Source organism: Meles meles, chromosome 4 (assembly GCF_922984935.1).
Source record: "Meles meles chromosome 4, mMelMel3.1 paternal haplotype, whole genome shotgun sequence".
NCBI classification, from domain to species: domain Eukaryota; kingdom Metazoa; phylum Chordata; class Mammalia; order Carnivora; family Mustelidae; genus Meles; species Meles meles.
In genome coordinates this window covers 70536306-70824663 of record NC_060069.1, presented here as the reverse complement: position 1 = coordinate 70824663, position 288358 = coordinate 70536306, and the positions used below count along the sequence as shown (strand labels likewise).

The window sequence follows — 288358 nt, the reverse complement described above, 5'->3', positions numbered from 1 at the left end:
TCAGTGTTGTTCTGTAAAATCACACTATATCATCAGCATACATGTGCACAGGGGAGAAAACACATTAGACTGTAAGATAATCGTCAAGCAGAGAAAATAAAATACGCCCTCAGGCGTCCCATTTGTAATTCCCTTGAATCTATGATCACACGGCTTTCTTTCCTGTACAATTCCTCAAGTTAATGCAAACCACTTTATGCAGTCACTACAAGGCCCCAAATCCCTCCAGTTTTCTAGGGGTAATTTATGGCCAGCTCAAGAAAAAGCCTTAGAGAGGTCAATAAAAATTGCTCCAATCACAGTCTTCATCTATTGCATTAGAGATACTGTGGGTCCCAAATCCTGGGTGATCAGTTTGCTATAAAGCCTGATAAGAAGAACCAGCAAACCCTTTGGCAGCAGGTAGTTTGAAATGTGTACATATGCATTGTTTTTTCTTTGTTTTGTTTTTTTGTTGTTGGCTTTTTTTTTTCCAGAAACAGAACCAAAACAGGCCTTTGCTAAATCAAGTGTCTTAATTCCCTTTCTGTAGGGGTGAATTACACTGGCACATGTCCCAAGATGAATGAGGAAAGACTTCAGAACAGAGGTACTTACCTCAGCTGTTAAAGGAGTTACCAAATAAAGAAATTGGGCTTTTCACTGAGATTGTGTCTTAGTTTAATGTTCATCAGGAAATAATTCCAAACCTTCCAATGCATAAATTAATTTCTCTCCACCAAAAATCCACATTAATTTCTCCTGTGTGCATCTGTGGACATGAAGGCACAGTATCACCAAAATGCATCACCAAAAGGTGAAAGAAATCAAAATAATGGTCTGGTGTTTGTCATCAGAATGTCACTGCTTTAAATGTTTACAGTTAATTATTTTAAATTTTTTTCATATATATTTCCTATTCCTTAGATATATATTTCCATTCTCCAAAAAAACTTTCTAGATGTCTCCAGAGATGAATTTCCTATTTACATATATATTAAACAGAAGAGTGGCCTCCAGCTTTCTCAGTCTTCTGATTATAAACACAGTGTACATCAGTCAGGGTTCTCCAGGGAAACAGAACCAGTAGGATATATAGAGACATATATGAGAAGATTTATGGGAATTGGCTCATGATGATTATGGAGCTTGAGATATGCTGCCTGCAAGCTGAAGAAGCAGAAAAGCTGAGGTTTACTTCAAGCTGAGTCCAATGGCCCAAGAACTGGGAGCTTTAATATCCAAGGGCAGGAGAATCTGAACATCCCAGCTCAAGAAGACAGAGTGAGAATTCACCCTTGTTAAACAGTTTTACTAGTCCTATATACTATAAAAAGACAATATAAGAAAATAACTGTATGCATTTTGAGGGGAGACAGGTAATATGATTGTCTATATAGGTAGAAAACCATGGATTCATTCATTCATTCATTCAGGTCTGCAACTAATAAGCAAGCACAGCAAAGTCCCAGAACACAAGGTGAATACTTAAAATGTCAATTTTTTCCTATATTCTAGTAATCAACAACTGAAGTTTGAAATGTAAAAAAACAATGTTATTTACAACAATACTGCCCCTCCTAAAAACAATATGCTTAGGTATAAATCTTTCTTTAAAATGCAGTATTAGTATGTAACAAATTATGAAAAAATTGATGTAAGAAATTTTTTAAATATTTAAATTAACAGAAATAATCTGTGTTTACAAATTGGAAGAGTCAATGTTAGCATTATGAATTCCAAGGGGCCTGGGTAGCTCAGTCGGTTAATTGTCTGCCTTCACCTCAGGTCATGATCCCAATGTCCTGGGATAAAGCCCCACATCATGCTCTCTGCTCAGCGGGGAACCTGCTTCTCCCTCTCTGTCTGTCTGTCATTCTGCACATTCTTTCTCTCTCTCTCTCTCTCTCTCTTTCTTTGTCAAATAAATAAATAAAACCTTAAAAAAAAATTGTGAATTCCTACCAAGTTGATCTATAGATTCAATGCAATCCAAATCAAAATTACATTAAGCTATTCTATAGATATCAACAAATTTATTCTAAAATGTGTATTTAAAAGCAAAAGACCTAGAACAGCCAACACAATATGAAAGAAGGAGAACAAAGTCGGAGGATTCATACCTGATTTCAGGCCTTACTATATTTAAAGTCATGGTAATCAAAAGAGCATGATATTAGTGAAAGCACAAACATATAGATCAAAAAAAAAAAAAAAAAAAGTGGAAAACCCAGAAACAGGGGCACCTGGGTGGCTCATTGGGTTAAGCCTCTGCCTTCAGCTCAGGTCATGATCTGACCTTTCCTGGGATCGAGTCCCACATCGGGCTCTCTGCTCGGCGGGGAGCCTGCTTCCTCCTCTCTCTCTCTCTCTCTCTCTCTCTCTCTGCTTGCTCTCTGCCTACTTGTGATCTCTCTCTGTCAAATGAAGAAAAAAAAAAATCTTTAAAAAAACCCAGAAACAGACTCACATAAACATTGTCACTGATTTTTGACAAAATAATAAAAATAATTCAATGGATAAAGAGTTTTTTTTTTTCAACAAATGGTGCTGGAACAAAAATTGCACATCTAATTATTTAAAAATGAACATAGACATCTTACACATTTCATAAAAATTAATTAGTATCATATATCTAAGCATGGATCACAAATTAAAAAATAAGTAAAGTATCTAAACAACATCCCAGAAAGAAGGTATACAGATATCAAGGAAGAATACTAAAAGATGCTCAACACCATTTGTCTTTATAAAATCTAAAACTAAAATGAGATAGCCTATACACCTATTACAATGGCTAAAATACAAAGAAACAAAAAAACAAAAACAACTGATGATACTAATTGCTGCTAGGGAAATACAGCAACATGAGCTCTCATTTGCTGCTGTTGGGAATGCAAAATGGTACAGTTACTTTGTAAAATAATATGATGATATAATCAGATAGCAGTCATACTATTAGATATTTACCCAACTGATTTGAATACTAATGTCTGTACCAGAATCTACATGTGAAACTTCATGGCAGTTTTATTCATAATTGTCCAAAACTAGAAGAAACCCTAAAGTCTTTCAATAAATGACTGCATAAACATGAAGCTGTAATGGTGAATACATTTGTCAAAACCCATGAACCCTTACAGCATGAAAAGTGAATCTTAATGTATATGCATTTTTAAAATCATTTCAAAGATAGGGGGATCCCATGATAGAATACAGAAATTGAAAACAACAACCTGATGGTATTAAAAATTTATAACACAACTTTACTGAGCATGGTGAGGCATAAGGTACTGATATAATTAAATTTAGAAAATGAATAGTCTGAAAGACTGAAGGCAAAAGAAATGTACATAAGCTACAATACTTATCAAATCTAGTTGATAAAATTATCTCTCATGAGGGCACAAGTTAACAAATCATACATTTATACTAGAATCAAATAAAGTAAATAGTTTCTTAACCTTAGGGTAGGAATTTACAGTTAAGCAAGAGGTAGAGGCTATAATGATGTAAGCAATAATGGATTAGAATTGAACACATCAATATCAAATCATGTTTGCCCTAATATAAATATAGAAATACTTATATATATTGTGTTAGTATAGACATATATATTTCTTCGATGTTAGCTGACAGAACCTAGAAGCAATTACAAGCCAGAATAATTTTTAATAAGAGAAACTAGGTTTCCTTGGGGAAATGAATAATTCTAGGACTTGACAGAAAATACTAAAGATAAGTCTGAAGTATCTTGTAGTACCAGAAAGAAGTGCTTAAAAGAGTTCCACAATGAGAAAGAAGGCACAAGATGGCAGAGGAGTAGGGAACTGTATTTCAACTGGTCTCCTGAATTTAGCTGGATATCTCCAAGCCAGTCTGAACACCCAAGAAAACAGCTTGATACATAGGATTATATGTCTGGATCTCTGCAGGGGCAGAGAATCTTGTCAAGAGGTACAAAGGATGGAATTGTGATTGCGTGAACAGATATCAGGGAATAAACAGAAGGGGGAGGGGGCCACCAGAAGCTACCCACTGGAAGTAAAATAATACACCACTGCAAAAGCATCCTGCAGCTGGGGACGAATGATAGTTTGTAGAGCAGTGTTGGTGGGATGGGAAGCCCCCAGTAAGCCTTCCAACAGGATCCAGGAGTTTAAGGGGCAAATGCCAGGACCAGGGCAGCGGTTTGTGTGGACCGATGCCTGTGGACCTGTGGGGCTAGCTGTCGCTGCTGCTCACACCACACCAGACCAGGATTGCCTGTGGTTTTGGAGGCACAGGGGACAGAGTTAAGCAGGGTCCACCATTGAGAGGATCACTGGTGGATCACACACTGCTGTGGAAGACTGTGATTTGCATGGTTCTTGCAGAGGAGGAGACTGTGTTCTGGAGGGTTTAGAGGGGAGCAGACTGTGGCTTCTCTCCTCTGGGGTGGATGTCTACATGCAGACATTTTCCTTTAACTTTACCCTCTGAAAAGCCACCAGAAAAGAAAAGCCAAAAACAAAAGAAAACAAAACAAAACAAACAAACAAACAAAAAAACAAAAACAGTTTGCACAGAGCCCAGCCCCTTGATAGGGGGGCCAGGGCAATTCCACCCAAGCAGGGTTGCCTGAAAAACAATGTGGCAGGCCCCTCCCAAAGAAGACACACTGGAAAAAAAAAGACCATGTCAACCTGAGGGTCCCCATAAAACTGTAAAACCCCAGCACTAGGGGAAAATAGCATACTAAACTCCTGGTTTTGCCTCAGAGTCTGTGAATTATATACAACTTTTCTATACTTTCTCATGTTTCTTCTGTTTTGTCTTTTTACCTATTTAGCACTTCAACTAGGTGGGCAATACCTGTTCCCTAGTAAATTTTTAATTTCTGCTCTTTCACACATATACTTTTTTCTTTTTCATTTATTTATAAATAGATAGATAGATAGATATAGATATAAGCTTCAGTGTAGTCCTTTTTTCCCTATACAATACTACCTTTATGTATATATACACCAGTTTTAATTTCCCTGTAACTCTGAGAAGTAGTGTTCTCTAACAAAGAGAACAAAATATACCCAAGAAGAATTGAAACACCCTACCTCACCCACATTAAGATATTATAGCTTCCCCATCCCTCTGTTTTGTTTTGTTTCACTTTTAACTTGATAAATCTTATTCTTGGTTTTCCTTTTGGCTGGGTTTCCTTGGCTGGGGCTTCTGATCTCTCAGAATTTTCTCAGGGTGCATCTTGTCTGAATTGTTGATATTTTCGACTCTATACATTCCCTCAACCACCTCTCAATAGAATGACTAGGAGGAGGAACTCCAAACAACAACAAAAAGAACCAGAGACAATGAACACTCCCACAGACCTAATGGATATGGATATAAGCAGGATGTCAGAAATATACTAAAAGTTAACAGTTATGAAGACAATAGCTATGCTGGAGAAAGCCATTAAAGGTAACATAGATTCTCTAAGGGCAGAATGAGAACTAATCAGGCTGAACGTAAAAATTCTATCAATGAGATGCACTATAAACAGATACTCTAATAGCTAGGGTAAACGAGGCAGAAGAACGAATTAGTGATCTAGAAGACAAACTGATAGAAAAGAAGGAATAGGAGGAGACCTTGAAAAAACACCTTAAAATCCATGAAAACTGAATTAGAGAAATAAATGATGCCATGAAATGTTTCAATGACACAATTACTGGGATCCCTGAGGGGGTGGAGAGAGAGAGGATTAGAAGATACATTTGAGCAAATCTTAGCAACAACTTCTCCAATCTGGGGAAAGAAGCAAGCACGCATGTCCTAGAGGCAGAGAGGACCCCTCCCAAGATAAGAGAGAACAGACCAATACCCCAGCATGTAATAGTAAAACTCACAAATCTTAGAACCAAGAAAAGAATCTCAAGGGCAGTTAGGGGGAAGAGATTCCCTACATACAGAGGGAGGAACATCAGAATAATGTTAGACCTGTCCACAGAGACCTGGAAAGCCAAAAGAAACAGAAGGAACACTTCCAAACTCATTCTATGAAAGCAGAATTACCCTAATTCCCAAACCAGGCAAAGACCCCCATCAAAAAGGAGAATTTCAGACCAAGATCCCTGAAGAATATGGATGTCAAAATTCTCAACAAGATCTTAGCTAATAGGATCCAACAGACATTAAAAGGATTATCCATCATGACCAGGTGTGATTTATCCCTGGGATGCAAGGGTGTTTCAACATTCACAAATTAATCAATGTGATAAACACATAAATAAGAGGAGAGAGAAGAACCATATTGTCCTCTCAATTGATGCAGAAAAAGCATTTGACAAAATAGAGCATCCTTTCCTGTTTAAAACTCTTCAGAATGTACAGATAGAGGGAACATTCCTCAATTCCATAAAAACCATTGATGAAAAGCCCACAGCAATATTCTCAACGGGGAAAAGCTGAGAGCCTTTCCCTTAAGAGCAGAAACATGACAAGGATGCCACTCTTGCCACTGTTGTTTAGCATAGTAATAGAAGTCCTAGCAACAGCAAACAGAGAACAAAAAGAAATAAAATGTATTCAAATTGGCAAAGAAGAAGTCAAACTCCCCCTCTTCACAGACAATGTGATACTTTATGTGGAAAACCCAAGATTCCACCCTCAATTACTAGAACTCATACAACAATTCAGTAATGTGGCAGGATACAAAATCAATGCACAGAATTCAGTTGCTTTCCTAATACATTAACAATGTAACTGTAGAAAAAGAAATTGGAGTATCAATTTCATTTACAATAGTACCAAAAACCATAATATTCCTTGGACTAAACCTAACCAAAGAGGTGATGGACCTACACTCAAGAAACTATAGAACACTTATAAAAGAAATTGAAGAAGACACAAAAACATGGAAAAACATTCCATGCTCATGGTTCAGAAGAATAAACATTGTTAAAATGTCTATGCTACCCAGAGCAATCTATATGTTCAACAACATCCCAATCAAAATATTAATGGCATTTTTCAATGTGCTGGAACAAACAATCCTAAAATTTGTAGGGAACCAAAAAGACCCCGAATCACCAAGGAAATGTTGAAAGATAAAAACAAAGCCGTGGACATCACATTGCCTGATTTCAAGCTATATTACAAAGCTGTGATCACCAAGACAGCATGGTACTGGCACAAAGACAGAACATAGATTAATGGAACAGAATAGAGAGCCCAGATATGGACTCTCAACTCTATGGTTAACTAATCTTCGACAAAGCAGGAAAAACTATCCAATGGAAAAAAGACAGTCTCTTCAATAAATGGTGCTGGGCATTAGACAGCTGTATACAAAGAATGAAACTTGACCACTTTCTTACACCATACACAAAGATAAACTCTAAATGGATGAAAGACCTCAATGTGCAACAGGAATCCATCAAAATCCTAAAGGAGAACATAGGCAGTAACCTCTTCAACATCGCTCACAGCAATTTCTCTCAAGACACATGTTCAAAGGCAAGGGGAAAAAAAAAAAAGTGAAAATGAACTTTTGAGACTTCATCAAGATACTTCTGCACAGCAAAGGAAACAGTCAACAAAGCAAAGAGGCAACCCACGGAATGGGAGAAAATATTTGCACGTGACACTATATATAAAGGGCTAATATCCAAGATCTATAAAGAACTCCTCAAACTCAATACCCAGAAAACAAATAATCAAGTCAAAAAATGGGCAGAAGACACAAAAAGACACTTCTCCATAGAAGACATATGAGTGGCCAATAAACACATGAAAAAATGTTCATCATCATTAGCCATCAGGGAAATTCAAATCAAAACCACACTGAGATACCACCTTCCACCAGTTAGAAAGGCAAAAATTGACAAGGCAAGAAACAACAAATGTTGAAGAGGATGTGGAAAAAGGAGAACCCTCTTACACTGTTAGTGGAAAGGCAAGGTGGTACAGCCACTTTGGAAAACAGTGTGGAGGTTCCACCAAAAACTAAAAATAGAGCTACCCTACAACCCAGCAATTGCACTACTGGATATTAACCCCAAAGACACAGATGTAGTGAAAAGAAGGGCCACATGCACCCCAATGTTCATAGCAAAAATGTTCACAATAGCCAAACTGTGGAAAGAGTTGAAATGCCCTTCAACAGAAAAATAGATAAAGATGTGGTCCATATATACAATGGAATACTACTTAACCATCAAAAATTTTTCATCGACAAGGACAGAACTGGAAGATATTCTGCTAAGTGAAATTAGTCAAGCAGGGAAAGTCAATTATCATGTGGTTTCACTTATTTGTGGAACATAGGAAATAGCATGGAGGATATTAGGAAAAGGAAGGGGAAAATGAAGGGGAAATCAGAGGGGGAGAAAAATTCTGAGAGACTATGGACTCTGGGAAACAAACTGAAGATTTTAGAGGGGAGGGGGTTTGGGGGATGGTTAGCACAGTGATAGGTATTAAGGAGGACATGTATTGCATCGAGCATTGGGTATTATATGTAAACAATGAAACATGGAAAACTATATCAAAAACTAATGGTGTACTCTATGGTGACTCTCATAATGTTAAAAAAAATGAATAGCCTATATTACAGGTAACTTCTATTGGAGAGAGAGCTATCTGTGTACAGACTATGATATCAATTCAATAAAATGTACTATGGCAACCAAAAATTTAAAAATAAAAAAAAATAAAAGAGTCCCATAATTTTGGAGTTATGTCAATGGGATAAAGGACTCAATTAAAAGAGTTCCCAAGAATTTAAGCAACAAAATAAAGTAGTATTGGATTATTACCCCAAATATAAAATAAATATCCATGAGCCCATACAGACAAAAATGAGTAAATAAATAAATGGGTGAGAATATATAAGTCTCTGAAGTAGAATAATTTCAGTATCAAGACATTCAATGATTGCATTAAAAGGACAGTGCCATGGACTGAACATTTGTGTCCCATCCAAAATACAAAGGTTGAAATCCTAACCCCCAAGACAGAGTTTTTCAAAATTAATCAGGTCCTAAGAGTAGATTCTTATGAATGGGAAAAGGGACCTCAGAGAACTTTCTCCCTGTTTCAACCATGTGAAGATACAATGAGAAGATGGTACAATGTGCAACATATTTGAACAGGCCTCTCTCCAAAGAAGATATATAAATGGTCAATGAGCATATAAAAAATTGTTAAACATCATTAATTATTAGGGAAAAACAAAACAAATCAAACCATGCTGAGGTACTACATCATACCTAGTAGGATGCTTAAAATAAAAAAGACAAAAACAAATGTTGGCCAAGATGTGGAAAAACTGAACACTTATACATCACTGGGGTACTATAAAATGGTATGGCTACTTTGAAAAACAATTTAGCAGTTTGTCTCAAAAATGTTATATGCACAGTTTCCAGTTGTTATGTGACTCGGCAATTCTACTACTAAGGATATACTTGATAAGATTTAAAAGGATAGGTATCCACAGAGTTGGATATTATGAGTTTTATCTTTGGATCAAGTCTAATTAACAAAAATCTATATACTTTTTTCATGTGGTATCTTTACCCACTTCCCGTTATGAATGCCTCCACTAAAATATAACCATATCCCTTATAGTCAACAGAGAAGGAAGATTCAAAACTGAATTCTAACTACATTAAAGACTTAATTTATGTAACACAATTTCAATACATACAACTCTTACACAACATATGTTAATTGCTTTGAGTAGCTTCACAAATAATCCTAGAAAATAATTAAAGCATGGACTTTGTAGAACATTAATAACTATATCCAGTTATTTTTATTGTAATGATTTATAATAGAAAAAACAAAAGAGCTATAAATTATATAATTCAGTTATATCAATAATCTTTGGTTTAGTCTTTAAAATATAACACACTTCATGCTAGGAAAAGGTTAAGTCAACTTTTGGCCTGATACTTACACCATCTTGAAACTAGATTAGCTATGAATATTGGCATGATTTATAATTTACTTGGAAGAGGGAAACCATTGTTGTGGTTTAAATGTTCTTTTTCTCCACTTCCATCAAGACTGAAATAAAGATGTTATTTATAAATCAACAAGAAAAGAAGAATACATGCATATTTGAACTCTATCAAATTTCAGTATACACTTTCAACTAACTGCAAGTTGGACATCAATATGAGTATCTAATTTTACATATTCAAAATATAACTTATTATCTGTATTATAAAATAAACTTATGTCATCACTATTTTGCAAGTATCAAATTGGTTTTACCAATTATTCATATAAATCACAGAATTCTACTTTATCCTGAAATGTCTCTTAATCAGTTTTCCAGGCAAAAGACCAGGGTTAGTAGCTATGGAGGTGAGGTAAGTCATAGGAGCCTGCACAGGATATGTAGGTAGGAATATTTCTGACATGGAGATTCGAGGGAATGCAGCACTTATATGCCATGAAAGTATGAATAAGTACAGGTTTTTAAATATCTGATTGGTTTTGACCAGTGAAGCAAGATGGCGGAGGAGTAGGAGACTGAAATATCATTAGGTCCTTGGAATTCAGCTAGATAGTTACCAAACCATGCTGAACACCTAAAAATTCAATAGAAGATAGACAAGAAGAGCAGCAATTCTAGGAACAGAAAAGCAAGCATTTTTTTTTTTTTTGGAAGGTAGGATGTGCAGAGAACTGAATCTGAAGTGACAGGAAGACAGACCATGGGGGAGGGGCTGCCTCCGGGCAAGCTTTGGAGCAGCAGAGCACAAAATCAGAACTCTTAGAAGTCTGCTCCACTGAGGAAAGTCACTCCAGAGGCTAAACATGGGTGGAGTCCTCACGGGAACAGTGTGGTCTCAGGATCTGCAGGGTGACAGAAAGACCAGGGGTGTCTGAGTGTGACAGAGCTCCCAGGTATCAGAGCCAGGAACCCAGCTACAGAGAGGGAGACAAGGGGTGTGTTCTCAGCTCAGGGCTACCTTAAACTGTGATCCAGGGCATAGTCAGACCACACTGTTCTTTGAGCAGGGACCCCACAAGTGGCAGATCTGGAGAGACACCCTCCTTCCTCCTCTAGGAGCAGCAGCATGGGAGTGCATGGCAGGAATCTGCTGGGTTTGGAGACTCCAAATGGGACTGTGCACCAGAGATAGAAATGCTTGGTCACAGGCTGGGTGAGCACAGAGCATGGCCGGAGACTATGAAGACAGGAGGGATTGACTGTTTTTCTCTGAGGGTATATTGCAAGTAGGGCCCTGAGCTCTTGGCTCCTCCAGGCCAGAGATTGGGAGGCCACCATTTTCATTCCCATCCACCAGAGCTCTACAAAAAGCATTCAGGGAACAAAAGCTACCGAGAATGAAGCAAGGAGATTACTTAGCCTGGCCTCTGGCTAGGGTCGTACAATACTGCATCGGGCAAAGATATTTGGGAATCATTGTAACAGGCCCCTCCCCCAGAAGATCAGCAAGAACATCCAGCCAAGACCAAGTTGACCAAACAATGAGAGCTGTGGAACTCCAGAGCTAGGGGAAAACAACACAAAAAATTCATGGCTCTTCCCACATGATCCTTTAGTCTTTCAAAGTTAACTTTTCTAAATTTTATTTTTTTCTTATTCTATTTTTTTAACTTTTCCTCTTTTCTCTTTTAATGTTTTTAAATACTTTATCTTACCAATAACTTATTAAAAAATCTTGTTAAATTTTCATTGCTATAGTCACATTTTATCCCTTCATTATATTTAACCTTATTTTTTGTAAACATACAGGTTTTGGTTTTTTTTTTTTTTTTTTTTTTTTTTTCTTAAAATTTTGGGATACAATTTCTTCTAATAGATCAAAATATACCCTAAATTTAGCACATGGCTTTGTTCTAGTGTCCAGCCTGATCACATTCTCTCCTCCTTTTTTTTTTCCAACCTACTTAACAATTCTTTTTGTTTAGAATCTATTAATTTTCAACTTTACAGTCATATTCCATCCCTTCATCATGTTTATCCTTATTTATGTATGTATATGTTTTTCTTTCTTTAAAATTTTCAGAGGTAGTTTCTTCTAAGAGACCACAATACACCCAAAATCAAGTGGGTGGCTCTGTTCTACTCACCACTCTAGTATGTATGTATGTATGTATGTATGTATGCATATATAGAGAGAGATATATAGATATATATAGATAGCTATAGATATCTATATAGATATATCCCCCCAGTTTTGGATCTTAAATATATAGATAGCTAGCTATAGATATAGCTATCTAGATATAGCTATAGATATCTATAGAGATATCTATATATAGATGTCTATATATAGATATATATATATATAGATATATATAGACATATATATATCTATATGTCTATATATATCTATAGACATATATATATCTATATATAGATATCTCTATATAAATATAAGTTATATTTTGAATATGTAAAATATAGAGATATATATCTCTATAGGTATCTATAGCTAGCTATCTATATATTTAAGATCCAAAACTGGGGGGAGAAGAAAAGGGGTTTTATATATATATGTTATATCTATGTTATATATATAACCCCCTTTCTTCTCCCCCCAGTTTTGGGTCCCTTCTGATTTGGTTAGCACATATTTTTCTGGATTCTTTGCCACTCTTTTAGTATTCTGTTTTATTATTCATCTGTTCGTATCTAGATAAAATGACAAGGTGGAAAAACTTACCACAAAAAAAGAGAGAGAGAGAGAGAGAAAGAACAAGAGGCAGTACCAATCGCTAGGGACCATATCAATATGGACATTAGTAATATGTCACAAATAGAGTTCAGAATGACGATTATCAAGGTGCTATCTAAGCACAAAAAGCATGGAAGACATCAGAGAATCCCTTTCTGGAGGAAAAATAAATCTCTTTCAGGAGAAATAAAGGATCTAAAACTTAACTAAGCTAAAATTAAAAAAGCTATTAATGAGGTGCAATGAAAAATGGAGACTCTTACAGCTAGGATAAATGAGGCAGAAGAGAGAATTAGTGATAGAGAAAACCAAACAGTGGAGAATAAAGAAGCTGAGCAAAAGAGAGACAAACAACTAGTGGGCCACAAGGGGAGAATTCAAGAGATAAGTGATACCATAAGACAAAACAATATTAGAATAATGGGATCCCAGAAGAAGAAGAAAGAGAGAGAGGGGCAGAAGGTATACTGGAGCAAATTATGGTAGGGAATTTCCCTAATATGTAAAGGGGAGCAAGTATCAAAATCCAGGAGGCACACAAGAACCCCCATCAAAATCAATAAAAATAGGTCCACACCCCGTCATCTAATAGTAAAACTTACAACTCTTAGTGACAAAGAAAAAATCCTGAAAGCAGCTCAGGAAAAGAGATCTGTAACATACAATGGTAGAAATATTAGACTGGCAGCAGACTTATCCACAGAGACATGGCAGGCCACAAAGGACTGGCATGATATATTCAGAGCACTAAACGAGAAAAGTATGCAATCAAGAATACTATATCCAGCTAGGCTGTCAATGAAAATAGGTGAGATAAAAAGCTTCCAGGACAAACAAAAACTAAAAGAATTTGCAAACACAACCCAGCCCTATAGGAAATATTGAAAAGTGTCCTCTAAGCAAAGAGAGAGCCTAAAAGTAACAGACCAGAAAGGAACAGAGACAATATACGTAACAGTCACCTTACAGGCAATACAATGGCACTAAATTCATATCTTTCAATAGTTATCCTGAATATAAATGGGCTAAATGCCCCAATCAAAAGATACAGGGTATCAGAATGGATTAAAAAAAAAAGACCCATCAATATGCTGTACACAAGAAACTAATTTTAGACCCAAAGACACCTCCAGATTTAAAGTGAGGGGGTGGAAAAGAATTTACCATCCTAATGGACATCAAAAGAAAGCTGGGATAGGAATCCTTATATCAAACAAATTGGATTTTAAGCCAAAGACTGTAATAAGAGATGAGGAATAACATTATATCATACTTAGAGGGTCTGTCCAACAAGAAGATCTAAAAATTTTAAGTATCTATGCCCTTAACATGGGGCAGCCAATTATATAAACCAATTAATAACAAAATCAAAGAAATACATAAACAATAATACAATAATAGTAGGGGACTTTAACACCCCCCCTCACTGAAATGGACAGATCATCCAAAAAAAGATCAGCGAGGAAATAAAGGCTTTAAATGACACACTAGACCAGATGGATATCACAGATATATTTAGAACATTCCATCCCAAAGCAACAGAATATACATTCTTCTCTAGTGCACATGGAACATTCTCCAGAATAAATCACATCCTGGGTCATAAATCAGGTCTCAACCAGTAACAAAAGATTGGAATCATTCCCTGTATATTTTCAGACCACAATGCTCTGAAACTAGAACTCAATCACAAGAGAAAAGTTGGAAAGAACTCAAATACATGGAGGCTAAAGAGCATCCTACTAAAGAATGAATGGGTCAACCAGGAAATTAAAGAACAATTGAAAAAATTCATGGAAGCAAACAGAAAATGAAAACATAGCTGTTCAAAATCTTTGGAACACAGCAAAGGCAGTCCTGAGAGGAAAGTATATAGCAATACAAGTCTTTCTAAAGAAACAAGAAAGGTCTCAAGTAAACAACCTCACCCTATACCTAAAGGAACTGGAGAAAGAAGAGCAAAGAAAACCTAAACCCAGCAAGAGAAGAGAAATAATAAAGATCAGAACAGAAATCAATGAAATAGAAACCAAAAGAACAACAGAACAAATCAATGAAACTAGGAGCTGGTTCTTCAGAAGAATTAATAAGATTGATAAGGCCCTAGCCAAACTTATCAAAAAGAAAAGAGAAATGACCCAAATTAATAAAATCATGAATGAAAGAGATCACAACCAACTCCAAAGAAATACAAACAATTATAAGAACATATTATGAGCAACCATACGCCAGCAAATTTGATGATGCGGAAGAACTGAATGCATTCCTAGAGACATATAAACTACCACAACTGACCAGGAAGAAACAGAAAACCTGAACAGACCCATAACCAGTAAGAAGATTGAAGAAGTCATCAAAAATTTCCCAACAAACAAGAGCCCAGGGCCAACTGGCTTCCCAGGGGAATTCTACCAAACATTTAAAGAAGAATTAATACCTGTTCTCCTGAAACTGTTCCAAAAACTAGAAATGGAAGGAAAACTTCCAAAGTCATTTTATGAGGCCAGCATTACCTTGATCTCAAAACCAGACAAAAACCCCATCAAAAAGAATTACAGACCAATATCCTTGATGAACACAGATGAGATGTGAAAATCCTCACCAAAATACTAGCCAATAGGATCCAACAGTATATCAAAAGGATTATTCACCATGACCAAGTAGGATTTATTCCTGGACTACAAGGCTGGTTCAACATCTGCAAATCAATCAATGTGATACAATACATTAATAAAAGAAAGAACAAGAACCATATGGATACTCTCAGTAGATGCTGAAAAAACATTTGACGAATATAGCATCCTTTCTTCACAGTGCAGGGACAGAGGGTCCATACCTCAATATCACCAAAGCCATCTATGAAAAACCCACAGCAAATATCATTCTCAATGGGGAAAAACTGAGAGCTTTTCTCCTAAAGTCAGGAACATGGCAGGGATGTCCACTATCACCACTGCTATTCAACATAGTACTACAAGTCCTAGCCTCAGCAATCAGACAACAAAAGAAATAAAAGGCATCCAAAATGGCTAAGAAGAAGCTAAACTCTCACTCTTTGCAGATGATATGATACTTTATGTGGAAAACCCAAGACTCCACCCCAAAACTGCTAGAACTCATATAGGAATTCCGTTAAGTGTCAGGATATAAAATCAATGCACAGAAATAAGTTGCATTTCTATACACCAACAGCAAGACAGAAGAAAGAGAAATTAAAGAGTCAATCCCATTTACAATTGCACCCAAAACCATAGATAGGAATAAACCAAACCAAAGAGGCAAAGAATCTGTACTCAGAAAATTATAAAGTATTAATGAAAGAAACTAAGGAAGACACAAAGAAATAGAAAAATATTCCATGCTCATGGATTGGAAGAACAAATATTGTGGAAAATGTCTATGCTATCTAAAGCAATCTACACATTTAATGCAATCCCTATCAAAATACTATCAATTTGGGGCACCTGGGTGGCTCAGTGGGTTAAAGCCTGTACCTTTCAGCTCAGGTCATGATCTCAGGGTCCTGGATCGAGCCCCATATTGGGCTCTCGGCTCAACAGGGAGCTTGCTTCCCCCCCCCACCCGCCTGCCTCTCTGCCTACTTGTAATGTTTGTCTGTCAAATAAATAAATAACATCTTTAAAAAATATACCATCAATTTTTTCAAGGAAATGGAACAAATAATCCTAAAATTTATATGGAACCCAAAAGACCTTGAATAGCCAGAGGAATGTTGAAAAAGAAAGCCAAAGTTGGTAGCATCACAACTCCAGACTTCAAGCTCTATTATAAAGCTGTCATTGTCAAGACAGTATGGTACTGGCACAAAAACAGACACATAGATCAATAGAACAGAATAGAGAATCCAGAAATTGACCCTCAACTCTACGGCCAACTAATCTTCGATGAAGCAGGAAAGAATGTCCAATGGAAAAAAGGCAGTCTCTTCAACAAATGATGTTAGGAAAATTGGATAGCCACATGAAGAAGAAACTGGACCATTTCCTTAAACCACACAGAAAAATGGACTCAAGATGGATGAAAGACCTCAGTGTGAGACAGAAACCCATTAAAGTCCTTGAGGAGAACACAGGCAGCAACCTCTTCCACCTCAGCCACAACTTCTTCCTAGAAACATTGCCAAAAGCAAGGGAAGCAAGGGCAAAAGTGAACTACTGGGACTTCATCAAGGTCAAAAGCTTTTGCACAGGAAAGGGAACAGTCAACAAAATCAAAAGACCACTGATAGAATGGGAGAAGATATTCGCAAATGACATATCAGATAAATATCAGATAAAGGACTAGTATACAAAATCTATAAAGAATTTATCAAACTCAACACCCAAAGAACAAATAATCCCATCAAGAAATCGGCAGAGGACATGAACAGACATCTCTGCAAAGACGACATCCAGATGGCCAACAGACACATGAAAAAAACAAACCAAAACCACAATGAGATACCACCTCACACCGGTCAGAATGGCTAAAATTAACAAGTCAGGATAGGATAGCTGTTGGCAAGGATGTGGAGGAAGGGGAACCCTCCTACACTGCTGGTGGGAATGCAAACTGGTGCAGTCACTTTAGAAAACAGTATGGAGCCTCCTCAAGAAGTCAAAAATATAGCTACTCTTCGACCTAGCAATCACACTACTGAGTATTTACCCTAAAGATACAAATGTTGTGATCTGAAGGGTTTATAACATCAATGTGCACAATAGCCAAACTATGGAAAGAATCTAGATGTCCATCAACAATAAATAATGATATTGATATCATTACATATCAACAATAAAGATGACATTTTATATGTATACAACGGAATACTATGCAACCATCAAAACAAATGAAATCTTGCCATTTGCAACGATGTGGATGGAATTAGAGGGTATTGTGCTGAGCAAAATAAGTCAATCAGAGAAAGACAATTATCACATGATCTCTCTGATATGAGGAATTTGAGAGGCAGGGTGGGGATTTGTGGGGTGTAGGGAAGGAAAAAAATGAAATTAGATGGGACTGGGAGGGAGACAAACCATAAGAGACTCTTAAGCTCACAAAACAAACTGAGAGTTTGTGGTGGGTTGGGGGTGGGACAGGGAGGCTGGGTTATGGACATTGGGGAGGGCATGTGCTATGGTGAGTGCTGTGAAATGTGTAAGCCTGATGATTCACAGACCTGTACCCCTGGGGCAAATAATACATTATATGTTAACAAAAATAAAAAATAAGAAAAGAAGGAAAAAATGCTTATCAGTGATTTGATTTGTAGCTTCAAAAAAGAATCTGATTGTCTTTATTTTTTTTTACTAATCAACAAGTTTGAATAGTCTTCCCCACATCCCCTAATTTTTATTCTAAAATTATTTAGAATAATTTTATTTAAAATAAAATTCTAAAATTTTGGTCTTGGCAGTCCCAGATGTGATGTTTTTCCAGTAAACATTTGTTTTAAAGATCAGACATGAGCCTTAGTCATAATTTCCCCTCTTATATAAGTAAAAAGAAATCTATTTTTTATGTTCTAAGTCCATTGTATTTGCTTTCTAGAATTTTATTCAAAATATAATAAAAATAATATATCATCTTTAATTCCCTCATTTCAATTGTCCTTTTATTTTCCAGATGCTTTTATAATCTCTACAGGGAATTTAATTATGCTGAATACCAAGAATACTTTCAGTATACCCCTGCACCCATAATCATTTTTGGACAAACAACTTACTGACAATTTTATTAATGATAACCCTTCTCTTACTTTTCCAAGCATCTACAAATTATCTTTATATAAGAAAAAGAAATGGAGAAGTAGCCATTTTTATGCTACAGGAAATATAATGTCCAACAGAAAATTACACAGGTAATTAGTTCATCCAATTTTATTAACAGGAAGGTAAATATTACAATATCAAAATATTTTTCTTCACTAAAGTAGCTTAGAGAACTAAAAATGGGATGTTATTTTTTAAATTGTAGACATCTATATATTTTCAAAGTAAATATCCAATGACTTGAACAACTAAATATATCGTTACTAAACTCACAGAGAAGTATGCTCAAGAAAATGATAAATGAAACCAGGTACTATATACAGAGCACTTACCATGCCAAAGCACTGTGTAAGATATCACTGAGACATAGACATGATCCATCATTAAGACAACATGGAATATGATAAGAGTTGAACAAAATACTTAACTATTCAGAACAAATGGAGGAAAGATGTCATTTGAAATGTGTAGATAAATACTGCTGTAAGAAATTGTAGAGGGGAATTATCACTTCAAACTAAGGTCAGCAAGAAGAACGTCAGGAATTTGAATTTGAACTAAGTTTTATGCACCACTAGATTTACACAGAAACCAAAAGAAACAAGGAAATAGAAATTTAAGAAAAATTATTGCCATATACAAATATTTATCAATGAACAATGTAATAGAAAAGATGTAGAGATGGAATGAAATGATAAAAGAAATTTAGATATGAAAATAACTGTTTATATAATTTTAAATACCCAACGTCACTTTTCCAGGAGAATGGGAAAGTAAAAATTGACAGAAGAAAAATTTTAAAAGATGAAATGTTTTGACTGTTATTAATTTTTTAACAATTCCCAGCTAAATCTCCAACTCATTTCTTCTTTTTCATGCAACACTTACAGATTCAATAGAACTGTGTTGTCTATGAGAAGTAGAGGCTACAGATGGAGAAAAAAAAGTAGGACACCACTCCAAACAATCACTGAATCAATTGTTCCTCAGTCATTATTTTCCCTCCCTTTCTCTCAGAAACTAATTTTTGCACAGTTGCATTAGTAATTCTGTCTATCAGTTCAACAAGAAATCAACAATCTGACTCTTATTCACACTTCTCTATAAATAAAATACTAGGGCAGCAAATTGATTTTATAGTTTCATACATCTATAATACTTCAAAGCTAGACTGTCCTTTGGATATCTCTCTTGAAATTTTTGAATAGCCTTCCTTTCCAGGGGAAAAAAACAACAACAACAACAACAAAAAAAAAAAACTTGCTTTCTCAATTTTCTAGTAATTGGTAGTTGGAATGCCAGAATTTTCAAACGGTATATGGAAATACACATCTATACACTAGTATTGACTTCTGTTGTAGTTCCATTGTGCGAAAATTTGTTTAAATTATCTCAAAAGGACAATACCTTGAGCATCTGAATGTAACTTTTTTTTTCTCCCATTTACTTTTTTCCAAAGAAATTATGCCATTTTATTTTAACAAAATAACATCTCAGGGGTGCCTGGGTGGCTCAGTCAGTTAAGCATCTGACTTCACTCAGGTCATGACCTCAGAGTCCTAGCAGGAACCCCACTCCAGGCTTCCCACTCAGCAGGGAGTCTGTCCCTTTCCCCTTTCCTCTGCCCCTCTCCTCACTTGTGCTTACTCTATCAAATAAGGGGTTTTTTTTTTAATCTTAAAAAAAATTACATTTCAGTACACCCATACATATTTAAGGATTCCCTAATGTGTTTAGAGAAAGAGAAAAACAGAAATTGACTCTTGAACATACATTGCTTTCTGTTATTACAAAGAAGGAAATTATAAGCTCAAATTAATGTCCAATTAATGTCGTATTACCTAGAACTGAATCTTGTGTACATTTGGACAGTGGACTGAGCCTGAGATTAAATTAAAAAATCAGTTTAGTTATGTCAAACTGATAAGCATGAAATCAGTCTATATTTTACATTAAATTTATCAGTCTATATTTTACATTAAATATAAAATACATAATCAGACCGATTGATCATAGTGAATGCCTCAATTCTAGTAACTAACATTTGGAAAACTTTTTTTTGTTTAATTTTGTTTTTATAAACAATCTTTGACATGTGTTCCTCAAAATTTTCAACTTGTCCTGCCTGCCATTTTGTATCCATGTCATATATCATCTAAATTAATCTCACTAAAGAAAGTTTCCATTTCATACAGACCTTATTCTTCTCTACCACCAAAATTACAGATTTGAAAATGCCTCAGAGACACTTTTTTTAAATCCAGAACTACTCAGCGTATTTATTTGACTGAGCCCTAAGTTATTGTATATTTTCACATAGGAAGCAAAGTTCAACCTATTTGGGCCATTCTGCAAGCAGTCAGAGTACTTGGACTGAGTAGTCTAACAAGCACATATTTTCCATTCTGGTTCACAAATAAGAAGAGTTAAGCTTCTATGGGTGTGTTTAATGGAATTCAATAAATATTTTAAAGTGTACTTGTGCCCACAGGTGGTATGGTAAATGTCAAATGTCATAAAATGAAAACTAGAGAGGACTCTAAATTTAAATGATTCCAGGGGCACCTGAGTGGCTCAGTGGGTTAAGCCTCTGCCTTCAGCTCGGGTCATGATCTTAGGGTCCTGGGATCCAGCCCCGCATCGGACTCTCTGCTCAGTGGGGAGCCTGTTTCCCTCCCCTTCTCTGCCTGCCTCTCTGCCTACTTGTGACCTCTCTCTGTGTCAAATAAATAAATAAAATCTTTAAAAAAATTGTTTAAATGATTCCAGTGAAATTTGAGTATTAAGAAGTAAAGATTTCTTAAGGTTTTGAAACAAAAGCTTAAGAAACATTTACCGTTGATTGATTAAACAATTTCATCTGGATAGAGAATGAATTTCATGGATAAGAAATATAAACAAGGCAAAACTATGGAGGTGAAAACAGACAAGTGATCATCAGGGACTGGGAGCGGAAGGAGGAGTTTACTACAAAGGACATGGGCAATTTGGAAGTAATGGAACAGTTTTGAAGTATGCTGTGAAGCAAAATATGAAGCTCTATATATTTTTTTCAAAGCCCATAGACGCATAACCCATAAATTATAAATTTTCATTTTTATAAATGAAAAAACAGAAAAACTGATGGGAGTTTCCTAAAGTAGAAAATCTGATGTTCTTTGTCACTATCAGATATTACCACAGGGTGTCAAATTGTTAATTCTATTTTTTGTGCTTTGTCCATATTTTTACCCATGGTCTCAGGATATAACACCTTAATTTCCAGTGAAGATAGAAAGGCCTCAATGTGCATGTGAGTCTGACAAAACAACAACTACAACAACAAATATAAATCAACTCTCTTTAATCACTTTTCATGCACTATATTAAATTTTCTGAATATAGTACAGTAAACAATAAGACATTGTAATAAATAAGCAATCTAATACTTGTTACTTTCTTTTATAAAATGCCAAAGGTTAGCTCACCTTCATAATAAGATGTGATTAAATGTTTTATAAAAACAAAAATTTTTTTCCCATCTCATGTATTTTTGGTTGGAGTATAAAAATGCCACAACCATATTAGAAAATATATTTAAAGTTCTTTAAAAGAGTTAAACAAATACCTCTCATATGATCCAGGAATTTCAGCCCTAAAAGTTATCCAAGAAAAATAAAATTATATCTCTAATAAGACCTGTACACTAATATTTACAGTATCTTTATTTGCAATAAAGAATAATCTCAGTGCACACTGATAGGTATATGAATTAACAAACAGTAGACTGTTCCTGCAACAGAGTATCATCCAAGAATTTTAAAAAGGTATTGATGCATGCTTCTAATATGATAAATTCTAAAACTATTGAGCTGAGTGAATCTAGATGCAAAAGAACACATATTGTATGATTCTACTTATATGAAATTCTAGAAAATGCAAACTAATCTACAGGAACAGAAAGCACAGAAACAGTTGTCTAAGGACTGGTGGAGAATAGGGAAGTTGGTCTTAAAGTTGGAAGAAGTATGTTTGGAGGAAGTAATGGAAATATTCTAAATATCGAGTTGAATAACGGCTAAAAACTATGAATATTTGTCAAAACTCATTGAACAGCATATATAAAATGGACTCATCTTGTACATAAACTCTACCTGAGTAAAGCTCACTTTAAATTTTTAAATTAGAGGGGCGCCTGGGTGGCTCAGTGGGTTAAGCTGCTGCCTTCGGCTCAGGTCATGATCTCGGGGTCCTGGGATCGAGTCCCACGTCGGGCTCTCTGCTCAGCAGGGAGCCTGCTTCCCTCTCTCTCTCTCTGCCTGCCTCTCTATCTACTTGTGATCTCTCTCTGTCAAATAAATAAAATAAAATCTTTTAAAAAAAAAGAAAAAAAAATTTTTAAATTAGATTTTGCAACTAGAACTTAGATTCTAAATACCATTTTCCAATAAAAGGAGTCAGAGCTCATGAGGAATGGGTTGATTTTAGGTCCTAGAACATCTTATAGGACCAGAAAATCAGAAAGTTCTAAAATGAAAGAAAGGAAGGAAGAAAGAAGCATAGAACCCATCTGAAAGAACTCTGAAAAACTCACCACAATGATCATCAAAGTTTCAACTTAAACAGCAAAATAAGACATTTTTTTTTAAGGAATGAGCCCATACTGATACACACAAATAACAGACAAATAAAGGGAAGACAAGTGGCAACCCTTCCCTACAGAAGAATTCCAGTTAGTAAATATAGAAGGAATGAGGGAAATAGATATCCAAAAACATAGCAAATAATAATTGTCATAGACTATAAATACTGATAAGTGCTAAAATGACTAGTCAAGAGTTTAGCCAGTAAAAGGATATCTGAAGGGTTCCAAAATATCTCTTCTAATTTATTTAGTAATTCCAAAGAGAAAATTGAGTTTATGGCATAGACTCTTGGTAGGCACCACTTTAGTCAAAAATGAAATGTAGCATCACAAGCATGAAGATATTCTGACATCATATGCCTCTGGCATAATACAATGAGACAAGCACCTCACCCCCATAATATCCTAATAATATAAATTCAGTATAGCTATGAGAAAACATCAAACAACTCAAATTGAGAAACATTCTATAAAATAACTTACAAGTATTTTTCAAAAGTGTCAAGGTCATGAAAGACAGAAAAATGTGAGGAGCTGTCATGAATTGGAACAGACTGATGAGATATGGCAATTAAATTCAGTGTTAGATCCTGAGCTGATCCTGATACAGAAAATGTTCATCATCATTAGCCATCAGAGAAATTTAAATCAAAACCACATTGAGATACCACCTTACACTAGTCAGAATGGCAAAAATTAACAAGGCAAGAAACAACAAATGTTGGAGAGGATGTGGAGAAAGGGGAGCCCTCTTAACACTGTTGGTGGGAATGCAAGTTGGTGCAGCCACTTTGGAAAACAGTGTCTAGTTTCCTCAAAAATTTTAAAAAAAGAGCTACCCCTATGACCTGGCAATTGCACTGCTGGTTATTTACCCCAAAGATACATATGCAGTGAAAAGAAGGGCCATATGTACCCCAGTGTTCATTGCAGCAGTGTCCGCAAGAGTCAAACTATGGACAGAGCCTACATGCCCTTCAACAGACAAATGGATAAAGAAGATGTGGTCCATATATATATAATGAAATATTACTCAGCCATCAGAAAGGATGAATACCTAACTTTTGTATCAACATGGACAGGACTGGAAGAGATTATGCTGAGTGAAATAAGTCAAGCAGAGAGAGTCAATTATCATATGGTTTCACTTACTTGTGGACATAAGAATAACATGGAGGACATTACGAGAAGGAAAGGAAAAGTGAAAGAGGGAAAATTGGAGGGGGAAATAAACCATGAAAGACTGTGGACTCCAAGAAACAAACTGAGGGTTTTATAGGGGAAGGGTTGGGGGAGATGGGTGAGCCTGGTTGTGAGCATTAAGGAGGGCAGGTATTTCATGGAGCACTGGGTTTTATACATGAACAATGAATCTTGGAACACTACATCAAAAACTAATGATGTACTGTATGACTAACATAACATAATTTTAAAAAAAGAAAAAAGAGGAGGGTTCCCCTTTCTTCGCATCCTTGCCAGCATCTGTCATTTCCTGACTTGTTAATTTTAGCCATTCTGAAGGGTCAGGGGTGGGAGGTTGGGGGAACAGGTGGTGGGTAATAGGGAGGGCACGTTTTGCATGGAGCACTGGGTGTTGTGCAAAAACAGTGAATACTGTTACGCTGAAAAAAATAAAATGGAAAAAAATTTAAAAAATTAAAAAACATAAAAAAAAGAAAAAAGAAAAGGACATTAATAGAAAGATGAGTAAAATCCAAATAACTTCTATGCTTTAGTTAATAATAGTATGCCAGGGTTAATTTCCTAGTTTTGACAAATTTTCTGTGGTTATAATAAGATGTTAACATGTGGTCAAGTTAGGTGAAAGTATATGAGAATTCTCTATTATTTTTGCAACTTTTCTGAAACACTAAAATTACCTCAACATATTTATTGTTAAAAAGTTTCAAATATTACTGGTGATATTACATGTTTCCAAAAATACACAGAAAATTAGATCCTTAGCAAATATTCAGTGAATTGGCTTTTCATGTTTGAATAAATTAATCAATTAAAGTTATATACTGAATTCTTACTCCATGCTACAGAAAAAGCAAATTTCCCATGGAAAGGAAATAAAACATCCCAATTTAAAATAATATTCTACCATAGTCCCTTCATTCAAAAGTTATCTAGCATCTACTATTTAAGAAAAAATGTATGATATGTGAAAACATGCACAGAGAGCTAATTTAAAATACCAGCAAGTAAAATAGGAATTGGCAGGTCTCAGGGGCCCTGGGTGGCTCAGTTGGTTAAGAGTCTGCCGTTGGCTCAGGTCATGATCCCAGGGTCCTAGGATGGAGTCACACATTGGGTTCCCTGCTCCACAGGGAGTCTGCTTCTTTCTCTGCCCCTCCCCCCCATTCATTCTCTCAATTGATGGCTCTCCCTCACATAAATAAATTCTTAAAAAAAAAAAAAAGAGGAATAGATAGGTCTCATGGATGTCATTTGAAACTGGCCATAATTTTTTTTTTCCTTGGGGCCCTTAGGTAACTCAGTTTGTTAAGTGCCCAACTCTTGATTTTAACTAAGGTCATGATCTCAGGGTCAAGAAATCGAGCCCTCTGTCAGGCTTGGCACTAGGCATGGAGTCTGCTTAAAATTATCTCTTTTCCTCTGCCCCTACTCCTGCTCCCTCACCCACTAAAAATTTTTTTTAAAAAATCTTAATTATTTTTGCTGCTTTAAATAAAATGACTCTAAAATGCATGTAAAATTGTGTTATCAAAAATTATTGTTTTACTCTATATAAATGTCTGGCCACATACATGGTAATAATACGCAATCATTGTTTTCACCAATTTATATTACTTGAGAGTTTTCAACTTGCTAGGAATTCGTTTAGAAATACCTTGACATTGTACCTTGCTTTAGTTAGAAAACATCAAGTCAATGACAACAAAAATAACTACCACTGCAGAAGAAAAAAGTAGGACAAAACTTGTATATTATTAGCTTTTCTTTAATCAATAAACTTAAAAGCACACAAAAATTTGATTGCTTCTTTTAAGTGCTTTTTCAGTTTTTTTTAAATTTTGTCTAAATGTATATCCTGTATGAAGTACATAGGTGGGTTTTATTTTTCAACCCAATCTGTCAGTTTCTGCCTTTCAACAGAGGATTTCAGAACATTTGTATTTAATAATATAATTAATAAATTTCCTTCAAATAATAAACATTTTATAATTTCTTTATTGTTCCTTCTTTTTGCATTTTCTTTATAACTACTTTCTGAATGCCAAGTTTCTTGCCAATGAAGCATAAAGAAAACGAAGAGCCATTTTACATCAATTGCATCAGATACTGTGAAGTCTCACATTAAACAGCCTAGAACTTCACCCCTTAATTTATCTGAGAACAAAAGCATCCTCCTTTCAGTGTCCTATTACATTTCTTGTTCTATTATTAAACAAAAGAAATAACAGCGGATGTTAATTTATGTATCCCAGGGAAGGTTGTTTGTTTGTGGCTTTGAGCAAAGGAAAAAAAGGAACAGCTTATATAATATTGTTATCCACTTACATTATCTCTGAAGTTTCAATCTACAACATGGAAGCCAGGTATCAAGGGACTTGGCAATTCTGCCACTCTTGGCAGTGGGCGATAACTTAGAACTACTGATCTCTCTCCATCCAGCCACTTCTGGGTTTAATGCATTATGTGCTGTGGATGACCTCACAAAAGCCTATTTTAGGAGCTCCTTTCTGAAATTTCAAAGACTGTCAAACTTCTTTGCAATTATAATTTTTTTGTTTGTGTATTTTAGCAGTCAAATTTGGCTGGGGAAAAAAAAATCCCAGTTCCCTGTGAAGATAAAGTCCCTTCAACATCTGGCTTTTCTGAGCTGGTAAAGAAAGAAAATTCTTACTTCATTATTTCTCCATTTCATGCTTTGGTACCAAAGACTCTACTAATATTCCTGAAAGAAATGTATCCACTGCTTCGAAAGGATTCAACTTTATCAGAAGCAGGGCCTACACAAGATCATCTTTTTAGGTTTTGTCTAGAAATTGTAATTTGAAGTTTTTCCTCAGCACACAGCACTGTATCATTAAACTTTGATCAGAAACGTTACTGTGAAGAAAGAAAGGAAAGTCTGTTCAAAACAACAGACAGGAATTGATTCAAAGACTCATTTTCTTAATAGTTATTTTACAAGATCTTCATTGCAAGGTAAATCATTGAATCAGATCTCATTAGAGACACTGAAAAATCATGAGGTTTTTGGCACATTGCTCCATTGTGTTAGTTAGATACTAGAAGTAGACAATTATGTGAACTTCCCCAAGCTTAAAAAAGAGTTTCTGGCTATCTGATAGACAGAATGACAAAGCTGTGTGTATTTATCCCCAAGTAGAAATCTATAGAACTTGTAAATGCTAAAGAAATTTTGTATCTGTCCAGATAAAATTAAACTTGAAATGCGGATTTATGACCATTTACTTATTGCTCTAGGTAAGACACCTCAGTGAGAGAAGACTTTCCAAACATGAGGTCACTGGCTTACAAAGAAAAATGTTCAACAGAAAGGGCTAAGCGTCAAAGTCCAATATTCTTTAACACAAGCCTTTCTTAATCTAGTAAAATTAACAATGTGACATTTGGGAATGATTTGTTTTCCTATGTGTGTAAAATTTTGCACTGATAGTTGCTATGATCGAAATGCAAAGCTAAAATTTGTATGATTTGAAAAAGCATTACCTAACCAATTGGTCAATACTTTTCACCTGTATTTCACTATTCCCCATCCACCAGTGTCTCAGCTTTCCCTTGCACCTTTGAGGAATGTGAGCTTCCTACTCTTACCTAATAATTAGTTTGCAGTGATAATACCAGCTAAGTACTGCAAGCCCTGATTTATTTACTCTGAAATGGTAAAGTAGCCAGTGGGAGAAACAATAGGACTATAGTAATCTGGAAATTCTCAAATCTACTAATATGAATTTGTATATTTCCATGATTAAAAAAAAACAAGAAAACCTTTATTTTCTCTTTTGACTTAGATATGCCCCAGAAGTAAAACCGTATTTCAGCCATTTCTCTTTCTCTTCATTTGTTACTTCCTTAGAATGGTACATCTTCCTTGCCACCCCTCTTCCTCATGTTGTCTTATGCTATGAAAGGCCACATAAACAAATATTTGTAAATCTATATCCTTGTCACCATAAGGTTAAAGAAATTAAGCAGTTTTCTGTTTAACACCTGCATCATCCCTAATAATAGTAACCTTAAAGCTACTTGATTTTCTTCCCTAAAGCTCTTAGATTTTCTTCCAAGTGTATAACAGCATATTTCTTTTAAAAATATTCAAGTTTAAAAGTTATCTAAATTAAAGATAAATTAAAAGTATGCTTTGAGACAGACATTTTATCTAAAAGGCATCAATTAGTGTTAAACTGAGCTACCCATTTTTTCACTGTTTTATGCTTTTTAGTCTGTTATTTTGTGCCAACAGTCCATCTACTTTTCTTGAACATATATGAACCTAACATGCAATATATTATGCTGCTCAGCTATACTCCTCATCATTTCACCAACCCAAAATTTCAAATACTTTTTGTGCTAAATAAAACCATCTTTATTACAGTCATTTACTTTTGAGCAGAATTAAAGTTTAGGTTTGGGCTTATTTTCACAGTTTGAATTTCATTTTATTTAAGAAATCGCAATTGCATTTTGCTTGAAAAATGGAGGAAAAAATTAATCCTTTATAAAGATTGTTTTTACATCTTACCTATATAAAATATTTTATAGTTTTTAAGAAAACTTTCTATCAAATTTTTTAACTTTACATTCACCATGACAGGTGTGTTACTGTTTTTTAAATGTATCATTTTAATTGAAATAAGTATTTTATTCTTCTTAGATAATGTTGACCTGCTGTCATGGTGTATACTTCAAAAATAATTTCATGTACATTATTTCATTTGATATTGATAAAAACTTTCAATGGAATGGACCAACCCTTCACTGGCCATCCTTCCAGCTGCCTCCCCCAATTTACCAATTTTATAATTGATGACATAAAATCATCAAGAATAATGGGCTCTTTTATAGCTATGTAGTGACTAAAAGAGGATTTAAGACTAATGTTTATCCCCCTAAAACAGAATGTTCACTTCCCCACAGCTCTTTTTTTTTTTTACATATTATTTATTTATTTGACAGACAAAGATCTCAAGTAAGTGGAGAGGCAGGCAGAGAGAGAGGAGGAAGCAGGCTCCCCACTGAGCAGAAAGCCCGATGCAGGGCTCGATCCCAGGACCCTGAGACCATGACCCAAGCCGAAGGCAGAGGTCTAACCCACTGAGCCATCCAGATGCCCCACCAACACCTCTTTTTTTATTGTGTGAGAGAAGGGAAGAAATGGGATTCATTATTCATCAATTGTCCCAGCATATTAAATATCTCTCCCGAGTAAATAATTTAATTATTTTTGGTATTTACTTAAAATCTTCCAATATTACAAGTGCAGAGACTAGAGGAGTCATCAGATCCATCTTAACAATTTTATGTAACTCCTAAAGTATTTCATACATGAAACAAAATCAAAACCATCTACTTTCTTTTTACTCTCCCTAAAGATAAAAACTGTTTTGCATATAAATTATCAAAATTCAATCAAAATCTTTATTTCCCCAGTCTACATATTTGAGTCAGTTGAGATGTTTCATCCAGAAACATGCCACCATCTAAACAATTTATCTGATTTAAAGCATGTTATTGATTCTTAAACTGTACAAAACCATTGGGGACCAACCCAGATCATTCCAAAAAGGTTTCTAAATTTCCATTATCAAGTTGTATTCACATTTTGCTTTTTTGATATTTAACAATACTTTGCATCAATAGGCAGCTCATTCTCAGAAGTCATTTGCTTCTTTAAGTGTTAGAGAAGAATCATCATTTTATTGGTTTGCTTAGTTTTGGAGGTGGGATGGATAGTCGGAAGACCTTTACCTTTCTTTGTTACATTCTCTCAGAAAGGCCCACCAGAGGTTAGCAAACTCTTTCTGTAAAGGTCAGTAATAAATATTTTGGGCTTTGAGGGAAGGGAAAATTAAAAATATCACATAGTTACCTATGTGACCATTTAAATGTAACCATTTACAAATATAAACACCATTCTTAGTTGTCAGGTACAAAAGTCCACTGGGGAGCCCTCTCTTTGCAGGCTGCCAATGCAGGATTGTTTCAACCAGCCCACAAGACTCAAACACAGGAATTCAGACTACTAGTACATATGCTGAGGTCTTCCAAGAAATCTCTAATCCAGCACTGGCAGTAATAAGAAGTAGGTCTGAATCAGAGGGGCTGTTTGCACAACCCCTGATGGGTCTGGGTGTAGAAAAAGTACCCGTACCATTCTCCAGAGCACCATCTGCTCCTAAACATTCCCTCCAAAGAAATCACTTCTGGTATTTTCAATACAGGCTGCACAGGGGGTTATGGTGATTCGGGATCAACCTTGTTATCTTTTGCTGAATTATCTTTTACTAAATTCCATGATCTTTGGGACTTTGTGTCCCCTTCTTAAAGACAGAGGGTAAGAATATCTTCATTTGCAAGAGGATAGTTCCATCTTGAAAGGCAGGAGCTGAGGGTTATCACTACAGTGATACTAAAATTCGGCTATCTATAGGAGGATATATACGGATGCTCAGTAACCAGTATTTGACCATACTATTCATTAACCCATCATCTCTCAGCCCTAAATCAACCAATCTAGATTACGATTTGCTAGGCCGGGAATGGGACTCCGACAATCATATTTCTCTTTGGACTATCATATTTCTCTTTGGACTGCTAGCTTTTAGTCAGGTTCCAACAGTGGAGGGCACCAGAGAGAAACAATGAAGGCAATGGCAACACTTGACTTCCTCCTCCAGCTTCTTGCAGGCTCAGAATCAGCCTAATTGGATATCCTCTTTCAGAGCAGCAGGGGCAGCGCCCTTCCTCAGAAGGTCTGAATTCCAGCTTCTTTGAGCCCTTCCCCCAAGACTCCAGGTTGTGAGCAATCCGACAGGTTCTCTGGGATGGCAATTGCTCCCTGCTCTTCTTACCCCAAAGTTCCCTCTTGACTCTTTCAGAACCTCTATACCTATGTTCTTATAGTTCTATCTAAGTCCTTTGTTAAAATGTTCAGTGAGCTTTTAGTTTTCCTGTCAGAATCCTAGCTAACGTAAAGGAGAGGATAGATTTCAAATTCAGGTTAAAACTGATTTTTTAAATTGATCTTTTATTGTTTTGACAGATTGTTAAATTGAGGTTGGAAAGAGATCATTAATGGAAGAGATCAAAATAGGAGATTTTTTGGAAGAGCAGAAGGCAAAGACTAATAATCATAATTTCAAAAACAGGAGCTACACTATTGTCTCCTAGTAGCCAATATTGTACTAAGAGCTTATGTTTACTAAATCCTCACAAAAGCACTGCAAGGCAGAACCACTATCTCCACATCACAGGTGAGGAAACAGGATCAGAAAGCTAAATGACTTGCACAAAATCACAAAGCAAGGAAGTGGCAGGGTCAATACTGAAGTCCTGTTCTCTCTGATTCCAAATTATGTCATTCTACCTCCCAAGGAAGGAACCATTAGAAGAACAGTCGGAAAGGCTGTGCGTGTTCCTCGTAAATGAAGTCACATAGCTAAGTAGAGATGAAAGAACAACAAGATATTGATTAAAGCCTTGCTTCTTTGGCAGTAAATATATGTACAATAAGTTTGGAGAAAGCAAAAAATGTACCATTTGCACTGTGAGAATAAAAGTCTGAAAATGCAAGGAACACACTTGAGATCAAAGGCACATGCCCCTATTGGAGACACTTATTTGAGTCAATTTAAAGAAGTAATTTTGATTTTAATACTGACTACCTGAGGCAAACTTGCTTTAAATTCATGTTGTTACAAAAGACTGTAGAGTAGAAAAAAAGTAATTTTTAGGGGATTCTCTCCAATTATTTAGATGCCAGATTCTTTGCAGTTGGTGAAAAAAAGTTTGATTAATTACATGCGGGATATAATTCCAAATCCGAGATCAAGGACTTGGAACAGAAGGGCAGAATTTGGGCATTAGTTGTGTTGGCAATAGTAGAACAGCCAGCTTGGACATAGGTTGAGAACAATAATGGCTGTAGAAAAGCTATTGCAGGACCCCTGGAAAGAAAAGGATCAGGGCATTTTCCATAACAGCACTGAATGGCAGCATTTGTAACATTTAAACATTTGGCTATTCCACTGGCTGGTGTGAATCACAAGATACAATACATATAAATTATTTTAGAGTTTAGATAAAGTCTGTTCTACCACCATACACCCTACATTCTGGGCATATTTGGCCTCTCTCCTAAGAATCCAATGCATCCTGGGCTTACCTTTAAGCATTCTGAACAGAATGCTGGAACCAAACCCTCCATCTGACAAACTTTTACTCATCTTCAATGTCAAATCAGATTTTATCTATTCGATAAAACTGTCTTAGGTACTGTCAGGAAAAGTTCATTGTTTCTCTGTGATTCCCTAGTGCTTTGTCAAAATCCCCTTAATTACATGTACAATGTTGTACCTACTTAATTCCTATTTTCCCTTCAACTCTCCAGCTATGAATAGGAAATTTGTCCTCTTCATTTTCTAAACCCATCTAAAATGGTGTCTTACAAAAGATAGTTACAAAATGAGCTAGAATTCTTGCCTCAATAAATATTTATTGAACAAAAGAATGAGTTAATAAATTAATCAAATACACAAATGTCAGTTGGTTATCTATTACAAAGAACAAACTATTCTGTCAATGAAATTTAAAGTCAAAGACACAGGGAGATGAATAATCACAAAAACCCAGAAATAATGACTCTAAATACCATAGTTTTATAATTTTAAAATATAAGCAATTAAAGCAGTACCATACATTAATGATTTCTAGTAAATTAAGCAACTTGGGTATTCAACCATGCTGTTTAATTACCTGTGTCCTTAAGTGTTACCAATTATGTCTCCCCTTTATATGAAAAAATATGGCTGTAAGTCAGTAAAGCATCACTCCTTCTGGACAAGGAAAGTGAGTAGTTAATTAGTGAAGAAGATCAAACTGCTTCCTTTGGGATGAGAAAAGTGGCATTCAGCAATACCTGGAGCATGGATGAGAAATAAGTAATTTTAGGTAAGAGGTTCTTGAACTAGTGACTTCTACCAATTAACACCAAAAACTTACAGTAGCATATGTTTTGGCAGGACATGGACAATGCAAGAAACTGAAAAATCCTTGGCTAGATAGAGTTTAGCTGTAGGACTTCTGCTACAACCGAATTTCCTTTCTCCCAACTTTTCAACAATACTATAATTATGATCAACTAGGAATATGGGTGTTCTGGTTACTCCAGGTGACTAACGAATCTACACCGTGGACTTAATTCATTGATGCTTACTCAGTTAATCCTACTTCAGTTTTGAGTTCTTTGGTCCTCTTCACCTGTCTTGCAAGATTTTCTCTCTTTCTTAAAGTTCCAAATGTACAGCTGATCAAAGAAAGGAGGCATAAAAAATAACCTTTTGTGTTAAAGATTATAAGTTTTATACTATCAATCCTTTCTTCCTTGTCATCCTTCTGTATCTGAAATCTTTGGGTTTCTGACTTGGCCGCTGAGACAAATAAACTTTTTTCATGATAATGATGTATGAATGAAATGATAAATATTCCTGAAAGCTAGTTATTTCCTGATGCTTGGCTAGAACTTTGAGATTCTCAGATAGAATTAAACTTTCTGCCCCTCATCCTTGACAAATGATTCATCTGGCCATCAAGCATTTGTTGAGCATCTAAAAAGTTGAAGAGAAAGTCCTTTCCAGAAGGACCACCATGGTACCACATGAGCAGGCATAAAGCAGCAGAAAGCACCAAATATGGGCTGAGGACAGGAAAGTTGTAGAATTATATAACCTCTCGAAGAATGTTTGTTTCATCATCTCAAAATAAGAATATTTAGGTAAACTTTATAGGATGTGTTGTGAGAATTAAATATGATAATTTCTATAAAACATTTGGTTTGGCAGAGATTGCAATATATCATAGCATTCCATTATCTCCTGGGCAAACTACATTCCCCAGACTTCTATGGAGGAAACTGTGGCCACAGGGCTATGTTCTGGCCAAAAAATGTAACCAGATATATTATGTATGATTTATGGAAAATATCCTTCCAAGGGCTACACTCATCTTTTCTTTTTCAGTTCCTGTTGGCTTGAATGTACTAATTATACAGCTGAAACAGACATCTTAATCATGAGGTAGCTCACGAAAGATAGGAGAGCAGCAATATAGCCTGACTCTAGTTCTCTGTGATGTTTTACTCTCTACTTCTGGACTCCTTCTATTTGCAAGTAATAAAAAACTTCTATCTTTACTTTGCATACTCATTTTTTTGGTTTCTTTGTTCCGATATATTCAGCACAACCTAAAACTTATACAACGTCTTACAACTTCTATAATGTCAGGATGATTTTAAAAGAACAGAAATAGAAGAAAAGGGTACCAGATAAGAGACTCTTACCTAAATGAAAAAATACTGCATAGAGTATATAGGCAAGGCATTGGTCTTTAAAGGGGTCAAGATGATGATCTGGAGTGATATATTACTGAGACTTTACACAGAGTGGCAGGGAATATACATGGTAATATTAATCAGAATAGGGAATCAACAGCAATAAAGCTATTATGGAAGAAAAGAATAGGTTAGATTTTAGACATACTGAGTTGGGTATGCTGGCATAGTATCTTGATGAAAATATGAAGCAAAAGAAAAAAAGAAAGAAAGAAAAAAGAAAAGAAAAAATTTGAACCAAATATCACAGTCTTATATTTCTGCCTGGTATAAACTTAGATTGTACTCAATTTATTGTAATTATTATTTCATTCGGATGTTTTTCTTAAGCATCTGTTTTGTACCAGACACCATTGGGGCCTTTGTGATACACCAGGATTTTTGTCCTCAAGAAGGCTCACTGTCATAAAAAGCACATTTAATTTTCCTCTAGGGCATGAAGAAGGTAACTTCATTTTACAGAATCCTTCATTGTTATGGTAATACAGTAATTGCACTGATACCTTACCATTATCCAATATCTTAACCAAAACTTTACTTTTTAATGTAATTTCATTTTTATTGTGTGATACGATGAAGGAGCTAGATGCTGAACCTTGAAATTTTCAAAATAAAGAGTAATAGAAAGTTTCAGGACAGAAACTAAAGGAAACAGTCTTACACATTCCACTGATTTTAAGCAATAATTTCCTGAGTAAAATCTGGAGCAGCACTTTGAAATTGTAGACATTAATAAAGCCTATTCCTTCCTCTTGCTAGCAATTTGGAGAGTGTACCTGTATTATTGCAAGCATAAATTCAGCTACAGAACCATGTAAACAGCTCTGTTAATATTTATTACCCCCTTTCTTTGTTTCATGAGGTTTCAGCAAAGGTCCTTATTTTGGTCATGGGAAAAAATTAAATCCATTTAATTTTGAGATTTCTGAAAAGTAAGTGATTATTCTTCAGTACAATGTATATGTTTATGTTCATTTTATTAATTAATGTTGGATTTATTAATCACTTCCAACAATTTTTACATTCTTTAAATATTTTAGTTACACAGAACTCTTCAAATTTAGAATCAGTAATACTTCGTTGCTGCAATTGTGTAACAGAAATATTAAACTATACTTTAGGACTAGCTTCTGACTAGATAAATGGTTTTGAACCAAGTCATAAACTTCAGATGACTGAGCAGCTCAGTTCACTAAAATATTTATGTCTCGCTTTAAACATTCCATAAAAATACCAACTTTGGTTCCCTGAACTCTTCTAACATTTCAAAGGCTTACATACCAGTTGCTTTGGGAGGCTTTCAGTAAACTTTTTTATAACTACCTAAGGGGCTTATTTTACACACAAACCATAGGTCACATATCCACATGTATTGACATAACACTGCCAAAGCACTACTAAGTTGCCTATTGTGGGTTTAAATAATTAGGAGGAAAGCATTAGTTTAAAAGTTAAGATCAGTAGGCATCTGGGTGGCTCAGACTGTTAAGCATCTGCCTTTGGCTCAGGTCATGATCCCAGGGTCCTGGGATTGAGCCCCATATTGGGATCCCAGCTCACAGGAAGACTGCTTCTCTCCCTTCCACTCCCCCTGCTTGTGTTCCCTCTCTCACTGTGCCTCTGTCAAATAAATAAAATCTTAAAAAAAAAAAAAAGATCAGTAGGCCATATTCACTGAGTCTAATTGGCTGCCAATTTCATCATTTTGTTGAAAGATATCACACAAGCTTGAGTGTAAGTATTAATTTTAAATCACAATACCTGCCATTTATGGGGCAAACATATGCTTTTCAAAGTGCTTCTTCCTTTCCAACCCTACAACATTGTGTGAAGTAACATTTAAACAAAGCCAACAGTCATGTATATAACTGAAAAGTTCATTTTTTTTTTAAATGTAAAAGTCCTACTCACCATATTTTACACTACTTATGGAAATAGGTGTGTGGGACCTGCTATTTTGTTTTTAAAATGTGTTTTCTTGTGTCTATTATTTATGTTATAATGTTTAGCTATGCCTACCTGATATGCCCATTCAACAGTTAGTGGCTGTGAAACACATATATAAAATATGCGTAGGTAATATTAATTTAAAAAAAAATTCAAGAAACAGGATCACAAGTTACAAATCATTAATTCATGTATATACGTGTGTAAGATTAATTTGTTTTTTAATAATTTACTGAATTTGAGGAGGCTTGGTTATGATAAACTAGATTCTTCACTTATGAATCCAAAAACAGATCAGGAGCCTGAGTCAGGCCTAAGTCAAGGTGAAATACCAGGGACAGCATGAGATGAAGGGCTGGACACTGGTCCAAGTCCCAGCTTTGCCCAAGGTCATTCAGCTACTAATTGGCACTCTTTCCATAGTTAAGAGTATCAGTTTCCTTCTTTGAAAATATATCCCTGCTGGTATCACTGGGGGAAAAAAAAGGACTCAGATATGATGATTTATATCAAAGCACTTCATATCTCAAGCACATGAAAAAATGTAAGTTATTAATACTACTGTGCTGTTGTTGTCACATTTTTATGGATCACTGAAGAGTAATCATATGCCATATGTTCCAGAAAGGACATTCAAGCTCATCTCTACTCATTACCTTGTGAACTTAATTTCCTCATCCATGACATCTGATTCTATTTACCTTCTGTCCACACATTGCTAGTATCTCCTTACAGTAGTACTTGCCTGGAAGATGATGAGCTGATTCTGATGGTTCAAATAGTGATTCTAACCCAAAACTTCAGTTCTGAGTATCTGGGTGGTACTCCCCGAGCTGATCCCTGCAATACATTCTCTAGCAGCCCATCAAGGAAATAACAAGTACACTTAAAAACAGAGATGGAATTGACAACCCAGTTGTAATTCCCCATCTCCACTTGTTGTTTTTTTTTTCTACCTCCCTCTTCTATGACTGGTAGAAGCTACACTTCCACTGCCACACTTTTTTTTTTTTTTTTTTTTTATTTATTTACTTGACAGACAGAGATCACAAGTAGGCAGGGAGGCAGGCAGAGAGAGAGAGAGGAGGAAGCAGGCTCCCTGCTGAGCAGAGAGTCTAACGAAGGTGGCTGGATCCCAGGACTCTGGGATCATGACCTGAGCCGAAGGCAGAGGCTTTAACCCACTGAGCCATCCAGGCTCCCCCTACTGCCAGACTTTTTAACGTAGGTGCTTGAGTTAAAACTTGAAGTTAAGACATTCATGAATTCTGAAGACATTCCACTCATTATTTGTCTCACTACTACTGTTTTTATTTTTTAAGATTTTTATTTATTTGTGCCTGAAAGAGATAGCGAGAGAGAGGGAACACAAGCAAGGGGGAGCTAGAGGGGAGAAGCAACCTCCCTGCCAAGCAGGGAGCCCGATGTGGGGCTGGATCCCAGGACACTGGGTTCATGACCTGAGCCAAAGGCAGCCGCTTAACGACTGAGCCACCCAGGTGCCCCACTGCTTCTGTTTAAAAAAAAATAATTACCATTCCAAGGAATTAACCAACAGTATTAAAGGACATTTGAATGACTTTATATTTATTAGGAATGTGGCTTTGCCTAACTTTCTTTTTCCTCATTTTTGTGGTTGACAAAATATCAGAATTTGAGGTCCCACTAAAACTTTGAGATCTATGTTTTACAAGATGCCCCTTTTCAGGCTCCCTCTGAAGGATGGGTTCATCAGTTAGTTGTTTTAACAAGAAGTTGATAAACATTGATATAAACAAATATATACATTTGATATAAACAATCAAATAATCTTTTCAGTTACATCTTATTGTTCTCTTACAGTGTATCTTCTTTAGTATCATTTTTTTCTTCCTCAATTTTTTTCCTCTCTTTTTCTGAATCAAGAATCTTTTCAAATTCATTCCGGTGCCTCTATTTTTATCATTTTCCTTAGGCCTCATATTCAAGGTGGCAATAACTATTTAAAAAGTAATTGAAATGTACAGTATATAAAACAATTTTCCTTATTATACTATTATATACTAAATTATTATACGAAAACAACTTGGGAATGCTGACAGATAAAGAAAGGCTGATCTGCAAATTATCAGTCATTTCTATGATCACATTCTTTACATAAGCATATTAAGTTTGCTATAAATCTATTTCAAGAGAGCCAAAAACTACTCATTCAGTCTTTTTATAACACAGTTATGGAACACTTGTGAGTTTTACAGAGCTGTAAAATATGATCTTGGCCACTGAAGAATGTACAATACACAAATACACTCACTCATATTGGCTATAGTAACTATGACTTTTTGTCCCCTACTTCTTTACAAAGTCCCTGATACATAGTAAATACTCAGCAAATACTTTGAATCCATAAACTCACAAATGATGTAACCAAGAGTGGGTTACATCATGTGGATGTTCCACAAAGAAAGAACAAGGAGATGGTTATGTGATTGGAACCAAGAAATACTATGTGGAGAAGATGAGACACAGAGTATTTGTGGCAAAAATGCATTTCTATTGGAAATTAGTTCAAAATGTTGGAAGATGACAGAGTATTTCTATGGTTGTTTATGTCAGCCAGTGAAGTTTTCACTACCTAGACCCTTACCCCAACAAAATTCTGAAAATCCCTTATACCCATGTACCCTCACTTCTCACCGACTGGACTTTCCACTGCACTGTCTGGAATTCACAGTCAAATCCCTTCTATCCCTAACAGCTTCCCTGAATGTTCCTTTCACATTCTTGCTATAACCTCACTGAATTTCTCATGAACATATTGTTACCTGAAACCTTCTCAAGTGATTTCTGATTTTCTCCTCTCACCACTCATACCACAGAGCTTAGAGGCAAGACAAAAACCAACCTTGTTCCACATGCTACTTCTAGATCTTCTTCGATGATTAAAAAAGAAAAATCCTTTAATCTAATGTCTTTATATCATATTACAACCTCTCCTTGTTTCAATCACCTACAGACACCTTGGGTGTCTACGGTGTCTAAAAATCTATGAAGATTTTTGGCTGTAGCATCACAGTTGCTTTATTTGGCAAAGTTCTCAAAATCAGTGATTCTAATATTCATACTGATTATATATCCAATATGCTGGGTTCTGAGCTCACTAAATGTCTTCTAATAAAATAGTTCTTTGCTTTTTCTTATCTTCTCACTCTAATAATTATACCCTACATTTTATCATCAAGAACAAAGTTAATACCTTCAGAGTCTTAATTGCTATTATTCTATGTGCTCAATGTTTAATCCTTCTCAGTGTTTTTTTCTGAATGATTCTCATATTCTTGACTTCTAGATGCCAAAATGCCCACCTAGAGCTTTGTTCTCATATATATTACCTTGTCTCTGTATGCTGACTCTTCTGGTCATTTCAATCAATCTCAATTTTTTAATAATACTCCAAATGCTACAATCATATACCCAAAGTCTTGACACTTTCACATGAACGTCTGATATTTCAGTATCAACATGTCCACGAGATTCCTGATTTGTTTTCTCATTTAGACTTTCCCCCCTTCCCATGTTTCCTATCCAAATAAATGTGGACTGAATCTTCCCAGTTACTTAGCCACAAACACTGCAGTTATTCTTGATTCTTCTCTTTCTCTTGAAATTTAAATTCAGATATTAAACTCCATGTTCAAACTATATTGCTTATTTACATATATATTATATATAAACAATTATACCTAAATAGTAGTTACATAATTTTGTATTATATATCTATACATATATATATATTCCAAAAACTGTTCCTCTGTTGCTATTGTCCTGATCTAAGACATCTTTCACCTAGACTATTCAAATAGCTCCTAGGTGGTATCTCTGTTCCTGCCTTATTGCTCCTCTCTGTAGACTAGTATCCAGAATGATCCTTTCAAAACTTAAGCCAGATCCTGTTATTAATCTGCTTTGGAAGAAATCTAATTTTTCCCCGATTTCACTCAGAATAAAAACCAAATTCCTTACAAAAACCTATAGGACCCTGAATTTTTCTGCCTTTCCTATTATTTATATGACCTAGTCAACTAATAGACCCCTGTCCACTTCATTCCAACTCAAGTGAATTTGTGGCTGTTCCTCAACCATGCCAGGTCCATTTCTACCTTAGGACCTTTGGAGTTGCTTTTTTTCTTTTTTCTTTTTTTTTTTGAGAGGTGGGTGGAGGCCGGTAACACTAATTCCCTAGATATCCACATGTCTCACTCTAACATGTTTTGCCAGGCTTCAGGCATCTGCTCAAGTCTCCTGAAAGTATAGCATCTTCTCTGTGAGACCTTGCTTACCAAATATCCGAAACTCCACTCTCCTAGCATTTCCTAATCCTGTTTCCTGCTATTTACTTCTTCATAGAATTGATCACCTTTGACATAATATCTATATCATTTATTACATCTATTGTCTTTTTCTCCCAGTTGAAATGTAAGCATTTTGATGGAAGGAATTTTTACCTATTCTTTCTCCTGCTATATCCCTAGTACCTAATACAGAATGGGGTATATGGTAGATGCTCTTTGTTGAATGAATGAATGAATGTGTGAGTGAACAGAAGAATAATGAATGGTTAAAGACTAGGATTACAGCAAAGTAGAGACAATCTTTCTTACCAGATTAAAGAACTAAGATTTTATATCTTATAAACTATCCCCATTCCCCAACATTTCTAGTGCTTTCATAATTTCTGATTTGTACAATTGTCTCCAGGCTTTTTTTTTTTTTTTCAAATACCACAAACTACCAAAGCCATTTTATTTCTAAAATAGAATGTTTTCATGCCACTTACATTCTTAAAGCCTTTCATTGGTTTCTTAATTCCCAGTGGATTAAACCCAAATTCATTTTGGCACTTCAGGACAGAAATAAGACTGTTTAAGATAGCATCCCAAAAAGGTATTTTTACCAACACTGTCAACAGTACATACCAGAATAGTAACTGTATTGGTCTGGTCTAGCTAATCCATAATGCTGCCCTAATCGGTTCTTTAACTCAATTGTTCATGTTATATACAATAAAAATTTTATGTGAGGTTAATATTATGGAATTAAATCTCTATATAACTCCCCATAGCTAACTACATAATTTTAAACAACCATTTGTAGAATACAGTATAGTTCTGATACTAAATAGAAGAATTAATGCAATTGCTTCTCAGCTTTTTGGCTAAAATCAAGTGTAGAAAGTAACGCAAGTGTAAAAGTTCAGTGTGGCTATGGAAAATTTCCATTCTTCTCCGAGGTAGATTTTCTTCTTTTCCTTCCTTCTTTGCCTACTGCTTGCCTGCCTGTCCAACCAGCCTGCCTGCCTACCTTTCCTCTTCTTCTTTCTTTTCCTTCTATTTTTTATTTTTGCCATTTTTCTTCAGTGTATCCCCTTCTATTGCTCCTTCTGGCCCTGCTATCCTCTGTCTAGAGGTGTATTCTTTGCATCAGCCTTCTTATATCTATTTGCAGAGTAATCTCAAATCTTTACTGTAAGATATAATCTTTTACAATTGTTTGCTGAGGAGGATAAACTTTATTCCAATGATAATTATAAAAATTTTGCCACAAATTTTATTGATTACCTAGAATAGCTCTTATAACAGCATGATGCTTTGGCATTAGTTTTTCTATTTACTTTGAATTTGTGTTTCCTCATACATACTTCCTTAGCATCACTGATAGAACCATTGTCTCAGGGACACTACTCATCTTTTCTAAGACACTAACAATACCATATTTTATTATCATCACAGGTGAGTTTTTTTTTTTAACTTATAGTGTACTTGATTCTTTATGGTTCAATTTCACTGGAAAAAAATAATGCTAAATACCTAGTAGGCACCATTCTTGTATTTATCAGCATTTTGCATTTACCAGCATTATTCAATAACTGTACCTTGATACTATTAAGGAGTATATATATTAGTCTCTAGTATTTAGCACCATACCAAACACATAATAAGCTCCTCAAAAATATTTGTTGAACTATCCTGTGGATAAGAAATGTCGAGTTTCTGTTACCACTAATGGTTGACTATGTAATTGAGGTCAGCATTCCCTCCAAGGACAATTAGAAAAGATGCACAAAAATGAAAGCAGGATTAAATGCATGAGAGTACTGAGTACCAGGGAACTGAACCAGAGGGCTAGAGCCCTGTTTTTCTATGGAGGCATGTGCTAATTCAGGAGGATGAAGTTGACAGATCAAGAAGTTGAGCAATTTCTTGCCTAATCATAGGACAAAGCCCACAGAAAAAGGTGTATAAAGCCTGTCAAGGTGGGCAGAGACACCATGGGGCACAGACTAGACTGGCCATATCACAAAAGTAATTATTCATGTTGCCTTTTCATCATAAGGAGAAAATTACTTTTCCTTTTTTCTTATGTTCTTTTTTTAGTGTATCTATATGACAAGATGGATATTAGTTGGGCCTGTTGTGGTGATCATTTCATAATATACGTAAATCAAACCATCATGCTGTATATCTTAAACTTATACAAGAAAATATTTGTTATTTCTCAATAAAACGGGGGGGAAAGCCACCAAAAGAACACATTTTATATCATCCTATTTATTGAATTTTCAAACATCAGGCAAAACTAAATTATAGTGTTTAGGAATGCAATAAAAAACAATTATAAAAATCAAAATTGTGGTACCTTCATGGGTGGGAATTGGAGAGAGATTGTAAGGTAGGATGAGAGAGATTTCTGACATGCAAATAAACTTTCCATTTCTGAATTAATGATGGTTACAACAGTGTTTGCCTTGTAACATTTTTGTTTTGTGAACTCTTTTATATGTGTTTTATATATTGCCTCAAATAATTATTTATGAAAAAAAGAAAATGAGGAGCCATTGGAATATATTAATAAATGCAATTATATATTTCACCAAGAACAGCAAACTATTTAAAAGACCATTTAAAAAGCCCAGATTATCGTTGAGAGTATGACCCTGTTTTCTGAACTTTATTCTTTACATGAGGAAAGAAGGAAGCAAGCAAGCAAGAAAAACATATTCCTGTGTCTAGTGAAGTTAGTCGCCAAGTGTGGCATGAGAATGGGAAAATATGCTATATTCAGCAATGTGTTAAAACTGTCAAAAAAGATATCAGCTACATTGTGAAACAGATGTTATAATTCTGTGTTTTGTTATGGTGATGAAATTGCTTTCTCCCTTAAAAATAGGATATTTCAAAGAAATGATTTGTGTGTCGGACAGGGGAGATTGTGGTGGGCCATCTTGTAGAGAAACCAGCACAGTTGTCTGTGTTTGCACCCCCACACTGACCTACATGTACCTTGCAACCTATTGTTCTTAATAAACTCTGTGCCTCCAGGGAGGTGTGTAGTGTGTGTGAGGTGAGTGCTGTAGTCAGTTAAGCATCTGACTCTTGGTTTGGGTTCAGGTCGTGATCTTGAGGTAATGAGATTGAGCCATGCTCTGCCTAGAGTTTGCTTAAAACTGTCTCTTCCTCTCCCTCTGTCCTCCCTCTACTGATAAAATAAATAAATAAATCTTTAAAAAAATAAAATAAATGCCATGCCTATATTTTAAATCTAAAAAGTTTTCCCGAAATGACCTGCATGACCTTTTGGTGTCTTCCAAATTGTGTATTCCACAGAAAAGGCCGTCAGAACCAAGCAGGAGTCACAAATTTTGTTAGATACTCCTTTCTGAAGCAGGAAGTATGGCTGACACAATAGGCTATAATCCATATGATATTTATTCCTCTGAAGACCACATGTTCACCATAGCTAGAACATAAAAGTTTGAAGAAAAATATGCAGATATTACTTAATTGGTCCTTCCCTTGATTCAAACTACCAAGTATTACTGCTTAAAAATAATTTTATGTGTATTTAAAGTTGGTATCATTATAGAGTAAAATATAGTGGCCATAAAAACTCACTGATTATTCTTATCTCAATTTCCTTCTGCAGTGGAAAATAATATTGCTTTGAGGTAATTCATGTCACAATCACAGCAAGGTATCTAAGTCCTTAATTTTCACTTCTTCTGTCATAGCAGAACTTTAGTAATATGAGATGAATAATAATATTTCAATGTTGTTATGCCTCTAATGTAAGCCATATATAGATGAAACTTATTCTATTCCCATTCACAACAAAAGCACAGTAAATATCCCAAGCAGAAAATTTACAAATGATTTATGCAGATACTCCATCCTTAAAGAGGGGGAACATAAATCCCTAAGTGTGCTATATATAGTGGTTTTCCAAAAAGTACAGTATGGGAAAAGAGAGAGAAAAGGCTTATTTTATAGTAGAGAAACTGGTAAATGCTAGCCCAGCCAGTTGATTATGGTTAATATCAATAGTCATATTGACATATGCACCTTTGATTTGATGTAATGAGAATGGCACTTCATCTTCATGGTCTTCCTTCCAAAAACATGCACTCTAGTCTAACCATGAGAAAAACATTTAGAAAATTCCCCCACTGAGAGATATTCTACAAAATCCCTGGCCAGTCATCCTTAAAAATTGTCAAGGTTATCAGAAACAAAGAACACCTGAAAAACCATCACAACCAAGATAAGCCTAAGGAGATACTATTAGTAAATGAAATGTGGTATCCTAAATAGAATCCTCAAATAGAAAAAGGAGATTAGGGAAAAACTGAGGAAATTTGAAGAAAGTATAGGTTAATAATAAAATATTAACAATAATTAATAAGAATGTATCAGTATTTGTCCATTAAATGTGACAAGGATACCATATTAATATATGATGTCCATAACAGGGAAAACTGAGTTTAGGGTATTCAAGAATTCTCTGAACTACTTTTAGAATAATTCTGAAAACCAAATATTGTTCTAAAGTTAAAAGTTTATTTTAAAAATAGGTATGGTTTATCCTAAGCCCAGACTAATTATGAAAAAAGGTCTAGAGACAGGCATATGAAGGATATGTTCTTTGAATATCTGACAATATGATTATTTTGGGATATGTTATGTTTGAGGAATCACCAGTATATCCAAAGAAGAGTTCCAGGATAAAACTAATAAATTGGAGTAACATTAAAAATAGAGGTCATTTTTATTTGAGATACAGAACTTGAAATTCAGAATAGAGAAGAACTGGGGTTAAGTGAGAAAACAAAGGAGCATAGTGAGGAAAGAAAAGAAAGAGACTGACAAAGCTTAGAAATAGCTTTCATTGGGCCAGTAAAAGGAAGAAGAGAGACTCTGGATGGGTCCAGAAAAAGAGGGAAATAAAAGGTGCAACTAGAATGATGCAGAGACACAGAATGCAAGAGAGAAGAGAGGCTGAAGAACAAGAGAATGCTGGTCTCAGTCAAGAAATGAGTAAGCAAATAGTCATAAGGATTACAAACAGCTGGTAATACAAAGACCATTGGATGGTCAGTAGATTGGTAGAGTGGAAGCTTGAGGCAAGGAATGGAGGAGTGTAAAGAAAATGGGAGAAATTAGACAGTGATTTAGTGAAATGGTGTCTTAGTTGATGCTACTATAACAAAATACCATGGATTAGGTGGCCTAAACAACAGACATTTATTTCTCACAGTTCTGGAAACTGGGAGATCAAAGCTTGAGAAGCCAGTAGATTCCCTGTCTGGCTGAACCTTCTTGCTGCATGTTCACAGGGAGGAGCGAGCTTGTGTCTTCTCTTCCTTTTATAAAAACAATAATCCCATATTAGAGCCTATTCTCTGACTTTTTCTAATCTTAATGACCTCCCAAAGCTGCCTTACCTCCAAAAGCCATCCCCTTGAAGATTAGAACTTCAACATATAAACCTCAGAAAGACAAAAACTTCAGTTCATAGCAATTGTTTTGTCAAATATAATTTGAATTTTTCCTATTCAAAGACTTTGTGGACCAGCAGCATCATCACCACCTGGGGCCCTGGTAGAAATGTGAGAATTCAGGCCCATCCCAGACACACTTAATCAGGATGTGCATTTTAGCAAGATACTCTGGCGCACTTTACAGTTTGAGAAACATTAGGTTATACTATTATGTCAAGAAGTTTAACAACATCAAAATAGAAAAAATAGTTTAAGTGAAAAATGGATTATAGAAGCTTTTTTTTTAATTGGAATAGAAGACCCATGAGAATATTTGTAGATGAGAGGAAGAAACAAGTGAGGAGAAAAAGACATAAAAGAAATAAACACGAGGGGGAAAAGTACTGCCCACAATATTATTCATTATAACTCTTCTTTCCGATTTTTATTCAATTATCTCATGCTTGCTTTTTCTCCCTGAGGATGTGTCATTTACAGTTAGTGGAGGTAGGGATACTGGGGGAAAGGGGTAGTCAACAAATCTCTTGGCCAAGGGTCATCCAAGGTCTTTTGTAAATTCTCTGAAACTTTGACTTCTTTTTCACTGTCCTGAAAAGAAGGACCCTGAGCAACTGCCTGTATAAGGTATTAAAAGTTCAATTAAAAAGTTTTCTAACTTTGAAGACACTTAGTTAGCATTAAGTAGGTATAAAAAAGACAGCTATTCCATTTGAACTTCTCTCACAGAATGTACTTTACAATCTGACTTTCCCAACTAATTGTAATTTTTTAATGAATCCCCAGAGAGACTGACAGACCTGTCCTAATCTGCTAATTAGGAGGCCAGCAATGTGCCACTAGGTTTTTTTGGAGTACCTTCCCTAAGGAAGTATTTAGTACCAAGTGTTTCTCTTTGAATGATCTGTAAATAAATTTTAACAAACAAAACATTATTCATAATGCTCCTATGGAGACCCAATGAGCACTAAGACAGCTTAAGAAAAAGCACATTTTCATTGATATCCACGACAATGTAGAGAAAGTTACAAGGATCCAGCACTGAGGCCTTGGAAATCAAAGTTATAAGAATAATTCTATGACTTTGGCCTTTTTATTTCTTCTCTTCTAGTCAGTGTTTTTGTCCTAAAATGGAGAGATTGGGCTAAATACGATTTAGCAAACTGGGACTCCTTAGATCAGACATGCCTCACATGAGTATTTTAACTTGGAGTCTTTTACATTTGAGTAAAGATTTAACATAGGTAGATTTAACTCAATGATCTGAATTTCAGGATTTTTTTTGAAACATTGGAAAATATGGTGTTATCTGCTTCATTTTTCCACATGACAATTATCAGCCAAAACTGATTAGTACCATGGAGGAGATCTGATGATGCCATGCTCAGATACTTTCTCCAGAGCCAACATATCTCTCTATATACCACCAAAGCCATCACCCTGCTCCCAAATTCTCCTGGGAATATCAACTGCTGACAGCTCATAATTGTGTTCATTGTTGAGAATTAGCCTTGACCAGATGCAAGAAACTATCTAACTCAAGACTGAATTAGACCAACAGAGGCCTGACTCCTCTTCTTTAATTAAGGACAACTCTGAAGGGTTATCCAGCTCTGGAGCTCCACTTGGGATCAGATAATGTCTTTACTCAAACTTGCCGTCCTTACTTTCTAGAAATGCATCTCCTAAGAGCACATCCTAGTAAGCCTACATGTCATTCTCTTCCTCAAAGTCTATTTCCAGTGACACGTGTAAGGCACATGTCTCTGATTTACCCAAGTGGACACCACTCACTAATTTTTTCCCTGGGGGTATAATCTAAAGTTTCATTACATTATTTATCAACACTATCCCACTGTTGTTTACCTCATAGTAAAGAACAATTTACCTGTACTCATATTCCTGTCATAGTTAGGAAAACTAAAGACAAGATGGCCAAAGGACTCAATATTCATCCTTTATTCATGCCTCTCTAGAAATTAGAATTTATGAACTCAGGACTGGATGTTTTTCTAAGATCCTTTCCAGGGCCAATACTCTGTGGTATAAGATCCCATGTCATTTTTCTATTGCAAGGAAGAGCAATTTTAGTACAAAGAAGTGACTATAACTCTGAAATTTCAAGACTCAGAAAGAGGCCACCATTCACTCTAGCAAAGAGCAGCATCAAATCTTAGCAGTAGCACCATAAAGAATAAACACAGGGAATAGTCCACATGACAGTTGTTTCAGAACTAATTATGCAGTGCAGCTGGAACATGTTTTTGCCCTTTCTTCTAGATTATATAATGACCAGTGGAAAAGAATAAATGACCTAGCAATATATTCCCAGGATAGAGACCCTTGCTATTTCCAGTAAGTAGGTCTGTAGTCCATTAGCACTTACCAACATCTTTACAAATAATTTTTAAATATGAATGCTCATTTTGACAACAGCCCTGTCAAGAAGATATTTTTAGCCTCATTTACAGATGAAAAAATCAGAAGTTGGGAGAAATCAAATTTTTTGCACAGTCGGTAAATACAGAGCAGGGGCTGTGTACGCAGGTTCCAAACTTAGACTATTTGACTTCTTTTCAATCATGGAAAATATAATCCATGAGATGTTAGTATTTATCAGAATCTCTCCAGAGCTGGCAGAATTTTTCACACTGAGTGGCAGTATCTAGATGACCATACCGACATAACAGCAAATTTTGTACTTTATGCTTTCATTTCTCCTCTACATATCCAGTCTAGTACACAGAGAAGTTTGGTTGGCTATATAAGATTTGCTTTTTAAACTTTACTGTACTGTTCCAATATAAGGTATTAACATTACCACTATTTCTAACCAGTTCAAAATAGATAAATAAAAGTCAGCTCCAAGAATAATTTATTCTAGGGGTGAACTCATTGCCTGGAAATGGTACTATCTTCCCTGTATCTTCAGCAAGATTTACAGGAAGAAAAAAAAATGAATGCAAGTAAGAAGAAACTCTCTGGACAATAAAACATATATAATTATTTTGGGTATTTCCAAATGAACATCTATGTATGTATTACAGACAATTTATATGATGCAATATAAATGTATTTGGATTCACAAACTTATATTACTCAGTGTTACCCTCAAAAATGTTTATCACAGTTTTATTCAGAGCAGTGAAAAACATAAAATGATCCAAATGTTCAACATAAGAGAATCAGTTTGGTAGATTACGTCACACCCACAAAATGGATTGTCATGTAGCCCTTAAAATTATAATTACAAATAAAACTTCATGACACAAGCAAAGAGAAAATGGTAGGAGAAAAAAAGCAGGATGCAATTTATGCAAACTATGTGATTTCAACTTGTTTAAAGAACAATTCATATAAAGCTGGAAAGAAATGTACTTATATAATGTACTCTTATAACCTCAGTATCCTTACCTTTAAAGTATTATAATAACCTATTTCATAGGGCGGCTTAGAGAACCAAATCAAACAGGGAAGCAATATAGCACAGTGGATGTATCTTCCTAAGATATCTATCTGTTTCCTAACGAAAACAGATGGCACTCTCAAATTGGGTAACTGGAAATAGTTTGATGAACTATTTACCAAAATGCGGCAAGGGTATAAGACAACACCAAGGAAAAGTGGAGTAATGTAGGACTTGTAAAAATCAGGGTACAAGAATCTCTCCTGACTATGAGAGGGCAGATTCCAAATCCCAGAAGAAAAGATATCCATCCAAAAAGGATTTCCACAGAAGCTTTGACCTTCTATTGGGGATGGCAGCCAATCTATTGTAAACCAACAGAAAGGAAGCCAGGATATTAAGTACCCCAACAGGCTTTTCTTCCTTCCCTCTATAAAGTCAAATAGCTCTGCCTTGAAGTACAAAATAGGATGGAGAAGAGAGGGAAGGGAACCTGAGAGGAAGAATGGAAGTTATTTCACAGAGCTTGCTTTCTTTCTTCTTTTCTTTCTTTCTCCTTTTGCATCCATTTTTATCCTACTACCAGTGAAAACATGTGTTCCCAAAACAGAGATCATACAAAGTCCCATCAACGACTTCATCCATGTAAGATCTGTTGTTTGAGATCCAAGGTGAAGGATAAATCACTCTGAAAGCTCATAGATGCTTATACTGTAAGAAACCCTATGGACAGAAAGGTAATTTTGTGTCTGAAATATGGTGTCTACCCCTGGAAGGGTTCCTGTATATGTATAGTCAATGCACTACCAGTTTTTCTTAAGATTAAGATGAGGAAAAAAGTGATGACGGGATGTGAGGGAAGGAGAGGGAGCGAGCCACTCTGACAAGTTTGGTGTGGGATGGCTCATTCCTTGACCTGAGGACCTGATCCTCAGGTCCTGTCAGACAACCCTACCTACTCAACTATCTTAGTTTCCAGGTTCCAACAACCATTCTCTCTTCTTATCTCTTCAGCCCTAGTGATGACATGCATTATCTCTTATGGGTTCCCAAACATCCTGCTCAGAGGACAGTAAATAGAAATTGTATTAAACTCTCCTCAAATTACCCAGTTGGACCTTAACATCTATTTTCTAGTACTGACTGATAGAATAATTGGAACTGAGCCATGGCCTCAGGAAAGATATTGTCAAAATAAAACCCTGGGATTGAGTTACTTATATAATTGAGGAGTACAGGGATAATCCCTTTGGCAGAAGGAAATGAGTAATGGGTAATCCATGGCAGGTGGTAGTTTTACAATAATTCAAATAATTTAAATTACTACTGCTGGTGGCTTACTATCTTAGCCAGTTCAGCTGCCACCACAACATACTGCAGGCTGGATGTTAAATTTCTCTTCTCACAGTTCTGGAAACTGGAAGTTCATGATCAAAGTATCCACATGGTCCGTTTCTAGTGACAGCTCTCTTCCTGCCTTGTAGACAGCCACTTCTTGTTATGTACTCACACGGCTCTTCTTTGGTATGTACATGTTGAAAGACAATGAGTTCTGGTCACTTTTCTTTTTCTTACAAGGGCATCAGCTTTACTGGATTAAGGTTTATGATCTCATTTAACCTTTATCACTTCCTCATAGGCCTCATATCCAAGTATAGTCACATTAGGTGTTAGAGCACCAACGTATGAATTTGGGGAGGATACAAGCTGAAATAACAAAATATTTAATACATTGGTCTCTGCCCCCAAAGCTAAAATGTTTATAATTTCCTAAGTGATCAGTACACTGGGAGCATCTCTTGTTCTAATATTTGTCTTTGACCCCATCCCTGACATAGGGCTCCTAAAGCCCTCATATATTCATAAGTGACAAAAAGGATTAGAAGCATCTTTTGTTCTGTTGAGGTGACTCTGGGTGGGCTCCTGGATGGAAGCTGGTCAGCAGAAAGACCAAACCATGATTAAAACCATGGAATTTTTGCCCCTTCCCCATCCTCCAGAAAAGGAAAAAAGGCTGGAAATGGAGTTCATAATTGATCATACTTAGGTGAGGAAGCCTACATAAAAGCCCAAAAATACGAGGCCTGGAGAGCTTTCAGGTTGGCAAACAAGCATATCCATACCAGAAGGGTGACACACTTTAATTCCACTGGGATAGGAGCTCCTGAGCTCACAACCCTCCCAGACCCTCTGTATCTCTTCATCTGGTTGTTCATCTGTGTCATTTATCATTTCCATTAATAAACTGGTGAACATAGGTAAGTGTTTCCCAGAGTTCTTGGAGTTACTTTAGCAACGTAATCAAACCCAAGGAAGGTGATCGTTGGAACCTCTGACCTGTGGTCAGAATCACAAGTGATCATCTGGGCTTGTAACTGGCATCTTAAGTGGGTTGTGGGGTGGAGGGTGGGGGATAATGTTGCAGAATTGACCCCTTAATTGGTGGGATCTGACATTATCTCTGTGTAGACAGTGTCAGAATTGAGTTAAATTTTAGGACACCCAGCTGGTGTCAGGGAGAATTGTTTGGTGTGGGAAAGAACCTCCACACATTTGGTGACCCAAGTGAAGTGTTTTATGTTAGTAGTTAAGGAGACTCAGAGGGAAGAAACACACAGGAGAGAAGAACCAGGTTTTTCTCCGCAGAAGAAAGAAAACTGAGGTTTTTCCCGTTTCATACATATTCAGTCCATAACATTAGGATGAAGTACACAAGGCAGGAAGAGATCATATAGCTGTGACACTGATATGACTACAATAATAATAACCAAATATTGATTACAAATTGGTGCCAGGATCTAACTTTTGAAGCCCTGGAACATGTAGCAAGAAAGGAAGGAGAAACTAAGACATGTGACTGCTCAACAGAGAATGCAAGTGGACAATAAGAAAACCTCTTTGTGAGTTCATCTCTTATAGCTATTAGCAGACATGGCTGGGAATCAGACCCAAGACTTGATCATAATGACAAGAATTGCAGTGCCAATTAAGTGCTCAATCCAGTCAACTAAAGGCACTGGTAGGGAATGAATGAGATTCTGAGACATGGAGAGAAATGTGAGCAATCACAGACCAGACTGAAAACTTTGAAATTACAAATTATCTTGAGGCCCCCTTTTGCCAGCTGAGGTACAACCAATTATCCTCCCTTTGTAATAGAAGCAGCATTTTCTGAAATAAAAAGCTTTCAGTGTTTGTAATTGGGACAGTTAACACATTGCCTCCAGACCCCTAATGGGAATCAAGATTCCTGAATATCCCAGACAGACAAGTCCAAAACTTGACCCAAGAAGAAATAGCCTCTATTAAGAAAAAACTGTAGGAATTCATCCATCGGTATGAGCAGCAGTAAATAGAGTATTGTGTGGAAAGGGTAGATGAAGCAAGATGAAATACAACTCTTGAGTGGTACAACTTAATTGACAACAGTGGGCACATCCAAGGTTCAACATTTAATGTGTTGACTTAAGTATTAAAAGTCTACAAGGTTGGCTTATTGAAGCCTGGACTCAATAAGTTTCAAACAGTAAGCTTTTTTTTTTTTTTTAAAGATTTATTTATTTATTTATTTGACAGAGAGATCACAAGTAGGCAGATAGGCAGGCAGAGAGAGAGGAAGAAGCAGGCTCCCTACCAAGCAGAGAGCCCAACACGGGGCTTGATCCCAGGACCCTGAAATCATGACCTGAGCCAAAGGCAGAGGCTCAACCCACCGAGCCACCCAGGCGTCCCAAACAATATTTGTTTAAAGTGTTGTACACACACCAGTAGCATAAACATCACCCAAGAGCTTGCTAAAAGTGCAGAATCCTTGGCCCCAAACTGCATCTACTCGTCAGAATCTGTTTTCTAACAAGAGCCCTGTGTGACTTGTATGCAGCTTAAAATTCAAGAAGCACTTCAGGTAAAGAAAATAATCCAAAGGGGCTCAATCTGAGAAAATTTCTCAGCTAACTGTAATCTCAATAAGAGAGACAATTTTCTATCATTCTCTTGCATTTCTGCATGTCTTACAAGGCTGCCTTTGTTCTGAAATATTTTTCCAATGATATTCATATAGTGAACAGTTTTGAAAGACAGAGATAGTGTTCCTTCTGGAAACTTCTGAAACTTCTGAAAAATCAGAAATGCTTAGTATTTAGTATAATAAAATTAATGTCTCCTGCTGTAGCAAAAGGCAGGCAGGTTTGCTGCCAAAAATGATTTGTGTTCCCCAAGCTCAGAGTTCCTCTCCCATTATCTCGAACGACTGCAGGAGCACGTATCATTTGCGCCTCTTCCCATCACCAAGGGACTAGAACAAGAAAATGCTAAAGTTCTGGTTAATGCAATTGTTGTAGGTAATAAAGCCTTTTGTGTCTGCTATAGGAGGTTTACATCTGCCAGCATCTATGAGTAGTCTAGCTTGTTAGCTTGCAATTAGGGTAAAATATCAGACTTCCTAGTTCTGGACAGTTTTATCAACAAAGATGAGATGCTGGTAGAGGCATGGTTTTCTAGAAAAGGAAAAACTAGGCCCTTTCAAGTCAATAAATGAGATCTGAACAATCCCACGGGAATTGGTAGTGACTATGTTGATGGAATCACACAATTAGACAATAAAATGGTCTTCCAACTTATTGTTTGTTAATGAGAAAGAATTGGAAGGTTATTTTAAGTCAAGTAAAGTTGACTCTTGAACAATGCAAGAGAGGGGTATGTCAAAATCCACATATAACTGTGGACTTCCTCCAAAATTTAACAACTAATAGCCTACCATTGACAAGAAGCCTTACCTTTAACATAGTCCATTAGCACATATTTTATATATGTATTATATATTGTATTCTTACAATAAAATAAACTAGAGAAAAGAAAATGTTATTAAGAATATTTTGAGAAAATATATTTAAAGTATTGTACTGTATTAATCCCCAAAAAAATCAGCATGTAAGTGAAACCCTGCCATTCAAACCCCTGTGGTTCAAGGGTCAGCTACAATTAAATGGGTTCAGACAGAGGACTTCATTGTTGTAACTCTCCTCCAGGTGGCAGTATTTCCATCTCAGAACTACTCCATTGTCACAACTAGTACTAAGATTTGTCCTGAGTGACAACCTGGAGAAAACAGTTAGAGGGAAGGTGCAAGGAGGGAAATCTATGACCATGGTTGGCAAAAACCAGGTAAATCATTAGAATTTCGGTGGTTCACGTGGGAGATGTGGGGTTGGAACATGCAATGCTTGGTAAGAAAAAAGGCAACTCCTAGGTGATCCTAGGATTCAACCCTTCCTAGGGTCTATCATGCTAAACTTCAATCCACTTAAAGACAATAAAAGTTCTGCAAGACTTTCGCAGTAGATATTGACAGTTTCAAGGAAGGTTTGGCCCTCACATTTCCCTGGAACAAATCTGATGGTACACCATAGAAGAGGCACTGGATAGTATTCAAGCCCTTACTGTTCCAAGTTGAGTTTAACTGTAGATGAAGATGACCCACTAGAGAACGAGAAATTGACTCAAAGAAATCTAGATAAATGTTTGCTGTCAGTCTCGCCACCCTAAAAAAGTTTGCTAGCCCTTATGTTAAAATGATAGAGTAATTTAAGAGATGTTCTCATGACAACGGGAAAAACAAATGCTTCAGAGTTTAAGGCAGCCTGCTTTTAAAAAATAACCATTGTGCAAATCAAGCACCACAGCCAACTAAAAAAGCCCCAGAGCTCCAGCCAGAAAGCAAAGTGACTTTGGATGCTGAGTCAAAGTGTCCCCAACGTAATCATGACCTTGCTGCCCCATATGGAGCTGTGAGCTGTGAGCAGACAGAAAATATTGGTAGTTTGGTTGAGCTACAAGCAGCAGCAACATTATCGGAAATCAAAGGTAAATGTACCTTGCTTACCCGCAGGAGCACCTATCTCTCTCCATCCTTCTCTCTCCCGAGTTCAGTTAATTTTTAATTTAAAAACAAAGATGATTAAGCCCTTAGGCTGAAGTCTCTGGTCCCAACAGGAACCAAAGGCTGTAAGCACCCGTTTGAATATGCATAGGAACTTTAGTGAAGAGAGGAATTGAAACTTAACTTTCCATCACAATACAGTTTGGAGAAACCCTGATTTTCTAAACATTTAACATAATTAAGTTTGTGCTTTAGAGTCAATCAGATCCTTAGCTTTTAGACCTTGTATAAGATGTTAAACAGTTCCATGTCTCACTTTTCCTCATTTTATAATGAAGACCTTCAGAGTACCTACTTAATAGTATTATCTGTTCCCAATCATTATTAGCCCTCATTGTCATGTATATAAAATGGATTATGCATACAGCACCATAATAATGTGGCCATTGATGTTATGACAGCAAAAGTGTTCTTCTAGCACTGCTACAGCAAAAATACAGTTTGTACTAATTATAAAATTAGTATGAATATAAACTCCAAAGATTGAGCGCAGACATTTTTTTGTACTGAAGCTTATAAATGAATATAAATTTAGAATACCTAGGAATTAAAATTTATGACATAGATCAATGTATATTGACATGAAAAGATAAATACAAAATATTGCTTAGGAGCAGAAAAGCAAGCTATAAAAGTGTGCAATGATAATTGATCACATTTATACACATATAGAGAAGTATAGAGAGAAAGTGAGAAATCGTGCATGTCTTCATATGATAGAAACTAGATTAAAAAGATATACTGTAGATTTTAACTATGGCTATCTCTGGAGATGAAATTAAATATTTGTACTGTCTTTTATTCTTCTGTTTAAATACTTTAAAAACAAGTATGGTTTATACATACATATCCATGTAACACTTTATTCACATAGAAAAATTAAATTTTTATTTAGCACACATCTCCGAAAATCAAAGTGAGATATGTACATAATATATAATCCTTCCATGCTTTCTATTATTTTTCACATATCTGTCATATATAACTCCCCAAATCCTTCTGAATATGCGGAACAAACAAAATCCCAGTTTAACAGATTTTTAAAATGACTTAGAAATAGTATTCCATTATCATTATTTTGTAAAATCCTTGAAAAATACCAAAGCTTTTTAGTAACATGCAAAAAGTTAGGACAAGTATTCCTGTTCCTAAATATTGGTCTACTCTTTTTTCTGTTATTTCACAAGGATCAGCTTATTCGAAGTTTATAGTGAGGGTGCAGTGAGAAGAACTGGAGGAAACTGACTTATCTATGTGCCAAAAGTTAAGCTTTTGTCAAATAGAAAGAAAATACAGGGAAGAAGGAGTTAAAGCAGCTGTGTTCCATTCATTCCCTTTACTGGTGGGATACTCTGTGGGAAACAGAGAAGACAGGACATCTAAGCTAATGTCCCTGCAAATAATTTTCCAAACTGCTAGGTAAAGAGAATAATGATATTTACTAAGTGGAGGATGTTTATCCGTAGAATATTCTTTATAAGAGTTCCATGTTCCGAGTGTGGTGGTTAATAAACCCAGAATCTATAGACACATAAATCTTGGCTTCATGGACAGTGCTACACAAGCTACGGTATAATTTGGGGAGAACTAAAATCCTTCTGCTATGTGAGGGACCATGTCTTGAGAGACCATGTCTACTCTCAGCCAGAGAGCATATGCAGGAAGGAAGAACATAGAAAGTTGTCCTCCATGTCCCAGACTTCTCCCTACTTTGTCTCCCAGTTGCCTTTAAGATTAGTAACAGGTAATATTTTTGATTCACATGAGTCAGACTTGAAAATACAATTATCTGTGTTAGTTCAAAAAGAGGGTTAAAGCAGCACCTGGGTGGCTCAGTCTATTAAGCATCTGCCTTCAGCTCAGGTCATGATCTCAGGGTCCTGGGATCGAGTCCCACCGACAGCAGGAGAGCCTGCTTCTGCCTCACCCTTCTCCCCTGCTCCTACTCTCTATCTCACCCATGATCGCTCAAATAAAATATTTTTTAAAAAGAGGGTTAAATAAGAACCAAAATACATATTTAATAATGCATATCTCCAGTAACAGGTGTGATTTAAAAATGCAAAGGAAAATGAATATTCATGTAGAACTTACCATGAACCAAGACCTTTCTCTATCTTACTTCCCTAATATTACCTACCATGTGAGGTAGGTAGAATTATTCCCATTCATATAAAATTAATAAAACATAAAGATTTTTATTAATGTGCACTCTTACTCAGCTATTATGCCAGGGATGTGGCATGCCAACCTAGATCCAATTCTCAACTAGTTACTACCGACTCTTTCAAAACTTTCCATGAGCTGAATTCAAGAACCAGTTTTCTAGTTCAGAATCCTATGTGAAATCCCAAATGTATTAGAAAGTCATACTTTCTAGGTTTTACGGCCCTGTCTTTATTTGTTCGAAGCTTCATATGCCCAACAACTAACTTCATCGCCTTTGTTTAGATGGCCACTTCTAGTTTCCAAGACTCGGGGAGGTGAAATGATTCTTCATCTAATAAAAGTTCCCTTGATGGCACTCAGCACCTACTCTTGAAAAAGTCACTTTTAATTACACTTTGACATTTATTTTACTTTACACATAAATAAACAAGCAAACAAACCAACCTCATGACTTTTAATGAAATAGACATGGATTTTGCCCTGGTAGTAGGTCAAAACTGAAAGAGGTTATCTATAAAGCTTCTGAAAGAGTTTGAATGAAATTACATCATGTTTCTTCATCTAAAAATAAAGTGATTCTTCTGTGCTCCATAGGTAGAAATTTTTCTTCTTTTTTGACATATGATCCAGGGGGATTTATAACATTTCTGTAGAAAAATGAATTCTAGAGAGGCTAAGATGATGAATAATTACAAGCACCAGAGTTCTCTTCTTTTGATGTTATTCCCAGTTGCCCCTAATTCTGAATAAATAAGTATTTCTGGGAACAAAAGGGCACTGGAGAAGTAGGCGCAGGTAGGAGTATGCTATGTTATACAACTCCAGAATTCGTCTGCAAGTAGGCATTATGCCATGAAGCAGAAATCCACAGGTGCACTGATGGCATCAATCCATATGCAAGGTCATCTGGGCCACGTTTTTAAATAACTCCTAAAATATATAACTTAAAATATATAACTCATTTAACTCATTGGATTGGGATAACTGAAAAAGATGCAGGCTATGAAATACATAACTCCTAGGAAAAAAAGATAATTAAAATACTTAAAATACATAACTTATAGGAAAAAAAGATAGTTCTTTTGTGGGTCCATGATTTTCACTATTTTCCAGCATTCACAAAACCTATTTGTGAATAGGTTTACATTTAAGAAAAAAAGAAAACTACATGTCAACATATCACAAATGGCAGAAAATCTAAAGCAGAGGTATCAAAATATGTAACTTCTGCATAATCTGGCCTAGGTCCTTTTAGAAGAAATGCTAATACAACAAAATTTTCTTTTTGCTGCTATTTCTGGTTTTGCATAAATTATTAGTGATGTGCTAGTTTTCGCATCCAAAACAAGCTCATTTGATTACTGGTATGATTCTTCTGGTGTGAAAATTGGTAAGAGGAAGTTCCTGGATCCACAGGCTTTTGCTCTAATGAAGGTATGCATTCACATGTTGACAATTCTTTTACAAACATCCAAGTAATTGACTCAATTCATTATCATGGCATGTATGACTTGCTTTTATTAACTGAGGAAGAATGTCTGAGGTTCAGAAGTTGAGAAGAGCTCTGGCTTATGACAGATATACAAGTCTCTGCTTAAAGTAATTCAGCTTTTATGGCTTTGTTTCCTTGTACAGACCATTAAAATGTGAAAGTTTGCCCCAAAATAATTTTCTTGCAATTTTGAGTACTAATATGCCAAGTTACAAAATGATGGGAGAATGATACATTGTCTATATTTGCCAAATAGATAGATGTGAAGTGAGGAAATGTGTATAATACACACCTATATCTATCTATCTATATTATATATGTATGATTCAAAAGGAAAACAAGCTGAAAACCTTCATAGTTCTAATATACTAGTCAAAGTAGACTCGCCTCTCTTATCCAAAAATCACCTCATTCGCTCTAAGTACTTTTTGATGAAATTCAGCTAGTCTAATACCAATTTATATTTTCTCTATATTCTACACCTTCTCCAGTTATCCCAATCCAATGAAAGACTTAACCATTTACTCAGCCACCAGATTCTAGAATCTCTACTCTTTCTCTGATTGCTTTCTCTTCCTCACACATAACATCCAATCACCAACAAAATCCAGCATGGTTCTTTTTTTTTTTTTAAAGACTTTATCTATTTATTGGACAGACAGAGATCACAAGTAGGCAAAGAGAGAGGAGGAAGCAGGCTAGATTCCAGGACCCTGGGATCATGACCTGAGCTAAAGGCAGAGGCTTTAACCCACTGAGCCACCCAGGCGCTCCTCCAGCATGGCTCTTTTATATTTCTCTCTTTAATCCCCACTGTATCAACTGTCTTTTAACCTTCATCATTTCTCAGCTGGACAAAAGCAGCTTCTGAACGGGTACCTCTGTCTCTCTTTAATCCTTTTCACCCTTGGTTGCCAGAATTTTTTTTTTCCAAAAATCATACTCTGTTACTCCCTGTTTAAAATAATTTAGAGGTATTGGGGCATTATTTCCCTAAAATGCAGGTGTCTTATATGATATACATTATCTTCTGAGCTCCACCTATCCCCATAGGCTCCATTGCTTGAAGCCTTAGGGCTATCAGTCTTAACTGTCTTATCTTTCTAACAAATGAACATTATAAAAACAAAAACAAACAAACAAACAAACAAAAAAAAACAGTTGACAATATAGGTGAACATTATCCCTCTATCACAGCTCATATGGAACAGACTTTGGTACTCTCAGATTTTCATGCAGGAGGTATCAGGGATGGGGAAACAGCATCTGTGAAGGACGAGCTAGCTGAACAGAAGGGAAGCTGCTGCCGTTGAGGTTTGGCCAATCCTACAGTGAGTTTTGGGGCTGGTATTCATTTCTTCAAAGTTTTCAATAATGGGGGCAAGGGGCCAAGTTTTGATGACCCTGCCCCCTAAATACCAATAATGAATACTGGATGTTCTGGGAGAGAGGCAAGACCTGAGTGAACCAGCTTCCCCTCTGGAGAGGACAATTCCCAGAAAAGAATTTAGCTTTGAGTCAACACCTGTCAATACTAATGACTACCTAGGTCCCAAAGAGATTCCTGGGTAGAGCTTCCCAGTGTCCACTATCACTTACCAGAACTGCTTTATTTCAGCAGTTACTATGATTTAAAATTGTCCCTAGCATGATATTAATGAGAGCCAAATTCTAAATTTAAAAATGAGGATAAATGCTAATGATAATCATCCTGAAGCCCTAAATAGCTTGACCATGATTTCCAACACAAACATTAAGAAAGTAAAAGTGAGGGGCACCTGGGTGGCTCAGTTGGGTGAGTGACCAACTCTTGATTTCAGGTCAGGTCATGCTCTCAGGGTCGTGAGATGGAGCTCCTGCATTGGCTCTACACTCACCACAGGAGTCTGCTTGAGATTCTCTCTCTCCCTCTCCCCATCGCTCACATGCTCTCTCACTCTAAAATAGACAGATAGATGATAGATAGACAGATAGATAGATAACATCTTTAGAAAAAGAAAAGTGAAAATTGAAGAAACCACTCATTCATGGTCCAGCTATATTGACTGAAGCAGGTAAATTGTTAACAGGGTAGAATTTCAGATTTCCTCCTTTCCCAGGATTTCTATAAATAAATAGGGAGAATTTGGGATTACAAAAAGCACTGGAGAAACTGACACATCTTTGTACTTTGGTCAGTCCCATTAATATCACATATGTGCCTTATGGCTCTCTACAAGAGATTTCCTGACATAGGATTTACATTGTAATTATAGACATCTATAAAAATATTGAACTTTATTTTAGACTTATTTTCTGTGCTGAAATACTGGCTGAAAATATGCAAATAAATGTTGACTATTTTGAATAAATTAATTTTAATTAAATATTATTGTAATAATTTAATTGAATGCCATATTTAGTATTATAATAACTTATAATGTTCTATTTAATAAAATGCAAATAGGATTTAGATAGATATTTACTACTCACATATCTTAAGCCAAGCGTATGTACAAAGAATACAGAGAACTGTCTCTAAATGATCTTGTGAAAAACATAATGAATGAGGGAAGTTGCCCTCCCAACACACACACACACACACATTCCCCTGTAAAGTGAAAATAGTCAGTTGCCCTGTACTGTAAAAGCTATAGGAGAAACAGACATTCTAAGCTTAGAGTCTACATGTAAAGATACCCACTAATGCAAATGATCTCAATAGAACTGCAGCAAGGGAATTTCAGAAAGCAAAATGAGTATGTAGATGTTTCGAAGTACTGAGATCAGAGCTGACATGGTGTTCTCAAATTTTTAAATAATGACAAGAAAATACTTCTTGTATTTTTCAACTCTAAGAATAACACAATAAAACTCACATTTTCTTAGCAATGTATAGGTTCTATCCCTTGGTCCCATGTTTGTTCAGACAAAGATCAACACTGATTATCTAACTTGCAAATCCAATAAACTTTTCTCCAATCTCATCTTATTTTACCTTTCTACTGAATTCAGCTCTGAGTGTATATGGAAACACACATATGTGCATATATACATACATACATGTATTTTTAGTTTGGGGGGTTGTTTTTTAGTTGAAGCATTTTTTTAATTATACATGGTAAAAATGACTGAAAGTAACATAATTAAAATCAATTATATTTACCATATACACAGATTTTTAGAAAAATATAAAACAATAAGACTTTTAAATTTAATTGTAAAGCTTGAACACGTTTTACTTCTGTAATTTAAAAAAATTAAAAGGAATCAAACAGATGTCAAACACTGGAAAAATGTGATAAACTCATGGTCTCCACTGAGGGCTGAACTGGTTTATTACTCTATGTACTTTGAGCTGACCCCCCATCTTTCATGATTGGATCAAACTTTCAAAGAATCCTACATCACAGTCAGTAATGACAAAAGAGAAAGCCACTAGATCTGATGTTACATACCCAGAAGTTCTTTTCACTCTATGGATCACTGACCAAAGGCCACAAAATTTCCAAATTGAAACCATGAATGAGAAGAAAAGTTAGCTGCTGACTGAGACACCTTTGTCCTGATTCACAGCAGCCCATGCCTCTCCAGTTTGATGTGCCTCAGCAATGTTATTTTGGGTTAGTTACTAGGCAACTCTGTCTATGAGTCATGGGAGAGCACTCGGCAACACCATCATCCGTGTCATCTTTCAATAGACTTAACACAATAGCTAAACACTAGTCACATTTTTTCCACAAAGGCCCATGTCAGAAATCAGGAAGCTGGGCTGTGTAGGATGGTTTTATATTATAGGATTCATAATTGGTTTTCATGTAACTTCAAAAATAAATATCATTTAGACTATTAGGGAAATAAATGGCTTACCAAAATGGAGTCAACAATGAGTAGTATGAAATAAAAATAAATAGAAATCCCTAAGATGGGATGGCCCATAAGACACCTTTGGAAGATTATTACCCCTTTCAGATCTCCAGGATACAGCTTGGGAGATCAGCTACTGTCTTCTGTGCACTGAAACACTCAACCTGATTCTTTCCTTCCTGGTGTTTATAGGACAACATACTCTGTAATCTCAGTATAGACAAAAGCCTTCTGTTCCTTTTAAACAGATTCAATTATTCTTTTTGCTTAAAAATATGTCTCATCCTAAAATATAAAAGTTACTAGGGATTGTGGATTTGGGGCCTAAGAGGGAACAGATGGGTAATGCATGACTGCATTTTCATTTTCCCCTGGGCCCCACAAATTATTTAGCTGGCCCTGCCCTTAATTCCTCATTTGAAATTTGCTACCAATCCTATCCATTCTAGCAATGAAACTAACCTAAAAACATATCATCTCTTTATCCCACTTTCATGGTTCAGGCCTTCTGCATCTGACGGTCTTGATTCAGGAATCTGTAGGTCACAAGGATTTTGGTGGAAGTGTCTCCTCAAAAGTGAGCAGTTAGGAGTAGGAGGTAGCAAAGAAGAATAGGGGAAAGAACATGACAGGTGGTCGATTCAGCAACAGACATTGTGAGGTAGGAAAGAAGATGGCAGCTAGATGGAAAGAAGCTTAGAAACCCTGGGTGCTTTCACTCTATTTCTTCTCTTCTTCCCTCAGTCTCCTTCTGCATATTATCTAAAACTTGGATATCTAGTTAGAATCCTATTCTCTGGATTTGCCAAGAGATTTTTCTGTAACTACTTTTTAAATCTGGGGCACTGTGGTTTATAATAAGTACTTACCCCTGGAATCTCTATACATCAAAATACTCCACTGTTCAGTCTATCCCAGTCCTAAAGTAAGAGGTTGAGGGCAGATAGAGCCTCATCTCTTAACATTTTTATACGCATGACCCATGTATGAAGTACACTGTTATCATTATCCAACCAGGACTATGTGTCTCTACGTTGCGCAAGATGTTCTCCTGACCTATCACACTCTATCTACACAACCCTCCAAAGAGTTTATTTCTATCTAATTTCTATCCATCTTGCAAAGGCTGAACTTCATGTAGAGTCACCCCTTTCCCCCTCTACATTCATGTAGCCAGCTTGCATAATTTCTACTTCAGAACCAGCCACATTTGTTGAATGGTTTAGAGGCAGGAAGGAAGAGAAAGAGAATGAAACAAGAGTTCTAGACTCCTAAGGAGAAGGTCTGAATGCAAATCAGCAGCTGAAGTCATTTGAAACAGAAACACTATAGCCATCAAAGACAGATCACCTACGTCTATACCGTTCCCCCACATCTTTTCCTTACCAGAAATTGCGAACATTTCCCTAAATGAATGAGTGCCAGTCTGAATTGGGCCAACATTTCTCAGGAGAAAAGCCCGAGTACTCTCCTTCCAGCCCTGAGAGAAAATTAACCAGAAGTCAGCAAGATGAGCCTCCCCAGCCTTCTGTGTGCCTATTCTCTCCCTGCATGTATAAAGAAAGATCTCACTTATTCCCTCCTTTCCCACTGGAATCAACATATTGGCATTTATGCTGGTTCACCAATTCTAAAAGCTCAGGATGGGAGAACCACAACTCTCTCCAATTACGCAAAATAGCTGAACTCAGCACACACTGGAAGAGTCCCTTCACAGAGTCTTTTATAACCATCCAGTTATAATCCAGTCATCTATGTATGTACGGACTAAAAAACTAAGTCATTCTCAAAAATAAAAAATAGATCACATAGGAAAGATTTCTCACCTACCTCCTCCTCTCCAGGTAAAGTAATTCCAACTAGATAAGCTGTTCTAGAATTCGAAATTTGAATATGTAATTACCACCTCAAAATAAGATGTTACAAATTCACTCAACAAAAGGCAATGCATTCGTATTTTCAACTGTATTCAAATTAGAATATGAAAGAAAAATCATTTTGTGGTATTTTTGTCTTTTAATTCTTAGCTTAATATGAGAATGTTCCTAATATCCCTAGGACCAAGGTGGGGAAGAAATAAAGGGAATCACCCCTCTCCAATACCCATGTAACCTTTGCTCTGAATTCAAAAATATGTAATGTTAATAAATTTGGCAAATTAGCATTTAATGCCAGTAATAACATTACTTGATTTCTATTATTTTGCATTTGCCTTTTGTTTTTATTACATTTTATTAAATATCCTAATTTTTTTTTGAGTTTAAATTTCTGAGTCTCATTTCCTTATAATTTGCTTCATTTGTGAAACTTCTTTTCAATTTATACACCATGATGTTCTGTATAGGAGTGTACAACCAGAAGCCAATTGTATCTTTCAGGCATGAAATAATGTGCTTATCACCACACACACACACACACACACACACACACACTCCTTTGTTTTTATGATCACACTACCTTTGTTTTTATGATCACACTACCTTTGACAATACAAAGTGCATTAAAATGCAATTGCATTATGCTACACCATTAATTACTTACCATTAGAAAAGTATTTCAAAGAAATAGAATACCTTACTCAAGTTCCAGTGCTATTGAAATTCCCTGACATTGAACATGTACTAGTAATATTTGTAGAAAAAATGTGTGCGCTATATGGAACAGCATCACTTACTCAGGATGATTGAAATAAACTCTTCTGTGTCATTCCATGCTCAGCGCCTAATGGTGTGTGCCTTGTACTATTTCCCACCTTATCCATGTAGGGGAGCATAATACCTATATTTTCTAAATTCTCCTCAAATGAATAAGTTAGTTATAGCTTAAAATTTTTATAGAAACCTAGCTCTTATATAATGTGTAACATCAGATTTAAAGAACTGAGATATAAATTTTCTATTTTTATTTTCTACTTTACACTACACCATGCAGAAAAATGACTTTGTATCAGTTCTTAACACAAACGTCCTTATTATTAGTGCTCACTCAAGCCTATCCACAGTGCCCTAAACGCCAAAGCCCATTAATTTTGTCTTCGTTTTTCTTGGGATGCTAAACTTAATTCCAAAGAAATAAGATTATGATGTTAGTGGATATAAAACAATAATAACAGTAGCAATAACATAGCAACTAACATTTAAATAATGTTTGCTATGTGTCAGGCATTTATACAAGCCTTTGACATACGTTAACTCACTCACTCCTATCAAGTTGGAACTTTATAGTCTTCGGTTCAAATTTCATTCTTTGTGAAACAGTTGAAAGCTCACGACAACATAAGCTTTGCTATTTCTTCCATGATCTCACTGCTTATAGCAATGCCTACAACAGAGGCTTCAAAGGGCTCTGCAGTTCTAAGAAGGTATCACTGTATCTGTGGCCTCAGTAGTGCTATTTCCTACCGACTCACAGCTAATTGCGCTGGACCTGCTCTCACATCCTATGTGGTACTCTCCAGGCAAATACTACTTCAAATGCACAAGGTTACTTGGATTAGGACTATCATCTCTGCCAGGTATCAGTGTCCCTGCGTTGGCATTGCTGGCTCCATTAGAACATTAGCAAGGGTATCTTACATGCAGCTACATGAGCTGCTGGAATTCATATGTTGAATGTGTCTAATTATATCTGCACATATACTATTGTGGACACTGTGTTTTATTACTTTTACCAAAGGTTAAGGATAACTACAGAGTAATATGGCAAGGTGGGTAAAATTCTCTTCCCGTGTTCTGCGTTATACTCCCTTAGCAGGAATCCAAAGCACTGTAGCTTGTGCCCTACTATTTTATAGGGCGTAAATACAAAAAAAAGCTTTTATCAATTTCTCTTTATACTTCCTCCTTTAAACAAATCATAAATATGAGTTTAGCCAAAACAGAGATGGCAGTCATATCTGAGGAGCAAACCCTCATTCTTCTTCAGGAAGCTCCTCTTTTAGAATCAAAGATTTCTCTTTTTTTGGCTAAATTTGTAGAATTGTTCCCACTTCTCTTAGGATAAATTCTTTCTCACCAGGCTCCCAGGTCCTTTAGAAAATGTCATCCCAATGGACCTCCCTCATTAGTTCAGAGTATATGACCAGCCATCTTCATGCAGGAAGTAACTATAACTTAGGTCTCAGGTTATTCACTGCATCAAGATAATCACTACTGATTATTGGCAAAATGGTTTTCTCAAAAGCAATACAATCTGTAACTAAAAATGAAGGGTTAGTTAATTCAACATTTAACAACCATCCATGGCATAGACTATGGTGCTCACCAAACATGCCTTCTGCTTATCACTCCCTTGCTCTCTTACATTTAAGCTCAGACATTTAATTAATGCTAAACAAGGGTTATGAATGGAAGCTAGCACATAAGAGTAACACATAACCCCCCAGCTGCCTTTTCTCTGCCATGACTGAAGAACTATTGTGCACGTATAAGATGGTAGAATTTCCATCAGCCTAGAATCTTGATTTGTACCATTTGCTGATTTCTATGATGTGAATATTTCCAACGAATTTCAAACTATTAACATGAAGTTACTTAATGAGGACTCAGGAAGATATAAGCATAACTGGCTCTCAATCATTTTAACCAAATCTAATACACTACCATGAGCTCCAAAAAAAAAAGACATACCCGTAATTTAGGGAGAGAAGCAGAAAACATTACCTTGTGAAATAAACTAGTAAATAATATTCAACATAGGTTTGGTTGAGCTTAGTCACTGACAAAGGTAACACCAAGGAACTGAGAATGTATGAAAGTGTGTTGCATTTGAGAGTCAATTTATCATGGAGAAAAGATTTCACAGATACGTTAGAGAAATTGGGAAGTCTCCCACAGCCTGTAAAGGTGGTCAATGTGAACTCAAATTCAATCAATATTTTAGTAAATGCACATTTATTTGCCAGGAGTAATGCTAGTAGCTTTTACATATGTTATCCCATTTCACCACAAACCCCTTTATTTTATCTCTATTTTGCAGACAAGAAAAAATGAAGCTGTTGGACAATTAGCAAGAAATGCAAAAGAAATTTGAATCCAAGCCCTCTGCCTCCAACTTCAGTATGCCGCAACTGTAATAACACTATCTCTATGGTCTCAAACAACAACAACAACAACAATAACAACAACAACAACAAAACGGTCACTAGAACGTAACTGAGGATATAAAGTTTTACTCTGCTCAAGCATATCATAACATGCTTCGAAAACTGGGTAATCACAACCAAAGAAGTCAAACACCCAAAAAAGTACAGAAAAGATTTGGAGTTTTTCATTTCTCTCCCCAACTTCAGTACAACCAATAAACATTTAAGAAGCTCCTACATGTTATTTTCTCCATGTAAACAAGGAAGTTGATTCTGAAAAACCAATATTTGTTATTAATTATAAATGTCTCTAGCATAAAGAATGATTTTTCCAGCTACTGTGAGGTTTTGCTTCCCCCAATTTTTATTTAAATCCAGTTAGACAACATACAATTTAATATTAGTTTCAGATGTAGAATTTAGTGATTCATCACTTACATACAACACACAGTGCCCTCCTTAATGCCCATCACCCTTTTAGCCCATCCTCCACCCCACTCCCTGCCAGTAACCCTCAGTTTGTAGTTTGAACCAACATCCTTTTTTTTTTTTTAAGATTTTATTCTCTTATTTGTCAGAGAGAGAGCATGTACACAAGCAGGGTGAACAGCAGACAGAGGGAGAAGCAGGCTTCCCGCTGAGTAGAGAGCCAGACACAAGGCCCGATCCTAGGACTTGCGATCATGACCTGAGCCAAAGTCAGACATTTAATGGACTGAGTCACCCAGGCATCGCAGCAATATCCCTTTTATAAAATGTCCATTTGCTCTTTGTCCATGCTTTGCTCATGTGTTCCTAAGACAGAAGGGAGGTTTCCTTAGCAAGGGTCCAATATTGGTAATCTTGCAAAATGTATCTCCCATTATAGTCCAGTAACTTGACACTCTATAAATCAGTCTCCGTAGGATATTTTTACTGTGTAAATCCTTCAGAAATTGATACCATCTAGAATACTTAAATAGATTCTCTGATGCTCAAATTTAGGAGCCAGTTTCTAAAACCACAGTGACCCACCAAAGGTCATTTTCAATACATTTTATTCTGGTTTAACCACATTTAACTATAAAGATGCTAAAAATCGATTTAATTTTTTATATTTAAGTTAAACATAGCTAAAGAATTAAAAACTGAATTTAATTTTCTGAAAGAATTGTAGATCTTACTCTCACATGGTATTAGAGACATTTTTTTATAATGCCTACCAAGAGCATCATTTAACAATTTGCAGAAGTGTCCTGAATTAGTTTCATTTTCAAATGCAAAGAGTAAATATTTTTACTCCCAAAACTCTTTCCACCTTCAGCACACAAAATAGCAAATTAGTCTCACCTATGTGTAAAAAGACAGGATGAGTAGTGGAAAGTTCATTAAATCATTCTTTTTGAAGTTCTTCAGGGTGATGTTTACATAAGGCTGCCTAAAGATGATATGACTTGGCATAAGGTTGAAAGCACATTTAACAAAGGAGTATAGAAATCCCTCTTCTGTCTCTTCAGAATTTATATCAGTTGTTGTTTCTCCGAATTCCCTGTCCCAATTTTTTTTTTCAGGCTTTAAGCATGCCTATCTACAATGCCTTTCAGAAAGTTATTGTGCTAACTAAATACTTAATTTTGGGATAGTTACTTACTCTCTGTCTATACATTTCCTTCTGGGACTTCTCAGACCAATAAACAATGGATGTAGAACAAGACTGACATTCAGCCTCTCAGATTCTTAGCCAAATACATTTTAACATCTCCTTGTCTTGAACAGAAGAGAAATAGCTTTAATAGCCTTTAAATAGTTTAAATAGCTTTTGATAATGCCCAGTGCCATCAGAGCAACAATCCTGCTATTGTCAAGCTGCCCTAGAAGGTTATACATAAATGAGAATACAATATACTTTGCAAATGGAGGTGTCTTGAGATTATTGGAAATACTGGAATTTATGATCAGCAGTTCTTTATTTTTAGACTTAGCTTTTCGCCATTTGTTCTCTGAGCTTATGTAATTCATTCATCTAAGACTCAGTTTCCTGTCATGGAAAATAAGACTAAACTGAAATTTCTTTCATATTTGAAATGACAGCAGTTAAAAAATGATAAAGTAGGAACAGACAATATGTCTACAAGTAAATGAGACCAGAGAATCTAACAACTGAGAAAGATCACTGACTACCTATCTGCTCCTCACCCTTCAGAAAATCTGCCTATTGACATTCTCCATTCGCTCACACCAAGCCCACAGTCACCTCATAGTCAGTGGAATGGTCCAATACAGAAACCATTGATGCTGAACAGGAAAATCTCACATATACTAGTTAACCTAGTTCATCATCATCATAAATACAATGGACAAAAAGAAAAGAAAAGATCAGATCACTGGACATTTGAAGAAAATCGTATCATGTCAGTGAAAGACCAAGATGAACAAACACAATTCATGACACTGAAGGAAACAATGCTGACTTAGGGGGAAATTTTTACAAATTTTAGGACGATGCCCTTAAAGAAATTAGAGATAATATTCTATTTATAAAAGCATAACATTTTTTAAATGGTATCATATCAAAGAAACAATTCGTTTGAAGAGAGAATTACTTTCTCCCTCTCTTCCACCCCATCTCCTTCCCCCAATATACTTTTTTTTCAACTACTTTTGGATATTTGATAAATAGATCTTAAATTCTTACTGGATATCACTTTCTAGGAATATTTTCCTAGACACTTTTTCACCTCAGTTTCAATCTCTAACCTTAGCAAACAGCAAAAATTTAATCTATAATGGAAATAAATATTCAAATAATGATAATTAAACCATTTAAGAAAAATGTTTAGAGCCAAAAAAGACACATTCAGATTGATTAAGTCCACCTAGTACCAGACAGAATAACTGAGGAGAAAAAAACAAAAACAAAAATATGTCAAAATATTCTGGTAAAATTCCATAATTAAAAGTATAAAAATTTTATTAAATAATTAACTGAACTTACCAGATATCCCATTAACAACATGCAAACTGATAAGTAAAATCAATTTTGTCACCAGAATTCTATACCAGGGAAACTACCATGTATACACAGGGGCATATTCAAGTATGAAAAATAATCCTAAAATTCCCTGTAACAATAAATTGCTCAAAGAGCTGTTTCAGAATAAAGAACAAGGAATCCAAGATTAGGCATGATGTGAGACATAAGAATCAGTGGCATCAGGACACTGAATAAATGTGCAAAGTTTCATTTATTTGAAATTTTTTATCTGGTCAACAGAGTCTGTTAGAACACTACTTAAAATATTTTGAAGAAAAAAAATTAATAGCACTAGAATTCATTTTCTTATATCTATATATATCAAATTGTTCCCTCAGAGTGAATAATATTTATATAATCATAACATTACAAATGATGTGTTGGGGTTTCCTATTTTTAGAATCTACCTATTGACAAAGGACAGGGAAAGAGTAGAAAGAAAAAGAAATATGGTAATTTCCTTATGTTTCAGAACAGGAGTCAATAAAGACTATCTAAATTTGATAAATCAAGAAACAGATTTATGAAAGGTCAGTTCAACTACTACAAAAACCCTAGAGCTAAAAACATAATTATCAAAATCATGTAGTGAGAAGTATAAGATACAATATGAAGAGACCAAATTTTTCATACTTAATGATGAGGAGTCAATAGATATGATCAAAGTTGATCAATCTAGGAGTAGGTATAATATCAAATTAATGATAATTCACTAGAAGAATCAAATTCAGAAATTCTTAGTAATTGCCTCTGGGAACTGGGGAAGAGGAATTACGAGTGGGAGAGTGGTGAGTGAGATCATTTTAATTTATATACTTTTATGCCATTTGGTATTTCTTTAATATACCTAATTCCATAGTATTTTTAAATTTTTAAATGAATACCTGTGATAGGAGATAAGTCCAAAGTAATACAAATAATATTAATTGCTTATATTGGTAAATTACTTAGTTATAAAAATATATTCACATGAACTCTCTTATGCCTAACAATTAAGAAAGTAAAACTCTGATCACCAGTTTCAGCCTGTGGGGGTTTTCCCCACACCACAAGAAACTGTCTAACACCTGCTGGTTGTGCTAAAATTCAACTGAATTCTGACACTATCTACACAGTGGTAACGTCGGATCCCTCGGGCTAAGGGCTCAGTCCTACAAGACTGCTTCCCCCTAACCCGACTTCAACAGCCCATTACAAACCCAAAGTATCACTTCTGCTTCTGTCCAACCAACTAGAGACTGGAGGTTCCAACCCTCCTTGGGTTCAATTAATTTAGAAGAGTGCCTCAAAAATCAGGAAACCAGTTTACTACAAAGAATATCAAAGGATGTGAATCAACAGCCAGATGAAGAGATAACATAGGGTGAGGTCCAGAACAAGGGAGTTTCTGTCCTCACCTGATATTTGGGGACCAGTATGCTAGCACCAGTGTGCCACCTGTGTGTGGTTCACCAACCTGGAAGCTCTCTGAACTCCCTCCTTTTAGGTTCTTTATAAAGGCTTCATTACATAGGACAGCTTAAATCATTGACTTTTGGTGGTTGATTCAACATCCAGTCCCTCTTCCCTTCCCAGAAATTAGGAAATGGGACTGAAAAGTTCCAACCTTTGTTCCCTTAGTTCCCTTGGCAACCAGCTCCCACCCTCAGGAGCTCTCCAGGTCGCTCATTAACATAAGAAAAGACATCTTTATTGCTCCACTCACAGGAAATTCCTAGGGTTTTAGGATATCTGAACCAGAAACAGGGACAAAGGCAAATCGTGACAGTAACTGTATGTATACGCACATATATTTACTATAAATCACAGTATCATAGAAAGATTCTATTATTCTTGTAAACAACTGCAGAAGAAAAAAAGATTAGAAATGCTAGTGAAAACATGGAGAAATTCTAATACTTGTACCCTCTTGGTAGGCATGTAAAACAATTCAGCTCCTATAAAAATAGAATTACCATATGATCCAGCAATCCCACTTCTGGGTATATGTCCAAAGGAGGTGAAATCGGGATCTCAATGAGATATCTGCTCACTCATATTCACTGCAACTTTATTCACAATGGTCAAGGCATGGAAACAACCCAAGTATCCATCAACAGATGAATGAATAAAAAGGTAATATATATGTACGATGGAATATTACTCTCAAAAGAGAAGGAGAACCTGCTATATATAACAACATGGATGAATCTGCTAAGTGAATCTGTTAAGGACAGTATGCCAGTGAAATAAGTCAGATACAGAAGAACACATACTGCATGATTCCACTTATATGAAGTATCTAAAATAGTCAAATTCCTAGAAACAGAGAGCAGAATGGTGGTTACCAAGGGCTGAAAGAAGAGGGAAGCAAGGAGTTTGGTGCTTTTCAAAGGATATAAAGTTTCAGATATGCAAGATGAATAAATTCTAGAGATCTGTTCAACACTGTGCCTACAGTAAACATTACTATATTGTATACTTAAAAATTAATCAAGAGGGTAAACCTCATCTTGTGTTCTTAAAACAGTTTCAAAAAAAAAAAGATATATGGAAACAAAAAAAGTTTAGAGGGGAAAAAACTGACTTGCCATAAGTCACACAGCTGATTAAATGACAATGCCGAGGCACAAACTCAGGTATCCTATTGTCAAATTTTGTTGTAGTTTTCAATAAAAAACAAAATAAACAAAAAAACTAAGCACCATTTATATGAGTTGTTTCATTGTGTTTGTTGTTTTGGTTTTTTTTTTTTTTTCCAAGTTCACAACATCATCTGTAATAACTTCATCTTAACAGATTCTCTTAGAACCAGATCTGGAGACAAGATTCAAGTAGTAGTTTCTTAGGGAGAAGATTACAGAAAACAGGAATATCTAGTAGCAATGCTGAGAAAGGGAAAAGCAGCAAGAAAATAGAAGTTCTGTTATTAAGCAAGTTACCACTGCAGAAAACTGGAGTGGCTTCTTTGAAGGACCCAGGGAAGAGAACAAAATATACACCTCAGAGTTACTCTACCAACTGGTAAAGAAGCTTGAATATCTATCTACTAAATACTATTGATAAGGGGAGATTAGGTTGGGGATGTTTGTTACTTGGCATTTCCTGCCAGCCCAGCAAACAGGACAAGCTTCAGTGGTTGCAAGTAGAAATTGGACCTGATATACACATGTGTTATGCAAAGGACATATGGGTAGGAATCTGCTACAAACTCCCAAATAAAATGTATCATTCCTTGTGAGTGGATGCAGATCTTTCTCTTTATTTCTACTACCTAGCATGGGGCTAAGATTAAATAAATATGTTATAATTCATTGGACTAGAAAACCCAAGCATTCTGAACTCATCACTGGTTTAGCTGACAGTTTTATTTTACCAAAAGTAAAAAGAGTTTTGTTTTTATTCTGTCACCAAATGCAAAGATTTTCCTTATGACATTGATTCCCAGATGCTGTTTTACAACCCGTGCTGGTCTAGAAATAAGTTTTTACCAATCTGTGGTAAAATAAGAAAAAAAAATTAATACTTTCACAATTTTGTGAAATTTACAAAAGTGGATTAAAGAATGTAATCAGAAATTAACTCTGTCCAGTATTTTTGGTATTAAGATATTCCTTTTTTCATGAAATTACACTGAGAGTAGATGATACTCTTTCAATGTCTATATGTTCTTTTTTATTCTCCGTTTAGATCCCTGGGAAAATTTTTTTGAAGTGTGATCATACATTGTGTAAATTGATTTTTAATTAAAATCATATTACTTTATAATATGAAAAATATCTAGAAATCACTGATATATAGGCTATTCCTTAATAAGATTTTGTGAACTCATATTATTACCAATTGAGTTATTTTCCAAACCTAAAACAGCTTTAAAATCACTGATGTGATATCATAAGCTAAATAAGGTTATTAGCATCTTTAAAAATAATATAAAATTTGTTTACTCATAAACAAAAAAGTGAACATCTGTTTGGCTATTTTAAGATTATATATGGGTAAAAATTAATGCTGTGTTTATCTTGTGATTATTATTACTTCTACAGTATATAAATAAACCGTTTCATTTTAAACATGAACATATGGATGTATTGAGCAGTTGACTTAAAAAGTAAAATGTACATTCCTTTGAGGAAAATAATCGTAGTCACACAGACTTCTTTAAAACCCTGGTATAGGGACACCTAGGTAGCTCAGTCTGTTAAGCGTCCAACTCTTTATTTCAGTTCAGGTCTTGATCTCAGAGTTGTGAGTTCAACCGTATGCTGGGCTCCATGCTGGGCATGAAGCATACTTAAAAAACAGAAAACAAAAAAGCCTGGATATGTACAAGATTAAAATAGTCGTATTTTCTAAGTATAAGAAGATATTCAACAACCATGAATATGTTTCTGAGATTACATCCCCCCTGACTCTTTAAAATAGTAACTCTTTATAGCCAAAAATGTAGTTTTGTCCATTTTATTGATCTTCCTGTATGTAAAGTTGAGTCCTATCTAGTTCCTTTTTATGAATGGAATGTTTTTATGAATGGAATATATGATCCAAATAATTTGGTTGAAAGATTTGGAAAAATGATTACCAATAATCCATGATATTTGGGATATCAGGCAGGGCTCTCCTTAAGTAACTGATGGAGTCAGGGCCACCTGGAGACATAGGTAGATCATACTGTGAGACTTTAGCTAAATATATGGAGGCAGAAACAGGTTAAATGAACATATATACACAAACTTTGAAGGACTAAGTTACTGCAGTCATCGCAATTTATAGCTTGGGAATAGGTCTCAAAATCTCTTCCAACTTTGTGTTTTTAAAGGGACATACTCAAAACCTCCTTTCTATTCATGGGTATTATTCTTGATTCAGTACTCAGCATAAATCCCAGGTTTTCTTGCCTTTCGGCAGCTCTGTTTTGGAACTGACTGGATATTCCTTTATTCAATTTCTTCTATGTCTCTATAAGTTAACTCATCCATGCAGCAGTGAGCAAAGACTCTTTATCAGGCAGAGTATTAAGAGCATATCATCATGTGGCATCACCCGTTTATATTTCTCAGATATATGGCACTCCTTTTTCCTCATAGCTAGATTCCTATGCACCCAATGGAGTAAGTCAGAGGCTAAGACAGAGGCCACTAAACCTTGTCTCTAAGCCACTTCCACATAATAATGTAAGCTTGTAAATCGGTGTATGGCCTTGTTTATGTGTGGGAGTGTAGAGATCACTATTACTATTAATTTTGATTGGCAAAGTCATCTAAAAGGTTTCATTATCTTCCTAATATATAACTTAGCACCAAAGATTAAGAATTTAGAGCCCATTTAGTTTTGAAATAATGGATTTTTAAACCCACAAAATGTACTTGAATAAATAGATATTTCTTATGAATATTCTAATAAGAAATTATGCTAATAGCAATTGCTAAAGCTAAAAATGGTTGAGAAGGAGACTAATTACTTATAATATGCCATGAGCAACATGGGACAAAAATAGATGATTCTTCAATCCTTAATGCTCAAATATTTTATTGATATATTCTTGATGAGAAAGGAAATAGAGATTAACCTACAGAGTTTAGAAAAATATTTCAAGAAGCAAAAAAATTTTTAGTCTGTGCATAAATGTTATTGTTTTTCCTTAAAGAGTTTTATACAACCTATGAGATGCTTTCATGAAAAATAATAACTTGGTTTTAAGCCACTAACATTAAGAAGAAATAGAGGAATTACTCCACCAGATATCAAGACTTATTACAAAGTAAAGTAATATGTATTGTAGTGTTGCAAAGATAGATAAACCAATAGAACAAAAACGAGGGTCCAGAAATAGCACACACCTATATGGATTCTTGATGACAAAGACAATTGAAAAAGCAATGGCAAAAAAAATGCCCCTTTAAAAGTATGGTATTTGGTCAATTGTATATCCACATGTAAAAGAAAAAAATAAAATTGACCCTTTTTTCAAACACACTTGAAGATTAATTCCAGATAGACTTTCATTCTAAATGTAGTATATAAACATTAACTCTACCAGGAGTTAGCATAAAAGAATATTCTCATGAATTTGGAGTAGGTAATAATCTCTTTCCTCATTAACACTAGCCACATTAGAAAAGATTACCAACTGGATTACACTGCCAGAACTTCTGTTTATCTAAAAACACCATTAAGAAAAAGAAAATTCAAAACACAGAGTGACAGAAAACATTAACAATACATATAAATAATAAAGGGCTTGTATATAATATATATATTAGGGAAAATATGTAAGTCAGTAAGGCAAATAATCCAATAAAATGAATAAAATACTTGAACAGGCATTTCACAAAAGAAGATATTCAAATGGCCAATCATAAAACATGTGACTAACATCACTACCCATTAGGGGTATGCAAACTAAAATCATAGCTATATACCATGTATACCAAAACAGCTGAAATTTAAAATTGCAATAACATCTAAGTGTTGGAACAGCTGAAACCAGAGCTGTGATACAACGCTTGTGAATGGAGGAGGAAGAAGACAAATTCTTGAAACCACTATATAGAATTTTTGGTAATATTGGTTAAAATTTAACAAATACAAATCCTAAGAACCAAAGATTCATTTCAAATTAAATATCCCAAATTGTTTGTGTGTGTGTGCATGCATGTGTAGCCAAAGTCACCAAAAAAATGTTTACAACATCATTATTTGTAATAGTCAAAAACTAGAAATAACCCAATTATACTTCAATTGAAAAATAAATTATAACAATTTCATACAAAGAAATACAATAAAACAGTAGAAACACACGAAGTGCTATATGGAATGACATGGATTCACTTAACAATAGAGTTCATTGTTTTTCTTAATTCAAGACTTTGACTTTTGTCTCCAGCAAAAATACAGCAACAGGAATGGTATTTACCCTTCCACCTGAAGCAAAAAACAAAAACAAAACCAAAAATGATTAAATAAGTGAAACGACAATTTTCAAAACACTGCAATGATGGACAATTATCTCTGAAAGACAGAAAACAAATGAGGTGGGTCCTGCAATTGCCACAGGTTTACTGACTAAAACAGGTTTCCAAGAAAATGGAACACAGCAGATGCGAGTTGAAGAGACAAAGCTGAGAGTATGGGGTAGGTAAAATGGCTAGAATTTGTATCTAGAATACCAGAGAGGAGAGAACATAGACAAATAAAACCACAGAGATCTGTGGAGTAGCTCCCACTAGAGTACACAACAGCGTATGGACTGGTACAAGTTCCTAAAGAAACCATACAAGGTCAGGAAAAGAACTACCTCTAAAGATTAGAGTTCACAGTGTCTGGAGGTCACAAAGAGCCAGGGATAGTACTTTATCCAACCAGTCAGAATGGAAAATCTCATAATTCATTAAGTATTACAGAATATTCAAAAAGGTCTTGCCTCAGTATTGGGTAATAATTATCCCTACAGCAAATACTATTTTGATCCTGCCTAACACATCTTAAAAGTAAAATCCAAAAGGATCAAATCATTTCCAAGTAACTTAACGATCCCAGAAAAAATCTCAAGAAAATGTATAAAATTATAGTAACAGTAGGAAGCCAGGTAAAATGTAAAATGTTTGGCATTCAAAGTTTACCAGCCATACAAAGAAGCAGTAATGTAAGTCATTATGGGGAGAAGAATTAAATCAACTGAAACCATCCAGAGCTGAATTAGATGTTACACTTAAAAGAGAAGGACATTAGAATAGTCATTGCATTCTTTCTATTCAAACAGGTAAGCATAAACATGGAAAACAAACAATAGACTCAAACTGAACTTCAGTGTATGAAAGCTACAATGTCTGAGATAAAAAATACACTGGCCAGGACTGGATTAAGAAAAGATTAGACAGGAGAATAAAGTATTAGTGAACCTGAGGACACAGCAACAGAAGCTATCCAAAATGAAACACAGAGGTAAATTAATGGTAAAAGAAAGAGGGGAATAGAGTGGGAAGATGGACAAAATGGGTGAAGGAGAGTGGGAGATACAGGTTTCCAGTTAAGGAATGAATAAGTCACAGGGAATAAAAGGCACGGTGTAGGGACTATAGTCCATAGTACTGTAATAGCATTATATGGAGACAATGGTAGCTACAGTTGTGGTAAGAGTAGCATCATTTATAGGTTTGTCAAGTCACCATGTTGTACAGTAGTTGTTGTACAGTAACTAATGTAACATTGTGAGTCAACTATACTCAATTAAAAAAACAGAAAGAAAGAAGGGGTGCCTGGGTGGCTCAGTCAGTTAAGTGTCTGCTTTCACCACAGGTCATGATCCCAGGGTCCTGGGATCAAGTAACCCATTGGGCTCCCTGTTCAGCAGGAAGTCTGCTTCTCCCTATCTCTCTCCTCCTCTGCCTACTTGCCCTCTTTCTCTCTCTGTCAGATAAATAAATAAAATCCTAAAAAAAAAAAAAAAAAAGATAGGAAGGAAGGAGGGAGGGAGAGAGGGAGGGAAGAAGTTCTTATAAAAATGTATAATTGGGGGCGCCTGGGTGTCTCAGTGGGTTAAGCCTCTGCCTTCGGCTCAGGTCATGATCTCAGGGTCGTGGGATCGAGCCCCGCATCGGGCTCTCTGCTCAGTGGGGAGCCTGTTTCTCCCTCTCTCTCTGCCTGCCTCTCTGCCTACTTGTGACCTCTCTGTCAAATAAATAAGTAAAATATTAAAAAAAAAAAAGTATAATTGGGTGTAGCCAAAGAAGTCAGTTACAGAAAACTATGCACATAGAAATAAACACCAACGTTTCTCCAAATTTCATAAAAATTATAAATCCACAGAGGCAAGAGGCTTAATAGTCCTCTCGAACAAGAAATATGAAGAAAACTGCAATAAACTATATCACACTGAAATTGTTCAAAACTAGGAATAAAGAAAATATCCTAAAAATAATCATAAAAAATAAGACATGCATACGCAGAGGAACAAAGATAAGAATGACAACATATTGCTTGTCAGAAATAATGCAAGCAAAAAGATAGTGGAGCAGCGTCTTCAAAATATCTAGGGGAAAAAAATGTTCAACTTAGCATTATATAACTGACAAAAATATTTTTCAGAAAAGAGGGCAAAATAAAGACATTCAGACCAACAAAATCTGGGAGAATTAATCATAAGCAGACATACACTACAAGAAACATCAAAGAAAGATCTTCCAGCAGAAGTAAAGTGGAATAAGAGGGAAATATAGATCTATACAAAGGAATTATAAAAAATAGAAATGCTAAGTAAAGATGTGGGTTAATGCATGGGTTTCATTTCATTATTAAAATATAGAATATAAGTTCTTTCTTACTGCTTAAAACTCTTTAAAAGACCACTTATACCCCGGAGAACCAAAAGAATACATCACACAAAACTTTCACAAAGGTGTTCCTGTAATAATTAAAAAGTGAAAGTCCAAATTTCCATCAACTGATGAATAAAAAAAAAATGTAGTAGTCCTATACAATGGACTATTTTACAGCCATAAAAAGGGATAATATGATTCATACTACAACATGGTGAAATCTTGAAAATATTATGCTAAGCAGAAGAAGATAAATGCAAAAGGCTATATATCATATGATCTGGCTCATATCCAAAATAGGCAAATCCCCATAGACAGTAAATAGGGCTTGTGAGGGGCCGGGTTTTGGAAGAATAATAAATGATTGCTAAAGGATACAGAGTTTCTTTCTAAGGTTCTGAATTAGATAAACTTAATGTTTGCACACTTGGTGACTATTGAAAGAGTCACTGAAGTACACACTTTAAAAGGGTGAATTTTGTAGTCTGTAAATTGCAGTGGTCAATAGTGGCTTCCCAAAACTGTATTCAAGTCCCAACCCCTAGTACCTGTGAATATGACTTCATTTGGAAATAGGGTCTTTGCCGATGTAACTCAGTTAAGGTTCTCAAGATAAGATCACCCTGGATTTGAGTGGGCCCTAAATCCAACGATGAGTATCTTTACATGAAAAAGGAGTGGAGGATTGGAGACCCTCATACACATAGGGGAGAAGGCCATGTGAAGATGCAGGCAGAGAACGGAGTTATGCCACCACAAGCCAAGGAATGCCAATGAGTATCAGCAGCCCCTAGAGGCTGGAAGAGAAGTACGAAACATGTGCTCCCTAAGAGCTTACAGAAGGAAACAACACTGTTGACAAATTATTTTGAGTTTCTGGCTTCCAGAACTATGAGAGAATACATTTCTATTGTTTTAAGCAACCAATTTGTGATAAAATGTTACAGCAGTGCCAGAAAACTAAAGCATAAACTGTGTGTCAAATTAAAATACTATGTTTGGAAAAAAGATGGCTTATATAAAAACAATATAGTACAGTTGGATAGCATATATGAAAGTAAATGTATGAAAACAATAGTGCAAAGTTGTATAGGATACCCAAAGGAGTGTACTACTGCAAGTTTCTTTTTATGGGCTTGGGTAGTGTTCCCCAAAATTTCATGTCCTTCCTAGGACTTCAGAATATGACCTTATTTGGAAATAAGTTTGTTACAGATTGAATTAATTAATATAAAATGAGATTATACTGGGGTAGGGTAGGTCCTTAATCTAGTAAGACTGCTGTCCTAAGAAGGAAAGAAGAGACACAGAGACAGACACATTGGGAAAATGCCATGTGACATCAGAGGCAGAAACTGGAATTATGCATGATAAGCAAGTAACATCAAGGATTGCCAGCCACAAGCAGAAGTTAAGCAGAGGCAAGGAAGGTTTCTAACCAGAGCATCAGGGGGATTGTGGCCCTACCGACACCTTGGTTTGGACTTCTGGCCTCCAGAACTATGACAGAAGAAATTTCTCTTGTTCTAAGTCACACAGTTTGTGGTATTCTATTACAACAGCCCTAGGAAACTAAATACAGTTTACACAAGATGTGAAATTCTGTACGACTTGAGGTAGATGTGATAAGTTGAAGATGCATTTTATAAATCCCAAAGATACCACTGGAAAAAGTACTTGACAAAATATAATACGTGCTTTTGTTAAAAACCCTCATTAGGTGTGCCTGGGTGGCTCAGTCCTCAAGCGTCTCCCTTCGGCTCAGGTCATGATCCCCGTCCTGGGATAGAGCCCCACATCAGGTTCCCTGCTTGGCAGGAAGACTGCTTCTCCCTCTCCCACTCCCCCTGCTTCTGTTCCCCCTCTCGCTGTCTCTCTCTCTGTTAAATAAACAAAAATCTTTAAAGAAAACCCTCATAAAAGTAGGAATAAAATGAAAATTCCTCAATCTAATAAAGGGTATCCATTATGAACATACTGCTAACCGTACACTTAATGGTAAAAGACTAAAAACTTTCCCCTGATGAGTAGAGTAGGAACAAGATTGAAATACCTGCAATCACCACTTCTAATTAACATATACTAGGGTATCCGGCCAGCAAAATAGGCTATAAAATAGAAATAAAAGACCTTATTTATATAATAAAGGGAGAATTAAAAATGTCCTTATTCACACACATGATCATGTGTGTGGAAAATGGATAAAAACTACCTCAAAAAGCTACTCAAACTAAAAACTGAATTAGCAGTATTTCTTTAGCCTGGTTAGTGGAGCTTCCTACTTCCAGATATAGGATCAATATATAAAAAGTATCTGTATTTCTGGGGCACCTGGGTGGCTCAGTGGGTTAAAGCCTCTGTCTTCGGCTCAGGTCATGATCCCAAGGTCCTGGGATCGAGCCCCACATCGGGCTCTCTGCTCCGCAGGGAGCCTGCTTCCTCCTCTCTCTCTCTGCCTGCTTCTCTGTCTACTTGTGATCTCTGTCTGTCACATAAAATATTAAAAAAAAGTATCTGTATTTCTACATAATAATAATAATGAACAATTGAAATTGAAGTTAAAAGAAAAAAATAATGCCATTTAAAATAGCACCAAAAACATGAAATACTTAGGGACAAATTGAACAAAATATATTAAAGATCTATACACTAAAAACTATAAAATATTGCTGTGGGAAATTAAAAATGTAAATAAGAAATTAAAAATGAAAATAAAATGTAGAGAAATATATCTGTTCATGGGGTATATCCTAATATTAATTTCAATAGTAATTCCACTAATATACCCAATATTAAAGGTAGTGCCTCCTAAATGGACTATAAATTATAATTCCAATCAAAGAAGTACTGTACTTGCATCAAGACAGGTGTGTCGATGCACAATGAACAAACCTTTTCAGAGTCTCTAAAAGTGGAATGCCTGGGTGGCTCAGTTGTTAGCCATCTGCCTTCAGCTCAGGTCATGATATTGGGGTCCTGGGATCAAGCCCCACATTGGGCTCCCTGCTCAGTGGGGAGCCTGCTTCTCCCTTTGCCTGCTTGTGCTTAGCATATAGGCAGGAATCATCAGTTTTCTCATAAAGGAATGCAGGGAGTAGGAGAACTGACGATATATCAAGGACCAGATGGTTTTCCTTTAGGCTATTCATTCACAAAATGGATATACAATGCATGTGTGCTGGTCCATAAATCAGGCTTTTGGTTTGAACAAAGTTTATATATAGTCATGTTGACTTAGAAATCTAAAATGGCCTCTCAAGTATATCATGTCTTTGAAGAGCTTTTCTCTCACCATGTGTTTGATCTCCAACAACTCAAGGAAACAAAATAGAGTGTCTAGAAGTAGAACCATGCATTTATGGACAACAAATTTCTGACAAAAGAAATGCAATTCAGGGGCACCTGTATGGCTCAGTGGGTTAAACTTCTGCCTTCGGCTCGTGTCATGATCTCAGGGTCCTGGGATCGAGCCCCTCATCGGGCTCTCTGTTCAGTGGGGAGCCTGCTTCCTCCTCTCTCTCTCTCTGCCTGCCTCTCCACCTACTTGAGATCTCTGTCTGTCAAATAAATAAATAATACTTTTTTTTTAAAAAAAAAAGAAAGAAATGCAATTCAGCCAAAAAAGAACACTTTTTCAACAAAAGGAGCTGGAATAATTTATATGAATATGCAAAAAAAAAAACCCTTTGATCCTTAAATTAACTCAAAATTGACCATAGTCTTAAATAAAAAATAAACCACAAAGCTTCTAAAAGAAAATATAAGAGAAAATTTTTGTGAGTTTGAGTTGGACACTATAAGCACAATCCATAAAGTTAAATAATCGATAAATAGTACTGCACCACTTTTAAGAGACTGAAATGCAAACCAAAGTGAGGAACAAATGTTTTAAAAGCATATTTCTTAAAAAATGACTGGTTTCTAGAGCCTATAAAGAAGTTTGGAGTATATAAAGAACTTTAAGATGTCAATCCTAAGACAAGACCGCCCATTTTTTTAAGAAGACAAAAAAATTTGAATGGATATTTCACCAAAGAAGCTATACTTAAGACCAATAAGCACATGGAAAGATGCTCAAAATCATTAGTCATTAGGGAAATGCAAATTAGAACCATAACGAGATTTCATCACCTACCTAATAGGTGATGAACTATATATACAGATCTATAATGTTAGAATGACTAACATTACAAACACTGGCAAGCATGTGAAACAACTGAAACTACTCATGGGACTGAATGTACATGGACCTAACTGCCTTGGAAAATGATTTGGCAGTTTTTTAAAAAGTCAAACATATACCTACTTCATGATCTTTTCTCTCCTAGGCATTTCTTTACACAAGAGAAATGAAATCATATGTCTATGATATTACTCAAGAGAAATGAAATCATATGTAGACAAAGACATCTACATGAATGTCCATATAAGCTTTTTTAGTAAAAACCCAAAACTGGAAACAACCCAAATGTCCACAGACAAGTGAATGAATAACCTGGTGTATCCATACCATGAAATGCTCCTCGGAGAGAAAAAGTGAACTACAACATAGAGGACTCTCAAATAATTACACAGATTTTTTAAAAAGCAGAAAAGAGTACATAGTCTCTTATTCCATTTATTTGATCTTCTAGAAATGCAAACTACTTTTTAGTGAGAGAAAGTAGATCAGTAGTTACCTAGCCCAGGAGGGAAGAAGAGCAAGGAATGATAAAGATGCTTGATGAAACTTTTGGTAGTGATCACTATGTTTACTATCCTTATTGTGATAATGTTTTTATGAGTGTACACATAAGTCAAAACATATTAAATTGTGTAATCTAAACATTTATCGTTTGGTGTCAATTCTGCCTCGATTTTAAAAAGCCTTTCTGCCTCTCTGTGTTAGGTCTATGTAATATCTGCATATATAGCCTCCACGGTTGGTTTGTTTGCTAGGATCACATCTTCTGACCCTGTTCAGTTGCAGAAGATGAGGTTCCTACTTGTAGTTACATTCTTCCTCAATTAGGAATGAGTAGTTTCTTCTCCAAACAGAGCTACTGCTCAAATTATGCTCCTACCAAGGTATGTAACTTAAATATCTGGATTGGGAATGTTATTATTCAGCCTGTCAATCTCTGTTCTCAACATTTATAATGCTACCTAGTCTGGCCTCTCAGTGGGAATAAACTATTCCCACTGAGAGGCAGTTCAGGTAACAGAATGGATATCACATCCAGCAGCCAAGACTCCCCATTTCCTCACCATCATTTATTAGGTGACCATGGACAGTCCCTAAACCTCTCTGAGCCTTGGTCACCTACTAGAAATATCGGGACATGAATTCCTGTCAGAACTATTGCTAAAGCAGATGATTTGTCAGCAACACCTCTGTTCAAACAGCCATGCCCCTACGCTAGCAAAATTTGAAACCAGACTTTTTAATAAGTCAAAGTCACAAAATGATTTGTAGAATAATGTACAATAACCATCATAATTACATAAAGATTCATAGGAAATACTTTTTATTATTTAATTTTATTTTTTTCAATGTTCCAGAATTCATTGTTTATGCACCACACCCAGTTCTCCACGCAATACGTGCCCTCCTTAAACCCTCCACCAGGCTCACACAACCCCCCAACCCCTCTCCCCTCCAAAACCCTCAGTTTGTTTCTCAGAGAGACTGTGGACTCTAGGAAATACTTTCTATTTAGAAAATCTCTTTCTTTGAAAGCCTATAGTTCTACTAATTTATGTCTTCAGGCATCTTTCAATAAAGTTATATGGAGAAAATATGCATTCTCCTCAGTAATATTTCTAAAAATTGCCATTCACCATTCTAACCAGAAAATACACACACACACACACACACACACACACACACACACATGCACGTGTGCACTTAGCAAACACTTTCAGGGGGTATTCACAGATTTCGTAGTATTTGGGGCAGTAAAGGACTTTAGAGATCATGCTGTTTTAGCCTTATTTTAAAGCAGAAAAAGCTAAGTTCCAGACAGGCTAAATGACAAATCAGAGACATTCTGGCATGCAGAAGAAGTTGGTGTGATGTCCTAATCTACAAAGACTTCAAAGAGCAATGAAAAAAACATTATTTGTCATGAGGAAATGTTCAGATAAAGATGTTCAATTCTCACTGCCTCTAAAATAAAGAATTGTCTTACAGAAATTATCAAAATAGACTTTTTCCTTTGGCCGTATTTTTCCATTCAAGAGAGATTCACATCTGGAATACATGATTTGGTGTTGTATCTGACCAAACATAGGTGTTTTTCTAAAGGCACCTTTACACTTTTGCCATTGTGATTAGTCTAAGTACTACCTTTTGCTATCTATGAGAACAGAAAGATAGCACCCATATCGATCCTTTAGAGGCAGATAATCTTTTAAACTAATATTCTACTTTTTTGTACAATACTATTTCATATGTTTCCTGGAAGCTGTTAGTAATTGCAGTATTTTGTCACATTGGGAAAAGCATTTAGTACAAACACTAAATGTATTAGTGTGCAGTAAAATACTAGGATTGATAACTAGTTCAATTTTTCTAAGAATATACTTGTATTTCTGATTAATGACTCTAACCTGACTAGTATTTTATGCCTTAGTGGGATGAACAGAGATGAAGTAATCATGTATAGCCATTCATTGTTCTGTTGTTTTCAAGAAATAGAAAAATCAAGTTTCGTGAATCACTGCTTCTAATAAATTTAAGTCAGCCAAAAAAAAAAAAAAAGTCTAGCACAAATCCAGCAAATAATGCAAGATCAGTTTTTTAATATAAATGTTACTTATTTCCTAATTCCATAGAAATATTTGTGTCTATCAAATGTTGGGTAATCTAAGAGATAGTCTTTTCATTATTCTGTGCAAATATAAGTACTACAAAGATCTTAATATATGACTTTCTGAGGGCACTGGAGTGGCTCAGTTGGTTAAATGTCCAACTCTTGGTTTTGGCTCAGGTCTCGATCTCTCAGCTCAGGTCTCAATCTCAGGGTCATGAGTTCAAGCCCTGCATTGGGCTCCATGCTGGGTGTGGAACCTACATATATAGATGTGCATATATGTAGATGTATATATGTACACACACACATACATACACACACATAGAGAGAGAGAGACAGACAGACAGACATATATGACTTCCTGGTACCTATCTGTTTCTTTCTGCCCTAACTCAGTAAGAGGAAAGCCTCTGATATTATAAGGAGGGGAAATGGTCTCTTCTTGATCTCCTCATAAGTGCCTTGAAGATCATCTGCTCCATCAGACCTGATATAATTTGATTTGTCTTTGATTCACTTTAAAGTCTGCAATGAAACAATGTGCATCAACAACTACGTGGCATTGGTAGGGAAACATCCCACATGACAACTATAATCTAAGCCTATAGAAAGTCTAGATCTCAAAATCAAATCGAACTTAAAGACAATGAACATAATAATATGCACCGACATTTCCAGAAAGAGTAAATATATTTAATACTGGTATAGTTTTATCAGTGTACAAAAGGAATTTCTGAGGCCAGCTGGACAGTTGTTCCTAGTCTTTTTATTCTTTTCTGAAAATAATCTATCCCACGTTGAAGTAATATAAAAGCCAAACTGTTCATAATTTTTCTCTTCCCTTAGTTTATTTTTCAGTATTTACATGTCAAACTAAAATGAATTTCTCTAATGCAAGTTTTTTTTTTTAATTCTTCTATCTACTCAAAGATGGATGCACAAGTTCACAGTTTTTAAAATGCATATGCTCTTATTTCTAAGATCTGGGATTCCTCTCAGGCTGAGTTTCCTCAGGCTTTATCACATCTTTGCTTCTATGGTTTTGTACTTATGAGGTCTTTGGTAAATATATTCATCTCTTTCCTACTCCCATATACTTTGTTTCCTTGGAATCTGTAAATGCCTAGGTCCTTATTGAGGGATGAGAAAGAAAGAGGAGCTTAGAGGGAGGAAGGAGTGACCCCATCCAGATACGTTGATTTGGAAAGAGAAAGAAAAAACCTGACATTTGGAGGAAGATAGGAAACTTTCTGGTTAAAAAAAAAAAAACAAAAAAAAAAAAAAAACTAATTTATGTCTCAAGTACTAGGATCATGAGTTAGTGAAAGCACACAACAGCTCCCAGTAAAAGACCTCTATCCACCTAGACAAAGATACATACTCTCACCCTGAGTGGAAATAACTCCTCTTAGAAAATTATAGATTCTATGGAAGAAATCATATAGGAATGTTGGAGAAAAAGGGTAGGGTGAAATTAAAAAACAAACTATTTATAACCTAGCAATATCACTCAGCTCTTAGCCAAGACTAGAGTATACAACAGGTCTTTAATAGAACAGAACCTCACTAGGTGCTGTTCTAATGTGTTTTATTTAAAATTTTCAATGTCTATATTTGCCTTTGACAAAATGTATATCATGGGGCTGTAGGTTCGGCATGCTCAAATAATTCTTTTGTGTCTTATATTCTCTAAATCCTTGAAATATGGCCATTGGTAGATATCAGGCCTGAATGCGTATCACCTAAAAATATTAGATTCTGGCACTCAGAGCAGGCAAAGACAGGAAAAGGAAACCCCAAACTAAGAAGCAAAGCAAAATGATATTTAAAGGTGTTTTTTATTTCGTGAATTATACAAATTGGAAACTTAAAAGTTATTCATGCAAAGGTTCTAATCAGCTCTGCTATATCCTGCCTCAATTACTCAGAAGGCCGCGGAGTTGTAGGAGAAACAAACAATCAGCAGTAATGAACAGATGATAATTTCAAGCAAGTCTTTTTTCAAACTACGGCCTATGAACCACTTGTATAAGAATCTGCAACTGCTTTATTTATTTTGAACAAAAAATGAAGAGTCCTAGGCCTCTTTCCCAGAGATCGGAAGTTTACCCAGGAAGATACTCAAGAATGTTATTTTAACCAGCTCATTAGATGATTTTTTTCAGTACTTTCAAGCTTAAGACTCTGTGCCCACCTAGTTCAAAGATCTTCCTATGAAAATACAGACACCATCTTCTATTTAAGACTGTACAACGTCAGTGACATTTCTTTTAAAAAGCTATCTACATCCATCTTCCAACTCTATGCCCACTCCCAGATCTCTAACCTAGTATTCTGTTTTTCTTCTTCCACAGCAGTTTCTTAACAAATCTTCTCTAACTGAAAGCTAAGGTCCACGAGAGCAGAGACATGCCTGTTTTAGTCACCTTTATCCCTGGTACCCAGTAGTGTAGGTACTCAAATTAAGCTCTTGAGTGAAGAAATGAATACATTAAGAAAAAAGACAAAAGGACCCACTGAGCATAACTAAAATGCCACTCTCCTAATATGCCTTTTATTATAGTGTTAATCTAGACGTGTGTGTGTGTGTGTGCACACGTGTGTGCATGCACGTGCACCCATGCATAAATGATGTCTTCACATTGTGGATGAAGAAACTGAAATACAAAAGCCTCATGTGATTAATCCTAATTAATTCTGTGAAGACGGTGGACTTCTAGGTACCCTTTCCATTGAGGATCTAGCATGAAATCAACTCTCTCTCCATTCAAAACCCCAGAAGAAGGATGGCCTTGGCGCTCCCTTTCCCTGATTCAGAAACAGAAGAAAGTTTGATAACTTAGAAGAGAAATAGAATCAGCAAACAACAAAGAACGAAGGAACACACATTTCACACGGGGATCAAATGGTACTCATTCCCAAACACTTGCATAGCTCCTCACTGATTCATGGCACCATTCTGTAGAGCTCCAGCACTGCTGTGAAATCCCATTACACTTCTGAAATTTCTGCTGCACCAATATGACAATCGTACACTTTTGGCAGCATAGTGTTTTTTTAACATACGGCGTTCTCCATAAATAAACTGTAAGCTGCTTCAGGGGTGAAGCAATGTATTTTACTCATCTGGAATGTTACTTTTCCTACCTCCCAGAGGTTAAAACAAAGTTCAGTTAGTAGATGGCTTTCAAGAAATATTTATTGAACAAAAGAATTAAAAAATGGACTACAGGGTGCCTGGGTGGCTCAGTGGATTAAGCCGCTGGCTTCGGCTCAGGTCATGATCTCAGGGTCCTGGGATCGAGCCCCACATCGGGCTCTCTGCTCCGCAGGGAGCCTGCTTCCTCCTCTCTCTCTGCCTGCCTCTCTGCCTACTTGTGATCTCTCTCTCTCACTGCAAATAAATAAAATAAAATCTTAAAAAAAAAAAAAAAATGGACTACACTGGGCTAAGACAGGCAAAAAGAAACAGAGCAGACTGACCAAAAAAAGAGTCATTAAAAAAGAGAAAGAGCTATATTTTCCTGCTGTTAAATTATTCAGCTAAATCAGACTAATTAATTATAGACAGAAAAGACCACATCTACTCAAAACTATATTTTACTTTCCACTTTAATTTCTCCACATTAATGATGTGTAAATAAAAGCTCTCCTTCTTGAATTCAACAAATTTACGAGGACAACACATAAAATGTCATATTCATAGGTCTTGGTAATAATAATAATAAATTATCTCCACATTTCTATAATTCACACTTGCATGATTTCCCTAGAATTTTTTTATCACTCCTGGGAGTTAATGGATTTTACTATAAGGCATTGGAATTTAGTTTTTTGTAGTCATGAGCATTCATAAAGATCCATTGAAAATTACAGATTTCTCCGTGACAAACTACCTCTACACACAAGTTCTTATACAATCTGGGGACATTTTCTGATCTCTTTGATGTCTGAGTTAAGACTCCCACTCTGCCTTAGGAAAACTTTACATTCCTAAGTGACAAATAAGTGTGGTTCACCATGTTCTTCAGGAGGACAAGTGGGCCCCTGTTTTGAAATTTCTCTTTTCCCTGCTTTCCTACCTGGACAGACTGCTTTATCAGACTGCACAGCTGCCCACTCAACATTGACCAGAACCTCATTCTTTATATTTATAGATATGTTTTGTTTCCCACTCACCAAAATTCTCTTTTTCTTCCATCATTGCCCATGATCCCACATGACCCAGATGCATGACATTTTTGTTCACTATGACAAATTATTCTCCATCAAAATTTCAATCCCATAATAACTTTCAGTTTTAAAACTAAGATTGTGTTTCAGTGACTGGTGAATGTATATAAGCCAACTATGAAGGTTCCCTGGGTGTAAAGTTCTAATATATCCATGTAGCACAGCCAGAACAGGAATTCATCTAAATTCTACTTCATCTAAAAACAATTGTCTCGGGGCACCTGGGTGGCTCAGTCAGCTAATCGGCTGTCTTCAGCTCAGATCATGATCCCAGGGTCCTAGGATGGGGCCCCACATCAGGTTCCCTGCTCAGCAGAGAGCCTGCTTCTCCCTCTTCTTCTGCCTGTCAATCTGCCTACTTGTGCTCTCTCTCTCTGTCAAATAAATAAATAAAATCTTTAAAGCTTTTTTTAAATAAAAAAAATTAAAAATAAAAACAACTATCCCATTGACCAAGCATAACATTCTAAAGGGGATACACATTGAATAGCATGGGCATGAGAGGATATTGGCCTAGCCACAGCAAAAAGTACTAAAGATGGAAGAAGATATCAACAGCAGTTTCTCTGCAGTCCAGAACTTTTTTTGTTTTCAAAATGTCAGGGTTTTCTTTAAGTGACACCAAGAACATTTATGCCTTTAAATTACTGTTTGTTTGTTTTTTTTACCCTGCTAGCAAAATGAATCATCAAAGAAAATTAATTGCGGCACCATCAATGTCTTATCCCATCTGCTTTATTGAACTTATTTTATTATTGGAAAGCTCATATTAAAAGAAAAAGCTCATATTAAAACATAACAACGAATTCCTGGTGTTAAAATATTGCTGCCTTTACTATCAAGTAGTTTGTGATTACTTGAATATAAATTTGCTTATTTTTCCCAAAACTCTGCCTCTCACACTAAAGTAAAATGACAGCTTTGAGCTTGAAAAATAATATATTTTAATTTTCTTCTGTGTCAATTTTAATGATGAATAAACATGGGAACATTCATAAAGAGGAAAGACTCAAACAACTTACACAGTGGAGAACAAAAGGAACAGATTCCAACCACAAGAAAGTTGGCATCCATCTATCTTTTCATGCAACTGCACAGAAAACTGTGTATCTTTTCTTGCTTTGGAACACTTAAATTCTAGGTTGCTTTAGTAATAAACTGGAAAAAAGCATTTAGTACATCTATGCAGCACTCTAGACCTCAGCTTCTTTACCTGCATGGTAGAGTGTTCTAGTCTTGCTACAGAATGTGTGGTCTGCAAATCAGCACCACGAACATTACCTGAGAGCTTGTTAGAAACCAGAACTGTCAGGCCCCAGACCTTCCTGAGAACTTCCAAATCAGAATACACCTTGTAACAAGATCCCCAGGGGATTGGTATATATACTCAAGTTTGACAAGCATCGATCAAGATGGTTTCACCAAGGCCAGAAGGAAATCATACTGGAAAAAGAAAAAAAAAAAAAAAAGGAAAAAAGGAAACTCTTCCATATTTAGTCTTCTACTCATTTCTCGGAAGTAGTGACCAAGGTTGTCTATTTATGGAACAGCACAGGTGACCACTTGTAAGTTCACCTCAGAAATAAAGGACATGGTTTTACAAACAAAAATTTTATATAAAAATGGTAAACAACAACAAAAAAGGACTAGACCAAAAAAGGTTTTTTTAAATTTGCCCATTTGTTTTCTGTAACAGGAGGAGATGAAATTAGATGAACTTCTCCAGAAAGATAATAGGGAAAATTTGCCTAAAAGCATGCTTTTGAAAATAAGATATAGAAGCAATGAAGTAGAGCATCAACAGGTAACAAGAAAACAAGCCCAGTACAGGAATGCCTTGTAATGCCTGGCTATATGTAGCATTGTCATGAATCTCAAAAGTGATTTTTCCTTCTTCTGAGGAAACAGTGACTTGAATAGAACAAAGTAAAAAGGAAGAAAACACCCATAGTCTTAAGTTGGACTAAGATGCAGAAGCAGCACCATTTGGCAACTGTGTTGTAAGCGTAACAATATTAGGACAATGTCATTTGAAGGGAGAAATAGTTCCCCTCTACTTGCTGACTCTCTGAATTGTCTATAAGGGTATAAAAGATGTTAGTAATAATGGAGCAGATGCATCTGAATTGGACAGAGAAAATTTCCCATCACATATAGCCCAGAAAATTATAGCTATATTTTTGTCAAATGTTTCAAATTGGAAAATCCAGTTGAATGCTGTGGTTTGCTTAGTAATTTTTCAATACAAGTGCTTTTTTCTTGATTCTTCGGCTATGCCCAGCCTATAAGTTTTTGAAAGAAATAATATTTCCAGAAGAAACCAAAGAAAGTGAGAGGGAAAAAAAGCATCCTTGGCAAAGCAAAGAAAAAGCAGATACTTTTTATAGGCAGTGATGATTTTCTCCATCAACAAATACGTCTGTGGTAGATGGACACAAAATACCTTGTCCTGGGACTGCATGGCAGGTTTCTGCTTCCCCTGACTAAGCGGAGGAGTTTGGCATATCATTTTCTATTTTTTCACATCATCCACAATTTCAGCAAATCAAAAGTCCTGGAGAAAGTTCTAATAAAAGAAAACAGGGCGGGTGGGGGAAGAGGATACTTGCTCTGTTACTTTCAGGTCAGGCTTTTCCCAAGTAGAGATGTAAGCAACTCAAAAATAGCAGTGAAAATGTTTAAACTATACAAAGATGTTTGGGAAATATGGACTGCGAATGTCTAACAAGTCTCTAACATCCCCAGGGCAGCTGTGTTAAAAAAAATCAATTCTTCATTTTTTAATATGTTCAGTAACTTTTCAGAAGTCTTAAGAACCAGCGGCACAGGCCATTTGCATGTGTAGAAAATTCTAAGGATGTGTATGAATTCTGTCTAGAGAATGAGCACCAGGGTTTGATGAGTTCATTCGGAGGGTCTTTAGAGGGGACATAGTGAGGGACACATGCATCAACCTCTTTGAAGAGTAAATCTGAACAACTTGAGCAAATCACGGTATAGACTCCAGAAACCAATTATTGAAAATATATAAACATGAAACAACAATGCTTCCTTGTAAGCAGCAAATCTTCATTAAGTCTTTTGGCATTGATTACATTCACATGATTCATTTTGAACTCTTCTTAGTAATGTGAATTTAATGCATAATTTCTGTGTAATGACTTTTTTTAATTACCACATAATCACGGTGGAAAAAAGTGTCTTCCATTTGGTCCATTTTATGAGGCTAAGCAAATAAATCTATAAAATAATTTATTCTGCTAGTTGCTTGGAAACCTTATTGTTGATATGACAACCCTGGCATAATAAATCAAATCATTGCTTTTTTTTTCATTTGAATGTAGAAGTCCTATATTTTCAAAAGAAAAGACGTCCCCTTTCTTTTTGCTATGCTACAGTGACATCTACAGAAAGGAATGAAGAAAAATAGAAAGGAAAGAGCTTTCTTGCTTTTTCTTTTTTTATTTTTTTTCCATTTTATTTATTTTTTCAGCGTAACAGTATTGTTTTTGCACAACACCACTTTCTGAAAGAAGCTGTTTTTATCCTCTTGCTTGCTTTTTTTAACAAAATACTTTAAAATACACTTAAACTCCCAACTTTAAGAAATAAGTTTAATATTTCCAACATGGAATCTTTTATAAGTACTCTAAAAATCTCAGAGGGCCTAATTTACAGAAGCTTATAACTTGTGCCTCCTGAAAATCTAGCTAATAGCAATTTTTCAAGCAAAGTTAGTCATGATAATTCCAAAAAGAAGTCATTATTTCCTTCATGAAGATTAGTAATACTTGAATTTTTAGAAGATCAGCATTTGTAGTCAAGAATAATCACTTAATCTTTGAAGCTTCTTTTTAAAATTCTTCATCATACATTTTGCAATCTATTACTACAAACTACTATAGATTTTTTAAAAAGTCCTACCCATTTTTAAATAATTTGAACAAGTAAGCCTTTGTGCCTAAAGGGGTGAGGGGAAGGAGGAACAATAGAAGTAGCAAGCTCTATACCAAATAAAATATAAATGAGATTTTTTTATTGCTAATTGTCCAAATATCTATCTCCTTCAACTACAAAGATTGATCTGAGAGGAAAAGGATCTTAATTCCGATGTTCTCGTGTCCATAAGTTATTCCACCTGCACCTCATTAAAAAGAATAAGAATAGAAATAATCTCCCTCTTCTGCCAGTATCACCACCACAACAGAGATGTTCAAGAGAAAAATGTCAGTTTGAGCAGAAGCCACTGAAACAGCTCCCTTTTTTACAATATGTCCCACAAGGACAGATCTCAATGTGACTTCTAAGAGAAAGCAGTATAGCAAAGACTTTTGTATACAGAAAGGAATTTTTCCAAAGGTCTATGTAATCAATACTTTCTCATTGATTGTATTTCCTTCGCAAATTAAATCAAAGGGAAAGGATGATGACACTGTTGTTGTCATCATCACATTGTTATGTATGGGAGAGAATATAACTGCATGCAATGTTCTTGATTTACAGGGTAGTGAGAGGTGGTTGGCAAGTGTGGAGGAAGTCAGCTGAGAGAGGAAAGAATTTCAGTTCAAGAAAACAAACTAAATTAATTCAACCGACACTTAACAAAACACTTGCTATGTACAAGGCTCTATGTTCACTGGCAAAGGTACAAAGGAAAATAGAAATGAGATGTTTAAAAACATGGAAATGATTCCCTGGAACGGTGATATCCTATAGGACTCAGTACAGATGTATATGCATATGGATAGATTAGATAGCTAGAGAGACATTTTTTCCTCCACCAAAAAGCATTATTTTTGTGTTTTGTATTTTGTGTTTGGCTTTGCAGAAACAGATTTAATTCTTGGAAACAGGTTTAATTCATATTGTCTTATTATTTTAAATGCACAGAATTGGTATTTATTAGGGAGAATACTGTCTCACCAAAAGCAACATTGTTTTCTGCCCCTGGCACCACACATTTCAAAAGCACATGATTAAAAATGTCAGAAGCTCTTTCTTTTGAAGAAAATCCCTTAATCCTGCCTTCATCTAAGAGGCAATGTCCTCATTCCAGTAAACCCTCTAGAGTATTCTGCACAATATAGAAAGAAGTCCCACATTCACATGGCCTCTCCACTCATCTTTAGCACTCATAAGAAAGATCTCAATGCAGTCCCAAAGAAAAACGCTAATCAAAATATCAGATGAAGTCAGAATGACATAATACTGATGAGTGTTGAAGTCAGGCATGGATACAGAAGGAGTCCATTATATTACAGAATACACAAAAATATATTAAAATTTTTTAAAGGAACATTAATGTCACAAAACTGCCTGAGATTCTAACTTTCTGTTAATCAATGTATTTCATTTTCACTATAAAATTTAAAACCTGTTCACTATGAATTTATACCATTTCTTTTTCACAGATCATTATATAATAAATCTAATCTGAGATTCTATGTTGGGTTTATACCTATGAGAGAGGAGCTGGTAAATCATGAAATAGTAAATAAGGAATTATCTATTAGCATCTCTTTTTTAAAGACTTTATTCATTTGTCAGAGAGAGAAAGAGAGATGGAGAGAAAGAACACAAGTAGAGGGAGGAGCGGGCAGAGGGAGAAGAAGGCTCTCTACTGAGCAAAGAGCCTGATGCAGGACTCCATCCCAAGACCACAGGATCATGACCTGAGCCAAAGGTAGATGCTTAAATGACTGAGCCACCCAGACATCCCAAAGTTCTCTCTCTCTCTCTTTTTTTTTTTTTTTCCAATGGCCATCATAACCCACAAAATGGACTCTAGCACATCACTGAGATCCTTGGAGCCTGAGCTTGGCACAGGTATGTAGCAGGCCAAGACCTTGGATAAACCTAGGAAACAAATGAAACCAAAAACTTAAAAACCTTCCAAAACTTAACCATGCCTAACTTTTCCCATTGACTGTATTTAGACCCCTATTTCCTTATTTCTTCACTTCTATCTCTTCTGGTAGCTCAGCTGATCAGTTTTTCTGACTCTTGGACCTTTCATGCCATTTCTGGTTTATGAGTTGACCCTGTATCCTTGTCTCATGCTCAGATTTTTGCTACCTCAAGGGATTCCTGGGGGCCCCCTCACTGAACTGCCTTCTCTTGCATTTCTCTGGAGTGAGGCCCTATTTTCTGGGCTCTACTCCAACACTGCCTCAGGCCACAGTGGTGGGGCTCTGATAGGCAGTATTCTCTCTACTGGGGGTTGCATAAATCAACAGTGCACACTGGGGGATCTGAGTTGTCCTCTCATCTCTGCTCCTGTATGTTGTTGGTTTATCTGGCACAAACCCCTCTGACTACAGACCTAAAGCTGTGATCCCCAAAATTCATTTTACTGATATTTCATAGATATTCAAGGCCTAAGAGAAGAGTTTGGGAAAAAATCACAAAAGCCATTCCAACTTCCTACAATAGACATTGCACAGAAAGCCACTGTTGATCTCCTAAAGAGTTCACATTTGTTTTGTGGGATGGTTATGGTCTGACTTCACTTAGTTATTCTTCAGTTCAAGGACTGAAAAACCCAAGTACCATGTAATGGTGTGCAGTTATACAAAACACTAGTATATTAAGGCTTTCAGATACCATAATTAATTTGGATTCTGGAATTCATTCATACAGTTCTTCAACAAATACGTATTCAGTGCCAATTATCTGTTGGACCCTGTGTGCTAGGCACCTCTAGATAAAGCAAGACAGACAGGGCCCCTGCCTTAATGGAGCTTTCTGCCTTACACAGGAGAGTGGAAAATAGACAGTGATAAAAGGATCATCTGGTATATACTTTAAAAAAGGAGAATTACTATGAAGGAAAGTTATAAGGAGCCACAAGCCCAAGGTAAGGAGATCCTATGAGGTCCTATGAAAAGACTTTCTAGGAAATGTGATATTTTTGCCGAGATCTGAAAGGTGAGCAGGATTTAATGAGAAGGGAGAACAATAGTGAGTAGGAAAGAGATTTTCCTGGCAGGGGAGATTATCATGTGGAAAAACACCAAAGGAGTAATATGTCTTTGAGGAACTTAAAGACCAGGGTGGCTAGAACACCAAAGACAAAGAGAATGTTCCAAGAAGGATACAAAGGCCTAGCAGAATGGCTGTAAAACTGACAGAACGTTCAAAGCCATGTTGGTTGCCTATAATTGGCGGCAATGCATATGTAGTTACTAATTTTTTTTTTAGATCTCTCTGGTTCTAACATTTATCTATACACCAGGTTGAATTTTGTCAGCTCATTTGTCTATGAGCAAAATAATTCTCTTTTATTCATTTGGTTATTGGTTTTCAAAATCACCTTGAATTGACTGACAAATATTTCACCCTATTTACTACTTGATAGTACTCTACAAGTTTTCTAGTTAGTAGTACTTAGCACCATTCATTTATACCCCACAGGTTCCTTGATTTATTGGCAAGACTTAAGAACATTTTAGTCATGGAAGTAAAATTGGTCATCGTATAGGCAAATAAAGTGATACTCATATTAGATAATAATAATCCATTTCTTACTTTTTGTCAGAAACCCTAAGAAGTACATTATCTGAGTGAACCTCCCACAGCCAGAAATGGAACCTAGGTTTTCTGATGGTCTATTTGGTGGCCTTACTACTATGCTCCTCTCTCCACTATTAACTGTGGTGAGATACATACAGTTATCTTATAAGGAAGGAAGAGCTCCTAGATCTAGGAATTGGTTTGGAACCCACTTGTGTAAACGCCTTGTGTAAAGCAGAGGGTCACAGGTACAAACTTTTTGATGAGGAAGACTTCCCAGGGCAGCACACTAAGCTATTGTGTTCTATGGTTAGAACCACCACAAAGAGAAATTCTAGAAGAAAAGAAATGCATCCTCTGAAAAATAAAATTGAATTTCACTATGGTTCTCAGGATCTCAGGAGACTTCCCGAGAAATATACTCCTTCTTAAAAGGAAGGAAAATTTCCTTCCTTAAAAGGAAAAAAAATTAATTATTTAGGACTAATTACTTAGTAAATTTAAGCATCTATGCACGCTTCAGACTAGGCTGACCAAAAGGGCTTACATACACATAAGCCAAGGTAAATGATTACTTCACATAACTGTGCTCTCTCCAAAGAGATCCAGTCACTGGTTACCACTGGTGACATTTTTGCTTTGTGATATAAAGCAAGGGATGGTAAGGAAATCAACGTCATTTGGTCTCCATTACAAAAGAACACCACATTCCATTTGCCTTAAGAACTAAGAAGTGTACTTATTCAAACAACAAACTACAACTTCTAGTGAGGGAAGGTATTTTATATGTATTACATAGTTGGTATCTGAATTGTCATGTGTGTTTTAGATACAATCAGCAATACAGTTCCCATAAAACAGAACGCTAAACACGAAGCATTTTCTGTTTTCACTACATGACACAGTCTGGAGAGAATATGAAAATGGGCTGCAATCCTGTCATTACACCTACATGAAGCATTTGGAGAGATAGCAGGTTTTCTTCTAAAGCAGTCAATGTGCCCTAACACTGCCTATAGATTTTAGCTGATGAGCAAACAATTTAGCTTCCTCTTCTGGGCTAGCTACATCCACTGGAAAACAGGATTATTTTTAAAGAGGTTCTTCCCAAATCATATATTTATCAAATCACTTGTATAATTACTGTTCTATGTTCTCACTTGCATTGTATTCAAACACACCATTTATATATGGTTCAATTCAGTTATTCATTTATTTTTCAACCAATATTTAAGTAACATTGAGTAGGCAGTGGAGACACAGCTATTACCGAGCTTAGAATCTAGAGGAGGATTAAAGATATTAATGAAATTAAGTGCTCATGCAAATAGATTTCAGTTCATAACCGTGACAAGCATTTCCAAGTGCTAAAATGAGAGATTTTGAGAAAGGAGATTTGGCTTTCTCAAGGAAGCCAGAAGAAGACTTTATCCTGTGTTATGCAAGAGCAGAAAATGAAATGTTTCTAATATAAGAAAGAAGACCAAGAGAAATTATGAAAGATTGAGAAGTCCAGGTGGGAGGAAAGGGAAGTGAAAGAGGCAGAAACCGCCTCGTCAGAGATGAGATGGAGAAGAAGGCAGGACCATTCAGACTTAGTAAACTATGATAATGAGGTTCATCTTACCCCATGGGAAGTAGGGGAATGTCACAGATTTGCATTTTCAAACTTCAATTTATCTCTGTAAATTGAGTGTAGGCCAGAGTACATACAAGGAGAGTAACTGTGGCTTGAATCAGAATGGTTCTTCCCATGACAAGAGAATGGGAATCAACAAAAATTGTGTTTTGCTGATTTAGGAATTCCCGTATCATGTTATATAAACTAATATATTGGGCTCTCTCAGAATATGTTGAAATATTTCTGAGCCACCACCAGCTTCTCATTCCAATATCAGCTTACTTTGGAACTCTCAGTCCATTGTCCAACCTGGGATTTCAGTGTCAGCACTCCCCAGGTCTAGAATGCATGTGATTCAAATTTCCAATGTCAACACCGATTTTTCTCTAATTCCTTTTGCTACACATTACAACATTCCCAGCGCAGGTATGAGAAAGATCAGGCAGCTGGATTTTTTTTTAATTTTTTATTTTTTCAATTACTTTTCAGTGTACTAGAATTCATTGTTTATGCACCACACCCAGTGCTCCATGCAATACATGCCCTCCACAACACCCACCACCAGGCTGGCTCAACTTCCCACCCCCCACCCCTTCAAAACCTTCAGATTGTTTTTCACAGTCTATAGTCTCTCATGGTTCATCTCCCCCTCCAATTTCCCTCAACTCCCTTCTCCTCTCCATCTCCCCAGGTCTTCCATGTTATTTTTTATGCTCCACAAATAAGTGAAACCATATGATAACTGACTCTCTCTGCTTGACTTATTTCACTCAGCATAATCTCTTCCAGTCCTGTCCATGTTGATACAAAAGTTGGGTATTCATCCTTTCTGATGGAGGGATAATATTCCATAGTATATATGGACCACATCTTCCTTATCCATTCCTCCGTTGAAAGGCATCTTGTTTCATTCCAGTTGGTGACCAGGGGAGCTGCTGGATTTTAATGTCAGGTTTTGATGACTTTTTTTTTTATACTGGAATGTTATCTTTATCCTCTATGTGATATGCAAAATTCTCTTAAAGTTGTATTGTCAAAAATAATGGGTTTCTTTCTTTTTTTTTCCTTGCTAAGAAATACTATTCTTAATGATTAGTACCACATAATTCATTTTAAGTGCCTTGTTATTTTTTTTTCTACCTATGCTAACATGTGCTAAATACCTTCATAAAGGCAACTTCTAACAGTACAAACTTATTACCCCTCCCCAAAACTGTAAATGTAGTCTAAAGAACTCAGGAAAAAAGTCATTTCATTTCTACGAGTTATAGTTGCCATTATGTTCAAATTATCATGATGTGGAACTCACAATCTCACTTATATATGTGTATTTTTTAATTTAAATTTTACTTTTTTAAACATAGAACAAGACTGTGTCTTGCCAGGATATTTCAAAAGCATACCCTCCTCAACAATATTTTGTAATTCATTTATTTAGGAAACCACAGCTCAGATGCAGCATCTGGTTTTCAGTGAGTTTTGGCTTTTTCCCCATTTTTCCATCTGGATTGACTGAGGTACAAGTCAATCAATTGTGGAGCCAAAGGTCTCACAGCAAGACAGAGTCTGGTCCAGCAATGAAGTCCAAGCTTCTCCTTGCAAGCAGTGTACCACTAAACAATGATCGTTATATATAGGTCCCTCTTTATATATACAGATCTATAACAACATACAGATATTGTTTAACTAACTCTATTTTTATTTTTTTTTTAGATTTTTTTTTATTTATTTATTTGACAGAGAGAGATCACAAGTAGACAGAGAGGCAGGCAGAGAGAGAGAGAGGGAAGCAGGCTCCCTGCTGAGCAGAGAGCCCGATGCGGGACTCGATCCCAGGACCCCAAGATCATGACCCGAGCCGAAGGCAGCGGCTTAACCCACTGAGCCACCCAGGTGCCCCAACTAATTGTATTTTTAAAGCATGGATTATTGCAGCCCTGCCACTGTTAAAACTGCACATTTGACTCAAGATTGCAGTCATTATAGCCATCATTTTAGAGCATCTGTCATATCACACATCCAAGTTAGCAGTTCTAATATTCTGCAGCATGACTTTCTTTGGTAAGCATATACCCTGTTTGCTTACCAATGAAGACCTCATTGTCGAATCTACCATAAAAAAACAAAAACAAACAAAAAAACCCAGCAAATATATCTTCCCTAAGGAAGAGAGTATAATATTTTGAGGAGGAGGGCCAAAGTTTAAGACCCAGTTCTGGCTCTGTGATCTGAGTAGAATATTTAACCCTTCCAGATCTGTTCAACATCTAGAAAATGGGTGAAAATAATACTACATTACTCAAAGTAGTGTTATGAGAGAATAAAATTTGAATGATGGTTTTTTTAATAGGCAGAAGAATACTTTTATATGCAGACAATGGTAATTGTTACAATGGATTAGCTTTATGATTTTACTGAAAATAGAAGATATAAAAGATAATTGGCTAGGGATTGTATCAAGTTCCTACTTAAGTGACTACATACTGAGTTTAGACTGGTACCACAATATACCATTGTGTGGGGTTTTCCTGTTTTCTGTGAAGGAGAGAACATTTTATACCAGACGTTCTATGGGCATTTCCTAACCTCCTTGTAGTTAGGTAGGTCTTTGTGACTAGTTCTGGAAAAGAGCTCTAAGTAGACATGACCTTTGTCATTTCCAAGTGGAAACATTTAGGTCCTAGAACACCATGTTCAGTAATCTCTTCCCTTGTTGTATTAGTTATCTAGTGGTGCAAAACCAATTGCCCCTAAATTTTGCAGCATTAAACAACACACATTTCTATATCTCCCAGTCTCTGTGGGTCAGGAATCCCCCTGAAGCTAAGCCGTCTGCCTCAGGGTTTTTCACAAGGCTGCAGTAAAGATGTTGAATGGGACTGGGATCTCCTCTTAGAGCTCAACTGGTGAGAGATCTACTAAATCCCACTTATGTGGTTGTTGGCAAGGCTCAGCTCCTTAAGTGTTGTTGAAATGAGGCTTCAGTTCCTTGCTGGTCACTGGCTGCAGGCCACCTTCAGGCCCCCTTTGCCACGTGGATCTCTCCACAAGGCAGCCTGCTTCAAAGTCAATGAGAAAAAGTCTGCTAGCAAGACAGAAGCCACAACATTTTATAATCCAATAATAAGAGTGGCATGCCTTCCACATTGTTACAGTTGTCTATGGGTGGGAGGCAACTTAATCAAGGAGAGCAGATTACACAATGAATGCCATGAATATCAGAAAACAGGTATCCTAGTAGGCCATCTTAGAAGCTGACTGCTACACCTACCAAAAGATGAGAGAGCTGGTATCTGTGTGCTCCTATAATGCTGGGAGCAGAGCCTCCACTCACCAGTGCTGGATATGTACCACTGAGATTTCAGGGGATTTTGATATCCTGACAAAGATAGCATGTGCTTAATTTGCTTCTTACAGCAAGAATCCTCAAGTTGGGCAAGACATTTCCCAAATATAGCTAAAAGAACAGACTCCTAGAGTTTAGGTAATTTTCTTTTTTCAAGATAATAAAGCAAGCTACATCAAAACTTAATTCACAACCAGGGCATTTGACCTCAAAACTAGTGTTCTTTATTCTTACATTTTCCTGTAATACTGTGTCCCTTAGATCTCATCCCACTCCCCCACCATACTGTCACTCTGGTTATCCTAAATGGTTAAAAAAAAAAAGTAAATAACATTTTTGTTACCTTTCTCTCTTCTTTTGGTTCTGTCTAAAAAATGAAGTTTAAACTCACAGAACTGCACAAACCAATTATTTTGTAATTCTGTTTCTGCTTGTCCAGTTACTTGATCTATCTTCTAGAGGATCCCAAAATCCTTTGCTCACACCTCTATTTTAACACTCAGCACTCTGAAGTGGAATTTTTTTTGTATCTGTCCCTCTTTCAGATGGTGAACCCCTTATGAGTAGCGGCCCTATTATTCTTATAGTAAAACATGTGATCAATTTGAAAAACACTGTTTATCTAATCAATATAATGCAGAACTATTACAACTCAGGTATTCTGCAAATTCCATGTCAAGATCAAACAACTGTGTATTCCTTTTACTAAATTTGAAAATGGCAACACAGATTATTAGGTCAATCCACATAGAAAATAATTCTAAAAAAAAAAAAAAAAATGAGAGTCCAGGGTCTCATTAGTATCTTACTTCTGAATGTAAGTATTTGAGCTAGTAATATGCCCTAGATCTGAACACCATCAACTTCCTCCTTTGCCTGCCAGGGATATATTTTCTACGCCTTCTCTAAATCCACAATTTGAAATAACAGAATACTGCTGCCTAATTTTCTTTACAATGCCAGACTTTTAAAATTTTGTCTCTATTTTTCAGATAGACTTATTCTCCCCTTCATCTTGGTTAGAAAACATAGTATTTGAATCTAACCTTATTCCTCTCAAATGTTACCAGCTTGGCAGGAATTGTAAACTGTCATATGTTTAAGCCAAGTTAATACATACAAAAATATTTTCTATCCAAGCATGCATTTTTACTCATGCATCCCCGTCACAGCCAGGTGCAGAGTGCTAAATGAGTAAAATTGACATTCTGTGGCACTTGACTCAGGTTATTATCCACTCTCTGAGAGAGAACGTAAAATGGCTTTGTAGGCTAATCTGCTATGTTAGTCTGTTTTCAAGCAGAATCAGAGCTTTAAGAATGAAAAATGGCTGCCAACTGATAGATAAAAATCTATCATGCTCTTGAAACTTACAGGTAAGGAGATTCCCTTGTGTACTTCAATACTCTTTAAGAGAAAAGTACATTATTTACATAACTGACTGAAGCCGAGGTCCATGATTTCCTCTTAATTAGCAAGGATGTAATATTATGTTCACAATCCCTATATAATATTCTTTCATAAGTGATAATACAAAAACATAGTAGTGAAAGTAGCAATAATAATAACAAACATTTAATGGTGCTTATGATTTGCAGGCACTACACAAAGAACTTTACACGTGTTATGTCATTCATCTCCAGAATGTATGCTTAAAAAGAAATGTCACTGGAGGAATTCAGTCGGAGAAAATTTAGACCATTTTCCCAAGGTCAAAAATGCAGCATTTATATGAAATTGTGATTCAATCATGAATTTCTAATTCTAAATCCTTAGTACTAAGTTGCTCAACTATACTTTCTTTTGAATAAAATATATATTCAAATTTCATGACATTTCCAAAAATATTAGAGCCAGACTAATTTTGAGAACTCAGAACAGATCACATGTTAGAACTATCTCTGCTTTCACCCTTGCAAAGCTATAGCTATTGTCAATTCAGCAACCAAAATAATCCTTTTAAATACAACTCAGATCATGTCACCCCTCTGCTCACATTTCCAATATCTTCTCCTTTAGCTAATTAAAAAAGTGCCTACCATGTCTTACAAAGCTCTACACACTCTGCTCCCATCTTCTACCACTCTCTCTGATCTTGTCTTCTACCTACTTTCTCCCTTCCTCCCTTCCTCCTCTCCACAGACCTGTGCTTGTCTCATTCTTTCTTCTTGAACATATTCTCCCTCCTTGGGGCCACTCAACTTGCTCATCCCTTGGGCTGAAATGCTCTTAACTTTTGATTATGTGATTTGATCTTCCAACTCCTCAAGGCTTTGGCCGAAATACCCTTCTCAGTAAGACTTTCTCTGACCTCCTGTTTAAGAGGACAGCCTTTGTCTGACTCCTCTTGGCACTTCTTGCACCCACTTCACAACCATCTGACATAGATTTTACTTAATGTGTCTCTCTCCACAAAAATTAGAAGTCCTGAGAGAAGGGACTGTCTTTGTCTATTTTGTTTGGTACTGAGTCCCTAGTACCCAGAGTACTGCCTGGTACATAGAAGGTGCCAAATGAACACCTATAGAGTAAACAGAACAAATGAATGAATGGCATTCGTAAGCCCACAATGCACATCATAATACAATTCTTGGCTATATTCTATCAGCAAACTGAAAAAAATATATATTTGAACCATAAATCAGAAATATGATCTACAAACCTATGTAAAAATAAACAAAGTACTTCAAGATAATTTTAAATAAAAAAGGAAAGATCTCCCAAAGCCAGTTTTAATTTTTAAATGTACAAATTGAGTTTAGACAAGAACAGACATGTGAGATAAACCACCTAGATATCTCGAATATGAAGTGCTCCAAATAGAGCAACTAATAAAGTTACCAACAAAAAATGTCATGTGCAGAAAAAAAATCAAGATTACAGTGTCATGACTTCATTGTTCCTGTCAATTGAGAAGTGTAGGAAATGAAGCAGAATTTAACCAGTGACACCAGTGAACGAAGTGACAAGAAGACAAGGGAATAATAGCTCCACAGTAATGATTCATGCGCACTTCAAGTCATGCTTGCTTTTTACCAATTTCACATTAAAACCTGATAAAGATAAGAGTGAAATATAGCCACACAAGGCCTTTGTGAGCCTTTAATATGAACATCAGAGACATCAGGAGTCAGAAAGAGTGATCCTTAAATAATTTTTGAACAGTCATTCATTCCTCACCCTGCCCAAAATGGAAAAGAAAGCAAACCAAAAAAAGTGAGCAGGGGCTGGGAAAACATTTTTGAAGTAGCATCATATTCCCGAACGCTCATCGACCTGCTTTTTAACTACCTCTCCTTGGCACTGAAACCAGCCAAACTTTGTGAACTTGGCTATCTCACCAGATGGAGTGTTCTCAAGCTCTTCTCTACTACGATCTTCTCCAAGTAGAGTTGAAAAGGCAAAAAAAAAAAAAAAAAAAGAATTCCAAAATCTCAGCAGACAGAACCATTCTTTTAATTTTGGCAGTGATGTGCAGCTCCTTGGCAAGCAGCACTGTTAGTTAACGTAGTTAGCACTCTGGAATTGTCTATGACTTTTGTCATGTGTTTAAGCTGATTAGCCCCCTGGGTGACTTTGGCTTTCAAGGCAGCATTTCTTTTGACAGCTTGCTGAGGGTACAGATGTCTGGACAGCCGATAAAGTTCTTAACCCTTATTTCTCATTTGGTTTCTGCTCAACTATTTTAATAGTGCCTGTGGACTTATAAACAGAAGGCAATGGTTTAAAATGTTTAAGATGTTCACTTACGGGCTAACAACTATTGGCTACGGCAAATTTGCAACAGTAGAGGCATCGTAAAATGTGACTCTTCTTTGACACTTGAACTTCTTTCACATGCTGAACTCCATAGGTTCTACTTCTGCAATTTCAAATTGGCTCCAGCCTTTTTATGCCCATTGCTACTACCCTTTCTCCAGCCCTATTACTTATGCCTGAGAACAGAACCAGCCTACCTCACTCTTCATGAGGTCTGTTCACCTTCAGCTCTGTATTGTATTGTTTCCTTGGAAATGATCAATGCTCCATCCAAACTGGAATACTTTGTACTACCAGGTTATGCCCACTGCATTCCAGGCTTTGGGCTTTTTTTCATGATTAATCCACCTCATATATTTTTATTTAATCTACTGTTCAAATCAATGCTTCAGTCACAGCTACTCATGGCGATATATCTGATATATCCTCATAATCTTACCAACATATCAAGTCCTAGTTCTGTTTTTCGAACACCTTAAAATACTTTATACATATATATGTATTTTTATTATATTATTTATATATTATACATATTTATTGTTATTATATATATTTTCTCCATCAAATTAACTCTACACACTGCTAACAAAATTCACCTTCCTGAAGGACAAATCTTAACTGGCTATAAAATAAGATTCTAACCCACATTCACATAGGTTGTAATCACTGTAATTAATCCCTTATTTCCATAATACTTGTGGTAGTTTCCTACTTGAACCATGACTGATAAAAATCCAAAGTTTAACAGCACAAATTATTTTTGACCCAATTATTCATCTTTTATTAGAAAAAAAATCCATTTTCAAACACAAAGAAAATGAATAGCATTGTTTCAAACACAAAGAAAATGGATAGCATTGAACAATGCCATTCCCTGTAATGGCAAAAATCAGAAAACATTGGAATATCTAGCAATTAATGAAGTGGTTAAATTATGAAACATTCTTATGTCATGTAATATGATGCAGCTTAAAAATGTCTACCTCTTGGGACACCTGGGTGGCTCAGTTGGTTAAACGTCTGCCTTCGGCTCAGGGCTCAGGTCATGATTCCATGTTCCTGGGATCGAGGACTGTTTTGGACTCCGTGCTCATTGGGGAGCCTGCTTTTTCCTCTGCCTACTTTGTCTGCTCTCCCTGCTTGTGTTCTTGCTCTCTCTCTCGCAAATAAATAAAATTATAAAAAATAAAGTCTAGATCTTGCTATTTGCAGTCACCAACATAGAAAATTTATCTATATCTATATATATAATATATATTTTGCCAATAAATATAAATTTGTCACTATATATTTTATATACATATATAAAATAAAAACAGCAAGTGTTAAAAAATGCATACTGTATTATGTAACATTTAATAGAGATAAATGCATTGAAAAAAGTCTGGATTTTGCCATAAACTGTTACTTCTTGAGAAGGATGTGTGTCTGAGTAATGGGAACGAAAGGGACTTTTCTTTCTTACTTGGCTTACCCTTGTAGTGTTTGAATTACTGAAGAAAGAATGTTTTCAAATACCATGCACTTATTTAAAACAATATATAAAATGAAAAAATCTAGCCTCACAATAGATTGCTTAATGGAGACCTGATGTTTTACTATTTATGTTTATTTATTACTTCACAACCACATCAGAGAAAACAGTTTATTGAAGTTGGCTAGGATGCTAATGTAATTTTATAGAACATTGGCAAAAACAGGAAGATACTCTCAAGCAGCACTGGTCAAATCCTATCTAGGGTATAATCTTAATTTCAGGTACCATATTTCACGAGCAAAATTAATAACCAGTATAACTCTGGAGTAATCAATGCAATGGTTAATCTAAGGGATGCCCAGATAGCTTGTACAACATTTCTGAGTATGTCTGTAAGGGTCTTTCTGGAAGAGATTAGCATTTGAATTGGTAAACTAAGTAAAGATCTCCCTCACCATGCCAGCAGGGCTTCGTCTAATCCTCTGAGCTTCTGAATAGAACAAAAAGGCAGAGGAAGGGCAAATCAGCTCTCTGCTTGAACTAGCCATCTATCTTCTCCTACCTGTGGACATCAGCACTCCTACTTCTCAAGCCTTCAGACTCAGAAAAGGAGTTACCATCACTGGCTCCCTTGATTCTCAGGACTGAATTTGGACTGGAACTACAACACGAGCTTTCCTGGAGCTCCACCTTGCAGACAGCAGATGGTGGGACTTCTCAGCCTCCATAATTGTGTGAGCCAATCCTCATAACAAATATACTTTTGAAGTATGTCTTTCTGTATGTGTGTGTGTGTGTGTGTGTGTGTGTATCTTACTGGTTCTATTTCTCCACAGAACCCTGACTAATACAGTCAGGAGCTAGAATCCATGTGATATTAAAAACTTTAAACAGGAGAATGTTTACACTGCACAAAAGGTTGTATCATTTAGGAAGATGGTACCTGGAAAGCACCATAAACAAACTTCTCATACAACAAGAGCGCACTGCTGGCACTTTCAAGATGAGTTATTTCATCTATGATTATGTCACAATTTCCCTTCATTGTTGCAAAAATGACCCCAAAAATCATGTGCTATCATGGAAATATTAAAGAGAGGGAGGGATCGTTTTTCCTACATCACTGACTAAGTATCATTAAGCAAAACTTCTACCTCTCTCCAGTCAGCCATTGGAGAGAAGACATGTGATGATACCATAAAAACCTTTTAGTTCATGTGATGAACTAAAACCCTCTAGAACCTATTCAACTCCAAGTGTCTAGACTCTCCAAATAACTCCACAAATTCACTAGTCCACAAAAGAGAAACAACCATCCACCACTGCTGGAGAAACCGAATAACCTTATTTTTAAAGAATCCAAATCCAAATCTTGAAGTTAGGTTATCTAGCTAGTTAAAAAATAGCAGCTCTATGCAGTTATAGGATAAAAATATATTATGTCTATATACTAAGCGACTTGTAATAGCACTGATGTCATACTCAAGGTGGAGAAAAAAAATAATGATTTTATACACTTACAAATGTCATTTGGAAACCAGAAAATTACTAAACTCATCCCACATAAATATTTGGTTAAACCAATCTAAATGTACTAATATTATATCCTAAGAAACAAAGGACATCCTCATGGGAACATTTTTTTAATTATTATCTTAGATTCTCTCCTTTATAATTCAGTACCATATTTCCCGAATCTGTTATTTCTCCATGTGCTCAGCCAATTCTTTTCTGTCACCATTATCTACTAGGCTTCCTCACTCTGCGGAACTCATCATTATTTCCAATTCACATCCCCTAAGAAGATGGATTTAAGAGCTAGATAGTGATTATACCATAGTAATTTATAAAGGTCTTTTTAGAATAGGTCCATTTTACATGTGCTAATGACCAGCCCACTGAGTTTTACATTATCCACTATTACTAAACCTGCAGAGATACTTCACAGGGTTTCAGCCTTAATAAGGATGAAAAGGCAAATGGAGGGACCTATTTATAAAACCTCAACATGTAGTTTATTTACTAAGCAGTAAGTACTAGCCATTACATTGATTCACTCCCCTTCACTTTATTAAACTTATTTAATATGTTCTTCGGTATTTACTTATTAATTTTAAATCCAAGCATTAAATTCACGCCACACTATCGCCATCTCTTAAATCTAAAATGCTTTTTTTATATCTTTTTATCTTCTCTATTGACATTTGCCTCATTCATCAACTCCAAATTGTCATTCAATTTCACATACATTCTCTATGAAGTTTGACCAGCTTTTGGCTTAAAAAAAAAAAATTCATCTTTCCCTCAGACATCGACAATTATCAACAGCTAGCCAATGACTTCAATGAAGTTTCTGAATGATATATGGTGGAGAATGTTAAGATGAAAACCATTCCTTTGATATCTAATTTAAGGCCTGCTAACAAAGCATGATTCATATCATAATTTTAATTATATTTTTAAAAATTAAATAAATTTTATTCCGTCTCATAGACTTTATCCAGAAGTCTGTATACTGAATACATCTTTGGTCTTAGGTTTTCATTATTAAGTCAAGATTGGGTTCAAGAAATGGAAAAAAAAAAAAAAAAGATTGGGTTCAAGACATGTAATAATTTCTGACCCCAGCTACCCAGTATTAGGCCAAATTTTACAGGTCAGGGGCACAATCCTCCATAAGACTGCCCTTATTTCAGACACTGGCTACAGGTATTGGAGTCCCCACGGCATCCTCACTTCCGATGGGCTGGCTAAAAATTCAAGGTTCTCATTATTCCCTCAGGTTTGATAATTCACTAGAAAGACTCAAAGAAATGAACAAAACACTATACTAAATATTACAGTTTTATTGTTGCAAAAAGATAGAAATTAGAACAAGCCAAAGAGAAAGATGTATGTATGAGGATTGAGAGGGCTCTCAAAATGAAGCTTTCATGGTCCCCAGAGTTGCATTGCCCACATAGCACACTGAGGTATGATAACAGGCAGAGCTCTGCCAACCAAGACAGCTCACCCGACCCTCAGGGTCCAGGGTTTTTGCTGAGGTTTCATCATGTAGACATAATCGACTGAATCACTGACCACTTGGCAAAACTCAATCTCTAGCCCCCTATCCCTCCCCAGAGGTCAGGCTGATAGCACGCAACTCAAAGCCTCAACTCTCTAATCACATGTTTGGTCTTTCTTACATGGCCAGCTCTTACCCTGAGTCATCTTGTTACCATATCTAGAGGTTCAAAGTGAGTCATCTCATTAACATAAACTACCAGGCGTAGTCCAAGAAGTGTACCATGAATAACAAAGCCACGCTTAACACTTAGGAAATTCCAAGAATTTAGAAGCTGTCCCTCAAGAACAGGGAACACAATCCAGCAAAATTCTTTATTCCAAGGGTTTATAGGTTAATTCCCAGAAACAGGGATCAAGGCTAACCACATTCTTTATCACAAAGGATAAGAAAAAAGAGAGAGAGAGAGAAAGATTTTTATTATGCACATAATTCTCTATTTCATATGAAATTTAAAATTTCTTAGGTCTATAGAGAAAACTCAGCATTGTACACTGAGAACAATGAAATAAACTTTATGTCCAACATCGATCACTTTTTTCCCTTATATCCCTTCTCTTTTAATAACCAATGCCTTAGTGAGGAGAAGGAATGTTACAGTAAGGGAGGCTGTGTCTAACATGCATCTATTAGTTGAAAAACCAGAAGGGCACGAGACTAGCCCACCACATATCAACCTACAAAACATTTCCTTCCACTGACTTTGTCGAACCTAGCATTTTTCAGGATTTACATTTTGCTATTCCATGAAGGTTTTTCTTATTGTGACAAAAGACTATGTTCCTATCCTGTTGTAGAATAGACTTCTAACTTTTTTTTTTTTAGTTTTGGTTTTCATTTAATGTATTTTTAATATATGTAAACATCTGAAGTACATCTATTCCAAATACAACAGCCCCTTTCTCCTGACAGAATAGACTGAAAGAAACACCATCAAAATAACTAGGAAGAAATAATACTCCAGATAAAGTATGTAACTACCTAAAATATACATACCTCACCATTTTTTTTCAGGATTATGATTGAGCTATGATTTTGCATGCTTTTTTGTTCCTTAAAAGCATGCCCTACATTTTGGAGAATGCCAAAAACCAGATATTGAAACCCTGGAGATGAGCTTATTCAGCCAGAAGGTCTTGATAGCTGAGCTGGGTGAACCAGCAAATAATTCTACAGTTCCAGGGATAAAGACAAAGCCAACAAATAATGTATGTGCTTTTTCAGTGGAATATCCATATTTTGAAATCAACCAAAGAACTTGGAGATTTATATAACTCCAATATTAAGCCACCTATAAAAAGAGTTAAGAGCAAAATTATGTTAAACTAACGTCTATTGAAATGTAATCTCTTAATTAAGAGAAGTATTTAAAATATCTGCATGTTTTTCCCTAAAAACTGCAATTCAAGTCTTGAAAGAGTCAACAAAATGAAGACTCTCATTTGAGTGACTGAGACACACACCACAGCACACCACCCCCTCCACACACGCATACCTCTATCAAGCAAATGGAAATGCATTAATATGCTTAAGTTGCCATCTTACATTTATCATGAAGGACCATCAGTTTTTAGAACTTACAATGTCATTTGAAAGATGTATAAGGTAATGTTGTTACTGAATTCTTTGAATAAAGCAATTCTAAATAATGTCATATATGTTTGGGTGAAATATCAAGTCAGAATAATGCTCCAACCTTTCCTTTGAAGGTGATTACTCTCATTACCTACCACTAATACATTTATAATCTAGTACATTTTTGATTCAGAATGTTTTGTTTCACGGACACTCTATTTCACTTGTTTTTTCATCCTAAAGTCCAAAAGTATAATGAATGTTATGATGATTTGTAAATGCAAATACACATAATAATATAGTTATGTAAAAAAATCACAAAAATCAGGACACCTGGATGGCTCAGTGGGTTAAAGCCTCTGCCTTCTGCTCAGGTCATGATCTCAGGGTCCTGAGATTCAGCTGGGCAGGGAGCCTACTTCCCCCTCTCTCTGCCTGCCTCTCTGCCTCTCTCTCTTTCTGTCAAATAAATAAATAAATCTTTTAAAAAAAATCACAAAAATCAACTAAATATGGTCACTATTATTAAAATTATAGAACCAAATATCTTCCAGGAGAAGAAAACTCATCATTCACAATGTACAGTGAGTAAAGTGATTTTGCCTTTCAAAGCAGACACATTTCATTCAGCATATAAAATTTAAGTTGGTGATTCTTATCTAACTGAGTTAGGAGAATTTTAATTTGTATTAAAAAATGAATTGCACTTGCAAATAAGGTTGTATATTGAAGTCTTGTACCTCATAACTGTCTTTTAAATTATCAGAAATGCACTTCTTGAGAATTACCCAAAGTAATGTGCAACAATTACCTTTATATTGGGTTTTGATCAATTGTACAGCATATTTTCTCAAAATTATCAGTCATAAAGAAAAGCCTTCCGCAAAGATAAAGCCACAAAATGGTTTATTGCATTCACATTTACTCAAATCATTTGTTTTTCATTCCTCTATATTCAGATGGTTTTTTGACCTCATTTCCTATATTGTCTCTAAAATGATATACCTGAACATTTCTTGATGTTTTACTTAATTTTCTGCAATGCAAAGCTTTCAATACTGAACACAGATAGGTAATTATCTAAAAGATATCTTTATATTTATTTGCCAAAAGTCATTTTTCAGAAGTGCTTTGTTGTTGCAAATGATAGTCTGTTAGAATACTATTTCCACTTAATTAAAGAACAGCCTGATTCCTGTAAGAGTTTATGATAAGCACAAGTAAAAGAAGACTGTATCTCAAACCTCTCAGCCAAACTGGTAGAAAAATACTGAAAACTATAAAAGATTAAAAAATGTGTCCAGTGATGAAGGTATTAGTTTTATGGAACTAAAATTTATACAGTTGGTGGGAGGGTAGGGCAAGAGGCAGGGGAAGCTCTAAAAACATAAGTTACAAATACAGAATTAGGCCAGGAGGAAGTCAGTGAGGGACCCTAGAGCTTAGTATTCATTAGTTTCACAGCAAACTCATTCTGACTATTCACTAAAAACTTATCTCTATACTTATTTTTAAACTGGTAAAAATTGTTAAATCTACATTAAATCTTCTATCACATTTCTACAGAGTGAAAACTAAGAATTAAAATCAATTCCACTATGGAAAATAAGCCAAGTGCTGCCAGAGGTAAATATTATGCTGATAAATAGAGCTTTATTATGAAAAAAATTGCTAAGCATTGAGATAAAACCTGATCATTATAAAACCTAACCATCACCTCCTCCTTTGCAATCCTTAAGTTAGGGAAGACCAAATAGCAATTTTTCTTCATTTTGTTGCTGTTTCTGTTTTGTTTTAAATCTAGCCAAAAAAATTAAAATCCACTGGCTCTTCCAAGCGTCAATAAATCTATGATCATGGAAATGTGAAATCTGAGGTTATACAAACCTTGAAGCTGAAAGAAAAACAAGGACTTTTTTGGAACTAAAAGTCAAATTATAATTCTGTCTCTGTTACTGGAGGAATATAATTTAATCTTCCTTAGAATGAGTTTGCTTATCTGTAGAAGGTAGAACCATAACCCCTACCTGAAAGTGATGTTGTAACAATGAGAGTTGATATATGTGAAATTTTTAGCATGAGGGAGATTAAGTAAATAGTAGTTTGTAATGCTAAACCATCAGCAGTAGCATCCTCTAACACTGTCTATAGGGAATTCTACTTCAAAAATATATTTATGCACAACTGACCAAAGCAACTGAAACCACTATGTATGACTCACTCTTCCCCTCAGTGTCTCAGTGCAATGGATAAAGTGTGTGTGGCTATGATTTTGTTCATGATTCCAAGCTGCCTGTTTGACTGGACAGGTTAATCCAAAAATCATATTCAAGCGAAAGCTGGAATTCTGCTCAAACATTTTACCATATCCTGGAAGAAACTAGAGAGACTTGTGTTTTCTGTTTAAAATGCAGAAAGCTGGTGGGGCGCCTGGGTGGCTCAGTGGGTTAAAGCCTCTGCCTTCGGCTCAGGTCGTGATCCCAGAGTCCTGGGATCCAGCCACCTTCGTTAGACTCTCTGCTCAGCAGGGAGCCTGCTTCCTCCTCTCTCTCTCTGCCTGCCTCTGCCTACTTGTGATCTCTGTCTGTCAAATAAATAAATAAAATCTTTAAAAAAAAATGCAGAAAGCTGGAAAGGACATTGCTTCCACTGTTACAACAAAAACAACCACAAATGCCAGACAATCAACAAATTCAAAACTTTCTTGAACCTATCAGAGACATAAGGTCTCAGAGCAAACAACTGACCTGAAATGTAAGGAGAAAAGCTGCTTCCAAGAAGAAAAGGGATATGAGCACTTGCATGCCCCAGGGAGAATCTGCCTGTTGCCAAAGACGACAGGACAAATTCAGGTAAAAATTTTAATCCATTTCTAAAGGCCAAGTGTAGGCAGGAATGAGAATATAGAATCCCTGGGAGCCACAGACACAAGCTACATTCATACTTCCTCACTGATTCTTCAAAAATCTCACATGAGCTAAAAAAAGAAAGAAAGAAAGAAAGATTGGGTAGGGACATGAGTTCTGAGAAGCTTCCATCCCGAACAAGTGTTAGAGAGGTAAACAGCTGTGGAAAAATCAGAAATTCCTGCCCACACTCTTCTCATATACCCCTCCCAAAACAAAAAGACTTAAGTTTTGGGGCTTAATGCCCCAAAAGTCTGCACCTGGGGGAAGGGAACAAAAAATAATCCTCTCTTCCTAGAGTTGTGCACTTGGACCATACCATGAGATAATCTCAGTAGGGTTGTTATTTTTTTTTTTTTTGGTCTGTGTTTTTGTAGAAATTGTCAAGTTTTTATGAAAAGATAAACTGAATTAGCCAAATGAGTTCTGAAAAAGCAGAACAAAGTCTGAAGTGCACTGTAACTGATTTCTAGACATACAGTTCAGTCAAGATAGTTACGTGGTGGAGAAAAGATAGACCTGTGGGCCCATGGAACTGGATGGAGAGTTCAGAAACTGAAATAGACCTACACATATACAGCTGATCCTTGCACAATGCAGGGAGACGGGAGGGTGTTAGGGGTGCCTACATATAACTTTTGACTCCCCCGAAACTACAAATAGCCTACTATTGATCCAGAATCCCTACCAATAGCATAAACAGTATATTGGTACATATTTTGTATATGTATTATAGGTTGTATTCTTACAATAAAGCTAGAGAAAAAGATGTTAAGAAAATCATAAGAGAAAATACATTTACAATACTGTAAAAAATCCTCATATAGGCAGGGTGCCTGGGGATCACCTAGATCTGTCTCTTGTTTCAACAGTGTAGGATGATATTACTCAGCCATCACAAAGGATAAAATCTTACCATTTACATTGGCGTGCATGGAACTAGAAGGTATTACGCTAACTGAAATAAGTCTGAGAAAGACAATTGTCATATGGCTTTGCTCATACAAGGAATGTAAGAAACAGTGCAGAGGATCATAGGGGAAGGAAGAGAAAAACGGAATGGGAAGGAATCAAAGAGGGAGAAATGCCATAAGAGATTCTTAACTTTGGGAAACAAACTGAGCAAGTGTTGCTGGAGGGAAGGTCAGTGGGAAGATGGGGTAACTGGGTGATGGGCATTTAGGAGTGCTTGTGATATAATGAGCACTGGGTGTTCTTTGCAACTGAATTATTAAACTAATGATTTTCTATATGTTAGCTGATTGAATTAAAAAAAAAACAAACACAGTGTTAGATGGAGTAATGTCCCTTCTTCAACCATTTTTCCAGTTGCAAACTTAGAAACTATTGTCTCAGCCAACCTCTGACTCCATGACTAGTCAACACTGTTTTTGTTTTGTTTTGTAGCTTAGCTCCTTATTACCAATTAACCATGAGCTCCCAGGTTCCTCAGGATTATTCCTTTCCGGTGGAGGCTGCCCTCAACCACTTGATAAACATATACCCAAAGGAATCTACACTTACGTTTCTCTGGTCTGCTTCTATTCCTACCATGATGATATGGCTCCAGAGGGCATAGACATTTCTGTGAGATGGCCAGGGAAAAGGGCAAAGGCTCCCAGAATTTCTCTAAGATGCAAAACCAGTATGGCAGTAGCACAATTTTCCAGGACGTGCAGAGCCAGCCAATGATAAGTGGGGTAAAACCCTGGACACCACGGAAGCTGCCATAGTCCTGGATAAGAACCTCAAGTAGAGCGTTCGGATCTGCAGGTCTGAGACTCTGCCCACGCAGACTTTGAAACTTCCTAGAGAACCACTTCCTTGATGAAGAGGTGAAACTCATCAAGAAGATAGGACCACGTGACTAATTCTTCAGGCTGGCCCCGAGGTGGGCTGGGCAAGTATGACTCACTCTCAAGCATGACTAGGAACCTCCAGAACCCAATGACCTTTGATGGGTCCCTCTGGCATTCCCCTAGTGTCAGTGCTTTTACCGAAACCACTCCCTGCAGCTACTAGGCTGCTTTTTAACCATGTTGGAGTCTTCTTACAATCTGTGGACCGACTGAAAACAATAAAGCTTTTTGCAGGGCTGGGGTTTGGGGGGTGGGGGATGAGATCTGCCTATAACGGGACTCAAGAAGTTCAAAAGTATATTGTTCAAAAGTCAACTGTATGTTCAATTGATTTTCAATTAACATGCAAGAAAATTCAATGGATAAAGGATAGTCTTTTCAGCAAATGGTGCTGGAAAAGTTGGATATCCATAAGCAAAGCAATAAAGAACCTTCACTCTTACATCTTGACATATAAAAATTAAATATAAACTGATCATAGAAATCCATTAAAGAACAGATAGATTGGACTTCATCAAAACTTAAAATATCAGCTTTTCAAAAGATAAGATTAAACAATAAAAAGACACACTATAGGAACACCTGGTGCCCCAGTCGGTTGAGCACCAACTCTTGATTTCAGCTGGGGTAGTGATCTGGGGTGATGGGATTGAGACAACCCCCACCTGCTTCACACTCACTGTGGAGGATTCTCTCCCTCCTCCTCCTCCTCTGTCACTCTCCCCACTCACAGGCTCTCCCTCTAAATATATATTTTTTAATTTTAAAAAAAGACAAGCCATAAAATGAAGAGAATATTTACAAACGACTGGTAAAGAGCTTGTACCCAAATTATATTAAGAACTCCAAAAGTAAATAATCATAGAATAGTAAGAAATGGGTAAAAGATTTGAAAAGGAATTTCACCAAAGAAGATATAAGGATGTGAGACAGGCAACTTAAGCACAATATCTTTAGTAAATAGGGAAGTACAAATTAAAAACAAAATGAGATACCACTATATTTGCATTATAATGGCTAAATTAAATGAATACAAAATGCTGGTGAGCATGTAGAGCCATAGAATTCTCATCTATTTCTGGTAGGAATGCAAAAATAGTAGATCATTTTGCGAAACATTTTGGTAGTTTCTTATTAAAAAATATACTTACCATATGACTGAGCAATCTTTCTCCTTGGTATTTATTTACCCAAGTGAAATGAAAGCCTGTTTTCACATAAAACCTCATAAATAATATGAATAGGCAGAATAGTCAGAAGAGCACCAGTCACATTCATACAGCCTGGCCCAGGAGACCCCATTCCCAGGACCCTAAGATGCCTCTCTTCATCCAGACTGGTATGGGGAAAGCTCTTCCACCTCTAGTAGCAGCACCAGTGTGAACTAGCAGGAGCCCCTGGCAACAGGTAAATGAAGAAACCATAAAAACGTGTCAAAGACTCCACAGATGACACTGCCTTTGAAAACACAGCCCACAATAGACCAGGACCTGCATGATAAACCTACCATGGCGATGGCTTGCTAAAACAAAATATTTAAATAAGACCCAGAACTACTGTCAATAAGGAAAACAAAAATCTCTCCATATTATTTTATACATATGCATATGAATTTAATATTATCTCAATTAAAATGTCAATTAAAATACAAAAAAAAGAAAACTTAAATGTTTATGTGCTTACATAACAACTTTGCTTGTAATTGTCCCAAACTAAAACCAACCTAAATAAATATCCCTCCAGTGGGGAACAGATAAAATAATGGTTGTACATTTATACAACAGGAAGCCAATCAGCAATAAGGAAAAAAAAACAAACTACTGATACATACAACAGCATTTTTTTTTAAGATTTTGTTTATTTATTTGACAGAGAGATCACAAGTAGGCAGAGAGGCAGGCAGAGAGAGAGGGGGAAGCACTCTCCCTGCTGAGCAGAGAGCCCGATGTGGGGATCACTCCCAGGACCCTGGGACCATGACCTGAGCTGAAGGAAGAGGCTCTAACCCACTGAGCCCCAGGCGCCCCTACAATAGCATTTTTAAATCTCAAATGCATTAGGCTGAGTGAAATAAGCCAGAGTCAAAAAAACCCAAAAAACAAAACTACATATTCTGGATGCCTGGGTGGCTCAGTTGGTTAACCATCTGCCTTCAGCTTAGGTCATGATCCCAGGGTCCTGGGATGGAGTACCACATGAGGCTCCCTGCTCACTGGGGAGTCTGCTTCTCACTCTAACTTTCCCCCTGCTCATGAGTGCTCGCTCTCTCTCTCAAATAAATAAAAATCTTTAAAAAAAAAAAAACCTACATATTCTATAATTCCACTTATATCATATCCTTCTCAGAGGCAAAACTATGGAGTAATAAAACTAAGGCTGAGGATAGGGAAGTTAGTCATTGACAATCAGGAGCATAGCTGAATTTTGGAGGATGGAAATTTTTCTATATTTGCTCTGTATCTGGATTATGGTTGTGGTTTCATGACTGCATGCTTTTTTCAAAACGTTCAGAACTATACAATAAAAGGGCAAATTTTGCTGTATGTAAATTTTACCTTGATTAAAGAAAATGAAAAAAGGAAGACACATTAGTTTGATCCCTGAATATTTAAGACAGATTGTGATTATAAGAAGTGAGTCCATTACGTAGTCCATAAAAGCATTGAAACTGCAATTAAAGCATTTTTTAAAATCACCCACAATTCTGCCATCCCAAGATGTCACATTCTTTTATTTTTTATGCACTATGTATACATTTTAAATAGAAACATATTCATAACCATTTTCCATTTGTACACTATTTCATCTAATTAAAGTATAATTGACTTAACCTTTCCTCATTAATGGACATTTGGACTACATTATAATGTTTTAGTATGATAAGCAAAACTCCATTCAACATCTTGACACACATAATCATTTTTTTCTTTTGATTGCTTTCACTCGGGATAAATTTCAATGCATGAAATGACAGCAAAGAACACTTCATTTTTCTTCAACAGTTTGATCATTTTTCCTAAAAAGATTTTTGCTTATTTTTCCACCCCAAAACAGAAATTAGAACAATTTTATAATCTCTCATATTCACTAATATATATGTTAAATATGTAATATTTTCAACTTAATATGTATGAAATGGGTATTTTGCTTTAATTTCCATTTTTCATTTGTATTACTGATAACATAATCTCAAAGGTTTGCTTAAAGTTTCAAATCCATTTGAGGCATAGTTTATTCATGGTCTTCATCCATATATATTTTTCATATGTATGAACATAGCAGTCTTGCATGGATAAGTAGTATTTTCCTAAATGTTCACTCCCAGATTTATGACAAATTATACTAGGAATCTCTACTAAGTAAAATGAAGCTAAGAACCATGGGTTGCACAGTGGTCAAATGCTCAAAAAATATTTGTTGGAAGGAGAGGAAGGAAAGAAAGAAGGAAAAAAAGTTATTCCCCAGGTGAAGAGCAATTATAACCAAGGAGTAATTATCTTAATGGGAGGTCTGGGAAAAGTCTCTTTGTCTTTTTCTTAAGGGAATTCAGAATCTTGCTGTGTTTTTACCTTTCCCATTCAACTTTAAAATATACTTTTCTATCTAGGGGGATGATGAATTATCATCTGTAGCTGGAATACTGTATTTCTTCGAGGAAGATGTGACAACTCTCCATGCATTCGGTTTTGAAGGTTTTGACTTTATTTTGCAGAAAGGAAAAAGTGCTGGGGTAGGGGAGGTTTTGCTACTATAGACCCAAACTGCTCAGTTTTGTTTTGATTTGTTTTTTAACTTCCCCTCTCCTGTCATTGTATTGTATATGACACCAATCTTATTCAAATGAGGCAGTTTTGTTTGTCAAGTGAGATGGCAAATGTAACAAGTACATTTCTGGCAGAATAGTGGGAATAGTGAGAAATCTATCTTTGACGAAGAGTAGCAGCATCACAGATTGGTGGTTCCATATGAGAACTGTACTACAGAAAGTCATCTCAGCCCACCCCCAGCAGAAAAGCTCATGAGATTTTGGTGGTCCACCTGGAGTGCTCAGAGCCAGTTCTGCTGATGCAGGAGGATAGTTGTACGTCAGAGCAAAGCTGGGGTCATCCTGGCAAGTTGGGTATGGTAACTGGTGATGAACAGTGGCCTTTTAGAGAGGCCAGAATTAAACCACATCTCTCTTTTCACTATGAATGACAGAGCTCTGTATCCCATTGTCACGCTAAATCCCCATCTACTATATCTGAAATACCTCAATAAAATGAAAGCAAACATTATTTGCAACATTAGCTATCAGTCATACAAAATTTAGTAGCTCCAATTACATTTGAATAGTAAATTGAAATGAGCCCAACAAATACCAAGTTTGCAGGACAGTGATGGTGGAAAATACAAACTTAAGGTTATTACTATCCAGATGGCAAAGGATACAAATGAATGTTGAAGTTGAACATAAAACTGTCCAGTATTTTATTTGTCGATATTTATGAAAATGTACGATTGGTTTATGATTTCCATTTCCTGCGCTGAATTACACAGCAGGAACTTATCAGAGAAACCAATTAATATTGACAATATATCCACTGTTATAATAACTGGTAGAATGGCTCAAAATAGCAAAGAACACTCTTGAATCTCAGGGATCTCCAGAATGACATACTTTCCAAATTTTACCTCAAAGATAGAGGAGAAAAAAACTTAGGATCACAGGAAAACAACCACAATACAGAAAAAAATCTGAGATTAAACACAATGCAGTTAAACTCTGTGGGATCAATGGTACTACCATAAAAGCAGTTATTTAGAGGGAAAGCATGGGGGAAGAGAACAAGAGATTTTTTTTTTATAAAAGAAAGTAGAAGATATTGGGAAAGATTTAGTTTATTTGTTCATTCAGATTCATTTATCAAAACATTCATTGACCATCTATCATTTCTGATCCCTCTGGTAAGATTTGAGATAAAAAGATAAATGTTACAAAAGATCACTTTTAAGGGGTACCTGGATGACTCAGTTGGTTAAGTGTCTGATTCTTGATCTCCAGCTCAAGTCTTGATGCATATATTTTCACAATATTTCCCATTTGATACAGGTATGGACTTTTTAAAAAAGAGACTTTATAGAGCATAGGTCTAAGTAGGTACCTTACTTTCTGGTTGTGTATTTTAATTTATTTTGAAATCCTTTATTGATAGACATTTGGGTTTTTGTCTATTTTTTTAATCACAAACAAAGGTATAATAAACATTCTTGCTCGCATATATTTCTATTTCATATACAAAATTCGGGAGATCACATGCATAATGTCAAGGTAGTACAGAGAAAAGATCATAGTATTTGAAACCATAAAATATTTTCTTTCAATTATAGTTACATCATTTTCAAGTTTAATAGTTTTTTCCAAGTAGAACCATACTTTCATTATCAATAAATTGGTGGTAATAATAATCCCTTTAGAAGACTGTGAAGATGGAATGAGATAAAATATATAAAATTTATTTTTAAATCTGGAAGTAATGTACATGCTTTTATTGTTAGAGGTTATGTGCAATTGCAAGATTATCAACTTGGTCAGTTGTTACCATTTCTCTGAAGCAGGGTTATGAACTGAAATTTACACCAAGAATGGTTGGGGTGGGTCCACAGAATGAGGGAAACAGGGTGGAAAGAAGACTGCCAGGAAACTGAACAGTCTTTGAAGTGAACTTCAGAGCATCTTATGCAAAGAGTCTACTGGGGGTTCCTAAATTAGTTGTAGAAATTAGAGTCTGTGCTTCTCTTCATGAAGGCTTGGCTTAGTCTGAAAGCACGGTAGACAACAGGAGGAACCAGAGGCCTCCAGCACTGTCATGGAAGCAGCAGTTGCCAAGTGGATATAGTGGCTCCATTGTGACAAATCCTGAAGGAGCAGGAGTATTGCAGAGTCTACAAACCTTTTCCTATTTGAACTAAATTATCAAAGAAGAAACTTATTCTAGCGGTCTAGACTGTCTCTCAGTCAGAATTAGGGAAATCTCATACAGGTTTGTTATCCATCCATTTTCCAAAGAATCAAGAGAAATAGTCTACCTTTGCTGACAAGGGCACACACATACTAGTTCAGGCAATGTGTGTGGTTCATTGCAGATGAGACAGAAAATTCCAAAATTGGGATACCTCATGGGCTCTGCCACTCTAGAAGGAACCTTTCCCTCTTCATCATCACACTCAACTCTTTTTTTTTTTTTCCATTTCAGGAATATTAGGAAGAGATCTTGTGATCTTGTTGTGAAGCCCCAATTTTCTTCCCAAGAAGGAAGGAGCAATTTTCTCTTTTGTAAAACTGGTTCATGGAGCACAGAGCTATCAAAACCCAGTCCACATGCACCTACTCTTGGGATCCAGCCTTCCCACAGACCACATATATTGCTTACTCTTCTTTTTTTTTTTTTTTTTTAATTTATTTTTTCAGCGTAACAGTATTCATTCTTTTTGCACAACACCCAGCGCTCCATGCAAAACGTGCCCTCCCCATCACCCACCACCTGTTCCCCCAACCTCCCACCCCTGACCCTTCAAAACCCTCAGGTTGTTTTTCAGAGTCCATAGTCTCTTATGGTTCGCCTCCCCTCCCCAATGTCCATAGCCCGCTCCCCCTCTCCCAATCCCACCTCCCCCCAGCAACCCCCAGTTTGTTTTGTGAGATTAAGAGTCATTTATGGTTTTGGGAGGGAGACAAACCATAATTGCTTACTCTTCTATACTACTTATTAGTAGCCTGTGCAGGGGTGGAAGGGAGACCTGAGCTCTCTGGCTTCTCTGCTTATGACTGGGTGAATGAATCAAGTCATGGAAAAGGAAGTAGGATCCAATTTGATCTCAAGTCCATGGTTGATTTCCCAAACTATTTGGCAGAATAAAACTGGTGTTTGGGATGTCTTGGACTCCTGTGTTTATTTTTCAACTGGTTCAGAATTTGTGAGTGAGAGATGTGTGAAACAGAACAAATTCAAAGGATGTGGCAAAGAGCAGTCAGAGAACTGCCAATAACCAAAATTGCTTAGGCTAAAGCAGAAAAAAGATAGCGACTTCATCATCAGACTTGACTGGCTTCCACTGTAGTCTTTAGCCTCATTTTCTTCAGGTGGACATTTTTTTACTCTCCAAACTGCTGGTATGGGCTCTGCAAGGCCACCAGGACTTATCTTTACCTTGGGTGGGAAGTTTTTAAGGGAACCTGAACCTAACCCTTAGGATTAGAGGCAGTTTTACCAGGGAGCTGAAGGTCAAGCTTCAGGCCCTTCCCTTGCAGAAGTATTTCCCAAGGCCCAGTGCATTCTCTTTCTGAAACACTGGGAAGAAGCTATGACCTGGCCCAGTACCAGAAGTATTAGACCCTCCTGCTTTCCTGGGGATTACCCTTTAAGGTCCTGGGCAACATGAAGGGTCAGCCAACTTTGAGCACTATCTTTAATCAAGCCCAGCAACAGGCTACCGTTGCAGATCTCTTGGAGCAACCAGATTCTATCTTTGACTGTAAGAGGGAAAATGTGAATTAGATGCTGATTGCTCTATGGCAACCTCCTTCCTAAAGAATGGCTCAAGATGGGGAGGTGATGGTGCTGAGAGACTTACCAATGACAATGGAGACATGACTGAGCTGAACTAGCTATAGCATCAGAGATCCTTCCAAGGAAGGATGAAGGCCTGGAGTTCTCTGAGGGGTTGCCATGCATAAGAAACCTGAAAGCAACAAACTACAGAAGTGACAGATTTAGGGTTACCAATAATGAGTTGGAAAATGATAATAAACACAATAGATTAATCAAGTTATCATAAATTTCCTTTCTATTTGCAATATTGAAAACAATATTCATGTCAATGTCATATGAAGAGGCAATCACAGAGTATGCCGAATAATGTAAAAAATAATAAGCATTGTGGATAGAATTGTCAGATCACTATGTTGTATACGTGAAATTAATAACTAATATAACATTGCATGCCAAACTATACTTCAATAATAAGTTATATATAATAAATATACAATAACATACAATAAATTGAGATGCACCAAGCAGTTAATAAATAAGTTAATAAGTATTTCAATTTCCTGGATTTGACAGTTGTGTTGTCAGCTTTTCAAAATTTGTAGTGTGTTTTGATTTCTCTTTTTCCTTCTTAAAATTTTTCTTTTTTTTTTTTTAAAGATTTTATTTATCTATTTGACAGAGAGAGATCACAAGCAGGCAGAGAGGCAGACAGAGAGAGAGAGGAGGAAGCAGGCTCCCTGCCGAGCAGAGAGCCCGATGTGGGACTCGATCCCAGGACCTTGAGATCATGACCTGAGCCGAAGGCAGCAGCTTAAACCACTGAGCCACCCAGGCGCCCCAAATTTTTCATTTTCCAATCAAATTCTAAGTTCACAAATTTGCATTGTTAAGGAAGACTTCAAAAACTGAATAAACTTTTGACCCTCATAAAGTCTGCATCTACCTTTGCTCAGAATTAATTATAAAGTTAACTTCTGATACCAGATGATTCACGGCTTGTTAATCTACTCTTACTATTTATTTCCCTACATCATCATTAAAAACTGACAACTTTCTTTGCAGTCAAATGCTCTACCACTGAGCTATACCCCCGACAACTTTCTTTGGATATGAACCTGTGACCCTTGGCGTATAACTGTCTCTGGATAACATGTTAGGTAAATGTAAATGCCAACCATTTGAAGCACCAATTATTATTTTATGTTAACCATTCTTACATTGCTATAGCTTGTGCTTCAGATGCTAGGCGTTGGCCAGCCAACTGGACTTGTTTTTAGCTCTTGCTGAGCTTGTCACCTGGTACTCATTTTAGGAATAAATCTAATTTCAGATCTCACTCTCTGCACTTTTGTTCAGACACAAATATCAGGACTTTCTTTTCAGGCATGAAAGAATGTTTTGTTTCTCTATTGCTGTGTAATAAGCTGTTCAGTGATTAGTGAGTTAAAACAAGAACAATCTTATCTTCAACATTTCTGTGGGTTTACTGTGCTCAGTTGAGGGATTGCTTCTGTGCCGTGAAACGTGGGTTGGGCTATAGTCGTCTGAAGGCTTGGTTAGGCTGGACCATCCGAGATGGCTCATCGCATGGCTGGCAGTTGATGCTGGAGTCCAGCACAAATAAGTAGTCCACTTGGCCTATCAAATAGGCTCTCCATGGGCTCTGGGTTCTCACAGTGTGGTGTCCAGAGTGTAAAAAATGTTCCAAGAGTGTCATTTCAGGATAGAGAATGCAGAAACTTCAAGTCCTCATAAATCCTAGGCCTATAACTGGCACAACATCAATTCTACCATATTCTATTAATTAAAGCACTCACAGGCCAGCTTGGAAGGGACAATCAAGTCAACCTTTTAATGGAAAGAGTGACAAAGGATTTGTAGCCATTTTTAACCTGCCATGCAAGGATATACAGCAGCTAGATCCCAAAACTATATCATTAAATTCCCAGATAATAGTTGTTATGTAAAATCAGAGACTTTTAGGCAGATATTTTTCCTCCTTTGTAATTTTGTCTTTGAATTCTGCCTGAAATTGTGTAATCCTAGGATGGTAGGATGGATTAATTCAGAGTAGATTTCCCTGTGCTACAGGACAATTTGATGACTCTTTATTCTCTTGGGTCTATTTCTACTAAAACATCATTATTTTCCTAATGAGAAAAGAAAACTAAGAATAAAGTTGATCAATATCATTGAATGTAAATTCATTATTAACTCTTAGATTAATCATTCAAATTAACTTGGGCCCTGTCAATAAGAGATTGATGTTGGTCATTCTGCTTTTGAATAACTATGAACTGAGGCTCCCTTCCTATCTAGAAGAAAATAATATGAAGAATCCCAAAACCCTGGATATTCTTCATAACTTGGAAACATATGCCAAACTTCCTCTTTCCCAAATAATATTTTACATAGAAATTCAAGATGTGTGGCTCTGTCAAAAGTATACATTTAATCAGCATCAGTTCTAATCAGACTGAAATTTGATAAAATAAATTTTCTTCTTGGCACATGTAGTAATTCTTATATCACAGAGTCACACCATCTGTTGTAACAACATCATTTTGGGGATTTCTTAGAGAACATATTTACAAAATCACCAGATATGCTGTTAAAATTGAAGCCACAATGGTAGCCTTTAAATGCATCAATTTAATGTTGATCATTGCCTAAAGAAAGCCCCAAGCCATCTCTATATGCCGAAAAGTCTAAAGCAGTTGTTCCCAATATAAACTAATCAAGAGCTGTCACAGGATTGTCTATGCCATCTGGCATCACATACCCCAAATCTTCACTTAACACCAAAGTTCAGGAGTTTCACTCTCTCTAGATCAACTAATTTGGGGATTTCATAGTGTATGCAATTAGTAAAAACTGATACATGCATGCTGCATCAGTTATGGTATGTCTGATATTAATGAAGCCATTCCCAAATATTATTTCATCCCAATAGTTGTTAGTTACTATGGTTGCTTTACATTCTTCTGTTTGATACTGATCACATAGTGATGTCACCAAAACCATCACTATGAGTGTTGCCTTCCGGTAGGCAGTTTCTTCAGCCATTGCAAATACCCCTTTTATCTGTGGTATGACCAAGAGAATAGCTTATAAAAGCAAATGCAAAAACTGTTTGCTGAAGTTCTAGATAAGAATCTGGGAACTAACACAGTGACTCAATTCTGTTTCATCAAGATTCAGATATTACAGTGATGGTGGAAGCCATGAATGTAATTTTTGGAGCAAGGAGAAAATTTAAAATAAGTCTAAGCATTTTGTAAAAACCCCTTTTACTGTGTAAATAGTTCAACATACCACATCAGTTTATTAGAATTAGAGACACTACTCAGATAGGATTTCACCCTGGCTGTATTTAAAATAACCTGCAAAGCTTTTAATAAAATAGGTGCTTGGGATTTATATCCCCTATGTTTCTGATTTAAGCAAGAGACTCAAAAGTAAATATATAACTTAAATGGACCCTTACCTACAGCCCAAGCTTATCAACAATTGATAATTACTAAGGTTGCTATGTCATGATAGTAAAACAATTCTTATTCATTCAATAACAATCCAATTTTAGCATCACCTATGTGCTGATACATTTGACAGTAGAAGCTCTTAGAGTATTAGGATTCCAGTTTATGCTACAATATTGTATTGTATTGTACTGTATTATTTTATTTTATGAGAGAGAAAGGAAAAGAGAGCACACCCGAGTGTGGGGGGTGGATAGGGACGGAGGGATAGGTAAAGGGAAAATCCCAAGCAGACTCCACACCCAGAGGGGTGCCCACCCAGGCGTGGATCTCACGACCCCGATATGACCTGAGGTGAAATCAAGAGTCAGTTGTGCTTAATAGACTGAGCCACCCAGGCACCCCTGGAATAGTTTAATCACCAGCTTATCAGAAGGGAAACTTATTTCAAGGTTATTTAAAACTTAAAGAAGTTGTGCTTGGGTACCTACATTTTATTTTTTAATAGGAAACTGTACCCTTCAGTATCACTTTCTGAAGCTAACAAATCAATACTACTGGATTCACATGGTGAAAAGAATCTCTGGCAAAATAGCTCCAGAATAAGAATAGCCAACCCTTCCTAAATTTACACACTTTGTATCACTACTTTGTTCCTTTCAAGACAACCACAGCAAAACTGTTTCCTTGGCTGTTGACATTATAGGAAAATGACAAAACATCAAGCAGGTATTGATATAGAGTATAAGAGCAAAAACAGCTGTCATACTGAAACGAATGCAATGAGCTCTTTTTTACTGTAATGCTTTCCTCGTGGGACAAAGCATTCAGCCCAAGATTGCCTGATGGCACTAGCTGTATACTACTCAAGAAAAACGATCTCTACAGTATTTAAAAATACAAAAATGGACAGGAGCGTTCCTTGTTAAGGAGTTAAGAATGTCCACAGTCAGAGCCACAATTCAGACATTCAAATCAGTATAAATATAAAGCTTTTTGTGATTTATTTCCAATATTTTATTATTGTTGAAGCATGAATCATCTACAGGAACCTATTAGTTTCAGATGTACATGGCAATAATTCAGTATTTTTATATTTGACAAAATGACTCCCATAATAAGCCTAATTACCATAATTATTTCACTACCTATACTTGCCAAAGTTTCCTGTCCCACATTTATGACCACATGCTCCTCCTCATACTTGGAAGAACAGTCTCTAATGTTGGATCCTGACTCTTCTATCATCTGGTTATTTCTAGATCATGATGTGGCAACTTTCTTGGAAGTTCTAATTCATCACTTTCAGCCTATTATATTATGTAGTTAGCTACATAGAATCTTAGATTGACAGGTATCTATGAGGGTACACACAAATTCCAAAGAATTTTTTGCTATTGACAAGTTGTCAAAATGAATCATGTTTCCCCAAAAAAGATTATTTTATTTCAAAAATTAAGTGTTGGGGCACATGGGTAGCCCAGCTGGTTAAGCATCTGATTTCTGGTTTTGGCCCAGGGTCGTGATCTCTGGATTAGGAGATCAAGTTCTATGTCAGGCTCTGTGCTAAGCATAGAATCTGCTTGTCTCTCTCTCTCTGCACCTCCCTCTGCTTGCTCTCTCTCATTCTCTCTCATAAATAAATTAAATATTTGGGGAAAAAATTAAGTTATTATGGTCATCAAATGGTCATAAAATGGTCATCAAATCATACTGTACTATGAGCATTATATTCTAATATTATTTTCATGAAACCTATGGAAAATAATATTGACATGTAAGGACTAAAATAAGTGTCCAGATATGTTTTATAACAAGTTACAAAGATTCTGCCTCTAATAGAAAATAGGTAAAGAGCCTTGGTTATATACTCATATTAATTTTGGAGGAACTTATCAAAGAAAAACTTTTTTATGCTACTTTTTTGACAGACACATGTTGAGCAAGGGAAACAAGTAATATCAGTAGAATTTTTATACTTTTTAGTAAAAATTAGCATTTTCAGATTTCTCTCAGCCTTACCTATGAAATCATTATTTTTTAATGTATATATTGGCAAATATATTATAATTAATTTTATTTTCTTGGTGATAGACCATTATTTCATTATCACCATCAACATTCATTTAACTAAAGCAGCCTAAGAAGACAAGGCACAGTGTTGAATGAAATAAGTAATAAAAATTATCATTTCCCCATCTCTCAATATGTCATTCTTTGACCAATTCTCCTAATCAATACTACTGAGTTACTAATCCAGTGATACCTCAATATTTTTCGCAATCATCTTTCCTCAGACTAACTGGCCTTAGAAGATATGTATAAACATGTATGTACATGCATGTACACACACACATGCACACATATACAAACACAAATAAATAATCTAGATGTTTCTGTCTCTACCTCCTATCATAATCATTTTTTAATTTTTTATTTCTTTTTTATTTTTTATAAACATATAATGTACTTTTATCCCCAGGGGTACAGGTCTGTGAATCGCCAGGTTTACACACTTCACAGCACTCACCATAGCACATACTCTCCCCAATGTCTATAACCCCACTCCCCCTCTCCCAACCCCCTCTTGCCACAGCAACCCTCAGTTTGTTTTGCGAGATTAAGAGTCACATATGGTTTGTCTCCCTCCCAATCCCATCTTGTTTCATTTATCCTTCTCCTATCCCCCTAACTCCCCATGTTGCATCTCCACATCCTCATATCAGGGAGATCATATGATAGTTGTCTTTCTCCGATTGACTTATTTCACTAAGCATGATACGCTCTAGTTCCATCCACGTTGTCGCAAATGGCAAGATTCCATTTCTTCTGATGGCTGCATAGTATTCCATTGTGTATATATACCACATCTTCTTTATCCATTCATCTGTTGATGGACATCTAGGTTCTTTCCATAGTTTGGCTATTGTAGACATTGCTGCTATAAACATTCGGGTGCACGTGCCCCTTCGGATCACTACGTATGTATCTTTAGGGTATATACCCAATAGTGCAATTGCTGGGTCATAGGGTAGTTCTATTCTCAACATTGTGAGGAACCTCCATGCTGTTTTCCAGAGTGGTTGCACCAGCTTGCATTCCCACCAACAGTGTAGGAGGATTCCCCTTTCTCCGCATCCTCGCCAGCATCTGTCATTTCCTGACTTGTTAATTTTAGCCATTCTGATGGGCGTGAGATGATATCTCATTGTGGTTTTGATTTGTATTTCCCTGATGCTGAGTGATGTGGAGCAATTTTTCATGTGTCTGTTGGCCATCTGGATGTCTTTTTTACAGAAATGTCCGTTCATGTTCTCTGCCCATTTCTTGATTGGATTATTTATTCTTTGGGTGTTGAGTTTCCTAAGTTCTTTATAGATTTTGGACACTAGCCCTTTTTCTGATATGTCATTTGCAAATATCTTCTCCCATTCTGTCAGTAGTCTTTTGGTTTTGTTAACTGTTTCCTTTGCTGTGCAAAAGCTTTTGATCTTGATGAAATCCCAATAGTTCATTTTTGCCCTTGCTTCCCTTGCCTTTGGCGATGTTCCTAGGAAGATGTTGCTGTGGCTGAGGTCGAAGAGGTTGCTGCCTGTGTTCTCCTCAAGGATTTTGATGGATTCCTTTCTCACATTTAGGTCCTTCATCCATTTTGAGTCTATCTTCATGTGTGGTGTAGGGAAGTGGTTCAATTTCATTTTTCTGCATGTGGCTGTCCAATTTTCCTAGCAACACTTATTGAAGAGGCTGTCTTTTTTCCATTGGACATTCTTTCCTGCTTTGTCAAAGATTAGTTGACCATAGAGTTGAGGGTCTATTTCTGGGCTCTCTATTCTGTTCCATTGATCTCTGTGTCTGTTTTGTGCCAGTACCATGCTGTCTTGATGATGACAGCTTTGTAATAGAGCTTGAAGTCTAGAATTGTGATGCCACCAACTTTGGCTTTCTTTTTCAATATTCCTTTGGCTGTTCGAGGTCTTTTCTGGTTCCATATAAATTTTAGGATTATTTGTTCCATTTCTTTGAAAAAAATGGATGGGATTTGAGAGGCGTTGCATTAAATGTATAGAATGCTTTCGGTGGCATAGACATTTTCACAATATTTATTCTTCCAATCCAGGAGCATGGAACATTTTTCCATTTCTTTGTGTCTTCCTCAATTTCTTTCATGAGTACTTTATAGTTTTCTGCGTATAGATTCTTAGCCTCTTTGGTTAGGTTTATTCCTAGGTATCTTAGAGTTTTGGGTGCAATTATAAATGGGATTGACTCCATAATTTCTCTTTCTTCTGTCTTGTTGTTGGTGTAGAGAAATGCAACTGATTTCTGTGCATTGATTTTATATCCTCACACTTTACTGAATTCCTGGACAAGTTCTAGCAGTTTTGGAGTGGAGTCTTTTGGGTTTTCCATATATAGTATCATATCATCTGTGAAGAGTGATAGTTTGACTTCCTCTTTGCCAATTTGGATACCTTTAATTTCTTTTTGTTGTCTGGTTGCTGAGGCTAGGACTTCTAGTACTATGTTGAATAGCACTGGTGATAATGGACATCCCGGCTGTGTTCCTGACCTTAGCGGAAAAGCTTTCAGTTTTTCTCCATTGAGAATGATATTTGTGGTGGGTTTTTCATAGATGGCTTTGATAATATGGAAGTATGTGCCCTTTATTCCTACACTTTGAAGAGTTTTGATCAGGAAGGGATGTTGTACTTTGTCAAATGTTTTTTCAGCATCTATTGAGAGTATCATATGGTTCTTGTTCTTTCTTTTATTAATGTGTTGTATCACATTGATTTATTTGCAGATGTTGAACCAACCTTGAAACCCTGGAATAAATCCCACTTGGTTGTGGTGAATAATGTACTGTTGTTTAAATGTACTGTTGAATCCTATTGGCTAGTATTTTGGTGAGAATTTTTGCATCTGTGTTCATCAAGGATATTGGTCTGTAGTTCTCTTATTTGGTGGGATCTTTGTCTGGTTTTGGGATCAAGGTTATGCTTGCCTCATAAAATGAGTTTGGAAGTTTTCCTTTTATTTCTATTTTTTGGAACAGTTTCAGGAGAATAGGTATTAGTTCTTCTTTAAATGTTTGGTAGAATTCTCCTGGGAAGTCGTCTGGCCCTGGGCTTTTGTTTGTTTGGAGATTTTTGATGACTGTTTTAATCTCCTTACTTGTTATGGGCCTGTTCAGGTTTTCTATTTTTTCCTGGTTCAGTTGTGGTAGTTTATATGTCTCTAGGAATGCATCCATTTCTTCCAGATTGTCAAATTTGTTGGCATAGAGTTGCTCATACTATGTTCTTATAATTGTCTGTATTTCTTTGGTGTTAGTTGTGATCTCTCCTCTTTCATTCATGATTTTATTTATTTGGGTCCTTTCTCTTTTCTTTTAGATAAGTCTGGCCAGGGGTTTATCAATCTTATTGATTCTTTCAAAGAACCAGCTCCTAGTTTCATTGATTTGTTCTATTGTTTTCTTTGGTTTTTATTTCATTGATTTCTGCTCTGATCTTTATGATTTCTCTTCTCCTGCTGGGTTTAGGATTTCTTTCTTGTTCTTTCTCCAGCTCCTTTAGGTGTAGGGTTAGGTTGTGCTCTTGAGACCTTTCTTGTTTCTTGAGAAATTCTTGTATTGCTATATATTTTCCTCTCAGGACTGCCTTTGCTGTGTCCCACAGATTTTGAACCGTTGTGTTTTCATTATCATTTGTTTCCATGAATTTTTTCAATTCTTCTTTAATTTCCTGGTTGTCCCATTCATTCTTTAGAAGGATGCTGTTTAGTCTCCATGTATTTGGGTTCTTTCCAGCTTTCCTCTTGTGATTGAGTTCTAGCTTCAGAGCATTGTGGTCTGAAAATATGCAGGGAATGATCCCAATCTTTTGATACCGGTTGAGACCTGATTTAGGACCCAGGATGTGATCTATTCTGGAGAATGTTCCATGTGCACTAGAGAAGAATGTGTATTCTGTTGCTTTGGGTTGAAATGTTCTGAATATATCTGTGATGTCCATCTGGTCCAGTGTGTCATTTAAGGCCTTTATATCCTTGTTGATCTTTTGCTTGGATGATCTGTCCATTTCAGTGAGGGGAGTGTTAAAGTCCCCTACTATTATTGTATTATTATTGATGTGTTTCTTTGATTTTGTTATTAATTGGTTTATATATTTGGCTGCTCCCACATTAGGGGCATAGATATTTAAAATTATTAGATCTTCTTGTTGGACAGACCCTTTGAGTACGATATAGTGTCCTTCCTCATCTCTTATTATAGTCTTTGGCTTAAAATATAACTGATCTGATATAAGGATTGCCACCCCAGCTTTCTTCTGATGCCCATTAGCATGGTAAATTATTTTCCACACCCTCACTTTAAATCTGGAGGTGTCTTCGCGTCTAAAATGAGTTTCTTGTAGGCAACATATAGATGGGTTTTGTTTTTTTTATCCATTCTGATACCCTGTGTCTTTTGATTGGGGCATTTAGCCCATTAACATTCAGGGTAACTATTGAGAGCTATGAATTTAGTGCCATTGTATTGCCTGTAAGGTGACTGTTACTGTATATTGTCTCTGTTTCTTTCTGATCTACTACTTTTAGGCTCTCTCTTTGCTTAGAGGACCCCTTTCAATATTTCCTGTAGAGCTGATTTGGTGTTTGCAAATTCTTTCAGTTTTTGTTTGTCCTGGAAGCTTTTTATCTCTCCTTCTATTTTCAATGATAGCCTAGCTGGATAGAGTATTCTTGGCTGCATGTTTTTCTCGTTTAGTGCTCTGAATATATCATGCCAGCTCTTTCTGGCCTGCCAGGTCTCTGTGGATAAGTCTGTTGCCAATCTAATATTTTACCATTGTATGTTATAGACTTCTTTTCCCAGGCTGCTTTCAGGATTTTCTCTTTGTCACTAAGACTTGTAAATTTTACTATTAGGTGACGGGGTGTGGACCTATTCTTGTAGATTTTGAGCGTGTTCTCTGCACCTCCTGGATTTTGATGCTTGTTCCCTTTGCCATATTAGGGAAATTCTCTACAATAATTCTCTCCAATATACCTTCTGCTCCCCTCTCTGTTTCTTCTTCTTCTGGAATCCCAATTATTCTAATGTTGTTTCATCTTATGATGTCACTTATCTCTTGAATTCTCCCCTCGTGGTCCAGTAGCTGTTTGTCCCTCTTTGGCTCGGCTTCTTTATTCTCTGTCATTTGGTATTCTATATCACTAATTCTCCCTTCTGCCTCATTTATCCTAGGAGTGAGAGCCTCCATTTTTTATTGCACCTCATTAATAGCTTTTTTGATTTCAACTTGGTTAGATTATAGTTCCTTTATTTCTCCAGTAAGGGCTTTTATCTCTCCAGAGAGGGTTTCTCTAATATCTTCCATGCCTTTTTCGAGCCCAGCAAGAATCTTGAGAATCGTCATTCTGAACTCTAGATCTGACATATCACCAATGTCTGTATTGATTAGATCCCTAGCCTTCAGTACTGCCTCTTGTTCTTTTTTTTGTGGTGAATTTTTCCACCTTGTCATTTTGTCCAGATAAAAATATATGAAGGAGCAAGTAAAATACTAAAAGGGTGGCAAAGACCCCAGAAAAATGCCCTTTAACCAAATCAGAAGAGACCCCAAATCATGGGGGGAGAAAGGGGATAAAAAGAGGTTCAGAAAAGAAAAGAAAAAATTTAAAAAAGAAAACAAATAAAGAAAAAATATAAAAAAAGAAAGAAAAAATATATATATTAGATAAACTAGTTTTAAAACGTTAAAAAAAGAAAAGGGTAAAAGTTAAAAAAAAATTTTAGCAAAAGAAGAAAAAAAATTGAAAAAAAAATTAAATTAACTGCAAGACTAAAGAATCATGGGGAGAAAGCCATGAGTTCTGTGCTTTGCTTTCTGCGCCTCTGGAATTCCATTGCTGTCTTTGGTATTGAACCTGCTTTCCTTGGTAGGTAACTTTTTCTGGCTGGATTTTTTGTTGATCTTCTGGGGGAGGGGCCTGTTGTAGTGACTCTCAAGTGTCTTTGCTCGAGTCGGAATTGCATCGCCCTTACTGGGGGCCCAGACTAAGTAATCCACTTGGGTTCGCTTTCGGGAGCTTTTTTTCCCTGAACGCTTTCCATAGAGTTCACGAGGACAGGAATGAAAATGGCAGCCTCCCAGTCTCTGGCCCGAAGGAGCTGACAGCCTGGGGCCCCACTCCTCAGTGCACCCCCAGAGAACAGCACCCAATCACTCCCGTATCCCTGGCCTCAGGCCACGCTCTGAGCTTACCAAGCCTGTAACAGGTTCAAGGTAACCCCAAGCTGAGAGCTCACTCCTCAGGTCTGTCTCTCTAGCTGGCTTCCCTGTTCTAATACCTGCAAGCTCTGCAACACTCCAGCACCCCCGATCCTTCTGTGACCCCGCGGGACCTGAGGCCACGCTGACCCCACATAGGCTTCACCACGGTTTAGCCTCTGGAGCAATGTCCCTCAGTGAAACAGACTTTTAAAAGTCCTGATTTTGTGCTCTGTTGTTCCGCCGCTTGCTGGGAGCCGGCCCCTCCCCCCACGGTCTATCTTCCCATCGTTTTAGATTCACTTCTCCGCCAGTCCTACCTTTCAGAAAGTGGTTGATTTTCTGTTTCTAGAATTGCTGTTCTTCTTCTCTTTGATCTCCCGTTGGATTTGTAGGTGTTTGCAATGTTTTTATAAGCTATCTAGCTGAACTTCTGCTACCTGATGTAGTCTCAGCCTGCTACTTCTCTGCCATCTTGACTCCTCCCTTCTATCATAATCATTTTTACCAAAAAAAGTTTATCTTTTCTGGTTCTCTAGGACTGTTGGATCTAGACAAGATAAGTGTCTGTATCTATGGTACAAGTCTTGCACGTGATCTGTAAGAACCATGTAAGTACCAGTGTACTTATGAGATATTTTAGAAAAACCTTGTTAACCAGCCATGAAGGAATTATTCCCAGGATTCATTGCTTAATAAAAACAGGGCCAGGGGGGGCGCCTGGGTGGCTCAGTGGGTTAAAGCCTCTGCCTTCGGCTCAGGTCATGATCCCAGGGTCCTGGGATCGAGCCCGGCATCGGGCTCTCTGCTTGGCAGGGAGCCTGCTTCCTCCTCTCTCTCTCTCTCTCCCTGCCTCTCTCCCTACTTGTGATCTCTGTCTGTCAATAAATAAATAAATAATCAAGTTTACTCTAAAAAAAAAAAACCAGGGCCAGGGGCACCTGGGTGGCTCAGTGTGTTAAAGCCTCTGCCTTTGGCTCAGGTCATGGTCTCAGGGTCCTGGGATCGAGCCCCACATCGGGCTCTCTGCTCGGCAGGGAGCCTGCTTCCCTCTCTCTCTGTCTCTGCTTGCCTCTCTGCCTACTTATGACCTCCGTCTGTCAAATAAATAAATAAATAATCCTTAAAAATAATTTAAAAAAAATAAAAATATAAAATAAAAATAAAAACAGGACCAGTGGAAGGATCTTATCTAGAAAATTGACACTGATTTTTCTATGACATTATTTGAGAATTAACCAACACCCAAAAGGGAAGGAAAACATAATAACCCTTTTCCAGGCATCTTAGTTACTTGAAGAGGAGTGTCCTGGTAATGTATCTAGCATGATAAAAACAAATTTTCAGAATCATCCCTGTGCTTTCCCTTTTGGTTTGCTCTATTATTTTTTTACATGCTTCAATGAATGTGAGTAGAGTTGGTAGAGGTCTTTATTAATCCTAAAGAGACCTCCTAGTCCTTGTCTGTATTACTGTTACAGACACATGAATATCCTCATATGATAATGTAAAACTTTAACATAAATTCTTGAAACACTTAGTGAAGGTGGAGATGAGAAAATCAACAGCAGTTTTACTTACTAGATTTGAAGCTGGGGAAAAAAGATTTGAAGATGATTTCTCTTCTAAAGGTCAATTAAAAATTTGTTCACATGATCTTGGGACTTAGAGGAATGTTAAGAAAATGAAAGTCATAAAATAGCGTTGGCTATGTTTTAGGAATTAGAAGATTAAATGAAAAGAGTCTTGTCTAAATGGTCCCATTTAAAATTACATCAGGTTTCCAGCCAAATCATAGAAATAAAAATACTTATCAGATTTGAATGGAAACACAAAGCTTTAACAACCACTAGGCAAAAGCACCACTGGATTTTGAGTTAGGTATTTTGAACAACTTATTAAAACTACAGCTGCTGGAATTATTAATGATAAAATGTACCTTCAAAAATGCTCTACACCTACCAGGCTGCCAGGGGTTATCTCCATCACACAGGATTCAGAGTTTGTGCAAGTCTTTAATTTGGTTAAATAAATGAAAGTAAAGATAATTTAGTAGGAGTGCATGCAGATTCAATCTTTCTGGAAAGCAATTTAATGGAATTTACTTTAAAACGTAAAGCTTATGTGTGTTCACTCTGTTTTTGTTTGGGTTTTCCCAAATGAAGAGAGAGAAAGAAAAAACAATACTGAGATAAAGTTTTAGACACACTGTTTGGTATTCGATTTCAAGAGGCACACAAGGGGGTGAGGAAGTGAGACAAGGAAGCAAGGGAAGCCAATGAAGAATGTGTTGATGAGCAGCCTACCTCTGTGGGCAACTGGGCCCAATCTCATTGGGGCCCATCTGAGAGACTGTGAAATGTATCTCACAGTTGTACCACTGAGAATTCATGAAGTTGGCAGATTTACCCCACCATCTCTCATTCTTTGTGGATTGAGGGTCACTCCAAGGACAAACTCTCTGATTCATCTGGCCCTATGATGCCAGTAGGCTAGTTACCACATCAAGAGACAACTCTCTTGCCATCAAGTCAGGATCCCCGCGGATTGTGAGCAGATGGCCTCCTGAGTAGGCAAAGAAGACATGAGTAGGGCACTGATGCTGTCTCTATGCCCTTTGATCCAGGAAATCACATGCAGAAATTTATTCTTCCATTATGTTTCTCCTAGTGAGTAGATGAATGCTAGTAGAATTTCTAAGTGGTTTTGTTATGTTCACATGCATATTATGTAATAAGCCAGTAGATTTTTGTTTAATATTAGGTTCTATCAAAAAGCCGTTTCTTCCTACAATCAATTCAAATTTCTATTGAAATTGTGGTCTATTAAATAATCTGTTTTATAAACCTAAAGCTATAATCACAACACATCCTGCTATCATGTGATGCCTGATAATATGATCAAATGAATAATCTTAGGAAACTGAAGAGAATATCCACAAAGTTGCCAAATTTGGGAAATAAAAACTAAAGGACAGGGATACCTGGGTGGCCAGGTCTGTTGAATGGCCGACTCTTGTTTTCAGCTTGGATCATGATCTCGGGGTTGTGGCATCAAGACTTGTATAAGCTCCAGGCTCACCACGGGTTTTGGCTGGGATTCTCTATCCCTAACCTTCCCCTCAACCCCTCCCCCTCTCAAATAAAGAAAAAAATAACAAAATCTTAAAAAACAGAATCAAAAAAACTACGGAGCACTCAAGTGTATTCATTTCCTGGGCTATTATATCAAAGTGGCACAAATTGGGTGCCTTAAAACAAAAATTTATTCTCTCACATTTCTGAAGACTGAAAGTTTGAAATCAAGGTGTCTCTCTGCAGGCTCTGGGAAGGATCCTTCTTTGATTCTTCCAGCTTCTATCCGTTGCTGGAAATCTTTGGTTTTCCATAGCTTGTAGATGCATCATTCCAATCCCTGCCTCCTTATGATCTTCTCCCCTCTGTATCTCTATGTCTGTGTTTCTTCTCATAAGGACAACAGTGATTGGATTTAAGGCCCACCTTCATACAAGACCTCATCTTAACTTGATTACATCGGCAAAGAACTGTTATTTCCAAATAACGTCACATTCACAGGTTCCAGGTGGCATGAAATTTGAAGAGACATAATTCAACCCAGTATACCCCATTACATTTGAATTCAGATAAACAATGAAAATTGTCCCCAGATAATGCATGGGGCATACTTATACTTTAAAAAATCATTGTTTACTTAAATTTTAATTTTAATTTGATGTTTTTCATTTTTATCTGGAAAAGTTACTCCTACTGAGTATTCAGATGTTTCAACATTACCTCATTTTTTATATGCCTTTTGAACAGACTGTTTGTGAAACTGGAGCTTGAAATTAAGCAAAAGTAGCAAAGAGTCTCAGCTTTCCCTGAGGCTTGAAGTCTAATCCACTTTCTCTAAATAATTATAGAAGTATATGGATTAGTGTTCTTTGTTTTTTGCCCCATTTTCTCCTGGAATCAGAAGTCTAGATGAATTCCACTTTTTAAGTATTTACTAAGTTATTCACAATATATAAGAATATGTGTGGGACACCTGGGTAGCTCAGTTGGTTAAGCATCTGCCTTTGATTCAGGTCATGATCCTCGGGTCCTGGGATCAAGTCCCATATCAGGCTGCTTGCTCAGTGGGAAGTCTGCTTCTCCTTCTGCCTACTGTACCCCCTGCTTATGCCATCTGTCTGTCTGTCTGTCTCTCTGACAAATAAATAAATAAAATATTTTTTAAAATATGTGTGAATAATGAGTATGGACACACAGTCAGATGGTAGAAAGAGAACATGCACCTCCTGCCCCCTGAGAATTTTCAAGTTAATTCTAGTGATGAGAAAGTCATCTCCCAAACTGCAAGAAGACAGACTATGTGCTAGCAAAGGAGTATGAGCAAAGTGAAAGGAACCTCAGTTAATTGTTATCCCCCCAACTCTAGAAAGTTCACATCAAATTTCATGGACAGAGAACTTTGGAATCAAAACTTAGAAGATCAATAGGGCATAAATGGGAAGTTTGATGGGACAGAATATCCTATGTAGGTAGAGACCAAACATAGGAATCTGTTTAAGGGTAAATAAGTTATTTATCTCAGTGGTTCCTAAAGTTTATTGTCTGTCAGGGTCTCTAGTATTCTTAATTCCTACAGTTTTAATCCAAAGGGTACTGATTCAGTAGGTCCAGGATGGTTCATTAAAAAAAAAAAAAAAATCCCCTAGGAATTGTGATGTATAATAAAAACTCAAATGGGCAATATTTCAAATGCAACCTAAGTTTATATTTGGTTCACATTATAGTCCAAGGTCAATGTGGTAAATTAGGGTCAGGTTTGGTAGGAGTAGATTGAGAGAGGAAATCTATTTTGTATTTCTATAACACAAGTTATTTTTAGATCTACTCAGTGACCTGAGAATTTTATAGCCAAGAAGATTTTTCACTAATAAAAGTCCCTTCTTTCCTTCTTTTCACAAATATTAAAAAAAAAAAATTCCTGTTACTCCATTCCCATTAAACAGTTAAAAAGTCAGAGAATAATTCCCATTCCAAACTAATTTGTAAATGCCCTATTACTGATGGATTCTAATTAGTATCATAAAATGAAGAAGACTGAATGTTCTCAGTTCTAAAACATGAACAAAACTGTGCTAATTGGTTATTTATTTTAGCTTACTGATATAAACGAGTCAGGAGCACATGAGGTAAATTGCATCAATAGTGGAACTGGCTAACTTTTCATGTAGACTACCAAAAAAAGAAAGTATCTAAAAATAAGTGTAAATAGCTAAAAATAACAGTGTGATTCAAACTCCAGGAAATGCAGACTGTTGCTTGTTGTGTCTCTGCATTTCAAATAATGTCTAGGAAGAAAAAACTTACTCCTCAAAAAAGACAAAATATGCAAATTTACACATAGGAATGTGAACTTTCAGAACAATGTTCCCTGACAACATGGAAAATGCTGAAGGTCTGTAACTAGAAAATTTCTTGTTCTCTTGATTTTAGGAAGGCCTCATAACATTTTCATGCTATGCATTACCTTGTAAGTGGAACACCAAGAATGTATTAGCTGTTTGAAAAGGTCAGTGTACTTCTCATCTATATACCAGGTAATAATAACTAATATTTGCCGTTTATGAAGCACAGGGCCTGTCCTGTTGCTTTTGGTCTCTAATAGTTGTGATGGATGGAGAGGGATGGGGGCTACTGTTAGTGTTACCTCTACCATACAGAGAACCAGTCTGAGGTTTAAGAATGTCACTGGAGGTGGGGCACCTGGGTGGCTCAGTGGGTTAAGCCTCTGCCTTCGGCTCGGGTCATGGTCTAAGGGTCTCAAGGTCCTGGCATCGAGCCCCGCATCCGGCTCTCTGCTCAGCGGGGAGCCTGCTTCCCCCTCTCTCTCTGCCTGCATCTCTGCCTACTTGTGATCTCTGTCTGTCAAATAAATAAATAAAATCTTTAAAAAAATAAAAGAATGTAACTGGAGGTATCCAATGTCACAAGACTTCTTAGCAAGAGAAGCGTGGCTTAAATCTGATTTGCAATCCTGATTAACAGTCCGTTTGTCTTCCTATCACTCTATGAAGTTCCAAATTACCTCAGGGAAAGCTTATCCTCATGGAAATAATGTGTTGAGCTGAGGAAAGGCAATTGTTCTATTTCCTTCAGTTTGTGAGAAGTATTACTGGGTTTTCTTATTTGTGAGAAGTAGTATTGGATGTGGGTTAAATAGCTGAGAAGCAGTTATGGAGGATATGCAACCATTATTAGGATTTAATATCGCTGTGGTTTTGTTTTAAAATAATTTAGTAAGCTGAACTAATCAATATGATCAAGTAATGGTCCACAAAATTCTATTTTAAAGCACAGCTGTTAAAGAATCCAAAGATAAAATCCGAAACTTGTAAGCCCCTACTAGTAATCCCCTTTAATAGTTTTAATGAAATTCAAGCCAAATCATGACGAACATTCAGAAATGAAGGGTTTAAAAAGGAAAATACAAAAATTGATTCTGCGGAATTTCATTTCAAATCAAGTCTTAATAGCTATGTTTTAAGATCGTGAAAAGGGAGGGTCATAGGACAGGCTTTTAACCATCATAGCAATAACAAGGTACTACTGCCGTCAAGTAACAGTGTTTGCAGTGAAAAGTGTGATGCATATTTTACCATTCTTACTTGAAATAAACTATCCGTGTTATTATACCCCAGATAATCAACCCAATAGCTTCTTATTCAGACCATCTTAAGGGACCAATGGCTTCCTTAATTCTCACTTTGAAAGTGCTTTAGCAAACAGGAACAAAAGCTGATTTCTAACAATAGGGAACAGTTAATTAAGTTATGATGTTTCCTTATACTGGCATATTATCTCATGAAGAATTTTTTTTTAAAATATTTTATTTATTTATTTGACAGAGAGATCACAAGTAGATAGAGAGGCAGGCAGAGAGAGAGAGAAGGAAGCAGGCCCCCTGCCGAGCAGAGAGCCCGATGCGGGACTCGATCCCAGGACCCTGAGATCATGACCTGAGCCGAAGGCAGCGGCTTAACCCACTGAGCCACCCAGGCGCCCCTATCTCATGAAGAATTTTTATTGACAAGGAAAAATGCTCATGATCTAACATTAATATGGGGGAAGAAATAAAAAACATGATACCAATTGAATTAGTTTGATAAGGCTGCCATAACAGAACACCACAGACTGGGTGGCTTAAACAACAGAAATTAATTTTCTCACAGTTCTGGAGGCTACAAGTCAAGATCCAGACGTCAGGAGGTTTGACTTCTTTAAGGCCTTTTTTCCAGGCCTGCAGATGACTACCTTCTTGCTGTGTCTTCACATGGCTTTTCCTCTGTGCATGCTCACACCTGTCGTCTCTTTCTCTGCTTACAAGGACACCAGGCATATCAGATTAGAGCCCCATTCTAACAGCCTCATTTTAACTTAATCACATCTTTAAAGACTTTTTCTCCAAATAAGATCACATTCTGAGGAACTAGGGGTTGAGACTTCACCACATCAATTTTGAGGAGACATAATTTAGTCCATAACCCCTGTTACATATAGAAAGATTTTTCTCTGGCTATATGTCTATGTATTTTATGATTAAAAACTAAAAAGAAATATGGCAAAAAGTTAACATAATTAAGAGTAGGGGAAGGTTAATTTTATTTTCTTCTTTATAGTCTTCTGAATTATAAAACAATGCAGGTTTATTTAAAGAAGAATAAATCAATTTGCTATTTAATCAATTATAAATGAATCATTAAAAATAACAGGACATCTGATTAAAGAAGTATTGTAATGGTAAACCAAAGGACTTCTACATTTTAGTCCCTAGACTAGTGCCTTCAACTGATATAAACGCCTTCAACTGAATCCATACTCAATAAATATGTCAAAAGACAAGATACTCAGGTATCTCATAGCTATTCTTTAAATAAGAAGATAACATAAAGTATACTAGATTTGAGTCAAAGCAATTTTGTTCAAGCACTTGTTCTGCTGAATATCACATGGGTAACTCTCAGAAATCCACACAAGTTCTCTGTGCTTTGGTTTCCTTATGTGTTGGTAATGAATAAGAAAAATCAATTTTCTTAGCTAGTCTAGGTCCAGCGAGAAGATTTCCTTTGTTTAGAAAAGGTCTGTGATAAGACACTTGGGATAAAAGATAAGATCTTGAGAACAGGAGCTAAGACAAGGAAAAAAAAAAGAAAGAAAAAGAAAAGCTTAGTTTCTTTGTACAAGAAAATGAGATAAATTTGGTTCTTTGGATCTTACTATTGAAGGGGTGCTGAAGAGAGGAATTCAAAGAAGAAATAGAAGGGGAGCAAGAAAGATGACAGCAAGATGGTGAGGTATGGAGGAAATGTGAGATATTATTACAAGCATTAGAAATCCCTGTGACAAGCAGAAGAAAAGTTTAATATCCAATTTTAAATGGTTTGCTCTATAAATTGTAATTCTATTACACTGTAGGGCTTTCTATTGTTGATGGTAAACAGGGGATGTGGAGGCAGAAGGGATGACTCAAGAGAGTGGGCAAACCATCTCTGGAGTAGAGTGAAAGAACTAAGGCAACCATGAAAATATAACCTATGAAAAATTTGCAAAAAAAAACTTTAAGAAGGATTTTGCACTTCCATGATCCTAGATCAATTTTATAAAATCTTAAGTGGTTTTGAGATCTCAAGTGATATGTAGATCATATGTTAAATGGGATCATTAGGTACTACTGTTGACTTTATAGATTTACTGTATCAATTGAATGAGATAATCACAGCTGGTATTTATACAGGACTTACTATATGTTAAACACTTTTGGAAATGCTCTAGATATTTTTATTCTTTTGCCCCTCACAATGTCATAAGGTTCCTACTGCATGTTTTGTCTGCATTTTATAGGATAGGAGAAACAACCTGCCCTCATTATATAGCTAATGTGTAATTGGTGGAGTCAGGATTCAAAACCTATAATGATTACACTATTATAAACCAGACTAATATAATAATTTATGTAAATTAAACTATATTGTAAGCAATATAGGTTGCCTGTCTAGGATTTAGACAGATTGGGCAGTCCCAGTTAGGAAGAAAAAGAGTGAGAGAAGTATATAGGAATTGTTCCACCTCCCTTAGTAATGACCTCACAGGTATAAGGGCAAATAGCTTTTCCTAGGATGGCCTCTCAGCTTGAAATATCCTTCTGTTTATGTCATGGAGATCGTGCTTCACATCGGAATTTGGGAATAGGAAGTGACTAGAGTTGAAATCCATTATCCAAGCCATGTGCCCATTGGGCTATAGCTACCAAAGGGGACACCTTTGTAAATCTCACACAAAAGTGCTTGTAGTCAACGGTGGATCCTGCTTCCTCTCTCTCTTGACCTAACCAGCATCTATTCATCATTAGAGAGTCCTTCTCTAACCACAAGCTCTCTCTGCTTTCCCCTCAGGCTTCTTACCCCATGGCCATACCTGACATTCTGGTTTTCACCTCTATCAAATGCAAGCCCTGCCTTCCCCACCTGTGTGTTATGTCCCTTAAAGCCAGGAGTTTTTTGTTTCCCAAGTCCAAAGTGCCCAGCAAACTGCTAGGTATACAGTAGGTCTTCAAGAAAAAAACAAAAATTCAATAAGGGAATAAAGAACCAAATCAATATTTCTTGTCGGTGATGTACTTGGAAAATAAGTCACACATCCTGGAAGTGATTTTGTGTGAAGAGTCTGAACTGAAATTCAGTTTTAGTCGTGACTGTAACGAGCTCAATACTGTTGGGCAAGTCGCTTAACATTTCTGGCCTTCAAGTTTCCCCTATAAAATCATTGGTTTGGATTAAACTGATCTTTCAGGTCAATTCTAGTTCTTAACCTTCTATTAACATTGTTTCTCCTCTGTCATAAGTTTGATTAATGAACAGACACCCTTATAACCCACTGGTCTACTTGGAAATTCAGGCAAAATGTCTGCCTTAAAATCATTATTTTATGTTTTTCTTGGTCCAAGTTCAGATATTTACAGTTCTTGGGCATTAATAACTTCTTTTCTAATATAGTCTTGCTACATATGTTCTTAGCCCTGTGATTCAACTTATATGTCCTTATTAACTAATGGCTCTGCATATAAACTATGTGACATTAAAAGAGAATGATTTCTCTATGATGGCTAATTGTTCCAACATTTCTGAAACACTAAAAGAAAAATAGCAGTAGATGAGAGTGAAATGGCTGGAGATGTTAATGCCTTAAGCACTTCAACCTTATCCAACAGCTCAGGTCGATCTGCTTGGCAGACATGCCAACAGGAGGGAACGAAGCGGGTGGGAAACAAGATATTAACAGGCTCAAATGCAGGGCAATTAACAGTCCATTATCTCCAAATCAGGACTAGATTGGTTTCTCAATAAGCCTCTGAGTTAACCAGCCATCATATTCCAATGCAAATCAATTAAATATATTTTACTGTATTATTTTCAGATTTCTCATAAGTACATTGATCTATATTTGCTTAATTCCATGTATTTTTGATAAATCAGCATACTTAAAGGTCTTGCTGTACAGATATGACATACATCATTTCTAAATGATACCAAACCACAGAAGAAAACAGTATGAATTTTAGTTTAACCTAATTTCATAGTTAATAATAATAAAAGTTAAAAATCACTGTTGATGGAGGTAATACGTAATTTGAAACCTTGCAAAAATATATTTGGGAAATATTATGGCATTAAATACATAATCAAGTTAAGTGTCTGCCTTCAGCTCAGGTCATGATCCCAGAGTCCTGGGATGGAATCCCCACCTTGGGCTCCCTGTCCAGTGGGAATTCTTCTCCCTCTGCCCCTCCCCCTGCTTGTGCATGTGCGCTCTGTCAAAATAAATAAATAAAATCTTTTAAAAAAAAGACTTTATTTGAGAGGCTTGGTGGAGAGTTCGGGGGGTAGGGAAGGAAAAAATGAAACAAGATGGGGTTGACAGGGAGACAAGCCTTAAGAGACTCTTAATCTCACCAAACAAACTGAGGGTTGCTGGGTTTCAGGGAGATAGGGAGCAGGTGATTGGGTTATGGACATTGGGAAGGGTATGTGCTATGGTGAGTGCAGTGAAATATGTAAGCTTGATGATTCACAGACCTGTACCCCTGGGGCAAAAATATATTATATGTTAATAGAAATATATTTTTTAAATCATATAAAGTGTTCTTTTTAAAGCCTGTCACTTGTTATAACATTCTGTCTACCACCAGAGACATGATATCCTCCACAAAACTTACATCTTTCTTTCCTCCCCCAAAATTTTTCAGCAAAATGGTAACATTCAAGATACATCTGGATGCTCCCCTTGTGGGAAGCATTGTGGTTCTTCCGTGGTTACAACTAAGCACAGAGAACTGAAACCACATGTGCTGACAGAGAATAGGCACAAAAAGAAGGAGGAGACAAAGCAGTACACTCCAGATAACTCAAGAAACTATGGACTATCAGAATAAGAAGGGAATGAGGTTTTAGACGAAGTTAAAGCAGATCTCAGAGGACCACAGGGTTCCAGCTGAACACTGAGTTTCATGATATGGTTATTGCTGCTGCCATTATTGATCTTGGCCTCTGCATTGCTAGTATCATCCCTGCTTCATTTTTTAATGCCTGCTACATATTGAACATGTTGCAAAACACTATGCAAATATTGTCTCTTACCTTCACCATCCTCACAAATGATAGGAATAACTCTCCCTATATTACATATGGGATAAAAAGAAGAAGAAGAGAGAATAAGATGGCTCCAACATATTCCCTGCCTCCAGCTCTAATAAAGATGTTGAAGTTCCTTGCTAATGGGCTCACACTTGTTTTGTATCTGCTGACTAACACAGAAACTAAGCCCTGACTAGTAATAGATAAGTGGAGATTAATCTGGCTTAGACCCGAACACACCACTGGTCATCAAGACTGATTTGACTATCAAGGGGACTCAAAATGTCTTTTGTCTCTCTCTGCACCATGCATCTTCCTACTCAAACAATAGCTTCAAACAAGATTACTTTCCTCAACTTATCAGGCAGTCTCTTCAGTTTTGCAACCCATGTGAACAGAACCTTCTATGTCACCGTGGTACCTCATCAGCTGGGATCATCTTCCAAGAAATGAGGTTCCAAGAAACACATAGGGGATTTGTGCACTAGAGTTTTTTGCATGCTTTTTATAAAGACAGGGTGGTAGTGTTGTCTGAATTTAGGGAAACAGAATCCCAGTTACCTATAGGACACCTTTCAATTTAAAAAGATATCCAGGTTTATGCAGATACCTCATAAGGGCATAGGACTTGTCAAGCACAGTGGAAGGTAGATTTTGTTCCATATTCATCCCATTGATCTGGCATAAACTGCACAACCATCTATAACAACCCTGCCAGTGAACTTGGTAAAAAACCCACTGGAGGGGTCAAGAATTGATAAATAATAATCATAATCACCATCATAAAAATTGAAGCCAGATTTTCAAGGGCTTCCTGAGTTTTCAATGTGAGATGCCCTCCTGTAACAGCATGTTACTTGGAATCTTATATGTTATATATAAATATATGTTATTTGGAATCTTCACATATATACCTTTTTATTCTTACATGCTAGTAAAAAGCCATCATAGCATTCTTCTGAACTCTCATGAATAATCAAGTGATAACATAATGTGTCTCCCACAATTAGTAGGCAAAGGTTAATCTGTAAAGTCATAACAAAGTTCATCTCCTGAGACCCAGGTCACCCAAGGAAAGCTGCACCATTGTTACACCCTACTGGTGAAGACCTAACATTTACCACCCATAATCTCTTGCCAAATTATTAGAAAACAAGTTGAGAACAATGGATCTCATCTTGCATTACATGTCATCTGTTTCCTTTCTCTCTCTCTCTCTCTCTCTCACACACATACACACATAGACTCTAGGATCCTTGAAGAAAGCAAAATGGTTTTCTTTATCTTTTATTATCTGTTCCAGCATAGTGCCTCAGACATCTTAGACATTCAGAACATCATGGGTAAATGAGTGAATGAATAATAAATTAATAAGGGCCATGATGTAATTTAAAGTAAACAACAACAATGACAAAAACAACAAAATAGAAGCGATGAGATTATCATAGCCTACCCACCCCATATTCCATAGAGAAAACCCCCTTACTTCTAGTTCTTCTTCCTTATTGGCGGTTAACACAAAAACCGTTAATTCCAGGAACAACTCCTCTGGAAGTTACTCCAAGTGGAAGTATCTAAGAAAGTCGGATTAAAGATAGATTTTTGTCTGGGAACTGGGAAACCAGGCCTGCCAGGGTTTAGAAATGGTTATCTAGACAGATCATTGCAGCCACTCTTGGATTTAACCAAAGGCCATAAAGTCTTCTCCCCCCGCTCCGCACCCCCCAGCTTTGGTTAAAACGTGAACAGCTTTTTTAAAAAATTATTTTTATTAATGTACAATGTATTATTTGCCCCAGGGGTACAGGTCTGTGAATCATCAGTCTTACACAACTCACAGCACTCACTATAGCCCATACCTCCCCAATGTCTATAACCCAACCATCCTATCCACACCTGACAACCCTCAGTTCTTTTTGTGAGGCTAAGAGTTTCTTATGGTTTGTCTCCCTCCCAATCCCATCTTGTTTCATTTTTTCCTTCCCTACTCCCCACAACCCCCTGTCCTGCCTCTCAAAATTCCTCATATCAGAGAGATCATATGATAACTGCCTTTCTCTGACTGATTATTTCGCTCAGCATAATACCCTCTAGTTCCATCCAGGTCGTTGCAAATGGCAAGATTTCATAAAGTCTTAAATAAATAGTGTAGCCCAACTCTTTTTTAGTGGAGATCTGGCAAAGCCCCTAGTGCCTTTTTCTGAGACTAGCACAGACATACAGACTTGAAACCAGTCTTCCCAGTAACAGTCTTGCTCCACAATAATCCATTCTCCACAGAGAAGCAAGAATAAACTTCTTGAACCATAAATTCAGTCTTATCACCTGAATCCTTAAAACCCCTCAATGGTCAACTATTGCACTTAAAATACAAATACTAGCCTATCTTTTTTCAACCAATCTCCTCCACTTTCCATTATTTTCAGGTGACACAAATGTTCTAGAAACATTATTTCTAGAAAACATTGTCTAGAAACAATGTTTCTAGAAAATTCCACATTCTTGTTCATGTATGTTGTTCTGACTAGAAGCTTCTTCTCCTCCTCCTCTCATTCCCTTATTCACATGGCCTGCTTGTTTGTTTGGTTTTTTTTACCCTTTAGATCTCAACTCAGATATTATCTCTTCACAAAGGACTTCCTTGACTACCTAAAGTAGATGCTCAGTCATTTTTTTTTATCTTTCTTTAACCAAAGAAATATGAATAGAAGTGGCATACATTACTTCTGGTCAGAAGTTTAAAGAGGGAACATATGATTACCCCATTCTCTTTCCGTATGCCACAGTAAGATTTCATCAGACTACATATTTGAATGACAGTGATGTGGAACAAAGCCTCAGTGAACCAGCCATTGTTATATGGTGTAACTTGTATTAACCTAATTTTAGTGAAGTATTTGCTGCTGAAGGATAACACAATCAGTCCTAACTAATACAATCTCAGAACTTATTTCTTTTGTACTCTAAGCACAATTTATGGTTACCTATTATGTTCTCTATAGTTGGACTACCCTACTGGAATGTAAGTTTCATGAGAGCTAGAATCCATTACATGCCTACACAAGGTCAAATACATTATAGGTGCTAAGTAAGCATTTGATGAATATAGGAGGGGATTCAGGTCAGTATGCTCACTGGAAGAAAGCTTACAGATGTCCACTGATGAATCTGGGAGTGGTACTTTTTGTTAATTGTCCAAACTCTAGCTCTAGAGAGAAGTCTTCAGGAAGGACAAAGTTACACTTCATGTAACTTCCTCTAACTCTCCCCAAAGTAGGGGCCAGCTAATTCTTCTGGTAGGCTGACTCCTGCACACATTCTGGCATTCTTTCCTATATTTCTTTGGCAAGTAGTTTGTTATTCAGGTATCTCAGCACTGAGTCCTCTTGGCCTAAGTCCAATCTAATCTCTAACAATCCTGAACCTTTTTTATATGTGGACTCCTTTCAAAATTCTGGATCAAGCCATGGGTTCTTTCCATAGTACAAAATCATGCAAGTTTACAATTTTATAGGCTTCAAAAATTCCCCGGAGTTTCTTTAGAGACCCATTCCCCCATATTCTAGAGACCCTCAGGCTAAGAAATAGACTTCAACCTAACTCTCTGACGAAGTCCCCATGTATCCCATTGTTTCTGAGCCCTACTTTGACAATCTTGACTCTTGATCTTCTCTTGTGAGGTCCTGCCTTGATCTTACTCTCATTTTCTTTTCTCAATACCAGGCAGGAGCTCAGCTAACTACTACTCCCTTTTATTTCCAGTATGTCCTCTGTAAAGCTTGCCTATTGCTGGATGGTGGCCCTTCTGTCAGCTACAGTGCTTGTGCCATCAGGGAAATATGTCTTCCATTTAGGTCCTACTCTCCTGCTTCCTACAGTTCCGCCCCAAAAACATCTTCACACACTCTAAAAGTAGAAAAAAGAAGCCTCTGATATTGAGTATTTCTTAAATTATTCTTACAATTGACTGAAAACAGGTTGTAGAGTCACTTCACACATTAAGGGGTTTCCTCAAACTATTTTCAGCAGAAGTAGGTCTACAGATTTAAAGTGCTTCTTAAATTGGTAAAATTAAAGTGCATCATCAGAACAATGACTCAGCTTCTGAGTCAAGCTGAGTTTTTCCAAAACAAAGTGCTCTGCAGTCTATCTTATAGATTTGAGCATTATGCTGCACTAAGCATGTACACAGTACTATTCCACTCAATTAAAATAGTCATAAGAAAGGCTCATTTCTCATTATAGAGCACTTAGAATAGAACCGTACTATTTAAACATTTTAGATGAGAAGTCTTTGGTGGAGAAAAATCTTACACAAAAAGGATGTTGCTGCAACTAGGGTAGGGGTCACAACAATCCTGCCCCCTGATGCCCTCTGCTCTCAGGGGTCTTCTTGAAACCAAGGCTCCATGTAGCAGAGTTGAAGCACATTGATATAAAAATGTCTCTAAGCTGCATATGACAATGCAGGAGAAAAATACCTCAACAAACAGTGCAGATAATGCTTCCCATCTTCCACTAAATCAAAAGATGACAGCTCATGACCCCATCACTCATTTTGCTAGAGGTCCATGGTGATGACAATTTTTCCAGGAATTTGAGAAGGCAAATAAGCGCATACTGTTGTACTGAATAATATAACTCCTACCATGTATAGCTGGCTTCAGCTTGTCCCTATGTATTAGCGGGAATCTCCCTTGTTCTTTTTCTGTCCTGTCATCATTACTTAAAATATAACTTGAAAAATAGTCTCTATTGCTTCCTGTCCTTTTAGAAAACCAAGTCTTTAGAGCTTAGAAAAATATACTGTTTCTTAATGTAAAACCTTAAGATAACTTTGACATGTGGTAATTCAGAATTTTCCATCTTCAGGCTACAAATTGCCAGAACAGAGAACTGAAAAATAACTAATGAACTTATTTATGAGAAACCTCAAAAGACAATTGTTTCTTTCTATGTGTGAGCTATTTCTGCCCCATAAGTTTTATCAGGAATACCTTTCATCCCCCACTCAACTATCCTGCTTGAGATAACTAATTCTCAACATCCAAATTAAATATCACTTCTGTGAAGTCTTCCTTAATGCAAATCTCACAGAGGTGAGGTCAATCTACATTCATTAGTGCAATTACTTATGTGTCTATCCTCCCTATCAGACCATAAATTCCTTCAGGCAGGATTCATACTTTATTCATTTATGCCCCAAAGCCTACTTCAGGGCTTAGCACATAATGGATTGTCAAAAATGTTTATCAGGCTGATAATACTGACTATTGATATAAATGAGATACCTCACAGAATTGTTTTGTGGGTAGGCATACTTAGAAAATACTATGATCCAAGGGGTACCTGACTCTATAGCCAAGGACATAAAGGTCACACACTAAATTTAACTTCCCTACCACCACCCCCCTGTTTATTACAAACTACAACTATGGAAGAAAAATGAGCCCTGTAATTCTAAGACTATAACTTTATCACATGTCTAGATTTTACTTTTGATATTTTATTCAACCAAGACTGATTGAAAGTCTACTAAGTTCAATATAGAAGATTTTTTAAAAATCTTTTCAAGAAAACACATTTTTAAGAATTAAATTACGTCGGGGTACCTGGGTGGCTCAGTGGGTTAAAGCCTCTGCCTTTCGCTCAGGTCATGATCCCAGGGTCCTGGGATCGAGCCCCGCATCGGGCTCTCTGCTTGGCAGGGAGCCTGCTTCCTCCTCTCTCTCTCTCTGCCTGCCTCTCTCCCTACTTGTGATCTCTATCTGTCAAATAAATAAAATAAAATAAATAAAATAAAAAGAATTAAATTACGTCTGGGGTGCCTGGGTGATTCAGTCACTAAAGTGTCTGCCTTCAGCTATGGTCATGATTCTGGAGTTCCCTGATCAAGCCCCAGAGTCAGGAATCTAGGTTCCCTGCTCAACTGGGAGTCTGCGTCTGCCTCCCTTCTACCCCACTCTGTGCACTCTCTCTCTCTCTAAAATAAATAAATGAAATCTTTGGAAAGAAGAATTAAATTATGACTTACTTATAATAAAGCTAAATCCAACCATTTTACTAAGGAAACCTCAGATCCAATCTTGGCACCTAAAGTTAAAATTTGTTCCATGAATCAATAGTACACTATCTTTTTAAATTTCACTGAAAGGGAAAGAAGTAGAAAGGAAGTACTGTACATGTTAGTAAATTTATACACTGGAATTGGAAGCCTATATTTGTAATCTGGCACCCTTATTTACTAGCCCAGTAACCTTAGGCACATTATTTACCCCTTTTGTGCCATTGTTTCTTCATATGTAAAGTGGGGACTAATACTAGTACTTACAACATGGGGTTGCTGTGAGGTGATGAGAAATGCTTACAATGCATTCAAGATGCTCAGTATATGTTAGGAAGTTACTGTAGAAAGTTTCTTCCATCAACTGCCTACCTCATACCTTGCAAAACAACAACAACAAAAAACAGTTTTTCACTCAATCAATACGCATGAATGAATAGCATACTCACTTATGTTTTCTGTGCCAGGCACTTGTTGGTAACATAGGAAGGGGACACTTATATTCTATATTCAGGAAATTTATATTCTAATGGAGGTTACTAGTAAAAAAAAAAGTGAATAAAAGCTTTCTGTAGTATCAGTGAGGAAGAAAAAGTTACAAGAGGATAGATTGAAGAGGTATATGGTTCCTTCAGGTACAGTGGCCAATGAAACTGCTCTGAGATATATTTGATGTGAGACCTGACCCTCTAGAAGGGGGATACCTTTTTCAGGGCATATTTTAAGATAGCACTAACAGCATTTAATGCAGAATGGGTATGAGCCTGTGAGTAAAGGAAAGTTTCAAAGGTGACTCCCAGTGTCCTTGGCCCAAGGAGTTATGTGAACAGTGCTGCCATTTACAAAATAGAGAAGACCAAAGAAGCCAGTTTGCTAAGAAAAATCCACAATTCTGTTTTGGCCACATCAGTGTCCTAATTTGGATTTAAGGGGTGACTTTTAATGTGAAATTACGTTTTTCAGGTCAGATAGGATCACTCAGTGAGAGTGTAAATATGTGAGTTCAAAAGATTGTGCCTTGAACACATTGACATTTCAGAAGCTGGGAAAAGAAGGAATTCCATATAGTACTCTGAAGTAACAGTTAGACAAAAAGGAAATCATGAGTGTGAGGTATCCCTAAACATGTGAACAGCAGTTTCAAGGATGGTGGAGTTGTCAACCACATCAAATGAAGCTGAGAGGCAATGACAATCTCTGAGAAATATGGAGGTTGCTATTGACAAGAACATTATGGTCCAATGGTAAGAACAAGAGCCTAATTTTATGGGTCAAAGAGGACACAGGAAATGAAAGTGGTGTATAGCAATCTTTTTTGAGGAATTTTACTATAGATGGTGCAAAAATTATTATGAGGGGAATGAATAAGACGGTATGGGTTCAAAGAAACCTATTTTTCAAGGAGAGATACGCTGTCCCTTCTCTAAGATAGGAACTTTTTGGGTTGAGCAGAGAATGGGAATTCTTGCTCCTTTATAAACAAATAGTCCACCAAATTTGTGTTGGGTATTCCAAAGTTTATTCATTCCAAGAAATTAGATGCTTAATCTGAATTTAAACTTTGTACAGTTGGGATTCCATAAAGAAAATGAAAAACACTTTTCTTCTTCTGAGGGATCAGTTATGCTGACTAGTGTTATAGAATCAAGTAGAATAATATCTCTAAATCTACCTTAAAAGCTGAAGAATTTCTATTTCTATATTTTAGACTAGGAAATAGCACAAAATATAAAATTGGCCATTTTTGTATGACCGTAGTCTATCATTTTTGTTTATAGAAAGAGAAAACAAAATTTCACCTATTCAAAGAAGTATTAGTAAATCAGATACTTTTATTCATGAAAAGATAAAGAATTTTTTAGGAACATGGAAAATTAAATTGAGACTGTTTTTGACCAGCTTTATGTCAAAATTGTCTTTTATATAACAGTGCTGTGAACTGTGTTTCACTAATGCCAACTAAATGTGTTTTTAATGATGTTATAATAAAACTAAAATCTGGAGAGGAGAGTGATGCTGTCAAAGTATAATTGTTTCAAACTTAGAAAATAAACCACTTACCCCCAGGGCAAGGTTTATTTGCAGATAAATGGCTTGTTTTCACCTTGGCATTTATCTGATAGTGGGAGGAGACATATCCTTGGTAAAAGTTCTATTATCATTATCTCTTATTTTAATCACAAGCATCTGGTTGAGGTTTAGTTCCTCCTCTATAAAGAAGAAAATAGGGCCATTTCAAGAATCAATAAAGGGGAATCTGTGAGAAAGGCTTGAGCTCCCGTCAGAATCATCTGGCCCTGGATGCCAGACAAGACAAGGAAAGGCACCTGCCACATTTGTCATATTGCTTTTGAAAGTCTGCTGAGACCTCCAAAGAACAATCTGCCCCAAGGGGAATTCGGTGTGAAATCTCACTTCATAGTTGTCAAGTAGATCAGTCCTGGAAATGAAAAAGTGTCTATGATGAGGACATTAGAGAACAAAATTAGAATGAAGCTCCAGGTTACTGATTCCAGCGTTGACCCTTTGAGAATAGAGTAATATTGACACTCAAGTCACAAGTGAGAGGATGGCCCTAAGGGGGTCTAGTAAAAGCGCCCACTCTTCAGGTCAGTGCTGTTTGAAACTGAAGGAACACCAGCATGGTTCCCATACAATTAGGGTGATCCTAGGGTAGCATCAGCCCTTAATACCCTTTCCTTTTCTGTCCCCCTCTTCACACCTACTGCAATATTCACAATTCTGTCCTACAAACCTCTTTGACACTCAGTTCCTCCCCTGAGGGTTTTTCTGAGAAGTCCATGCCATAGGAAACCCACTTCACTTTTGAAATCACAGCCCCTGGCCTGCTGAATTGCAGAGGCCATTTTTAAAACAAAGTCTCCTTTCTTCTCTCCATTCCCTCTCACCATAGCCTGGCAACACTTACTTGATGATAAGTTCAGACCCAGGCCTGAACCCTCCTTAGGCAATCATGTTGCCTGTCTTGAAAATATAAACTGAACCAATCCAATGTCTCTCTCTGAATCTAGAATTGAAAAGCAATTCAAGGGACTGAAATAGAGATGTGAGGAGAGCAGAGAGAGAGAAGCCATGAGGCAGAGGCCTGGGTGAAGAACAAGTTGCATCCTTGGGTGTAAGCACAAAGTTTGAGTGAAGCCAGTCAGTAGGGAACATAGAGCTAATGTGCCCCCCAAAGGCAGAAACCCATGAGTGGTCAAGACCATCCAGAGACAGAATTATCTCAGGTCCAGGGACTGTAAAATCCTGTGATACCAACTTTTCTACAGCTCCTGTTCTTGGATTTTCATACCATTTCACTTCTCACTAAAATAAACCCACTTTATTTTCAGTGCCTTGATTGGGTTTCTGTACTTGAAGAAAAAGATACCCAACTAGAAGTCAGTTAGCAATGTAGATGTCTGCCTAAAGCTGGTTAATTTTTGAAGAGTTTTCAATGAATTGAGAAGGAGAAACTATCTTCCTTCATTGTTCTCTGGAGTCTGCTCTTATAGCAAGAGATGTAAATCCAGTAAAACATCCTAACAACCTATCACATTCTGTGACAATATAAATCCCAGAAAACAAGCCTGACAGAGGCCCAGAGATCTAGGACTTAGGCCAGAAATCTCTAGCTTTTGTGGTAAAATTCTTTCTTCAATCTCACAAAGAATCCATATATATATATATATCTCCAAGCAGAGATGCTTTTGTTGAACAACTCAGTCCTCCTTCATACTCCTCCCTGAAATCAAGAAACCCTATGGGTCCCCAGAACTTGGTTTGAAAACATTTAATCTCTCATTTGATATGTGCACTACAAAGGATTAAAGCACTGCTAAATGAGCACATAACCATGAGACTTTATCTCTGGGACCATCTGTAATCTCTGGCTCTCCTATGCTAATATCCAATATTCCTAATAGAAGAAACTATTTTATATTTGTTCTCTGTATATTCTTGTGAAGATTTCCATCATAGGTTTCAAAATATCTTAATATTGGAACCTTCATTTGAGACAAATATTTCATATCACAGTATTTTTAACAGAGTGCATTCTAAGTCCTTGCCAAAGCAGATTGGATTTGGGCATCAGCCCAAAGACTGAACTGTAAAGAGATGTGGAATGTGTTTTAAGAAGTCCTAAGGTGAAACCTGAAACTGAATAATGATGAAGTCTCTGTTTGTGTAATGAAAGCATGTCTTTCAGACTAAAAGAGAGGTATGGTTTATATATGAAACTGAGTGATCCAAGTATAGGAGGGTCTCTTAAATTTATCTTACTTAAATCTCAAAAGGTTGGTTTCTGCCACATATTGCAAACCACATTAACTGTAAAATGCCTATATGCTGAAAGCAAGCTGCAGTAGATCATTAATGAAGGTAACATTAGAGGCTGTCACAGTACCTGTGACAGTGCCTTCAGTACCCACTCTCTCCAACTTCCCTGGTGTAACAACCCCACTTTTATTCTGAGCAGCAATGTGCCCTCTTCAGTGACTACATTTCCAAATCCTCTTGCATCTAGATGTGACTAAGTTCCAGCCAATAATACGTAACAGAAGTGTTGCGTGAGATATCCAAGAAACTGGTTAAAAGAAGTTACCTCAGTTAGGAGGTGTCTACTTTGCTCTCCCCACCGTCCCCCTTCTTGATACCTTGAACTCAGATTCTGAAGGCTGGAGAGCTATCCCCATCTTGAATGACAACATCACCTTGAGGAGCGAAACAACATAGTAAGATGTAGTTGCTGCACCAATCCACACTGCCTACTCCCAGACTCAACTTATGAGAGTCTTCTGTTAGTCCACTGTTATTTGGTATTTCCTGTGATATAAAATTAAACCAAATCCTGATTGATTTAATGGTCTAACTTACACAGTATTTTTCCAGGGCTGTGGTGTGGTGTAGACCAGAGGAGAAAGTGAATGTGAGGTGATTACTTTTGAAAAATCAAATGTGCATCTGTTCATCTTCTGCCTGCACTTGCAGTTTTCATTTTTTTAAGTGCAGAAGCTGTTTACAAATTCTCCCATCACTTGAATAAACAACAAAATGTTATACTATAAAAATAAGACAATTCTAAAAAAGTGAAATATCAAAATTTACCCTAAAACATTTCTTTCATACTTATGTTGAATATATAAGGTTTAATTGTAAAATAGGGATGAAGTACATTTCCCCTCTTGGAAGTCTTGCTAAGCATTTGTATCTAGAATAATGTGTATTTGTCTTCCGGATAGAAGGCGATACACATAGTGCTTCCTTCTGGCAGAAATAAGAGCATAGAGATGCTTAGAACTGTTTCCATAAATGTTATTTCATATTACATGTAGTTGAAAAGAAGAAACACAAGCTAACCCCATCAATCAATTAACTCTTTTCATTTTAAACAAAACTGTCACCTCATGGAGAACATTAAAAATATCCTCTCCTTTTCTTTAACTATGGAAGACATTTGCATTAAAAAGGGAGGATTTTATTTCCTTAGAGTTCATCTTTGCCTGCTGGTTATTCCCCAGCTAAAGTCATAATCCTGTTTGCAACATCATAATCATTTACCCAGCAAACAATCTGGGTGTCACTAACCAAGAATTATGACTTTAGGTGGGGGATAAACTACAGGCACAGATGAACTCTGAGGAAATAAAGATTGTTTTCATGAAAATGTGGCTAGTAATAAATAACCAGCGATGAAAATTATGATGAAACAAAATATCCCATAAAAACAGATTTGGTGAGGTATAAGTAGTATGTTTTTAAATTTTCTCCTCTCTGAAAGTATGACGCACAAAGTGTTTATAAAAGTACCAGTGCAATCTTAATATTTAAAAATCCTGAATTTATACATGATAGAAGAAAGCTAAACATAGGAAATAATGTTTCAAAAATGATTTTAATGAAATAAATTTAGATATTCAGCTTTCAACATAAACAACTTTATACATCATTAAGTCTAACTGTCCAACTCACTGGAAACATTCTCTACTCTAGATACTGAGAGACTTTTATCATTTATTAACTCAATCCTGAATTCACTAATTGATCCATCCATAATTTGTCTGTATACTCAATGACAGTAGCATAAACTCTTGAAAAGTGATGATAATAAGCATGGAAGAGAGTTTTTCAGTTCTCAGAGTGTTTCCACATTCACTACTGCTTTGGATTCCCACAACATTCCTCTAAGAAAAGTTGGCGAATTTTTTTTTCTATTTCATGATGAAGAAACACGTTCAGATAAGTTATCTGCCACCTAGTAAATAGTATATCCTGATATCCTGTGTTTCTCTCATTTTATATATCTTACTGTCTCCTCTTGGGAAAAATTAGGGACTGAGATGACTTATCATTGGATTCTGTACACTTTATTCATTCATTCATTCATTCATTACTGATGACCAGCAGTGTGAGCTAGGCATATGCTAGGGGCTAAGTGTACAGTGGTGAACAAAATGGACATAATCCAGACAGTTAAAACGTATTGTCTGACATATATTCAAAAATTACACCAATAAATTAATAGGCCATGAGTTACTAAGGAGAGAAAAGTAGGATGCCATGAGAAAGAAGAGAAAAAGGAACATAGGGAATTAATTTCAACAGAAATGGAAAGTCTCATTCAGAAGGTACATGTTGAGACCTTATAGATGAGAAATATCATGTAGCCAAAACCAAAATGAGGTAAACATTGCTCAAGATCTTTCCAACCACTTAATCATAGGGACAGAGAGAACTGTTTTATTCTGAATCAAGGCATTATCTAAAATATCTGAGGCCCTATTACCGATATGGAGCCATTTTGTAACATTCTTTTGTTCAAGAAAGGTTTTCTGTGCACTTCACATATCTGGCACATATATGTCACAGTGTGACACACTCACAGTGCATTGGATGTGAATGACTTCAATAAATATCAAACAACATATTCAAGTTATCAGATATAATTTAATGTCAATTTGTTTCCATTAGGTGTATATCCAGAGCTGTAAAATTATAGAATTTCATATGACTATTACACCACTAAGCAAGTCTGAGTATAAACTACTAAATCCCAACATGCATATAAAACCATGTGATCATTTGTCCAGTGATTGCTAGAGGCACACTGTGGTAACTGCAGCACTCGGAACATGGTTGTGATTCTTCTGGAATGTCTGTAACTCTCTCAATTCCATAGTCAGAATTAGGTGCATGCCTTTAACAGTGATTTTAAGCTTGAGCTTCGAAATGAGAGAACACATTGAAATTGCTTCAGGCAAAGGCTCTAATCTTATTTAGTTTTTATTTCCTCATTAGACTAATGGAAAAGGAATTAAAGAACTTTTCTAAATGTGTGGTTATGGGAAGCAAATAGAGGAAGGGGGTCTGCTCTGCCACAGAGGACCCTCATGTTTAATTTCAATGTCATACTGGAAGTCAAATGGCAAAGTCAATGATACATGCCTTATCTCAGGTCCTGGCCAGAAATGCACTAATGACAACTAATTCTCATGTTTATTTTTATTTTAAAATTCTTTTATTGTAAAATGTAATAGCATCTTTAAAAAATCTCTTTCTGAGCTAGTTCATAAAAGACTCGAGCTATGCCTGGATACACAGAAGGAATAGTAGTGGTCCTTCTTCCTTAATGAGAATAGGACACCTCCTTCTACTTGGAGAAAAACACTGAAGTTGTATAAATTGTCACTAGGGAGCAATTTTCTTCTTCATCAGAAGGAAAAAGGAAGATGTTGTCTTACAGCAAAGGAGGGTAGAGTGAGTCAACAAACTTTAAATCTGAGAAGACATGCTAAAAACAAAAATAATGTATTTTCTTTCTATTTTAACTAATGAAAGGCAATCTCCATTTTAACTATAAATTCTAAAATTCAGAAAACTATCAGCCTCAGGACAAGATGCCAGAAGGGCCTTTGACATAAAAGATGAGGATTTGAGGGTGACTCACCGTTACCTCTCTGAGATGGTGACAGAGGAAGTGCTAAGAGGACAGTGAAAACTTCGGAGGAGTTGCACTCTTTAAGATATTTGTTTCTTTTCAGAAATTCTATTTTGATAGTACGATTGGATTTCCTTCTTGCTTATTGTTCATATGTGTTACTCACTTTTAATGAAGGACATTTTTAGACCTATTAAAAATTGTTCATTTATGTTACTTTTAATGAAGGGCACTTTTAGGCACAATTAAAGGGCATCTCTAGACCTATAGACATATCTATTTTTAGACTATAGAACTAGGTGTCTTCATCATTTTTTTATCCTGATAGTAGGTGACCTGTGTGAATACCAGTACAATGTATTGATCCCATGGAAAAAATAACAAAGATAAATTACGCGAAATAATCATCAGTCTTATACAAGGGGTTATTACCCAGAATCAGAGGGAAGAAAAAAGAGTTTGATCCTTCAGCTATGGCTATGCTCTGATGATGGCATAGCTAACCTACAGGTATGTTTTCCTGATGTCAATAAACTCCTTAAGAGGAAACTGTCCTAAAATGTCACAAAGTGACAACCATAAAGCTATCCTTGGGCATGTCTCTTTCTGTTCTTTTGTTAAACCCTTGAATTATAAGATCATGTTAAGAATTGAACCCCAGGGGGCGCCTGGGTGGCTCAGTGGGTTAAAGCCTCTGCCTTCCGCTCAGGTCATGATCCCAGGACCCTGGGATCCAGTCCTGCATCAGGCTCTCTGCCAAGCAGGGAGCCTGCTTCCTCCTCTCTCTGCCTGCCTCTCTTGCCTACTTGTGATCTCTGTCTGTCAAATAAATAAATAAAATTAAAAAAAAAAAAAAGAATTGAACCCCAAATCTCCTATACTCGAGACCAGCAGAATACCTCTATGTATGCTCATTCCTTTCACTGTCACAACAATCCAGAAACTATATTTTTATTAGACAGTGTTCTCCAGGGAAACAGAACCATTGTGACAGCTAGCAAATCCAAAATCTATAAGGCAGGCCAGAAGGCTGGAGATCCAAGGAAGAGTAGATGCTGCAATGTCAGCCCAAAGGCAATCTGGAGGCAGCAGTCCCCTCTCTTTGGAGGACCTGGTTCTTTTTTCTCTTAAGACTTTCAAACTGATTAGATGAGACCCACACATACCATTTAGGGTGATCAGCTTTATTCAAAGTCTATTGATTTAAATGTTAATCTCAACTAAAACATACCTTCATAGAAACATCTAGTGCACAGTTTCACCATATATCTGGTATCATAGCCTAGCCAAGTTGACATAAAATTAACCATCACATGACCCTCCCAAAGTAAGATGCTTGAGGGGGAGTTTCTGTGTTTTCTAGTTTATGTGTTTGTGTCACATTAGAATGACACATATTATGTCTGCTTTATTTTGGGTCCTCTTTTTCTCTTCTTGCAGCAATGCTTGAAGTTACCAGAACTTTTCGAAATGTCAAAAACCCTAACAGAATCAAATCAAAACAAAACAGTAGTTACCAAAGTAAATTATGGATTCTAGGCTCAATGCTACTGCCAAGTATGAGTTGGCCATTGAATATAAACTCTTATGATGACATCATTATTCAAATATAATTCAGCAATTAGATATTACTTTAAATACAATCATGTTCTAGCCTATAGTAGTTTCTACACACAAAATTTTAAATGTTATTTTTACAAATTTACCAAATTTTCCTAACATGATCTGCAATATAGATTAGCATTTGACATACAATAAATCATTTGGAAGAAAAAGCCCTTATAATTTCACTAACTTTTATTAGTTTGCAAACTTTGAAATATCAGAAACATTAATAATCAAAATCTCCAGCACCTGGACAGGTAATCACTTGGTCACTTTTTTCAGCTGTTTGCTTTACTTTGGGTACAAAATCGAAAAAGTAATGAACAAATGATCATTATCATGAGGCACTCTATGACCACGGTAGCATGATGACATGTTGCTTGTCAAGAAAATCCTCTTCCTCCTCATCTGTGCTGCTTTCAGAAAGTGTCAGCAAAGACTGAGCTTCAGTATCTCTTTCAGAAGAGCTGAAAATACATTAAAAGATCAATACACAATATACAGAACCAGGTTTCAACTCTTCATTTATCTTCTGATCAATACTACATACATTGAAGTCATTGGAGGCAGGCAGATGTGAGGAGGCTGTTTCAGACCCTGGCCATAATTTTCAATGTGCCCAATATACGAAGCTTCCTTTTAATGAGAAATTCTCATCATTCTCCCTCTCCCAAGAAATAACGGCACAGTGGAACCAAGGGGAGAAGATTTTATGGTCTCTGGTTGTGTCTTTCATTGATGATTCAGAAGGCTCTTCAGAAACTTGCAGAGCCTCAGGGTCATCATTAAGAACATTCATCATTACATTGGCTGTTTAACAGAATCCCAATGAATAGACTGCCAGATAAATCACCTCTTTTGTGTACAGTAAATTAGGACTATGTGGATAGCCAGTCAAGATATGCCAAAATCAAAATTAATGTCAGCAATTATTTAGTTATTTTATTTTGTTACATTTTATTGTGGAAAGGAACTGGTAGAAACTCTAGTATATAGGTATCAGGTTTAGGAAAGGAGGTAGTGTGGGGGAACGAAAGGAATTTGTACAATTCAGATTTTTTTTTGTCCAACTTATCTAGAATTTCAGCCCATGTATGCTACTAAATAATATAAATATTTCATCCTGTGATGGATATTTTTTTAGATCCCTTTTTATAAGCCCAACAGAGGCTAAATCAGCAGTTTCTAAACTCTGATCTGTGGACCAGGGCAGATCTGACTGAGATAAAAATTTCCACTGGTCTAGGGCGCCTGAGTGGCTCAGTGGGTTAAGCCGCTGCCTTTCGCTCAGGTCATGATCTCAGGGTCCTGGGATCGAGTCCCACATCAGGCTCTCTGCTCAGCAGGGAGCCTGCTTCCCTCTCTCTCTCTCTGCCTGCTTCTCTGCTATTTGTGATCTCTCTCTGTCAAATAAATAAATAAAATCTTTAAAAAAAAAAAATTTCCACTGGTCTAAGAAGAAAAAATAACAACAAGGTAATGACTTTTTCATGACATTTTTAATTTAAAAGAACTTTACTTTATTTTGTTTATTCTCCTTATATTTTTAGTATGAAATGTCTTTCTTTAATGAAATGATACCGAGAGTACATGGTAAGTTTAGTTACTTTGTTTTAAAAGAGCTTTTTAGGGAAAAAAATAGCAACTTTATATTGATTCCTCTTTTTAAAAACATAAGTGGTGTTAGAAATGCAAAAATCCAACGACCACAGCTAAACGATATTCTCCTTTAGAAAGACAGAGTAATGGACTCTTGATTCCTTTTCTCTGCAATATTAGACTTCAAACCAAACAAAGGAATTTATAATTCAAGGGACTTTTATTTTACATTTATCTTAATCCTTCTAGAAAAATCCATCCTCCTTTTTCAAGAAATTCCAGCATGTCAATAATAGACCCACATGATAAACTACTTTTTCAAGCATTTATTAATATAACCTGTATTCTTTACAGACTGATCATCCAAAAATGTTTTTCATGTGCAGAAAGAATGAAATGATACAATTTAAAATATGCTATCATTAACAACCTTGACTTAATTTTAAGAAAGAATCTTCTCAATACTCTAAAAACCTTATTCACATTAAGTAAGATCCTATTAGTGCAAACCAGTGAAATTTATTAAGTTAATTAATGCAAGTAAAGCAACTGTTTTTGAACATAAGAAGAAAGGCTGAAGGATTATAAAATTCCAAATATCTTTTCATTTTGCTGACACACATTGGGCACCAGAGAATTATCTCTTCACATTAAAGTAACTTCTTCATAAGACTTCTTCGAAATCCTGATAATAGGTCAACTAAGGACCCAAACATTTTATAGAGGATGGCCATATAAAGTATACACATGAGGACAATCTTTCTTTATATAGTAAAGAAAACTATTCGGGGCTTGTCAAAAATTTCACTATGCACTATCTTTACATGTGGGCTACAGCCTTAACCTACCTCCATTCCTCAGCTGCACAGAGGCCTCTTGTACTTGAGGTCTTACAGAAATCTAGGGTAGTCTGACTTATGTTCAGCGAATGGTTGTTGAAAGCTGGTAACTCTTCTGAGGTTAGGCTGTAAAGCTTTTCTGAAGGATCTGAAACATTTTTATTTCATGCACTGTCAACACATAAATTCAAGACATAAACGCGCAGCATATGGTACTGAAAGTTTACCCAGTGTAAACTATAGGCAGTACAAAGAAGGTCAGTACAGATTTTTAATCACCTCAATTTTCTAGTATTTGTGGGGTGGGCAGAATATGAAGTTTGATCTGACCCTCTAAATTAGGGCATAGGTACCAAGTCACTTCAATCATATTGACTTTGCTTTTAGCAAATTCCCCAATTTTTTTCCATCTCTATGGAAATATAATGGACATGTGACATTGTGTGAGTTTAAGGTGTACAATATGTTGATTGGAACACATATATTGCAAAATGATTAATACCATAGTGTTAGCTAACACATCCATCATGTCATATAATTAGCTCTTTTTTTATTTGTTTGTGGTGAGAACAATTAAGATCTACTTTCTTATTAACCTTAAGTATATAAAATTATTAATTATCATCACCATGCTTACATTATAGCCCAGAAGTCATTCATCTTCTAATGGGAAGTTTGTATTCTTTGGCCAATATTTCCCCATTTCCTCCATCCCCTAAGTCCATGGTAACCACTATTCTAGTCTCTGTCTCTATGAGTTTGGCTTTTTTAGATTCCATACATAAGTGATATTATACAGTACTTGTCTTTGTCTTTGTGATTTATTTTACCTAACCATATTGACTTTTAAATATATATTATACTTAAAGTATCAATTGTCCTGAAAATTTATAATATCTCAAAGAGTATCATGGGATCCTTTTTAAAACTAGAATATTAGGCGACACCTCAATTTGCCTGAATGTTAACTGCTTTATTGTTTATTTTTGTCTTCTAAGAAATAAAAGTTTTACCCCCACACAGGCTGAGGCAAAGATTAGTCTTAGCAAAGCTACCCTTTCTTTTTCTGCTTCCTTGCTTTTTTTGGGTAGATAATAACCATTTGTATGTGAAAGGGGAGAATCCCTAAATCTTCTCCTTTTATATAACGTTGCCCTATGATTTAGCTCAGGTAAGGACAAATAGTGCAAGTTAAATAAGCCAATGGACAAGAAAACATTTTCTATAAACTACCAGAAAGTCAAGTAGAGAAATAAATATGATTATTATATTAGAAAGACCATAATGCCTTCTTTTCATCTTTGATAAAGTTTCAAGGGCCAATCTAGATTATAACTAAGGTTATATTAGGATGAATTTTAAAACTATTAAAAATACTGGATCTGGGAGTTGGACACTTCCAACTCCTATGAAAGTGTCAAGCAAATATCCTCCTGATGTGAAGGACCACACACCAAACTACGTGTATTATACACTTGACAGAGAGAATTATTTTAGTATTATTATTATTATTTCTCAGAACATAGCACTTACCAGAAATTTTTGAGCAAGCAGAGATTCCCCTGCTGGAAGAAACTTCAAATCATTCCTGCGGCAAGACAGACCTCAATATATATACAACTGGAAGTGTCCTTAAAATTATTTAGGCCACTGACTTTCAAATTATGATACATGGTGAAGTTCAGAGGCTTGAGGATATTGCTCCTGCTCCCACCACCCCAAAGCAATCAAGACAGCTTTCACTGGGTCTCATTTAAATTTGGGGCTCTGTATAAGACTAATTTTGAGAAAAACAAAAGACTCCTCAGCTAGAATTTTTGTCGCATCCCCAGCTGTTGGAAATTAGAAATTGTGGGTCCCCAAGGCATTGGTAACTTAGAAGTCACACACCAGAGGAAAAGAACTGGAACTAGCTCTAAGCTCTTCTAGCTCACCAATATCATCAATCACTATGTTCCAGAATCTAATTCTTCAGCCGAGGTTTTATTTTCTCTCCTTTTTTCCCACAAGGAATAAGACAGGTATGCAAGATACCTTTACTTGCCCCAATGATAGGGAGTGTTACTGGTGAGAAAGCAATCAATTCAGGATTTGGAATTGGTAACACTATAGTACTGAAACCTAATAGGGGCTCTTAGATCTAAAGAACACCAGAAGGAGAGGTATTCAACTGCTGTTAGGTATTTGACTCCTAATTAGCACAAAGCTAATTCAAATGGTGCAAACAGAATGGGTCTATTTTTGTATAATTGTACATTCTCAAAATTGTATTTCAAAATACCTTTTGAAGTTAATAGGGGCAAAGATGACATCACTTGATTTTCAAAGCAGTGCAAAATAAAACTGCTTTTGAAAACCCTATCGTGGGTTAGTGTTAAACCTAAAAGATCAATTGTACATAAACCTAACTTTTTCTAATATAAGACCAGGGAAGACTGGATTGACATTTATATTGGAAATTCAGCTGTTATAAATTTACTTTATACCTGTCAAGAAAGTGGACTTTTGAGGAATGGATTAAAATTAAACCTTTTCTATCCCTTAATCTTTTAATTTATCCTTAATTTATCCTTTAATTACTTGGCTCAGTTAACTACCTGTGGACTTTTAAAACACAGGATGGCCATGAGAATTTAAGCATTAAACCACAAGTCAGAATGAATTTGAACTGAATCGTTTAAGACTAACAAAAATGTGAATGCTTTAACATGCATTATTATTGATACTTTCTCATAATACATATCTTCTGATATTTCCCAAATTTCTTCAGGCTATAACAATATTCAAAAATTGACAAAGTGACTTGGTAAATAAGTTATACTGCCATGTTGAGCCCATTAAAGGAAGTGATTATAAGATCATTTACAGAGATATTCATAGAGGAAATAACTATACCCTCAAAGTGGCCCCGAAGAAAACATGGTTTTAGAATAAAAAACAGCTTTTAGATGTTTTTGACTAGAAATTAGACTTACCAAGAGAACCTTACCTGACTATATGTGGAAAATACCACTCACTGGTTCCTTACATAATTAAACAGATTTTTTCAGGACTTACTATGTGCTAGGCAATTAACTCTTGAGAGAGTGTGTATGTGTGGAGAGAGAGAGCATGAAAGAAATTTTCACAAATATAATATTTAATATATAATTTAATTCAGTCATTGAACAATTTTATGATAGGGCCTATTACTACCCAGGTTTTATACACAGAAACTGATGCAAAACCAGATTAAGAAAGTAATTTGCCTAAAGTCATGAAGCCAGTAAAGAGTGGTTTCAAATTTCAAAACCAGGCTCCTAGCCACAGAGCCTGGCTTGCAACTACCATGTTTTGCTTCCCCCTACCTCCCACCTCAGCAGAAAGTTGTCTCTGCAACCTGCACACACATCTCCTGTCCCTGCCCACCTGCCCCGCCTGCCTGCCTCTGAAAAGGCTCTAAGATCAGCCACAGCAAGCTGAATGAAAGGGGAAAACACTTCACTTAATATAGTTATTTTCTGTCTTTTCTTCTCCTAGCTCCTTGGCACAGTTGTTTTCCACAGAACTTAGAGGAAGTGGATGTACCCTAGAGCTAACAGAAAACAAGTCAGGTTTGCTGCTCTCAAAAATTTGGCTTTCACAGGGATGTGAACACATTTACATTTGTATAAGAGTCAAATTGTGTAGCTGTGCTTCTGTGGAACCAAACCTCATGCGGAGTTTTTCCAGGTTGCGCCATGAGTAGTGAAATGTGGGTGGAATTTTTCTGCCCATTGATGCTAAACAGAATACAAAAGTCTTGTACAGAAACAGTGAGTTTTCTGGAAGAGCGGCTTATTATACCACAGCATCTGTCACCTCAGTGACTGTTGGGCTGATTCAGCTGATGGGCCACCCTCTTCCTTCCTCAGCTCCAGGTGAATGTCTCCAAAGCTGTGCACTCATCCAGAGCCAATCTTCCCAAATAGAAAGAGAGCTGTTCGTGGGTCAAGTGTGTGTAAGTGATTTTGTTCTGCTCCTGGGACATCAGAAAAGCCCTGGTGGTTCACAGGCTACACAGTGTGTGCTTGCTTTTGTATATGAAAAGTTATGTATTCTAGTGAAAATATTGGTGTTGGCAGATGAGAAAAGGAGTGGCCCAGAGAAAAAGTGAAATATGTAAGAACAAAAGTGATAAAGAAAATAAGAAAAGCTAAGTGGTTAGAAACAACCGCAAGAGACTACTGCTTGTTAAGTGTTGTGTTTTATTTGTAAATAGAATTTACCAATTTATCAAAATAAGAAACCCTTCATTTTCTGAATAAAAATTGTATGATTATCCTTTTTAGATCCAGTTCAGATCTGTCAGGCTTCATTTTAGACTTGATCTTTAATGTGAGAATTACCTCCAAGAAGATTTGCATTTGATTTTTAGTATTTCAGAATAAGGCAAAAGAACAGTACGTAGAGATGGATCATAGACTCTCATTCCCCACCCCATAATGAAATGAATAGAAAAAGCAGAAAAAAATTAAAATCAAATCAAATCACAAAAAGAGTCAAACAAAGGAAGGGATACAAGTTCACATAATAAACTAGGACAGAAGATTCATTGAGGTACAACTGGGTGCAACCACCGTCCACCCATTTTCCTCCCCACCCAACAGGCACATCAAACCAGTAACAGGAAAAGGAGAGTCATCTAAAGTACAAGTCTCACCAATACCACACCAATTTGGAGAAAAGTAGATGAACGGGAAGTAAGAAGAAATTTATTTGAAATATTTTTAAAGCCCCTAAGTACCCACTGTAAGATCCTGGCAGAGGCAACCAAATTACAAAACTATAGGTGTCCCCATAGGGACAGAATACACTTGAAACCAGGTGTAATGAAGTTTAATGTAACAAGAAGAAGACCAGAGAGTCCAGGTCCTCCAACAAAGGAATATGAACTCCCCATTCCTTCCTCTATCCTCCCATGCTTCTGAGCTGACAAGACATGAAAACAATGCAATAACCAACCCACCAATAGTAGCTCCAAAGATCAGACTGACACATCTCAGGTGAACAGCACTTTAGGGAAAATGTCATCTCACTATATTAGAAAAGACAGAGCATATGAGCAAAGTAGCCCACAGTAAATATAAACAGGGAAGATACAAAGAATAGGCAGCAACTAGCTATGCAGACAAACTAGAATCTAAGAATTCATAGCATGTAAAGAATGATTAAATAAAAGATCAATCTGAGAAAACAAATCAAAATCAGAAAATTTCCCATGAGTCCTTTGGCTACAAGAGAAGTAATGAAAATGACATTTAAAAAAAATATAACACTGTGAGGAGCCAGTCCAACATGGTGGTTTAGAAGACCCTGAACTCACTCCTCCCACAAACACACTGACTCTACACCTACTTACAGAGCAATTCTTCCTGAAGAAGAACTCAAGGCTGAATGAATGGCTCTTGCACAATAAGTGAGAGAGGGACCACACAGGGAAGGTTAAGAGATGGAGACACAGTAATGAAGGGAACCCCATCCCAGGGTGGCAACCTGAAGTGGAGAGGCATATATCACTGAGGGGCCCATGTGCATACTCCCTCACCCTGGGACACAAAGAAAAAATAGCGGTTTAAAGAGAAATCGAATGGTAAGTGAAGGAAATCTATTTACTAACCATAGAGCACCTACCAAATGCTGAGAAACTACTAGAAATCACTCCAGGGTTGGAAGCACTAGCAAGTATCATTTTTTATGTTCCCCCTCCACTGTGATAGCACAGACAATAAAGCAGGATCCAGGTACTATAGTCGGCCTGATGGGGCTGACCTGACAAGCTCCAGGCCCCTAGCTTAGAAAAATTCCAGCCATTTCCCTAAGACAAACCCCCACCATGTTGCATTCTGTGCCAATCCCACTCCTGTGTACAGAAGGAATGCACCTCAACATAAGAAAGACCCATACATGGGAAATACAAAGCTAACATTATGCTCAACCATGAAAAGCTAAAAGCTTTTCCTCTAAAATCAGGAACAAGACAAGGGGGGTGCTCACTTTCATCACTTTTGTAGGACTTCCTTGTTTTATTCAACATATTCAACATTGGAAGTCCTAGCTAGAGCAATTAGGATAGAAAAAGGAAAAAAAGGCATCCAAATTGGAAAGGAAGAAGTAAAATGGTCACTATTTACAGATGGCATGATACTGTGTACAGAAAAATAGAGACTCTACCAAAAAGCTTTAAGAACTAACATATGAATTCAGTAAAGTCACAGGATACAAACAAAATTAACATACAGAAATCAATTGCATTTCCATACACTAGTAATATGGTATTAAAAAGAGAAATCAAGAAAACAATCCCATTTACAATTGCATCAAAAAGAATAAAATATCTAGAAATAAATTTAAGGAGGTGAAAGACCTGTACTCTGAAAACTATAAGATAGCGATGTAAGAAATAGAAACAACAAAAATAAAGATACAATGTGCTCCTAGACTAGAAGAAAAAATATTGTTTAAATGTCCATTCTACCCAAAGCAATCAAAGGATTCAATGCAAATTCCATCAAAATACCAGTGGCATATTTTACAAATCTTAAAATTTGTATGGAACCACAAAAGAGCCCAGTCTCTTCAATAAATGGTGTTGGGAAAACTGTAGCTACATACAGAAGAATGAAACTGTATCACTATCTTATACCATTTATAAAAATAAATTCAAAATAGATTAAAGACTTGAATGTCTTTAAACACCGAAAACCATAAAAGTCCTAGAAGAAACCATAGGCAGTAAAATCTATGACATTGGTCTAAGCAATATATATTATTAAATATTTTTGGACTAGTATTCTCAGGCAAGAGTAGCAAAAGCTAAAATAAACAGATGGGATTATAGCAAACTAATAAGCTTTTGCACAGCAAAGGAAACCATCAACAAAAAGGAAAGGTAACCTACTGAATGGGAGAAGACTATTTGCAAATTATATAGCAAATCATGAATTCATGTTCAAAATACAACTCAGTATCAAAAAACAATGTTATCAAAAATTGGGCAGAGGACCTAAATAGACATTTTTCCAAAGAAGACATACAGATGGCCAACAGGCACATTCAAATGTGCTCTATAAAATCATAATCGTCATGTAAATGCAAACCAAAACTACCACCTCACACCTGACAGAAAAGCTATTACCAAAAAGACAAAAAAATAACCCGTGTTAGTGAGGATGTGAAAAAAAAGGGAACCCTTGTACATTGTTGGTAGGAATGTAAATCGATACAACTACTATGGAAAACAATATGGAAGTTCCTCAAAAAATTAAAAATAGAACAACCTCACAATCCAGCAATTCCATTTCTGGATTATCTGACTAAAATGAAAACATCAATTCAAAGAGACAGCTGCACCCCTATGTTCATGGCAGCATTATTTACAAGAGCCAGGATATAGAAGCAACCTGAGTATCCATCAATATATGAATGGATAAGATGAGATATACACACACACACACACACACAGATACACACACCAGAATATGACTCAGCCATAAAAAGAGAATGAAATCTTGCTATTTGTAACATGGATGGACCTAGAGATATGCTGATTGAAATAAATCAGACTGAGAAAAACAAATATCATATGATTTCACTTATCTGTCGAATCTAAGCAAAAAAACAAAATAAACAAGTGTATAAAACAGAACAGAAGAGTTTCATAAATATAGGAAACAAACTCTTGATTACTAGAGTGCTAAGGAGTGGGGCGGTGAGCAAAACAGGTAAGGGGATTGAGAGCTACAAGCTTCCAGTTATAAAATAAATAAGTGATGGGGATGTAATATACTGCACAGGGGATATAGTCAATAATACTGTAAAAACTGTGTGTGGTGATAGATGGTAAGGAGACTTTCCATGGGGATTATTTCATAATGTATAAACACATTAATCACTCTTATGTACTCCTGAAATTAATAAGATATCATATGTCAATTATATTTATATAAAAACTTAACTAAAGAGTAAAACTAATCTTAAAGATCAAACAATAGCATGTCAGACATCAAAAAAAAAATTTTTTTTTCAATAGTCACCTATTCCTGGATTGACTTCTGTACCAGAAAAAAACAAGTATAATGAACACCATTGAGACAAATTTTAAAAATTCGATATGTACTGTGGATTAGAGAATCACATTATATCAATATTAAAATTCCTGATTTTGATAATTTATATTACGGTCCTTAAGAGAATGTCCTTGTTCCTGGGTAATACACATTGAAGTATTTCTTTGATCAAGTGTCATAATCTTTATAACTTTCTCTCAAATGCTTACAAGAAAGGACAGTGTGTATGTGTGTGTGTGTGTGTGTGTGTGTGTGTGTGTCCGCGCGCGCACATGCGCATAGTTAAGCAGGGCAAAAGACAGATACTAGGTAATGAACTGTTACAGGATAAAGAGCATACAGGAGTATATAAGTGTTGTATTTTCTTGCACTTTTGCAAATTTTCTATAAATTTGAAATTTATCAAAGTAAAAATTTACCAAAAAAATCAAAGCAATACCTTTAGAGAGCTAATTTAGTAAATCAACCCATTATTTGTTAAATCAATTAATAAAGAATATTCTATAGTTACAGCTGAAAATTAAACTTCCAACATAGAACATGAGCTTAAGATAAAGTAATAAATGCAAAGGAAAATAAAAACTGGTTAAAATAGTTGAAGAAAATATAAGTAAATACATTGTACAAAGAAGATCCAACACTGACAAAATAGATTTGTCAGCAGGAGAAAGCCAAATGGAACAGAAAACCAATTCAAACGTACAACAGCAGAAAATTTCTCTGAAAATAAGGAGTTTATTCTACAGAAAGAAAAAGAGCCCTGTGCTTTAGGAAATGCTCAATTATTAATATTGAAACACATTCCTGGTCCAGTTATTGAATTTCAAAGATAAAGAAAAAAATTCTTCAAACTTCTAGTCTGGAAAGAAGCCTGTCACAGGAAGAGAAATAGTGAAGAAAGAAATCAGGGTAACCGGAGACTAGGTCACAGCAGAATTCAGACCCAGAAAACAAAGAATCAGTACGTACAAGGTTTACAAGTAAAATGACCCAAGGAACTTACCCTCCACTGATATGCCATTGAAATAAAAAGGAAGCACACATTCTCAAACATGAAAGAACTCAAGTGGTAGAGCTACCATGAGCCCTACCTGGGAGGAAAACTACTCGACAATTAAATTTAACCAAACAAAAGTTAAAAGGAAAAACTGCGCTAAACTAACTAGCATCAATAATCAGGGACAGAAGACAGTGGGAAAATGTCTACTAAGTGCAGAGGAAAAAAAATTGTGATTCCTTAAATTAATCTAGCTAACTTGCCAATCGACCATAAAGTCGAAACAGGCATTCTGAAGAATTCCACAATCAGATTTTCTAGAGATGAATCAAAATAAAAGGCTCAGAATTGGAAAGTCATAATAAAAATGCTACTACTGATCATTTAATCTAATATGAATTTTCACTAAGAAAAAGAAAAAGGAAACCTTAAAAAATGGAAAATAATAAAATTAAAATAGCAATATATTCTATTATAAATATATAAAATATATATATATATTTGTATACATAACTTTTATATAAAATACAGTTATAACCACATGTGATTTAAAAAAAAAGAACAGGGACACCCGGGTGGTGCAGGCAGTTGAGACTCCTACATTTGGTTTCTGCTCAGGTCCCTATCTCAGGGACATGAGATCAAGCCCCACCTTGTGTTTATCAGCTTAGCGGGAGTCTGCTCAAGTTTCTCTCTCCCTCTTCCCTCCCCTTCTGTGCTCTCTCCCTCTCTCTCTCTCTCTCAAATAAATGGATAAATCTTTAAAAAAAAAAAAAAGGAACGATTGAGTCCTCTTATTATAGGGATTTAATCGTTATTGTCTAAAACTAAGTCATATATAGTTATAAATGGCCTTCATAGATTAATGTTTCCTTTTTCCTTTTTAATTTTTAAAAGGATATTTATGAAAAGTTATGGGATAGACTATATAAAATTGCCAATATCCCACTGTTTCTTGTGTACAAAATGGCAGTTTCATATATTTCAATTTCATATATTTGTAATGAAAAAATACTTCTCTGAAATGTACGATTTTCTTCAGTTTCATTTCAATTTTTCTTTTGTGAAACAGGGTAAATACAAAATTATTTAAAAATCTGTAGAGCATAAATATATTTTTATAAAATTTTTACTGTCTTTCCTTCAATCTATTCATCCTTCTATGTATTTTTATATGTATACTCATGATTTAAACAGATGTTTAAAATGCTGCTCATCAAATAATATGGTTGTTTTTGGAAGAATAAGATTTTGTGGGGAATTTGGCTTCCTTTTTAGTATTTTTTTGTATTTCTTTCAAGGATATGGTTATGATTTGCTAGACTGCAGACACTGAGGTTTAGGAAGGAGAATGCACAAATATAATTTCCTGTTAAACTGGTCCACCAACTAGCATTGACATCAATTGGGTACTTGTCAGATGTGCAGAATCCCCGCCCAACCTCAGAATCTGCATTGTAACAAGATCCGCAGGGCATACACACTGAAATTTTAAAAATACTGCTTTAAAAGATCTAACAGCTCAAATCTCCAACAATGGTGTTGGGCAGTGGCTTTCGGGAAGCTACAGAGATTAACCACTCAGTGGGGTTTGTAGAAAGGAGAAAAAAATTACTTTGTTGTCCACACGAAGTTCCTTATGCTATATTTTGACTGTGTATTACATAGGCGAAGGGGACATCTCTGGTGTGGACATCCATGTGTTTTATAACATTCTCAGGTTGATGTCATGGGACACCCAAGGAAACAAATACAAAGGTTGGTGGTTGAATAAGGGAGAACGAAAGCCTTGTTTCCTTGGAGTGTGATAGGAAGAATCAAGCAGAAGACAGAGTTAACATTGTATATAGGGGAAAAAAATAGCATTACTAGGGGAGGAGTCAAGATGGCGGAGAAGTAGCAGGCTGAGACTACATCATGTAGCAGGAGATCAGCTAGATAGCTTATCAATCCATTGCGAACATCTACAAATCCAACAGGAGACCGAAGAGAACAGCAACAATTCTAGAAACAGAAAATCGACCACTTTCTGAAAGGTAGGACCTGCAGAGAAGTGAATTCAAAGCGACGGGAAGATAGACCACATGGAGAGGGGCCGGCTCTCGGCAAGTGGCGGAGCAACAGAGCACAAAATCAAGACTTTTAAAAGTCTGCTCAATTGAGGGACATCGCTCCAGAGGCTAAACTGGGGTGAAGCCCACGCAGGGTCAGCATGGCCCCAGGTCCTGCGGAGTCACAGAAGGATCGGGGTGTCTGAGTGTTGCAGAACTCGCAGGTATTAGAGTGGGGAAGCTGGCTACAGAGACAGAGCCAAGGAGTGAGCTCTCAGCTTGGGGTTACTTTGAACCGGTCGCAGGCTGGGTGACCTCGGAGCACAGCCAGAGGCCAGAGACACAGGAGTGATTGAGCGCTTTTCTCTGAGGATGCACTGAGGACCGGAGCCCTGAGCTCTCAGCTCCTCTGGGCCGGAGATTGGGAGGCCGCCATTTTCATTCCCGTCCTCAGGAACTCTACGGAAAGCATTCAGGGAACAAAATCTCCTGAAAGCGAACCCGAGCCGACTACTTAGCCCTGCCCCTGGTAATGATGGTGCAATTCCGCGTGGGGCAAAGACACTTGAGAATCACTACAACAGGACCCTCCCCCAAAAGATCAACAAGAAATTCAGCCAAGACCAAGTTCACGTACCAAGAGGAACAGCAGAATCCCAGAGAAGGTGAAAGCAAAACATGGAATTCATGGCTTTCTCCCCATGATTCCTTAGTCTTGCAGTTAATTTAATTTTTTCTTTAATTTTTTTTTCTTCTTCTAAATATTTTAAACTTTTACCCTTTCCCCTTTTAACATTTTTTAACTAGTTTATCTTAGCAATACATTTTTTTCCATTTTATTTATTTTTTCAGCGTAACAGTATTCATTGTTTTTGCACAACACCCAATGCTCCATGCAAAACGTGCCCTCCCCATTACCCACCACCTGTTCCCCCAACCTCCCACCCCTGACCCTTCAAAACCCTCAGGTTGTTTTTCAGAGTCCATAGTCTCTTATGGTTCGCCTCCCCTTCCAAATTTTTTTTTTTTAATAAACATATAATGTATTTTTATCCCCAGGGGTACAGGTCTGTGAATTGCTAGGTTTACACACTTCACAGCACTCATGATAGCACTCCCCCTCTCCCAATCCCACCTCCCCCCAGCAACCCCCAGTTTGTTTTCTGAGATTAAGAGTCATTGATGGTTTGTCTCCCTCCCAATCCCATCTTGTCTCATTTATTCTTCTCCTATCCCCCTAACTCCCCATGTTGCTTCTCCATGTCCTCATATCAGGGAGATCATATGATAGTTGTCTTTCTCCGATTGACTTATTTCACTAAGCATGATACTATGCAGCCATCAAAAGAAATGAAATCTTGCCATTTGCGACGACGTGGATGGAACTAGAGCGTAGCAATACATTTCATTAAAAAAAATAATAATCTTTTTTGAGCCTACAATATTATAGTCATATTTTATCCTTTATTGTATCTAACTATTTTTTGTATATACATAGGGTTTTTTCTTTTAAAAAATTTGGGGTATGCCTTCTAATAGATCAAAATATGCCCTAAATCTAGCTCTGGGCTTGTTCTAGTCTCCAGCCTGAGCAAAATCTCTCTACTTTCTTTTTCTTTATTCTCCCAACCAACTTACTTTATCAACTCCTTTTTTAGAAATTAAAAAAAATTTTTTTTTCATCCTTATAGGCATATTCCATTCCTTCACTGTGTTTACCCTTATATATGTTTTTCATTCTTTAAAATTTTGGGAGGTAGTTTCTTCTAAGAGACCAAAATACTCCCAAAATTAAGTGGGTGACCCTGTTCTAGTCACCAGTCTAATATATATATATTTTTTCTTTTTTATATTTTATAAAATTTGTTTTCTTTTTTTTTCTAATTCTTTTTTCTGAACTTCTTGTTTTCCCCTTTCTCCCCCCCATGATTTAGGGTCTCTTCTGACTTGCTAAAGTGAATTTTCCTGGGGTCTTTGCCACCCTTTTAGTCTCTTATTTGCTCCTTCATATATTCCTACCTGGACAAAATGACAAGGCAGAAAAACTCACCACAAAATAAAAGAACAAGAGGCAATACCAAAGGCTAGGAACCTAATCAATACGGACATTGGTAATATGTCAGACTAGAGTTCAGAATAACAATTCTCAAGGTTCTAGCTGGGCTCAAAAAAGGCATGGAAGATATTAGAGAAACCCTCTCTGGAGAGATAAAAGCCCTTTCTGGAGAAATTAAAGAACTAAAATCTAACCAAGTTGAAATCAAAAAAGCTATTAATGAGGTGCAATTAAAAATGGAGGCCCCTACTGCTAGGATAAATGAGGCAGAAGAAAGAATTAGTGATATAGAAGACAAAATGACAGAGAATAAAGAAGCCAAGCCAAAGAGGGACAAACAGCTACTGGACCACGAGGGGAGAATTCGAGAGATAAGTGACACCATAAGACAAAACAATATTAGAATAATTGGGATTCAAGAAGAAGAAGAAAGAGAGAGGGGAGCAAAAGGTATATTGGGGAGAATTATTGTAGAGAATTTCCCTAATATGGCAAAGGGAACAAGCATCAAAATCCAGGACATGCAGAGAACACCCCTCAAAATCAATAAGAATAGGTCAACACCCTGTCAACTAATAGTAAAATTTACAAGTCTTAGAGACAAAGAGAAAATCCTGCAAGTAGCCCGGGAAAAGAAGTCTATAAGATACAATGGTAAAAATATTAGATTGGCAGCAGACTTATCCACAGAGACCTGGCAGGGCAGAAAGAACTGGCATGATATATTCAGAACACTAAACGAGAAAAACATGCAGCCAAGAATACTATATCCAGCCAGGCTATCATTGAAAATAGGAGAGATAAAAAGCTTCCAGGACAAACAAAAACTGAAAGAATTTGCAAACACCAAACCAACTCTACAGGAAATATTGAAAGGGGTCCTCTAAGCAAAGAGAGAGCCTAAAAGTAGTAGATCAGAAAGGTACAGAGACAATATACAGTAACAGTCACTTTACAGGCAATACAATGACACTAAACTCAAATCTCTCAATAGTTACCCTGAATGTTAATGGCCTAATGCCCCAATCAAAAGACACAGGGTATCAGACTGGATAAAAAAACAAAACCCATCAATATGCTGCCTACAAGAAACTCATTTTTGAGTTTGAGGTGAGGTTCTTTTGAGGTGACCTGAAGACACCTCCAGATTTTAAGTGAGGGGGGTGGAAAACAATTTACCATGCTAATGGGCATCAGAAGAAGGCTGGGGTGGCAATCCTTATATCAGATCAGTTAGATTTTAAGCCAAAGACTATAATAAGAGATGAGGAAGGACACTATATCACACTCAAAGGGTCTGTCCAACAAGAAGATATAACAATTTTAAATATCTATGCCCCTAACATGGGAGCAGTCAACTATATAAACCAATTAATAACAAAATCAAAGAAATACATCGACAATAATACAATAATAGTAGGGGACTTTAACACTCCCCACACTGAAATGGACAGATCATCCAAGCAAAAGATCAACAAGGCAACAAAGGCCTTAAATGATACACTGGACCAGATGGACATCATAGATATATTCAGAACATTTCATCCCAAAGCAACAGAATACATTCTTCTCTAGTGCACATGGAACATTCCCCAGAATAGATCACATCCTGGGTCGTAAATCAGGTCTCAGCCAGTATCAAAAGCTTGGGATCATTCCCTGCATATTTTCAGACCACAATGCTCTGAAGCTAGAACTCAATCACAAGAGGAAATTTGGAAAGAACCCAAATACATGGAGACTAAACAGCATCTTTCTAAAGAATGAATGGGTCAACCAAGAAATTAAGGAAGAATTGAAAAAATTCATGGAAACACAGCAAAGGCAATCCTGAGAGGAAAATATATAGCAGTACAAGCCTTTCTCAAGAAACAAGAAAGGTCTCAAGAGCACAACCTAACCCTACACCTAAAGGAGCTAGAGAAAGATCAACAAAGAAAGCCTAAACCCAGGAGGAGAAGAGAAATCACAAAGATCAGAGCAGATATCAATGAAATAGAAACCAAAAAAACAATAGAACAAATCAACGAAACTAGGAACTGGTTCTTTGAAAGAATTAATAAGATTGATACAACCCTGGGCAGACTTATAAAAAAGAAAAGAGAAAGGACCCAAATAAATAAAATCATGAATGAAAGAGGAGAGATTACAACCAACACTAAAGAAATCCAAACAATTATAAGAACATATTATGAACAACTCTATGCCAACAAATTTGATAATCTGGAAGAAATGGGTGCATTTCTGGAGACATATAAACTACCACAACTAAACCAGGAAGAAATAGAAAACCTGAACAGACCTACAACCAGTAAGGAGATTGAAACAGTCATCAAAAATCTCCAAACAAACAAAAGCCCAGGGCCAGACGACTTCCCAGGGGAATTCTACCAAACATTTAAAGAAGAATTAATACCTATTCTCCTGAAACTGTTCCAAAAAATAGAAATGGAAGGAAAACTTCCAAACTCATTTTATGAGGCAAGCATCACCTTGATCCCATAACCAGACAAGGATCCCATCAAAAAAGAGAATTACAGACCAATATCCTTGATGAACACGGATGCAAAAACTCTCACCAATATTCTAGCCAATAGGATCCAACAGTACATTAAAAAGATTATTCACCAAGACCAGTGGGATTTATTCCAGGGCTGCAAGATTGGTTCAACATCCACAAATCAATCAATTTGATACAATACATTAATAAAAGAAAGAACAAGAACCATATGATACTCTCAATAGATGCTGAAAAAGCATTTGATAAAGTACAACATCCCTTCCTGATCAAAACTCCTCAAAGCGTAGGGATAGAGGGCACACACCTCAATATCATCAAAGCCATCTATGAAAAACCCACCACAAATATCATTCTCAATGGAGAAAAACTGAAAGCTTTTCTGCTAAGGTCAGGAACACGGCAGGGGTGTCCATTATCACCACCGCTATTCAGCATAGTACTAGAAGTCCTACCTTCAGCAATCAGACAAAAAAAAGAAATTAAAGCCATCCAAATCAGCAAAGAAGAAGTCAAACTATCACTTTTTGCAGATTATATGACACTATATGTGGAAAATCCAAAAGGCTCCACTCCAAAACTTCTAGAACTTGTACAGGAATTCAGTAAAGTGTCAGGATATAAAATCAATGCACAGAAATCAGTTGCATTTCTGTACACCAACAACAAGACAGAAGAAAGAGAAATTAAGGAGTCAATCCCATTTACAGTTGCACCCCAAACCATAAGATACCTAGGAATAAACCTAACCAAAGTGGCTAAAAATCTATACTCAGAAAAACATAAAGTACTCATGAAAGAAATTGAAGAAGACACAAGGAAATGGAAAAATGTTCCATGCTCCTGGATTGGAAGAATAAATATTGTGAAAATGTCTATCCCACCGAAAGCAATCTACACATTTAATGTAATCCCTATCAAAATACCATCCATTTTCTTTCAAAGAAATGGAACAAATAATCCTAAAATTTATATGGAACCAGAAAAGACCTCGAATAGCCAAAGGAATATTGAAAAAGAAAGGCAAAGTTGGTGGCATCACAATTCCAGACTTCAAGCTCTATTACAAATCTGTCATCATCAAGACAGTATGGTACTGGCACAAAACAGACACATAGATCAGTGGAACATTATAGAGAGCCCAGAAATAGACCCTCAACTCTATGGCCAACTAATCTTCGACAATACAGGAAAGAATGTCCAATGGAAAAAAGACAGTCTCTTCAAAAAATTGTGTTGGGAAAATTGGACAGCCACATGCAGAAAAATGAAATTGGACCATTTCCTTAGACCACACACGAAAATAGACTCAAAATGGATGAAGGACCTCAATGTGAGAAAGGAATCCATCAAAATCCTTGAGGAGAACACAGGCAGCAACCTCTTTGACCTCAGCCACAGCAACATCTTCCTAGGAACATCGGCAAAGGCAAGGAAAGCAAGAGCAAGAATGAACTATTGGGACTTCATCAAGATCAAAAGCTTTTGCACAGCAAAGGAAACAGTTAACAAAACCAAAAGACAACTGACAGAATGGGAGAAGATATTTGCAAATGACATATCAGAAAAAGGGCTAGTGTCCAAAATCTATAAAGAACTTAGCAAACTCAACACCCAAAGAATAAATAATCCAATCAAGAAATGAGCAGAGGACACGAACAGACATTTCTGCAAAGAAGACATCCAGATGGCCAACAGACACATGAAAAAGTGCTCCACATCACTCGGCATCAGAGAAATACAAATCAAAACCATAATGAGATACCACCTCACACCAGTCAGAATGGCTAAAATTAACAAGTCAGGAAATGACAGATGCTGGCGAGGATGCGGAGAAAGGGGAATCCTCCTACACTGTTGGTGGGAATGCAAGTTGGTGCAACCACTCTGGAAAACAACATGGAGGTTCCTCAAAAAGTTGAAAATAGAGCTACCCTATGACCCAGCAATTGCACTACTGGGTATTTACCCTAAAGATACAAATGTAGTGATCCAAAGAGGCACATGCACCCGAATGTTTATAGCAGCAATGTCCACAATAGCCAAACTATGGAAAGAACCTAGATGTCCATCAAGAGATGAATGGATAAAGTAGAGGTAGTATATATACACAATGGAATACTATGCAGCCATCAAAACAAATGAAATCTTGCCATTTGCGATGACGTGGAAGGAATTAGAAGGTATCATGCTTAGTGAAATAAGTCAATCAGAGAAAGACAACTATCATATGCTTTCCCTGATATGAGGAAGTGGAGATGTAACTTGGGGGGGCCTTGGGGGGTAGGAGAGTAATAAATGAAACACGATGGGATGGGGAGGGAGACAAACCATAAGTGACTCTTAATCTCACAAAACAAACTGAGGGTTGCTGGGGGGAGGGGAGCCAAGAGAGGGGGGTGGGGTTATGGACATTGGGGAGGGTATGTGCTATGGTGAGTGCTGTGAAGTGTGTAAACCTGGCGATTCACAGTCCTGTACCCCTGGGTATAAAAATACATTATATATTTATAAAAAAATTTAAAAATTTAATAATAAAAAAAAATAGCATTACCTGCAAGATTTCTCAGGACATTGAATTCTTTTTCCAAACTGTCTAAGGTTTGCTGATCAGCAGTGCAATCTAAGAATGGCTCGGTGTGGTGAGTAGTATCAATATATTCAATTTCTGAAATTTCAGAAGTGGCTCTAGATAATGGTCGAGCAGCTGCACTTCTTGACCGAGGTTGGGAGGAGACAAGGCAGCTGAAGCTTTTTTTAACAGAGTTGGAAAGGGATAAATTTGCTGTTGAAGGTCTCTGGGATATCTGGCCTAAAATGAAAAATAAAAAAATTTTATATCAACTTTTTAAAAAATTCTGAATAAATGTTTGAAGGTATAAAATACCAGCCCCCTAAATCTAGAACAGTTAAGGTCATACAACAGACTTTAAGAGAAAGTGTGCTTTAAAGTGTCATGCATTCTGGTTTACCACAATGTTTTAATCTGAAATTACTTTCCCTATGTCATAAAGAACACTTCGGAGTTATTTTTCCCTTTCTTTTCTATATTCAGAAAAAGACAAGCTAATTTTAACTAAGGCAAGAAATCTGTAAATCAAGTTAATTCCAGAACAATTCAGTATCTAATCTTCTTTTTTTCCAATATCCAATCTTATAATCTGTTCCCTAAACATCCCGAACTATGTCATATTTCTTAAATTCTAGGATGATACCACACTGTGCCTTGTAAGAGACAAAAACCCATAGAATAGACATAGGACCACTTCCCCCGTGAGTTTTATTTGATGGTGTGTAACATTCTTCTATTAAGACAGATATGGAGACAAAATACTGGTATGCGAAATCTTCTAGAAAAACACAGGCTTTAAAGAAATTGAGATTCTATTTCTAATTTTCCTAAATATGAGTTCACTTTCTGCTGCTGTAGAGGGCACTTTAGTGGAAAAGTTCCAGAAATACAGATCTAACTCAGGTTATTACTTTGTTCCACGATGGCAGTCACAACTTCGTTTTGACTTTGTTTAGTTGGTTTCTTCAACATTTGTGTTTCTTTCATAGCAGGAAAAAAGATCGCTTCAAATACTACACTAACATAAAATAACTCTTTCTCTCTCTCTATCTACATATATCCATCTATCTATTGTTAGATACGTATATCTATCTTTTGGTACTGCTCACAAGATTCTTTAATGAAGGTCAAAGGAATATTCAAAGTACAAATTTAGAAATTGAGAGTGTAGGTATATGTTTATATGTACTAAATCACTGTTATGATTTAGATTAATATTTTTATATTAAATATAAATACTTTATAAGATAACCTTGTATCTCCTTAATGAGAATTGGCTTTGTGTAAAATGTTGGATTATTTAAAGAAGCACTACTGTCAATATCATGAAAATCATTATTTGAATGTACATACGCCATTATAACATTATGCCCACTCAATTCGAAGGAAAATGTAAGATTCAGAAGAACAACTACAGGTAGTTGTCATGCATTAAACATTTAAAAACTACTAAGTTTGTCTTTTTTTTAAACTTAAAAATCTACTTTGAATGTAGCTAGTACTCCAAGAAGCAACCTAATGTATTATGTAATTATTTAAGCAATTAAAACTAAGGTAAGTCCCAAAGGGCACCAATTTTAATGAACATTTCAGAAATCAATTTTGAAAACATTCTTTGTTGGAATGAAATTATGAATAAATTAAAATAAGATTCTGACCTTTTTGTCCATGTGCACAGAGACAGTTATGAAGAAAAATTATTGACAAAAATGTATCTATGTTTGAGGACATACAAATGTAAATATCCTTATGGATTACTTTAAAGGCTAGAATTTGGAAATAATTTCCCCTTTTACCTGTAACACACAGGAGTACATCATATATAAAATAAACAAATACATAAGAATACATGACACACAAAAAAGCAACCTTGCCATTCCTACTTAACAAAGCCAGAGCAAGAACAGCTAATGTGGAAATGTGAGTATAACAATAATTCAACTATATGAACTGAAAGTTCTGCATCTATGGAGAAAATGATACCCTTCTATCTGTATTGTGCTCTGTCCCATTCAAGTAAAATTCAGAGGAATGCAGAACTCTGATTAAAATCAAACAAGCGGAACATGTTATGAGGAAGAACCGGACTTCTGCCAACACAGGCAAATATGAGTCGAGAAAAATTTAGCGTAATATGGATGTCCTTCAGAAGATTCAGAAGAGCACAAACACTTGCCAAACTCTTGTGACAATATCTGGTTGCCACAGTATTAGAAGTTAATTGATCCCAGTTGAGAAAACAAGTACACTGAGGATGGGACAGACTTATGCTTAGAATACAGCAAACAGACCATCTTTTTGTGGAAAATATGTTTAAAGGATAATTTAAAGTCCCCAAAACATAGAAAGAGACAGCAGAAGTTTCAATCTGGTCCTTGATTTTATTTATTTATTTTGTTTACTTAGATGAGTATATTGTTCTCTGTACAGGCTTATTAATGTAGAAGCTTATTGATGTTACCACTGGGGTTCAAATTTGAAACACCATTAAGGCTGACACTAATGAAAAGTGCCATGATTGAAGGGAGCAGTCCATAATTTTTTTTTTCAAAGGTTCAGCCTGTAGATTAGGAACATAAGAAGTTCTTTTTGGAGTAACTTGTGCCATTGCTGGCAATGTAATCTTACAAAATTATAGATTACCACTGACCACAGTTATACTCTGAAAATAACTAAAAAAAACTGTCCTTGGAATTAGCTAAAGAAAATATGCCCCATGACTACTAATGAGACTATGCTTGCTATTGGTAAGATAAAAGATAAGGGCGCTTTGTACTATATTAATGGGCATAAGAATGCTGACAAGAATATGAAAGTCTAAATCACTCAGTGAATCGTATTTAGTACAATAACTGTTATTGCCAGTCTAAATAAAAACATTAGAACTGGATGCAATATCAATAGAGCAACATGCTTTTTGTGCAGTGTCTCAATAACAACTAACATCTGATCAAAGAAGCCACTATTTTATTTCTGAATAAAGGTTGTAAAACATCATTGCCTTTTGACATTCTTCTTGTTCTGTGTAAATTACTAAGCATTCATACATTAAAACATAAAAATGTATTTTCTAAGAGTTCTTGATACATAGATGGACGTTTTATTTAGCAGTATGGGTTAGTAGAAAGAAGGCTAAAGTGGGAAGCACTTGTCCATTCTCACTGACTTAGAAATCATCTTGTGACCTGAGGCATGCAAATTCATACTTCCACCTAAAGTTAGGAGTAACTTAGGAGTTGGGACAGAATATCTCAAATCCTCTCCAACTCTGAAAGCCTATGAATCACTACCCAATTCAATTAAATTATAAAAATCATTTGTCAAAACCTGAAATTGCCAGGCACTGTGTCAGGGTCAGGGTACTCAAAAGTGAATGAGACATCGCCTGTACCCTCAAGTTGTACTCCAAACTAACACACAGTCTTGCTCTCCTATTTCCCTCCTTCAGATACATTTGCCAAGTGCTGACAATATGCCAGGCTGTGTTCCATCACTGAGGACGCAACAAAGAAAAGGACAGGCTAGGTCCTTGCTTTCTTTCCAACCAAGCTTAGGATGAGCAGAAAATAAATAAGTAAAATAATGTCACCTATTACTAGTAAACAAACAAGTAAACAAGTAAAATAATTACATCTATTATTAGAAACTATTACTAGTTTCTAGGAGAAGGACAAAAGAAGGTAAATGTGATGGGGGGGTCTCAAGAGGCTGGCATTAGTTAAGGTGGTTTCAGAAGGCTTCTCTAAGGAAGCAGCATCTGGGCTGAGATAGAAAAATGGAAAAGAAAGGATCATTTGAAAAACGGTGTGAAGAGTGAGAAAGAGGCTACAGACAATTCCAGGTTAGATGGAAGAGCAAATTCTCAAGCTAAGGAGCAAGACAGAGAGTGGCCTATATGAAAACAAAAAGAAGCCAGCCAGTGTAGCTGCACTTGGGAGAGGACACTGTCAGCAGAGTTGGGCAAGGCCAAGTCAGTACTGCTGTGTGATGTCTGGTAAGAGATGTCGTGTTTTTTTTTTTTCCTGTCTTCTATAAGAAGCTATAAAATGCTTTTAAGCAGGAGAATGACAAGATACAATTTATGCTTTTAAGTTTACAGAAAATGTGATTAGCTCCCTATAAACTATAAACAATTTTATGACTATAAACAATTCACTCAACTGACTATAAACAGTACAATTTGATAGAAATTACTTACTGAAACTTGTTTTCAAGAAAGGCAAAAAGTGAAATTGAGAGATAAATGAGAGATAATGGACAACTGGCTTGGGCTCATCTTGGAATAAAGGTAGAAGTGGTCAGATCTGGGATCAGTATTAGAGCTGAAATCAACAGAGTCTAGGGATGATTTGGCTGTAGAGGGTAAGAGAGAGACAAGAAGGCTCCTGACCATCTTACCAATGTTTATATGGTTTTGTAGACAGAGACAGCAAAATGGGGTGGGTGAGCAGGAGGTTTTGGCAGGGGTTGGGGAGATCAATGGGCTTGCTGCTGTATTTCATAGCTATTGTGTTTCTACATTCACAGACTTAAAAATCTTACAGAAGAATTCCTTTATACACTAGCATCAGTTCAGCACATAAAATTTTGATAACTTGTGGCTTAGCCAGAAAAATTTAATTTTTATTTCACAATACTGCTTCTGTTCAGAAAGTCCTTTCCCTCTGCCCCTAACCAGCACATCTTATTAATTCCTTAAGACTCAGCTGAAATGTCACCTGGTCTCTAACACCTTGGTGATCTACACCTGTTAACAGCAAAGCAATCATTTTACCACCTCCATTCCTAAAAAGACTGCATATGTACCTACCTTTACTATAACTGATCAAATGTACTATGATTATCAATTACCTGTCAGTCTCCAAAAGTACGTTACTCAAAGTCCTCTTACAAAATGTGCATTTTATATTGGGTAATTTATGTGTTTATGTATCTATATAGCAGTTTTCCCTAAGTATGATTTTTGGACTGTCTATAGCAGCATAACATGGAATTATTGATAAAATAAGTACAAATTTCTAGATCCTATCTCAACTTTAATAAATCAGAATATTAAGAGTGAGGTGGTGAAATCCACACTACAACAGGTTTCCCAGGTAGTTATGCTCACACTAACATTCGAGAACTTCTGCCTTAGACAGCTCAGGGATGACGGCTGATTTTGTCTCACCTGTGTCTGCAGTGCCTGGCTTACAGTAAGTGCTTCCACAAATGTTTCTTATAGTAAATTACTGATTTCAAATGATCACTCCAAATCGAGACTTAAAGGTATTTGGCTACTTATCTATAAAGATTTGTCCTGATAACAAATTTCTCATAGCATGCATATGAATTTGTTTTCAGCAATATGTGGTAACTTAAAACAGTTCCTTTGGCTGCCTCCAAATGAAGCTACCAGAAGTTTTGAAGCTGCTTGAGACTTTGATGTGAGAACAGGTACCTAATTATAGAGCCAAAACACATTTATAATAAATGGATGGTTTTTCCATGAAAAAAAAAACATTTTAAATCTGACAGATTCTCAATATAAATGCATATGAAAGGGATCTAAGCTAGCCAAAGAGTTTGAATCATAGGATTTAGGGAAAGAGAGACATATAAATTTTGCATATTTGGACAAATCATATGTAATTAAATCTCTGGCTTGAAGATGGTCCTCAGATGAAGGCAAACAACCCCTTTGTTAAGCATTCTTCCTAAACCTGTGAGCTCCTGGAGATCAGGGAACATGACTTATGCATCCCTTTTTCCTTAGGGCCCAGCATCAGGCCAACATACTCAACACATGTCTGTTGAATTGCCTTAATTCATCAGTCATCTATAGCAACTTCACATGAAATTCAGCATAAAGCAAATTTACTGCAACAGGTAATTGGATAATAATAATGATGACCTAATAAAACTACTGATTTTAATGATGTCAAAATTCTCTGCATACATTCTCTAGGAAAATATTACAGTGAGATTCAGCATTCAAAAGAGTTATCCTATAGACAATCTTAAAACTATTTTGGTTAGTGAATGGAGTCAATGAACTTAAATCAAGATTCCAGGGTTAACATATTCAGCACGAGATGTAGAACGGAGGTGTCTCAACCATGGCTACAGAAAGCAATCGTAACCCCATTCCTTTCACAAATGGCTATGTCTGATCATAATGTGAACCAAGTGTATGATATGCAAAATCTGGAACAAAGACACTGTGTCCTGAGAGTGTAATAAAACTGAGTATGTATTTTATAAGGATTATTTAAAATACACACCATACCCTGAGCTACATTTTAAAAATATTATTTACGAATACATTGTAGCAAAAATAACTAAGACTTAACTCATGTTGTTGAGAAGAATATGACAAGTCTTCCTTTTTCGGTTTTGGAAGAAAAATGTAAGGCAGCCAGTAAAATGAACAAGTTCACATTATGAAACTGCAAAAACTAACTTTTGGGTACCTAGTAAACTGCTCAGAGAAACTAAAAAACACAGTGAGTCATCAGTATGGCACTGTGGCCTTCCAGCTGATCTTACCCATTTTTTGTCGTGTTCTACTCGTTGACGGGTTCTGGGCACTCTGCAGAACACCCAAGGCGACTGCATTATCAGCATATGTACTTATGCTACGGTCTGGGATCCACTCTCTGTCTCCTGAAATGGAAAAATTGTAAGCTAATTTAAATCTTAAAAAGCAGAGAAATCCATATTATTGCTTTATTTTATTTTTCATGTTACTAGATAATCTTTGGTTAAATGAACATTGATAACAGTGAGGGATATATTATAAAAGAAATCTCATAAATATATAACAAAAACATTAGATTTGCATAGCATAATAAAAAATAAACTCTAAATTGCAAAGATATCACACACACTTATGAATAAAAATAAATACTTAAGTATATAACAATATACTTAATAATAATAAAAACAAATACTTTAAGTATATAACAATATAACATAAAGTATAATAGTACATGAATAAACATATTTGAACACATGGGAAACCTAAGAATATAGATGATACCAGAACTTGCAGAAGGAAATTCCAGCTATGTTTCAAAAATTCCTAGAGATCCTGAGATTTTGATATTTGCTTTCAAGATGGTATTTAAGAATCATCATACAATACTTAGCAGCTAATTAACTGATTCAAAGAATTTCTATTTCACAATTTAGTAAAGGCTACCTTTCTAAATTCTAAAAATAATCTCTCCTCAGTCTCATTATACTTATGTTCTCTCACATTCTGAGAGAAGCCTCAAATATAAATATGTGGCAACTCACAGAGGGTTAATAATTTCAGCTGGAGAAGAAAATGACTTTATTCATTGAACAGAATTGCCCAGTATTTCCTAAAATGAGGACGAGCTGTTTAAAAAAAAAAAATGTCAGGAAATTATTAGGTTGGTCCACAGGCCATCTGATTTCATGTCTGAATTTACCTGCAATTGTAATCCTACTACTGGAATAGCTGCATTCTAAGCTATGAGAAGGAAGTAAGTTGAGTCTTTCATTTTTATCAAAAATAAAGAATCTTTCAAGTCCTTGATATTGTTTAGGTATAGGCTTACTTCTGAGGGCTATTTCTTGTAACAACTAGGAAACAAAATATTCAACAAAATTAAGTTTATTTTATCTCATCAACACAAAGCAGCACATTCATTCATTGAGCACCTACTATGTTCTTGGCACAAATTCTCCCCTCATCAGATTTAGGTTCTTGTAGTGAAGACATAGACAACAACACAACATTTATATATAGTAAGTTCTGAAAAATATATAAACCATAATTATCATAATTATCTGAAAGTTGTCATCAATCCAAGAAGGACAGAAGATCACAAAAGAAAAGGTCTCCTTTCTCCCTCCTTTTATTTTCTTCCATTAGTGTCTTCATGCCTGAGTTACTCTGGAAAACAGATTCTTCCTCATATGCTGTGCTTTTGAATTAGTATCTTTGTCTATATATAAACTAATTTCAAAGATGAAAGTAGAATACCAAAGGGAATAAAATTTGTCATGGACAAAATCCAACTTAACAAAATACTCATTATGAAACAAACATCTATGTAGTAAACTGAGACAGGAGCGAGCTAAGTAATTTGAGAAGGTCATAGAATTAGAAACTAGCAGATCTAGGTTTGACTGATGTGAAGCATAGGTTTATTTTCCCACCCTATGAATTCATTTTCTGATATGCTTTCATCCTAGGGAAGAATATTAATGGGATTAAAACATACATGAGTCTAGTAAGTAACAGATTAGAGATTCAGACGTGAGAGCTCTAGATGGGCTTAAAACATAATCAGAGTGCTTTCAGTATTTAACAGTTCCCTAATGGATCTAATTAATGCCCAAATGTAGTCTGTTTCCAGGTAGTAAACAACACAAAAAATTATGATAACTCGATTCAAATTTATAAATCATATAAATGATAAAACATTACAAAACAAAGCCAGTGACCAAAGCACCTCTTTCAAAGACAAATCTAAGTTGGCTCTACTCATGGCATCTTCCCTGGTTGTCCCAGACACTGATTTTCAATTTAGAGCAACCCTTCAGCTCTAGTGCAGCTCTTATTTGTATTAGACAACTGCAAATCTGGAACATTTTTGTAAAGCATCACTTGAGAGATAAGAACAAAGAAAGTGGCTTGGTTTGTTTCCCAGACTCACAAAGTTAACTACTGATGATGTCAAAACCAGAACCAAGAGCCCCTAACTAGTCCATGTTCTTCCTGGCACCCGGCCCTACTCCACTGCTGCTGCTCTATACTTGGTACTGAATTCCATAGTTTCCACCTTCACGAAGGACTCAGTTTCTGAAAACTGAAGTCCAAAATGAACGATTGTGCACTCCAGTGCAAGTCAAGTAATACTACTGCTAAAAATTGCCCCTACTGCTCAATCTTAAATTTTCTATTGCAGCAACACAGATTTTTAAGTAGTCTCTGCTCAAGGGATAGCTTCTACTACAGCAGGAAGAGAATAAAAACAATTCATGTCTAGTCATCACAGATGAAAACAAAGTAGATTCTATCACTATATATAAAGCACTGTTTTCTTCGACATAATCATTTACCACTTTTTTTTTTTACAATAGTAGCATAAGTAATCAAAATATGGTTAGTAGCTCTGTAACATTTCAATTCTAATTATGAAATACTGTAAGTATGTAGATATGTATTATATATAACATGACTTGACCACACAATTTAATATCAGTAATTTAAAACATTCATTTCACAGGTGCCTAGGTGGCTCAGTCAGTTGAATGTCTGATTCTTGGTTTTGCTCAGGTCATGATCTCGCATTAGTGGGATCAAGCCCTATATCAGGCTCCATGCTCAGCATGGAGTGTTCAGATTCTCTGCCTCTCTTCAACCCTCTCAAATACATATAAAGATTTTAAAATCTTAAAAAAAAAAAATTTGCTTCAGATATCCATGCCAAAAATTTAGTCTTTAGAGCTAATTGTATTATTGCATTGAAGCAAACATACTTAATTACAATGCATGTTTTTGACTATTACTACATCTGAATGTATCCATAAAAAGCTATAATTGTCTTAAATGTTTCCAAAAATACTGACTTATCTCTATGTGTCCTTTTACATTTAAATTTTAATGCCATATTTTTTGAGATGGATCCATATAAATAAAAATAGTCCTATGTCATTCATTTTAACTGCTCGATTGCTTTCCATTACACAAATTACCACAAATTACGTATCTGTGAGCTTTGGCCAAATGCCTTTTATTAGGTTACAGCAAAGAATGCCTCCCCCTAGGGCACAGTTCAGGCAGGCTTGCACCCAGTTATAAAAGAACTGGGGTCCTTATGCTCTAGGATTCCTCTCCCGTAACACAGGATAATGCATGTGTAGGTTGTCACTTAGCCCTCTTTGAGGCCATGTGGAAACTGGAAAATCAGAGTTCTGTTTGCAGAAGTTCAGTCTGATTGCTTTCTTCACTGGGGGAGGAGAAAGAAAAATTCCTCTGCAATGAGGCTTTGTTTTCAGCTAATTGTGAGAATGTCTTCTAGAAGGGATTGGATTTCTTCTGGCAGACACATTAAGGTATCAATAGAAATGGATTAAAATTAATGTGAATTTGTTGGCTTGGAGCTCCTGAGCAAGAAATATATATTTAAACTGTAAACCTATGTTAAATGAAAGCCCAAGATTTCCATTTTTCAGGTAAGGTATTTTATTGATCTGTCCCAGTTCCTCTGCAGAAATCAGTTTTTCTTCATCTTGTTGCATCTGTGAGTATGTCTCCCAAGGTATTCCTCCAGTGACTGAGAAGACTTCTACGGATCAAAAGTTTTTGCAAAGGTCTCAGTTCCAATTTTGCAGTTCAAAAAGGAAGAAGACCCATCACAAGGTGGGCCCCAAAATCCAATCCCCCAAGCAGAAGGGGCAGCAACTCAACAGCCATTCTTCTATGGTTTTGGTCCCACCTTTACTTTAGGCATCATGGAGATTCATTTCATATGACTTTGAAGGGTTGTTAAAACATTTGACTTGCCTAATTTCCAAAAATTGTATTAGGTAATCATGATTACCTAAGATTTTTAGTATATAGAACAGAGATTCAAATATAGTTTCAAAACTTGGCATTAATGCAATGACGAGCTACTTTCTTTTTCCTCTAAGATGAAATGAAAACTATACCCCTATTTATTTATTAGCCATTTTTCTGAAGGAACCGCCTTTAAAACCTTGTACTTACATTAAGCCACAAAAACTAGTTCTATCTACATATCTGCATTGATTTCATTTTAACAGTGACTATACGGTAAAAAGCTAGAAAGGATTTATTATGCTAAATTATTCCTAATAATAAATTTCATTTCGAAAAGTAACAGCTCTCTTACTATGGTGCATGAGGTGGGCCTTAAAGTGTTGTCACATAAAACCATTTGTTATAATAGCATTTACCATATTAGAATTTGTCCTATAGGTCATTAACATTCTTTCCCATATGAGTCATTCTTCAACTGTCTCATGATAATATAAGGTAGTACATTTTAACTTCAATAGGTAGTAATGTTTAAGAATATATGATGTCAATATAAAATTTTCTTATGAAATTTCATATAAAATCTTTAATGTAATAAACATAATAGAGATTTACCAGTGGTGACTCGGTAGCTTTAGAATCTTCAGAGTTTGGCCTCTCATGCAGATTGCTAAATTCCAAGGATTCTTTGATGTCCTGAGATAACTGCTCCTTAATGGAAGGTTTTTTTAAATCTATGCTTGGCAAAGAAGGCTTGCTCTCAAGTGATACGCAGGAATCACCAGACTTTTGATTACTCTCTGTATCTATCATTTTCTCCTTGAAATTTCTTTCAGAAAAGCTGCTTTCCCCTATTTTCTCAATGGCAGGAGAATAAACGTCAGGACCCACAATGATGTCAAATTCTGTATTTGAAGTTCCTGCTGTTGAAAATAATTATTTACAAAAATTAAATAAATTAACTAAACTGTTAATAAACCAAAACTTTGTGGTGTAAACCTTTATCAATAAGCACTATTTTATCGGTATTTCTTTATTGAGATCTCAGTGTTAAAATACATTTACTCTATTAATGTTTATAAATGATAATCATAATTTACTGATATATTCAAACCTTAATGGATCAGACTAAAGGAAGGAGGCAAGATTTTATTTTGTAATGAAATGTCAAAATTGATGCACATTTTTACTTCAGCCTGTGGTTCAATTCCCACTTTCCTACATCTTCTCCCACTCCAGTTTTATATTGGCAATTTATGAAAAATAATGCAGAGACAACCCTATTTCCACATTTTGTGTTTTTTCCTTAACATGCCTAGTCATGAGGTGAGGGCAAGGGGAAATCTGCAGATGAAAGAGCAGTACCAGTTCGGGGCACAGAAAATGTTTCAGCTGGGACACCTGCCTCTGGAAAGCTGCAAAATGAGCAAGATTATATTAGTCACCACCTCATTATGTCTGCTTTAAATAAATGAGTTGCTTTAGATCATTGGTTTTCAACCTGGGTGCAGAATGGAATCATCTGAAAGTACTCTTTAAAATTGTCTTGATGAAATCCCAATAGTTCATTTTTGCCCTTGCTTCCCTTGCCTTTGCCGTTGTTCCTAGGAAGATGTTGCTGCGGCTGAGGTCGAAGAGGTTGCTGCCTGCATTCTCCTCAAGGATTTTGATGGATTCCTTTCTCACATTGAGGTCCTTCATCCATTTGGAGTCTATTTTCGTGTGTGGTGTAAGGAAGTGGTCCAATTTCATTTTTCTGCATGTGGCTGTCCAATTTTCCCAGCACCATTTATTGAAGAGGCTGTCTTTTTTCCATTGGACATTCTTTCCTGCTTTGTCGAAGATGAGTTGGCCATAGAGTTGAGGGTCGATTTCTGGGCTCTCTATTCTGTTCCACTGATCTATGTGTCTGTTTTTGTGCCAGTACCATGCTGTCTTGATGATGACAGCTTTGTAATAGAGCTTGAAGTCCGGAATTGTGATGCCACCAACTTTGGCTTTGTTCTTCAATATTCCTTTGGCTATTCGAGGTCTTTTCTGGTTCCATATAAATTTTAGGATTATTTGTTCCATTTCTTTGAAAAAAATGGATGGTATTTTGATAGGGATTGCATTAAATGTGTAGATTGCTTTAGGTAGCATAGACATTTTCACAATATTTATTCTTCCAATCCAGGAGCATGGAACATTTTTCCATTTTTTTGTGTCTTCCTCAATTTCTTTCATGAGTACTTTATAATTTTCTGTGTATAGATTCTTAGTCTCTTTGGTTAGGTTTATTCCTAGGTATCTTATAGTTTTGGGTGCAATTGTGAATGGGATTGACTCCTTAATTTCTCTTTCTTCAGTCTTGTTGTTGGTGTACAGAAATGCAACTGATTTCTGTGCATTGATTTTATATCCTGACACTTTACTGAATTCCTGTACAAGTTCTAGCAGTTTTGGAGTGGAGTCTTTTGGGTTTTCCACATATAGTATCATATCATCTGCGAAGAGTGATAGTTTGACTTCTTCTTTACCAATTTGGATGCCTTTAATTTCTTTTTGTTGTCAAAAGCTTTTGCACAGCAAAGGAAACAGTTAACAAAACCAAAAGACAGCTGACAGAATGGGAGAAGATATTTGCAAACGACATATCAGATAAAGGGCTAGTATCCAAAATCTATAAGGAACTTAGCAAACTCAACACCCAAAGAACAAACAATCCAATCAAGAAATGGGCAGAGGACATGAACAGACATTTCTGCAAAGAAGACATCCAGATGGCCAACAGACACATGAAAAAGTGCTCCACGTCACTCGGCATCAGGGAAATACAAATCAAAACCACAATGAGATATCACCTCACACCAGTCAGAATGGCTAAAATTAACAAGTCAGGAAATGACAGATGCTGGAGAGGATGTGGAGAAAGGGGAACCCTCCTCCACTGTTGGTGGGAATGCAAGCTGGTGCAACCACTCTGGAAAACAGCATGGAGGTTCCTCAAAATGTTGAAAATAGAACTACCCTATGACCCAGCAATTGCACTACTGGGTATTTACCCTAAAGATACAAACATAGTGATCCGAAGGGGCACGTGTACCCGAATGTTTATAGCAGCAATGTCTACAATAGCCAGACTATGGAAAGAACCTAGATGTCCATCAACAGATGAATGGATAAAGAAGATGTGGTATATATACACAATGGAATACTATGCAGCCATCAAAAGAAATGAAATCTTGCCATTTGCGACGACGTGGATGGAACTAGAGCGTATCATGCTTAGTGAAATAAGTCAATCGGAGAAAGACAACTATCATATGATCTCCCTGATATGAGGACATGGAGAAGCAACATGGGGGGGTAGGGGGATAGGAGAAGAATAAATGAAACAAGATGGGATTGGGAGGGAGACAAACCATAAATGACTCTTAATCTCACAAAACAAACTGGGGGTTGCTGGGGGGAGGTGGGATTGGGAGAGGGGGAGCGGGCTATGGACATTGGGGAGGGGAGGCGAACCATAAGAGACTATGGACTCTGAAAAACAACCTGAGGGTTTTGAAGGGTCAGGGGTGGGAGGTTGGGGGAACAGGTGGTGGGTAATGGGGAGGGCACGTTTTGCATGGAGCACTGGGTGTTGTGCAAAAAGAATGAATACTGTTACGCTGAAAAAATAAAATTGTCAGTGTATGAGCCTGACCCCAAACCAATTAAATCAGACACTGGGAGTGGGATTCAAGCACTGCTTCTTCCACCTCCCTCCACAAAGTTCTCCAGGTGATTATAATGTGCAGCCAGGGTTGTGAAACATGGGTCTTAATTTTAAGAAGAATAAAAATTCTTTAACAATTTTTACACCATACTGCATTCATTTTAAATAACAGTATGTTTATCATTACCCAGACTGAATATAGCTTCATCCGATTATCCCTATGCTCTTTCCAATATAAATATCTTATCTCTATAAATAGATGGTATAAAATAGTAAAGGCTATGACTAAAATACACTCCAGTGATGTAAATTCTGCCTTGCTGCCCAAAGGACTTACTTGTTGCAATTAAATGTTTGCACAGCTTAGCAATTACACATAGTATTTAGAACCTCCATTTCCAACAACTACCACCTCTTAAATCACACAAGTACTATGAGAAATACAGTAATTTGTATATCAGAGAAATATTTTTATAAGCCTAACTTTATAAAAACTGTTCAATTTAAGGAAACTTCCATAATAATGCTGCATTTTCCTCCTAAACTTCAATAGAAATTAATTGATTTTTTGGTACAAAAAGATGCTATTTCCTCTATGTAAATGTCTACAACTAACCTCTGCAATATTTTTGCAAGATTGCAAAATTCTATTATTAGGATCAAATGTTACTGAAGAGGTGACAAATCTGCCTTTTAATAATCTTTAAAAATGTGATGAAGAAAGCATAGGTATAATTTAATTTAGTCTATTCAGTGGAAGGCCCATTAAACCATAAAAATCAGATATCTTGATTCAACATTTGAAAATCAATTAATCGAATATGTTATCTCAAGAGGCTAAAGAAGAAAAATCACAAGATCATATCAATGGATGCAAACCAGAAACAAAAAGGAACTTCCTCAACTTGATAAAGACTACCTATAAAAAGCCCTAGAGTTAACATCATACTTAATGATAAACTAGATGATTTAACCCTACCATCAAAAACAAATCAAGGATGTCCCCCCTCTTACAACACCTTTCCAACACTGTACAAGTCCTAGTTAATGCAATAAAACAAGAAAAGGAAATAAGAATACAGATTAGGAAGGAAGAAATAAACCTAATTTTGTTCACAGATGGCATGATTGTTTATGTACAAATCTGAAAGTATCAACCAAAAAACTCCTGGAACTGATAAGTGATGATTGCAAGGTTGCAGGATACGAGATCAAGATACAAAAGTCAATCACTTTCCCATACAACAACATGAATAAGTAGAATTTGCAATTAACAACACAATGCCATTAGTACTCAAAAAATGAAACACTGAAGAATGAACTTAACAAAATATGTAAGAGATTTATGTGAGGAAAACTAAAAATCTCTGATGAAAGAAATCAAGAACTAAATAAATGGAGAGAGAGTCGATGTTCAGATAGGAAGACTCGATATTGCCAAAATGTCACTTCTTCCCAACTTAATCTATAGATTAGTTAGTTAATCCATAGATTCATTCAATCCCAATTAAAATCCCAGCAAGTTATTTTGTGGATATTGATAAACTGATTCTAAAGTTTATATAGAGAGGCAAAAGACCCAGGAAAGCAAACACAATATGGAAGGAGAAGAACAATGTCACAGGACTGACACTACGCAACTTCAAAAATTACTAAACAATTGTAGTAACAAAGACAATGTGGTATTAGTAAAAGTACAGAAAAATAGATCAATGGAACATAACAGAGAATCTATAGATAGTCCCCCATAATATAGTCAATTGATCTTTGTCAAACAGTAAAGGCAAAATAATGGAGAAAAGACACTTTACAAAAAATGGTGCTAGAGTTGGACATCCACATGCCTCCAAAATAATCTGGACACAGACCTTCCACCCTTCACAAAAATTAACTCAAAAGAATGATACACCTAAATGTAGAAATGCAAAACTATAAAACCCTTAGAACCTAAACATCTAGATGATCTTGAGTATGGTGATGACACTTTAAGACACACACCAAGGATCCATGAAAGAAATAATTGATAAACTGAGCCTCATTAAAATTAAAAAGCTGTTCTGTAAAAGACGCTGCCAAGAGAATGAGAAGATAAGCCATAGGCTTAGGGAAAATATCTGCAAAACACATATCTCATAAAGTACTGTTATCCAAAATATTAAAAAATCTAAAATCTCAACAGTAAGAAAATGGAGAGCTCAATTTAAAAATGGGCCAAACCCCTTAACAGACCTTCATCAAAGAAGATATATAGATGGCAAATAAGCATATGAAAAGGTGCTCAACATCATATGCTATCAGGGAATTACAAGTTAAAACAATAATGAAATCCACCCCACAATTTTTGGAATGACAAAAATCCAAAACACTGACAATACCAAATGCTGGCAAGGATGTAGAGAACAGGAAGTCTCATTCATTGCTTTAGGAATGCAAATGGTACAGCTACTTTGGAAGACAGTTTGGTGATTTTTTTACAAAACTAAACATATTATTACTATGTGATCTAACAATTGCAATCCTTGGTATTTACCCAAGTGGGAAGAAAAGTTATCTGCAAATATACATGGATGTTTATAGCAGCTTTATTCATAATTGCCAAAACCCAGAATCAAAATGTTGTCCTTCAATAAGTGAATGTATAAATAAATTGTGATACATCCAGATAATGAAATATTATTCAGTACTAAAAAAAAGAGCTATCAAGCCATGAAAAGACATGGAGTCACCTTTATGTGCATATTACTAGGTGAAAAAAGCCAATATGAAAAGATTGCACATCATAACATTCCAGCTTGACATACACACATGACATTCTGGAAAAGGCTAAACTATAAAGTAAAAAGATCAGTGGTTGCCAGGAGTTAGGAGGCAGGGAGGTAACATAAAAAGGCAGGGCACTATAATGATTTTTTATGATACTATAATGGTGGATACATGTCATTATAAATTTGTCCAAACCCACAGAATGTACAATACCAAGAGTGAACCCTAATATGAACTATGAATGTTGGGTGATAACAGTGTGTCAATATATATTTGTTGATTGTAAAAAATGTACTACTCTGGGGGTGCCTGGGTGGCTCAGTGGGTTAAGCCTCTGCCTTCGGCTCAGGTCATGATCTCAGGGTCCTGGGATTGAGCCCCGCATCGGGCTCTCTGCTTGGCGGGGAGCCTGCTTCCTCCTCTTTCTCTGCCTGCCTCTCTGCCCACTTGTGAACTCTGTCAAATAAATAAATTTTTTTAAAAAAATGTACTACTCTGGTTTGGGATGTTGATGGTAGCAGAAGCTATGAGTCTGTGAATGCAGATTGTATAAGGGAACGATCTATATATCCTGTTCAGTTTTGCTGTGAACCTAAAACTGCTCTAAAAAATCAAGTCTATTTACATAAATCAAGTATCTTGTAAAGTAAAACTTAATGGATATTTATATTCAGCATTTCCTCAAAGGCAACTGGAACATCATGCTCTAGGTAGGTAAGAAAATATCTTTTTGGAGCCCTGTGAAGTCCTAAATCCCATGTGGATATAGTTCATAGTTGGTCATAATAATTTAGAGGCTTATTAGTTGAAGATGTCAAGATGAGCAGGATTATCACAAATCATGGCTCTACCATCTATTACCCAATCAAAAGTAATCATCAGTTTTATAACTAGTTATTTTAAATAATGCTCTCAGGTATCTCTCAAATCTTTCATATAAGACATATTATTAGTTTTTCTGAAAGTTCTAAATAGAATAAAATTATATTTGAAAGGCAGATTAGAAACAATCTAGTTCCTATGTTTTAGTTTAGGAAAATGCAATCTAAGAAAGCAAGTGACATGTTCAAGGTCACACAATGATTTAAGACAGAAATGGAAATGAAATTTGACTTCCAGACTAAGATAATTTATCGTGACTGTCTTTAAATGGTGCTCTCACCAACTGGAAATTGAAACCAGACATTTACACCCAGCATTCTAATCTATAAATTCTAAGGAACTTACTGGTAATAACAATGTAGATATATAAACGATGATTGGTTTGGTTTGGTTTTATCAATTATGTGAAACTTTTCATCAAATTTGAATATTTTGGGAGATTTAATGCAAGGGAGGCAACAAGGTGTCAATTAGATTTTCTTCACTAAAAGCCCTCCCATGTAACCTTTTAAATGCTCTCTCAGTCCACAATAACTTTTAGAGAGACCAGCCAACATTGCCTGCTTTTCTTCTGATTACAGACACTGTTCCCCATTGACTGAGGAGAGTATTTGCTAGAAAACTGTATTTTCAACCAAGCGTTTCTAAGTACTAAATTTTGGGGGCTTAAAATAAACAGCATAATAAGAAAAGCTTTTACACACTGCAATACCTACTGGTTTTATTAACTTGCCAACATTTACTGTTAATAATATTAATCTACAAGAAAAAAGTTACCTTTTGAGTTATTTTTACAGTAAGAAGAGCTGTTGTTCAGATGGAGATGTAAGAGGTCTGTTTTTCGCTTGGTGGAAACATGACGCTGATGGATGTCAGTTTCATATAGAAAAGTATTCTGATAATCATGAAATGTGCAACTTTCATGTTTCAGGGTAAGCAAAAGAGAAGAATTGAAAGAAATGATATAAAAAAGAAAGTAAAAAGGCCCGTCTTATTAAAATTACAGTAAAACCTTCAGGGAATAGGGTTATTCACATTAATTTAATATTTTTTTAACCTTAACTGTGGACACATTCTAAACTACAAGTAACTAAATAGTATTATGGATTTTAAAGAAAGAGGTAACGGGTCAGATCTGATTTAATTGAACAGTGTCAATTAAAAACTTCTTTTAAAAAATATTCTGAAATGTTTGTTCTTTATATTCTTCTAAAAATGGAGAGTTACTTACTAAGTACATTGAAATCTGGTAAAATCAGGGTTTTATTACTTAAATAAAATTTTTATTTGTTTATCAATGAACTATCAGAGTCAAAAAACAATACGTGGTAGGTTAAAGCCTCTGCCTTTGGCTCAGGTTGTGATCTCAGGGTCCTGGGATTGAGCCCCGCGTCGGGCTCTCTGCTCCGCGGGGAGCCTGCTTCCTCCTCTCTCTATGCCTGCCTCTCTGACTACTAGTAATTTCTATCAAATAAATAAATAAAATCTTAAAAAAAAAAAAAGAGGGGGGGTGCCTGGGTGGCTCAGTGGGTTAAAAAGCAATACGTGATATTTGTTTTCAATTTTTAATGATGGTTACTATATACTTGCATATGTACAATTCAAACAACATTTTCTATGAATTGAATAATATATTTAATAATATCCAATATTTAATAATATTCAATATGCAAGCTTTACATAGTATCACCATAAAAACTGGATTATGCTCCTGTGTCACTTATGATTCTTTATGGTTCTTCTTAGAAAGGAAGAAACTTGGGATGCCTGGGTGGCTCAGTCAGTTAAGCGTCTGCCTTCCACTCAGGTCATGATCCCAGGGTACTAGGACCGACTCCCACCTCAGGCTCAGTCCTGGGATCAAGTCCCACATCGGGCTCCTTGCTCAGTGGAGCGCATGCTTCTCCCTCTGCCTGCTCTGCTTGCCACTCCCCTGTTTGTGCTCCCCTTTTCTTTCTCTCTTTGACAAATAAATGTTTTTTTTTTAAAAAAGGGAAGAAACTCTACAGGCACCTCCATACCCAAGAGGCAAAACTACTGCCAAACCATGATCAGTAATCTCTGCCTTCTGTAATACCCTACGTGGAAGTCAAAGCAGGACTTGCAATAAGACATATAAAAGAACCAAATTAGATAGCAGATACGTCATTCATTTTCTTAGGAATACAGTAGCTCATACAAATCTTTTATCTACTGACTAAAAGGCTATCTCCTGCCAAAAGCACATTGGCTGCTAGATATCTGGGTCTATGTGTCCAAACATGGGTCTTTTCCCTTAGGAAAGGGATAGGTCCAGGGATATCCCTTAGGCTCACTGCTATTCCAAAATGCTGATAGGGCCTACGTTGATCTAAACGTATAAGCAAAAAATTGGCATAGGAGCTACTTAACAGGAATTTCACTCTGCTCTTTACCCAATTTAATACTTCGTAACCAAAACACATGAAATCCTGGCTAAAGTTCTAACAGCAAAAGAGACCCAGAGTCCTTTTATCATTACTAACAGATACAGCTATTATTTTTCACTTGGAAATGACAAAATTCTAAAAAAAAGTTACAAAGTGAGCTGTTATACTTCGCTTATTTATCACATAGTAAAATCTACCTAGTAACTAATCTATAGTTTGGGAGCTCTTTTGTCTTTCAAACTAATCATTAATATAACTTTTTATTTAGGGTTCATAGCAAACTAAAATAAGAACAATTCAAAGAGTATCTTTGGAGAAATGAAGAAAGCTCATATGACATACATCATCCTCGGTAAGTTACTTCAAATAATAATGTTAAAATCAGAAGTATTTATTAAATAATCCAGATACTAGGTAAGAATATAAACATATCATTATAGCCATGTTGCTTACTATTGAATGTTGGCAAATATTAGCAATATTGTACACAAATTTAAACATGGCTTTAGTAAAATATATTCTAACATTGAAGTCACATATTTTTACATCATGAATTTCTCACTTAAAGAGATGGTTGATTTTGAGAGTAGGTTTTTAATAAGCATCAAAAGTGATTTAGCAAGATCTTACCTTTGTTGACTGTCCGCATCTGCTAACTCAACTTTGTAGGGCACTGTGTCTCCTGGTTCTTCAAATTCCTCTTCATAAGTCTTATTAAATACATGTAGTATAATATCAGTATATTCAATAAATGCATTATACATTAACCAGCTAACTAGTATGTAGTATTTAGAGAATTTTCTTCCTACAAATAATGTTATTAGCTTTCTGGCTATGTGCCATAGAACATGAGTTCTAGAAGAACTAAACAAATTCAACAACTATTTGTTGAGGGCATTTGCTGTGTCAGCCATTTTATCCTTACTGTCACACCTAGAAATAACACTAACAGCTGTTTTATTATGTAGCTACTAAGTGCCAAGTAGGCTAGTGACTGAAGTGTTTTTAGTTCTCTGAACAGCATATTATAAGCTTATTCTGTGCATCAACAAAATAATGACAAGCACACACACATATATGTAAGCACATGTGTTTATTTATTCTATATCTTAAATTTATCCAGAAGAGAACTAAAATGTTTCTAGGCATACATGCAAAAAGAGCAGAAGCTATTAACCTAAAGAAGAAAGTGGCCCTTAAAGAGATACTTCTTCTCTTCTAGTCTTTTTCTATGAGAACCACAGGGAGAGAAATATTGAGGACAAGTTGTACATTCAGCTACCAGATAACTAGAAAGTCAGAAATGTGCTGACACATTAAGTTTTGTCAAAACTTAAACCTTCCACATAAGCTCTACCCCTGATTGGCTCAAGTTCCAGTTGATTTTACTTTGTGTCTTCTGGAGGTTTGTATCCAAGTTATTATTATACTAAATCCCTTAAATCTTAGTACTATTTTTCCTTTAAATAGAAAATAGTATTAGATGACATTCAAGAAACAACATGTATACAAATTATACTAAGTAGATACAATATTAGGAGACTGATTTTTGTTTAAAAAGACTGATAACATAAAGACCTAGCCAAAACAAACACGAAACCACATTTAAATAAGTTAAAAGTAGTACATTCCCACACTGCACACTTCCAAAAATGGCACAGTATCAGTACAGCTCAGAAATGTACTGCCTACACTAAAAATAATACTGTTTTACTCCTTTCAACATATTTAATTCAAACTCTTATAAATTTCCTTCCAAACAATGTTGAATTGGGAGAAAAGTCTTCTTAAATAGAATACATAGTTGTAATTACGTGTTTTGAATTTCTTGTTAGGTAACAGAGTAGTCATTATGCACTTACATCATCCAGTTCAACTATTTTTAGAGATGGCTCAGGTCTCTCTATGTTTAGTTCTTCTACTGGCAGAAAAGGCACTGGGTATTGTACTTTGGTCTCCTCAACTAGGATATAAAATTAGGAAATAATATCTTAAAGAATATACTTCACCTGATAATTCCCTATCTTCAAATAACTGACTATGTTATATAGTCAACAATAAAAGAATAATGTTCTCTTATGCATCTACACTAATATGTAAATGTTATCAATTTCCCCAGCTCAACTTAAAATACACATTTTCTTAACATTCAATGTTTAAATAAATAAAATGATATAATTACGGCAAAGTAAATCTATGGAATGAGAAGAGGAGTGTGCTTGATTCTTATCTAGAGAAAAAGGGTGCATAGTCCAACTGAAGATAATACAGTAAAAAATAAATAAATAAATAAATGCATATGCTGACTAATGCTTAGTGTGTAAAATTTGAAATGATAAATTAGAGAATATCAAATAAGTCTGAACTAACCATCACTATCTTCATCACTTTCATTCTGGGAACACTGTGCCTCACTCGTTGTTTTACACTGAGGTATGAATGTATCTGGTAGCATGTTTTGAAGTTGCTCCTGTGGAGTTCTACAAAACAAGAAAGAAGCAATTATAAGACTAAAATCTATTATGTGAAATTTTCCCAGATGAGATCTTGATTTATTTCACAAACGAGTATACAAAATTAATGATGAAACCAAAGTTATGCCTCTAATTCACAGAAGTATGATTGTATAACAGAATCTTAATCTACTAAAATAATTTTATAAATTAAATTAACATCACACAAGATTTTTCTTTTTTTTCATAATGTATTTATTTTTTGAGAGAGAGAGAGAGCATAAGCAGGGGAAGGGACACAGGGAGAAGAAGTAGACTCCTCGCTGAGCAGGCAAATGGATATGGGGCTCGACCAGGACCTAAGCCAAAGGCAGATACCTAACCAACTGAGCCATCCAGGAACACCCACACAAGATTTCTTAATTGCATCTCCTACTATTATTCGTTTAGGATGAAAATCAAAGTTATGATAGAAGTCAGTGTTCTTGCAGAAGCTACATGGAGTCCATGAAACATACTACACTATTTAAAAAGCTAATTTATGGGGGCCCCTGGGTGACTCACTTGGTTAAGTGGCCAACTCTCGGTTTCAGCTCAGGTCATGATCTCAGGGTTCTGGGATCAAGCCCTCCATCAGGCTCCATGCTTAGTGGGAAATCTGCTTTATCCCTTGCCCTCTCATGTTTCTCTCTCTCTCTCAAATACATCTTTTTAAAAAAAACACTAATTTACGAATGTGTGTTGTATCACAGCCTACGTAACATGTTGATAGGTACTAAGGGAACCTAAAGATAGTCTTCTAAACTTTCACCAAGCCAGTAGGATGATAAAAATCTGCTCCCACATGTGAATGCAGTATGTTCTGGCTGTCACATTTATCACCCAGTTAACAAGGTCTGATATGGTCCATCTCATACAGAAGGCAACAAAACGCAGGAATTCTCAGAGGTCAAGATTATGCATCTGATTCCAGAGGATATTCCCAAATTATCGGGAAGGTGGTACTTTTCAGTCAAGAATATAAGTAGCTACAGCCCTTCCAGACCATGCCAGTTCATGGAGTCCTCATATAAAAGTCAGGGCCCTCTTAATGATAATTCTGTGTAGCACTGATACAAAGCTTAAAATGTACCAGGCTCTATTCTAACTAAGTTGGGGTATTAAATATTAATAGGTAATATTAAATAAGGACCAGTATTATCTTAATTTTACAGATGAGAAAACTGAGGCACAAAGAAGTAAATCAAAGTGTTCAAAGTCATTCAGGTAGTAAAAGCAGAAGAGGAATTTGAACCCAAGGAGTCCAATTCCCCAAGTCAATGTTCTTAACCACTACTTTATATAACCTTTCTCCTAATTTGCAAAGGCAATAAAATTTGATAATCTGGCAGTCTATGGCTAAGTACGTTTTCCCAATATATGTAATGTACATATCAGAACACTCCAAAATATTTATATTATTTAAATATTTATATTATATTATTCAGCTGTGTGTCTTAACAAATTTGATGGGCATGACATCTTACATCTATAATTTAATTAAGTGATGGAAAATATTAAAGAGTAAAGGTCAAAACACACTGGCACCTGGCCACCAGAAACCTCTTTCCAGTCTGACACAAATATACTGTGCAAAAAACTCAGTCACAAATGCACATGAATGTACAATTATCCAGGACTTCTTTTAAAGTAAAAGTTTACCTTATTTAATGAGCAAAGCCCTGAACCAAAGGCTTATAGAATCTAGACAACAGAGTACTGGAACTATTGATTCTTTATTCTAGACTCAAAATTTTGAAGACTAAAAAATGTGGACCAAAATGTTTTATGGAATTTGCCCATGAACAAACAACTAGGTAGTCAGTGACCTAGATCTGTACTCTGGATATTGGGACCCTGGCACCAATGCTTGTTTGAAAGATCATGCCACATAAATAAAAGGTAAGCATATATTTTTTTAAGATTTTATTTATTATTTATTTGACAGACAGAGATCACAAGTAGGCAGAGAGGCAGGCAGAGAGGTGGCGGGGAAACAGGCTCCCTGCTGAGCAGGAAGCCCAATGCAGGACTCGATCCCAGGACCCTGGGATCATGACCTGAGCTGAAGGCAGAGGCTTTAACCCACTGAGCCACCCAGGCACCCCAACAGTAAACATCTTTTAAAATAAGACTACCTCACCAGATTTTCCTCCAAATTTAAACATATTTATTGAAGACTGACTAAATGACAGGTACACACTACTGAGTTTCATACCAAGAAGACTATTATGGGCATTACACTTTATAAGAGATATAGACAGCTTGGACAGCAGTTGTACAGGAAAAATCAGGAGAATACATGAATGAACTTAAATACCCTGCCGCGTAAACCACAAGGGGATACAACTATACACCTATGAAAATGACCACCACCAAACAAACAAAAAACAAGCAAACAACCCTGAAATTACCAGGCACTGGCGAAGATGGAGAGTGGCCAAAATTCACACATTGTGGGAAAGGACACAAACTGTGCAGGTGCTTTGCAGAAATGGTCTGACAGTTTCTCATAACGGTAAACATGCACTTACCATATGATCTAGCCATCCCAGTCCCAGGTATTTACCCAGGGAATTAAAAACTTATACTCAAACAAAAGCTTATTTGCAAATGATTCTAACAGATTTGGTCATAATTGCCAAAAACTAGAAATCAGCAAGATGTTCTTCAACAGATTAATGGATAAACTGTACATCAGGATGATGAAATTCTCCCCCAATTACGGGGGCGGATTTTGATTCACTGAAGAACACAGATGACTCTTAAATGCATTTTGCTAAGTAAAAGACACAAAAGGCTACATATTGTGTGCTCTCATTTACATGACATTCAGAAAAAGGCAAGTTGCCATGTGTTAGGGAAGAAGGGTTGAGTACAAAGGGGAAGCAAAAGGAAATTTGGGGGCAATGGAACTGTGCTGTTTGGTACTATGGTGAACACTTGACTCCCGGCATTTGTAAAAACCCACAGAATCGGGGGTGCCTGGGTGGCTCAGTGGATTAAGCCGCTGCCTTCGACTCAGGTCATGATCTCAGGGTCCTGGGATCGAGCCCCACATCGGGCTCTCTGCTCCGCAGGGAGCCTGCTTCCTCCTCTCTCTCTGCCTGCCTCTCTGCCTACTTGTGATCTCTCTCTCTGTCAAATAAATAAATAAAGTCTTTAAAAAAAAAAAAAACCCACAGAATCATATACAAAAATTTATGCTATTCAAATTTTAAAAAGTACTCAGCATTTGGACATAACCAAGTGAATGGCAGAACTACTCTAAAGGAGGTGGGAAAGAAATGAGGGCCATGGCCTCAGCAACTTTGAAGGAAAAGATTTGGACTGTATTCTGTTGGCTAAAGATAAAAAGCACTGCACACAAACAGTGTGTCATAGTGTAATATATATGTACATACATACACACACATATATAGTAGTATACTATATACATATTTATATATACACACACAGCATGATAAATGAATAAATGTATCATAGATAATGAAAGCCAGGATTCTTACTGTAGGTGAAGGAAACTACAAATAAGCAAAGGGAGAATGTGATGCTGGTTTTGAGTCAGAGATATGAGTACACTCACGTTCACTTTTACAAATACTCAGGTAGATAGATACAGAAATACACTTGGCTGTATGTTTATAGTAGGTAATTATACCTACATATATTTCCTAGATGTTCTCTGAGAAGACCTAGGCTCTGTGGTACCTTTGTAGCCATGAGCATACTTATAATCCAGATCTTGGTTTCTGAATCCATTTTCAAAAAAGAAAAAAAAGAAGAATCAAGATTATTTGGAAAAATTATTTCTGGCCTAGGGCACAGAAATGTATCTTGAGTGTCAGAAAAATAAAGAGATGTTACAAGCAAGCCAACCAACAAACAAAAAAGGATGAGACCACATTGAAAGCAGAGAGGAGTCAAACTAAATCAGCTCTCAGTGGTCAAGACAAGAACCATTTGAGTCACAAAATTAATAATAGTATGGGATATTACTCTGAAAAATAAAACACATATCCAGGAGTCTACACAAATAAACAGAATAAATAAATGGAAGGGGGAAGGAATATTCTTCCTTGAAGGATTCTAATTAGTAAATATAGAAGAAATGAAGGAAATAGAAAATCCCCAGATATTCTGCTTCTGGCAAAATCCACTGATATACTAAAATTAGTAGAGGAAAGTTTAAGAAAAACAGCATTTTATATCATCTCACAGTATCTCCCCTAAAACCCATATTAGTTATTATCATGTGAATGTGCCCCCTCTCAAAATTCATATTCTGACATGGTAACATCAATGTGATGGCACTAAGAGGTGGGTTCTTTGGGAGATGAGTAAGTTATGAAAGTACAGCCCCCACGTGGGACTGATGCCCTTATAACAGAGGCCCAAAAGAGCAATGTGGGAACACAACAAAAAGAGCCTATGAGCCACGAGGCAAGCCATGACTAGACTCTGAGTCTGCCAGTATCTTTTTTTAAAATTTATTTTATTTTATTTATTTGTGAGAGAAAAAGAGAGAGAGTGTGTACCTGCACATGCAAGGGGACTGGAAGGCAGAGGGAGAAGCAAGCTCACTGCTGAGCAGGGAACCCCATGCGGGACTGAATCCCAGGACCCTAGGATCATAACCTGAACCGAAGGCCAACCCTAGCCAACAGCCACCCAGGTGTCCCTGAATCTTCCAGTATCTTGATCTTGGACTTCCAACCTCCAGAACTCTGAGAGTAAGTGTTGTTTGTAAGGCACCTCAGTTTATGATATTCTGTTTCAACATCCCAAATGCACAAAGACAGAAATTGGTACCAGAAGTTGGATGCTGCTAAAAATGTAGAAGCAGCCTTGGAACTCACTGATGGGTAGAGGCTGAAAGAGGTTTAAAGTTCATACTAGGAAAAAAAACTATAGTGTTATGAAAGTACTTAAAGACAATTTTGATGAAGACTCAAAAAGAGAACAGAGGAAAAGCCTCAGTCTCCCTATAGAATACCTAAGGAATCCTGAAAAAAGTGTCAGTAGAAATATGGATGGTAAGTGCCATTTTACTGAGATACCAAATGGAAATAAGGAACTGGAGGAAAGGCAATTTTCATTAATAAAGTAGCAAAGAACTTGGCTAAACTGTGTCTTTGTCCTGGTTTTATTTAAAGTAGAACTTATGAGTGATGAAATTAGTTCTGTGGCTGAGGCGATTTCTAAACAAAGTGTTGAAGAAGAGGCTTGGTTTCTCTTGACTGCTCATAGTAAAAAGTAACAAGGAAGAAATGACTTAAAGACAGAATTATTAACCAAAAGATAAGCAAACTTAAATATTTGGAATATTCTCAAAATATATTGAAAAAGAATGAGAGGGCCTATTCAGGAGAGAACAAGAAGTACATGGCCAAAGGACCATCTGAAATGGAAATTAATCAGAATCACACAGGTAGAAGTTGTGACTTTTATCAGAGACAATGGAAAAGTGACCTCCAAAGGCAATTCAAAAATCATCAGGGCTATCCCACCAACTGCAGGCACAGAAAACTCCAGGCCACATAGCCGAGAACACCTGTTGGGGCAATGCCCGGTGAAACTATGAGGGTAAAGAAGCCCCTATGACCCCAAACTAGAAATGCCACATGATTCTAGCCCAAGGGAGCCACAAGATGTGACTGCACACAGGGCCATCATAGGAATGGGACCACCCAAAACCATGGAGGCAGAGACACCCAATGTCTTGGGAGCCCCAGCGCCAGCACAGCATAGCTATGGGGCACTCCTTAGTGTGTCTGGGAGGCAGGACTCCCATTCTAGTGTGTCTGAGAGGTGGGACCTTCATCCCAATGGGCCTTGGAGTACAGAACATCAATGAAGAGGATAAGTCTCAAGACTTAAGGTTTTATAGAATTTGCCCTGTTGGATTTCAGACTTGCTTAGAACCTCCTACTCCTTTCTTATACCATATTTCTCTTTTTTGGAATGGAAATCTTTATCCCATGCCTGTCCCACCATTATATTTTAGAAGCACATAATGTGTTTGATTTCATAGGTTCACAGTTAGCAATTTGCCTCAGAATGAATCACACATTGAATCTTATCCATATCTTATTTAGATGATATTTAGATGAGACTTTGGACTTTAGACTTGAGTTGATGCTAGAAGAAGTGAAACTTTGGGAGCTCTTAGGATGGAATGAATATATTTTGCATGTGAGAGGATTGATGAACCTTGTAGGGAGCAGGGCTGAGCTATATTCAGAATGGTTCATATGTTGCAATCCTAACACCAAAGTGGTAATATTAGGATGTGGGCCTTTCAGAGGTGATGGCTTCATGAGGATAGAGCTCTCATGAATGGGATTAAAGCCCTTATAAAAGAGACCTGAGAGTGCTCCCTTGCCCTTTCTGGTCACAGGAGGACACAGTGAGAAGGCGGCCATCTGTGAATCAAGAAGCTGGCTCTCTCCAGACACCAAACCTGCTGGCACCTTTTTCTTGGACTTTCCATCATTAAAAACTGAAATGTGAATGTTTGTGTTCATAAGCTACCTGTTACTCTGTGTAACAACCCAAGACATTATTTACAAAATGAAAAGAGTGAGTATGCAGTGGAGGAACTCGGTGAGCACCACATTAACCATGGGCTCCAAGTTAACATGCTGGTAGTAAGATACACTGACAGTATGATTCTGTGATACCACACACTAAGAAGGGCACATCCTCTCTGTGTTATCCTTCCTCAAAATGCATAACCTCAATCTAATTATGAAAAAAAAAAAAAACAGACATATCCAAATTGAGTATATCCTATGAAACACCTGGCAAGTACTCTTGGAAAATGTCAGGGTCCGGAAAAACAAGGAAAGACTAAAGAAGTGTAATGGATAAGGAGCTATGATTAAGAAAGAAAGAAAGAAAAAAAAAAAAGGCAATGTGGGATCCTGGATTGGATCCTGAAGTAGAATAAGCATGACAATGGAAAAATGGTGAAATCCAAATAAAGTCTGTAGTTTGATTAATAATATTATATCAAAGTTAATTTCTTGGTTTTGATACATGCACTATGGTTATGTAAGATGTTGCTATTATGGAAAGCTGAAGGAATGATATGTGGGAAATCTTAATACTATTTTACAATTCCTTGGTATGCCTTATTTCAAAATTTAAAAAAAAAATTTTAAATATGTCACATGAAAAACAGTTAAAGGGGCATGGAAGTAGATAGTAACCTGTCATCAAACAGAAGCTTCAAGGAAGATATGAGGGTTGACTTCAAAAATCCAAAGGAATGCCATGGAAAGGAAGAATTCAATTTGCTCTATACTGGCTTAACTGGTAGAGTTGAGACCATGTTTGGAAACCAGTCAGACACAAATTACAGCTCACTAGAAGATACTACAGCAGGCAGAAAGTTCCAAAAATGGAAGGTGCCATCTCAGGGGAGAGTTTTATATGACTGAAGGTGAAGCAAGAGCTTGATGAGCATTCCTCAGGTACCTTCAACACATTGGCCCTCCAATACGTTGGTCCTCAAAATGCAGTTCAGGGGTGCCTGGGTGGCTCAGTGGGTTAAAGCCTCTGCCTTCGGCTCGGGTCATGATCCCAGGGCCTGGGATTGAGCCCCACATCGGGCTTGCTACTTAGCAGGGAGCCTGCTTCCTCCTCTCTCTCTCTCTGCCTACTTGTGATCTCTGTCAAATAAATAAATAAAATCTTTAAAAAAAAATGCAGTTCAGAGACCAGAATTACCCACATTAGTACCAGCTGGGAGCTGTTAGAAATTCAGAAATGCAGTGTCAGGTCCCACCCAGACCTACTGAAGAAGAATCGTATTTTACCAGTCTGCCGGTGATTCACAGACACAATTAACTGTGAGCAGCCCTGCTATAGGAAAAAGTGAGACTTTAAAGGTACCTCCCAATACAGATCTTATTTGATCTTAAAAATGTGAATGACTCGAGGGAGGAGTCAAGATGGCGGAGAAGTAGCAGGCTGAGACTACATCAGGTAGCAGGAGCTCAGCTCGATAGCTTATCTAAACATTGCAAACACCTACAAATCCAACGGGAGATCGAAGAGAAGAAGAACAGCAATTCTAGAAACAGAAAATCGACCACTTTCTGAAAGGTAGGACTGGCGGAGAAGTGAATCTAAAACGACAGGAAGATAGACCGCGGGGGGAGGGGCCGGCTCCTGGCAAGCAGCAGAGGAACGGAGAACAAAATCAGGACTTTTAAAAGTCTGTTCCACTGAGGGACATTGCTCCAGAGGCTAAACCAGGGTGAAGCCCTTGCGGGGTCAGCGTGGCCCCAGGTCCTGCAGGGTCACAGAAGGATCGGGGGTGACGGAGTGTCGCAGAGCTCACAAGTGTTAGAACAGAGAAGCCGGCTACAGAGACAGAGGCGGAGGACTGAATTCTCAGCTCGGGGTTACCTTGAACTGGTCGTGGGCTGGGTGAGATCGGAGCGTGGCTAGAGACTGGGGATACGGGAGTGATTGGGTGCTGTCCTCTGGGGGTGCACTGAGGAGTGGGGCCCCGGGCTCTTGGCTCCTCCGGGCCAGAGACTAGGAGGCCGCCATTTTCATTCCCGTCCTCCGGAACTCTACGGAAAGCGTTCAGGGAACAGAAGCTCCCAAAAGCGAACCCGAGCTGATTACTTAGTCCGGGCCCCCGGTAAGGGCGGTACAATCCCGCCTCGGGCAAAGACACTTGAGAGTCACTACAACAGGCCCCTCCCCCAGAAGATCAACAAAATATCCAGCCAGGACGAAGTTCATCTATCAAGGAAAGCAGGTTCAATTCCTAAGACAGCAGCGCAATTCCAGAGGAGGAGAAAGCAAAGCACGGAACTCATGGCTTTCTCCCCATGATTCTTTAGTCTTGCGGCTAATTCAATTTTTTTTTTTTTTCAATTTTTTTTCTTTTTTTCTTTTTTCTTCTTCTGCTAAATTTTTTAAAACTTTTACCCTTTTCTTTTTTAACGTTTTTTGACTAGTTTATCTAACTATATATATTTTTTCTTTCTTTTTATATTTTTTCTTTATTTGTTTTATTTTTTAAATTTTATTCTTTTTTTTTTCTGAACCTCTTTTTATCCCCATTCTCCCCCCCACAATTTGGGGTCTCTTCTGATTTGGTTACAGCGCATTTTTCTGGGGTCTTTGCCACCCTTTTAGTATTTTATTGGATCCTTCATATCCTCTTATCTGGACAAAATGGCAAGGTGGAAAAAATCACCACAAACAAAAGAACAAGAGACAGTACCGAAGGCTAGGGACCTAATCAACACTGACATTGGTAATATGTCAGATCAAGAGTTCAGAATGACGATTCTGAACGTTCTAGCTGGGCTCGAATACGGCATGGAAGATATTAGAGAAACCCTCTCTGGAGATATAAAAGCCCTTTCTGGAGAAATTAAAGAACTAAAATCTAACCAAGTAGAAATCAAAAAAGCTATTAATGAGGTGCAATTAAAAATGGAGGCTCTCACTGCTAGGATAAATGAGGCAGAAGAAAGATTAGTGATATAGAAGACCAAATGACAGAGAATAAAGAAGCCGAGCAAAAGAGGGACAAACAGCTATTGGACCAGGAGGGGAGAATGCGAGAGATAAGTGACACCATAAGACGAAACAACATTAGAATAATTGGGATTCCAGAAGAAGAAGAAACAGAGAGGGGAGCAGAAGGTCTATTGGAGAGAATTATTGGAGAGAATTTCCCTAATATGGCAAAGGGAACAAGCATCAAAATCCAGGAGATGCAGAGAACCCCCCTCAAAGTCAACAAGAATAGGTCCACACCCCATCACCTAATAGTAAAATTTACAAGTCTTAGTGACAAAGAGAAAATCCTGAAAGCAGCCCGGGAAAAGAAGTCTATAACATACAATGGTAAAAATATTAGATTGGCAGCAGACTTATCCACAGAGACCTGGCAGGCCAGAAAGAGCTGGCATGATATATTCAGAGCACTAAACGAGAAAAACATGCAGCCAAGAATACTCTATCCAGCTAGGCTATCATTGAAAATAGAAGGAGAGATAAAAAGCTTCCAGGACAAACAAAAACTGAAAGAATTTGCAAACACCAAACCAGCTCTACAGGAAATATTGAAAGGGGTCCTTTAAGCAAAGAGAGAGCCTAAAAGTAGTAGATCAGAAAGGTACAGAGACAATATACAGTAACAGTCATCTTACAAGCTAATAATGGCACTAAATTCATATCTCTCAATAGTAACCCTGAATGTTAATGGGCTAAATGCCCCAATCAAAAGACACAGGGTATCAGAATGGATAAAAAAACAAAACCCATCAGTATGTTGCCTACAAGAAACTCATTTTAGACGCTAAGACACCTCCAGATTTAAAGTGAGGGGGTGGAAAACAATTTACCATGCTAATGGGCATCAGAAGAAAGCTGGGGTGGCAATCCTTATATCAGATCAATTAGATTTTAAGCCAAAGATTATAATAAGAGATGAGGAAGGACACTATATCCTACTCAAAGGGTCTGTCCAACAAGAAGATCTAGCAATTTTAAATATCTATGCCCCTAACGTGGGAGCAGCCAAATATATAAATCAATTATAAACAAAATCAAAGAAACACATCAATAATAATACAATAATAGTAGGGGACTTGAACACTCCCCTCACTGAAATGGACAGAACATCCAAGCAAAAGATCAACAAGGAAATAAAGGCCTTAATTGACACACTGGACCAGATGGACATCACAGATATATTCAGAACATTCCAACCCAAAGCAACAGAATACACATTCTTCTCTAGTGCACAGGGAACCTTCTCCAGAATAGATCACATCCTGGGTCACAAATCAGGTCTCAACTGGTATCAAAAGATTAGGATCATTCCCTGCATATTTTCAGACCATAATGCTCTGAAGCTAGAACTCAATCACAGGAGGAAAGCTGGAAAGAACCCAAATACATGGAGACTAAACAGCATCCTTCTAAAGAATGAATGCAACAACCAGGAAATTAAAGAATTGAAAAAAATTCATGGAAACAAATGATAATGAAAACACAACGGTTCAAAATCTGTGGGACACAGCAAAGGCAGTCCTGACAGGAAAATATATAGCGGTACAAGCCTCTCTCTAGAAACAAGAAAGGTCTCAAGTACACAACCTAACCCTACACGTAAAGGAGCTGGAGAAAGAACAAGAAAGAAACCCTAAACCCAGCAGGAGAAGAGAAATCATAAAGATCAGAGCACAAATCAATGAAATAGAAACCAAAAAAACAATAGAACAAATCAATGAAACTAGGAGCTGGTTCTTTGAAAGAATCAATAAGATTGATAAACCCCTGGCCAGACTCATCAAAAAGAAAAGAGAAAGGACCCAAATAAATAAAATCATGAATGAAAGAGGAGAGATCACAACTAACACCAAAGAAATACAGACAATTATAAGAACATACTATGAGCAACTCTACGCCAACAAATTGGCCAATCTGGAAGAAATGGATGCATTCCTAGAGACATATAAACTACCACAACTGAACCAGGAAGAAATAGAAAACCTGAACAGGCCAATAACCAGTAAGGAGATTGAAACAGTCATCAAAAATCTCCAAACAAACAAAAGTCCAGGGCCAGACGGCTTCCCAGGGGAATTCTACCAAACATTTAAAGAAGAACTCATTCCTATTCTCCTGAAACTGTTCCAAAAAATAGAAATGGAAGGAAAACTTCCACACTCATTTTATGAGGCCAGCATCACCTTGATCCCAAAACCAGACAAGGATCCCACCAAAAAAGAGAACTACAGACCAATATCCTTGATGAACACAGATGCAAAAATTCTCACCAAAATACTAGCCAATAGGATTCAACAGTACATTAAAAGGATTATTTACCACGATCAAGTGGGATTTATTCCAGGGCTGCAGGGTTGGTTCAACATCTGCAAATCAATCAATGTGATAGAACACATTCATAAAAGAAAGAACAAGAACCATATGATACTCTCAATATATGCTGAAAAAGCATTTGACAAAGTGCAGCATCCCTTCCTGATCAAAACTCTTCAAAGTGTAGGGATAGAGGGCACATACCTCAATATTATCAAAGCCATCTATGAAAAATCCACCACAAATATCATTCTCAATGGAGAAAAACTGAAAGCTTTTCCGCTAAGGTCAGGAACACGGCAGGGATGTCCATTATCACCACTGCTATTCAACATGGTACTAGAAGTCCTAGCTTCAGCAATCAGACAAAAAAAAGAAATTAAAGGCATCCAAATTGGCAAAGAAGAAGTCAAACTATCACTCTTCGAAGATGATATGATACTATATGTGGAAAACCCAAAAGACTCCACTCCAAAACTGCTAGAACTTGTACAGGAATTCAGTAAAGTGTCAGGATATAAAATCAATGCACAGAAATCAGTTGCATTTCTGTACACCAACAACAAGACAGAAGAAAGAGAAATTAAGGAGTCAATCCCATTTACAATTGCACCCAAAACTATAAGATACCTAGGAATAAACCTAACCAAAGAGGCTAAGAATCTATACGCAGAAAATTATAAAGTACTCATGAAAGAAATTAAGGAAGACACAAAGAAATGGAAAAATGTTCCATGCTCCTGGATTGGAAGAATAAATATTGTGAAAATGTCCATGCTATCTAAAGCAATCTACATATTTAATGCAATCCCTATCAAAATGCCATCCATTTTTTTCAAAGAAATGGAACAAATAATCCTAAAATTTATATGGAACCAGGAAAGACCTCGAATAGCCAAAGGAATATTGAAAAAGAAAGCCAAAGTGGGTGGCATCACAATTCCGGACTTCAAGCTCTATTACAAAGCTGTCATCATCAAGACAGCATGGTACTGGCACAAAAACAGACACATCGATCAGTGGAACAGAATAGAGAGCCCAGAAATAGACCCTCAACTCTATGGTCAACTAATCTTCGACAATACAGGAAAGAATGTCCAATGGAAAAAAGACAGCCTCTTCAATAAATGGTGCTGGGAAAATTGGACAGCCACATGCAGAAAAATGAAATTGGACCACTTCCTTACACCACACACGAAAATAGACTCCAAATGGATGAAGGACCTCAATGTGAGAAAGGAATCCATCAAAATCCTTGAGGAGAATGCAGGCAGCAACCTCTTCGACCTCAGCCGCAGCAACATTTTCCTAGGAACAACGGCAAAGGCAAGGGAAGCAGGGGCAAAAATGAACTATTGGGATTTCATCAAGATCAAAAGCTTTTGCACAGCAAAGGAAACAGTTAACAAAACCAAAAGACAACTGACAGAATGGGAGAAGATATTTGCAAACGACAAATCAGATAAAGGGCTAGTATCCAAAATCTATAAGGAACTTAGCAAACTCAACACCCAAAGAACAAACAATCCAATCAAGAAATGGGCAGAGGACATGAACAGACATTTCTGCAAAGAAGACATCCAGATGGCCAACAGACACATGAAAAAGTGCTCCACGTCACTCGGCATCAGGGAAATACAAATCAAAACCACAATGAGATATCACCTCATACCAGTCAGATGGCTAAAATTAACAAGTCAGGAAATGACAGATGCTGGCGAGGATGTGGAGAAAGGGGAACCCTCCTACACTGTTGGTGGGAATGCAAGCTGGTGCAACCACTCTGGAAAACAGCATAAAGGTTCCTCAAAATGTTTAAAATAGAACTACCCTATGACCCAGCAATTGCACTACTGGGTATTTACCCTAAAGATACAAACGTAGTGATCCGAAGGGGCACGTGTACCCGAATGTTTATAGCAGCAATGTCTATAATAGCCAAACTATGGAAAGAACCTAGATGTCCTCAACAGATGAATGGATAAAGAAGAAGTGGTATATTTACACAATGGAATACTATGCAGCCATCAAAAGAAATGAAATCTTGCCATTTGCGACGACGTGGATGGAACTAGAGGGTATCATGCTTAATGAAATAAGTCAATCGGAGAAAGACAACTATCATATGATCTCCCTGATATGAGGACATGGAGAAGCAACATGGGGGGTTAGGGGGATAGGAGAAGAATAAATGAAAAAAGATGGGATTGGGAGGGAGACAAACCATAAATGACTCTTAATCTCACAAAAGAAACTGGGGGTTGCTGGGGGGAGGTGGGGTTGGGAGAGGGGGAGGGGGTTATGGACATTGGGGAGGGTATGTGCTATCGTGAGTGCTGTGAAGTGTGTAAACCTGGCGATTCACAGACCTGTACCCCTGGGGATAAAAATACATTCTATGTTTATAAAAACAAAAAAATTGGAAGGGGAGGCGAACCATAAGAGACTATGGACTCTGAAAAACAACCTGAGGGTTTTGAAGGGTCAGGGGTGGGAGATTGGGGGAACAGGTGGTGGGTAATAGGGAGGGCACGTTTTGCATGGAGCACTGGGTGTTGTGCAAAAACAATGAATACTGTTACGCTGAAAAAATAAATTAATTAAAAAAATAAATAAATAAAAAATAAAAAAATGTGAATGACTCTAACATGTACTCAGTCATAATTCCGGTCTGAGATTTAACAGTTTAAGTGTTGAACAATTGGTGAAATGGCACATCTAATGACATAGTCTTTGCATAAAATAACTGAATATTATTAAAAAAGCTATAATATTAAAGGTCTAATTAACTTAAAAGTAGATTCTGAAAAGCAGAGCCTCAAAAGTTTACACTAATGTAAAAAAATGAGAGTAATACCTTTTCAAAATAATCTTTCATTACACATTATTTTTGCTATTGTTCTTAAATCCTATACCATATTTCTACCTTTTTTTCACATACATATTTGCATCTCTCCTAGCAAACTCTAAATTAATGGTGCATAACATACATAAATAAAATTTAAATTCTTATTAGAATAGAAGAAGCTTCACAGGGATTTAATATTGTTTTAAAATTACGCAAATGCGAAGCACACATATATAATTGCTATAAAAAAGCATGTCTCACAAGCCAGGAACATAAATAGCGTTTATATTTCTTATTAATAATGCAAAGCTTCAGAAAATACCTCCTGTGTTTTTTAAGCCATAACTTTTCCATATAGGATATACTGTCTTCTTTAAATTCAATATTGAGTGGTTCTCTCCAAATTTTCAGATTAGTTTGTACTTCACATTCTTCCAATGAGTCTATAAAAATAAATATAATGTATAAAATTAATGTAAAGTAATCTATAAATTAAATCTCTCAAGATACAAAACTCACCATTTTTGAAGCAAATATAGTCAATATAGTAGTAGTCAATAGTTCTAGGCTTAATTAATGCAAAATGTTAACTATTAGTGATTATTAAATGACTGTATGGACAGTTTTCTTCAATAATCCCTTGAAATGAAAGAATCTTATGATTCGTAAGGTTTTCAAAAGGAACCAATTCTTTTCAATGATAAATATGAACAGATTCATTATATATTCTATAAATACAAAGACACATAAAGGTATGTATCATAGCCACTGACAATAATATTTACACATTATGGGAAACAGAAAATAAATAACTCAGAATGGCACCTGGAGGAGACAACTGTCTTCATGAATTTATATCTACATGGCAATTCACTTCCAGATGCTTAAGGTGTTTCTGAAGTACTACTAAATTAAAACCACTATTCAGAGATATTTAAAACTGATGGAGATTTCTGGGAAAGAAAGCAGTGTAAATCCAGGATTACCAGTCTCTCCACCTTCTTGGATACTATCCCTTTCTCCAAACTGACCATAAGAGGAGGAGAAAAACTTCTGAAGGAGAAGAAAGGGAAGTAGTAAGGAAGAGAAAAATTATTTTCAAAGACTGAAACTAGAGAATAGTTCCAACTTCATACCCCACATCCTTTAAAGATTAGCTTCCAGAACAGCCAAATGCCAGCAATAGAAAGAATCAAAAGAATTCAAGTCACACTACCCATATTCTTTCCTCAAAAGTGGAGCTTTGTCAAAGAAAGCAATTGGAGGAAGTTCTGAGAAACACCTCCAGAACAGAATGCACTAACCTCAAAGAACAGGAGTTAAAGATGTGAGCAAAAGGAGATCCCTCCACTATGGGTCCTCCTTTCCAGTGCCAAACAAAATATGTCTTGATAGGAAATCTGAAACTAAAAACGAGGACTCACTTTTTTCTCTGACTAGTCATAAAGAGGAGCCACTCTGCTTGAGAGATAACTCCCAGATCTATCAGCTGATGAGGAGGAAGGGGATAAATCATCTGGCCTGTGATTCACTCTTTTCCCATTACCAAGGGTACATCCCCTGGAAATAAAGTCAGTGGGTAACCTGAGTTAATTTGCTTGTGAATATGTTAATAACTGAATCTACTGGCAAATAGATTAATGATATTAATGGAAGCAGACTCTTACCTGTTTAATGCATTTAACAGGATAGCCCTTGTCTAGAATTGCTTATAGAAAACAATTCTAGGACACATGGTTCTATGAAACATGTCTCTCTGAAAAGTGCCACATAAGCTACATAACTTGGGTTTTAGTTTGATGGCATTTTTTCATGGGTCTCTGGCTACCTTTTGTGAGAGAATTTGTGTGAGATGCCCCAGTATTCATACTGATGGGATGGTGGGTGTTTTTCTCAATTGACAGTGCCAAAGTCTTAAGGTAAACATATGTTTTCATGTATTAGAGTTGGTGTTGGAAGAACAGTCAAAGAGCCAGTGTAGCTGAAACAGAACATGCCAAGAGGAGAATAACAGGAGGTGAGATCACAGAGATAACAGACTTGAGATTACACTGAAACTTCTAGGCCATTGTAAGTACGTGCTTTTCAGACTGAAGGAGATGAAACTTTGGAGTTCACTTAAAATGAAATGAAGTTAGAAATCAATAACAGAGGGGAAACTAGGTGGCTCAGCTGGTTAAGCATCTGCCTTCAGCTCAGGTCATGATTCCGGGGTCCTGGGATCGAGTCCCACAAGTCACACTCCCTCCTCAGTGGGGAGTCTGCTTCTCCCTCTACCTCTCCCTTTGCCCTTCCCCTGGCTAATACTCTCTTGTCAAATAAAAAATAAATGTATTTTTTTAAAAGTCAATAACAAATAACTAGAAAACTTGAAAATTCAAAGCATGTTACTAAGTTAAATGGCCAAGAAGCATATAAAAAGATACTCAGTATCACTCGTAATGAGTTACACAAAGTAAATATGCCATTTCATCTCTATCAGAGCAGCAAAAATTTAAAAATTTGACAAAACATTGGTGATAATGGGAGGTAACCAAACTGCTTATCTACTGGTGGGGGTATAAACTGATACAAATACTTTGGTAAATAATTCAGTTTTATCTAGTATAGTCAAAGACATATGCAGCCTATGAGCCAATTATTCCACTCCTAGGAAAAGACATCCTAGAAACGTGTGCATGTGTACCAGGAGACCTATACAAAGATATTCATACCGGCATTGTTTATAATGGCAAAATAGGAATCAACCCCCAAACCCATCAACATTTAAACAGGTAAATGGGGGTAATTTCCTAGAACAGAAGAATATTAAGCAGTAAAAATGAATAAAACACAACTACACACATCTTCGTGGGTAAAGTTCAGTAAATAATAGTGAGTGAAACAGGCTGCAAAAGAATATATACACTAGCTTTCCACTTACATAATATTCAAATACATGCAAATTTAATGTATTATTTAGAAATACACAAAATACAGTAAACTGCAAGGAAATTTTTTTAAATGAAAAATACAGAATCTAGGTTAATGACAATCTCTTAGGGAGGAGGAAAGAAGAGAGAGAACAGGTGCTTACTGCTTTGTTTTTCTCCAGAATCTACACAAATTTTGTAAATGTTCTTTTCTATCTACTTAATATGTCAGGAAAAGAAAAATATTGACAAACATATACATATGGTACATACACAGTCATATATACAATGCTCTGGGGCAAGAAAAATCACATATAACAACAGAAGTCCTCATCTTAATGATTTCTCTTCAGCAATCACTGACGCTGTATTTCTACATTTAAAAATTTATTTTAAGGTAATCGTACCAGTACACAAAGAGCTAAGATGGTCATTATAACTTATTTTTACCATAGTGAGCATTAGAAACAAAATATCCATCAATAAAATCCTGATTAAGTAAATCTTGGCATACAGAGTATCATGCAACAGTTACAAATGATGACATATAACTATTTATATGTAATGTTGTCCATGATAGAACCTAAGCAAAAAAGTCACAAATAGCATTAATAGTGTCACCCCATTTATACTTGTGTGTGATGGTGCAACTGTGTCTATTGAAAAACGTACCAACATGTTAACATTGATTAGATGGTTGAATTAGGTTATTCTCATTTTCTTCTTGGTTAACTTTTTGTAATAATAAAATCATGCAAAATAATCATTATGTTATTCTTATAATATAGTTATCACCACTATGAAAAACAAAGTTTTTTCTTCTCTGATCTTATCTGATTTATCATATCAGTCCCTTTATTATTTTAAGTCTTTCAAAGTAGACAATCAAAAGGTATTTGTATAGAAGACTTTTCCCTTTCAGAGCTAAAAAGTAAAAATACATCAAAATTTGAATGTTCAAATAAAAAACACATAAAATAACATAGTCAATGAGAATAATATCAAGATACATGCTACAAAGAGAGTATATAAATAAAATCTTGGAAGTATTAATGAAACTGATGCAGCATGAACAAGGGTAGGGAAATATTTCAAAGAGAAAATTATTTGGAAAAAATTCCAGTTCTAATTGGAAGATGGTATGTGATACCTTGATGGTAGGAATTATAAAAAATGTTAAAAAATGAATAAAAATATAAAAAATGAATGATCAGGAGAATTCCTGCACTGGAAAAAAAATGAAATAAAAATAATAAATTGGATGCTGTCAATAAAGATACATGATTGAAATTTATTGTCTCACATTTTATTTTCAGTGAAAAGCAACTGGAAGTCTCTATAAGATTCTGAGAAATAAAATTAATTAATCAAACAGTTTGAAAAAAGTATGATATTTCTCAAAAGATTCTGGGAAACGTAAAACAGAAACAGTATGTGCCTCAGTCACCCAATCTTCAATGTCTAGAATATGGATGCAAAAATCATCAAGGAAAAATAAAAACAAAAAATATCCCTTTGGACAGGAGGGGAAAAAAAGATAAATCAATTCTCCCCCTTAAGTTCATAGCGGTCCTTGAACTATATTTTTTCAAGACACATACAAAAATTTCTTTACTTCTCTATCTCACAGAACCTCTTGTTTTATGTATAAATACAGTTCAATAAAGGAACAGTTGTCCTGACAAAAACGTTCTGCCAGGAGCGGGGGAGCTGAAAGCATCCAATTCTGCATTCATTTGACAGTCTGAATTTACATAGGAAACAAACACAAATCTCCCCGGTGCTCAAGTCAGGGTTCTATAAATATTAAACCACTTACCCTTGGTTTTACAGTGAATGCTCCTTTGAGGAGTTATATTAAACTTATCCTAATGCTAACGGTTTTTAAAGACTGCATTTATATTCACAGAGAATGGAAATAAATAAGATAAATTCAGCTTTATTTTATAACATTCATTTGATAAAAGTAGCTGTACCTGCTTTTGCTGCAGGTGAGTTCTGTTTCTCGTTGTCATTTTGATGTCCAGTTCTCCACTGATTTAAAGTTTCCTGAAAGGACTGGGCAGAAGCTTCTTCATCAAATGACCCTTCACAGAGGAGCCTATCTTTTGGATGTGAACACTCTGCTCTTCTTGTGGTTGGAACTTCTACCTAAACCAATTAAAAGTGCATCTAAGTGTGCTTTATTAAAATTTCCCTATCTTAAAATACAGGTAGCATTGATTATTAGGCATTTTGAATCATACACTACTTTTTAACTTTAAAATGGAATCTTTAAAGTTGTACTTACACATATGCTTTACTGATTTCTTTAAAACAGTATGGACAATTAGAAATGGTCCCTTCAAAAATTATTAAAACTAGAGCCTGCATGACTGAGGATTTATCATCATATTCACCAGTGTTCCCCATGGGGAGTGGCAATAGCATGAACCTAATCCCCCTACTTCAATCTGCTACCAGCAAACTTCCCATGGGCAGAGAGAGCAGATTTTTTTTTTAATATGTGAATCTGATCATGTCATTCCTATATTCAAAACCTTCCAATGATTCTTTGAAACCCCCAGTTCCTAATAGGAGCTACAAGGCTTTGCAGACCATGTACTTCCCCGCCTTTTTACTACCCTTCCTTCAATTCCCCTCTTCATTCACTGAAGAATGTTTACATTCTTAGTGCTGGGAGCCCATGAAACACATTCTCACTCAAGGGCCCTGCACTAGCCACATCCAATACCTGGAGTGATCCTCCTCCATATTTTCACATAGCCATTCCACTCATTACAGTTGGTCTGTGTTCAAATGATGACCCTACAAATATAGCCACTTTACCCCCACCTTCCATTCCCTCACCTGCTCTTTTTCTCGAAAAACATCTCTGTGGGAATTTAGTCTACATGTTTGTTTGTTTATTACCTGTCTCTCCGCATTGTTTATTACCTGTCTCTCCGCATTAGAATGCAGTGAGATCAGGGATTTTTTCTTTTTCTCAGTGCCAAGAGCAGTGGCTGGCACAAAGTAGGTGCTCATTAAAAGTTAGTTGAAAGAATGAAAAAATTAATTAATGCATATGAAGCATCACATGCTTCTTGGCATAATGATAAGAGGAAAGGATGAATTCATCACAAAATATAGACTCACTGTGAATGCACAGAAGAAAATAAAGGTAGGATTTGGTAGTTACACACAGGATCAGAGAAAACGGCCAAATTAGGAAAATTAGGCAAAATAAAGTCCACACCAATGCTGAATTAGCATTGTGGATTTACCTACACTGATCAAATTGCTAAATCTCCATTGTGTATATTCTAGATACAAAAGTAGAGTTTTCTATGTTCACCCCTTGATTACAAAACAAACAGGCAGACTGTTAGAGTATAACTGAGAAAAGAGCATTAAATATGTGTCCAAAATTTTGAATATAAACAAAAGGCATTTGGGAATCTTAAATCACTGTGCCAGCTGCTGGCCACAGAAATACAGGTTTAAAAGTCCACAACAGAAACAAGTGCAAGAAACAGGTTATTTAACTCAGATAAAAAGTGGTAGGGACAGTATTCCAGAGAAAGGGGACGGTATATATGCCAAAACATGGAGTCAAACAGCACAGTGGCATGGAGCCATTAGTAGTTTACACTGCAGTGGTAAAAAGTAGGGTAAGAGAAAATATAATCTGTGTCTGATCATGAAGGATCCTGCCTGCATACAGAGGAAGTTAAACTTACACATAATGGAAAATCAAAGTCACTGTAGACTTCTACACACTAGTGTGGGAGAAAGAGAAATTAAGGAATGGTGAGTTTGGATGCAAAAAAACCAGTTAAAAGATTACAGCTAATTGGTAATATCTATCAACATTACAAACGCATGACATGCATATATACACAAACATGTATATATGTATATACACACACAAAGTATATTGCATATATATATATATGCAAAAACTATTTTTCAAAATCACTCTTTATATTCTGCTTTGTATTGGCAAAAGATCAAAATAATGTAAATGCTGGTCAGTGGAAATTTTAAAATTTAAATTCTTATATTTTAAGTCATTTTTATCTAATAAATAGGGTGCTTTGTAACCACTATATAGAATGAGAAGACTATAGAATATACTTGTGTGAATATCAAAACATTTTATAAAAAGCATATTTGCAGAGCAGCGTTGAACATATTATCAGTTGTGTAAAGAAATACATACATACAAAACTGGAATTATTATTGACTTCTAGAAAGGAAGAGAATGAAATCCAGATTCCATGTTATGCACATTTTGTACTTCAAGATAAAGCTAATTTCCATATTTGGAAGACCAATAAGGATAGAAGGGCCCAAGTATGCAAGTGAGTTTTTAGGCAGTAGACTGTATGAGACATGGTAACCAACTGGATGTGCAGAGGAAGGAGAGAAAGGACTACAGAAAATGATGGTTCTTGGCTCACCTGAAAAGCAAGAAGACAGGCTGTCATCAACAGCGACATCTATAGGTTTTGGAGGAGAGGTAAATTGGGTTTGAAAGTACTGAGTTTTAGGGTCACCTCGGTGATTCAGTTGGTAAGTGGCCAACTCTTGATTTTGGCTCAGGTCATGATCTCAGGGTCATGGAATCAAACCCTATGTTGGGCTCTGCACTGGGCATGGAGTCTGCTTAAGATTTTCTCTCTCCCTCTCCCTTTGTCCTTCCCCACCTCTACTCACACTCTCTATCTCTAAAAAAAGGGAGGAAGGAAGAAAGGGAGGGACTGAGAGAGGGAAAAGAGAAAGAAAGAAGTGCTGAGTTTGTGGGAGGTATTTATAGGTATCCAGTAAACAATGTGAGTGCACATATGTATATATGCTGCACTAATGAAGCACTGGAAACTCGATGCTTAATACAAAATGGTTTAAGTATGCAGTGATGCCAGCAGGTGTCCAGAACAGCTCCTTTCCAACCAATGAGTCAGAGATATAAGAGATCTGCTTTTTATAGCTATGTTTTTGGAATACATGGCTCCCTCACAGCAATGGCAGGATAGGAAAAGTCAGAGGACTACACATCGGCTTTCAAATGTTTGAGTCCAGAACTCTCTCATGCCACTTCCAACTCAAAACCTAACATGACTCTACCCAATTCTGAAGGGAATAGGAAATTTGAAAGAGCATATGGAATTCAGTGGATAATATTCATTATCCTTCTAAGCCACATGGTATCCTTGCAAGATATGGTTTAATATTCCCACTTTCTAGAGGAAAGGTCACATTTTAACAAACTCACTCAGTGCTTTGATGTTTATGTATTACACCTGTAGAACCACTGCTCTTTGGCACTGAGTACAGGTGCTCACCTAAGGGTTGATAGCAGTGATGTCCAACCACAATACTTACACCACGGTGACTGAGCAGTTGTTAAAATCACACCTGTGGACCCACCCAAAGAGAGGCTGAATTTGATCATGTGTGTGTTCCTTTAACGGTTTTCCAGTTGGTTCTGATGTGCACTCCTGGATGAAACCACTGAATTGGTAGTTTTTAAGTTAGAAGGAGAAGTAGAGAGGGTCTATTATTGTAGGGATTAAAAGCACAGGCAAAGGCATAAACTTTCTAGTAGGGCTAGTTACTAAGTTCCTCTTTGCCTTTGTCATCTGTTAAATAGAGTAATAAAAATGCAAAATATATGGTTATTGTGATTGTTGGATAAGATAAGGCAATGAAAGGATTAAGCACAATGCCTAGTGTTAGGTGTTTACCAAATGTTAGCTGTTGATCTATCACTATTTTCAATGATTAGGTAAATTACATAAAATGGCAGGCAGGAAGGAGAAACCCTTAATGCCACAGCCTCTGTGTAGTGGCTAAAAGCAAATAATTTGGAGTCATAAAGTCTGGGTTTAAATCTAAGCTTCGTTTATACCTTGGGCAATTTATAAAAACTGTCTTTGTCACTAATTTTCTCATCTGGAAAAAGTAGGGAAAAATTAAGAGAGGACAGAAAGAGATAATACATGTAAAATATGTAGGACCGTGTCTGGCACAGAGTCCATTTTCAGTGCATCACTATTATGATAACGAGGCCATAACTCATTCAGGGATTCTTCACAATCATCCTTGACAGCTCTATTAGGAAGTGAAATCCATGTAAAAACACTGACTTTCCTGGACAATTCAAGCACGGTCTCTTTGCTGGAAAGAGGTCCTAAAGCATGTTGTCTTCTTTGTTCCATGAGCATGCGTTAAGAACTCAAGAGACTGAAGTTCAAGCTTAACCCTATCACTGAGTAAGAAGTTGTGTGACTGCCCATGTTTGTTACTATTTCTGAACTATAGTGGAAAGGTGAGTGGCATCTAAAAGGATGAGGATTATAACATAGATCAAAATTCAAGGAAGCTTGTTTCTTACTAAAGAATCATTACAACGTGTCCATTACAAAATATAGACATGAACTGATGAAAGCTTATCTAGAACATCATGGGATCAGTAGTCAATCTGAATAATGCCCAGAACTTGGTGTAAATCCAATTTTAAATAACTGTAAAATTGCCCGTCACCTAAAACAAAAACAAAACAAAATAAACTCGGCAAGGTTTTGTATTTTTAGACTCTCTGAAATCCTAACTAAAATAAAATTGTTATATTGCATTGTGTTATTTTTTTCATGTTTCTCCCAAATACTCATTCATTTCCTTAAATGGCCCCAATGCCCAGAAAGCAACAGGTAAACAATCATTCATTAAAAAAAAATCTTCAGTGGAATCAAAGAAGTCTCCTTAAAGTGAGGATTTTTACAGTCAAGATGTTTCTGAGTCATAAAAAAATTCAAATATTAAACAACATGATGGAATAATCTACAAAACTCTATGCCTCTAGTTAAGTCTATGAATGACAGTCTCTTTGATCATGTATGACAGAAAATGTCTACTCTATTTTCTTTAGCTTACCCCAGAGTTGCTCTCCTGTAGAAGAGATTTGGGCTTATTCTCACTTTTACTAATCTCTTCTGCAGAATGATTATTCCCTTTGGGTTCATCTGGATTAACTTCCTTGATAAACTGATGAGCAGCATCCAATACATTGGATAATATTTGAGATTTTGCCTGTTAAAAAAGAAACGAAATAGGACTAAAAAGACTAATATGTCAGTCTCAGTAACTTGGATACATTAAATTGCATTATTTATTATTCTATGATTACTAAAATCCAACACATTTTATTTAATATTTCAAAATACAAATTGACATTTATATCAACCAATATAATAGTGACAGCTGCCATCTACTGAGGAGCTAGTTTGGTCTCATACTATCCCAAGTATCTTAAAAACATATCATTTAATCTTAAAGTCAACTCTAAAGCATTACTATTTTTGTCTCTGTTTTAAGAATAAAGATATGAAAGCTCTGATAGTTTAAATAACTTAGGCCTGGTCTCATGGTGAATGGGTGGCAGAGCTGGGAAATGACCCCAGGTGTGTTTAATTTTGACTCACAGCCTTTCCACTATGTCAACCCCAACTAGATGTGTTATTTTTGTACAACATAGCTAATCTAGTAGGAACCTGAATAAGCAGTAATGCGTATCCCTTGGTGATAAAATATCTTTGGAAAGTATTAACTATGTATTAACTATTCAAAAGTGCACATCAGGAAGTGCCTCTACCTGAAGGTTCCTAGTAAACTCCAAGTTGTTCCTCATTTAGTATCTTTCCCCATGAGCTTCAATAACCAGTCCCTCCCTCTACTATCTTCTTTGCCTGGCAGACTCCTACTTTTCCCTCTAGATTCATCCCAAATGACTCCCACAGGTCTAGGAATCTTTCTTTGTCCTCCTCACTCTGGCTGTGTGAGGTGCCCATCCTCTGTACCTTCTTCAGACTCAAAGTAGATCTCTAGTAACCCATACAATATTGACTGTACATCCTCTTTTGGTGTCTATCTATTCCATCATACCATATAAGTTCAAAAAAGGAAAAAATCTTGTCTTCTTAAATCTTTCTATGGCTACCACAGTGTCTGGCATATAACATATGGTAAAAATAAGGGGTGGGGGGTGGGGAGAAGAACTGCAGAATTAAAATAAATGACTGAGAAAAAGACTTCAAAAACCTTTCCCCATGCCTTCAGTGTAGCTAAAATAAAATAAATAAAATGGGCAACTCCTGGAAAGTCCCTGTTCTCTGAGAGGTCTCCTATCAGCAACTACTTTGATCTGCCCCAGGACTCTGCAGATTCTGGGTTGCATGTGACCTTGAACCAAACAAACTACAGGGTGAAACTCTCTGAAAACCTGGTATCAGAAAGACAAACAATAGGTCGTACTCCTTTAGCAAATGTCCTCAAGACAGAGAGTAACTTCAGCAGGGATTAGAAATAATTATTTTGTACTTTCTCATGGAAATATTCCTATTTTTAAATTTTTATCTAGTTACCTATTTAAATGACTAAGATTATACTGAATCTTTCCAGTTTTGACCTTTTACAGATCTGTTAAGATTCACTGCAATCTCATTCTAGAATAAACCAATGAAGATCAAATTATTTAGTGTTATTTCATGCTGAATTAATGGATTTTCTATGAAAAATGACTAATGAGATCTATGCACATTTATATATACACATTTTATGCACAGATATCAGTGATATTTGACCTAAATTTTCCCAGTGATCATCAAAAAGCCTATACAGACTTATATAATCATTTTTAAAAGAAATTCAAGCCAATGGTAATGCTTTACCAAAACAAGTATTTTTTAAACAGAGTAAACCAATATAAGCCTGATTTTAAATTCCCTAGAGTAGAGATCTGTGGATTCCAAAGGTGGTTAGAAGGTCTACTTGTCATTTTACACATTCTTAAAAGTAGTAAAAACAACTATTAATTGTACAGGGATTTTCTTTCTTAGAACATCTTATATTTAAATATTACTTTTCTTTTAAAAATGCTTTTAATTTAAAAAGTAAATACTACTTTTTTCAGTTGTAAGTGTATATACATTTTTCTTGCTCTTAAAATAAGCATGCAAGAGAGGGGACAGATACTATGATCCCCCATTACATAGACAAGGAAACTCAAGCTCATAAAACTTATGTCAAAGCCAAATGAATACAAAATATTGCAGCTTGAGTTAGAACCAAGATCTTCCTTCTCTCAGCCTAATTCCTTTACCCTACTGAATTACACTAATACAGATAATGTGTTTTATTCTTTTATTTCCTAAGACTTAAAATATATTAGATTTTATCTCCATAGATATGAACATTTTTCCTTCCTTTACAAAAAAAAATTGTAATTATATATATAATTGCTGATGAGGGGATTGCATTGTTTAGTTTTTGTTTCTAACATTCTGCTTATTTTCATGTTTGACTAGGCACTAGCAAATTGAAGGGAAAAACAGATTCTTCTTTTACTTGTCTCATCTACTATCTGTAATGTCAGGTTGGGGAGGCATATGAACTTTGCAAAACCAAAACTTCAGAAAAACAAAATTAGAAGTATCCTATAAGAGTAGAATTATAGGGTGCCTGGATGGCTCAGTGGGTTAAGCCGCTGCCTTCGGCTCAGGTCATGATCTCAGGATCCTGGGATCGAGTCCCGCATCGGGCTCTCTGCTTGGCGGAGAGCCTGCTTCCCTTCCTCTCTCTCTGCCTGCCTCTCTTGTGATTTCTCTCTATCAAATAAATAAATAAAATCTTTAAAAAAAAAGAGTAGAATTATAGAACACACTTAAAATATCTATCTCTTAATTACGAGGTATAAGATTTAACAAAATTATTAAGATTAGAAATTTACCACACTACTATAACATACTATTTTACAATACTTATAAGTTCCTAGGTATGTGAAAAATATATCATTTATGTGTTAATGATTTGCAACTTCTTGTTCTCCAAATCCAATCTTCCATACTTATTCCAGAGAATATATAATCTGGGTGGAGTTTATGATAGTTTAACAGAATGTAGTAATGAATATTACCTCTACTGGCAAGGTGGTAAGAAACTACCCCTCTTCCTGTTCAACAAGCCAGCTAGATGGATGTATAGTTACCTTGGAAATAACACATCTAAGATGGTGGTGCTACACATTAAAGTCCCCAAATCAAAAGGGAGGGAGATATTTAAAATGAGATGTCTTAGGAACATCCATGTCAAAATTTAGGTAAGTAAAAATTAAACTTTCACTGTTTTAAGCTACTGAGATTTGGGGGTTTTTCTACTTCAGCAAGCATTCCACCAATATATAGCCTCATATTTGGAACTACTCCTAAGTGGGTATTCTGTTTCACCGGGGATGGGGGGGATGTTTTAAATGTGTTTCCTATTAAAAATACACATGAACATATTACTTCTTTGTCTTGCCAAAGTTTTCCTCTCTAATGGCTAGCTTTCCTGTTATAATTCTGTTTATCATTTTAGGCCCAGATCAAGTATTATACAGTTCCAATGTATCTCAATGGCATTATAAAAAATAGTTCAGAAGAGCAAATTTTTATTTAATTTCTCTGAAATGAGTTTTCTTCTTCAACTAACTGCAGCAAAATTTACGTATTTTCTAAGTGCCCTTATAAATCCTTGCTCACATCAGTACTAGAGCTTTGTTCCTCAGCATGTCATCTATGTACCAACAGCATCATCATCAACTGGAAACTTGCTAAAAATACAAAATCTCAGGTCCCACTCAGAACCACTGCAATAGAATCTGTGCCTTACCATGTAATTTGAATGTTCACTGTGGTTTAAGAATCATGTGTTATACCATTCAGTTGAGTTACAATTGGTTGAATACATCTGTCTTCCCTTTCATGATTAGGAATTCCTTGAGAGAGGGGACCATGTCTTATTCTAACTTATCCATGCTTTATATCACCTTCTTTTGCCTCTCCTCCCTGCAGCCTCATCCTTCACACTTTGCAACTAGAACATTGCTTGACGTTGGTTAAGTACTTGAGAAATGTTTGTTGAATCAAATTTCACTGACTTACTGAGATAAAAATGACTAAATATTCTATTTGAACATTCCTCCCCTATACTGAAGCTATCTAAGTCAGTGTCAACACAGACAAAATCAAAGGCATTGTTAATAATAGCATAAAGGGGGAAACCACTTATCTTTCTAAGCCTATAAGATGAAGACAATATGTACCTTACTAAGCTGTTGTGAAAAGTATACATCCTGTATGAAAATCACCTACCAGCGTGATGACACAAAATAGTGCATCCAAATGATTGCTACTATTTTATCTAAATCACAATGTAATGCTTCCCTGTAAGTAAGAAAAATAGTTCAAATACCCCAAAAATAGAATTCTTATTCAATTTAATAGAGAGAGATAGGACATCTGACTATGGTATAATGAAGAGGTCAGCAAATAATTCTATCCCCATAAAATAAACGTTACACTGGATAAATTTTTTTAAAACTATTTCAGGTCTCTGAAATCAACCAAAAGCTAACAAAAAGTTGAGAAGTATTTACTCAAGAAAAACTACTATGATATAACTCAGCAAAAATCTATGGCTGTTTCTTATATCTCCCTTCCCCAACTTGGTCAATGTTACTAGTGAAAGACTGAACAAGGAGTGTGCTTGATTCCTGGCAGAGGGCAGAATCTTAAAATTATAGTGGCATTATCAGTGAACTAGCAAATTTGATTATAAATGAATGGGGAAAACCCACAGCTCTGACAGCCTGAGGCTTTGGTCCCAATAAAGGTGAGCAGTGGACTACTCAAACATTTAATGGGACGATTTTGAAAATCTCTGAGACAGTTATAGAGGAGCTACTTAAAAATGGAAATCATAAAAAAGAACCAAATGAAAATTCTTGATTATGACCTAAATAGATTATGAAATATTTTAAAAGGAAAAAAAGTCAGTGTACTTAAAGTTAGAAATAAATTATCTAATTTGAAGAGTAAAAAGTAAAAGTTTAAAGAAAATGAAAACAGCCTTACAGACCTACAAGACCACATCAAGCACCCCACATACATTTAGTGAGAGTATCAGAGAGAAATGAGAAGAAAAATATATATGAAAAAATGATGGTCCCAAACTTAAAAATTATTACTTTAAAAATCCAAGAAGCTCAACAAGCCCCAAGAAAGATAAATATAAGAGATCCATACCAAGACAACTCATAACCAAACTACTTAAAGTCAAAGATAAACAGAAAATCTTGAAATAAATGAGAAAAATCACTCATCACATATAAAAGCACATAAATATTCATAACAAACTGATTTTGTATCTGGGAAAAAAAATGGAGACCAAACGCCACAGAATAACACAAAATGCTAAAAGGAAAAACTGCCAAAAATAATTCTATATTAGGAAAACTGTCCTTCAAAAATGAAAGCAAACATAAAGATTACCCTCAAATAGACTAATTAAGAGATAATTCATTACTAGGAGATCCACCCTAACAAGAAACACTAAAAGAAAAGGTGGTAAAGATGAAAGGTTTTAAATCCACAGAACGGGAGTGCCTGGGTGGCTCAGTCTGTTAAGCATCTGCCTCCCGTTTGGGTCCTGATTCCAGGATTAAGCCACCCACAGGCTTCCTGCCTGATAGGTGGCCTTGCTTCTCCCCTCTGCCTCTGCCTGTGGTCCCTCCTGCTTGTGTTCTCTGTCAAATAAATAAATAAAATCTAATAAATAAATTAATTAATTAAATTCTACCAAAAGAAAGATAGATCCCCAGAAACCCTAGACCTCACAACAGAATACGAATGCTTCTCAAGTTCATACGGAACATTCTTTAGCTAGACCATATGCTCCACATAAAAAAAGTATTAATAAATTTGTAAGGTTTGAAATCATAGAAAACAAGTTCTCTGACCTCAACAACAACAAAAAATTAGAAATCAGCAACAAATAATTTTGGGAGATCACAAGATATTTAGAAAGTGAACAACTTTCTTCTAAATAACCTTCAGATAAAAAAATAAATCACAAGGTATGTTAGTAAATAATCTTGAATTGATTAGAAAGGAAGCATAACAAATCAAAATACATAAGATGCAGTTAAAGCAGTGGCTAGACTTAAATTTATAGTTTTAAGTGTTTGCTTTGGAAAGGAAGAATATCTAAAACCAATAACCTAACCTGATCCTCACTCAAAAAAGTAGGGGGGGAAAAGTCCAAAAGCTGGTCAGAACCAGAAAATAAAGATCAGAATCAATGAAATAAAACAAAAAATTTTTAAAATCAATAAAATTAAAATCATATTTTTAAAAAGACTTGAAAATTTATAAATCTTTAGCTAAACTGCCCCAAAATGAGTAAAATACAAATTAACAAAATCAGTGATGAAAGAAAGAACATCAATATAGACTTACAGATATTAGAAGATTATAAAGGAATTGGAAAAACTTATGCCAGGTGGGGTGCCTAGGTGGCTTGGTGGGTTTAACCTCTGCCTTCAGCTTGGGTCATGATCTCAGGGTCCTGGGATGAGCCCCATATTAAGCTCTCTGTTCAGCAGGGATGCTGTTTCCCTACCTCTCTCTGTCTGCCTCTCTGCCTACCTGTGATCTCTATCAAATAAATAAATAAAATCTTAAAAAAAAAAACTGATGCCAATAAATCAGACAACTTAGATTGAATAGATAAATTAAACAAAAAACACAAATCACCAAAACTTACTCATAACTAATAGAAAATTAGAATAGAACAATAAGGTAAAGAAACTGAACTAATAATTCAAAATCTTTCCATGAAAAAATCCCAGACTCAGATTGTTTCACCAGTAAAATCTACCCAATATTTAAGTAAGGAATTATGCAAATCTAACACAAATACTTTCAGGAAAAAGAGAAACAAATATTTCTGCCCTGCTGGGTGTTTACCCCAAAGATACAGATGTAGTGAAAAGAAGGGCCATCTGTACCCCAATGTTTATTGCAGCAATGGCTACGGTCGCCAAACTGTGGAAAGAACCAAGATGCCCTTCAACAGATGAATGGATAAGGAAGATGTGGTACATATACACAATGGAGTATTATGTCTCCATCAGAAAGGATGAATACCCAACTTTTGTAGCAACGTGGACGGGACTGGAAGAGATTATGCTGAGTGAAATATTTCTAAATTCATTTTATGAGGCCAATACAACTCTAATACCAAAGTAGACAAGCACATTCCAGGAAAATAAAACTACAGACTAATATCCCACATGAACTTACATGCAAAATTCCTTCACAAAATATCAGCAAATCTGTTCCACCAATACATAAATTATGAGTCATGACCAAGTGAATTTATAACCAGTAATGCCTCCTTAACTGGACATCTAAAAATCAAGTATTGTAAAAAAAAAAAAAAAAACATATTAATAGAAGACCAAACAATATGAGCAATTCAATAACAACAGGGAACAAGAAACAAGAAATACAAAGAGACTTCCTCATGGTAAAAGCACCTATTAGAAAACATCACAGCTATTGGTAAAAAAGACTAAATGTTAAGTCCTTAATCAGGAACTACGTCAGGATGTAAACACTTGCCACTTCTATGTAACATTTTACTGATGGCTCTAGTAAACACAAAACAAGAAAAAAAAAATAAAACCATCTAGATTAAAAAGGAAGAAGTAAAACTATTTTTTAATTGTAAAGGATATGATCCTGCATGTAGAAAATCCTAAGTTATCTAAAACAAACAAACAAACAAACAAAGCCAGCTACCATAAGTGAATTTACCAAGCTTACAAGACTCAAGATCAATACTCAAAAATCAATTTTATATATTTATATATATATGCAATAAACAACCCAAAAATAAAATTACGAAGTCTCCACAATAACATCAAAAAGAACAAAATACTTACAAAAACATTTAACAAAAAAGTATATGGATTTAACACTAAAAAGTATAAAACATTAATGAAAGAAATTATATAAGATCTAAATAAATGGAATAAGGGGTGCCTGGGTGGCTCAGTGTGTTAAGCCTCTGCCTTCAGCTCCGGTCATGATCTCAGTATCCTAGGATTGGGCCCGGCATTGGGCTCTCTGCTCAGTGGGGAACCTGCTTCCCCCCACTCCCCCCCTGCCTCTCTGCCTACTTGTGACCTCTCTCTCTGTGTCAAATAAATAAATAAAATCTTTTTTAAAAAAATTTTTTAAATAAATAAATAAATGGAACAAAATCATGTCAGAGACTGAAAGACTCAATATTGTTAAGAAGGCAATTTTCCCCCAAATCAATCCATGTACTACACAAAATCTTTATCAAAATCCCATCAGGATATTGCTTTGTAACAATTGACAAGCTTACCCTATTATGTATATGGAACAATGAGATGTTTTCTCACATCCATTAGGATGGCTACTATGAAAAAAACAAAGGATAACAAAGTGTTGGTGAGCTGTGCACTATTTTTTTTTTAAGATTTATTTATTTGAGAGACAGAGAACTAGAGAGAGTACAAGAAAGGTAAAGGGGAAAGCGAGAAGCAGACTCTTAGCTGAGCAGGGAGCCCTGTGTGGGACTCTATCCTGGAACTCTGGAGTCATGACATGAGTCGAAGGCAGACACGTAACTGAGCCTCCCAGGTGTGTGACTTGTGTCCTGTTAATGGGATTGTAAAATAGTTCAGCTGCAGTTTAAAAAAAAAAAAAGGAATGCCTCAAAAAATTAAAAATGGACTTAACATGATCTACTAATTCCCTTTCTACATACATATTCAAAATAATTGAAAGTGGGGTCTCAAAGAGGTGTCTACATACCCATACTCATAGAAGAACTATTCACAATAGCCAAGAGGAAGAAGTAACCCAAGCATCCATCAATGTATGAATACACAAACAAAATGATCATCAACATGATCCATAAAAGAATCAATTGATAAATTAAGGCTTTGTAAAAACAAACTTGATCTGTGGATGCCATATGTTCGATACCAAAATTCCATCAGGTTTTGCATTTGTTTGGGGTTTCTATAGTAATTGACAATCTTACCCTAAAATTTACAGCCTTATTCTAAAATGTATATGGAAATGCAAAAAATCTAGAATTAGTATTTTTTTAACTTTCATTTTAAAAGTCAAGATATCTAGATTTGGAGAAAATATTTGAAAATCATATATCTGATAAGGACCTACATCCAGAATGTATAAAGTACCCTTAAACTTCACTAACACAAACAAACACAAACCATGCGATTTTAAAAATGGCCAAAAAAATTAAATCAACATTTCAACAAAGACATACAGATGGCTAATAAGCAAATGAAAAGATGTTCAACATCATTAGTCATTAAAGAAATGCAATTAGAACTCCAATGAGATAACATCACGCATACAGAATAGCTATAATGCAAAACACATTTGACAATACTAAGTTTTGGCAAGGATATGGAGAAAAATGAAACCCTCATACATTGTTGGTGGGAAATGTAAAATGTTACAGATATATTAGAAAACAGTTTGGTATCTCCTTGAAAACGAATATGTTATGAATGAACTCCTACAATGAACATGTGGAAGAATGTTCTCAAGAATGTGGAAGAATGTTATCATAAGTGAAAGAAGTCAGACACAAAGGATCACATAGGAATGATTTCATTTATATGAAATTTCTAGAAAAGATAAATTTATACCAACAGAAGCAGACCAGTAGCTGCCTGCAGCAACTAGAAATAGAAGCAAGGGTCAATTGCACAAATGTACCAGGAAGTTTTTTATTGTGATGGAAATATTCTAAAACTCACCTGCAGAGATTGTTGCACAGGTTTGTAAATTTACCTTAAAAAAAATCATTGAAGGGGCGCCTGGGTGGCTCAGTGGGTTAAAGCCTCTGCCTTCAGCTCAGGTCATGATCCCAGGGTCCTGGGATCGAGCCCCGCATCAGGCTCTCTGCTTAGCGCAGAACCTGCTTCCTCCTCTCTCTCTGCCTACCTCTCTGCCTACTTGTAATCTCTATCTGTCAAATAAATAAATCTTTTAAAAAAAAAATCATTGAATTGTACACTTACAATGTGAATTTCAGAGTCTATAAATTAAAACTCAATAAAAAGAGTTTGGACTAAAAAATAAATCAATAGACAAGTAGCTTCCTGAATCACTGGGTCTAACTACAGTGGAGACTTGCATTAAGGTGAATACTCAGTTTCCAGTAATGTCCCATTCTATGTGATTTCTCCCTGATCCACAGCAGTGCTCCTCTGCCCCACCATGTGAGACACAATCACTCAACATATTTCTGTCCTCTGGGCCCTGGCTCATTGTACAAGAAGTAAGCACCTACTCTTCATTGAATTCATGAGAACTTAGATTTGGAATCAAGAAAGCAATATATGTGCTCTCTGTCACTGATGTTCTATAATCTAATTCATAATTTATTCATTAAAAGAAAAGAATAAAGTAGATATACAAAGAAAAAAATAAAGTTGAAAGTGGAAGAAGTAGTCTGACATGTCTCTCAATAGCTTTGTAATTTCCAGTCCTGGTTCTGAATATGACTCAGCTGCATCATCCTTAGCCCCATACAATGAGAGACATCCATGAGGCTTTTAGCAATTAAGAAACAAGTCTTGGGGGGTGCCTGGGTGGCTCAGTGGGTTAAAGCCTCTGCCTTTGGCTCAGGTCATGATCTCAGGGTCCTGGAATTGAGCCCTGCATCTGGCTCTCTGCTCAGCGGGGAGCCTGCTTCCTCCTCTCTCTCTGCCTGCCTCTCTGCCTACTTGTGATCTGTCAAATAAATAATGAAATCTTTGAAAAAAAAAAAAAAAAGAAACAAGTGTTGGTCCCAAACTACTGCAAAGAGACCTAATTAATATATGGATCAGTACTGCCTAACTGGAGCAAGGAAATTTCAAAGTGTGGGAAGGTGTTTTGGGTTTTCACACTCATTGTAGAGTATTACCGATATTTAATGGGTGATAACCAAGTTTAATGAGTATTCTGAAATCTGAGGAATGGTGTAGCTCAAGAAAAACATTCCTGCCCAAAATACTCAAGAGAAACACTTAACATAGACCTACCCTTCAATTAGCAACATTTTTTCTTAAAGATTACAGAAACCCAGTAAAAATAAATCATAATGCCACCATATTAAAGAGTAACAAATAGACATTCCTTCCAGTTAATGAGTTGTACTTCACAGGAGTAACCACCTACAGTCTTTTGTCTTTGCTAGATGGACACACCTAGATTTGCAACACAAAATACATTATCTTTCACTTAATAGTATACCAACTATCATCTTAAGTAGTAAGTAACCAATGAACAAGAATGTTAAGGTTGTTACAAAACAAAAAAATTAACTATGCATATGAACTATCAAACACTGTACCTTATCTATTAAGGTATTATCAAAATTAAAAACTCAAAGATAATTATATTTCCATCTGCTAAATATGAAAATTTATATATAACAGTACTAATAGGTAGCAAGAGAAAATGGGGGGACCAAAAATGAATAAAATTACTTGTGCAACTTTTCTACATGCTAAAAATGTTTAAAAATCAAACCAAACCAGCCTTCAGGGAAGATAGTAAATCATATCTCCCACTGTGGGATAGAAGCTTAAACTAAAGCCAAAGAATGTGATTTACTGCCAGCATTTCCAGATCCCCCCCAATCCTTCACTATACTGTGTGATGGTAGGATTTCATCTGGTAACTGTTCTAAATTCTTACCTGAACTTTTTTCTCCCTAGAATGATATTATCTTTCAAATTACACTCTAGAAGAATTCATCACTCTGACAATGTATCATTAATCAAAAGTAAAGAAGGTTGATATTTTATAGCACTTTGGAGGGGATGGCACCTTGTAGAAGTTTAGGTCCAAGAATAAAAGTTTTAGTTTAGTTGGAAAAATGGTATGCTTTATGGTAGTGTCAGTGCTTCAAAACTCTAAGTACCATCATTATCCCAAATCCTGGCTATCCAGCAATAAATATTAATAATCCTGTTGACATAGCCATGCCTCCTTAGGTGATCCAGAAGTTTCAGCCCAAAGAAGATCACACATAATTTAAACCTATGTTATTTCCTAAATTCGGAAGAAAAAAAAAATGCTGAAATGTCTCTTTTCATGGTGTTAATTTCCATTGATTTTCCAGTTGCAAGATTTTAGAAGAGATTTACTGCAACCACAGGCTTTTAATAAAACCTGTTATTTCATTTGTACTGGTAGGCAAATAGATACAGATACACACATATAAATACAAGTAAAACTGTGTTAAGCAGAACTTAAGAACCATTATGAATTCATCGGTTGCACTGACTGTTGAATATAAGTAGAACTTGTATAGCTGTTAACTATAAAATTATTTCAGAAAGACCAAATTACACACCAAGGAGAATTTAAAAATTACATATGTTATATGCTATATTTCATATATATATTTATATATAATTTTTTTGGCCTGGATTTTGAGAAAACACTTTCCTCCCATATTGGAAATATTTTCCCACATAAAGCTTATTCTGGTTTCTTTGATTTGAATTACCTCAAATGCAAATTGTAAATAGGAGAATGATGTCAGTAGAACCGTGGAGTTTTATTAAGTTTCTCTTTTTCAACACATTACTGTTTTGCCATATAGATGGCAAGCTATCTCACCATTAAAACCCAAACTTTAGCAATATAGGAAGACATTAAGTAAAAAGCTGAATATCGGGCGCCTGGGTGGCTCAGCGGATTAAGCCGCTGCCTTCGGCTCAGGTCATGATCTCGGGGTCCTGGGATCAAGCCCCGCATCGGGCTCTCTGCTCCGCAGGGAGCCTGCTTCCTCCTCTCTCTCTGCCTGCCTCTCTGCCTACTTGTGATCTCTCTCTCTGTCAAATAAATAAATAAAAAATCTTTAAAAAAAAAAAAGCTGAATATCTGTATCAAACCTTCCCCTTTGTGCAGAACTATTTTAATGGCTTTAACAACCTTGCATTCCACTAAGTTATCTGGAAAAAATGTGAGTGTAGATAAAGAAGCTGATTTAAAACAATGGATTCATAAAGGAAGTAACAGTTTGATTCCAATTTTTCATTTTGATGAAAGGAAGACATGAATTCATGAAATGAAAATGAAATCATTTTCATTTTGATGAAAATGATCTCTGTTAGCAGTTAATTCTATCCAGGATCTACATCTCAGAGAAGAAAGCACAAGTACTCAAGGTGTATATATTAATGGTTGTTGTATATTAACAGCAGGATTGTTAACTGTTTTTGTTAGGGCTCTGGTTACAAAGTGCCATAGGATTTGAGTGGCCTTCCCCTAATTTTTCCTGAAGTTATTAAGAGGACTACTATTTTCCAGGCTGGAAGTTTTTCAGAAATCATATATAATGTTATGGCAGAAACACATATACACTAAAAAAACTATATTTACAGTAAAATAAACCTTTTCATTAAAAATCACATAAACATTTGCTTAATATTTATTATCCAGGGGTGTCTGGGTGGCTCAGTGGGTTAAAACCTCTGCCTTCAGTTTGGGTCATGATCCCAGGGTCCTGAGATGGAGCCCCACGTCAGGCTCTCTGCTCAGCAGGGAGCCTGCTTCCCCCTTTCTTTCGTCCTGCCTCTCTGCCTACTTGTGATCTCTCTCTCTCTCTGTCAAATAATAAATAAAATCTTTAAAAAAAAAGATTTATTTATCAAAAGAAACTTCCACAGATTATTTTGCCAGTATATTTTCTCTTTATACATTGCATTGAACACATTCATGATGACAGTATAAGGATCCTGCTAACTACCATCAATAATTAACAAATGAGATTAAATCTGAGTTTGGAGATATGTAGAAAAGAAGGACTAGTAATTACAACAAGCAGACAAACTCCTCAAATTATCATAGATCTAGGATAAAATGCAATAAACCCATTGGGGCACCTGGGTTGCTCAGGGGAATATATATATATATATACACATATATATGTGTGTGTGTGTGTGTGTGCACACACACACACACATACATAAAATTATATAATTATATAAGTATTATAATAATAAATATAATAAAATATATATATCTTTATATATAAAGGAAACGTCTTTTATTTCTATAGAAATTTGTTGTCCTGCTTGTCTGATGAATCCATCTTTACAGATTATCTTAGTTCAAATTTGTTCCCTAAAAATAGGCTTTACCATAGAGTCAGTCAACTGTGCATTTTCTATGAAAGTTGAAGAAGGAAATATCTATAAATGATTTTATCAAAGGTTTCATCTAGTGTTGGAATCAAAAGAAAGAGAAAAAGAGTTAACTTTAGAGCAACTAGAAAGGCAGAGAAGCAAAGATGGGAATTTCCATATAGTAGAAACTGGAAAAGAAAAACAATTTGGGTAAAAGTTCCCATATAAATACATGAAGAAACAGGAGAAAACTAAATATTTACAGGATGAAAGAATGTTACAGTGAGGCAACTCACAACAGAATCATGTTTTAAATACAGTTCTGCTCATCATCTTTCTAAAAACAGACTTGGTATTTGCATGAGGGGTACAAAAATATCAATGGTATAAAAAAAACCTGCTTATTGCAAGCTAAATAAAAATCAAATTCTGGAAGTGCAAAATTCATGTGGCTAAAATTTATTGCTTATTCTAGCATCATTTAAGTATAACTTTAAGTAGAACTTAAAGGACCCTTGGATTTACCTTTCCTCTGAAAGTTTAATGAAAACCGCAGATTTTATTAATCAAAGATTTATGTATTGGTATTCCCCCTTTACACATAAAGAGATAATAAAAATAAATGAGGACCTGGACACATGCTCCTGATTATAAATGCAGTTTACTGAGAGAGCAGTTCAGGACAGCCATGCAGGAAGATCCTGATCTCACCTCCTCCCATGGACACACCAAATCTATAGCTACATATAGACCAATTCCCTCTACAAAAGACCTGAAGACCTGGAAACTAGCTGAACAAATGATAAAAGGACCACATTAAGACAGGTAGGAGAGACAGAGATGCAGTGTTGCCAAAATCCTCATCTCTGGCATGCTGACCCACAATTGGGAAGGATCTCACAACTATGGAGTTTTTCACTGAGAAGTAAGGTAAGAAGTAAGGTAAGTAAGGTAAGAAGTTCATACCTACCTCAGGCATCTCAGCCCTTGGGTTTTATACCAGAAAGATGAGCCCCACCCCCCCACCCCCCCAATGTCTGGCTCTGAAAAACAATGGGGTTTATATCCAGGAGATCCAAAAGATTAAGGGAACAGAAACTCTACTTTCAAAGGGTTTGCACGCAGACTCACCCTGAAAGTAAAAGCAACAGTTTGAAAAGCACCTAGACCATATGTGAAGATTCATTAGCTAATCTTCAAGTATCTCTTAAAGACACAGTAATCTGGTAATAAGACTTTCTGTGGGAAAGGAAGTAATGGCAGGCACAATTGCTGTGCTCTACCTGCTTCTATCTTGTTGGCACTGGTGGGCTTGCTCCACCCCCTCAGCACAGCCCTGCTAAAACAAGCAGGCTTCCTCCTCTCCTGCCCTCTGCCCTTGAAGCTGGCAGGCTTTCCCTGCCCCTCCCTACACTCCCGTGGTCTCTCTACATCCTGCAGGCTGGCTCCACCCACAGGCTTTCCCACCTAGAGCTGGGGGGCTTGCTGTGGCCCCAGTGAAGTCAGTGAGCTTGCCCTAGTGCCAAGTTCTCCTATGGCCCCACTGAAGCCAGTGGGTGAGTATGCACAGTCCACACAGGGGTTGCCCCTTGAACACCTGGCTGTAGTGGCTTGGATCTGTGCTACAGGGCCTCAAAGGACTAAAACAATCAAAGAGAAAGTTCTTGGCAGGCTATCAACCCAAGGGCATGGCACAGAAAGCAGACTGAACTGGTCTTTTTGTGAAGAAAGGCCTATTTACTTGTCCTGGAGCTTTAGCCTGAAGGCTAGGCATCAATTTACCATACATATAGAGACTATGGAGGAGCTCTCAGGGAATGTATCTGGGGGATCCAGCTTTGCACTCTCCCTGGACCTTGCTACAGCTCACTAGTATCTCCTAGAAGGAAGCTTATATACTCATCTAAAGCCTCGATTTTTACAACTGCCATGAAGGGGCTGGCTCTGGATTGCTTGGTCTGGAGGCTGGCAGGATTGCAACTGTGGTTCCAAAGGACTATATATATTTGCATACTTAAAAGCTGCTGCCTGAGGGTATGGGTTCATGTAGGCTTGAAACTCGCTGGCTGAGACGCCTCCCTTTGGAACACTGGCAGGGCTGGAAACAAACTCAACAGCTGGGATTTATCAGGAACAAATCAGATTGCTTAGATGGTTCATGAGAACCATCTTAGATGGTTCATGATGGTTCAAAAGAACCAAGAACTAAAGCAAGATTGAACAATAATGTTCCTCATCTACACAAAGTCATGCAAGACTGGGAGAGGTAGCTGCTTCACCTAATACACAGAAACAAACACAGAGAAAGAAGCAAGTCAAGGAAATAGAGGAATATGTTCCAAACAAAAAGAACAAGATAAAGCCACAGTAGAACTCCCAATGGAACATAAAAATGTAATTTACCTGCTAAAGAGTTCAAAGTAATAGTCATAAAGATGCTCACTAAATTCAGAAGAAGAGTAGATGAACACAGGGAAAATTCAACAAAAATTAAAAAAAAAATAAGAAAGTACCAAATAGAACTAAAGAACTGAAAAATACAATAACTGAAATGAAAAATACAATAGAAAATTTCAATAGCAGATTAGATAAAGAAGAATGGATCAGAAATCTGAAAGACAGAGCAGTGGAAATCTCCCAAACAGAGCAACAACAACAAATTGGAAAAGTAAAGATAGCTTATGGGACATACACACCAAGCAGAATAACATTCACATGATGGAGTCTCTAAAGAAGAGAAAGAAGACAATGGCAGAAAACTTATTTGAAGAAAGGATATCTCAAAACTTCCCTAATCTGTGAAGGAAATAGACATCTAGGTCCAGGAAGTACAGAGTTCCAAAAAATATAAATCAAAAAACCTATACCAGACATACTATAATCAAAATGTCAGAAGTTAAAGAGAGAATCTTAAAAGCAGCAAGAGAAAAACAGCTTGCTATGTACAAGGGAACCGCCAAAAGACTACCGACTACCAACTACATTTTATCAGAAGTTTTATAGGCCAGAAGATAGCGTCATGATATATTCCAAGTGCTCGAAGGAAAAAATTCCAACCGAGAATACTCTAACCAGCAAGGCTATCATTCAGAATTGAAGGAGAGAGAAAGTTTTCCAGGCAAGCAAAAGCCAAAGGAGTCCATCACTACTAAACTGGCCTTACAAGAAATGCTAAAGAGACTGCTTTAAGCTGAAAATAAAAGACACTAACTAAATAATAAGAAAACATATGAAAGCAAAAATTTCATAGGAGAAAGCAAATATATAAAAAAGTTAGCAGACTAGCCACTTATAAAGTTAGCATAGAGGTTAAAAGACAAAAATAGTAAAGTTAACTATAACTACGATAATTAGAGATACAGAAAATAAAAAGATGTAAAATATAGCATCAAAAATATAAAATGAAGAATAAAAAAAGAATAAAAATTTAAGAATTTTTAGAATGCTTTTAAACTCAAGTTGTTATCAACTTAAAAATATTATGAAGTATATATGCGTGCATATATGTAGATATACATGCACATATATATACACATATAATCTTATATGTGAACCTCATGGTAAGCACAAAGCAAAAAACTATAGTAGATATACAAAAGATAATGAGAAAAGAATCCAAACATAACACATAATTGAAACACAAGAGAAGGAAGAGTTATTATAAGAGAAGAAGAAAGGAAAAGAGAAAAACCACAAAAACAGCCAAAGAAGTACCAAAAGTCAATAAGCATATACTTATCAATAATCACTTTAATGTAAATGGACTAAATCCTTCAACCAAAAGACATAAAATGATTTGAATGTATTAAGAAGAGACCCATCTATATGTTGCCTACAAGAGACTCACTTTACAAGTAACAACATAAACAGACTAAAGTGAAGGGACAGAAGAAGATATTCCATACAAATGGAAATGATTAAAAAAAAAAAAAAGCTGGTGTGGCTATACTTAACATCAGACAAAACAGACTTTAAAACAAAAACTGTAGTAAAATACAAAGAAAGGCATTACATAATAATAAAGAGGAAATCCAACAAGATAAGATATTTGTAAATATTTATAAACCCAACATAGGAGCACCTAAATATATAAAATAGGTATTAACAGACCTAAAGGAAGAAATTGACAGTGATAAAATAATAGTAGGGGAATCTAATGCCCCACTTACACCAGTAGATAGGTCATGTAAATAGAAAATCAGTAAGGAAACATCGGTCTTATATGAAACATTAGACTAGATATACTAAATAGATATACACAGAACATTCCATCCAACAGCAACAGAATAAACATTTTTTTCAAGTACACACGGACCTTTCTCTAGGATAGATCACATGTTAGACTACAAAATAAGTCTCAAGAAATTTAAGAACACTGAAATCATAACAAGCATTTTTTCCCAACTACGTGGTATAAAACTAGCAATCAATTACATGAAAAAAATCACAAATATATCCTAAGAGGGAAGTTCATATTGATGCAGGTATACCTCAAGAAAAACAAAAATTACAAATAAACAAACTTTCACACCCAAAGGAACTAGAAAAAGAACAAAAGAAGCCTCAAATTAGTAGAATGGAGAAAATTATAAAGATCAGAACAGAAACAAATGAATAGAGAAAAAAAATGAAAAGATCAATGAAACTAAAAGCTGGTTCTTTGAAAGATAAACAAAATGGCAAACCTTTAGCTAGAATCATGAAAGAAAAAAAAGGACTCAAATGAAATAAAAAATGAAAGAGAAGATACAACTTATCCACAGAAATATAAAAGATCATAAGAGAATACTAGGAACAATTTACACTAACAAATTGGACAACCTAGAAGAAATAGATAAATTCCTAGAAACATATAATCTTCTAAAATTAATCATGAAGAAATAGAAGACCTAAATAGATTACTAGAATGAGATTGGATCAGTAATCAAAAAACTCCCAACAAACAAAAGTCTATGACCAGATGGATTCACTGATAAACTGTACCAAATATTAAAAAAAAAAAGACTTAATACTTCTCAAACTCTGCTAAATTACTGAAAAGGAAGGAATACTCCAGACTCATTTTATGAGGTCAGCATTACCCCAATACCAAAACCAGACAAGGATACCACAAAAAAGGAAAATTATAATTTAATATTCCTAATGCACATAGATTAAAAATTCTCAACAAAATATTAACAAACCAAACTCAACAACACATTAAAAGGATCATATGTTATGATCAAGTGAGATTTATTCCAACGATGCAAGAATGGTTCACATCTGCAAATCAATCAACATGATTCACTGCATCAACAAAATGAAAGATAAAAATCACAGTCTTCTTAACAGATGCCAATAAAAGCACTTGACCAAATTCAGCATCCATTCATAACAAAAACTATCAACAAGAAGACAAGTAAGACATTTTATAATAAAACTATCAACAAGAAAGAAAGAAAGAATCTCAAAACAATAAAGGTCATATATGACAAACCCAAAATTAACATCATACTTAATGGTGAAAAGCTGAAAGCTTTTCTTCTAAGATTGGGAACAAGACAAACCTGCCCATTCTTACCACTTTTGTTCCACAGATCATTGGACATCCTAGCCACAGCATAGAAAAAGAAACAAGCAATCAAACTGGAAAGGAAGAAATAAAATGGTCATTATTTATAGATGACATAATACTATATATAGGAAACCCTAATGACTCCACTAAAAAAATCTATCAGAATTAACAAATGAAATTAGTAAAGTAGTAAGATACAAAATCAATATACAGAAATCTGTTTTCTATACACTAATAGCAAACTATCAGAAAGAGAAATTAAGAAAGCAATCCCTTTTAGAATTACATGAAAATGAATAGAAAACTTAGAAATAAATTTAACCAAGGAAGTAAAAGAACTGTACACTGAAAACTATAAAACACTGATGAAAGAATTTGAAGACACAAATAAATGGAAAGATATTATGTGCTCATGTGTTAAAAGAATTAATATTGTCAAAATGCCCATACAACCCAAAGCAATCTACAGATTAAATGCAATCCCCATCAAAATACCAATGATATTTTTCACAGAATTAAAACAAATAATTCTAAACGTCATATGGAACAACAAAAGACCCTGAATAACAAAGATTTGAGATTTATCAAAGCAATCTTAAGAAAGAAGAACAAAGTTGGAGATATCAGGCTCTCTGACTTCAAACTATACTACAAAGCTAAAGTAATCAAGCTGGTAGAGTACTGGCATAAAACCAGGCCTGTAGATCAAATAAAACAGAAGAGAGATCCCAGAAATAAACCCATACATATATGGTCAGTAATTTATAACAGAGTCAAGAATATACAACAGAGAGAGTAAGGACAGTCTCTTTAATAAATGGTGTTAGGAAAACTGGACAGACATATGCAAAAGAATGAAACTAGACTATTATTTTACACCACACAAAAATTAACTCAACATAGATTAAGGACTTGAATGTCAGACCTGAAACCATAAAACTGCTAGTAGACAGTAAACTCCCAGACATCAGTCTTGGTTTTCAATTTTTGGTATGACTCCAAAGCAAAGGCAACAAAAGCAAAAATATATAAGTGGGACTACATCCAACTAAAAACCTTCTGCATAGCAAAAGAGACTATCAGCAAAATGAAACAGCAACCTTCTCAATGGAAGAGAACATTTGCAAATCATATAACCAATAAGGGATTAATATTTAAAACATATGAAGAATTCAAACAACTCAAGAGCAAAAAACAAAACCAAACAAAAAGCAAAACAAAAACCTAAAGAATCTGATTAAGAAATGGGCAGAGGATCTAAACAGAAATTTTTCCAAAGACATACAGATGGTTAATAGGCACATGAAAAGATATTCAAATTCACTACCAGGAAAATGCAAACCAAAACCACAATGAGGTATCTCCTCACATCTGTTACAATGGCTGTTACCAAAAAGACAAGAAACAAGTGTTGGTGAGGGTGTAGAAGAAAGGGAACCCTCATATACTGTTGCTGGAAACGTAAATTGGTATAGCCAGTATGGAAAACAGTATGGAGGTTTCTTTAAAAATTACAAAGAGAACTATCATAGGATCCAGCTATTCCACTTTGTGGTATTACCTACAGAAAACAAAAACACTAATTTGTAAAGATACACACACTCTTTCATTGACTGTAGCATTATATACAATAGCCAAGACATGGAAACCTTAGTGTCTACTAATAGATGAATGTATAAAGAAGTGGTGGATATATATATACGTATATGTATATGTATATGTATATGTATATGTATGTATTTATAATATTATATACACACACAATGGAATACTACTCAACCACAAAGAAGGAGGGAATCTTGCCACTTGTGAAAATATGGATGGACCTTGAGGGTTTTATGCAAAGCAAAATAAGTCAGACAGACAAACACTGCATGATTTCATTCACATGCAGAATCTAAAAAAACAAAACAAATGGACAAACAAAACAAAACCCATAAATACAGAGCAGAGATACATGGCTATCAGAGGGAAGGGGGTTGGGTAAAATGGATGAAGGTGGTTAACTGCATGGAGACAGATGATAACTTATTGAGGTGATCACTTTGTAGTGTATACAAAAATGGAATTATTTTTTACACCTGAAACTAATATGATGTTACACATCAATTTTATTTCAATTAAAAAAATAAAAAATGTGGTTTACTATTCAAGGGATAGTAAATGTCAAAACTAATCTGGACTCAATATTTAGTAGTGTCAAAAGTGATGTGAAAATCATGAAATGAAACACAATACAGGAAAATATTTTAAAATAAGGCAATAAAGCATATGTATATAAAAGAAAATATATTGTTGAAAACTGTTAAATCACTTGATATCCAGAAAAATAATAAAATGGGATCTTGGTCTAAGTAACTGTGCCTTTCAAGTTTTATTAACATTTAAAAATTCTACTTAGAGAGCAATCTTAAAAGTGAGCCAGAATAGCAACAAAAAAATAACACAGGAAATTCACACCTGCAATCTTTCTATTTGCAGTTTTGATGCCATATAATTATGCACTATATTAATTATCTTGGCAAGTACTTACTATTGTTTTCAACTAATATTACATGTATAATGCATCCAGATGAGTTAGCTGCTTTCAGTAATTACTCATATTGAGCTACATGAGAAAGAAATGATTTTATACGCAGTGCTCTGAATAACAGAATTTTTAGCATAGCAGAACAAGCTTCTTAACAAATAACAATCAATAATTTGTCATATTTGGTTTTTACATATAGCAGTGCTATTACATCACAATTGAACATTTTTATCGTATAAAGACCAATGAACATAAAATACCATAAAACTTGTCAGATTCCATGAACAAAATTTTAAGAACATTACTAGCACCTGCAAATTATAAAGGCTCCTCAAATATTCAGTAACAATGTGATTGATTAAAGGTTCAGACATGTGGTTAGGATAATAATCTTTATGACCCTCTCCAAAATTGAGATTCTATTATTCTCTATTCGGATAATGAGAAAGTCTGTTTTTCTCTAAAACTTTACTTCACTGGTTGTTCACGAGCCTCCCGAAATATATATTACTATAATGATTTTAAAAATAGCCCTAAAACCAAAGGTAACCTTTTCATTAATTCTTTAGATTCATTATCATGAATATAATTTGTTTTCCAGGTTCTAAATTTAGAATGTAGAAATTGTGCTGAATTCCCCCAAGTACTATATCCTGACTAATAAAACCTAATATATGGAGCACCTCCTACAAGCAGAATACTTTTATATTTGTTGTCATTTGATTTGTTCCTCACAACAACCCTGCAAGTTTCTGAGCTTGCGTATATGAGTTTTATCTTAAAGAGTCCCTTAGTATAAATATTACAGAAACACCCTTCTTTCCCTTTGATATTAGTTTGAACCACATCTGCATGAAACCCTTGCACTGTATCCTTCTCCACTGTATCTGTTACTCCATCTGTCATTAGATTTTGTAACATACTCCCTAAACCACTTATGTTCCTCCAACTCCTCCCTTATAGTAATAGAAGCCCTACTCTCCCTTTTCCATACCCCTTTCAAATATCATCTTTTTCTTTTCTTTAGCTCTTCTTACTACTAGCATTGAACAAGTCATCACAGATGTGGTTTCACGGAAGTGTTGCCTATTAACTATCCCATACCTAGGTCTTCTCAAAACTTGAAGGGGCACCTGGGTGACACAGTTGGTTAAGCTTCCAGCTCTTGGTTTCGGCTCAGGGGTGATCTCAGGGTGGTGAGCTCAGGGTTGTGAGATCAAGCCCCACACAGGGCTCTGCACTAGCATAAAGTCTCCTCAAAACTCTCTCTCCCCCTCCCCCTCCAGCCCCGTGTGTGCGCTCTCTCTCTCAAATAAATAAATAAATCTTTAAGAAATGAAGAGAAAACTTCTTGTCAGTATTTCTCCAAAGAACAAAAGTTACAAATAGAACTACCTTATGATCCAACAATGGCACTGCTGGCTATTTACACATAGAATATAAGAACACCAGTTCAAAGGGATACATGCATCCCTATGTTTACAGCAGCATTATCTACAATAGCCAAGATAAGGAAAGAGCCCAAGTGTCTACTGACTGATGAATGGATAAAGAAGATGTGGTATATATATACAATGGAATATTACTCAGCCATAAAAAGAATGAGATCTTGCCATTTGCAACAACATGGGTGCAGCTAGAGAGTACAATGCTAAGTTAAGTCAGTCAGAGAAAGACAAATACCATATGATCTCACTCATATGTGGAATTTAAGAACTAAAACAAACAAACATAAGTGGGGGAGGAGAGAGAAGAAAAAAACCAGAAACAGACTCTTAACTATAGAAAACAAACTCATGATTACCAGAAGGGAAGAGAGTGGAGGGATGGGTGAAATAGGTGATGGGCCTTAAGGAGTGCACGTGTTCTGATGAGCACCAGGTGTTGATGGAAGTGGTGAATCACTAAATTCGACACCTAAACTAATATTACACTGAATTAGCTTACTGGAATTTGTGTAAGAACTTGGGAAAAAAAGGGATGAAATACTGCCATTTGCAAAGACAAGGATAGAGCTTGAAAGTATAATGCTAAGTGAAATGTCAGAGAAAGACAAACACCTTATTTCACTCATATGTAGAATTTAAGAAACAAAACAAGCAAAGGGAAAACGTAAGAAAGGAAAAAAAGAGATAAACCAAGAAACACAGCCTCTTAATTACAGAGAACTACCTGATGGTTACCAGAGGGGACGGGGATGGGAGGACAGGGGAAATAGGTGATGGGGACTAAGGAGTGCACTTGTCGTGATGAGCCCAGGGTGATGTATGGAACTGTTGAAGTACTAGATTGTACACCTGCAATATAACACTGTATGCTAGAAAAAAAAAAAGTGAGACAAAAACAAGTGTTGGCTAGGACACAGTGAAATCAGAACTCTCAAATTCTGTTGACTGGAATGTCGAAGGGAGCAGCCACTTTGGAACACCCTCTGGGAGTTGCTCAAACAAAGACAGACTTACCCTATGGCCTAAAAGTTCCACTGGTAGAGAAATAGCTAAAAGAAATAAAAACATATGTCCATATAAAAACCTGTACATAAATGTCCATAACAGCATTACTCATAATAGCCAAAAGTTGTAACCAACCAAATGTCCATCAAACAATGAGTAAACAAAACGTGGTATATCCATGTATACAATGGTATGTTATTTAGCCTTAACTATAAATGAAGTACTGACACATGTTACAATATGGATGCACCTTGAAAACTTTTTATTTTTACTGAGTAAAAGAAGCCAGTCATTAAAGACCACATATTATACAATTCAATTTATATGAAATATAGGCTAATCTACAGAGACAGAAAGTAGATTAGTGGTTGCCAGGAGATTGGAGGAAGGAGGGTATTGGGAGATGAGAGTAGTAGCAAAAGGGTATGGGGTTTCTTTTTGAGTGATGAAAATGTTCTACGATTAATTGTGCTGATGGTTATACATGATCTGTGAATATACTAAAATCTACTGAATTGATTGATGAACTCATAAATTCATCAATCCTTGAGATACAACATCATGCTTGAGATACAACAAGTTGTATCTCAAGGAAGCTGTTTTTATTTATTTATTTATTTATTTATTTATTTATTTATTTATTTTTAAGATTTTATTTATTTATTTGACAGCCAGAGATCACAAGTAGGCAGAGAGGCAGGCAGAGAGAGGAGGAAGCAGGCTCCTGCTGAGCAGACAGCCCGATGTGGGGCTCGATCCCAGGACCCTGGGATCATGACCTGAGCCGAAGGCAGAGGCTTTAACCCACTGAGCCACCCAGGCACCCCAAGGAAGCTGTTTTTAAAATATTCTTGTCAACAATGCTGCACGAGTGTTCGTTTATCTTTTGAGCATTCCACCATTTTGTTTTTTGAAACCGTAATGCTCACCAAGGATTCTGCCTGAGTTAACTAAACTTTCAGGCTCACAAGGCTGTCATCTGACCAGTTTTGGCCTGGGTCTGCTGAGATGGGTAAGAACAGGGACAGCACTTTACTAATAGGACAGCACCAGTTATTCTTGGGTGGGAGTCTTGCAGAAATTCATGCACAAATACAGCTTGAATAGGTGAGCATGATACCTACTTAGGAGCGTTATTTTCCACCAGGTCAATCCCCATCTTCATGGCTTCCAGAGCCCTCCAGCAGAAGGCATAGATACAAAGCCCACCACACTCAGGGAGCTGTGGCTTACTTGAAGTATTTATAGTTCTCCCATTTGGAGGCAATGTGCCAATCAGGGGTTATGTTTACCATAAATATGTTGTCTAGGAACACAGCTGACATTCACTACCTTTATCTTTTTCCCAGGAAAACAGCTAGGAAATTAAAGTTCAAACTCTCAGACTTAAAAGGCTTTTGCTGGCTCTTTACCCACAGAACACATTAATATACCATAAATTCCTTTAACTACCCAATCTTTGGTTTTCAAAATTCAGAGAATAATAAAATTTTGCTACTTAAAATATAGTTTCAAATTATTTCAGGAGCTTGATCGTATCATTGGGGACTCATTCATGTTGCCATTTATTCAAAAATTTGATTTATGTGGGCCAGGTATAATGTTAAGCACTGAGAATATGAACAATGATGAACGATGATGAACAAAACAGAAATAGTCTCTTTCCTCACAGGATTTGAAATTTATCAGACGCTATAAAAGAGTGTAGAGTTGATAAGAATATAATTTAAAAAAACCCTTTGATAGAGGAAGTACAAAGTGATAATCATATAGAAGAGCAGTAAGTACAAACTTGTAGCATAAGGAATCTTTGTTAATAACACTATTCATATTTAAGACATAGGAGAAAAACATGCCACGGCTCAGTTGTTTATATATATTTTAGGTATTTTGTTTTTGTTTTTCTTAAGTGTAATATTAACTAATATTTATAAATAGCAAATTTATACAAGATATTTACATTACCTAAACTTTAAAATCATAAGAATTTGTGATAATTCTTTTTTAAGGGACTATTTACTCTTCATCCCTACATATCTATCTTATTGCTGAGATTTTGGAGAAGGAAGGGAGCATGTTCATTGCTGCCCCTTCTGGGTTTTCTCTCTGAGCTCTGCCTGTCCAGAGAAGGATACACTGCAATCTAGATATCCATTAAGAAGTTTTACTGGGTAGATCCTGCCCTGGCAAAGGGAAATGTCTACACTTGGGAGTGGGGTAAAAAAAATGTTCAATTCCAGGAAGAATTGGGAAGCTGACTGTGGCAATCAGTAGTTTTAATTGTAGCAATAATAAAATTGATATTTAGATTTCTATGCCTTCACTCTAATATGTTTGTCACTTGGTTCAGAATCTGAAAAATGAAAAAAGAGATATTATACATTGACCTCCCAAAATTGCAGCGCACTCTAAAGTTAGGCTAAAAACTCTATAATTCCACTCTGAATTGGATATTGTCATGGGTCAGGTTCCCAGGAAACAAATTCTGAGATCTGCCTGCCTAACTTTTAGTGGGAAATTCTTTGAAAAGAACAAGGATGATTGACAAAAGAGGCAAATTTAGGGAAAGAGGAAAACTGAATTTGATGTGATTGCCAGTTGAAGCTATGATGGCCCATCAGCTATTCTCAGCTGAGGCAAGGGTCTGCTGCTGGGAACTTGTACTCTCACATAGACCGGAAATTGGACCAGAAAATGGCTGCCTCAGGGAATGGGATGTAAGCTTGGAAGTGGCACTTCTCTTTGTGCAAGAGCAGTTCCCAAGGAGAGACCCAAATATGATCCACCTATAGGCAAATACTCCAGGTAGCTAAGGAAGTGAGTATCTCAATCCTGAAGAGGAGGATCTCAGTAGCACACCATGGCATCTATAAATACTATGTACACACAGCATTTAAAATGGGTCCATTAAGATCATCTTAGTAATAATGATATTGTCCAAATGACTAGCTATGATTTAAAAATACCGTATTATTCCTAACATTAACAGAACAATGACAGTGTGAGCCTATAAGCTGATATTGGTCATTGTCAAATAAAAGAAAAAACTACCATAAAGTCAGTAAGAGTAAATAGTATTCTGATGATAACTGAAGTTCTACCCGGTGATTATTTTCCTACAAGTATGTTCAAGCAAACATATAATTCTATTATATCTATATAGACATACCTTTCTTTGGAGATTAAAAAAGGTAAAGAGGCTGCATATAAATGCTTTATACCAGAAAATATGGAAATACTACCTCAATTATCTCTTCACTCATTAATAACCATCCCTCTTCCCAAGATCTCTTCCTCCCAACTAAGAAAAATCTCCATTCCAATTAAAAAAATACACATACCAGAATCTATTAGTGATTTACCTAATCCAACCTCCCTTTGTGCATGTTGTATTTCATAATGGAATACCTTTTGTTTGCTTTCCCCCCATCTTCTATTATCTCTGATTAACCTTATCTCTTGTGTTTGATCGTATGTTGGTAAAAGGAAATAGAAATGCCTGATAGATTAAGACCTTATTTTTCATCAATGTTAGGCTTACCCACTGAAAAAAAAAATTTTTGTTTCAATCCTTAAAGTGTGCAAATCATTCTAAATGTAGAAAAAGGATTTTCATCCTTAGTAATTCTCCTCATGCATTTGCACTTTATTTTGCAGATAATTAACTATTTAACAGAGATTGGAAAGGTAAAAAAAGAAAAAACTTGTGTTAGAATCACTGCCAAGTATAAATCAATCAAAAATCAAAAGAAAGACCCTTTGAAATTACAATGTCAGTCAACATGGAAATGGTAATAGTTTGCCTTCAATTTTTTCAAGGACTTATAAGTAAAAGAAGATATGCAGTACAAAATGGTCCCTGTTGCCTGTGAACTATATAAAGACTCACGGCTGTAGGATGGGGGCTGAAACAGTTTACAGCAATCAAATTTGGCTGTGCTCTAAAATAACCGGAAATGTCAGCAAAGGTTAAAGAATATAAAAGTAGAGTAGCCATTAGCTTAGAAAGCTTGCTTTTTGTATAGTAATGCTTAAAAGTCAAGTATCAAATGTCTGCTCTAACTTCTCAAAGGTGGCATGAATTCAGCACTCAACAAAAAAAATCTCATGGCTTTGACAGTTGCCAAATTAGTGGAAAGGAAAAAATACTATATGACTGGTTAATGAGAGCTAAATAGAGAGAGACACCATTCACTGCTGACCAACGGTCCTCAGGCCAGGGAACAACGGCAGCAAGAACCTTTACTGATAGGAAAAGACCAGGGAGAATGATGAAAACAAGGAGAAAAAAAACAAGATGACTGAAAAAAAAAAAAAATTAAAGGGCTAAACAGAGAACAGAACAGGAAGAAAATGCCAGATAGCTAAGGGGACAATTGATTAAAAACAAGAAGTGATGGCAGAGAATTAGTGAGACCATGATAAAGAAGAAAAATGAAATACTAATCAGAGCAGATCTCTTAGGAGGAAGATATAGCTCCACCTACTACATCCGCTGGCCAAGGCCTCTTATTAACTATTACACTATTGTAACAGCTAGTGGGCAAAACAATGAGCAGGAGTCACTAAAATACAGTGAGACGGTATTCACCATAATCTTTACTAAGATGGGAGGGAGTATGTTACACATTTTGAAAAGTTTCCTTAAAACAAAAACCCCTTTTTAATTTAAAATTTGTTCAATGAATAAAGGTCAAGTTTACCTGATTTATTTGGAAAAAATCTTCAAGGTATTTCACTACATAGTAATCTGGGTAAGTGAAATGTTATACAAAAAGAGGATCAATATATGTTCAGCTCCCAACATGCACAGTCTCCCCATACTTTTCTCTAAGTTTAGCGTCCTAATTTGATTTCCCCAGTAGGCAATGAACTTCCCAGAACTATCCTCAAAATAGCATCAAGTAGCAACTTTTGTTTTCACAGACTGTAGGGCAACACAGAGGACTAACATGAATATGGAAAATACATAGTTCTCTATGGTATTTAACTTTAAAATATATACATAAAGCTACCCCTGTGTTTAAAATGACGTCTCAAGGATTCGTTGTTGCTTGCTATGCTCTTTGATTCGCACCTGTTATAAAATTCACTTCTGTTAACTTTTAGAGATGAATGTGTCTTCCACAACTTGAGATTCACTAGGAACTTAAATACCATTTTACTATTTCTGGCTCACCAACCTTTCTTCCCCTGCAATCAGAGCTAGAAAATGTGATGTTGGTAGGATATAACAACAGAGTATGATACAAAGTATATATTCGTAAGTCTTAATTCTCTCTTCCCTATCAATTCCACACTAGAATTACATGAGAATCTCATCTAGAAAGATAACATTCTTCCTTTTAAGATATAAAAGACATAGATTTTCATGACATAATGTTTAAACTTTTTTTTTTTAATTTTATTTATTTATTTGACAGAGAGAGATCACAAGTAGACAGAGAGGCAGGCAGAGAGAGAGAGAGGGAAGCAGGCTCGCTGCTGAGCAGAGAGCCCGATGCGGGACTCGATTCCAGGACCCTGAGATCATGACCTGAGCCGAAGGCAGCGGCTTAACCCACTGAGCCACCCAGGCGCCCCACATGACATAATGTTTAAAAAGCAAACACTATGTTGCATTGCTTTTAGTAAGCATGATTTGACCCATGTTATATCTGTCTCTGGATAACAGTAAGCCATATCACAGCACAGTCTGTCTTTTGAAATTGTGTATATGTGTATGTGTGATGTGTATGAGAGAAAGAGAGGGAGAGAGACATGAAAGAGAGGAATAGAGATGGGGTTGGAGGGAGGGAGAGGAGAGAATCAGACCTCCAATCCATGTCTCATTCTTCTTTGTATCTTCCAGACCAGCAAATATTACTAATATGAGCTTGGTGGCCGAGGGAATTAGACTCTACCCTTAAAGTAGAGTATCTTTAAATTCTACATTAGTTCTATATTAACAATTGCATTCACTTTTATAGACATTAATTTTCAATTCTATGACTGTCCAGTTGTACAAACCTTCCTGAGACAGGAAAGTAACAGGTGGCTGGGGTCTTTTTTGTTTTGTTTTCCCTCATGATTTCTGCTAAGAAACTCTAAATATTGAGTAGTCACTCAAAAGTAAGTAACTTTGGTAAGTACTGATACGAATAAGGTCTATTTTATGTTTTGTAGTTATTATGACTTGGGTCATCAGCATCCTTGAGAGTTACCTATATTTATGTTGAGGTGTCATGTAAAAATTGAAATCTACCAGTATCTTTCTAAATATTGATCTGATCATCTCCTTCCTTTTGCCTACAAGATAGTAAAATCTTTAACCCATTACACAACGTCCTTGGTTCTCACTTTTATCCTCAGTTCCTTAAGAGCAGGATCCTAGTGTTATTTATCTGTGTAAGGTACTGCCTAGCACAGACCTTGTTTTCTAAAAGGTAGCCAATAAATATTTGTTGAATAAATTGCTGCATGATGAATGAAATCTATGACAAATCAGTGCACTGTGAAATGCAACCAGTATAATATGCCCTATCTATATTTAACCATATTTCTTGTTTAAGTGTTAGAACTTTTAAACCATCTGACAGGGTTTGAGCTTGAGCATTTCACAGAACAATGCCTATATGAGGAAAAATAAAAGCTTCTATTATGTAGGAGGAGAAGTAGAAACCTGAGAGATAAGCTTATTTAAATGATAATGGGTGAGGACAAATACAAGACTAATTAAAAAAAAACATGAAAAGAAAACAGTAGAGATTTCTATTTATAAACTATATAGAAATAATACTTAAAGCAAACCATGTGTTCATTTGAAATCACAATAGATAAAAATACTGTCTAATTTTTAAATGTCAAGTTCACAGATAAAATGCATGATCTAAAAACTCTAATCAAGCTCATGTCTCAGGAACTATATTAAAACACAGTTTAAGTAGCAAAATTGAACCCAGATCAACACTCAGTAAAATAATTTTAAGATATAAGTAAAAAACTGTACATAATAGAATTTTATAAATTAATATAAGTTGTCCTAAATTCTAGATAATTAAACGTGTTTTAAATGTCTTTCGGTTGAAACATTTTATAAATACATTACAAGTAAAGCATTTTAAAAAGTCATACCTGCAAAAGAGTTGTTCTATGGAGCTTCAGTGCTCCCTTCTGGTGAATTTTAGCAAAGCAACCCAAACAATAATCTTCTCCACACTCAAGGCATACCTTAAAAGACATTAAAATATCACACAATCTTATATTAATATGACCTTGAAAAAACATTTGCATAAAGAAGTCATTATTCTTATCTTTATCCAATTACATGCCTAGATGTCATCAGAATCAAGAAGCCCAAGGAAACTGGAACAATTTGACCCAAAAAACTAATTTGTAAACTCTAATTACTGTCGTATGAAAATAAATAGCTACAAGTAACTTTTAGATATATGTGTTAGATGTATATATGTATATACAATTCCAAGTAAATCATAATACACCAACAGTCTGGGACCAAACTTCTTGACCTGGTAAGAACTAAGCAGGCATTCTTTCTGGGTCAAAACTACTTCATTTTTATGAGTTCTTTAATTTTTCTCCATTGATTTACATGGCACAATGTATACACTGTTTGTCTCCAAAAATCCACACACAGTTCTTTCAATGGTATTAATTCACTGGTGATTCTCAAAATATGGTTTGAGAAGTATGCTTATAAGATTCCTCAAAGGAAAGTAAGTATAAGAAAAAGAACAGGATGGAACCACATCAACATGTCAGCAACTCTTATGACTGGCAAAATGATTATGGACAAGTTTATATTTATCTTTCAAATTCTCTATGGTGTTAAAATGTAATTTTTTTAAATTTATGAATAAATTGATGGGATATACCTGTACCTATGATGGTGCTGAGCAAGACTGAAAGTAAAAAGAAAAAAAAATGGAATTTTTACTGCGACTTAAAGTACTACAGGCAGTTATACAGCCGCTTCAACGTGAACCTGTACAACATGAGAAAAAGCAGCTCAAATGGCTAAGACCTCTAATTTTCCTGAGTTTGGGCCACGTTAAGAATGCCAGCAGCACAAATAAGTAAGAAAGTGCAGGGTCTGGAGAGATGATGTCAGGAAGTCTATGTCACAGAGCCCACATTCCCTTTGATTCTTTTTCATTTCCTCTCCCTCCACTTCACATGCCCACCGCCATTCTTCCCCTCCACCTTCTCTTCTCCTGTGAAGAGATCTTACGCAGAAAGCTGCTAGGGCAGATTGGGGAGAGGCTGACCAAGCTCTTCTACCCTAGACTAGGGAGTGGCTGACTGAAATGTGCAATACAGTGACCCCTCTTGTGCATATGAATCACCTGGGATTCTGTTGCTGTGAAGACTGATTCAGGAAGTCCAGATTGGGACCTAGATCCTGCATTCTAACAAGATCCCAGGTAACGTCCATACAGCTGCTGGTGTGCAGACCACACACCAAGTAACAGGCTCCAGAATGTATAGGGTGTAGAAAGGTAAACACTTATTAAAAACCCAACAGGAGACCATTACTTTTTAAAAACTATATTACAAGTCTCCATATGATGACAGTTGCCTGCAGTAATGTGACCGGATTTATTAAATGTAAGATGATTAGGACACACCAACAACAACCACCAAAGGTAAAAAGAGTAAGACATTTTATAAAACTAATGAAACTGAAAAGGAAGGCTAGAATCCCATAACAATAACAGTATCCACAACATTTACGGAACACTAACTCACTGTTTTAATGGTTTCATATGTTTCATCACTGAATCCTCCCAACAACCCTAGAAGATTAACATAATCATTGTATCTCCATTGTGAAGAGGAAGTAACATAGGAAGATAATGATTGGGAATGAGCCCAGTGACACAGCTGATGGAGCCAGGATTTTAATCCCACAGTCTGGCTGAAAACTCAAGCTTGCCCATGACCCAAATTATTAAAAATCACATTGACCATTAATCATAGCACTAATCATTTATTGAAAAACCTTGATAAAATCTGCAATAAAATAAAACCCAATGTGACAAATGACTGCTTGGGAGGTATTTATCATAATCCAAATGTATCTTTTTCAAATGTGATTAGCTATACAGAACTGAATTTTTTATTTAAGTGAAGGAAAAATAAACACTGTCCCTGATAGCAGAACTAGTCCTACCCTTTCAACTCATGTTTGAAGAACAACAGTCTCCTACAGAAATGATTAAAACATTATCTGGATCCATAGTTTTTAAGTGCACAACCAAATATAAAGCTGTAATTTCACATATACACATGGCAGTACTATTGTATTGATGTATATTTCCAAATGTATTCTGCATAATTTTTATTAACATATCTTCTAATATTTTAATAAATTTTAAGACATATTGGAAACATCTTTACAATGTAATATAGAAGACTGAAAATCAGTTTGAACATTGAATTCTAAGCCAAGTATTTGTTAACAACAGATTTTTAATGAAAGTAGCCAAACGGATGTTGTAGACTAGAAGATCAAAGCTGGAATTGCAAAGTAAGCTTATATATTTTGTTATACAAGCATATTTTGATTTAAATTGGGTTAAAATGACCGCCAACTGGAAAATCTTTTTAGGCAGTTTGTGTAACTGGCAGAGACGTACTAAAAATGTAGATAAGGACTCCATTCCACCACAGATGCTTCTTCAATGATGGAATACCCAAGTGCAGTTTTAGCAAATATCTTTTTAATTTGATCAAGACTAGATCAGTTGTGCTAAGCCTTTAGAATCCCTTTGAGTTTAATTAAATTATCTACATTTGCCAAATTAATATGTAATTTTTAACGATCCATTTCACTTTTGCCATGTACAAACAGCCTAAATCTACTGGAATTTCTTTTGAAAATAAGGAATCTGGAGGTTTGGGATTTTATTTTTACCATCAATGGATGTGAATGCATCAGGAGATATGAAAATGTGCCAACAACAAAACATACAATTTACTGTCTCCTCTCAATGTGCCAGGCACAATGCTAACTACTTCATGTGCATTAACCATTATTCTCAGTAACTCTGAGGTATAGACGATACCACCTGTATTATCCCATTGTAACAGATTAGAAAACAGAAATACAGAGGAATTAGGCCATTTTCTAAAGACCACATAGCAAATAAAAGGTAAAGTCAAGATTCAAACCATCAAAAATGCAAGCTCTTAACCTCTACTTCCCATATATTTACCCTGATGAAGGCCCTATCATAATTTATTAGAAGGTTTAATCTCACTACACACCAGCATTACCATCTAGAATGATGGATGCTAAGAATACAAGATAACCTTAAGTTCACCATCACCACAGTCTATATCATTAGATATGCCTAACTTGAATTTTCAAATAACTTAATGTGGTGCTTGACAAATAATCATGGGCCATTACTTTCACTTCAAATCAACCAAAATACTTTCTTAAAATCTTAGCAAAAATCTTCAAGACCGTGTAGGGTTTAAATGATGGCTTCTATTTCTAACAGTTTTCAGGCAAATCAGCCTTTTAATCACTGCACACATTATCACTCTTGTCTGCTTTCCAGACAAGGCATGTGCTGTTTATCTTGTCTGGAATGTCCTCTTCTTGTTTTTCCTTCTCTTCGGAAAAACAGATCCTTTATTTCCAGGTCAAGTTTACCTACCTATGTATGCCATGTTGTTCAAATTTGATGGCCTTTAAATAATGCTCAACACAGAACAGGACGCACAAGAAATACTGACAGCTCCTACATAATTACTTTGCTCAGATCATGAACAGTGGACCTCAACAATTCAGTTCAGCCAGCAAGTTCCCTTTAGCTTTCATACCTCCAACTTCAGGAATATTAACATTGTTTATATTTTTTAAAACATTTCTGGATAGGTACAATTTGTAAAGACTTCTTAAATTATTGTCCATCATTACATCAAATAAGAAGACAGCATGATGTAATAGTAAGAGAATTGTACCAAGAACCAGGGTTTTATATTTAATATTACTATTATCTCTTTATCAGACTTACAGCATTCTAACTCTCTCAGACCAACTAAAACTGCCATGAAATAAGGACAGTAACAGGGTCTCAAATCAGAAATGATGATGGCCAAATTCTCCAAAACCTATAACAAATGTCATTACAGTCATCTACAAATATTTGTTATAATCATTAAATTATTGGGGGGAAAACTGCTTCTCAAAGGTGTATAATATTTTAAATTACATCAGATATTGGAGTAGTTTTAATACTAACTGAAAGGAAGATAGATCTGAAGTCTTTATTACAGAAAAAAAATGGATTCTTTCAACAAATATTTGTTGAGTGCCTCCTAAATTGCAGCCATAATTCTAGGTGGTGGGCAGACAACAGTGAACAAAACTAAATCCCTACTTTCATGAACTTGACATAGGTAGGTGGAAAATAAACACATAAATACATATTAAGAGGTAATAAATGCACTGTGGTTGAATGGAGAAGCTCCAAAAAATTCAGGGCTACTCAGCTGTTACTCCCTTACAAAGGGCTGCTGGGGCAGGGACCATTTGAATTGACCATTTTTCTAAGGAGACTATGGGGAAGAAAATATGTCGGAGATATACTAAAGGTTCAATTTTGAACACGCTAAGTTAGTGATTACTGTTAGACAACCAAGTAGAGCTGCTGAGTAGGCAGTCTGAGTTGGAAAAGTTCAAGGGAAGGAGATGAATAAGAGATGTAAATTTTTTTAAAGATTTTATTTATTTATTTGACAGAGACAGAGAGAAATCACAAGTAGGCAGAGAGGCAGGTCGGGGGAGAGGGGGAAGCAGGCTCCCTGCTGAGTAGAGAACCCTATGTGGGGCTCGATCTCAGGACCCTGAGATCATGACCTGACCTGAATGGCAGAGGCTTAACCCACTGAACCACCCAGGCACCCCAAGAGATGTAAATTTGAGTACCATCCATGCAGAGATGGTCTTTAAAGCCAAGAGAGTAGACAAAAATACCTATCAAGAGTAAATAGATGGGGGTGCCTGGGTGGCTCAGTGGGTTAAAGCCTCTCCTTCGGCTCAGGTCATGATCCCAGGGTCCTCGGATTGAGTCCTGATCAGGCTCTCTGCTCAGCAGGGAGCCTGCTTCCCCCTCTCTCTCTGTCTGCCTCTCTGCCTACTTGTGATCTCTGTCAAATAAGTAAATAAAATCTTTTTAAAAAAATGAGTAAATAGATGGACTAGAGAAGGGGGTTAAGGACTAAGCCCTGGGGCACTCCAACATTCAGGGGTCTAGAATACAGAAAACCAACAAAAGACTGAGATGGGACAGCTAGCAAAGTAAAATGAAACCAAGAGAGAATTATGTCTTGGAGGAAGCCAAGTGAAGAGTCACAAAAGAAAAGAGGAATACTGTACCAAATATTACTGATAGATTAAGATAAGAACTCAGAATTGGCCACTGTATTTAAGAATATGGATGTCATCGGTGACCTTGATAACAGCAGTTGCTGGACATAGACCCAACTCTGAATAGACAGGGTTCTAGAAAGAATAGGAATTTTCCAATTCCACTTTTGGGCCTGTACTCAAAAGAACTGAAAGTAGAAACTTGGACAGATATTTATACCCATGTTCATTGCAGCATTATTCACAATAGTCAGAAAGTAGAATCAACCCAAATGTCCCCTGATGGATGAATGGATGAACAAAATGTGGAATATACATGCAATAGAATGTTATTCGGCCTTGAAAAGGAAGGAAAATCTGACACATGCTACCATTTGGATGAGCCCCGAAGACATTAAGTGAAATAAGCCAGGCACAGAAGGACAAATACAGTAGCTTCCACTTATACAAAGCACCTGGAATAGTCAAATTCCTAGACAGAAAGTAGAATGGGAAAGGAGAAGGATGGTTACCAGGGGCTGACAGGAATGGGGAATGTGAATTATTGTTCAATTAGTACAGAGTTTCAGTTCTGTAAGATGGAAAGAGTTCTGTGGATGGATGGTGGTGATGGCATCATAACAACGTGAATGTACTTAACACCACTGAACTGTACTCTTAAAACGGCTAAAATGGTAACTTTTAAATTATGGCATATTTTGCCATATTTTTTTTTTTTAAGTTCATGAATTCAGCAACAATGAGAAGTTAGAGAACCGTTGGAACCCATTTAGGGGCTTTTTTTTTTTTTCCAATTTCACTTCATAACTTTTAAGGAAAAAAACATCATTTGAAGGAAAAAATAAAAAGACCTACACATATATATCCAAGGCAGCCTTAAACACAGTAGTAAAAAACTGGAAACAACCCAACTGTCATTCAGTATGTCAATGAATAAACAGATTGTGGTATGTTGTACAATGGAGTACTACTCAGTAATTCAAATGAACAAACTACTAATAAATGTAATAACATCAGTGAATCTCTATGTGGAACAAAAGAAGCCTTACACAGAAAAATATATACCCTATCATTCCACTTACATAAAGTTCAAGAATAGGTGCCACTAAAGGTACGGTGCTAAAAATCACAAGAGCAATCGGCTTTGTAGTGGAAATTAATTGGAAAAGGCACAAGAGAACTCTCAGGGGTATTCTCTTACATTGACGGGGGTGTAAACATTTGTCAAAAGGCTTCTAATTGTACATTTAAGGTCTATTTCACAGTAAGTGCATTATACCTCAGTAAAAAAGAGAGAAAGAGAGAGAAAATAGGAGGAGAGAATATGATGTGAGCAAATGTAGACACCTCCTTAGAAGTTTTACTAACAAGAGTGCAGAGGGAGATGTGGTGGTCATAGAACTTTTGGTGTAGTTTTGCTTTGGAGAGTACCACAACATGTTTGTGTGCTGATTGGCATGATCCAAGAAGAGAGAGGAGAGGAGGAAGGAGATATCCTTAAACTGGAATGAGAGGATGAGATACAGTGCATTGAATGGGGCGGCATGCTCACTTCACCTTCAGCAACAGCAGCAAAGGAAAAGTATCTGGCTCCCAAAGCAGGTCGACTTGGGAGAGGTGAGTGACGCCATGTGAAAGCTAGGATCTAGTACCTTTTTCTAGTGCACATACCAGCAGAGCAGCTTTGTTCTCACACTGTCCACAAACCTTCCCTTTTATCTTGGATTTTTTACTTTCAGAAGGATTGGCCATCTTATAATTAAGTTGTGGTTTCACTGGATCTGGAAGAAAAGAAAAATGTCAGGCCAATTAGTTTTCTGACTGATAAAGTAATGAACTTAAGCACATTTCTAAATTCTCAAAGAGTATTTAAATATTAATTCCCCAGTAAGAATGGTGTGCAGGCAAGTCTACTCTTCCCAGTAAACTGTGGAAACCACAGTTCCCCCTCATAGCCTCCTGTGACCTCAGGGCCCACATATGTGCCCATATCCTGCTTAAAACTCACTTGAATTGGACAAGTTTAATTACAGAATGTCAAAAACTATGCTCTTGATAGAATCCCTATGGCATTCTGTCCCATCTCTGGATCAAATTAAATGAAGCTCACAGAAAACAACCTTCTATAATAAATTTTACATGTATTTCTAGAATTTGTTCTACCAAATTATCTCATCCACTCAAATTAAATGTACTTATCCTCTATAAAAAATTTACTTCTTTTGGATTTACTGTGAATTCAAAATTGATTTTTGGGTTTTGCTATTTTGAAATAATTAATTAAATATAAAACATTTTCAATATCCTTTTAGATTCCTAGAGTAGAATTTCAATATATAATTTTATACTGCTCAATTATCTTCCTGGTTAAAAGATTATATAAGTAAAGCTACAGAATAGCACTATCAAAGTCCTCACTTTGGAAAATGTTATTATTATATTCATATTTTAACTTGACATTTTTTAACATAAAATAAGGCTGCCCTCCCCCCAAAATAAATAAAATGGATTTGAATATCAAAACCTCACATGAGAGTCATCATTTTGGGTTTTAGAATCATTATACAGCACAAACAATTCTAGCACTTTAATTATCTACATACTTCAAATGAAAAAGAAAAGTTGCAGCTTTGGCATCTAATAACACAGTGGTAAACTGTTTACCTTGAAGTTCCTCCTTCAGTAGTTTTAATTTCACTTTTCCAGCAGAAAGCTGTATTAATGAAATGGATACTATTTGTCAGGTATATATTCTCTTATTCAAAGAATGTTTAAGTTACTAACAAAAATAGTAGAGAGCCATAAAATTTCAGTACATCTTGAGCAAAACAATCATTTGAGAGAATAATATAAAATTAATAGAAAATCATGATTAAAACTTATATAGAACTTTGAAGGAAGAGCAAATACCAAAAAAAAGGAACTTTGGGAAATATCTAAACCACTTTTAAAAACATGCCATAAATTATGTTTTGAACAAAAATAATTATATATCCTCATGAAACTATTTTAGGAAAGCACTAGTATTCAAACACTGTAAAGGCTCAGTAAGCCTTTTCTATCTCTGATCTTTCTGAAACACACAAAGTCTAATATTTGTACAGACTAAATCTAAACTGAATTCTGACTGAGCCACTCTGCTTACATAATTGTAGAAGCCAATATTATCTTATTTGTCTAATTTGGAGAACCACATGTTTAAGCATCATAGATTTAACCTTCAATATATTAGCTGTGATCCCTGACTGTCCGAAGTTATAGACAAAATATTGAGTAAAGAAGCTTCGCCGTTAGGTGTTTCAAATGGTCACTTAAAATCCTTGGATCTTAAGATTTTTAGACATAAAACGGACTCACTAACTGTATATACTTGCCTTGGTCTTATTAAAATCAATATTCAAAGTACATAAATGAGCATGAAGGAATGATGCACATTTACACGGACCCTGTCAATTCATGCCTAGGTTTCAATTTTCAATTTGCATGCTCAATTGCCCAATTTGTACATGAGAATATGAGAACAACAGTTGCCTCTATGTCGACAGCTGTACAACTGCAGTCATCTTTGAAAATTTAGGCATAATTATTCTCAGTGAATCTAGTGGTTTTGCTTCAAAAGGGCATTTTTTTTTTACTTTATTTATTTATTTGACAGAGAGAGGTCACAAGTAGGTAGAGAGGCAGGCAGAGAGAGAGGGAGAAACAGGCTCCCCACTGAGCAGAGAGCCCGATGCGGGGCTCGATCCCAGGACCCTGAGATCATGACCCGAGCCGAAGGCAGAGGCCCAAACCACTGAGCCACCCAGGTGCCCCCAAAAGGGCATTCTTCAAGTAGCTGCTCAGATGCTATGTACCAAAGACAGCAGAAAAGAAAATGGGATTGAAATAATCAACTTTTATGTGAATCACACTCTTATTTTTAAACTGAAAATGTTATACAAGTTACAGATAATTTAATCACATTTTTCATAACAAAATTATCCATTATTATTACCTTAATGAGACATCTGAATTGCAACATGGTCAAGGTGGTTATAGGCTACCTGGGCAGGATGGCGATGCCAAAACAAATTGAACCCATTATTAGGGAAATTTTATAATTTGTTCTTATTATTGTAAATGTTTTTCAGCTCTATAAATATGGCCACATTTACTTCAAATGATTCAAACTGCATAAAAATATTTCAGTGAACAAACTGCTAGCTCCTATTTTTAGGCAGCTAGAATTTCCTCCTAAGTCTGATTTTCATCTGTTTGGAAGAGTCCAGGGTCAGGTAGGGTTGGACCAGGGATACACACATTACATCACACTCACACACACATCCATATGTATATACACATATGTACACATATGTATGTATATGCACATACATGTATATCTAAAACATCAGTAATTTGATATCCTGAAGCCTATGCCTTATTAACCCACTTATGCCTCCACCAGAGAATACTGAAGGGGTACACTGAGGTTCAGGGAAGCTTAGTGGTTGTACTATACAGACATATCACATGGGCCCTGGGAGTCAGACTATGCTGTCATCATCAGCCTCCTTGGCATTGACAAATACCTCCAAACTCCCACGAGTGCCCTAATCTGCCATGCTGGGCCCACACTCCTCCCATGAGCAACTTTTTCGAATATTCTTATTCTTAATACAATTAGCTGCATAACTTTTTTCAATTTTCTACTGCTTGTCCTTATATCCTGGTTTCCTGCTAGTCCATAGAGCCCTTATTAAATAGTCATTTATCCTATGACTTAAACCTTTCCTAAAAATACCTCTTGCAAAAGTTCCCATTAATAGGACTCACCTTGCTTCAGACACAACCCTCTCCAAAGAACTCTCCAGAGGAACTAGCTCCATTTCTACTCACTTGTATCCACCAGGAGAGAAGAAAATCTTTCTCCCTGTTTGGTCTTCAGTGCTGCTTCCAGAATATCACTCTGATCTCATCGTTCAGCAAAGATGCCTCTACTGAAGGTCCTCACCATCTACGGACCACTTTCATTAATATCTACAATCCTCTTCCACCTGAACTATGGCAATCTGATCAGTATTTCTCTCCATCACAGTTCTGAGTGATGATCATAGAGATTTCAATGTCCATGTTCACCCAACACTCTGATGCTGAAAGCCCTCCACCATGATGACTACCATGATTATCTAAGCACCTCTTCAGCCACCTGACCATTATGACCAAACCTTAAACCTAAGCAGCAATCTGAAAGGCTGCACCTTCAAAAGCCCAGACTCAGAGCTTCTCGGTGCTAAATATGATCACCCTACCTCCTTCCTCTTAGACCTCTACCTCTATCTACCTACCATTGTGATGAAATAATCCTGAATGGGTCCCCTACAAATCCATGCTCTTATGGCTCTTCAGCAGTCTACTTATTCATTTTGTGCTAAACCTCAATCATGACTCCCACAGTGGCTACTTTAAATGTTCCCTATTCTGAAAGACTCACATTCACCCCATTTCCCCTCCTTATTGTGAGCAGATGATCCTGCCTTCAAATTTACTACAAATGTTGAGGTCTTCCCATTAAAATCTTTCCACAGCTTCCTGCCTCACCTCCTGTCAAATGCAACCTCTAAAATATTACCTTTACTGCCACCTGTTTCATCTTCTCTCTTTCTTACCAGATGCAGTGTGTCCTTCTTCCATTGGCCAAGGCGTACCTAAGGAGCCATCATTTCAAAGACTACACCCCAGCAACTGGCACCTTCCTCATTTGCATCTTCTACGTTTCCCCACTAGTGAGTCCCATCCTTCAGCTACAAACTGGCTCACATGTCTCTGATTATAATAAACAATATACAGTTGACTCTTGAACAATATGGGGGTTGGAACACCAATTTTTGGCCCCCCAAAAACTTAACTGCTGATAGCCTACTGTTGACTGGAAGTCTTACAGAGAACATAAACAGTTGATCAACACATATTTTGTATGTTATATGTGTATATGCTGTATTCTTATAATAAAGTCAGTTAGAGAAAACGGCATTTAGAAAGTCATAAGGAGGAAAAAATATACTTATAGTACTGTACATACACCTATTGAAAAAAATCTGCATATTAAGTGGACCTGAATAGTTCAAATCTGTGTTGTTAAAGGGTCAACTGTAATAAAGTCTTTCCTTGATCCTGTTTAATCCTTGAGATGTCACCCACCATTCTCATGCTCACTGCAACATTAGACTTTATTCACTGCCACCCATCCTTCTTCCTGTAACCAACTGATATATTTCCATCTAATATCAAATCAAATTCAGTGTTTTTTAAAAATTCTAATTCTCCACAAACATTTTCAGCCAATGTTACAATTGGTTTCACACACATCATCTTAATATTGCTTAAAACTCTGTGAAGTAGTTAGCAAATATTGTATGTTTACAAATATGATAACAGAAGCTCAGAAAAGTTAAGTGACTCGCCTAAAATCACAGAGCTAATGAAATGAGTCAGGATTTTAGTCAGTATGGATGAACATAGGGTTTCTTGACCCTGATACCATTGACACTTTAGGCCAAATAATCCTTTGGTGGTGAGGCTGTCCAGTATGTTACAGGATGCATACCAGCACTCCTGGCCTGTAGCCACTAACATTCATTAACCAAAAACCTGAAACCCTCTTGGTGGTGATAACTAAAAATGTCTCCAGACATTGCGAAATGTCTCCTAGGGGGCAAAACTAACCCCTGTTGAGAAACACTGGTCTAAAATCACAGTCAAAACACCCTCCTTTGCTTTCATTTTCTCTGAAATTACATTACTTGGGTTCTACCATTCTTCCTCTTCTCAAGCTCCCTTTACTGGAGAGCTGGCAAATCACCTTAGCACCAGCTTGAAAGCCTGCATTCCAAATCTTGGTCCTGACACTTGACCTTGAGCAAGTGAACTTTTTTGATGTTGAATTACTTCATCTGTGGAAGTGGAAAAATAACAACTGCTTCTCAAGAGCAATATAAGCACTTACTGAGATAAAACAGGAAAAGCAGCTGAACTGTTGTTGACTGGCATAAAATAGATAGTGATTATCAATATTAAAGTTCTCTTTTACCTCCATATTCCTTGAGCTTTATCCTTCATACCTGCCCTTTCTGAGCTTTATCCTTTATACCCTTCTTCTCCCTTTTATAAATTCTTAGGAAGCATATTTACTCTCTTGGCTTCAACTAACACATTAGAAGTCAAACAAAATTCTAAATCTTCAAAATGTGCTAGGTAGAACTTAAATGTCTAAGGAAGAAATAAGGAAGGAAGGAAATAAGGAAGAAAATAAGGAAGGAAGGAAGAAAAAAAAGAAAGAAAGAAAGAAGAGAAGGGGTAAATATGTGAGGTAGGGATGGGTTAATTAACCCTATGGGTGAAATCTTTTCACAATGTATACAAACATCAAATCATCATGCTGTTACACTTTAGAATATCTTAAAATTGTAATTATCAGTTACCTCAATAGAGCTGGGAAAAGAAGGAGAGGGAGGAAGGAAGGAAAGAAGGAAAGGAGAGATGGCAGGAGGAAAGGAGGAAGGAAAGAAGGGAGGGAGGGATTTCTAAATCCCAATTTTTTTCAGCTTCTTTCTTTATTCTACCTCATTGTCAATCATCCTGATATCAGTTACACATTTGACTTCCTCCTTTCCTTTCTCACTGCTTTTTTGGTTCCGTTGTTTCCTTCATATTTCTTCTGCTACATTCTAATTTAGACTCTTCTCATTTGACCTCTATATTCTTTTACTAGTCTTCTAAATAGTCTCTCTGCCTATTTATACTTTGGAGGCTACTATCTATATTAGTGGCCTCCAAGGTAGCATGTATGCATGCCTGAGGAATGAGCTCAGGAATGAGCATGAGCTCAGGAAAAGACCAGAAGGTAGAAATTAAGTTTGTGTCATCCTTAAATAATGTCCACAATTTGTTTTACAATACACATGATATATTAGTAAACTATCATATTTATAAATAAATTCTATTTATAAATAAATGAAAGTTCATGTATAGAAAAGTTCATGATCAAAATACATTCTTTATTGATGTGGGACATGATGAAAATAGTTTCAATATGACTTATTCTATCCTCTATTTATAAACTCCTAATGCCCTGGATATTTAAACAAAATCAGCCATCATAAATCATCATCTTAATCCTGCTGTCTTCCTGTTCAAAAGCTGTCAGGGAATTCCATTCCCACAGTGAAAGAGTCAAGACTCTGAACTCTGTTATTCCCTCCTGCCCTAGCTCATTTTCTAACCCCACCTTCCAGAGCTCCCTAAACCCCATGCTTTCACATCTGACTCAATTATGAGGTTTGTGGGGCCTGGCATTATGATTTATTCATCATTTTTTCCTTACAAAGACATCTAGAAGACTCTCAACTATTTGTAGAACTAAAGTATTTTTTCCCAAACACAGATGGTTTATACACTAAATGGTTATGACAAAAATGACATACTGACTTTTCCTATTCTCATACGTACGCTATCTTTTACATTAGATGAGGATCTCCTTGAGAACAAGGATAATACACGATGTGACAAAGGAGGCACTTAATAATTGTTATTGAATAAATAAGGCAATAATCACAGAGTCAGCATTGTTATTATATTATATTTCAATAACATCTAAAACATGGAACACTATCTCAGAAAGATCATGAGAAATGGGAAGTGGATTATAATCCAAAAATTAAAGAATCATATCTCAGGAAGAGAATGACACTAAAGAATAAAAGGCTTTTTTGAAACCAGAAAGGTTAGAAGCATCAAGTAAGATGTTTATAGATGCCAACTGGTCCAAAGAAAGTTTAATGATAGGTATATAAAAGAGAAAAAGCTATATAAGTTAAGACTTACGAAGTCACGGATCTTGTACTAAACAATCCAGAAACAGAACAGCTTTCCTTACATAAAGTCACTCATCTTGTTTTAATCTTAAATATAAGGTAATGTTATATTTTATAATACCCAGTAAAGCTAAAGCAATTCTACAGTTGGGAAACCTGAAAACATTTTTTCCTCGGGTATCTTCACACATAGACTCAATAGTATATGAATAATAATTATTCAAGCAAAACATAAACACTATTTAACAAATGTGATTATAGGAAGAGAGAAAAAAGTCTGTCCTTCGTTACATCAAATAACTTAGTTTTCATCTTAATATAAAACTACATAGTTGTATTTCACATACTTGAAACCAGAACTGACTGAACTGTATAAAAAAATCAGTCTAGAAAAATTCTATTCAAGGTGAATTCTTGAAAATCGTCTTGTCGATAAAAAACAAAATATATCTGAATAATGAAAGCTATAAATGAACCCATAAAAATTAATCAAAATTCAATAATATGCAGTTGTTAAAATAAGAATAGTAGGTTTCTTAAGTATAGAAGGGAATACAAGATCTGAAAAATTAATTTATATGTCTTCACTGAGTAAATTCCCTGAGAGTCAAACGGTATTTTCTTACCTTAATAATATTTCCTTTATTTTGTGACATCATGTGTGATTGATTACCCAATTTTCCCACTCGTCCAGATTTCCAGTGATATCCACTTGACCTTTAATATATATAAACAGAAGATGAAATGTAATTACTAAATACATTTCTCCTTTTAATGAAAACAAATATATTTTCCCTGTTTCAAGAAACGATATTCAATCATTAACATGTAACAGACCACCACAAAATGAAAATGAAATATCAATAATGCCATGATATCCTCACCAATTCCAAAATATAGCTCTACCATATTTGGGACTGTTGAAAAGAAATGAATAAAAGTAAAATGTCCAAATACAGATGAAGAATTTCCTTTGTTAGACATTTATGATGATTAAAGATAGCTTTACTGATTTATAGGAAACTTTACAGATTGTTGTGCAGTTTTAAAACCTAAGTGTCGACAAATGTAAAGAGGAAAAGGAAGCAAAATAATACCCCAAATATTTGGCAGATCTTCTAGCGATGAATTCCATGTATAAGACTACAAATCAGTTCCCACATTGAAAGGTAACAGAGATGAGAAAGAAGGCAAACTGTTTAATTTCCAGTTTTCAAAGCACTTTTGAATCTCACAAAATTTTCTGAAGTCAGCAGGGCAGAAGTCCAATTCTCGCTTAAAAAATAATGAGACAAAAACTTCCCCAAGGTCACACAGACAATAAATAATAAAGTCAAGGTCAGAACATTAGACTTCTATCTTCCTGACCAGTGAGTGGCAGGTTCTCATTCTAGCAGTGACATTTACTATCTATGTGACCTTAGAAAAACACTTACCTCTTCTGAAAACTCAGTCAAGCTTTAGAACATTTTTTAAAACATCTAGAAAAGGTTCCTCAGCTAATGAAAACCCACTCTTGAGGCTGATTTCAGGAACTCTGATTCACAAATATTTCATGAGCCATTGAGAAGTACAAACTAAGTTCACTGGATCATTAAAAGAGGAGCAACAAAATATACAATATACTTTATCACCTGGGATGACATATGACATTGAGATCCTTGATTAAATCAATGCTCTGTTATTAGAAAAGGTGTGTGCATATGTCATGAACATTTTTCAAAGAATCAGATTCTAAAGATAAATACTACTGGCACTATAGTAAACATTTGAATTTTATTTAATGGTTCAGAAGCTATTGCACGGATATTTGATGATATCACTTGGATATTTGATAAGACCAAACAAAGGCAAATTTAATATACAAAAAGCCTAGTGAGATTTAGTACCAGCCAAAGCACATGAGACATGCACTGTTATCCTCATAGGAGAAAGTTATACATTTTTGAAGCCTATCTGAAAGACAATATTCCTAGTATCTACCAAAATGTAAACTGCACATACACTTTGACCTAAAATTTAACCCTTTGATACTCTTGCATGTGTAAGCAAAAATATACATAGAATCATGTTCACAGTAGCACTTACAACTACAAAACTGAGAAAATTTAATAAAGATCTGAAAAATACACAAAGAAATATTATGTGGCCTTTAAAAGAATGAGATCAATTGCATGCTGATGTGGCAAGAGTGCTAAGATGTATTAAGTAAAAAAAATGGGGTATGAGTCATTTTATAGATAACCTCACTTGTAAAAATGTAAAAGATTGTGAAAAATACACAAATACACATTCATACAAATACACACACACACACACACACACACAGGCTTACACAAAGATAAGATACTTGTTGGGGAAAAAATCATAATTGTTAAAAGCAGAGCTACAAATGGGCTGAGACTCAGCCTTCAGCTAAGAAGAAATAATTTCCATTACATAACCATCAGCTCTGTTTGACCTTTATAATCTACACTTATTATTTTTATAATAAAGGAAAATGCCCAGTAAAATTAGTATAGATACAAAGTACAATATTAGAGAGTGCTCATTAATAAAATTTCAGCTAAAACATATTTGTCTAAAAATATTTTACATACTTGAGGGTTTGAATGGTTCTTATAGATGAATATGTAAACTCCTGCCCCCAAAAAGTCTTTTTTTTAAGTAAAAATAACCTTAAACACAAACGCAATCTCCTATGGATGGCAGCTTTATGAGAGCAAAGGCCAACTTCTGCATTTCTGTGCTAAACATCCCAGACTTTAATGGTTCACAAGAGTCATGCAAAAAGAGAAATAAGAAAGTATAAAACCAAATAAGGTCCAAAGGAAACAGAAGTAATGGTAATTTTCAAAAGCAACATGCCTTACATCATAAAAGACACAAAGAAAAAGCAGGAGAAATGTAATACCATTTGTTCATCAGGAAAAGCCAGAAATTATTCATTCAGGGCAGATCTTTTTTGGAATGATATATTAATATATGAAGTAATTCTTTACCCAAGTCAGTTTATTCCTTTCAAATTCCCTAAAAATGTCACCTACTCTCTTTCTTCCTTTTCTTTACTCCGGGCTGACTGGAATTCCTGTAGCTTCTTTTCCATCTGTTGATTCTCCAGTTCTAACTGGACCTTCTCCATCCTCAGTTCCTGAGCATTTCTGAGTAAGAGTTAAACACAAAATGTTCATTTGTGGTAAGCAAACAAACAAAGGCAAAATAATTTTATATCAACTTTTGCCCCTAATTAAAATTATGAACAGTAAGTGATAAGGTATTCTAAATACCTCCTTTGCATTCTGTGAAATATGATTTCTCAAGTTAGCAATAACTTCCATTAACATTCTCCTTGATGTATACATCTCTTCAAATCTCAAATTTTTGTTTTTCCTATTACAGTGTTAGACACTTCAAGTCATAATTCACTTACCATATGAACTTTGCCTTCACATATGCTCAAATATCTATGCTATACAAACAGAATGCAAAAGAAAAAAAAGTTCTAATTTTCATACTGTCTTTCCTCTAAAGAATTCAAATAGTTTGAGGCGTATGGTTTAAAGTAACCATTTTTTTTTCTCCAGAGACAGAATACGCAATTTTGCTGACCTGATCATCTTAGAAACCTTCAATAAATTTCTACCTCTATTGTATTGTATAAATACAATTCAAAGAGAAAAAAAAAAAGAGCAGATCCTGTTTGGGGCCTATTAGGAAGAAGGCATCTATTGATGGTCTCGGTATAGGAGCCATCAAAAGGACTGAATGGGAACTGGGCCAACACCACCTATTGTTTCCTCTGAAGGAAGACAATAAGAAAAGAACTTTTTTGAAGAAAAAGAGGAGCCATCTTATAGATTCCTGTGCAAGAGATTTTGATAATAATATCTGAAGCTCATCAAACTTTTGACACAAGCCATTTTCTTCATTTTACAGTTCTCATCTCTTGTATTAGGCACTGACTCTGTCTTCCATAGGTCTATGCCAACCTAGTTCTCTAGCTTTTATTATCTATCATGAGTTTAAATCTCTTCCTTTATTACTACATTAGTGTTTGTCCATATTCACGTAGTGTGCATACCCAAGGATTTAATGGCGAGGAGTTGAGAAACAAGAATAACGGAGATCAGAAAAGGGAACTAATTTATGGAAGCAGTCACCAAGGAGCAAGGGGGCCAAAGATCCATGCCCAAGTATACACTATTCAGGGAGATAAACAGAAAGTGAAAGGAGGCAAAGGCTGCCAGACAGTTCAGAAAAGCTGTCAAAGATGCTGAGGGGGAGGCACTATTTTCATTATATCTGCTCCACAAGGAGTATTTCAGCCCCCAGAACAAACAGGCACAGGATATGTGACAGTACGTGAAAGGGGATGAGACCCAGTAGAGCTTCCAGCACACACAGGAACACAGGCCTGAAGGTAATTGAAATACCGTATAATGGTGCTGTCATTGGAGATGTACATGAGGTACCTGAACACACAGAAAGGGCACAGGGCACATACCCAGCCAATGGGCCTACAAGAGCAGTTTCAGGAGAAAGAGAAGTCTGAGCTGAGCCCTAAGGGATGAAAGGACCTAGCCAGTCAAAGAGAAATGGTGAGAGCAGTGTTCCAGGAAGAAAGAAAAGTGGGAGCACAAGTGGATACAGGTGATGTGTGGGTCAAGAAGCAAGAGGTTCCACGTAACCAGGCATTATGTGCAGGATGGGAAAAGTAGCAAGAAGTGGAACTGCTGAGGTGGAGAATGGCCAGATCATGAAGAGCCATGTAGACCATGACAAGGATTTGTATTCTACAAGCAATGAGACCCACCAAAGGATTTTAAGAGAATTGATCAGACTTGCATTTTATTTAGAAAGATCGCTCTGATTGCAGAATGGGAAATTAGAGGGTACAAGGCTCAAAGGCAAGACAAGGGGGCCAGTTGGGAGACTATTTTAGTAATCCTAATAATAGAGAGATGACGCTGGTCTGACTGGATAGAGACAGTGGAGAGAAAAATGGGAGCACTTGAGAAATATGAGGAAATAAAATTAACTGGACTTGGAGACTGACCAGAAGCAGTTGACTCACCAGGGAAGGTACAAAGAAGGAATCTAAGATAGTCCTAGGTTTCTTACTCAGGCAACCAGAAGGATAATGATGCTTAGATCACTTTGGGATGGGGACACAGTTCAGGACTGATACCTGAGCTGGTCTCCCTGCCCAAAGTCTCAATGGCCCAGAACACTTTTCACATGGCTTCCAGAGAAAGAGCTCAAGAACACAAATGTGATTGTGTTACTCACTTACTTAGAAAACATTTAATGTTTCTGAAGACCCCACTGTGGTAAAGGAAAGGGATGAGAATGAAAAAAAAAAAAAAAGACTGGCTCACTGACCAAGTGGTCAAGTTGATGGGATGCTATGGTTGTGAAACAAGACAAGGGTTCCTTCCAGAGACAGCCTCAGACTCAGAACCAGGGGGCAGGCAGGACCACTGAGGAAAACTAGGGTTAATCCTGCAGAGACCAGGTCAAACCACCAAATCCAAGGGCCAGAAACAACCTGCTAAATGACTTAGCAGCTGAGAAAGAGGAAGACAAACATTGGAGAGCACCAATACATCAGACAAGGTTAAGATAATCATTAAGACAGTATCAAATGAAAATAGGGGACAAGGGGAATAGGAAAGGGGAATAAATGGAACTCCAGAGCAATTACCATAGAGTGGGTGTTCCTGTCATAGTTTCTGTAGGTTATTGATATAGATGGATCAGGAAGACCTGCAGGGATGGAACAGTGACCCCCCCCCCTTACCTCCAAAATAAATTCCAAACTCCTTAGTGTGGCACACAAATTAATTTATTATCTGTACAACCCTGCCCTTCTCTCCAACTTTGCTCTATATGTCTCTGTTCCATACATCACTGGATGTGTCTTAAAGTTTCCAGACTATGTGATCTTTGTGCCTTAGCCCAAGTTTCTCCCAGCAACTACCCAACTAACTGCATTATTCAGAGGAAACTTGGAGAGCTCCTCCCCACTAATCCAGTAGTTCAGACCATGTTCTCACAGCCCGCTGTGCTTTCTCATCACACTACACTTCACACTATCTCATAAATGTGATTTTATCCATTCACATCCTCTACAAGCTACCTGAGAGCGAAGGTTTTGTCTTCTTACTTTCATATTCACCATTCTCCAGCACAGTGTATAGAACACAGTCACATAATAAATGTTTGGGTAAATGATTTATAGGTATATAAACACAGACTGGAAACATATGACCAAAATCAAATTTTGTATGCCCCATTTTCTTTTTACACAAAAAAAGAAAATTTGTTAATAGTAGCAATTGGATAGCTCCCCTCCCACCAAAAAAAGAAAGAAATGGTAAAACTAATACAGATAAACGAGGGGTTTGAACTGCATAGGTCCACTTCCACACAATTTTTTTTTTTACAAATACAGTACAGTACTGTTGTCTTTTACTTACAATTTTCTTTTTTTTTTAAGATTTTATTTATTCATTTGACAGAGAAAGAGATCACAAGTAGGAAGAGAGGCAGGCAGAGAGAGAGGAGGAAGCAGGCTCCCTGCGGAGCAGAGAGCCTGATGCGGGGCTCATCCCAAGACCCTGAGATCATGACCTGAGCCGAAGGCAGCGGCTTAATCCACTGAGCCACCCAGGCGCCCCTACTTACAATTTTCTTAATAACATTTTCTTTTCACTAGCTTAGTTTATTGAAAGAATACAGTATATAAAACATGCAACATACAAAATATGTGTTATTTGAATGTTTATGTTATCCATAAGGTTTCCAGTCAACAGTAGGCTATTAGTAGTTAAGTTTTGGAGATGTCAAAAGTTATACATGGATTTTTGAATGTGCTTTAGTGATTTAGGATCAGTGCCCCTAAACCACGTGTTGTTCAAGGGTCAACTATGCTGAGAATCCCATATATTTGTGTAACATTTTCCAGTTTACACATGCTCTTACACACAGTATCTCAAAAGTGAAGGAAGAATTAGGAAAGCTCTGAAGACACTGAATAACCACAGGACTAATGATCTCATCCATGGAACTCAAAACTAAAAAGTCTACAGTCTGTCCTGAATCCAAACTAGCTGGCTCTTATTGGTATTTGAAAGGAAGGCCTTGGCAATTTCCTGTGACTCTAGATGACCTCAAAGGGAAACAGTGTATTGACATTTCCAGTATTCCTGCCATGTTATGAAGTTCCCAGGATACCCAGAATGGCTTGGTTTTAGTTGAATGCATCCACAAGGCAATCCAGGACAGAAGGTGCCTCTCCTAAGAAAGGTGATACTGTCTCTTAGTAGGCAAAGTGCTGGGATAGTTAGTACCTTCTCTGTTTAAGATCTCTTGGCCCAATAATGTCCCTAAATTTCAGTGTCTTTCAGTTTCTTCAGGGGATTCCTTTTAATTCTAAACAAGGGTCACAAACAATTTATTACTTTGTTAGATGGCTTTAATAGTCAACAAACCCAGATTTTACTTATAACTTTTCACTTCAGTTTTGTGGCATAAAGAATTTTAGTCCTTATTTTTTAAAAACTATTGTGGATTTATAATATGTCAAACCTACTCTCTTATAGATAAAAATATACCAAGGTAGGGGGATAGGAGAAGAATAAATGAAACAAGATGGGATTGGGAGGGAGACAAACCATAAATGACTCTTAATCTCACAAAACAAACTGGGGGTTGATGGGGGGAGGTGTGGTTGGGAGAGGGGGAGGGGGTTATGGACATTGGGGAGGGTATGTGCTATCGTGAGTGCTGTGAAGTGTGTAAACCTGGTGATTCACAGACCTGTACCCCTGGGGATAAAAATACATTATATGTTTATATAAAAAAAAAAATTGGAGGGGGAGGCGAACCATAAGAGACTATGGACTCTGAAAAACAACCTGAGGGTTTTGAAGGGTCAGGGGTGGGAGGTTGGGGGAACAGGGGGTGGGTAACAGGGAAGGCACGTTTTGCATGGAGCACTGGGTGTTGTGCAAAAACAATGAATACTGTTAAGCTGAAAAAATAAGTAAATTAAAGTCTGACTCAAAAAAAAAAAATATATACCAAGGTAAAGAAAATGGAGAAAATAACTTACAAATTTAAGTCTAAACTGCCTCATATAAAAAGAATACTTAAAATTACAACATACAGAAATGTTAGCAATTATTTCTATTTAAGTAATAAATACACACTTACTTGTATTTCAGCTTTACAGAATTTCCAGGTTTTCCCCATGGAAGAACTACAAAATCTTTGGTGTTCATGATCACTGTCTTTTTTTTTTTCACTGTCTTAATAGTAAATAAAAATCATTGTGATTTGCAAAAACTTCTGGAAAAGTAACAGATAAAAGAATTATGCCAGAGTAAGCCGATCAATTGCAAATTCAAAACTACATATAGTTCAGGCAAGTTTTAAAAATAGAGATCATTATGAAGGAAAAAGCTGAATTAAAGGTTAGACAATAAATATATATACGCTAAATATAAATTTTATAAGTATTTATATATTAACAAAGTTATAAATATAACATCTAATGGAATTCAAATTTTATCAATAATTATAGAGCAAAAGACTATGGAAATAGTCAATTGAAAGCGAAGAATGCACTCATTAAGACAGAGAACATTATCTGGAATTTTCTATAGTAAAGAGTACAAAAATATATATCAGGTTTTGCTCCCATCCAAATATCCATGGCTAAATATAGGGAAAAGAAAAGGACTTTTGAGATGCAATCCAAACTCAAAACTTTTTTTGTACATATATGGTAATGTAAAATGAGAATTAAGGTATGTAATAAGTACCCAAAGGCATTCTAATATCCTCATTCATCAAAGAAAATTTTAATGATGCTCTTTGCCCAAGACCAGAAATTAGCATATTTAGAAAGAATTTTTTAACAAGAAATGAAACAAAAAAGATTTTCTGCCCAACTCCAAGTTAACCAAAAAATTAAATTATTCAG

General features: G+C 36.2%; 1 protein-coding gene across 2 annotated transcripts; it reads right to left on the bottom strand.

Moving 5' to 3' along the window:
* Positions 1 to 165781: 165781 nt before the first annotated feature.
* ZBBX (zinc finger B-box domain containing) lies at positions 165782 to 287654 on the bottom strand. 2 transcript variants are annotated; one of them, XM_046003405.1, is made up of 19 exons: positions 287587 to 287654; positions 282417 to 282530; positions 279996 to 280086; positions 273185 to 273233; positions 272192 to 272301; positions 265252 to 265347; positions 233459 to 233614; positions 228517 to 228691; positions 223951 to 224071; positions 208794 to 208903; positions 208286 to 208386; positions 207054 to 207133; positions 204793 to 204932; positions 197286 to 197593; positions 193591 to 193744; positions 192680 to 192796; positions 186134 to 186391; positions 167880 to 168018; positions 165782 to 165899 (listed from the first exon to the last, which is right to left on the bottom strand). In XM_046003405.1, exons 1-19 carry the CDS (start codon positions 287652 to 287654, stop codon positions 165782 to 165784), a joined length of 2505 nt encoding a protein of 834 aa, XP_045859361.1. The 2 variants fall into 2 exon arrangements, with proteins under 2 accessions (XP_045859361.1, XP_045859362.1); XM_046003406.1 differs by lacking the exon at positions 192680 to 192796.
* Positions 287655 to 288358: the final 704 nt, after the last annotated feature.

Coding starts and splice junctions, on each gene's coding strand:
- ZBBX (XM_046003405.1), bottom strand. CDS start 287,654: ATGAACACCAAAGATTTTGTAGTTCTTCCATGGGGAAAACCTGGAAAT. Junction 224,072..228,516: donor CTCACCTGCAGCAAAAGCAG/GTACAGCTACTT, acceptor TTATTTTTATAG/ACTCATTGGAAGAATGTGAA. Junction 192,797..193,590: donor TAGTAGGATTACAATTGCAG/GTAAATTCAGAC, acceptor TTTCCATTTCAG/GAGACAGAGAGTGGATCCCA.